This window comes from Homo sapiens, chromosome 2 (genome assembly GCF_000001405.40).
Source record: "Homo sapiens chromosome 2, GRCh38.p14 Primary Assembly".
Lineage (NCBI taxonomy): Eukaryota > Metazoa > Chordata > Mammalia > Primates > Hominidae > Homo > Homo sapiens.
In genome coordinates, this window is record NC_000002.12 from 102,604,210 (window position 1) to 102,862,589 (window position 258,380).

At 39.9% G+C, this 258,380-nt stretch overlaps 3 protein-coding genes and 1 long non-coding RNA gene across 23 annotated transcripts, besides 7 other annotated features; 2 read left to right on the forward strand and 2 right to left on the reverse strand.

The window, feature by feature from the left end:
- Positions 14,952–15,061: a silencer, noted in NCBI's record as "silent region_11832". NCBI's record gives its function as "represses an Ori minimal core promoter by ATAC-STARR-seq in GM12878 lymphoblastoid cells {active_cell/tissue: GM12878}" and the evidence as "EXISTENCE:reporter gene assay evidence [ECO:0000049][PMID:35858748]".
- SLC9A2 (solute carrier family 9 member A2) lies at positions 15,344–107,146 on the forward strand. 2 transcript variants are annotated; one of them, NM_003048.6, is made up of 12 exons: positions 15,344–15,928; positions 53,355–53,818; positions 60,891–61,141; positions 79,052–79,269; positions 79,925–80,127; positions 90,205–90,294; positions 90,834–90,904; positions 96,861–97,022; positions 98,197–98,293; positions 100,335–100,466; positions 101,637–101,727; positions 103,910–107,146. In NM_003048.6, exons 1-12 carry the CDS (start codon positions 15,640–15,642, stop codon positions 104,278–104,280), a joined length of 2,439 nt encoding a protein of 812 aa, NP_003039.2. In that variant the 5' UTR covers positions 15,344–15,639; the 3' UTR covers positions 104,281–107,146. The 2 variants fall into 2 exon arrangements, with proteins under 2 accessions (NP_003039.2, XP_047301528.1); XM_047445572.1 differs by lacking the exon at positions 53,355–53,818.
- Positions 36,734–36,962: a silencer, noted in NCBI's record as "fragment chr2:103257402-103257630 (GRCh37/hg19 assembly coordinates)". NCBI's record gives its function as "represses an EF-1alpha promoter that drives an FKBP-Casp9 reporter gene in an ReSE screen in K562 erythroleukemia cells {active_cell/tissue: K562}" and the evidence as "EXISTENCE:reporter gene assay evidence [ECO:0000049][PMID:32094911]".
- Positions 60,020–61,219: an enhancer, noted in NCBI's record as "P300/CBP strongly-dependent group 1 enhancer chr2:103280688-103281887 (GRCh37/hg19 assembly coordinates)". NCBI's record gives its function as "activates an origin of replication core promoter dependent on BRD2, BRD4, P300/CBP, MED14 and CDK7 cofactors, with strong dependence on P300/CBP, by STARR-seq in HCT116 cells {active_cell/tissue: HCT116}" and the evidence as "EXISTENCE:reporter gene assay evidence [ECO:0000049][PMID:35650434]".
- Positions 63,025–63,184: a silencer, noted in NCBI's record as "silent region_11833". NCBI's record gives its function as "represses an Ori minimal core promoter by ATAC-STARR-seq in GM12878 lymphoblastoid cells {active_cell/tissue: GM12878}" and the evidence as "EXISTENCE:reporter gene assay evidence [ECO:0000049][PMID:35858748]".
- On the reverse strand, positions 98,287–103,965 carry LOC124905954 (uncharacterized). Its single transcript, XR_007087163.1, has 3 exons — positions 103,888–103,965; positions 99,982–100,100; positions 98,287–98,518 (listed from the first exon to the last, which is right to left on the reverse strand). It is a non-coding gene; the product is annotated as an uncharacterized LOC124905954 (long non-coding RNA).
- Positions 104,085–104,585: an enhancer, noted in NCBI's record as "H3K4me1 hESC enhancer chr2:103324753-103325253 (GRCh37/hg19 assembly coordinates)". NCBI's record gives its function as "activates a minimal SCP1, AML or CMV promoter by ChIP-STARR-seq in primed H9 embryonic stem cells {active_cell/tissue: H9 hESC(primed)}" and the evidence as "EXISTENCE:reporter gene assay evidence [ECO:0000049][PMID:30033119]".
- On the reverse strand, positions 110,421–132,679 carry SLC67A2 (solute carrier family 67 member 2). 10 transcript variants are annotated; one of them, NR_136174.2, is made up of 7 exons: positions 132,437–132,679; positions 128,113–128,200; positions 126,816–126,859; positions 122,636–122,765; positions 119,491–119,669; positions 113,981–114,998; positions 110,421–111,832 (listed from the first exon to the last, which is right to left on the reverse strand). NR_136174.2 is itself a non-coding variant. In NM_032718.5 (6 exons), the coding sequence occupies exons 1-6, from the start codon at positions 132,599–132,601 to the stop codon at positions 114,211–114,213; spliced, it is 1,425 nt and encodes a 474-aa protein (NP_116107.3). In that variant the 5' UTR covers positions 132,602–132,679; the 3' UTR covers positions 110,421–114,210. The 10 variants fall into 10 exon arrangements, 6 of the variants coding, with proteins under 6 accessions (NP_116107.3, NP_001309010.1, NP_001309009.1 ...); XR_923047.3 differs by having other exon boundaries at positions 119,491–119,700; NR_136173.2 differs by adding an exon at positions 127,815–127,929 and having other exon boundaries at positions 110,421–114,998.
- Positions 132,586–132,795: a silencer, noted in NCBI's record as "silent region_11834". NCBI's record gives its function as "represses an Ori minimal core promoter by ATAC-STARR-seq in GM12878 lymphoblastoid cells {active_cell/tissue: GM12878}" and the evidence as "EXISTENCE:reporter gene assay evidence [ECO:0000049][PMID:35858748]".
- On the forward strand, positions 132,726–239,629 carry TMEM182 (transmembrane protein 182). Of its 10 annotated transcripts, NM_001321343.2 has the most exons (7): positions 132,726–132,804; positions 153,204–153,330; positions 154,180–154,264; positions 158,378–158,477; positions 160,120–160,218; positions 193,654–193,791; positions 210,539–213,470. In NM_001321343.2, the coding sequence occupies exons 3-7, from the start codon at positions 154,262–154,264 to the stop codon at positions 210,757–210,759; spliced, it is 561 nt and encodes a 186-aa protein (NP_001308272.2). In that variant the 5' UTR covers positions 132,726–132,804; positions 153,204–153,330; positions 154,180–154,261; the 3' UTR covers positions 210,760–213,470. The 10 variants fall into 10 exon arrangements, 9 of the variants coding, with proteins under 9 accessions (NP_001308272.2, NP_001308273.2, XP_016858865.1 ...); NM_001321344.2 differs by lacking the exon at positions 153,204–153,330; XR_427070.3 differs by lacking the exons at positions 132,726–132,804; positions 153,204–153,330; positions 154,180–154,264; positions 210,539–213,470 and adding exons at positions 157,822–158,140; positions 230,200–230,309; positions 239,203–239,629.
- Positions 237,082–237,131: an enhancer, noted in NCBI's record as "active region_16308". NCBI's record gives its function as "activates an Ori minimal core promoter by ATAC-STARR-seq in GM12878 lymphoblastoid cells {active_cell/tissue: GM12878}" and the evidence as "EXISTENCE:reporter gene assay evidence [ECO:0000049][PMID:35858748]".
- Positions 239,630–258,380: the final 18,751 nt, after the last annotated feature.

Here is a 258,380-nt window from a genome sequence, read left to right on the forward strand (position 1 = left end):
TACACATGGCAAGACAGCGAGAATATTTTATATGTTTTGATTGTCTTCACAATCTAACCATGACTCAGTCAGGCAGTGAGCCCCATCAGTTGTTAAAAATGATTTAAATATAGTCAAATAATTTGTTCTTGTGAACACAACCTAGCTTCTATTTTCAGGTAAAGGGACATTTTCATTTTTCCCTTGTGGTCTAACTCCAAGTTTTCCTTGTCATCGTTGTAAGCATAAATCTTGTAATATCTTCTCTTTGGAACCAAAGCTAATGGTGTAATGATATGAAGAAGAGAATAATCAGAGAGAGTTTTCAGACAAGGTGAAAATACAGTAAAACCCTGGAATTAGATTTGGATTGGATTATAAAGAAAAGGAAGCATGTGTCCTTGTTTAGATGGGGAAAAATTATGGGAGTGCAAATATTTATATCAAAATCTAAGATAAAAAGATGGATAGAGCTAGGTATATATTAACATCAGATGGAATCCTTTTTTCACTTGTCAGTACACAAGCAACTGAAGTTGGAAAAATAGTAAGAACATCATTGTGTGAGTAAATATAGAACAGGTGAAAAACTCTGTGCTGAGATTTCTTTTCTGATTTTGTTTCTTCTTTATCAACAACTCTGGAGATTCTTATCACAGCCAACGACCTTTGTTGCAGGCCTTACTGCATGGGACTCTGTTTCATCTGCTTTTGTGCTTAGTCACTGTAGCCTCCTGTCTGCAGCTGTTTTCTCTACCAGGGGCAGGCAGGGTTGTGGCGTCTTTAGAAAATAGGGCATGCAAGGCAGCAGGTGCCAGTGTCAGTAAAGGCCCTGCCTGGCTCCCTTGCTGAGAATCCAGGCTATGCCTGAGCTAGGGTGTGCACGTGTGTGTGACTGTGTGTGTGTATTGCAAAACAAAGTTTCTTGGGTTTAGCTAGATTTCATTTTACCTTCTGAGTGAGCTTGTATTTTCCATGGAAAATGGACAATTCTTTCTTTTCCATAGGTCAGGAAGCTGTTCCTGCATTCTTTGGGACCAGAAAAATAATTTTCATTTATCTTCTGTCATTATCTGACTCTTTCCTCCTAAATCTCATTTACACTGATGTAAATGTAATATTTTATAATGACAGTCCAATAGTGTGTAATCTCTTTAATGTCTGAAATTCTGAACATCTGAAATTCTGTTTTATTCACATAATATATTTTTTTTTGAGATGGAGTTTCGCTCTTGTTGCCCAGGCTGGAGTGCAATGGTGTAATCTTGGCACACTGCAACCTCCGCCTCCCAGGTTCAAGCAATTCTTCTGTCTCAGCCTCCCAAGTAGCTGGGATTACAGGTGCCTGCCTGCCACCACGCCCAGCTATTTTTTTGTATTTTTAGTAGAGATGGGGTTTCACCATGTTGGCCAGGCTGGTCTCGAACTCCTCAGCTCCGGTGATCCACCTGCCTTAGCCTCCTAAAGTGCTGGGATTACATGTGTGAAGCACTGTGCCTGGCCCTTCACCAAGCATCTTTTATTGAGGCCATACATTCATATGAAAAACTTCCCAATCAATCTTGGGTAGATACCTGAAAATAAATATTTAAGGCACACTAACCTGTTTGAATGATCAAAGTACCAGTTGTCATTTAGCCAAATGGGAAGAGACCAAGCTGAGAGTCAGAAGGCAAGATTCTTTACTTGGGGTTGGCACTGACCTTTGAGCAAATCAGTGCCTTTTTTTTTTTTGAGACAGTCTCTCTCTGTTGCCCAGGCTGGAGTGCAGTGGCAATCTTGGCTCACTGCAACCTCTGCCTCCCGAGTTCCAGTGATTCCCCTGCCTCAGCCTCCCAAGTAGCTGGGATTAGAGGCATGAGCCACCATGCCCAGCTAATTTTTGTATTTTTAGTAGAGACAGGGTTTCACCATGTTGGCCAGCTGGTCTTGAACTCCTGACCTCAGGTGATCCACCTGCTTCAGCCTCCCAAAGTGCTGGAATTACAGGTGTGAGCCACTGTGCCTGGCAAGTCAGTGCATTCTTGAAGGACCTCATTCTCTACAGATGTAAATGCAGATATTGCAATGGAAAAGACTGGGAGTGTGTGTGTATGTGTGTGTGCACTTTTTTCGTGTGCTTGTATAATCCTGAAGACGCAGCTCTTTCTTCTTCCAGTCAGATATCCAGCTTAGCATAGGAGAGGATAGGAGTTGAAGATACCATTAGTTATAACTAGGATGTGGATGTTGTCTTTTCTTGCTGGCACTGTGGAGGCTGTCACCTCCCTTGTAAGTACTACTAAAAATGCTTCTGAATGCTTTCCATTCAGTGATTCATTTGGCTCCAGTTCATGAGCTTGGATCACCTGGTTTACACTTGTGATGTAACTACTAAACATGAACATCTGGGAAAACAGTGCCTCAGGCCCAGTGAAACTTCTCACAGGCAGCCTCTTTGATGGTTATAGTGTGTGTGTTCCTAATAAAGTGCTGTTGCAACTCTTTTCTGCTAACCTTTAACTTCAAGGACTGCAGGGAATTCTTGGCGAATTGACCTACTAACTTCTGAGCTTGGCAACTTTGCCAAAGTTTTCCAGTAGTTGGAAATGAATCTGAGTGAATTTAATCTAAAACTTAAAACCTAGATAGGCCTGAATTTAAACCTGAGTAGATGTGAAATTAAGTCCAGTGGAATTGAAATTAGTTTCTTATTTTCATATCTGATATGATTTAGCCATTCTTGATGTTCATCATACTTAAAGATCCAAAGGAATATAGTGTTTCCTCTGAATATTGAAACTGAAGAAAGCAATTTTTTTAAAGCAAAGGAGACCGAGTGCAGTGGCTCCCGCCTATAATACTAGCACTTTGGGAGACCGAGGCGGGCGGATCACGAAGTCAGGAGTTCTAGACCAGCCTGACCAACATGGTGAAACCCTGTCTCTACTAAAAATACAAAAATAAGCTGGGTGTGGTAGTGCATGCTTGTAATCCCAGCTACTCAGAAGGCTGAGGTAGGCTAATTGCTTGAACCCAGGAGGCAGAGGTTGCAGTGAGCTGAGATAGCGCCACTGCACTCCAGCCTGGGTGACAGAGAGAGACTCCATTAAAAAAAACAAAGGAAAATAGTGAATTGAGTGCACAGTATAGACTGGTATTCTGGAAAATTACCCCTCCTCATCCATTTTTAAATATCTTTTTGGTTGTTTTCATAAGTACCTACAAGAAGTCATAAAAATAAAAGTAAGATCACAAGTTACTTTTGAATCACTGACAATTGATATGGTTTGGCTCTGTGTCCCCACCCAAATTTCATCTTGAATTGTAATCCCCACATATTGGGGGAGGGACCTGGTGGGAGGTGAGTGGATCATGGGGGTGGTTTTCCCCATGCTGTTTTCATGGTAATGAGTGAGTTCTCACAAGATGCGATTGCTTGTTAAGTGTATGGCAGTTTCCCCTGCTCTCTCCCTCTCTCTCTCTTTCTCTCTCTCTCCACTATGTAAGACCTGCTTGCATCCTCTTCACCTTCTGCCATGATTGTAAGTTTCCTGAGGCCTCCTAGCCATGCTTCCTGTTAAGTCTATGGAACTGTGAGTCAATTAAACCTATTTTGTTTATAAAGTACCCAGTTTCGGGTAGTATCTTTATAGCAGTGTGAAAACGGACTAATACAACAGTTTAAGTCCCTTCAATCCATTCCTAATTACACTTGTGAAGAAGTTACATTACTGTCAGTCCACCCTTTGTGTAAGAAAACTGAGGCCTAGTCTAAATATATATTTTTATGATTCCCTGACATTTATAAAGGATGCAAGCGTTATTGACCAATATTGTTGGCCATTATGCATTGTATTATGTGATACAGGAAGTCTTGGGTCTGGCAGAGAATACCTGGTACCATATAGCGCGGTTAGTTAATATTCATTCAGTGCGTACTCTGTGCAAACCTGTGCTAGGTGCTTATACATACACTTCCACAGTCAATCCTGACAGCGCTGTCTAAAGTAGGCCTTATTACCCTGATTTCATAAATGAAAAAATAAAGGAATTAAAGCCTGAGAAGCTATAGAAATGTGACCATATTGTAAGTTATTCATGATAACTACCATATTTTGTTTACTATTCATTCATTTGTAACATTCATTCGTTTTTTTCCTCTACGAATTCCAGGAGGAAAAAGAAGATATTCAAATATAAAGTCAAAGAATAATTCAAGATAACAATGTGATAAGTATAAAATTTATATTTAAATGTCAAAGAATGGTAAATATAATCCGCACTCATAAACAATCAAGTCTAATATTTGGTCAGTTATTCCAGAAAAGAGGATATTTATAGAAGGACAATTTTACTCTTCGATGGAATTCTCAGTGAGTCTCACTGTAATATGAAATTTCATTTCTAGGGCCATTGATTTTGCATATTTGGTCATTTATCTTGATGATGCCATATTGTCTTCATAAATAAATCTGTTTTTGAATGTTTATAGTTTGTCCATTTTACTGAACACATACTTTTACAATAGGAGAGCATTATAATTATTATTATCATTATTTTTAATACAGGAAAATATATCTCATATCGGTCCATTGGTCTAAGTTAATGGTTTTCTCTTCAAAACTACTGTAATACTTTTCATAAAGTTAAACCTATATTCCAGAAGAGCATAGAATATATTAAATGCATACCAGAAAATATGCATTTACAGTTAGTCTTAAGGAGTAAAACTTTCCTGATATTTGAAACATAAGTTGTGTGGAAGCTAAGTCAGGTATCTTTGCAAATAGCATACCTGAATTATCTCAAATCTCCAAGCCCAGAATATGCAAAATGTTCTCTACCTGGGACCGTGGCAAAAACAGGAAGTATGTACTATTTTCTAAACATCAAAAAATTGAAAATGTAAATAGTAGATTTACTGAATTAGAAGTAATGTATAGAGTTGTTGTGCATTAACTTCCACTTTTTCTTTCAAAAGAGAACACGTAGAACAGGTGAGAGTGTAGAAAATGTCTTTGTCCTGGTTTCCTGTGATCCTGATTTCATATTTATCAGGTTCATCCATTTTGTATATCCCATTGCCAGAATATATTTGAGATCTAATTTTAATATATTTATGATGTAAAATAAAATGGTATAACTCATCTGGAAACACTTAATGAGGACCTGTCATGCTAGAGGGACAGTCCTGGTCACTGAGACTGACAATGCACAGCCCTGGAAATCAGGCAGCTGACATGGAGTTGATTGCAATTAAAGTTTCATTCTAGAAAGATGGGGGAGGTTATATTTTGAATGCAAAATGTCTCATTTTATGAAGGAAGCTTTGCAATTACACTGTGGTAAAGGGTAACATGAGGAAGAGTAAAGACATTGGTCTTCACCTAAACAGTTGTGTGTACTTGCTTTTATACTCTTCATCGAGGTTTTCACATACATGGACCCTTTCCTTTCCTTTTAATTCAGTCAATTGATTCCTTACATTTCAGCTTCCATGTCACCCTTCCTAGGGATGGGAAGAGAGAGAGGGGAACCTTGCTGCTGGGGTGTAAGTGGAGTGGTGCTCTGTTGAGCCAATGGCTCTGGGACCCACAGTGGCCTATTGAGAAGATTAAGACTGTGGTGACCCTGCCTGCATCTATGCTACAGGCTGTAGATTTACTTCTAGAGTCAGAACTTTCTTCAGAGTTTGACTTGAGGCTTGAGCTCCCATGTAAGTTTTATGGCAATCTATAAGAAAATTAACTTCAGTAGTTAATTATGAGTGTCTATTACAAGTCTAAAAAAAACAGTTGAAAGATTTGTTGAATAAATGAATCAATGGCTAACTTTTTGCAGCCCTTTTCTCAAAACCAAAAGTATACATTAAAATAAACAAATATATATATATATGTTCAACGTTAAAACATTCTACTGTTGAATCCTCCTATTTTTCCAGTTCATTCCTCCTAATACTCCGACTACATCATTAATTGCCTCCACTGAGGCAGCTGAAAACCATTGATCCTACCATGGGATCCCCACCTCCTATCTCAACTGTGTCTGCTCTTCCTTCATACCTGGCATAAATTCCATGTTCCACCATATACCACTCCTTTGCAGAAGCACTCGCCCCTTCCTATATGCCTGATAAACTGCAATGTAGGTTAAGTCTGATCTCTGCTCACTCCATGTTTACACCTGTGCAAGTGAATACAGGATGCAGAAAACACACAATTGAGCTAACTGGTCCCATTTTAAATTCATGGTTATTAACCTCAAGTGGGTCCTTAATTCTGTTAGGAATCCAGAATTTATTTTCCTACATTTTCTCTTCTATTTTCTTTAATACACATTTTATATTTTCATCTTTCTCCTCAAAATTCCAGTGTCTCTTTCTTCATTCTCACTGTTAATGGAATATTAAAGCAATGACACCAGAACTTTACCAAGCTCTCCTTATCACATCTGCTCACCACCTTGTACTTGTGCCCTCCTTTTCCTGTTGGTGTGGATAACTCATCCTCAGCCAAGCCCAATCCCTCAACAAGCATCTAGGTACTACCCCTCACATCTTAATAAACAGTGCTTCAGTTATTTCCTTTTTTCTCTTCTAAGTCATCCATTTTTGTATTTTCATTAGTTCATTTTCACCACTATGCGAATATGCTGTTATTTCTCCAATTTTTAAACATTTTCTTTTTTTCCTTTGAGACAAGGCGTTGCTTTGTCGCCCAAGCTGGAGTTCAGTGGGGCAACCTCGGCTCACTGCAACCTCCGCCTCCCAGGTTTACGTGATCCTCCTGCCTCAGCCTCCTGAGTAGCTGGAATCACAGGCATGTGCCACCAAGCCCGGCTAATTTTTGTATTTTTAGTAGAAATGAGGTTTTGTCATGTTGGCCAGGCTGGTCTCAAATTCCTGACCTCAGGTGATCCACCTGTCTTGGCCTTCCAAAGTGCTGGGATTACAGATGTGAGCCACTGCGCCCGGCCAAAAATTTTCTTTCTTTAGCTGTGTGTTTCCATCCAGCTAAAAGTCTATTTGTTTCCTTCCCCATACAGTAAAATTCCTTGAACTAGATGTTGATCCTCACTATTTCCAACTTCTCTCCTGCATGGCTTTCTTGAATCTACTCCTGTCAGGATTTTACATCTACTGCTTCACAAAAATTGTTCTTCTCAAGGTCCCCAAACTTCCATGATTTTCAATCAAAGGCCATGTGTTAGTCCTCATCTTACTTAACCCACCAGTGGCATTTAATACTGTTTTTCACTCTCAACTATAGAATACTCTTTATGTTTGGCTCCCTGGACATAGCACTCATGAGTTTCTTCTTATTTCCTAAATGTCTCAGTCTCTTCACGGGTTCTTAATCAGCTCCTTGGCCTCCAAATGTGGGTATGTCCTATGGTTCAGTCCTTGGACCTCTTCATTTTTCCTCCTACACTCACTTCATAGGTGATCTCAGTGCTAGCTATGGAACAGGTGTCCAGGTAACTGCTAAAGACCAGTACTTCCCTTCCTTAGTGTAGAATGGTTGCTTGGGAAAAAAAACTGCTCAGCCAGATACTATATTTCCAAGTTATTCTCACATCTAAATGTGACCACTAGTTTACTTCTTGCCAATGGTGTATGAACAGAAGTGATCTGTACTCCCCAAAATTTCCTATGTGCGTCATTTCTTTGTCCTCCATACCAGCAGAGAGACGATGCCAATTGGCAAGCCTCTGTCAGCCTAGATTCCTGAATGACTTTGTGGAGCAGAACCCCTCCTACAAACCAGTTCCTTTTCTCTATTGTGAATTGGACTTTAACTGAGTAAGATATTTCTATTCATTTCAGTCACTAGGGTTTGGGACTTGAATTTAAGCTCCATCATTTAGGGGCTGAGTTTCTCTGTAATAGCACAGTATTTTCATAACTATTAATAATATGCCAATTGATTGGCTGATGATCCAGAGATTTATATATCCACTCTGATCTTCTCCCCTAAACTCCAAACCTGAATATTCAACTGCCTTTGACATTTCCTCTTAGAGGTCTGACAGGTACCTTAAATTTACCATCTCCAAAATTCCTGACAAATATCTCCCTCACCTACCTCTTCCACAACCTTCCCTGTCTCTGTTAAAAGCAACTTCATTTTTCTAGTCCTCAGAGCAAAACGGCCTACTGTTAATTTAAAAGTTTCCTCTCTTTCTCTCACCCTCCAAATCTGATCTTTTAGTAATAATCTCAGACCTACCTTCAAATATATATTCAGAATTCAAACATCTCTAGAATCTGACCACTTCTTATAACTCCTACTGTCACCAAATTGAGTCGAACTAGCATCATCTCTTGCCTGGATTATTCTAGAAGCCTTCTACCTTCATCTCTGCTTTCCTCCTTGCTCCCATAAAGTCTATTCTCAATGCAAGAACTGAAGAAACCTGTTAAAATAAAAGTCAGATAATCTCACTTGATTCTGCCCAGACCTTCCAAAGATTTCCCATCTTAGTGTAAATACTGATGTCCTTGCCAGGGCCTCCAGGACCCTATGTGCAAAGGCCTCTGTTCCTACCCTAATTCCCAAAACCTTTGATATTTATTTCTCTTGTTGCTTCTCACATTCTAAGCACTCTTGTAGCTATGTATGCATGGCTTAGAAGACAGGAAAGAGACTTGTGTTTTATTATCAGTTTTCTCACTTAGACTGAACAGCTTTTGATCAACTTTCTTCACTTTTCTGAGTCCTACATTTCTTATTTCCTAAACTAGGGCACATAATATTGACCACATAGGATTGTTGTTTACTAGTAAGTAAAAAAATACTAGAATCTCTAAATTCATGGTAACATCATAATTATCAACATTATCATCATCATCACCACCACCACCATCCTCATGATCACCATCGTTGCCATCACCATCATCACCATCCTTATTACCATCATTGCATTTATCATCATTATTCTGTAGCATAGTGTTTAAGAGTGTAACTTCTGGGGTCAAATTACCTATATTCAAGTCTTGACTAGCTGTGTGACCTTGGGCAAGTTACATAATTTTTCTGTCTTTAGCTTTCTTATTTGTGAAATAGATACCCCAATGATAGCTATAATTTTAGGGTATTATAAATATTTAATGAGATGGTGGATACAGCATTTGAAAAAGAGCCTGTCTCATTGTGTGTACTCAGCAAATATTAGCCACTGCTAATGTTGGGGCTCAAAAACTGATACCTGAAAATATAGTACTTTGTACATGCTGAACTGAAGAAGAGGCCCCAAGGTCTCTCTGGCCTTCCTGTTACCCACCATCTCCCCCTAAGTACAGGATAAAGTTTTTCTGTGAAGTTGCCTTATCTGCCTAAAGTCTGGACTTACCAAACAGAAAAAACAATTACCTCCAGTCCCTTCTTCGAGTTTTCATTAACTGAACTTATCTTGGAGGAAGGAAGACTGAAGTCTGTCAACTTACCTGGACAGACTTTTGTTACAAACAATTTTCTGCTCTATGGGCTCAACAGATGTTGCCCCAGACCATTGCATGCTCTTCAAGCTCATTAAATTCCTGTAAAAATAATTTAGTATCCCCCTAAAATCATCCACACTTCCCTATCTCCCTTTTCCCTAAGAAATATAATAGCATTGGTACCCTATTGGGATATTGGCAAACCACTCTGTGATTCTCCCCATGCTCATGGCAGTAATAAATTTGTAAAGCCTCTTCTCTTATTAATCTGCCTTATTGTGAGTTGGTTTTTCAGCAAAACTACTGAGGGTAAAGAAAAACTTACTTTAGCCCCAACAGTATTACTATATTTCTTCTGTCATGTTCTATAGTTCTCGAGGGCAAGATTCATGTGATCCATCTCTGTATCTCCTGCAGGAATGAATGCTTTGCACATAGTTGATTTTCAGAAAGCTAAAAAATACTTAATTTTTGGTTGTACAAATAAAGAAATGAATGGATGGATGGATGGATGGATGAAAAACCTAAGTAAAGATAGGTAAGGCATAATGTAATACCCACTAAGTTTTAAGCTAATGTTGTCCCTTTTAGATGTTTTCAAGTTTTAAGGCTGATAGTAGAACAATATGAGCTCAGGGACTGCAGGGAGTACAGAGATTCAGAGGTATACTCACCAGATTTTCTTCCCCATAAAGAAATTACTAAGAAACCACAGAAACAGTCGTCTGTGAACAATCTGGACCTCATTCAGATTGGAAGCAGCTGAAGAGATTTTCTGAGGTAAACTCTTGTTAGTTAAGATCTACACAAACATGTTTTTTAGAGTGAACTTTGGTTGGATAAATGGAAACTCAAAAGCCTTAGGAAATTACTAAAGATCGTAGAGCAGTGGAAAGTGGAGAAAGGTGCTTGAGTGAAGACTGGCATTTTTTGAAGATAGGCATTTTTGACTCTGCTTTCTCTATTTCCAAGACTGGAAATGGTCAGATTTCTATTTCCAGTATGTTAGCAGTTAAGTAAATTCTAGAATAGTAAACAAAATATACATTTGCAAAAGTAGTCCTTATTTCCCACTCCTATTTCTAGAAAAATCTTTGCCATGATCCCTTGAAGCACTCTCATTTATTGGGTCCCCAAAGGTACAAAGAGGCTTAGTTGCAGGTACCTAGCAACTATATATACTCTACAAATATTTGTTGAATCGATGAGTGAGTGTGCCTTATATGTAACAACAGAATTCTATTTAGAAGTTCCTATGGGAACTGTAAAAGTCATTTACTATCCCTCTAAAATCATCCTTATTTCTGTATCTCTCTTTCCCCTAAGAAGTAGGGTATATAAGCATCAGTACCCAAGACAGACCTCAGTTTTTCTCCCTGCAAGATCAGTTCAGTTTTTGCTTTCTGATTGCATTGCATGTCAGAGTTCAGATGATACACGACAGAGTTGAAAGGACAGGGAGTCTCTCTTCCCACATGTGACATCACAGTATCTGGAGCAGGATGTAGGTGTGTGTCCATTCTACACGGATGTTTTAGATTAATATCTTAAATTTTTAAAACCTTTTATAAAGAAACATAAAGTTACTTGTCCCCAAGTCCCTTATTTTATGGAGGAAAACCAAAGCACTGAAAAACTTGGTGGTTGGATATCTGAAAGCTGACTCTTAGCTTAAATATATTAGGAGGATTCAACATTAAAAGTAGCACTGTTAGCTGGGTGTGGTGGTGTGCCTCTAGTCCCAACTACTTAGGAGGCTGAGAAGGAAGGATCACTTGAGTCCAGGAATTATTAGGAGTTTGAGGCCAGCCTGGGCAACACAGTGAGACTCCATCTCTACAAAACCAAACAACAACAAAAAAGTACCAAGATTATTTATAAGCTTGAATTTGCAGAAAGTACCTTTTCATAAAGCAAAACATTTCTCTGCTGAAACAAATATATTTGGCCAAAAAGAAAGAGAGGAAAGTATTAATTCTGTGGGCATCAGTAAAATGTTCACGCCACTGCATGACTGCTCTCTAAGAAGAAGTCCTTAGATTTTTGCTGAGAATTAAGTCTCTTAAAAAAAGAAAGTAGTTTAAACATTGAGAACTTTCAAATATAATAATAAAATAACCAAATCAACAGTATTATGAGAGTCAACTTTTTATAGGCAAAGATTCTCAATTGATATATTACACAACTAATGGCTAGTGGTTGTGCAATGCACATTTTAAAGAAAGGGGAATATAAAATATGAATATTATAAAAATGTGCAAAGAATAGTATGACATATTAATATCTAACTATTATTAGTAACTATTGCGACTATTACACTGGTATCTGAGGATGGAGCCGTTCCCTGGTCTCTGTCTCTTGATAGAGCATACATTGCTCCTGCATGCTAGCTTCTAAGGGAGGTGCTAACCTCTGGCGCCGCACTGTGGTGCAGAAGAGCTACTGCCACTAATGAGCAGTTCCCTTCCTCTGTGTCAGCTTCCACTCTGCATCTGAAAAAGACAGATAGCACATTAAACCTTTTGGAGTTGTGAAGAATATGTTTGCTGGCATGCAGAGACCTCTACCTGCTCCTTCATACAGAAGTTCCTGAGGTTTCAACATTCTACAACTCTTCAGTAAGCTCTAAGTTCTGTATGGCAAGAGACACAAAGTTAAACCTCAGTTCCTCCTGAAGTTTCCAGTGCAGGAGCGGGGGATTTAAGATCAGTCCTGGGTTAGGTCAGGATCCTAATCTCCTCTGCACAGCTCACAGTTTTATATTTTAAGGTGCATGTCCTCTTAAGCTAACTCAGCTTTATCTTACTAGTTTCTTTCCCTTGTACCAGGAAGTATTCCAAAATCCTTTGTGATTCCTAGTGATGCCAGATCTACTCTCTTGCTTGATGGCTGTATAATTCAGGAGAGTTACTCCTATTAAAGTATTCCATTAAATACAGTAATATTCTAATGGACCACTCTTGAGCAAAGTGCAGAGAAAAGTACGCATTTGCCTTAGAAGGTTCATAAATTCCTAGTAAATATTTCTATGCTATGTGAAAGTCAATCTGAAATCAGGTAACTATAATTTCTAAAAATATTTAGAAATCTTGTAATGTGATTAAATTCACACATCATTTGGGTAGAAGGGGGAAAAAAGACATGAGAGATGCCAAAATGTGAATGAGGGATCACTGGAGAAAACATTTCATGTAAAACTAGGAGAATTCATGTCCATCCTGCAACTGGCCTAACTGTGAGAAAGCCCTGCAGCTCAGATCCGTAGTGTGTGAGAGTTGTTGATTTCACCGTCAATTCATACATTTATTCGTCCAACACATATTTAGCGGGTACTCACTGTCTCCGGGCAATATGCTAGGAGCTAAAGATAAAAGAATGAGTTAAACAGACCAATACCTTCACAGAGATGTTCAGTGGGAGAAAAGCAAAATGATTAAGTGCTGAAAAGTTATGGGAGATCAAAGGGCATAAAAGAAGACCCCCCAATTAGTCCAGAAATTCAGCTACCAGGTGAGACGTCCAAAGGTCGCTAAGAAACCACTAAAGGATTTTAAATGTGTACACACGTTTCGCTTCTTGCTTCAGTCATCCCATGGGTGGTGTTATCACTTTCACGGCTGAGCTCCTAGTCAGAGGGCACTTTGAAGAAATAGCCAGGCCAAGTCGCTCTCAGCATAGGGGCATAATTTAACTCTTTTTAAATTTGCTTTAAGGGAAAGATGAAAAGAATGTCTTTTTAGACTAATTTCTTCGCCTCCCATTTACAAGAATAAATAAAACGACTTTTTTTTCAAATGTAAAAAAAAGTGGATAGCCTTTAACTGCAGTAGCATAGATGTATAAAGTTGAAGTGATACCACATAAGGTTTACAGGCAGTGAGGGCCCGGAAACAGATTTGTCATTCATTTTCTTGTTCATGATACACAATTATTCTTAAAAGTGTTGTGTGACAAACTCCTAGAAAGTATTGTCTAAATGTGCCCTCTCCCTATTACTATGTCACTAAGTTTGTAGAACTGCCTGATTCACTTACCAAAACTTTATCCTGCTGTAACTTTTTTGAACAATCCCTGTAATATTCTCCACTGCTTATTTTAAAGTAGCTGAGAATATAGCGTGCTGTTTATGGGCAACTAGTCATGGGGTAGAGGGTGAGATGATACCAGTGTTAGCCTGGGCAGGCCTGGGTGTGAATTCCATCCAGACACTTACTTAATATGTAAACTTGATTAAGTCTATTTGTTTATTTTTACACATTTCTACACTATATTTCTTCACTTATAAAATGGGTAAAAAATATCTGCCTCTTTGGATTTTTACGATTGACAAAAAAATGCAAGTAAAGTGCCTTGTATTGAGCTTCCCATGTAGAGACAGATACTCAAAAAATTTAAAAATCTCTTATTTGCTGCCTTTTCACAGGGGTATGTTAGGCACATACCTTTAATAAACGTTTCCAGTGAAAGGAGAAGGGGAGGCTGAGTTTTGGATGCCCAATGATTCTTCTCAAGATAATATCTTTAGTTTCAATTCTGTAGCGCTTTTGAAAAACTGATGCTTTGTGAAATATCAAATGAAGTAGTGCTCTGTAACATCTCCCAGAATTCTTCTCTCTTTTTAGCCTGGACTTGTCCCTCCATTACTTTGAAGACCCAAAGAGGACTGTTCCTTATTTTCTTCTATGCAGGTGGAGGATTTTTTTTTCTTGTACCCTCTGCTGACATCTCACTGATTTTCTATGTTAGAACTTTGAAAGAAAAAAAAAAAAAAAACGGCTTTGAAGGTCGAACTGCCTGGTGTTTGTTTAATAGTAGAAGCCACGTGTTTTGACACATCAAAGATTAAGAAAAGAGAAGGATTTTATTTCATAAATATCAAAGGGAAAACTTTCAGTTAATTGAATGGCAACTAGTCCCCTTTGTGCTCATTTCGGTTTCTGGCGATAAAGATGCTCAAACAGTGAGATCGCAACCAGTGAAGGAGGCGCTCTGAAGGACAGGAAAGGTTGGCTCTGCATGAGAAAGCCCTTTTAGATCCAGAAGAAGAATCACGCTTCCTTTCTTTTCCTGACCACAGCCTGTCCTGTAATTAGCGGAGCAAGTCAATCTGAGCGAGGCAAATCACTGGTTTTCCATGAAATAATTATATTTCTTATGCTCTTGGACATGTACACCTCTAAGCCTAAAAGCGGAGAAAGATGTTTTGGTTTTTTTTACGTGAGCTGGGGGAGGGAGAAGAAAAGTGGCAGCGACAGTGTAGCAAATGGGTGAAAGCAGCACAATGTGGCAAGAGGAGAGAACAGGATTCCGATTCCGTGGGGGCGTGGGAACACTGAGTTCCGCGCAGGGAGTTTCCCTGTTCAGAGCACCTTGTGCGCGAGTTGATAACTCTCGGAAAGGAAACAAAATTTGGCTTTCCTAAACTTTCTGTACGTCCAGAGAATCCCATGCCTTGTCTTGGCCTCCGCAGCGCCAGGCTGGGGTGACAGCACTCCTCCTCCACCGGCCCGGGCTTCTCCTCCGGACCGCGAGCCTGTGGCGCCTCCCCGCGCGCCCAGCGCACCGGGGTGTCCCCTTGGAGGAGCCTGCGGGGGCGGGGGAGGAGGGAAGGGCGCGACTCGTGGGTCGCGCTGGTTCCTTCACTGGATGGACGTCCGACGCTGCCTCCGGGGCGGAGACAGCTCCGGCCACCATGCGCCCGTTGCGGCGATTCCACCCACAGTTCGCTGGCTCTGGGGGTGGCGGGTCTTGGCGCGCGGTGCCTGCGCGAAGGGAGGGCAGCCATCGCCCCCGCGGTCACTGGGGCCCCGCGTTCCCCGCGGGCTCGGGCAGGTGCGCGGTGTGCCGGCCAGGTCCCCTTGTCCTCCTGCCCTGCGGCTTGGGCGCCGCGCCCGCCCCGCCCCCGCCCGCGGGCCGCCCTGGGCAGGGCCTGCCGCTGCGGCTGGAGAGCAGCGCACCGGCATGGGCAGGCGGCCGGCGGCGGAGGGCGGCTGAGGGCTGCTGAGGGTACGCGCAGCGGCCTCTCGTCGCCCTGCACGTGCCTCGCCAGGCAGTGCGCCTGCTCGCAGCGAGGACCTAGCCCTCTGGTTGCAGAGACCCGGTGCCGCAGCAGCGGCGGGTGGCTGTCGCTGCCCTGCCCTGCACGGGGCAGGGCGGAGCGGGCTGAGCAGCCCGGGCGCGATGCGTTGAGCGCTCGGAGGGCCAACCGCCGGTCCCCTTGGCGGCAACCGGCGGCACCCATGGAACCACTGGGCAACTGGAGGAGCCTGCGGGCGCCACTGCCTCCGATGCTGTTGCTGCTGCTCCTGCAGGTGGCGGGGCCCGTGGGCGCCCTGGCGGAGACCTTGCTGAACGCGCCGAGGGCCATGGGCACCAGTTCCAGCCCGCCTAGCCCTGCGAGCGTGGTGGCTCCCGGAACGACGCTGTTCGAGGAGAGCCGGCTGCCTGTGTTTACGCTGGATTACCCCCACGTGCAGATCCCCTTCGAGATCACCCTTTGGATCCTGCTGGCCTCCCTGGCCAAGATTGGTGAGCGAACTGGACTTGTGGGGAATGGGAGGGGGCGATCTCGGGGGGACACCTGGAGGGTGACCGGGTCAGCCAGCTGACCTCTAGATAGTGACCGCCTCATCTTGAATCAGGGCAGGGACGACAGATGGAGCAGCTTCTTCTGGTTGAAAAGGACCCTTGGAAGAGCAGTTTCGCGTTTTGGTTCTTAAGGGAACATTGGCCTTGAAATGGCCCCAAGTGTAAGTTCTACAAACTCAGCGATTGCTGCTTACTTCTGCCGCACGGAACGCCAAGTTTGTCAGCTCTCTGCTTAAGTTGAGTGAGATCTGTTTATTGAAGTGTACCAGTCTCACCTGCAGGGAGAGAGGTGCCGACGAACCCCGGAGCTATGCATAATGTGGTTAAAACCCTGGATGCTACAGGAGAGAGGCGCCTTGGCAGTGACACAGACCCTGCTGTGCGCCTGACTAATGAGGTGCATGGAAGGGGACCAGGGACACCTGAGTGCTTGCAGCTGCAATAGGAACGCCCTTTCTCCTCCCTCTATTGGGTTGAGGCTGTCACTCTCCAGGAAGCTTTTGCTTCGGGGTGGCTGAGGCCAGTGAGGTGAGATGCATATTTAAAAATAATTAACTCTGGGCCCAGGACAATGGCCCAGCCTGTAATCCCAGCACACTGGGAGGCCCAGACGTGAGGATCCCTTGAGGCCAGGAGTTCAAGATCATCATGGGCAACATAGCAAGACCAAACAGTACAAAAATAAAAAATTGGCCGGGCGAGGTGATTCACGCCTGTAATCCCAGCACTTTGGGAGGCTGAGGCAAGGTGGATCACGAGGATCACTGATCAACATGGTGAAACCTCGTCTCTACTAAAAATACAAAAAAATTAGCCGGGCGTGGTGGTGGGCGCCTGTAATCCCAGCTACTCGGGAGGCTGAGGGAGGGAATTGCTTGAACCCAGGAGGCGGAGGTTGCATTGAACCGAGATTGCCACTGCACTCCAGCCTGGGCAACAAAGCAAGACTCTGTCTCAAAAATTAATCAATCAATTAATTAATTAATTAGGTAGCCTGGTGTTGTGGTGCACATATGTATTCCCAGTTACTTGGAGGCTGAGGCGGGAGCCTGAGGGAGGAGGATCGCTTAAACTCAGGAGGTTGCGGTTGCAGTGAGCCATGAATGGCACCACTGCACTCCAGCCTGGGCCACAGAGAGATACCTTGTCTCAGGGAAAAAAAAAAAAAAAAAAAAATTACCCACTTTCATACTACCTTTAACTCTCATTTTGAAAGCAGAAACCTCAGAATATATTTTCTCATCTTCATTACCCACGCCCCAGAAACTTTCATGTTATGAGCATGGTGCTTTATATTATTTTTACTTTATATTTTAAAGACTTTAGAAAAATCCTGAAATATTAACTATTGTTATAATGATTCGATTAAGTTGTTAGGTCCAAAGAATGTATGCATTACATGTGTTTTACGTCTTTACCCTGTGAGATGAGGCAGATTTCCATAAAGAATGAAAAGACGCATTGTCTGCCATCCTCAGGGAGCTTACTGATGAGTGGAGAGACGTGTACACGCTGTGTGATTATTGCCCAGGACAGTGCTGAGTAGGGTGACAAACTCAGAAAAGATAGTATGCCATTGCAGGGAAGCAGAGAACACTTCCTCATGCAGAGCAAACATTTAAACTGGATTTTCCAGGATGACCAGGATCTGGTCAGTTAGAGAGAAAAGGGAGCAACATTCCAGAGAGGACTGAACAAAGACATAAATTGGGAGAGGAGTGCAAAGCAGGTAGAAGGGATGGTTTACAGGAGGGTGGAAGTTGTGGTAGGTAAACCGGAAGCAAATCTTCATGCCAGATAAGATTAATTAGAGTCTATTAGTGGTGACTAAGAGAGACACATATTATTTAACAACTCTGAAGTCTGTAATTGACTGGCTTTGACGTGGTGCTACTAGTTGAGTGTCTTAATTCCACTGAGAGATGGTATAAGGGAGATGGGCTTCCCCACCTATAAACCAGATACACACATGTTTGTAAATTGCCTCTAATAATAAACTCAGATGCCACAAGCCTGCCCTGTAGGGAGTGGCGGTATTAATACTCCCACTAGTTGAGGTGGAAACTCTGAGTGAATTTGCACCCAGAAGCACACAAAGTGGCGAGCCAAAATGAATGACCTGTTCCCTGTCACTCTCTCTGAGCCTCAAGGCTCCATCGCTGGAGGGCTGCTTCTGTGCCTGTTTCCATTACTGCTTCTCTGTTGCCATTTCTATTCCAACTATCTCCTTTGTTCATCATTCCTGATTGTTTTAATCAGATTAGTTACAATAATAACAGCCTCTAGGAGGCACTTAAGGGCATTATCTCTAATTTTTACAGTCACCATGCCGGGTAGGTGTTGTTTTCCTGGTTTCATATAGGAGAAAATGAAAAAATGGGGAGATTAACTTGGTGGTGGGTGGTGAGCCAGAATTCCAGCCAGGTCTGTCTCATTTCTCATCTTTGTGCGTTTCCAGAAGGCTTGTTCTTTTGGGAGGATTAAATGAGAATGAATGTGTAACATCTTTAGAATAAAGCTGGGCACACTGTAAGCACTCCATCACTCCATCCATACTATCATCATTAGTAGCAGTGAGGACAGTGGTATAGTCAAAGTAGTAGTAGTTAACTGTACAGTTTCTAGCACTACAGAACCTTTTCCACTGTTGACTGTCCTGGGCTGCCACCTGTCTCTCTTTACTTCCGCTTTGGCCTCAGCCTTCTACAAGTGTTCTTATTCTGTGGGCTGCCTTCCCGCACTTACTCTCTTGCTGTCCTGTTCCATTCATTTTATTGGACCATCTCACTTTCATTATGTGGTATTTTGTTAAAGGCATTCATGCTTGCTTGCATAACAGGTGTATTTGTCTCTCCACTAGCATCTTTTTAGCCCAGATATGTTTATATTTCCTGGGCCCCCTCTGTTCTAGTTGCCAGTTTCGGCTTTCCCCTGCATTGTGCTTGGCTATGGAAATCATCACATATTGCACCTCCTGTCCTCCCCCAAATTTGGAACGTCTCTGGCTACTACTTTACCTTTCCTTTCTGCATCTGAGTGTCACAGAGATGATAATTTCCATGCAGAGAGTGGTCTGAACAGCCAAATGGAGACTGCCATGGGTAGAGTGAAGGGTATATTTCTCAGGACAGAAAGTGGAGTTTTAGAGTCCAAAATGCTGGTGCCTGGGGTATTTTCTCCAGATTCGTCTGCATAGAGCCCAGCCTCGTCCTGCAGCTTCCCCTGTGTTCCTAGAGGAGCCAGGAAATGCCCAGAAATCCCCACCCCTCCTCTTGCTCCCAGGGTTCTGAACTTTCTGTTTGGTTTTAAGCAGGACCGTCCTGGTGCTGTGGGACACTTTCGTACCCCATTAAACAGTCATCTAGTCATTTCTCTTTCAACTTTTGTTCTGAAAAAGCTGTTTTGTGGTGGCTTATATGACTTAAGTTGCTCATATTTGGGAATGAAGAGGAATTGAGCTGTGCAGGTGGATATGATACTGTGGGGTAATGCAAATGCTAACCCCTGCAAAATGCCATGGTTTCTATTTGGGGCACTTTTGTGCCATTTGTGTAGTGTACCTGACCTTACCTGCCTCAGAGAACATGGAGAAACATTGCTAGTGATTAATCTAAACGTGGTTAAATTAACAGGCTGTCCAAAGTGGAGGATCCGAATAACATTTGTAGGGGGTTTAAATAATGCCTGATGGTGAATTCAGAATAGTTTTCTAATATAATATATATTACATTATATATTATCAGCTAATATAATCTTAGAAATATTACAATCAGAAGTGAGAAAATCCATTTTTGGCAAAGCATTGAATGATTCAGCTTAGCTCTTAATTGTTACACTTGATTATCAGGGAAAATCAACATCCTAATTACTTGGTCCAGAAAAAGTAGTTTTGTAATTATAACATTTACCAAAACAATGATGATAATGATGGTGATGATGGTAAAGATGATGATGAGTATGTGCTTATGAAGTAGGTCAAAATATTTTTTTAAAGCACAGCAAATTTAGTACACCTCGGAAAAGCTTTAAAAGTTTTGGCAAGAAATGTTTCCTCATTTGTTTCTTACTTAGGTCCTTGCACATGTGAATTCACATTATTCTTTCACTTTGAATATTTATATTTTGAGCAACCGTTGATTATTTTTATAGTTATAAGTACACACTTTGCTTGATAAATCTTGTATAGAGAGATGGGGTTCTACGACCTGGAATAATGGGTAGCCAAAGAATTGAGATAAAATTTTCTGATGTGTTTTAAGATTGCCTCCTCTGATTTCTTTGCCTGTGAAGTGGCCTACTGGGGTTTTTGCTAATTTGGGTGAACTTGGACATGGACTGTATTTCTTCTCAAGGTTTAAGGACAAAACACTGAGTACCTTGCTGTGTAAAGTAACAGAGCCTCCTTCTTTGTCCTGGGGTTCCCCTAACATACCTTCCCATATCTTGAGGTCTTGTGAGGCTGGCCTATTTCCATCTCCTTTCAAGTGTCACTGGTCACTCTGCTCTTTTGATTTTCTCTGCCCCTAAGTTGGAGTAAGATGCAGAATTTTCCACCTCCCTCCATCCTGCTGTCATGAAATTAAATAAATTATATTCTTATAATTTTAAGGGGAAAGATAGAAAGCAGTTTGCTTCATGAAGACGTCTCCCCTGGGATCCAGGCTATCCTGAAATTGAAATATGAAACCTAAGAGTTTCATATCTGTCTGAATTACAGAGACTTTGATCTCTGAAAAAAACTTATCCTTGCACTTAGTCTGTTTTTCTTTGTCCTCTGGTTTTCCTGAGGCATATTCATCAACTGGTTGGTCAATGGATGCAGCTCAGGGTCTTCACCTGCTATCTGAACCACATCTCACTTTGAATACACTTCTAAATTCAGGAGTTTCTGGTGGCAGGTATTGGTTCCTCGTAAAGTTAAAAGAAGAGCACTGATTCCTTTCCTTCTCAAAGCCTCCATCTTCTCCCAGTGGGCTGCTCACACATTTTCTGTTCTCTGTCTGAAGGATGACTTCAACAGCTTTTCCATCTTCTCTCTAAAAACCAATTTGGGTGTCTTCTAGAATTTTGCCACTACACTTTACTTCTGAAGTGTTTTTGTACCCTTTAAAATAATAGATTTTTTAAATTTTTTAAAATTATACTTAAGTTCTAGGGTACATGTGCACAACGTGCAGGTTTGTTACATATGTATACATGTGCCATGTTGGTGTGCTGCACCCATTAACTCATCATTTACATTAGGTATATCTCCTAATGCTATACCTCCCCCCTCCCCCCACCGCACAACAGGTCCCGGTGTGTGATGTTCCCCTTCCTGTTTCCAAGTGTTCTCATTGTTCAATTCCCACCTATGAGTGAGAACATGAGGTGTTTGGTTTTTTGTTCTTGCGATAGTTTGCTGAGAATGATGGTTTCCAGCTTCATCCATGTCCCTACAAAGGACATGAACTCATCATTTTTTACAGCTGCATAGTATTCCATGGTGTATATGTGCCACATTTTCTTAATCCAGTCTATCATTGTTGGACATTTGGGTTGGTTCCAAGTCTTTGCTATTGTGAGTAGTGCTGCAATAAACATACGTGTGCATGTATCTTTATAGCAGCATGATTTATATTCCTTTGGGTATATACCCAGTAATGGGATGGCTGGGTCAAATGATATTTCTAGTTCTAGATACCTGAGGAATTGCCACACTGTCTTCCACAATGGTTGAACTAGTTTACAGTCCCACCAACAGTGTAAAAGTGTTCCTATTTCTTCACATCCTCTCTAGCACCTGTTGTTTCCTGACTTTTTAATGATTGTCATTCTAACTGGTGTGAGATGATAGCTCATTGTGGTTTTGATTTGCATTTCTCTGATGGCTACTTTAAAGTTCATATGGAACCAAAAAAGAACCCACATTGCCAAGTCAATCCTAAACCAAAGGAACAAAGCTGGAGGCATCACGCTACCTGACTTCAAACTATACTGCAAGGCTACAGTAACCAAAACAGCATGGTACTGGTACCAAAACAGACATATAGACCAATGGAGCAGAACACAGCCCTCAGAAATAATACCACATATCTACAACTATCTGATCTTTGACAAACCTGACAAAAACAAGAAATGGGGAAAGGATTCCCTATTTAACAAATGGTGCTGGGAAAACTGGCTAGCCATATTTAGAAAGCCAAAGCTGGATCCCTTCCTTACACCTTATACAAAAATTAATTCAAGATGGATTAAAGACTTAAATGTTAGACCTAAAACCATAAAAACCCTAGAAGAAAACCTAGGCAATACCATTCAGGACATAGGCATGGGCAAGGACTTCATGTCTAAAACACCGAAAGCAATGGCAACAAAAGCCAAAATTGACAAATGGGATCTAATTAAACTAAAGAGCTTCTGCACAGCAAAATGAACTACCATCAGAGTGAACAGGCAACCTACAGAGTGGGAGAAAATTTTTGCAATCTGCTCATCTGAAAAAGGGCTAATATCCAGAATCTACAAAGAACTCAAACAAATTTACAAGAAAAAAACATACAACCCCATCAACAAGTGGGCGAAGGATATGAACAGACACTTCTCAAAAGAAGACATTTATGCAGACAACAGACACATGAAAAAATGCTCATCATCACTGGCCATCAGAGAAATAATAGATATTTTTATCACCAAATGAAAATGTTACATTATATCCACTTTAACAATGATAACAATACTCAGCTTTATTTCTTACAGAATTATTTCACCTAGATTGAATCCCTAAGAAGTATACAATGAACTGTTTGCATAAAACCATTTGTTCTGGCTGGGTATTGTAGCTCACAACTGTGATGTCAGCACTTTGTGGGGCTGAGGTGAGAGGATCACTTGAGGCCAGAAGTTTGAGACCAGCCTGGGCAACATAGTGAGGCCCAATCTCTTCAAAATGTTAACAACAACAACAACAACAACAATAACAACAACAAAAAGCCAGGTTTGGTGGCCTGTGCCTTTAGTCCCAGTGACTCAGGAGCTAGTCAGGAGGATCACTTGAGCTCAGGAGTTCAAAGTTACAGTGATCTGCGATGATGCCACTGCACTCCAGTGGGAGTGGGCAAAGACAGATGGAGACCTGCTCTCTTAGAAACAAAAAAAACAAACTGTTCCTTGGGTGATATAAAAACTCACCTGTAAAAGCAAGTGAATTGATGGTTTTGGTATATGGATAGATTTTAACCAGTGAGTCCGTGGCTTTAATGTTTATAGTTTTATTTGGTTTATCTGTGTCTTCTGGGGTCAATTTTGGTAATTTGTATTTTTTATAAAATTATTATTTTGAGTTTTTAAAAATTTATTGGAAGTTATTTTATGATTTAAAAGATCTCCACTTTATATGCATTTATGTTCTCCTTTCTGTTTCTAATATTGTTATGTTTTTCTTTTTTTCACCTTGATCAGGTATGCAGGAGTTTGTCTATTTGATACTTTATCAAAGAATTAGCTTTTGGTTAGCTTCTAAGTTATCTGCTTCTGCTCTTACATTTATGATTTACTTACTTCAGCTTTCTTTGGGTTTATTTATTTAATTAATCCTTGAATTAAAAACTTAACCCATTAATTGTTTGGTTTACTTATGTTCTGTTAATATTGTTAATTCCCGCCTTACAAGAGTAAGAAACACCAATATTTAAAAACATAATTAATATTATTTTCAATAGTTTCTCTGCTGGTATTTTTATGAATCCCTGAGCTCCAAAATTGACATGCACTTATGCTAAAGTGACATCAGTCTTATTAAAATGAACAAAATTACTTCAGTAGCTTACTTACTTATTGAAACTCCTAATAAGACAATTCCCCTTATCAATTTATCCCAAATATGGGTATTTGCTTGTTTTCATTAAATTCAAATCTATGATATACTGTACACTTAAGACTCTGTCACAAACTAAACGTATTCATAATACTCAAAGTTTATGTAAATTCATCTTTAATACAAATAATAATAACAATAAAGAGAATGGTAAAGACAAAAGATATAAGGAAAATTATGCAAATGACATATCAGTTTCTGAATAAATTGCATGATGTCTTTACTGCTGTTAAGTAGGAAACCATGGGTGTTCTGAAAGGATTTCTTAACACAACATACCAATGATAAAACTGGAATGATGACTGCTTTTGATGGATCTCATCTCAGGATGCTCAGAGTCCACAAAATCAGTTTGATCTTCATGGAGCCAAAGGAATGCTTCATGAACTAAAATAGGATTATTCAATGAAACTCTTCTCAAAGATGAATTCTCATGATCCAAATGGGTAAATTTTGGAAGAACGGCAATATATGTATTTAAGGCTAGAAATATACCCCTTTTTTCCTACTTTAATTGTATTGCATAGGTTTGATATGCGGGGTTTCCACTGTCACTCAGCTCTCGGTATTTTTAAACCCCCTTGTGATATTTTATTCTGACTCAATAATTAGTTAGAATTTTACTTCTCAGTTAATAAACTTATGGAGATTTGGGGTTTTTGTTGTCATTGTCAGTTTTAGAGATAGGTTCTCACTATGTTGCCTTGGCCGCTCTCAAACTCCTTAGCTCAAATGATTCTCCCGCCTAAGCCTCCCAAGTAGCTGTAACTATAGGCATGCACCACCATGCCCAGTTGTTTTTTATTTTATTGACATTTTAATGCATTTTGGCTAGATAGGTATAATGCTGATTTTTAGTGTTGATTGTGATATCCTTTATGGCTTATTTTATGGACATTTTAAAACTATATTTTCCATTTATACTTGAAAAAACAATGTGTATTCTCTATTTATTGTGTACAGGATTTTATATACTTAGATGTATACATATGCAGACACATAGAGACTAGGTCAAATTTCTAATTACGGTGTTAAAATCTTCAATAGCATTACCAGTTTTTTGGTTACTTTATCAGTTCCTGGGGTACATTAAAATCACTTCTAAAATTGTGATGTCAATTACCATTTGTAATTGTTTCAATTTTTGCTTTGTTTTGATGCTATGTTATTACATACTCATTCAATATTGTTACATCTCCAGAGTGAGTTCTTCCTTTAATTATTAAGTTTTTAACTTCCTTATTTCCAGTACTTGTGGCTCAAAGTGTATTTTTTCATATAAAACTATTACCATTTAAAAGAAAACTTGATTTTGCGCATGTACTTTTTTTCCATATCTGTTTTCTATATCTACATTTTCCAGATGTATATTTTTATACCTATACTATCAAATGAGTTATGTTATTTTCATTTGGCTAGGCCTCATTAAACCACATAGATCTGGATTTTGCATCTTTAATTTCACATTTTAAAACACCGTAGCTTAAAAAGAGAAATGTAATTACACTTATTGTGTATAATGATATATTTTGACTTATTTTGCTCTCTGTTTACCATGCTTTCACTTGGTATCCTAATCTTTCTTTCTTGCCATATTTTGGCTTGGTTGATTTCTCTTTCTTATTTGTTTTTCATACATAATTATATATTCTTTTGCTATTCTTTTTAAGGATACTATACAGTTTAATGTGATTATCTGATTTAACAGGAGTCAACCAGACTACCATGGCTGCTCACATCTCAGATACATTTTCCTACATATTTTGTGGTTGTGTGATTTTGAGTATATAACTTAAACTCGCAGGGCTCAGTAGTCCTAGTGGTAAAGTGGGGACAATCAATGTAGCAATGTCATAGGCTGTTGTGTAAAGTAAATTAGCTAATACATGTAAAGTGTTACAATAATTTCATGGAACATAATGGTATCAAATAAATTCCTAGAACATGAAAGTATTTGCTATTTTTATCATCTTCTTCCTAATACTTGAACTTAAAAAAATTCTAACTGCGTGTTTCAGAATTATAATATTTTGTCATAATTCATATTTGGACTGTATTTAACTTCCTCCAAATTAGTTTTTACTTTGTATAAGAAGTAGTTACATAGATCTGTAAACATATTTTCCAGTTTTTCTTCATTGTTACTTTTTATCTCTTTCTGCCTTCCGGATTCTTTTTTGTTTGTTTTTGTTTTTACTGATGTATATTCTTCAGTGGATACTTCAGGGAAGGCTTTAGTCTTGTATGGAAACATCTTTATTTTTATTATACTATTAAATGATAATGTAACTGAGTGTAGGGTTTGGTGTTGTTCATCACTCAGAATATATTACTTCAATACTTTTTGTCCTCTTTTGTTGGTAAGTGGAATTATGTTGTTACACTGACTTTTGATATTAATTTGACTTATGTCTCTGGTTTTATTTAAGTTTTTTAAATTGTTTTTGATATTCTGCTATTTTTTAACGTGTCTAAGTATAGATTTACTTTATTTTTCTTGCTCAGAACTTGTTATACTTCCATGCTTCTTAACAGCTCTTTCACGTTTTTCGTCTCTTCATTGCTGTGGTATTTCTTGGTGATTTTATCTTATCTTTTTTCCAGCTTACCATATTTTACTCTCAGTGCATTTCTAATCTGTGCTTAACCTACTCATTGGATTTTTAGTTTTAATTATATTTTCATTTAAGCTGTTTGGGCCCTTTTTCAAGTCTATTTGTGTTTTGTTCATGCTGTTGCATTACGTAATTATAGTAATTATTGGTTTTATTATTCTTTTATTCCTTTATTCCTTTAAACTATATTCATTTTATAGTCTCTTTTGGATTGTTCTGTTATTTGTAATACTTGGGGTGCTAATTCTTATATTTATCCATTTACTGACTTTCTCTTTTCAATATTTATTTCCTTATGTAGATTGTAGTTTTAATTATGAGCTTAACTTCAGCAGGTGATGTTTATTTGGTAAACGTCTGTTTTCTTTAAGTTGTAAAATGTTCTTACAAAATGGTTTGGAGTGTGCTTCTTGCTGGGACCTAGGGTTTTAATGATATGTTTTTACTATTCATTTCTTAGCTTGGCTTTACTATGTGATTCAAGTACTATAGATATAGACTTAATACCTGTATGTGGTATAGACCTGGAATTTTATACTTCATGGGCGAATTTCCCCTGGCTCAAAGCCATAAGGAGTTGACATATTTCTTTTCCTTCCTTTTTTTCTTGGCTAAAAGCATCTTTTCTTTTTTTTTTGTGCTAGTATTTATTTATTTAGGACAATGTAGCTGTTGGAAATTCAGGAATTTCTTCAGGAGCCCTTTCTTTAGTGGTCTGAAGTCAAATGTCTCATCCTCATGTAGGTGTTAAAATGCCAGATCCTAGCACATAGGTCACGCATCTGTGTCAGGAGTTCCCCTGGTTCACTGTGACTTCAAATCCTACTGACATATCTCATTTTGATTTCCTTATTTTTTGCCTCCTAGACCTTTTCCTTAATTTTGAACTCAGCTAGATATTAATATCTTATGTAGTAGTATGAGGAGACACCATTTGTGTCCATATTGTTGGATATCTCTGTGACATTTTACACAGCATGTTTTAAGGACATACTTTCTATAGAAGGCCTAATTCTCATGGTTATGTTATCATAATGGCTTCTCTTTAATGTAAGGTAAAAATAATGTATACTTTCCTAGTTTTCAATCTGAAGGATGTGGGGGTGTGACTGTACTGCTTCTGTTTTATTTTGCGTATTTTCATGCTTGTGTAGAAGAATAATAGCTTAGCAGTTGACAGAAGTGTTTGACCTAAGTTTTGGGAAAGATAGCCCTGGATTAGAAGCAGGAAGACCCTGTTGTAATTCCACATCTGCCATTAACTTGGTCTTATGACCATAACAAGTATTCATCTACTTGGTTCTTCCATTTAATTAATGAAAGTGGGGATATATATATATATATATATATATATATATATATATATATATACATACACACACACATATATATACACACACATATATATACACACATATATATACACATATATATACATATATATGTATATATACATATATACATATATATGTATATATACATATATACACATATATACACATATATATACATACATATATATATAAATGAAAGTGGGGATATAAATATATATATTTATTATATATATAATACATATATATATATATATTTGCCCTATCTGTTTAATATTTCCATAAGGATAATATAAGATTGCCTGCAGGGGAGTACATCATTTATAACAAAGCTGTTACTTTTACAGCAAAAGAGACTTAAGCCAAGAGAAGCATGTGTTTATTACATTAATATTATATTAAAGTGATGTGTAGACATGGGCGTATTGTCATTTTAATGATACATGCACAATTATAGGTTATTCTCTCACAATTACATCTTTTAAATGTATGAGTCATAATTGATGCGCTTCCTGCAACAGTCCTGTGCATTGTTTATCACTGCACATGGGCTTTCTCATCTTGATTTGTCAAATTCATCCCTTGTTTGAAGACGCCTTGTATTCCTCTTCCTCTCTAATAATTCTGGTGGGTAGGGCAGGGGAATTCCACCAAAAGATCTCTGTTATGACTGTGACACACATACTTTCCAGGTGAGTTTCATGTTATGGTTTGTGTTGGCATACAAAGGCTTACATGGGAAAGACAGAAAAGAAAAATCAAACTCACAATACATTTAGAAATTTCACCTAAAAATGAATCAGATTACACCTATCTGCTCTGTCTGGGAAACACTCTAAAGAAGGATAAAGGTTTTGCTATCCATGGAAAGTTGTTTAGAAAATCACAGGGCAGTGAAACAACTCCATAGCCATATTTCTGTGACTCTGCCTCTGGCTGCTTTTCCCAATTCCTGGGCCTGTTTCCTGGAGACCCACTGGCCAGGAAACCTGAGCAGGGTAATGCAACCAGTGGTGCATTTTCTTGTAGCACAGAAAGGTGGAGATGAGTGAGACTTGGTAATTCCTCTATCACAGTTTCTTTAATAAAATAATAATAGCTAACAAGGACAGAACATTATTCTCTGTCAGGTATTTGAGCCAAGCGCTTTACATTCATTGTCTTATTTAATTCTCATGGTAATTCTGGAAGGTAGGCACCATTATTATTCCTAGTTTTAAAAAATAGATGAGGATAAGAGTTTAGGGAGCTTAGGTAACTTGTCCAAGGTGTCAGCTATCAAGTGGCAGAGGTGGGGCCACAGCTAGTTCTTCATCACTTGGATGTGTCTCACCGGGCCCCCTGTTTCTCACGGGAAAGGATATTAAAATATCACACTTCCGGTGTGGTCTCCAGCACACTTTACCCACTCTTAACCTGGAGCCAGAGGCCTGCATTTGAGGCTCATGCTTGACCCGTAGGCCTCATTATGACAGTCTCAGATTGCCATTGTAAAATCACGCAATAATAATAGCACCCGGCTTCCTTCGTGTGATTCTGTGAGGACGAATCAAAGTAAACATGAAGAAAGTACACTGCAACCCAAAAGTTAGGATTAGTATGACCTCACAACAACTTCAAACTGGGTAGGACACAAAGAGCTAAGGAAAAGGTAAGGTAGCGGAACTCAGTAGTACCAGAGCCAGACCATGAGTCTAGAACTTCAGAATCTTGGCCTGGTCTTGTCCATCATCCATGATGCACAGAATACAGAATTGTAATGCTTCTGAGATATATATTTAACACGTTAAGTATTCATAGGTTAAGAGAAGGTTCAACCCATATAACTTAAGCTGTCATGTAGATTTTAATAAGTTCAACTACAACAGATTTACAGGAGAAAAGATGTTAAATATGTTTCATTGCACACACATACACACGTATTACACATGCAAACAGGCACATATAGAAACACATGTACATATAAATGACATTCATTAGAATGTGTGCTCAATGAGGGAAAGGATTTTGTGTTTGACTCATTGTCTGGAACAAGGCCTGGTACATAGTACAGACTCAATAAGTAATTACTGAGTAAATGAGTAACTCAATAAAATTTGGAGAAACTCTTTTTTTTCACCACACTTTAATGATGTAATTAAAGTTACCACACTCCTTGGTTGTCCATGATATTTCTGGTTTACATTTGTTACTAATGACCTGTCACATATATTATTATTGTGTCATTTCACTCTCAAATATCCTCATTTGGATGGTAATTGATTTGATCACTGTACTATAGTGTATATACTATTATTGGATATACTTTTAGTGGTAACTTAAGGTCTGTGTCCAAAATCCCAGCCCTGCTGCTTACTAGCTATGGATTTGGGTGAGTCAATTAACTTCTCTGACCTCTGTTATTTCATCAGTAAAATGAGCTCATAGTAGCAGCTTCTTCGTTAGGTTGTTGTGAGGATAGAGTTAACACATTTACAACAGTTGCTACTTTATAGACCTTGGAAATGTGGATAGCCTTGAAGGAGAACAGATTTCTTTCTTTCTTCTCCAATGTATAATAGTATCATACCATGAAAATCTGTTTTGTCCATTTGCTCCATAGCAAGTTGTTAGACGTCCTGATCTTCTGCCATTGCTGTTATGAATAAATAGGTTTCTTTCTAAATTATACATGTCAGCCTCTGAAATATGTTACGTAAGCTTAAAAAAATCATTTTTTTTCTGCTTTTGCTAAGTTGTTTGCAATGAAAAAGAAAGGCAATGCACATCTTTTTTTTTATTCCAGGTTCTTGTCTTGGAAAATGAAAGATGAGCAGCCAGGCATAATTGGTGGAGGGCTAGGTGAAAGACTAGGCCTGCAGGGTTCACAGTCAGCTGAGACTCCCTATAAGAGTAGGCTCTCTCATTGACCCTCCTCCGGACACTTCCTGGAAAGCCCAGAGCTTCTGGGTCTCCTCTGTGTTATCAGGGTCCACAGATGCATCAGCTCACACACTTGTGGTAAGCACGTTGTTCAGCAGTTGCTTTCCTAGGCCTTTTGTGCTTTTTGTACAAATAGTGTTTCTTTCAGAATCTAGATTGGAAAGAATCTTAAAGTAAAGTGCTGCCTAAAGTAATTATTGCTATTTTAGAAATGTCAACCCACGCTTTTCATCACCAGTATTCTAAGGCAGAAGCGTGCATCGGCTGACTGTACATTTTCTCTTACGGAACACTGGAATGGTGAGGAGAAATGATACTGAAAAATTGCGGCTTCTTCTTTTCTATCTGATTGAAAGTCTTGGTGTTCAGGGTTGGGAAGGATACATTGTTCGTGTTAACACGCCTGGTCTGCTTACTTAGGAAAATGGCAGCATTCTTTGTGTGTTCGCTCGTGAAGTTTCTGGATGAGTATGGAAGATGCTGACTCTGGCTCGAGGAGCTTTAAAGGGAAATAAGAATACATGCACGCCTGTGTGCAACAGCCCTGGCCCTAGTTTCTCTGTATCCTGTTGCCCAGGTTTGCTTTCTTCTGAGCTGTCTATCACTCTCTGACATCTGATTATTTATGTGTGAGTTGGCTGTTCACTCGCTGTCCATCCCTCCTCAAGAGAGGTTCCAAGGACATGGGTGTCTTTTTACAAATGTCACTTACAACGTATATAGTTAAAACCAAGTAACACTGTTTTATATTTTCAATCATTTCACAATGTAATTTGTAATCTGCTTTGAACCTCAGAAGAGTCTGTATCTTATTTTGTTTTGTTTTGTGTTACAACTGACATTCATTCATTCATGTGCTCACATTCTAAGCACCACACATGAGAGGTGATGGTTTTGCTAAAGGGATTTGGTTGATAAGATAGCTAATCTGTTTACTTAATGATTGGCTCCATCTGCATAATTTTTTCTTTTTTTTTTTTTGATCTTTTTCTTTTTATTTGGTCTTGTTTCAATTTTCTGTTTTGAAGCCACTAAAACCAGGGAGCTGTTACTGTTCCTAAATCTTGGAACAAATGAGTATAATTGGCAAGACTCTAGTCCTCTGTTTTCCCACTGAATGTGTTAGTAGGTTTGACCATTATTTTAATGGAACGTAATAATTATGATGACTGTAGAACTATATGGAACTGTAAGAATCTCCATGAATCTTTAAAATACACATCCCAATACATACTCATTGAAACCCCTTTGATTTTTGCAACCATAAGCAAATGGGAAGACAAAGACCACCAACTTGGTAACAGAAGTCAGGGAGGAGGGAAAGGGAATGAAAGGGATAGTATTCTAGCAAGCTTGGAAAATACAGTCTTTTACCAAATGGGATAGTTTCTTAGTTTAGCCTGAGCCAACAGTGTGCAAATATTTCCCTGCCATGTAAATAACTGGTGAATGCAGTTAAGTGTTAGCAACCACTTAATTGAAAAATGAAATCAGGTAGCAATTACTGGCAATTGTGGGTTCCTTCACTATACTTTGATCTACGTATTTTGAGCAAGTGGTAAATTTGCTTAGAAGGCAAGCTCTTGAAGGAAAAGAAACCAGAAAACAGAAAATATGGTTCCCACACAAGGCGGTTAGGTGGGTGGGGTAGAGTCCCTGGAAAGCTTTATATGGCTTAATGATAGCAGTGTGCAAACAGCAAAGCCAAAATTGGCATAAATCGTTTACTAACACATGAGTTGAGAGAACGATAAATCCTAAGATTTAACATCTAGCCTGGGGCAGTAGAATAAAAATTGCTTTCAACTGCTGGCTGGCATGGGAAGTTCTGACTCTAGGTTATAGTGTACCAGAGTCTTTATCAGCACTGGCACGCCCTAGTGGCCCTTCCCCCAGCTTAACTAAGCTGTGCAAAGGATCTGTTCAGAAATAGTCACTAGAACTTGTCAACCCCTTGGACTCTGTAACTCCTCCTAAACACTGTCTAGGCACTGGCAAGTTTTACCTTCAGAATGATCTCTTCAAATTGAGTCCTTCCTTGGTCAAACCCCTTCATCAGATTGTGTTTCTAAAATGGGAGGGTTGGAAGAAAGGAAGAAAAGAAAAAGAAAAAGTGGAGGGCTTAGAGCCTTGAGGAGATGAAAAAGTTAAAGATGGGTGGAATCACCGAAGATCCGTTGAATCTGTTTCATAGCTGTGAGACCTATACCTGCAGTCCTAACAGACTGAGAGCAAGCTCTGTGACTGCTTCACCTGCCGTTCCTCACAGGAAACTGGAGTCCCAGAGTTTTCTAAATAAGAATACTCCGCATGTCCAAGGGCAGCTCTCAGTATTTAATAGCGAGGATCCTGTTTCCCACCTGGCTGTATGAGAAATTCCCTTGCCATCTGTAGAGTCCTTTTCTCAGCTTGGGAGACACAAGTTTCACACCCAGATAGAATACATGCTGAAATACTTTGAAAACTGGCCAGTGCCATCGTTATTATTTCCTGGGGCACAGTTGCAGTGCCAGCACAACTAAGCCAGTGATCATTTCCGAGCTGTCCAGTGGGTGTGGTGTGGGTTACAGAAAGAATATAATGCAGGCAGTGAGGTGACCAGGGCATGAGTCAAATCCTGCGCCCAACCCTGGCTTGGGTATCAGAGTAGGATTCAGCTGCCTCCAGTGAAAAAGAGACTCCCAGGGCAGCAGAGCCACCTACCTGCAGAAGTGAACTTCACCAGCTCTGTGTGCTGTACTGGACCTGCCAGAGATCTCACCCCATTGATAAAAACCAACTGCAGTGCCCCAGCTGGGACAGGGAGGCACCCCTGGCCCGTGAGGAGATGGTCCCTCACTCATCTGCTTAAAGGATGGGAAATCTGTTACCTAATTCATGGAATCTCTGCCTAAGTTGTGTTCTCATTGCTGTGGTTGAGACTAGAAGGAAGGAGTCTAAAAAGATAGACATGTAGCTGTCAGTGTGGGCCCTGTTGGTGCCTCTTCATGCCCTGAGAGATGGGAGGGGTTACGGGGAGCAAGCTGGACAGCCAGCTCTTGCCCTGCCCAAGCTCCAGCTGATGGCCACTTTGCAGAAATTGGCATAAGATGGGTGACAAAAGCCCAGTTTTGCTGATTTTCCAAGATAACTTGGACAGAAGAATTTACATGTGGATCCTCTCAGTTTCTCAATATGAGCTCAATCTTTGAACCCACTAGATAGGCCCAACAAAATAGGCGTGAAGGCCATGGTGGCTCGTGGCCTGCAAGCTTGCAAACTCTGCTTCAGACTTTTCATGTTACATGAAATTTTGCTTCTTGTCTTTATACCTGGGTATATTTAAAAGGGCTGAGCTGATTATGTGGGACACTTAGGGACTCAGGATCAGTTGGAATATGTTTTATAGTCAAGTTAACACTGATCAAAATGAGTATTATTCTCAGAAATTGATCATGTTACAAAAAGACAAATAAATAGAAATGGTTGACATACTCTGACCATTGACAAATGTGGGAAGGACACTATGGAATATCTAAGGGAAAGGGGTTTATGCTTCCCACCTTGAATAAGAAGCACAAGCCAAAGGGAAGCTGAGCTGGGATTGCACTCAGGAGGCACTGTGTTAAGTCACACAATGAGTTCATCGTCTGTGAAAGGTAAACTCTGTGGGTACATCAGTTATGGTCCTGGCAATTATTGATGTCTTGAATGAAAGTGTTCCTTATGCTCACTAAAGAGAGGCACTTTCCACTGCTTCTCAGCCTTTTGATCAAGTGTGGAGATGCACTTTCTTTAAAAATGTGTCTGTGAGTCTGGGCGCAGTGGCTTATGCCTGTAATCCCAACATTTTGGGAGGCCAAGGCAGGAGAATTGCTTGAGGCCAGGAGTTTCAGAAAACATATCTGTGAGTAAAATCAAAGAATTTAACAGTCTTAAAACAAAATAAAAACTTTTAAAACCATTCTGTGCTCTTTTTTCACTGAACATTACTTCAAATAAATCCAGGAGTGATGGCTTATGCCCATAATCCCAACATTTTGGGAGGCTGAGTTGGGAGGATCCCTTGAGAGCAGGAGTTTGAGACCAGCATGGTCAACATAGTGAGACCTTGTCTATACAAAAAATTTAAAAATCAGCCAGATGTGCTGGTGTGCACCTGTAGTCCTAATTACTCAGGAGGCTGAGGTGAGAGGATTTCTTGAGCCTAGGAGCTGGAGGCTGCAGTGAGTTATGATTGCACTACTGCACTCCAGCCTGGGTGACAGAATGAAACCCTGTCTAAAAAAATAGAAACCTGCAGAAAAACTGACATAATAAACATGCATGCTGTGGTAGATTATTATATCATGTTAATAGGCTATCATTCACTCAACCATTTTCCTATTCTTTGACATTTTGCTATGAGTGTTTTTGTGAAAAATTACTTGTTTTACCTTTTGAGCTGCCAAAAACTTCTGTTGTTTTGCTTCTTATTTTTGAACAGCCCAGGCTTTGCACGTTTTATATCAACATTTGTCGAGTTGCCTTTTGAAGGACTAGTTCAGACTCTGTATCAGGGGATCAATCAGAATTTCAGAACACTGCATGGTGACCATGCCTACCAGCAGAGATCCATTTAGCAGCATTATCCTTTCTCCGAGTTGGTTTAGCAGTGCTTATGCAGTCACAGCAATATTTGTAAGTGAACAATTCAGTGGCATTGAGTACATTATCAGTGTTTTGCAACTACTACCTCCATCAATCTTCACGACATTTTCATCTTCACAAACTGAAAATTTGTGTCCATTAAACACTTACTCCCTGTCACCTCCTCCCTTGAGCCCCTGGTAAACTCTATTCTGCTTTCTGTCTCTATGAATTTGTCCATTCTAGGTACCTTATGTAAGCAGAATCATACAGTATTTGTTCTTCTATGTCTGGCAAAAGTGAACATTTTAAGGAGGAACAATATAGCTCTTACAACTTTAATGAAATTGAGACAAACATAGAAATGACCGGTAGTAATAAAAGCATAAACCTCCAGTGCAATCAAATATAGACCAGTGGCTGTTCATTTTCTTGGGAAATAAAATAATTAAAGATCAGAGAAAACAGAAAGGTTGGTACTAGGATTGCGAGGCGTGTGAGACAAAAAGTGAGATACAAACTCTGTAACTTTCTGGCATTGGAGTCTCCAGTTAAAACATGCACATCTGCTGCATTTTCACTGCATCTGTCTCCTGAGGCTTGGTGTACAATACCTAAGGAAACGAGCCAGCTCAGAGGGCAGGTTAAGAGCCTTTTTCTTTGTTACCATACTAGGAAGAAACTTGTGTTTCTCTGCTGTCTCTCAGCACTTCTCACACAAAATGTGTTGGTTTTTCCCTGACACCAACAACCAATTCTCCAACTCTCCAGACAGCAGCCTGGTATCCTAAAATTCAATTCTATTCTCACCCTAACCACCTGGAGTCGGGAGAGAATCCACAGTTAAGGGCTCGGTCCCACAAAACTGCCCATGATTCAGATGACCATCAAAAGTCCTGGGCCTTCCCATACTTTTGACCAGCTGGCTACAAACTGGGAGTCCCCTGACCTGCTCAGGTTCGATCATTTGCTATAATAGCTCACAGAACTGAGGGCAACACTAGTTTACTGGTTGTTATAAAGGGATACAGATGAGCATCCAGGTGAAGAGGTGCACAGGGCAGGCATAGGGAGGGTGCCAAGCTTCTATTTCCTCTCAGCATGCAGCACCCTCCCAGCTCCACCACGTACCCACCAACAAAGAAGCTCCCAACCTCATCATTTAGGGTCTTCATGGAGGGCCCATTAGATAGGTGATGGAACTCAACCTCCTGCCCTTCTCCACTCCCCAGAATTTGGGTGATGGAGTTGGAAGTCCCAAGCCTCTAATCCTGCCTTGGTCTTTCTGGCAACCAGCACCCATCTTGAAGCTATCTAGGGACTCCCAGCCACCAGTCATCTCATTAGCATACAAAAGACACTTATCACTCCAGGGATTCTGAAAGTCTTGTAAGCTCTTATGTCTCTAGAACCAGACACGAAGACTGAATATTATAACAGATGCTCCTATTGCCCTTATTGCTCAGGACATTACAAGGGTTTTAGGGGCTCTGTGCCAGGAACTAGGAGCAGAGACCAAATATATACTTCTTGCTGACACAACTTACTACATACTGTATGAGGTAATAGGAGCGTCACAGTGAATAAAACTTGCGCCAGCCCTGTGACCCTGTGCTCTAGTGGGTGCGACAGACTCTCAAATGGATTTGTGAACTCAGGATGGTGGGCAGTTTGTCAGGGGCCTCAGCAGGGTCATGAAGGAGAGAGAGCCACACAGAGCTCAGGCACAGTCCTGCCCAAACGCTCTGTAAACGTCTCAAATGAAAAGCATAGCTCTTTCCTCACCTCCTTTCCATATTGGGTGTTACTTCCCATGGCCTTATGGTAAATCCAAATTGTGGATGACAGGTCCCAGAACACATCACCCTTTCCCTCTTTTTGGATTTCATGCAGTGTCTCTTGTGGGCCACCTTTGTCCCCACTCTAGTGAGTTTTGCACGTGCCGTTCTGCTTGAGAAGACCCTCAGACCCTTCTTGGTTTTCAGAATTCCAACTCCTGTTCACTTCTCAGGTGAAAAATGATTTCCTTAAAAAGCCCCTCCCCCACAGGGAAGACAAGATCAGAGACCCTGCCATGTAATTGTGTTGAAACTTACACTTCCTGCTCCGTAACAAGCATGCTGTGTGTAATCACCTGCTCGACATCCTTCTTCCCTGTAAACTGTAAACTCCATGAGGACAGAAGTCATGTCTGTCTGGGATATTGCTGTGTCCTTAGTGCCTGACACATTTCATGATGGTGAGTGCTTAGAAATACCTGTAAGTTAGGACAGAAAACCAAACACTGCATGTTCTCACTCATAGATGGGAATTGAACAATGAGAATACTTGGACACAGGGTGGGGAACATCACACACCAGGGCCTGTCGGGGGGTGGGGGGCTGGGGGAGGGATAGCATTAGCAGAAATACCTAATGTAAACGATGAGTTGGTGGGTGCAGCAAACCAACATGGCACATGTATAGCTATGTAACAAACCTGCACGTTATGCACAAGTACCCTAGAACTTAAAATATAATAATAATAATAATAATAATAAAGAAATACTTGTGAGTTAATGAATGAAAAGATAAGCAGTAACATAAGTTATTTATCAATTTCTAGGAAGGAAGAATCCTTGTAATGATTTTCCCATAATGTACGTGGTTTCCACCTAATGATTTACAGGCTGTGCAAGCATTTCTTCAACATGCTGTCTCCAGCACCTCCTTGGAGTTTTAAAGATGAGCTGGCTACCTTTCTGTGTGGTTAAAATTGACATTTAGAACCAGTCAGGCTTTCTGAAGATGATCTTTGACAAGCTGAGGAAGTTCATTTCTATTCCTAATTTGCTGAGAATTTTAATCATGAATAGATGTTGAATTTCGTCACATACTTTTTCTGCATCAATTGATATAATCGTGTGGTTTTTTTTTTCTTTAGCCTATCGATACGATGGATTACACTGGTGAATTTTTGAATATTGAACCAGCCTTGCATCCCTGGAATAAACTTCACTTGATCCTGGTGCACAATTCTTTTTATATATTGCTGAATTATTTGCTGACATTTTTGCATCAATACTCCTTGCTAAAGGGTATTGGTCTGTTGTTTTCTTTTTGGTACTGCTCTTGTCTGGTTTGGTATCTGTCAGGGCAATATTAGCTTCATAAAATGAATTGAGAAGTGTTCCCTCCTCTTCTGTTTTTTGGAAGAAGTTGTATAGAATTGCTTTTATTTTGTAGAATTCACTAGAGAAACTATATGGACCTGGAGATTTTTTGGGGGAGGAGTTTTAAAATTACAACTTCAAATTTTAACTGTTTTTGCTAGTTGTAGGGCTATTCAGTTATTTTCTTCATATTGGTTGAGGGCTATTCATATTTTCTTCACCAACACAAACTGCAGTTGGTGTTTTTTGAGGAATTGGTTGTTGCAGTTGGTGTTTTTTGACGAACTGGTCCATTTCAGCTTAGATGTCATGTGTGTATATGGTTGCTCAAATATTCCCTTGTGAACTTTTTGATTTCTACAGGGTCTGTAGTGATTTCTACAGGGTCTGTAGTGATACAGTTTCATTCTCAAACTGATAATCTGTGGTTTCTGTCTTTTTGTCAGTCAGGGGTCAAAAGTGGGTTGCCTTGTGGCTGGACTATGGTGACGTCCATGTTCTCTGCGTTCTTTACGTCGTCCTTCCTGGCTCTACAGGGAGGGGAGTGCTCATTATCACCCAGCAGAGAAGAAAATCCCTCTTCTGCCCTTTTCCTTCTCTGACACCACCCCAATAGAAAAGCCAGGGTGTTCCTTACACTCTGGTGAGGATGGAATCTAAACAGCCCATTCAGACTTTGCTGCAGTTGGGGCCACCGTTTCTTCTGTGGTGTTTGGCTGGAGAGGAGCAGTTATTGTGTAAAACTTCTGTGCCTTGTGAGGTTGACTCTTCCCTATTCTCTTGTCTAGATAAAGCCGGCTATTGTTGGGGCTTTTGTTGCCTGTGCCCATTGGCATTTCTGGGCTGCCGGCTTCTTCAGCTCCAAGTCTGAGACATGAGAGACAAAAAGAAGACCCAGAGAACTGAATGCCATGGTCTGGGGGTCTCCAGCCAGCATTTCTTCTGCTATCTTTCAGAGTTATATTTGCTTTACATATAGTATCCAGGCTCTTTAGGTGTATAGAGTGGAATAAAGAAAAATGCATCTACTCCATCTTCCCAAAAACAGCAATCTGTTTTTTTCTGCTTTTTTCATCTTTTTTCATTTTTCACTTTTGTTTTTGTTAAAGAGATGGAGGTCTTACTATGTTTCCCAGGCTGGAGTGCAGTGATTATTCATAGGCGTGATCCCACTAATGATCAGCATGGGAGTTTTGACCTGTTGTATCTTTTTAAATTTTCATTTTCTTACTTTTTTTTTTTTGCACAGACATTTAAAACGATGAATTCAGGTATACCTGTCTCCTAACTTAACGGCCATTACTTTTGTCACTGATTATATCACTTCTAACCTAGTAAGAGAGATGATTACAGCAAAGAATTACTTTCTGTTGAAGATGGCCAAATAGGAACAGCTCCCAGCAAGTCCAATGCAGAAGGCGGGTGATATCTGCATTTCCAACTGAGGTACCCGGGTCATCTCATTGGGACTGGTTAGACAGTGGGTGCAGCCCATGGAAGGCAAGCAGAAGCAGGATAGGGCATCACCTCACCCAGGAAGTGCAAGGGGTCAGTGAACTCCCTCCCCTAGCCAAAGGACGCTGTGAGGGACTGTGCATTCTGGCCCAGATACTACACTTTTCCCTTGGTTTTTGCAACCCACAGACCAGGAGATTCCCTTGGGTGCCTACACAACCAGGGCCCTCGGTTTCAAGCACAAAACTAGGTGGCTGTTTGGGCAGACACTGAGCTAGCTGCAGGAGGCTCCCCCCCGCCCAGTGGCTCCTGGAATGCCAGCAAGAGAGAACTGTTCACTCCCCTGGAAAGGGGGCTGAAGCTAGGAAGCCAAGTGGTCTAGCTCAGCAGATCCCACTCCTATGGAGACCAGCAAGCTAAGATCCACTGGCTTGAAATTCTTGCTGCCAGCACAGGAGTCTAAAGTTGACCTGGGATACTCGAGCTTGGTGCAGGGAGGGGTACCTGCCATTACTGAGGGTTGAGCAGGTGGTTTTCCCCTTACAGTGTTAACTCTGACTGTGCAGAACTCATGGCAGTGTGGCAAAGTGCCTGAGGACAGGCTGCCTTTCTAGATTCCTCCTCACTAGGCAAGGCATCTCTGAAAGAAAGGCAGCAGCCCCTGTCAAGGGCTTATAGATAAAACTCCCAACTCCCTGGGACAGAGCACCCGCGAGAAGGGGCAGCTGCAGGCATAGCTTCAGCAGACTTAAACCTTCCTGCCTGCCAGCGCTGAAGAGAGCAGCAGATCTCCCAGCACAGTGCTCAGCTCTGCAAAGGGACAGACTGCCTCCTCAAGTGAGTCCCTGACCCCCGTGGCTCCTGACTGGGAGACACCTCCCAGCAGGGGTCGACAGACACCTCATACAGGGGAGCTCTGGCTGACATCAGGTGGCTGCCCCTCTGGGACAAAGCTTCCAGAGGAAGGAGCAGGCACCAATCTTTGCTGTTCTGCAGCCTCCGCTGGTAATGCCCAGGCAAACAGGGTCTGGAGTGGACCTCCAGCAAACTCCAACAGACCTGCAGCAGAGGGACCTGACTGTTAGAAGGAAAACTAACAAACAGAAAACAATAACGTCAACATCAACAAAAAGGATGCCCACAGAAAAACCCCATCCAAAGGCTATCAGCATCAAAGATCAAAGGTAGATAAATCCACAAAGACGAAAAAAAACCAGTGCAGAAGGGCTGAATATTCCAAAAACCAGAATGCCTCTTCTCCTCCAAATGATAACAACTCCTCTCCAGCAAGGGCACAAAACTGGATGGAGGATGAGTTTGACAAATTGACAGAAGTAGGCTTCAGAAGGTAGGTAATAACAAACTCCTCTGAGCTAAAGGAGCATGTTCTAACCCAATGCAAGGAAGCTAAGAGCCTTGATAAAAGGTTATAGGAGCTGCCAACTAGAATAACCAGTTTAAAGAAGAACATAAATGACCTGATGGAGCTGAAAATCACAGCATGAGAACTTCATGAAGCATACACAAGTGTCAATAGCCGAATTAATCAAGCGGAAGAAAGGATATCAGAGATTGGAGATCAACTTAATGAAATAAAGCCTAAAGACAAGATTAGAGAAAAAAGAATGAAAAGGAGTGAACAAAGCTTCCAAGAAATATGGGACTATGTGAAAAGACCAAACCTATGATTGATTGGTGTGCCTGAAAGTGACAGGGAGAATGTAATCAAGGTGGAAAACACCCTTCATGGTATTATTCAGGAGAACTTCCCCAACCTAGCAAGACAGGCCAGCATTCAAATTCAGGAAACACAGAGAACACAACTAAGATACTCCTCAAGAAGAGCAACCACAAGACACATAATCATCAGATTCACCAAGGTTGAAATGAAAGAAAAAATATTAAGGGCAGCCAGAGAGAAAGATCAGGTTACCTACAAAGGGAAGCCCATCAGACTAACAGTAGATCTCCCTGCAAAAACTCTACAAGCCAGAAGAGTGGGGACCGAGATTTAACATTCTTAAAGAAAAGAATTTTCCAACCCAGAATTTCATATCCAGCCAAACTAAGCTTCATAAGCGAAGGAGAAATAAAATCCTTTATAGACAAGCAAATGCTGAGATATTTTGTCACCACCAGCCCTGCCTTACAAGAGCTCCTGAAGGAAGCACTAAATATGGAAAGGAAAAACCAGTACAGGCCACTGCAAAAACATACCAAAATAAAAAGACCAATGATACTGTAAAGAAACTGCATCAACTAATGTGCAAAATAAACAACTAGCATCATGATGACAGGATCAAATTCACACATAACAACATTAGACTTAAATATAAATGGGCTAAATGCCCCAATTAAAAGACACAGACTGGAAAATTGGATAAAGAGCCAAGACCCATCAGTGTGCTGTATTCAGGAGACCCATCTGATGTGCAAAGACACACACAGGCTCAAAATAAAGGGATGGAGGAATATTTACAAAGCAAATGGAAAACAAACAAACAAAAAAAGCAGGGGTTGCAATCCTAGTCTCTGATAAAACAGACTTTAAACCAACAAAGATCAAAAAAGACAAAGAAGAGCATTACATAATGGTAAAAGGATCAATGCAGCAAGAAGAGCTAACGATCCTAAATATATATATATATATATATATCTCCAATACAGGAGCACCCAGATTCATAAAGCAAGTTCTTAGAGACCTACAAAGAGACTTAGACTCCCATACAATAATAGTGGGAAACTTTAATACTGTATATTAGACAGATCAACAAGACAGAAAATTAACAAGGATAGTCAGGACTTGAACTCAGCTCTGGGCAAAGCAGACCTAATAGATATGGAACTCTCCACCCCAAATCAACAGAATTGTACATTCTTCTCAGTACCACATAGCACTTATTCTAAAATTGACCACCAAATTGGAAGTAAAACACTCCTCAGCAAATGCAAAAGAATGGAAATCATAGCAATCCATTTCTCAGACCACACTGCAATCAAATTATAACTCAGGATTAAGAAACTCACTCAAAACCACAGAACTACATGGAAACTGAACAACTTGCTCCCAAATGACTGCTGTGTAAAAAACTGAACAACTTGCTCCCGGATGACTACTGGGTAAATAAATTAAGGCAGAAATAAATAAGTTCTTTGAAACCAATGAGAATAAAGACACAAGGTACCAGAATCTCTGGGACACAGTAAAGCAGCATTAAGAGGGAAATTTGTAGCACTAAATGCCCACATCAGAAAGTGAGAAATATTTAAAATTGGTACCCTAACATCACAATTAAAATAACTGGAGAAGCAAGAGCAAACAAATTCAAAAGCTAGCAGAAGACAAGAAATAACTAATATCAGAGCAGAACTGAAGGAGATAGGGACACCAAAAACCCTTCAAAAAAGTCAGTGAATCCAGAAACTGGTTTTTTGAAAAGATTAACAAAATAGGCCACTAGCCAGACTAACAAAGAAGAAAAGAGAGAAGAATCAAATAGACACAATAAAAAAAATAAAGGGAATATCACCACTGATCCCACAGAAATACAAAATACCATCAGAGAACACTATAAACACCTCTATGCAAATAAACTAGAAAATCTAGAAGAAATGGATAAATTCCTGTTCACATACACCCTCCCAAGACTAAACCTGGAAGAAGTCAAACCCCTAAGCAGACCAAAAACAAGTTCTGAAATTGAGGCAGTAATTAATAGCCTACCAACAAAAAAAAGCCCAGGACCAGTCGGATTCACAGCCAAACTCTATCAGAGGTACAAAGAGGAGCTGGTACCATTCCTTCTGAAATTATTCCAAACAATAGAAAAAGAAGGACTCTTCCATAACTCATTTTATGAGGCCAGCATCACTCTGATACCAAAACCTGGCAGAGACACAACAAAAAAAGAAAATTTCAGGTCAATATCCCTGATGAACACTGATGCAAAAATCCTCAATAAAATACTTGCAAACTGAATCCAGCAGCACACCAAAAAGCTTATCCACCACAATCAAGTTGGCTTCATCCCTGGGATGCAAGGCTGGTTCAACATACACAAGTCAATAAACATAATCCATCATATAAACAGAACCAATGACAAAAACCACATGATTATCTAAATAGATGCAGAAAAGGCCTTCAATAAAATTCAACACCCCTTCATGCCAAAAACCCTCAATAAACGAGGTATTGATGGAACATATTTCAAAATAATAAGAGCTATTTATGACAAACCCATAGCCAATATCATACTGAAAGGGTCAAAATCTAGAAGCATTCCCTTTGAAAACCGGCACAAGACAAGGATGCCCTCTCTCGCCACTCCCATTCAACATAGAATTGGAAGTTCTGGCCAGGGCAATCAGGCAAGAGAAAGAAATAAAGGGTATTCAAATAGGAAAAGAGGAACTCAAATTGTCTCTGTTTGCAGATGACATGATTGTATATTTTGAAATCCCCATCCCCTCAACCCAAAAACTCCTAATAAGCAACTTCAGCAAAGTCTCAGGATACAAAATCAATGTCCAAAAATCACAAATATTCCTATACACCAATAATAGACAGAGAGCCAAATCATGAGTGAACTCCCATTCACAATTGCTACAAAGAAAATAAAATATCTAGGAATACAACTTACAAAGGACACGAAGGACCTCTTCAAGATAACTACAGACCACTGCTCAAGGAAATAAGAGAGGACACAAATAAATGGAAAAACATTCCATGCTCATGGATAGGAAGAATCAATATCATGAAAATGTCTATACTGCCCAAAGTAATTTATAGATTCAATGCTATCCCCATCAAGCTACCATTGACTTTCTTCAGAGAACTGAAAAAGACTACTTTAAATTTCATATGGAAACAAAAAAAGACAAGACAATCCTAAGCAAAAAGAACAAAGCTGGAGGCATTATGCTACCTGACTTCAAACTATACTACAAGGCTACAGTGACCAAAACAGCATGGTACTGATACCAAAATAGGTATATAAACCAATGGAACAGAACAGAGGCCTCAGAAATAACACCACACATCTACAACCATCTGATCTTCGACAACCCTGACAAAAACAAGTAATGGGGAAATGATTCCCTATTTAATAAACGGTGCTGGGAAAACTGGCTAGCCATATGTAGAAAACTGAAACTGGACCCCTTTCTTACACCTTATATAAAAATTAACTCAAGATGGATTAAAGGCTTAAGTGTAAAACCTAAAACCATAAAAACTCTAGAAGAAAACCGAGGCAATACCATTCAGGACATAGGCATGGGCAGAACCTTAATGACTAAAACACCAAAAGCAATTGTAACAAAAGCCAAAATTGACAAATGGAATCTAATTAAACCAAAGAGCTTCTGCACAGCAAAAATTATCATCAGAGTGAAGAGGCAACCTACAGAATGGGAGAAAATTTTTGCAGTCTCTCCATCTGACAAAGGTCTATTATCCAGAATCTATAAGGAACTTAAACAAATTTACAAGAAAAAAACAAACAACCCCATCAAAAAGTGGGCAAAGGATATCAACAGATGCTTCTCAAAAGAAGACATTTATGTGGCCAACAAACATGAAAAAAAGCTCATCATCACTAGTCATTAGAGAAATGCAAATCAAAACCCCGAGATACCATCTCACACCAGTTAGAATGGTGATCATTAAAAAGTTAGGAAACAATAGATGCTGGAAAGGATGTGGAGAAATAGGAAAGCTTTTACACTGTCAGTGGGAGTGTAAATTAGTTCAACCATTATGGAAGACAGTGTGGTGATTCCTCAAGGATCTAGAACCAGAATTACCATTTGACCCAGCAATCCCATTACTGGGTATACACCCAAAGGATTACAAATCATTGTACTATAAAGACACATGCACACGTGTGTTTCTTGCATGCAGCGCTATTCACAATAGCAAAGACTTCCAACCAACCAAAATGCCCATCAACGAGACTGGATAAAGAAAATGTGGCACATATACACCATGGAATACTATGCAGCCATAAAAAAGAATGAGTTCATGTCCTTTGCAGGGACATGGATGAAGCCGGAAACCATCATTCTCAGCAAACTAACACAGGAACAGAAAACCAAACACTGCATGTTTTTGTTCATAAGTGGGAGTTGAACAATGAGAACATATAGACACAGAGAGGGCCTTGAACATTATACACTGGGGCCTGTTGGTGGGGTGGGGGGCAAGAGGAGGGAGAGCATTAGGACAAATACCTAATGGAAGTGGGGCTTAAAACCTAGATGATGGGTTGATGGGTGCAGCAAACCACAATGGTACATGTATACCTATGTAACAAACCTGCACCTTCTGCACATGTATCCCGGAAATTAAAGTAAAATAAAAAATAATTAAAAAAGAATTATTTTCTGTTTTTTAGATTATTTTTGTTTAATGTTAAACTCTTTGACCTTCATGGAATTTTCCACAGTTGTGGAAGTTAAAAAGAAACCTGTAGGTATGTGTTTGCTATTTCTATCTGCCTTTTCTGATAACACTGGTTAAATTATGCTTTCTTTCCTTATTGTTGTACAGCTTCTTACTTTATATGACATTCATGTACCTCCGTACATCATTGTGTGAATTTACTATTTCATCCCTGAGATACATTATGGGGTTAATAAGAACATATGGCGATGTGTTTAGCAGTGGTGTGGGGGAGTGTGGCATCATACTCTGAGAAGTGATGGCTCTTCTCTAGTGCTCCCTAGAAATCGTCTGCCACTTCTTCTAGCTAAATCATGCTATCAATTTGTTAAGCTCCATGGTATGTTTTAAGGATTTCTGATTGGCGTTTACCATCTTGAGTTTCTCTCCTAAAATTTTCTGCCTTCCTATTGCTTTCCATCTCAGTAAATAATCCCATTCTACACATTTGTTTGAACCTCAAACTATGGATTCATCCCTGATCATCTGTCTCACATCCTTTATCCAGGTCAGCAGCACATTCTGTTGGAGCACCTGTTACAATATGCCCCCCATCCCCCTCCTGCCCTACTCACCACCACTTTAATGGTTGGAAGCCACTCTCAGCCCTCTCCTGGATTGCTGAAAAAGACTCCTCACTGGCCTGCCTGCTTCTGTTTTTCAAAGGCAGCAGTGTTTTCAACGGTGGGGACCTGGTCATGACATTCCTCTGCTCAAAAGCCTCTCAGGAAATAACCAACTTCTGTCCCAGGGCCACAGGCTCTGCAGGCTCTAGCATTTTTCTGTCCCTCTGTCCTCATTTCTTACCTTGTTCTGCTTCATTCTCCCAGCTCCAGCCAGAGTAGCCTCTTTGCTCAAGGTGCTCCCAACTCAGGGCTTGTCCCCTTATTCTTTTCTTCCCTGCTCTGGAAAGTTCTTTCACTATTCAGGGCTTCACTTCATTCAGGGCTTTGTTCAGGTGTCACTCACCAATGAGGCTTCCCTGAGCACATTGATACAAAATATCCATCAAGAGGATTCTCCCATCAATCAAAAGGATTCTCTCACTGCTCTCTGCTTTTGTCTGCAGTGCTCATCACTGCGTGCTACTGTGTCTTTATTGGCTGACTGACTTATTTTCTATTTCCCACACTAGCCTGCAGCTCTCCAGTGCAGAGGTTTTGTTTAACACATTGCTACACCCCAGCACCTGAGGTCTCAATAAATGCATAATGAATGACAAAAATGATTGAATGAGGTTGATAATTTTTATGGCTTCCCCTTTTTCTCGATCATATATAATGCCTCAATATTCTTGATGTATAAAGGTTTGCTTGAATTTTCTAATATTATGTGCTATCTGCAAAAGATAAGGGTTTTTGTTGTTGTTGTTGTTGTTGTTATATGTAGGAGTTCTTTTTTATTGCTAAAGAGTCACATTCTGTCATTCGTCTCTTCTTGTTCTGGCTGGCTTTTTCCAGACTCTATGGGATCAAACATGGATCCATTTGAAAGTTGGGCTGTTCCTAAATGTTTTAGTCAACATTTTAAAAGAAAGTGTTGACTAAAGAAAACATACTTATTTTCACTAGTGGTTAATCACATCTGTTTGGTTTAACTTATTGGGCAGCCTTGATCTGCTTTTACCCAAATCCAATCTCTGGTTCTTTTGTTTCTTGGGAGGGACTTCTCCCTGTCACTCCATGGGCAGAAGACAGTGTGGTTCTGAGGTTTCTTCACTAGCTCCCACATGCTCAGAGAACAGAGGCAGCTCTTCAGAGATACAGCTTCTTCCTGTTGGCTTAGCCCTCCCCTCTGCTCCCCTGCAGCCCAAGCACCTCGTAACCAGGCCAGTCATGCACCTCTTTCCCATGGCGCCCAGCCTTTCCTCAAACCTGTGCTTGGCTTCCTTCTCCTTGGAATAGGAAAATCCACATCCAGCAATCTTAATGCCACCTCCTCCATGAAGTCTTCTTGAGTCTCTGCTTCTGAATGAACCCTCACACCCCCACTTCTCATCTCCTTTTTAATAGCATTTATCACTTTCCATCTTGCGTTATAATGATTTGTGCCCTTGTCTTATCTTCTGTGCCAACAAGCTGAAAATATTACTATCTGGTCCTTAACAGAAAAGTCTTGGCCAACCACTGGACTACACAGTAGGTCATACTTGCAGTAGCTCGTGGACAGCCTTGTAAAAGCCATCCAAAAATTCCTTTGCTTTTTTTCCCCCAATAACTGATATATTTGTCAATGACTGATACATTTTTTCCCAATAACTGATATATTTCTTGATAATATCAGGTAGGATGATGATTCCAAGAAAGCAAATTTTCTCTATTCAAGTTCATTTCTTCTTCAAGAAATACTTGGGGGAGGAAAAGCCATAAATGCATGCACATTTGTAATGTTTTATTTATTTTATTCTGTGAACAATGAAATTTAAGAAGCCTTCTTTTGTTTGTTGTCACTAATTACTTAGCTGATGAGTTTTACTTTGGTAGTTCATAAAAGCACAGACACCTGCCCAGAAAATCTTTTATGCCATCAGAGGGCATGTTACACAACACAGTTTCTCTGCTTATGTTCACCAAAAAGCACTGAACTAAGATCTTGTGTGACAGCCCTTCATTTAATTTCTTCTTGCCAATGAAACAATTTGGCAAACTCAGTAACTGCTGTCCTACTTTAAGAAAGGGTCATTCAGGCCAATTCTGAATGACCTGAGTACTCATAAAAGAAAGGAGTACAGATTTGAAAACATGAAACCATCTTATTTTTTTCAACAAGCATCCCTGGGTTTGTTGCTGTTCCTCTCTGATTTTGTTACCCCTGGATTTTCCTCTGCCTCACTTCCTCCATGCCTCCTTTGGCATGATGTTCTGGTCGGTCTTCATTCTAACTGCATCCTGCATTTATTTTGCCATGTTTTATTTGCTGCTTCTTGGTTGTTTCTGCTTGCCCGAGTTTCTGGTCAGGATCAGTCTCATTGCCTGAGCATGGCAGGTGCATTGGCCTCTGTAATGCATTTCAGCAGTTTCTGTTCCTTCCTTTCTCTCTTTTCCCTGGTTTCCATTCTCCAACCTTAGGAATGAGAATGTCCTTTTGATACAACAAGAAGAGCAGCACCCCATGTGAAAGCATGGGTCTCTGAGGCTGCTGGGTCAGTGAAAGGAAAGAAAAAGGTGAAAGAGGAAATGGGAGTCTCCAAAACCAGTCCTCATCCATTTTCCTGTTTGTCTCCATGGATCCTATGGCTTCTGTGCATTTCTTTAAAACTGTTTTCTCTTGCCTTCTTACATATAGGAGGGGAAGGCAACTAAAATGTGGAGGCATTTGTGATGTTAGAGGCACAGTGGTAAGTACTGTGCAGTTGACTGCCTGGTTATAGGTACAGTTCTTTACCCAGCAGGTGCATTTGTGTCTGTTTCACAGATGAGTAGGTGGGGCCTGGGCATGTTAGGAACCTTTCCACAATCACAGGCAGAGAGCGGGAGGGCTGGGTTTCAAGTAAGGGGGCAGTCCTCCGATGGCATGCTGCAGGCCCATGGCAGAAACCCCCAGATTGCTACCGCGTTAAGGAAAGGAAGTGATTGCATTTGGATATTAGGGGACTGGCGATGCTGCTGTTGGCTGACTCTTTTTTTTTTTTTTTTTTTTTTTGAGACGGAGTCTCACTCTGGCTGACTCTTATCACACACTAGCAGGTGCACATAGAAGCAAGAGTCAGCTTGGGGGAACAGAGACATGGTTTTCAGGGAACTTTTTTTATTTCCTCATTTATCAGTGAGGTCAGTGGGCTTGCCAGAGGTCATAGGTAAAGAGCAGCTGCACCCATTGAATACATTTAGTCCCCACAAATTATTGGAGCCTTTTGTAGTATAAATATTAAAATAAAGCTAGATTTGAATGCTCAACATACAGATGATCACTTTATTATTTAACAGTTCTTTAAACCTTTTCAAATTTTTACAGTTATATTGCTTTGGCTCACAAAATGTTTAGTGCTATGGGTTTAGTCCTGTTTGTAAGCTCTTAAGGATTTACTTACTAAAACTTCTGTGACTGTAAGTATCTAAGGACTTATTCTATCACTTTAATAGTCATTTATCACTTAACAAAGGGGATACGTTCTGCAAAACGCATCATTAGGCGATTTTGTCATTGTGTGACATCATAGGGCGTGCTTACACAAACCTAGGTGGTACAGCTTACCACACACCTAGGCTATATGGTGTTGTCTACCAGCCTATCGCTCCTAGTCTACAAACCTGTGCAGCATGTTACTGTACTGAATACTGTAGGTATTTGTAACACAACAACGATTATTTATGTATTTAAACATATCTAGACATAGAAAAGGCATCATAAAAATGTAGTATAAAGGATTAAAAGTGGTATACCTGTATAAGGCACTTACTATAATGGAGTTTGCAGGACTGGAGATTGCTCTGGGTGAGTCAGTGAGTGAGTGGTGAGTGAATGTGAAGTCCTAGACATTAGTGTACACTACTGTAGACTTCATAAACACTGTACATTAGTCTATGCTAAATTTATTTAAAAATGGTTTTTTTGTAATAACACTTAGCTTGAAACACAAACACATTGTACAGTACAGCAACACAAAAATGTTTTCTTTCTTTATACCCTTATTCTTTTTTTTTTTTTTTTGAGTTCAACTTCCATCTCCTGGATTCAAGTGATTCTCCTGCCTCAGTCTCCCAAGTAGCTGGGATTACAGGCACCCGCCACCACACCCAGCTAATTTTTTTATTTTTACTAGAGATGGGATTTCACCATGTTGGCCAAGCTGGTCTCAAACTTCTGACCTCAGATGATCCACCTGCCTCGGCCTCCCAAAATGCTGGGATTACAGGTGTGAGTCACCACGCCTGGCCTATACCCTTATTCTGTAAGCTTTGTAAATTAAAAAATAGTTTGTTGATATTTAAACTTTTTTGTTTAAAAACAAGACATAAACATACACATCGGCCTAAGTCTACACAGGGTCAGGATCATAAAGGTGTCACTAGGCAACAGGAATTTTTCAGCTCCATGATAATTTTATGGAACCACCATCATATATGTGGTCAATTGTTCACTGAAACATTGAATGTGGTACATGACTGTATTATCTTTCTATAATTCAGATAAATTTCTGTCCTACTCTGTTCCTGTTGCTATATAACAGAAGACCACAACTGGATAATTTATAAATAACATTTATGTTTTCACAGTTCCAGAGGCTGGGCAGTCTAAGCTCAGGGCACTGGCATTTGGTGTCTGGTGAGTGCCTTCTTGTTTCAGCCTCACATGGCAGAAGGCAGAGGGCATGTGAGAGCAGAAGAGCAAACCAGCCAGCAAGGCTGTGAGAAGCCTCTGTTGTGAGGGCCTTCATCCCACCAATGAGGAAGGAGCCCTCATGGCCTAATCACCCCTTAAAGGCTCCATCCACCTCTTACAGCTATCACGTTGGCAACACCTAAGTTTTAGAGGGGGGACAGCCAAAGCGTAGCATTCTCATATTCTGCTTTAGTTCTAAAACGTATTGAATGCCTGAAGGATGATTGCTGTTGTCTTGCAAATAAGTGCGCTCCAAACTTAAGCTCTGTCCAGTGACCTTCGTGTGTTAAGTCACTTTCCACGTTGCCTCCATGTGCTGGCCCAACCCACATCTCTCTCCTCTTTCCCTACAGGCCTCCTCCTAACATGTTCTCTGTTTTAAAGCCACATGGGCTCTACCATGAATTAAGAGATGGATATTTCCCACCATTTTTCCATTTACTAGAGAAGCCCCTTTATGGCTCTGTTTAATGCCTATCTTTTAAGCCCTGCCCACATATTGCCCTACTCTGGGTCTTCCTAAGCAGACTTCCTCTTCCTCTGTTTCCATAGCACTTGGCTGGGGCTTGACCACACTTTGCCTTGTATTAGAGTAAGTCGTAAATACATTTTGGGAACTTGATTGGGAACTATGTGAGATTAGAGATCATGGCATGTTTATATCCCTCATAGAGTAGTTTCTTGAGGCATCCTGACGAATTGATTGGGTTGTCTCTGAAGGAGCAAACGTCTCAAATATTAAACCTATTCAGTGTTCCAAATGCAAGAATCAGACGTTAAAAATAAATAAATTGCCAATGTTTCTGAATGCCACAGATGAGAGTAGTAATCTAAAAATGGGCTGTGACCCAACCACCTTGGTAATAAGACCCTGGATCTCTTTCAGCTTCAATTCCCGCTTAAATTTTTACAAAGCATGAAAATAACTGCCTTGCCTACTCATTAGGGTTTTTATGAGGATGAAATGAGATGTTACATCTGAAAGTGTTTTAGAAATCACTGAATTGTTTCAAATATAAAATTGCACCGGGTGCAGTTACTCATGTGTGTAATCCCAGAACTTTGAGAGGCCGAGGTGGGCGGATCACCTGAGGTCAGAAGTTCGAGACCAGCCTGGCCAACATGGCAAAACCCCGTCTCTATTAAGAATGCAAAAATTAGCCAGGCATGGTGGTGCGTGCCTATAATCCCAGCTATTCGGGAGGCTGAGGCAGGGAGAATTGCTTGAACCCGGGAGGCAGAGGTTGCAGTGAGCCGAGATTATGCCACTGTACTCCAGCCCAGGTGACAGAGCAAGACTCCATCTCAAAAAAAAAAATAATAATAATAATAATAAAATTGTGTTATTCCATTTCCACAGTTCCAGCCCTGAAGAAAATCTCAACGGGGATTTAGAAAAAATAAAATCTGTACAATGTAGATAATGTGTACCTATAGCACTCCAATTTTAATGTAACATTAATTTTTTGTCTACATGTGCTTCATGAATAGTTTTAAGGGAAACCTCTGGTTTGCACTGTAATCTGGGAAGCCATTGTAAAGACAGTGATACTGACTTGGGAGATGGTGAAACAGGACCCACTGGTTCTATCAAAGGGAACCAATTTCCTGTCTCCCAAATTCCTCCATAACCCAAGTTGTGTGTTTTTATTTTTTCCTTACCAGGCTTCCATCTGTATCACAAGTTGCCCACAATAGTGCCTGAGAGCTGCCTTCTTATAATGGTTGGACTTCTACTAGGTGGGATTATTTTTGGTGTTGATGAGAAGTCTCCCCCTGCAATGAAGACTGATGTATTTTTCTTGTACCTCCTCCCACCCATCGTGCTGGATGCCGGCTATTTCATGCCCACTCGCCCATTCTTTGAGAACATTGGCACGATTTTCTGGTATGCTGTGGTAGGGACACTTTGGAATTCCATTGGCATTGGGGTGTCTTTGTTTGGTATCTGCCAGATCGAAGCATTCGGCCTCAGCGACATCACTTTGCTCCAGAACCTGCTCTTTGGCAGCTTAATCTCAGCTGTCGATCCTGTGGCTGTGCTTGCTGTCTTTGAGAACATTCACGTCAATGAGCAGCTCTACATCCTGGTCTTTGGAGAGTCCCTGCTGAATGATGCAGTAACAGTGGTGAGTCACATTCACACTGCATGACTCCAACAGGTGGGGGCTGCCCAGCCACCTGCAGTGGCTCTCTGCACCTCAACTGGCAGGGGCGAGACCCTGCACACAGGGTGGTTTCATGAGCAATTGCCCAGGGCCCTTCACTTGGTTTAATGCTCTGACATCACTGTCTTATAATTCTTAATACTTTTAAACTTATTATTTATAATTTATTTATTATCATAAAACTGTCTCCTCATTTTCATTTTGCACGGGGCCCCACAAAATATGTAGCTGGTCTGTGCTGACAAGGCCCTGTTCATGCCAGAGGAACATATGATTTTGGCCTTTGCAACTCTGATGATTTATCATTTTGGCATTTTCAAAAATGATGGTCTTCGATCATAACTTAAAAGCCTTCAGATCCCAGAGTTCTTTGTGAGAAGTAATACTGTCAGTATCCAATGTATATAACACAGGTGAAATGATAATACCTGCTAAGTGCCATTCTCTATCTGGGGATGCTTTAGTTATCATGTTAATGATTTTACGGAAAGTTTTTGTCACACGCTCACTGCTCACTTTCTGTTACTACTCAACCAGCACATTTCTGGCCCTCATCACCTTCTCATAAATGAGTGTTTATTCAGAAGGCACAAATTATTTGTAATCCTCTCTTAGATTACATATAATTAGAGTCAGGGGCTGTTATGATCTTAAGGTTAGCAGAATTTACTTCTACCCTGCCTTCTGAACACAGGCAAGGATTGAGAGAAGGGATGAGAAAGCCTCTCCTTTTACCCACATACCTCCAAAGAGCTCTGTGTCCACCAGTTAAAGACACTCAAGTGATGCTCAATTGATAAATCAGTTAGGGAGCACTGATGATGCTGTTTTCTGTTAGCCACAGCTCGGTAGTAGTAAAGGTGACAGTAATGATAGCCACTAACTTGTGAATGCTCACTTTGTGCTCAGGTCTCTATAACAAATTATGAAACAGGCATTCCTCCCATTATTCAGATAAGAAAAGCGAGGCAGAAAAAGACTGTGTTTAAAGGACTTAATTTTTAATTCCCTCTCCATTTGCTCTTATCATTAAAATGCCATTCCTGACTCATTTAAAAGTCTACATAGTAGGCCGGGTGCAGAGGCTCATGCCTATAATTCTGGGAGGCTCATGCCTTTGGGAGGCTGAGGCAGGTGGATCACTTGAAGGTCAGGAGCTCGAGACAAGCCTGACCGACATGGTGAAACCCTGTCTCTACTAAAAATACAAAAAAAAAAAAAAAAATTAGCTGGGCATGGTGGTGAGCGCCTGTTATCCCAGCTACTTGGGAGGCTGAAGTGAGAGGATCGCTTGGGCCAGTGAGGCGGAGGTTGCAATGAGCCAAGATCATACCACTGCATTCCAGCCTGAGCAACAGAGTGAGACTCCATCTCAATAATAATAATAATAATAAAATAAAAGTCTACATAGAAACCGATTTATTCTCTGTTAGCTTGTATTCTACTGCAAAAGCAAATCCTCAGAATGAATAAAATGTCATCTCTAAGGACATCCATTAACTTCATGTGAACATTATTGTATAGAAGATAATTTATTGATCACAATTTGTAGTATAGATATTTTAAGACAGCTAAGTTACCTCACTTAAGTAACAAAATCCGCTTCATATATTCCATTATTCATGAACTGAGTAGTCATTAACTTAGCAATATTAAATTTTAACTGGGAAACTGCCATAATAGTAGAGACATTTTATAACTCATTCTAATTTCCAGAGGCAGAAGGCATGAAGTTTTCCATTCTGACTTATGCTCGATACGTAAATTTTACCCTGTCGAGGGAGACTGAGGACCTTTGAATGGGAATTCCTGGAGTAAGTCTATTTAGTGCAAAGGGAACTTTACAAAGAAATAAAAGCTCCTGTTGCAGTCCTTCTAGGGCAGCTCAGTAGAGTCAAATTCATTTCAGAATGACACACCAGGCCTCCACACTGCTTTCCCACCTCTGATCAAATTTTTATTCAGACATCTCCGTGGTCCATTCTTTGAGTTTGTCCCAAATCAGATCTCAGGATAGGGTCTGGCTAAGTCACTGTTTAGAGTATGCAAAGGTAGCAGGCCATCCAGACACACACCCTGTGCTTCCTCTCAGGAGGCACAGAGGCACAACTGTGGTTTTATGGAAAGAAAGGGAGGGCTGACCCAGGGAAGGCAGGCGGCCAAAGTGAGAGCTTGTCACTCTACTCAGAAGAAGGGCACAGACAGAGCAAGGCCCTGGCTGGTGCTTTGAGGTGGAAGCTCTTATCAAGGAATGGCCAGAGCCTGTCAGTCAGAACCACTGTCGTGGTTTCATATCTAAGAGCCTCCCTTGGTAACTTACTTGCCCTGGCTGAGAGTCCATGGACTCTCAAAGCCAGACCCACAAGATATCAGGGCATGCCCACAGGTTTGCCAAAGAATAAACTACTAGACGTTTCTCTCGCTGAATTGTCTGAGTACTGTACTGAATTGAGCGTGTGTTAAGAATAATTAGAACAATGGTGTCAAAAATTCTAATTTTATCTCCTAGTCAGGTACCTTCAAAGAATAGAGGTGGAGATGTTTTGTGGAAGATTCTTTGATTCATTCATTCAGGCTTATCTGTAGGAGAGGTTAAAGGAACTCATGGACTTTGGAAAGGTATTAAAAATATGGGCCATGATGCATACAGCAAAAACTGTGAGTCACTAGGAGTTGCAAATAGAAGAATAGGGGTTAGTTTAAGGAACTCACGGACTTTGGAAAGGTATTAAAAATACGGACCATGATGCATACGGCAAAAACGATGAGTCACTAGGAGTTGCAGATAGAAGAATAGAGGTTAATCGGAGAAAATTCATTGTCACAGTATATAATCTCGAGGATGGGTAACATGGTAGGTTAGTGCCATTAACTCCTTTCCCAAATTATGATAAATTCAACATTGAGCTAGAAAAGCTGAAGCGAAGAAAACTTAGCATGAAAATGTCTCAAAGCAAAAGAAATGCAGATCAAACACTTCATGCTATTGTACAGGGCTGTAGTAGATTAGAAGTAACTAGAGACATGACAATTGAAAAAAATAAACGTGTGATTTTTAAATAGGATTGTGGTGTTTTCCGTTAGAATAAATGTTGCATGAAAACTTTCCAAAATTTCCCTATTAGGCAAAGATTTTTCAGATGATTTCTAGAACATGTTAATGCAGCCACTGAATATTCTAATAAATTTTCCGAGAAGACTTAAAGAGTTTCCTCCATCTGCTCATAACCGGGCTTGGTTAAGGAGAGCTGGCTCTGTAGAGAGAAGCCAGTAATGGACCCCAGAGGCCCAGTCACTGTGTGCTGTGGAGTGGAAAGTAACTTTAGGAAGATGGAGGGTAAGCAGTGACCACTTGGATCTTAATTTTGATTTTGCAAACAGCAGAATAGTTCTAAAATTTCATATGCAAAATGATTATCCTGTATGTTTCATACAGGAAGAAATTACCTGAACATTTTTTTTTCTGAGACAGAGCCATTCTGATAGACGACTGTATTTGTATAATTTGCACCCTTGCTTTATATGATTTCACAGAATTAGTGTGCTTTTAAAATCAAAGTTCAAAGTTCCTAACTCCTAATGTTAATATATATATGTTTGCAATTTAAAAATATCATTAAGCAGTATAGCTTTGATTATTTGAAAGATTTCAAAGCTGTCAAATTAGCCCATGACAGAATTTAGTACATAGGTATCACTGACATTTTAATCTAAGGATAAAGTGTCAAGGGGAGACCAACTTTGCACCGACTCACTAGAGTCATTTGTAGCCCACATACATAATATATACACATAACACATATACCTATGTAAATTAAAATTCTAAAACACTTCTCGGCATAGATTCCCTCATAATACAATTAAAGGATTTAACTGGAATGAACTAAGTATGTGGTTTCGGCCAGTTGTAACCAGAAGAATTTTATCTCGTGCTGATCACTAACTAGGTATCAGGTTCATTGTAAAACAGGTGGGAGGTTGTGGAAAGCTTTCTGGTTGTTAAGGTAACGCTCCTACCTGAGATATTAGCTCTGACACTGCCGTGGCATCTCAGGCAGGAGAAGGATCAAAATGGAGCTTTGGCTCAATGTGCTGAGAGTACAGTGCCTGTGACCCATCTTAACTCTTTGCAGAGTCTAAGGGGGGATTTAAGACTGGCTGTACCTTTGATAGATTTGATGCATTAAGTTGCCAGGAAAATAGTTTTGTAAGGATTAGGAATGTGCGACCCAGCTGCAGATGCCCGTTAATCTGTGGAAGGAGTACCTGGGCTTCCCTCAGAGAACTCTTCAGTGCACTGGATGGACTAGGGTGTAGAGATGAGAGGGAGGAAAAGAAGAAGGAGACTCAGCTCTGTGCTAAAGGAATTTCTAGTTTTGTTGGGGACATGGGGCACTCACTCAAAACTCAGCACCAACAGTACAAGATGCTGAATTTTCTGGGAGATCATCTGTGGTGCAGGAGGTCAGAGAGCTGGGTATTTGCAAAGGCTGGAGGGGTCCAGGAGGGCTCCTGGGGGCAACAGCAGCTTCAGCTGTGCCTTAGAAGATAGGTAAAGGTTCCCTAGATTTAGGTGCAGGTTGCTGGCAAGAGAAAGGACAAGGAAAGGAAAGCAGGAGCAGGAGTGAATAAACACGGTGTGTTTTATGGAACAGTGATGAAATCCTTTGCAGTCTGAAGTGTGTTAGAAAGCAGTTTAAAAAAAAAAAGCGTCCCAGGTGTTTTGAGACTATGAGGACTTCCTGATGTGAAAATGGAGTGGCAGCCTTTGAAGGAAGTAGGTCTCGTAGTGGCTGCAGTGGGATTAGAGCAAAGAAGAGATGAGCCTCCTAGGTGCAGGCTGGAGGCTGGAGACAGAACTGTGGTGCCTGAGTGGCCCTGGAGAGAGGCTGTCCATGCAGAAGCAGATGGCTGGGAAACCCGCCTCTCCTCTGGAACACTGGTGACTGCCCCTTTTGCCTTTGGCTGTTTGGAGGCAAGGGGTATATATAGCACATCTGTGATCCTGTCTCAGGAAGTAACTGTGGCGTGTTGATGCCGATGAAAACCGATGCTGACAGCAGGTTCAAAGTGGAAGTGGGTACTACATGAAGCCATTTTCTTCTCTGTCTGGCAAACAATGATGCCTTTAAAATATTTAAGTTTTCAGGAGAATGAGTCTCTTTTGTTCTTCTCTGAAGTCATTTCTTGGTGGTAGGATGGCAAATGATCTTGAGTGTTACACCAACAATTAGGGAAAAGGAAATGTTCACTGTTTCCTAGGGAATAATCCACTATTTTTCAAAGCCAACAGATATTTATTGCCATCTACTAGGCAACTTGGAAGATGTAAATTGTAATAAGGTGCTAATTGATCACAAGGAGCTTACAATCCAGTAGAAAGGAGTAAAGAATAACATATTAAACCCATATTGTGGTAGGCTATGACCACAAAGTGAAGTAAAAAGTGAGATGGCATTTGCCAGGCCGCACACTGCTTACCAGGCAGTATGACTTCACTCTCCCATGATTGAACCTTGAACAACTTAATCAGGAGGTCAGGAGACTTGGATGCTAATATTGCCTCTGACATTTTGTGTCATTTGACCTTGAACAAATGGGATCAGTTTTGAGTTTCTCAGAACCCAAATGAGGGTGTAGCACAGCCTTTCTCCCTAACGTCCTTATCAGTCGGTTTTCCTGGAGATTCCAGGTGCTCCCAGAGTTGTAAATATCACAGTGAAAAAAGAAGCAGTCCACCTGCTTGGCTGGTATTTGACTTGCTTCTCTTGTGAAAAGAAAGTGGTGGGGCTGCAGCCATGACTTTCCATTTCAGTTCGCTGAGTGGCCCCAGACACAAGTTGAAAGCATATTGTCCACCAGACATGAAGTGCCCGACATTCTTGAAGCCTTCCTTAAACCAAGACTATGTAAAGAACTAAACAACAGGCTGGGCGTGGTGGCTCATGCCTGTAATCCTAGCATTTTGGGAGGCCGAGGTGGGTGGATCTCTTGAGGTCAGGAGTTCAAGACCAGCCTGGCCAACATCATGAGACCCCATCTCTACTAAAAGTACAGCAATTAGCCGGGTGTGGTGGCGCCTGCCTGTAATCTCAGCTACTTGGGAGGCTGAGGCAGGAGAATGGCTTGAACCCGGGAGGCAGAGATTGCAGTGAGCTGAGATCAAGATCACGCCACTGTACTCCAGCCTGAGTGAGAGTGAGACTCAAAAAAAAAAAAAAAGAACAACAGAGCAGTCTCATTACAGCATGAAGTTTTGCTGATGTACCTTCCCATTTCTTTGTAACAAAATGTAAGATAAATCTATTTTTAATTGTTCTTGAAGAATAAGAAAACCTAGTGTTTCATTTACAAAATATGTATGAAGTTTCAGCAGATGCACACACACACACACACACACACACACACACATACATATGAGTTTGCTGCCTCTTTGCTTGAAGAAAATTCCTTTGGGTGTGTCTCAGTTACACCAGACATGTATGTGTGGGCGGGGAGAGGAGGTGGAGTGTGGAGTGAGGAACTGGTGACTGGGAGGATGACTGACTCATCTTGGGTACCTGTCCTGATGCGTAGGTCCCTTCTGTCATGTGGCTCCACAATAGGACCTTATAAGGTAAATGTGTTCACAGCAGCACTGATAAGCTTTCTCACTGTCATATTACTTACCAAGCAATGGTAACATGAGCTGGGTGTGCTGGATAGCAAACAAATATTTTAAAATAATCTTTCAGATGATATCTGGAAAAAATAATGTTTTTGGAATAAGTTATGCAATAACTTTGAAATTGCCTCTCCCTTACTTTTAGAAATAAATTCCCTGACAACTCACTTTTATTGAAAGGTTTTTTGGTTAGTTTAAAGCTACAGTATTAAAATATGAGACAAATGAATACACAATGATTGTCATTTTCCTACTTGGGTACACAGAAGAAATGTCCTTATTAGAAGTCCAGGTAGATGTGTTTGTGCCCAGAGTGACAATGGGGAAATGGGAAAGGGTCTTGACAAGGTGTTTTTTTTTTTCCTGCAGGTCCTGTACAACTTGTTCAAGTCGTTTTGCCAGATGAAAACCATTGAGACCATTGATGTGTTTGCAGGAATCGCCAACTTCTTTGTTGTGGGAATCGGTGGGGTGCTGATTGGCATCTTCTTGGGCTTTATAGCGGCATTTACTACTCGATTCACCCATAATATCCGAGTGATCGAGCCACTGTTTGTTTTCCTGTACAGTTATTTGTCCTACATCACAGCTGAAATGTTTCACCTCTCAGGCATCATGGCGTAAGTACTTCTTTGTTAAAAGTGCTCGATGATGGCATTTCATTGAATGCATGCATTCTCAGCCAAGATATTAAAGTTGAATAAGTTATATGAAACACTAGGTTTTCTTATTCTTTTAAGAAAAATTAAAAATAGATTTTTCGGACGGGCACAGTGGCTCACGCCTGTAATCCCAGCACTTTGGGAGGCCGAGACGCGTGGATCACAAGGTCAGGAGATCGAGACCATCCTGGCTAACATGGTGAAACCCCGTCTCTACTAAAAATACAAAAAATTAGCCAGGCGTGGTGATGGGCCCCTGTAGTCCCAGCTACTCGGGAGGCTGAGGCAGGAGGATGGCATGAACCCGGGAGGCGGAGCTTGCGGTGAGCCGAGATTGTGCCACTGCACTCCAGCCTGGGCCACACAGCAAGACTCTGTCTTAAAAAAAAAAAAAAAAAAAAAAAAAAAAGATTTTTCTTATGTTTTGTTACAAAGAAATGGAAATATGTATCAGCAAAACTTATGCTACCATGATCTGTTGCTCAGATAGAAAGCTGCTTAAACATTCTTCTGGGTCTCATGAAATATGACAGTAAACTGTTGGGGTGGATCTTGCTCAGGCACCAAGAATTGTACGAGCTTGATGCCCAATCAGGGTTGCCCACGTGGGAACCTATAAGCTTATTCCAACAAAGTTGCATCCCAAGCTGCTCTTGGAGTTCTGGAATGGCTTATGGATATTCATTGGCATAACCTTAGTCATAGAAATATTTTGAATGGTAGATTTGATTTGGGATAACAGCTTAGTCATTCAAAGCAAAATCAGCGAATGAGAGTTGTGACCATGCAATTCCAGTTTAGCTTTTTTTTTTTTTTTTTTTGAGGCGGAGTCTCGCTCTCTCGCCTAGGCTTGAGTGCAGCGGCGTGATCTCGGCTCACTGCAAGCTCCGCCTCCCGGGTTCACACCATTCTCCTGCCTCAGCCTCCTGAGTAGCTGGGACTGCAGGCGCCCGCCACCACACCGGGCTAATTTTTTTTGTATTTTTAGTAGAGACGGGGTTTCACCGTGTGAGCCAGTATGGTCTCAATCTCCTGACCACGCGATCCACCCCCCTTGGCCTCCCAAAATGCTGGGATTACAGGTGTGAGCCACCGCGCCCAGCCGGTTTAGCTTTTTAAACAAAGATGCAGGATTATAAAGCAGGAAATGTATAAAGCCAGGAATTTACTAAAGATATGGTTAGTGTCTCATGCACTAACTGGTTCTGAAGGAAGTTTTTGAGAAGTTAGACAAGTAGGCTGATGAATGATGGAGTTTGAATCCTGTTGTAGCATTTGGAGGATCACTTTGAAGGAGGCGGAGGCTGCTCATTGGGTGTGGATGTTTTTGTAGCTTCCAAAAACAAGCTTCTATTCTATTATGGTAAGACCCTGTATACGGTCAGTGAGAAATACTTAGTAATGGAATGCTTTTACATTTTTTTTTTACTTTGACAAATATGTATTTACAGCTCCATATGCACTAGGCTAAATGCTAGGACCTGCCATACATATTTAGAATTTTGCAGCTATAAGCATAAGCCTAGATCTTCCTGAAATTTTCTCTTCCGATCTGATTAAGATGATCATTTGATTGGGGGCTAGTTTGACTTTTGCCATATATCAGCACGTCTGTATCAGAAGCAGATGAGGTTTGTGGTGGAGGAAGTCGAAGACCCCCTACACAAAGAGAGTGGAAGCTGGGGTCATGACAGCCCTGAGTTACAGGTTGGGTGGTTTTCTGTTTCACAGAGAAACCTAAATAAAGCAACGCATTAATCTAGTTTGACCCAGTAATGAAATGTTCCATGTCTTTCTGGTTGCTATTCATATCATTTGTATGACTTCCAGTTTCCTCACTCTTCTTTGGCCAGTGTCATTGAAAATGTATGACCAGCTAGTTACTAGGTCTCTAAAAAGAGTGTGGGGGCGGGACTTAGTATCTAGTTTCCAGCAGTGTTGTTTTAGCAAGAGTCAGGGTATGAGAACCTTGAATTGCATTGCAAGTCTGAGTATATGTAAATGTTCTAGAACCCACAAAGGAGCTATGCAAATTTGTCAGTTTGCCAGATGTTCACAGGCAGGAATTGGGGTTCTTAAAGATCCAGCTATTGGGGGAAAGTTGAAGAATTGGATGGGATGGGAATCCTGGTGCATCCCCCATGTCGGTGATGGAAGGGTTGGAAGGCCTATGCTGTATCAAGTCACTGGCCTCTTGTGAAGATGGGATCACAGGTTTACTTATGCCAGGAATTCAGAAGTAAGAGACAAATAGGGCCACATATTCCTGATAAATAGCACAGGTAATTCTCTGCTGTGGTTCGTGGGCCTTTGTTTCCAACTTCAAAGTGAAGATTTTCTTGACAACTTAGTGTAGAGGAAATTTCTTTATTACATTTAAACTAATATTGTCATTGGCCAGGCACAGCGGCTCATGCCTGTAATCCCAGCACTTTGAGAGGATGAGACGGGTGGATCAATCGAGGTCAGGAGTTCAAGACCAGCCTGGCCAGCATGGTGAAACCCCGTCTCTACTAAAAAAAAAATACAAAAATTAGTCCGGCATGGTGGTGCATGTCTGTAATCCCAGCTACTCAGGAGGCTGAAGCAGGAGAATCACTTGAACTGGGAAGTGGAGGTTGCAGTGAGCCAAGATCACACCACTGCCCTCCAGCCCAGACAACAGATTGAGACTCGGTCTCAAAAAACTAAAAAATAAAAAAAAAACTAAAATTGTCATGGCTTATAGTATACCAAAATAATAAATGGGTCCTTAAATAAGATATTACCAGTGATGTAAACATTTTTGCCCCAAAATTACCATGTGCACCCATTATTCTGTCATGAAAAATGCAGGTACACATTCACATTGGGGTATGTTTGTTCTCAGAAGTTATACCCTCTTTTCTAATGCGGGGTAATCAGTATGCCATTCAAAACTTGACTGTGTGTTGCTTCCTTATGGTGTAGATCACAGATGTGCATGCCCCGCCCCTCTCTAAAGTGCATTATGTGCACTTCCACATTGTAATTATTGTATTTACTTCAGTCCAGGGGATACAGCATAATGATGCAATTAAAAATGCATATCTACACACACGCCTTACAGAACTAGTCATTTTTCCTGGGCTTAAATTGTACTGAGTTTAGAAATTCCTATCATACTTTGTACTAATTACGCTCTCTCTTTTACCATTTATAAACCAATTTTAAGGTTAATGAGAGTGAAGGCATCTGACGTACTGAGAATGCTCAGGACTTTCCCTTGTTTTCTTAAGAGAAATGGGCAGCTCCTGAGAAAGGCAACTAGGCAGAGAGGACAGGCACCTGCTAGGCGGGGAGAGAGGTTAAACTGCTTCTGTAATGATTTGTAACCCAGTTGTGAAACTTGGCTTTCCTGAGTTTTGCCTGCTCTCCTCCATCTCTCCCTCCTCCACCTTCTACCATTCATCCTTCCTTCTGTCTTCTTCGTGTTGCCTTTCAGAGCCTGTAACCCTCTGCATTAGCTTTGTTGCCTCTTGGGCAGCCTGTTCTAGACGGATGTCACTTACTTAATGAGCAGGTAGTTACTAGATGAATCTAATGAAAAAGAAACAATCTTCTGAGTAACAGAAGATTTTGGTTTGGGTTAAAAATGCAAGGACGCTTTTAGAGGAAAGTGCTGGACAGGATTTCAATATCTTGATTTCTTTGGAAAGATGATGGAAGCAGTGCACCTCGGGTGTTCATAAAGTCTACTGTTGCTGCTATTTAATTTTATCATAAGACTGAGGTTTTATAGGCTTTTTACTGACAAGTAAATTAAATAATGAGGTGAAATCTTCTGTCTTACAAAATATTTGGAGAGATGTCTTCTGAGTATTCTTAAATTTGGTTTCCCCTTTGTGGCCCTTCCTAATATTCCAAAACCTAATTTAATGTTAAGGAATGATTTACACTTATGTTTTATTGTATATTCAGAAGGGTTTTAGACTCAAACACTAATAAGGTAAATGCAATTCCCTGTTTTCTGATATTCTTCTACTCATTTCTATACTGGAATAAATTGTGGCAATAGGGAAATGTGTGTGTGTGTGCATATGCCTGTGTGTGCATACATATGTGTGTTTCAGTTTCCACAGCACCAGAACTGTAGTAAAGGGAAAGTTTCCATAGCCCCTTAAACCAGAAACTTCACATATCAATAGCATTGGACACCTTTGAGTATCAAAGTACTATAGCAGGGCATGAGAGGTGACTAATAGTTATTGATTTTAGAAATTCTTGCCTTGACTCATGTGTTTTGAACTTTATATTCAGGAAAATGCTCAGAGTCAAAGCACTGATGATTCCTATGGACAACGGTGTGTTTAACCTCATTTTACTTTCTTTACCCAAGGACACTAACAGTTGGATAAATTGATCACTAAAATTCAGGGCCATTACAGAAATCAACTTAAGCCAAAGTTTGTTATCCACTTTTGGACTTCAGGCTCCTTTCTGATCCTCCCCTTCTACCCTACACAGTCCCCTGGGCTCTAATAAGTGGGACATTGGAAACACACATTGACCTGAAGGGGGAAGGGCGTACTTGGCCTCCACAGCAGCAAATTTTGAAAATGGCTAACTCCTCCTTCACATAGGAGAGTAAGTGCCCAATATTTTTTTTATTTTTTTATTTTTATTTTTTATTTTTTTTGAGACAGAGTCTTGCTCTGTTGCCCAGGCTGGAATGCAGTGGCGCGATCTCTGCTCACTGCAAGCTCACCTCCCAGGTTCACGCCATTCTCCTGCCTTAGCCTCCCGAGTAGCTGGGACTACCCAGCTATTTTTTTTTTTGTATTTTTAGTAGAGATGGGATTTCACCGTGTTAGCCAGGATGGTCTCGATCTCCTGACCTCGTGATCCGCCCACCTCGGCCTCCCAAAGTGCTGGGATTACAGGCAGGAGCCACCACGCCCGGCCGTGCCCAGTATTTTTTAGTTCTGCTTTGATGGATTAATAATTCCTTAGTATTTCTTTCCTCAAGGGTACTGTCTAAGTATTTTCTATTTATTGTTAATTATTCTAGCAGCATTATTGCAAAGAAAGTAGAAAATGGTGATTAGTTTCATTCTTATGAATAAATAAATCGAGGCCCAGATGGACAAAACATGGCTGTCAGATGACTCAGTGGAGAATGAGACCTGACCCTGTGTCCCCAGTTACCAGGCCAGTCCTGTTTATGTGCAATATCCCCTCCCCCCACCAAAAAAAAAAAAAAAAAAAAAAACAACCCCAGCACATCCCGATGCAAATTTGTAAATGAGGAAATTTGTAACGGGAATTTCCAGAATGATAGGTTTAGGAATGAAATCCAGGAGTAGTTCCAGCTTGCTGGACTGAAGTCGTCACTGGTGAAGGTGCGAAGATCATCTGCTCTCTTCTTCCTGTTTTTCTTTGTAGGAGCTGATAATTGTCATCTGTTTAACACTTTGAGAAAAAAATAGGAAGGCATGCTTTTTTTTTTTTTTTTTTTTTGCCTATCCTAGTTCCTTTTGGTTTACCCACACTTTGTAGCGTTTAGGAGAACATCTCTTCAACATCCAAGAGTGTTAAACCATAGCCCTACATGCCAGAATAACCAGTTCAACATGTTTACTTGCGTTCACAAAGAATAAAAATAATAAACACAAGACATTGTAGGACATTCATAAAACATTATATGACGCATCATGTTTATAAAATGCTTTCAAACACAGGATGCCAACTGACCCTCATCTCAACGTCCTGAAGTGTAAAGAAGAGCAGGAAGAGAGTTTACAGAGAAGGAAGCGGGGAATCAAGACTAGAGTCTTAGATCTCTGGCTCCTTGTTTCTTCTCTTCTCACTGGGTCATTGTACGTTACATTGCCTTGACAAATAATAGTTTTACTTTTAATTATAGTGTATGCTTTCACTGATAGCTCTGACTGGCCAAGACTGACCACTTTAAAATCTGGTATGACCACCCCAAACATAAATAAGCCTGGGGTGGGAGGGGGAAAGGTAGTAAAATGATGCGAGAAATTAAGTGATACAAAAACAAAGCATATACCCCTTAATTTCTTGGACATATTCAGGAAAAAGGAAAAACAAAGAAAGCAACAAAAAGCTTGTGATTATCTTTTCTTTTCTATTGTATAACTTTGCCTGAACTGTAGGGTAAGACTAGTAAAGACAGAAAGGAATTGGAAATTATAAACCTTAACCTAGAGAAATGTAAACAATTTATGAAATTATCTGTATTTATTTTTATGGTTTAAACCGTTTAATTTAGTAGATTCAATAGATGGACCCCAGCATTTGCTTGGTTCTTTGAAGGAGGAACAAAAATAGTAGGTTGTCACTTCTTTCCTAGGTCCTGTCCAATAGGGTGACCACCAGCCTCATGTGGCTTCTGAGCACTTGAAAGTAGAATTGAGTTGTATTGTAAGTTTAAAATACACAGCAGAGGCTGAGTGTGGTGGCTCACGCTTGCAATCCCAGCACTCTGGGAGGCTGAGGCAGGTGGATAACTTGAGGTCAGGAGTTTGAGACCAGCCTGGAAAACATGGCGAAATCCCATCTCTACTAAAAATACAAAAATTAGCCAGGCATGATGGTGGATGGCTGTAATCCCAGCTGCTACTTGGGAGGCTGAGGTAGGAGAATTGCTTGAACCCGGGAGGCGGAGGTTGCAGTGAGCCGAGATTGAGCCACTGCACTCCAGCCTGGGAGACAAAGCAAGACTCCGTCTCAAAAAAATAATAATAATAAAAATAAATTTAAAAATATATAGCAGATTTTTAAGACTGAGTAGGAAAAGGATTCTAGAATATCTCATTAGTAATTTCTATACTGATTTGATGTTGAAATGACAATGTATTAGACATGTTGAGTTACATAAATATGCTCTGAAAATTATCTTCAGTTTCTTTTCGTGTTTTTCACTGTGAATAGTAGGAAACTGCAGATTACACATACAGCTCTGATGATTCCTATTAGACACTGTTGTTCTGTAGTGCTCACCACTAGTGTTTTCTACTTGGATATTTGAAGACTTGGTGACATATGTTTTACTCCTTTTGATAAGGTAAAAAAAAATAAGTCATGAAAAGATGGGAGGAATAAAAGAGAAATGCTCTCCCCGCTCTGATGATAATTGTGCTCTTTATAAAGACCATTTCTTTGAGAATGGGGAAGTTTAGAAAGAAAATAAGGAAGGAGAGACTGAAGGGAAGTTGGAGGTTCTTCTGAAGTGGCTTGTGATAATTAAGATGTCAAACTAAAGCCACCTTGTGAAAATGAAAAATGTTTCCCTAGGTCCACATTCGGGGGTTTTATATAAATATCCTCAAAATCTAAAGTGGGAGGGAAAGTTGTGGCTGCTGCAGGAATGAGCAGCGTACTTTAAAACAGATTCCCTGGGTTGAGATAATATATATATATATTTTGCAAATTGAATTTGTAAACTTATACAATAGTCAGTATTCAAAACATTATATTTTCTTGCCTCATCTTCTTAGAGGTAAAACAACATTAAAGGCACTATTTTCATCTCTGTTTTTATCTGTATTTACTCTGCAGACTGACTGAAGATCAATCGAGCCTCTATATTAAGGTCTATAGGTCTTTATTCTAGCTAATGCCAAAAGATATTGATTTCTGATGGAGGCAAAAAAAAATCAAATACACAAAACTCATCCTAAGTAGGATTATGTATTCCATTCTTGAAGATTATCAGGAATACATTATGAAGCTAGTCAGTCTTCCCTCAACTTGTCACCTGTGTCTTAGTGTCTTCTGGTATTTATCAAGTGGTCAGGGTACTAAAGAAATAATTAATATACTGGGTACTCAATGAATAATAATATAAGTTTAAGTGAAACACAAGCAGAAAAGCTCATTTTCTAGGAAAAATTGGTACAACGCATAATAAATCCAATAAATGCTGTACTTGACTGGCTTATGAAAATCAATTCACTGCATTCTTAGAATATTTAGCTAAAAAGATAGGATATTGATATTGCTTTTTTTGTTATTAAGATGAATCATACCATTGCTTTTCTCCTTCAGTGCAGATAATGGTAGATTTTAGAGGTATATTGGGAATCTTTTAGACAAGAAAAAACTTGATATTTCCTTGTTAACTTTAAATTACATAAAACTTTAACAATTCGCTCCTGAATTAAGAACTGATTCTTCCAAATCTACCTGAAGAGTGGGTATTTTTGTGTAACTGAAAATGCTGCCATCACTTTGCTTTTTGGACTGTTTCTTGACTGTTCTTTATGCTTATTTTTTAAAAAGGATGATATCCTTTCTGGCCTATATTTCAAGAATATTGTAGGAAATAACACTACTTTCTGGTAATGTGTAGGCCAAAATATAAAACAAGATAATAAGTCAGAAATGTATAATTGCTGAGAAATAAATACTTTTTTTTTTTTTTTTGAGACCGAGTCTCACTCTGTCGCCCAGGCTGGAGTATAGTGGCGTGATCTTGGCTCACTGCAAGCTCCGCCTCCTGGGTCCATGCCCATTCTCCTGCCTCAGCTGCCCGAGCAGCTGGGACTACAGGTGCCCGCCACCACGCCCGGCTAATTTTTTGTATTTTTAGTAGAGATGGGGTTTTGCCATGTTGGTCAGGCTGGTCTCGAACTCCTGACCTTGGGTGATCCACCTGCCCTGGCTTCCCAAAGTGCTGGGATTACAGGCATGAGCCACCACACCTGGCCACTTTTTCTTTTTTAATAAAAATATTTTTAGAAAAACTGAAATGAAATGTACACTTACCACCCAGCTAGTAGTTCTGAGGATGACACGCTTCGACACATGGATTAAGTCAGTGTTTCAGCCCCTTCGTGAGGAGGTTAGAGCTAGGAATACAGCTACGGAGGTCAAGCTTGGCCCTTCCTTGACATGATACGTGTCCCAAGGAGAACCCGTTATTCTTTATCCTTGCTTGAACAAACCTCAGTTTACTTCTCAGCAATTCTCTGGACAGGGGAGGACAATGGCCTGGTATGAACCCCAGGCCCTCCTGTGTTGGCTTCTGGGGTGAGGAGAGTCTGCCTGCAGCTCCTCTTGATGCTGTAGCATTTCTCTTATGTACTCACTCCTGCTGCTGCCATTTCCCTCACCTCAATCAAACATGAGGTCTGACTTTGTCAGTATTCCCAGGGGACCTGGCCAAGTGGCCCTGATTCTGTCTTTCCACTTGTGTCCTCACAGTTAATCCCCCGTTATTTGACATAACTTGAGTCACCAGGCATCTTTGTAGTCAGGAGCCCAGCTGAAACAGTAGAGAGAAGCTCTGTGTTAATGAAGGAAGCCAAACTCAAACCAGGTTAAGTCAGAAAGGAGGGATTTCCTGGCTCATGCGAATAAATACATTTTTGAGAGGACAGGTGGGATTTAGCCTTAGGGTGATAGGACAAGGGACTCCTATGTCTGCCTAAGCATTTCTCTCTCTCAACTTTGTGTCCCTTCATGAGAAGGCTTCCTTCTAGTTGGTTAGCCATCTCCAAAGCATGAAACCAGGGTCACAGAGAAATCGAGCTTTATATCTCTGCAACTCTGTCACTGAAGAGTAAAGTGAGATCTACCCTGCCAGGTCCTGTTAGAAAACATTTCAGAGGAAGCACTGTGATTGGCCCTGGGGTTTGGAGAACTGTCATGGGATCAGACTGTGTCACATGACCCGCCCTGTGACATGAGAAGTAGGGTTTGTTGCCAGAAGAAGGCAGCGAACTTAAACTAACTTTGAGTGAGACGACCATCCTAATCTGTGTTGACTGCAAGTTAGCAAGGAAAGCTCAATCCTTTATAGTAAAGTAAACTGGGATGGGAATGTTGATGATGCTTGGGTTGAAGCCTCAGTGATGAGAAGAGGGACATTCTGGGTAGAGGCAGAGGTGTAATTGAAGGCTCCAAGGTGAACTGAACTCTAGGTTGGTGAGAAGGAGGGGTCCCTGGTCTTGCCAGACCTGTTGTGTGCTATAGGCAGGTGGGAGCCTTTGGAATCTTTAAGGAGAAGTGACACAATTGTATTTCTGTTTTATGATAAATACATAATCAGAGTGCTTCCAGAACTTTTTTACACCATGACACTTACAACTGATAAAGTTTTCATGGTACTCTGGGTGAAAGCTGTAGGTCACGGCTCCAGTCTGACTGGCTGTCCTAGGGCTGAGGAATCCTTGATTAAGGAGGAGGATCAGGAAATGCCGCTGTCAGCAGGGATAAGGTGCCTAGGTAGAGACTCAGACAGGAAAAAAAATGTGTGAAGATGCCTGCACACTAACTAGTCTAGGCAAGAGAACACAGAGACCTGCACCTAGATCCAAGTCATAAAAATTGAGAGACAGGAAGGAAGAATAGTTGGCAAATGTAGTTAAATCCACATTACTCCTCAAATCCCATGTTAACCCTTATGCTCACCCTCCAATACAATTTTAAATAAAATGACTCAAATTTCAGCTTTTTTCTCATTTCTCCTTCCTCTTTGCAAGCCTCTGCCTATACTCCCATTTCCTGTTCTTAAATGTTAATGTGTTTAGGAATCACCTGGAAATGTCATTACATGGACAGAATCCCAGGCCTCAGCCAGAGGTTCTGATATAGGCCTTGGATGGGGCACAGGCATTTGTAGTTTTGCAACATTTACACGTGGTCCACAGACCATACTGCTCTAATATACATGCTAGTAGCTGTAAGAACTTCCAGAAAGCAGCAACTCATGCTGATGTTTCTAGGACTCATGTAGAACCACAAAGTATTCTGTGTATGTGTCTGGTGCAGGATTGTTGCATGCAGGTTTCACATACCCAGGCCCCACCTGTAGCCCACATAGACCAGGAGTCTTCCACCTGGAAAACCTTCATTCCATCATCAAAGTGTTGGTCAAATCTTCCTGCCTCTCTGAGGCTTTTCTTAACACTCCCCAGCTAGAATGGGGACACTCCATGGGACACTTGATGCCTGTGCTTCATGATGCTGTTGACATTGAGTTGTGATCCTTTGGTGTTCTCTCTCCACGTAACCAGAGTTGCTTTAGGTGCCAATAAGTGATCTATAAACATTAGTTGAATTGAATTGAAAGCAGTTATACAGGAGAAAAAAGTTGCAGAGAATTTATGCAATGGACAAGTCTTCATGATTAATCCAGGATTTTTGACAGTTTCAATGTACTTTATTTCATTTTTGATATTTTAAAAAAGATTGTTCAGTTTTTATGCTTGGATCCTGTTTTAAAAAACAATTGTTGTTTGCATTTTCTCATATGTCAAACTCTGTTTCTCTTGGTTGTCAGGTTTTCTGGAAGAAGCAATTCACTGTATAGTACATTCATGCCCTGGAATAATTTAATTTACTTCACTTGAGTGAGTACTTATTCTGAGAGCATGCAACGTGCCCAGAGTCACCACAAGACCTGGCTTTAATCAATACAGAAAAAGCTTTTTAATTGGTCTTCATCATTGCATATGCTTGGCACTGATTAGTGGAATATGCTTTCATATTTGGCAAAGCCTTAATTGAGAATATACAAATATTATTTGGGTGATACTTTCCTGCAATTGAATTCATACTTTTTAAAATCATATGGAATGGGAGCAAAAGAATTTTGCTTAATTGGTTAATTCTACACAGTTCAGATTGTAGATAAAGCACTCTGGATCTTCATTAAACTAGACTTAACAAGCATTAATTGAACTTGTACTTGGTACCACTATAGGCACAGACCATGCTAAGCATTAGTCCATAGTCTCAAAGCACACATTCTGGTAGAAAAGAAATAAATATCTATAGAAAGCAGGTTAATAATGGAGTCATGGAGTAATACAGAGGAAAAAGTATCTGTTAGAATTTTCTATTCAGAAAATAGTCAAATGACAAATCATTTAAGTAGAAAGGAAAGTCTATTTCCACCCACCCTCCCCAGGGGGAAAAAAAAAACTCTTTTGAGGTAGTGTCTATAGCTGGCCTGAATTGTCCTACACTGTATTTTGATTGATATACTGATAAAGAAAACCTCAGTTGCTGGTGTAAGTGAAAACCACTAATTATAGTGCTCTCCCTTCTCTGTCTCTAAATTGGTGATAATCACCACACATTTATGTTAAAGTGGGGCAAGATAATAACATAGCAGGCTGCATCTGCGAATTTTGTGCATGCCTCATCTCCACTCTGTCCTACAGAATGGAGCCTAAGACCTATCAAAATCTGGGCATGCTTTGGAATGCGAAATGGGCAATGGATATAGAGAAAATATATTCATATTGCACCACCATTCCTATTAATGACTCATCCATGTAGTCAATGATGCAAAATACATGCCAGACACTATGCTAAGCATTGGCAACACTTTTCTTTTTCCTCATGGAGCATCCAGTTTGGTTGGGGAGATAGACATTAATTATGTGATTGAAATTATAATTTCTCATTTTTCTCTCCAGCCTATAAAGTTAAAACTCCTAAGCATTAAGTATAACAGTGTCATTGAGCCCTAACTTCTTTCATCCTTCCTCATCTCTTAACATTTTCATCTTCCCCTCCTCCAGCTAACAGAATCATTTGGCAGATTCCTGAATGCACCACCCTGTTTATTTCTTTTATGCCTTTGCATATGGCTGCTGCTTTTCCCTGAATTACTCACTTCCTCTTTTTCCTGATAGGTGAGCTTATCCATGAAGGTGTTGCTCAAATGTCCTCTTTTGTGGCATAAGTCACCCTTTGCTTTCCTGCACTTCTATAGTATCTTCCCTTCCCTCATTCTAGCACGTACAGTGTTGTGTTCCGATGATCTCTTTGTGTCTGTTTCTTCCCTTAGAAGAACTCTTGAAGGCAGAAATTGGGTCTTACTTGCTTTCATCTTCCTAGATCCCAGCACAGAATTTGCCTCAGAATGGGTGCTCAGAAAATGTTGGTTGATGTTAAATTGCACTTCACAATCACATTAACTAGGTATGGAAAATTAAAAAAAAAAAACAGAGAGAGAGAGACATGCATGAAAAGGGGGGGGAAGGATAATTCAATGACATGAGCTAATAAAAGTAAGGATGTACTAGGAATATTGAAGGCCAATAGTTTTATTTTGAAGCTTTAGAATTAAGAAACTTAACCAGAATTTTCTATAATATAAAGAATCTATTTAGGTTATTATTTTGTTGGGGACAATGTCATACTGATGACACAGAATGAGGACGTGAGGCTGTGGACTCCGGTCATGAAATCCTCATGTGTTCATGTGATGGAGGAAGAAATCTTATCTCTTGATAGTGTGGTGGCACTGTGATAATGCTGTGACGTGACATTGTACCCAAGGACTCTCCTGGCCATATACTTCAGTAAGGCCAAGGACAGTCCGGTACTATCTTGCATCATTTGCCAGCTCTGTAAGTTTCTTGTGATTCTTTTAGAGAAATGGAGACTCATATGTATATACTGTGATGGTGATGACTATCAGCTCTAGAAGATGACCTGGCGGAGTGGGCAGAGATGGTTTCATTCTTTCTATCCCTAAGAGGCTGTTTTGCCTGTACCTCTCTAGTGGAAGGGAGACTAGCTCATTTGTAGTGTGTTTACTTCTGATATTTTTGAAGGTGAGGTGGTTTGACTTCAGGTCAGAGTACACTGCAACAAAAAAATCTCTTTGCAGTAAAAACAGCCCCGGACCTTTGCTTGAGAGGCCAGGTGACTCAGGTTGTACATGGCAGACCAGAATGGGAACTTTAGGAATGTTTCCTCCAGCCCCTCAGGTGCCTCAGTGCCACAGACATGCACACACTCCCTGAACAGGACACTACCAGATACTAGGGTCTGTGGTACCCACCCAGGGCGTTCTTTCTTCCTGTTCAGTGTCTCACTGAGGCTGGTAGGAAACTTCACTGAGTTACAGCAAGGTGTCTGGCTACTGTAAGCATCACTCTTGGTATCGTGTTAAGGATACAAAGCAATGGAAAATGATCCCATGGACATTCATGTTAAATTAATTCATGTTTTATTCCTACACCAAAGCTATATATATATATAATTTTTTTTTTTTTTGAGATGGAGTCTTGCTCGGTTGCCCAGGCTGGAGTGCAGTGGCGCGATCTCAGCTCACTGCAAGCTCTGCCTCCCGGGTTCACGCCATTCTTCTGCCTCAGCCTCCCAAGTAGCTGGGACTACAGGTGTCCGCCACCACACCCAGCTAATTTTTTTATTTTTAGTAGACAGGGTTTCACCATGTTAGCCAGGATGGTCTTGATCTCCCCACCTCGTGATCCGCCCACCTCGGCCTCCCAAAGTGTTGGGACTACAGGCGTGAGCCACTGCGCCCAGCCACCAAAGCTATATTTTAATTGTTTCTAAATAGAAATTGTTAAATTGCTCATGTAATAAACTGGAGATTACTTTTTGCCTGTATGGTTTACTTTTTTCCCAGTGAATGATATGAACATAATTTCAGAGGGAAATGTTTAGAACATTTAGAGAAACACTATTCATCAACCTTTTAAAGTTACATTTTTGAATGATTCAAAAAAATCAACTCAAGAGGGAGAGAAGGGAATGGGGTGAATATGAGAAGTCAACTTTATTGCTGATGTTTCCACTCTATAGATGACATTTTGTTTTAACAAATACAAGTGACTGGAGAAGGCTGGGTAGTGGGTACTTTGGTGTTCATGTCTTTCCATATTTGTCTATAAGTTAAAGTGCTTTATAATAAAACCCTTTTGAAGTATCTTTTGTATAGGATTAGAGAATTAAAAAATATATGTCCATTATAAATTAGTTTTATTACAAATTTTCTACTTGGCAACATTTTTTTTTCCACTACATGAAGTACCTAAAAAAGCAACATTTTTGAAAGGCTTATTAGTGTGTGTTTCTGTATACATGTCTTTTTTTATATATATAAAACATGTTATAATTCAGATTCTTAATCTAATCTATTGCCCTTGATACTTTGTATTGGAGAAATCTTACTTTTTAAAGTCTAGTTAAACAAAAATTAAGCCAAAATATGAAAGATGAAGATTTTCAGAAATGCGGGTAACCAGTGATTTATATCTGGGGGAGTGCTGGCGAGATGCCCGATATTGGCTTACTGAGACAGATGCCACTTTCCAGGCTGTTCTCCCAGTTCCTATTGCCTGCTGGAGGAGGTTCCAGGATTTCACGTCAAGTCAGTGTGACAGAGCTCCTGCTAGCTTCTGTCACCCAACTGCATGCAAGCAGCAGAGGCCATGCTCATCCGGGCCATGCACTTGGTTCAGGATACAGTTTAGGGGAGGAGAATGCAACCTGAAAGGGTTGAAAAATGGCCTCAAAGATGTCCCCAAAGATGTCCACATCCTAATCCCTGGAACCTGCTAATATGTTACCTTCTATGGCCAAAGAGACTTTGTGGATGTGATTAGGTGAAAATCCTGAGATGGGGAGATTCCATTAGAATATCTGGGTGGCCTTGATATAATCATAAGAGCCCTTATGAGAGGGCGTAGGAGAGTCAGACTCAGAGAAGATGTGATTAGGGAAGCAGAGGTCAGAGGGACGTGGCACGAGCCAAGGAATGCAGGGGGGCCTCTAGAAACTAGAGAAGGCAGGGGACAGATTCTCCCCTAGAGCCTCCAGAAGGAAAAAGCTTTGTCACCACCTTGATGTTAGCCCACTAATGTGATTTTGGACTTCTGACCTCTGGAAGTGCAAGATGGAAATCTGCATTGTTTGAAGCCACTCAGTTTGTGGTTATTTCTTACAGCAGCCATAGGAGATGGATACAAACAGGCTTGTGCTTGAGAAAGGATAAGCCACAGCTTGGTGGGCAGGGAAGACCTCCTTCCCATCAGAGATCGTAGGGCTCATTAAGAACTTGGAAAGGGTGAGGATTAAGTCTTCCACAGTGCTGGCTTTGTTTTTGTAGAGATGAGGTCTCATTTTGCATAGCTGGACTTAAACGCCTGGGCCCAAGCAATCCTCCTGCCTTGGCCTCCCAAACTGCTGGGATGACAGGTGTGAGCCACCATGCCCGGCCCAGTACTGTCTTTAAATCAAACTGCCCAGATTCATACCCTGGCACCACCATTTATTAGCACTGGAATCTTACATAATTGAACCTCTGTCTGCCTTTGTTCTCCCATTTATAAGCATAGGAATGATAATAGAACTTGCTCATAAACTTGTTATAAGGTTTAACTGACATAATCCATTCATGCCTGGCACAAAGTAAAGGTGCTGTGAAGATTGACTGTTTTTATATGAGTCCTCAACTATTCAAAGGCTTTGCCATGTGTTTATAGCTGTTGAATTTTATTAGCACATTTAATAAGGCCATTCCTTCTTTTGGGAAACCAATAAATTATGCATTCTTCACTTATAGAAATCTAAAAGAAATACCCACTTATTCTGGGGACAGTGACATGGTAGCTCAGTGTGTGGTCCTTAGATTGATGAAGTCTTCATTTTGTTTTAATAAGGGGCACAAAAATAAACATACCTGCCTTTGTTTTCTATGTGAACAACAGATATGTTACTTGCAATGAGACGTGTTCGTGGTGACCTGTTTAGGTTTTAGAGGATGCTTAGGTTTGCATTCTTCTACCTATTCTGATGCTCACAGTAAGAGGATTTCCTTAAGACAGCAGAAGTCTTCTCCGAGTGAGGAGGACCACATGATGGGAGTAGAGGGAGCTAAGCTAGGGTCACTGTACTGGTGGAGTTACGAGAATGCTGGAAACTTTGCAGATCATGACCAGTATTCAGCTTATGGCATGGTTACCACTGAGTGGAAGGCAGGGTGGCTCCCTCTAATCCCATCCTCCTGTTTCATTCTACAGGACCTTCGTAATGAAATTCTTTTGATACTTCATAGTAACCGTGTCTCCTTAGACCGGACCTACCATGAGCTGTCACCAAGCTCATCCTAAATTCTCCTCTGTGGGTGGCATCTGAGTTGATGAGGTGTAGCATCCTAGACAGAGAGGAACCCATGTGTGTAGTAAGGCAAGAAGACAGTAAAGAACAAGTTCAGGTTGGGCAATTCCATACAGCGGAGGCACATGGTGTGTGCCGGGGTGGAGAGAGGGCAGATGTGAAACTGGAATTCTCCACTGAGGGAAGTGTGTGAAGAGCTTCAGGAGTGTGGACTTGACCCTGGAGCCCTTCCTTTTCTCCAGGTGCCATATTCCAGTAGATATCATGAGAGTGGGAATAAAGGACTCTGTGGTCCCAAAGTTTTGGAAATACTTGGAAGAATAAGCCAAAGAGTTTCTTTGCTTTAGGAATTCTCAGAACCTGTTAAAACCTTTTGAATTTCCCAGAAGTGGATACAATAGATACATAGATATGAGACTCAGAACTAAGGATAAAAAGAAGTGAGTGGGTCTAAGAGATATTCAGGATGAAGAATCGAAAACAGTTGTTGACCAATTATATGGCAGGGGGGCTACTAAGATGTGACAGGGAGAGAAGTCTAATGCAAGCCCATTTTCAAGTTTAGGATTTTATACAATAGAATCCTTTTAGATAATAGAGGAACAGGGCATATGTGGGAAAATAAATCAGTTTACAGAAAGATAATGAGTTTCAAATTTATTTTGGACTTGTTTTATTTGAGATACAGAAAGGAGAGCTGATGGTGTCGACGTCCATAGACCTTTAAGTGTGAATCTGGGGTAAGGGAATTGAGGGACCAGAATGCTGGGCAGAGCCGGGTAGTTCAGCCAGGGTTGCTAAAGAAGACCTCCGGAGATTGCAGGATTTCCGAGGTTTGCATGCAAATCACATTCACCTATAAAAATCATTCGATGATGTTGTAGTCTTGGGCAGAAGAGTAGAGCCATAATTTAGCTCTTAAGTGCTATCTCTTGCATTCTGATTAAGATCATTGTTAGGTTTCAATAGAAGCTGAATCTTCCCTTTCAGAATCACTGCTTGTGCAATGACTATGAATAAGTACGTAGAAGAAAATGTATCTCAGAAATCCTACACGACCATCAAGTACTTCATGAAGATGCTGAGCAGTGTCAGCGAAACCTTGATCTTCATCTTCATGGGTGTGTCTACCGTGGGCAAGAACCACGAGTGGAACTGGGCCTTCGTCTGCTTCACCCTGGCCTTCTGCCTCATGTGGCGAGCCCTGGGTAATGAGTGCTTGTTTGCTAACTGGACATATGTAACACTCACTAATTGAATGGGGCTTTCCTTTTGTCATTCCCTTTCTGCTGTTGTGGATTCTTTTATGTCTGCTTAATTTCTTCTTCTTTCTTACCTACGTCTTCCTCCTCTTCTTCCTCTTCCTCCTTTACTTTTTTCTCTCCTATATCCTCCTCTTCCTCCTTTTCTTATCCTTTCTCATTTCCTTCCTCCTCTTCCCTATTATCTTCTTCCTCATCCTCCATCCTCCTGTTTCTCTTTCTCCTCCTCTTCCTTCTCACCTTCCTCTGCCTCTTCCTCTTCCCCTTTCCTTCCTCATCGCCCTCTTCATCTTCTCTGTCTCTTGCTCTTCCCGCCCCTTCCTGATATATTCTTTTCTTCTCTGAGTATCTTCATGGCTTTGTTATAAGTCAGATTAGTTTGTCTTGTCTTCTCTGATTTCACATTTTCACCCACAATCCTGAAACAACATCAAAGGCCCAGAACCTGGTATTACTAGCAAGACAGAGAAAAAGGGGAAAGACTTTGGGGCCTATTCTTAAATCCTTTGTCCCCATCGCAGAAGCACAGAAAATGAGTCTATGTATTTTCATATTTTGGCCTCACCCAGTCTGTTTCCTCTTGGGTTTTCTTTCTTTGCAGGTGTTTTTGTCCTGACTCAGGTCATTAATAGGTTCCGGACCATTCCCCTGACCTTTAAGGACCAGTTCATCATTGCCTATGGAGGACTTCGAGGTGCCATCTGTTTTGCGTTAGTGTTTCTCCTTCCTGCTGCTGTGTTTCCTCGGAAAAAATTGTTTATTACGGCTGCCATTGTTGTCATATTCTTTACTGTCTTCATTCTGGTAAGTAGAGTGATCCCTTTACCAGGAGGGTAAAAAATATCGTTCAGAATATTGGATTCTGTTTACAGGATGCAAAGTAGCAAAGGTGTGTTGAAACTTTGGTAGTTAATTACTAGGGAAAATGATATTTCCTGTCTGGGTTCATGTCACTAGATTGTTGAGGGGCCTCAGAGAGTCCAATTTGGTCACTTGGCCTACACAGAGAAATTATTATTTAAGGAAACTAAACTAAGCGCTCTAATCTTATGACTGGAAACAGGAACTGCACTTGCTAATGCTTATTATTTTTCTGACTTAGTGAATGCACTTGTTAAATGCTAGTTGTGCATATGACCTTCCAACAGCTATTTGACATGAGTTGACTGCCTCGCGGTGACTCCCCTAAATGAGGAATGGATGAATGCACGTTTAATATTGGGAGGCAGAAAATGTGGTGGACCTGTGTCCAGATCCCTACTTTGCAAGTTAATCAATATCTTTAAGTTAAGATGCCAACTCTTAGAAGATTATATTTTGCAGATATTCATTTATCAAATATTTCCTGGACTCCTGCTAAGTGCCAGGCAGTGCTCTAGGAGCCAGAACATAAAAAGATCCCTGTCCCTGCTGCAGAGCTTACATTTCAGAGGGGTTGGTAGCACTAAACAAGAAACACAAGTAAATCATAGAGCATGTTAGAAGGTGGAAAATGTTATGCAATAAGGATAGAGTAAGGAGTCAAGCATGGTAAGGGTAAAGTCGTGGGGGAAATGTTACAATTCCAACATCAAATGGTCATGAAAGGGAACAGCGAGAAAAATGAGATTTGAGCAAAGACATGCAGGAGGTGGAGGAATTAGCTAAGCCCAAGAACATCCCAGGCAAATGGGCTGAGGGATCAAGTGTGTTCTGAAGGCAGTGTGCTCTTGGCCAGTGTGGCTGGAGTGGCACAGAGTGTGGTGTGGAGTGTAGGAGAATGAGGCGAAGCAGGGTCTGGAGTCCTACATCATGCAGGGCCATGCAGCCCAGTGTATGAAGCTTGGCGCTTCTTCAAGTGAAATGGAAGCCATTAGAGAGTGTCATGCAGATCCCTGATATGTTCTCACGTCCTTTGTAAAAGGATCATACTGGCCACTGTGTTGAGAATAGACTGTTGCGAGGAAAGGGTGAATGTTGGAATCCAGCATGGAAGCCCTGCAGTCATTAGGGAGGACAAAACTGGTGGAAGTTCAGTTGGTGAGAAGTGGTAAGATCCTAGAATACATTCTGATGGAGCAACCTATGGGATTCCCTGATGGATTAGACATGTTGTGAGGGAAAGAGGCATCACTCATGACTCCAGGGGTTTTGGCCTGAGCAGCTAGAAGGATGGACTTGCCCTCAAGTGAGAAGGGGAAGTCTGTGCATGGCAGAGGTGGGGGTGGGGAGACTGTCAGTTCAATGACGGGCATGCTGCATTAGGGGTGTCCATTAGACCTACAGTGGAGATACGGATGAGGCAGATATTATGAGTCTGGAGCTCAGGAAAGAGGCTCTCTGGCCACTAGCAGAGAATTGGTATTTGAAGCCATGAGCTGGATATGATTGTGAAGGGAGTGAAAATATACATTGAAGAGGCTGCAATAGAGGAGTAAGGATTGAGCCTTGGGGCGGCCCCACCTTAAGATATCGTGGGAAGAAGGGAGCAGCCAAGAAGAACTAAGAATGAGCGATCGGTAAAAAAGGAGGAAGATCAGGAGATGTGCGTGTGTTTTAAAAATTTATTCATATTTATTTAAAAGTTAGTCACAGAATGCTTTCTAGGTACCTGATGCAAATCTGAGCATCTTACATGTTAATTCATTTAACCCTCATAACAATTCCATGGCACATAACTCTAGGAATCATGGTTTATTATCCCTATTTTGTGGAAGAGGAAAGTGGGGCACTGAAACTGAGGCTAAGTAAGTTTACCAAATTTGCACAGATACTAAAATGTAAAGCAGAGTCAAAATCTATTTGCTTTTGACCCTGAATAAGGTGTCCAGGAGAGAGCCTGGTGTGTAGCGAGTGCTCAGTATTGTAATGCATCACGATTTTCCTCCTTCCTTCTAGTCATTTCTTCAAAAGACAGTTCATCCTTCATTCATTCATGCCTTCCAACACTGAGGACACTGAGTTCTCTGGAATCCTGAAGAAGACCCTTTCCTGAGTTAAGATGACCACCTTCTGTTACTGTCTTTATTATCAACACCTTTCTGCTTTCGCGCAGTAATATGGGCCAGAAATGGTGATGACTTGCCCTTGGGAAGTAGTGGCAGAGCTGAGAAAAAGCAGATGCAGCCCTCTTTATTTTGGAAGACTCTTCAATGAGACTTTATGTGAGAAGTGAGCCAAAGCAGGGCAGAGGATCAGTCGAAGGATGACTGCTAACTCTTGTGTTGTGTGGAATGTCAGAGAGCTTGTGAGGACAGGGGAGGCTGGAAGTGGGGAAGTTCATGTGAGGTGGATCACCTGTTCTCAGTGATGTAGGAGCATGGCTTTCCCTGAGTATAAAGAGGACAGGAGGAGGATAGATGGGAGGAGAGAGATGAAGGTGGTTAAAGGCCATGATAGAAAAGGAGAAAGCCTGAAGCAACAAACAGCACAGTTGAGATGTATTAGCCGAATTTGGTATTGTGAACACATCAAGCTAATCCTCCACTGAGGGAGACATCTGGGGATCATTGTTTAGAGCCCGCAGGTGTAGAGATGGCAGTCTTTCCTCTTATTAGGTTAAACGAGAGTCTGGCCAAGTTCACTTGGATATCCACAGAGAAGAGAAATTGCTGCGGTTCCACTTGTGTTGATATCTTCTTTTTCCTTTTCTCTGCCTACCCTTCTGTGTGCACAGATCGGAGACTGCGTGCATATTGCTTGGTTCCATGACTCTGACCACTTCCTCTTCCTCCTATTCTCCTACCTACCACTGGTTCTTAAGATACTCTGAACACACACACGTGCACAAGCGTGCATGCACCCACACACACAAATACACACATACTCCCTTCAGAAAAGATATCTTTTCCAGAATACATCAATAATTAAGGAATTCAGTGAAGGAAGCCTGGAGGGAAATACTTGATGAGATATAAATATAGCAGGAATAACTAATTATACATCCATGCATAAAATATTGCCTTTCAAGTAAGAATTATGTATTCTTTTTCAAACGATGACTTTTATGTTGATGGACCAATTACTAAACTTTAAATATGTTTTTCTCCCCTTATTTCAATATTTTATATGATAAGCTCTTCCAACCTGGTACTACTGAGTTATAACTATCTTCAAAAATAGGATTTCACATGATGTATGATGCATTATTTGATATCATAGTTTATCATGAGAATTTTCACATTGTTTGAATCGTGTTGCTTCTTAGCAAGCGATGTAGTCCCTTTATGAGGCACACTATCATGTTGTCAGAATATGGTGCTGTTTGGGGAATTTTTTTTTTTTTGAGACAGAGTGTCACTCTGTCACCTAGGCTGGAGTGCAGTGGCACGATCTTGGCTCACTGCAACCTCTGCCTCCTAGGTTCCAGCGATTCTCCTGCCTCAGCCTCCCTGAGTAGCTGGGATTACAGAAATCCACCATCACGCCCAGCTAATTTTTATATTTTTAGTAGAGATGCGGTTTCGCTGTGTTCGCCAGGCTGGTCTTGAATTCCTGGCCTCAAGTAATGCACCCACCTTGGCCTCCCAAAGAGCTGGGATTACAAGCGCGAGCACCACCATGCCCGGCCGTGGAATATTGAATGAGGAAACAATTCTGATTCCTTGGACATTTGAGTTCATTTTTTTCCAATATGATTGGTAATGTTATTTATATCAAATATAAGCTATTTCTCATACATGTAAATTATATTCAAAATTGGGGAGGGTGAAATACAGTTACATAAAGTGCAGTTTTAGAGTAAGACTATTGTGGGTTGATACTCTAAGCCTGCTTTTTGCAGCCTCTGTGGGCCTCAGTTTACTTAGCTGTAAAATCTAGACAATGCTCCAGGCAGCTCAGGGGAAATATGTGTATAGAGTATGACACCTGACACAGGGTTTTTGCCTCACGAGTTGCCATGTTTAATATACTACATTAAGAAAAATTATAACGAGGCCATGTGCAGTGGCTCACGCCTGTAATTCCAGCACTTTGGGAGGCCAAGGCGGGTGGATCACGAGGTCAGGAGATCAAGACCATTCTGGCCAACATGGTGAAACCCTGTCTCTACTAAAACTACAAAAATTAGCTGGGCATGGTGGCACGTGCCTATAATCCCAGCTACTCGGGAGGCTGAGGCAGGAGAATCGCTTGAACCAGGGAGTCAGAGGTTGCAGTGAGCCGAGATTTTGCCACTGCACTCCAGCCTGGCGACAGAGCAAGACTCTGTCTCAAAACAAACAAACAAACAAAAAAAGAAAGAAAACTTGTAACGAAAGAAAGAAAAAGGTAAGTTCTTTCAATATATTTTTCTTTGGAAGGAAAAATGATTAGAATACAATAATTATTATGTAGTTAATCCCTATAATAAAAAGGGGCAGATCTCAAGAATTCTGTAAACGTACTAAGTGGTTATCTAGAAGTCCATCAAGTGGGAAAGTTAACCAAAATTCAAGAGATAGCAGCCTCTTTTGCACATTAGTGATGTAACTTAGGTTAAGTCACGGTGCAGAACTGCGAAGCATCTGGGGTTTTATTATACTTGTAAGCTAACAAGTTCGCCTGTTACTATTTCATGAATGCTACAGAAGACTCCTGAGTCAGAGACAAAGGACTTTATTGTCCATGACAAGAGCTGTAGCCACAGCCTTGTGTTGGTTTGTGTCAGTTTTCCACACCTCCTTGTCCCATGGGGGTGACACAAGGGACCCGCGATGGATGTCTGCCCATGTCATGGGCTGTATTGCAGGAGGGGGATATATTTGAGTTTGGGGATATATTGCTCTCTCAGAAGGGTGACCTTACTTCATTTCTCAAGAGTGCTCATTGCTTGCAACCCTAAGAAATGCTCCAGGTAAAAAAGTCATCAAGGCCTGACATTCTTGGCATCCCCTGCAAGAACATGTTGGGGTGCTTAGGGCCCATGGTGGGGTAGCCTCTCCCAGCAATTACATGAATCTTTGCTGATTTAGCCTCTCCAACTGGAATGATGATGCTCACTATTTTATAGACCTTGTGAAGACCCTCAAATGTGCCTTCATTTGTCAAATAAATGGTCATATTTTTATATATGTACTGTTTAAAAAGGACACCATCTTTATATTTCATTAACATATGCCATTATTAGGTGGGGTTCCATAGAATTTAGAATACTTTACAACAATCCTACAATAAAACGAGCAAGATGATCAGGCTTTTTTAAGATGGAACAATGTAGGTGAAAAGTTTAGGATATGAGAAGAAGAGCAGTATAAGACAGTTCCATGTGTTTTTGACTGCGCAGCCAGGGGAATGAAGGTGACATTTAATTTGGTGGGGACTACCTGGAGAGTATTAGGTTTGAAGGATGGGACATCATGTGCTCAGTTTTGGATGTGTCCATTTTGGACATATATATTTGCCTATTAGACATCTAAGTGGAGATGTTGGATAGGCAGTTATATATATATGTATATATACACACATATATATGAGTCTGGAATTTGGGGGAGAAGCCAGAGTGGGAGATGTAAATTTGGGATTCCTCAATATATGGTTTTTAACACACATAAGTCTGGAATTATTGAGGGTATAAACATAGAAAGAATACAGAAAAGAAGGCATCTGACAACTGAACCCTGAAACATAGCAATATTTAGAAATCAAGAAAAGGTTGAGGAATCAGCCCAGGAGGCCGGAAAGGGTGAACACTAAAGGAGGCGAAACATCAGAAGGGGTTACACAGGAAGGAGAGAAGAGGCCTCTAGCAACTGTGACAAATACAGCTGCAAGGTCAGAAAAAGTGTGAGTGGAGAGTGCAGTCTTGGATGTAGTGACGCCGTGATGAGTGGCCTCTGCACAAGAGCACTTTGGGTCAGTGAGGAGAACAAAACCCCAACTGGCTGGATTCGAGAGGGGAGGGGAACAGAGAAATGAGGGGCAGGAGATATGGGCAACTCTCTTAGGTTTCTTAGAGAAAGGAGGTGGTGGCCAGAGGTGGATATCTGTCACAGGATGGTTTTTGTTTCTGATTTTCGAAGATGGGAGCACGTTTGGAGACTGATGGTACAGGAGAGGGGGAAACCCTGATCAGCAAAGAGAAAGCTGGAGTATAGGGGAGAGACGGACAGACATAGAAGGGGAAATCAGTGTGCAGCATGGAAAGTGCTAAAAGAGAGACACACAGATGGGGACTGTGAACAGCTACTGCAATGCTTTAATGCTTCTCACTCCACCTATCCCATTCTAAGATAAACACTGTTTGCACAACTGCATTTATGATCTCTGTGACCAAGTGTGTGATGTGAGAAAGACCTTCCATAAGACAGCATAGCAGCGATAGTGATATTTTTTAATACATGAAAATCGTTTCTATAAGTTTTTCTGGAAATTACCTGATAATCAGCAAGGAAATATAAGTTTCTCTCTCCCACATCCTTTTTATTTTGCAAATATTAATTCCAAAAAGCAACACAAAACAAGAACTCATTTTCTTCAAAAAAAAAAAAAAAAAAAGATGAAAAGAATGCTCATGACACTCACATCGCAGTTGTATAATTTTTGTTTGTTTGTTTTCCCCTCTGATATAAATGGGAGCTGGGGGATGCCAGGTGGGAGGAAAGCAGAGATGGAACAAGATGCAAAACCAATAATTCTCCCCGTTCCTCTCCCTGCCCCTGCTGTTACATGATTCTCCCAGGCAGGCCTGACCCTCAGAGGTGGTGTTTAGTATGTATGCCAAAGTGAATGAACTGGTGAAAATTTAACTTGTATTTGCAAATATTTCTACTGGTAGTTTGATGAAAAACTAAGGGTTGTATTTTTTTTATTCTGTATGGATGGTAGCAAGCTCTTTGATTTTTCTAAGCCTTATCGGGTTACTCCCTGGGTGATCTAAATTAGAAATTTTCTAATGTGGTTAAAATAAGGTGCTTTCTTGGTCTTTGTTGTTTCTTTCTCCCTCCCAACCAGACACCCAGGCTCCTAGAATATAACATCCAATGTTGGGGGCTTAATATGGCATACACAGATGTCATATACTCTGCCTGCAAAATAGATGGATTGAAGAAGGAAGGAAAGTAAGAAGGGAGGGAGAATAAGTAAGGCAGCTTTCATCAAATAATTCTTATTGAGCATGATATGACTATTGCAGGCAATTCAAAGATAAAAAGGGCGACGATTAAAAGGGACTGTATATACAAAAACATATTGCTATAAGCTTTATGATTATAAACATAAATATATTATGCTTTCAAAAACTTGAGTTGATGGGGTGGTAGGCCACACTTGCTTCCTGGAGTTGATGAGTTGTGATTTATTTATGGTAGCGCATTCACTTCTAGATCATCTGTAGGGTGGAAGGAATCAACATATGGACTGGGGTAAGCCCTGTGTCCTATCTTTATGTCCTGTATTTACAAAGACTCGTGACTCACCTATTACTTACTAAATGAACACTGATAGGAAAAGAGCACGTGAAACAGCAGCTTGTGTCTTTAGAACACATTATAGAGTTTTAAAATTTACATTGATTTTGTCAACTTTTTCTTGAGCTATTATTAAACTACTGGCTTCATGGAATCTGGAACTTAGTGAATTCTCCCATCTCTGCGAACCACATGTTTACACCCGTTTCATTTACATAAGTTAGAAATTACAGAACATGTGTTGATTGGAAAACTGCTATTACCTTTTGTGTTATCTCAAAGTAGCAGACTGAAATACAAATAGAACACAAGATGTGTTTTATACCAAATTTGGTCAAAATCAGTTCACACTTCAGAAAGTTAAAATGAAAGTTAAGCTGAAAAATGCCCAGAGCTAGACTGATGGAAAAAAGCCAATCACCTCCTTTAAAAAAATGGATGTGTATGTGTGTCTCAGTCAGTTTGCATTATCAAAAACATTCTTAAAGTCTGAAAGACATGAGGAAAGATGAGATGAAAGTCAAATGCATGGCAGGGAATATCCCCCTATATAGCTACCCTCTGTCCCTGAAATCCTAACTACCCTTCCTATCCATGTATCCTTCCTGCAGGCCAGGAAGTAGTGGCCATCTGCCCACCAAGCAAGAAACTTGGGAATCTTGACTCTCACCCCCTCCTTACCTGCCCTATTTTGTGCCAGTAATGCATTACTTTAAGTATATTTACTGACAGTTCATTTTCATGTCTGTAAGTTCCCTTTCAGTCTCCTTTTTCTAAAATCTTCTGGTTACATTTACTTTTCCAGGTTGATTTAAAATCAGCCTCTCAAGTTATGTTAAAAGTCTTCAGGAATATGTCACTGGAATTGTGTTGTCGATACATGTTAGTTGAGAGAAAACTGTCATTACAATATTGTTATCCTGTCTAGGAATTGTGTTTTTCCTGATATCTCAAAATGTCCTTAATCTTCTTCAGTTAAATTGTGTAGTTCTCCTTGTAAAGGTTTTATGCATTTATGATAGGGTTTTATACATATATAGAGATAATGGATAGTATATCTATGCATATTTAGTATCTATATAGAATACTAGTGTATTATATAACATGTTATTAGATACTAGCATATACTTATTAGATACTAGTATATACTAGTATTTTATATATATATATATACACACACACACTCTTTTTATATGTTTTTTTCATTGCTATTGTAGGTGTTTATTCTGTTTCATTTAAAAATTAACATCTGGGATGGATTGGGCATTTTGAATTTGTGTTAGTTACTGTACCAAATTTTCTTGTTATTTTTAAATGAAAAGATATTATTTCAGGTTTTTTAGGACAAAAACTCAATCATCCAGGAGCAACAGAAACTTTGTCACTTCATTTTCAGTACTTATACATCTAGCTCTTCATCTGTCTATTCTTCTCAGTTGACTGGGACATGCAGAACTGTGCTGAAGAGAGGCAGAGAGCTGAACAGAGACAGACAGAGCATCCTTGTGTTATTTCTGGCTCTAATAGAAATGCTTATAATGTTTCATTTTTAAGTGATATGTTCACTATTGATTTCTGGCATATGTCTTTGTCACATTAAGGAATTTTTCTCCTCCTAGTTTACTGAAGAGCTGATAGTTCTCCACATTTCCGGAGTTCACTCATGAACGTGCCCAGACTGGCCGCAAGCCCCCTCTCACTGCGGTGCTTTGCTGTGCTGTGGTCTCCACTGGGATATGCTTCCAGCATCTCCACCACTGCCCACCAGTGTCTCCTCTGCTCCAAGCTTTCCTTGACCTGCTTCCTGTGCTAGCCCTGTCATCCCTCTTCTGCTTACTTTGTAACTGTTTTCGGAAGTATCTGACTTTGTATAAGACTGCAAAGTCCTAGAACCCAGGTCCTTAACTATTCACCATTGGGTTCCAAATGCCCAAGACCCTGATATGTGTGCAGTAGAAACTCAGTGAAAATCGTTTTAATAAATGAACAAATGAAGGAGTCATTGATAAGTTTTCTATGGATAATACAACAAGTAGGTGATTCCTCTGAACTGGATAATACTTTATTATTATTACTATTATTATTATTTTGATAGAGAGGGTGTTTCACTATGTTGCCCAGGCTGATCTTGAACTCCTGGCCCCAAGTGATCTGTCCACCTCGGCCTCCCAAAGTGCTGGGATTACAGACATAACCCACTGCATCTGGCCTACTTTATTATTTTGTGTAATTACTTTCTCTGCTTCTTCCATTTTGTCTTTGTTTTTGTTAGGACATGGTCCTTTTAAAATATGCCAGCTATTTGAAAAGAAAGAAAAATTAACAAAAAGTTACATTTACTGTGTTAAATCTTGGTAGCCAAATATCTTTTGTCATTACTTATCAAAGCTTAGGAGAAGTTACCCTTGAATATTAAAATGTAGTTTATAAAAAATTTATATTAAAATTTTTATATTAAACAATTTATAAATTGTATAAATATATATGAAATGCTTAAATTGTGTTTCCTGTTCAGGGAATAACTATTCGACCACTGGTGGAGTTTCTTGATGTCAAGAGGTCCAATAAGAAACAACAAGCTGTCAGTGAAGAAATCTATTGTCGGGTAGGTGTTAAGAGAGTGTAATAATTTTAATGATAAAGGAAAAATATTTGAATCAGTCAAACAGCTTGGTACCACGTTGTCCATTTCCTGAAGAAGAAGGGAATGGCAGGGTGAGAGGGAGGAGGGCCTGAAGAAGGTATTTGCTGGGGGAGTATAGAATAGATATGGCCCCACGGTAACTTCTCCAGGTTAGCTTACTAAACTCCTGCATGAGTAGAGAGACAAGAAGTCCCCTCTTCTTACTTCCTTTAGCCTGGAAATGTTCCTACTGGGAAATTATTACCATATTTCATACTTTTCAAAATTATTAACAAACTTATAGGTGAGCAAAATAATCGAAGACTTACCTAATACTGATGTGACAAACACTTCATCAGTTTGTTTGAAAATGAACTGTTTTATTGCTTTTGGTAATAAATAATAAACAAATAAGAAGCAAAAGCCATGAAGGTCTTTGGAGTTTAGAAATGATACAAGTAGAGTGAAAATTATTGATTTCAGGTAAAGACTAATCAATTTGCCTGCTTTTTCTGTTTTAGTTGTTTGATCATGTGAAGACTGGAATTGAAGATGTTTGTGGACATTGGGGTCACAACTTTTGGAGAGACAAGTAAGAAGGTCTTATGCCATTGGGTTATGAAGTGGCCCAGGGTCATTCTGAAAGCAGGACTTACTGATTTGTATTATTTTTTAATTGGAAATCTTTCCTGTGTTGTACCATAGTATGTCCTCTAAGATAAAGTTCAGCTATAACAGAGATGTGGAATAATAGTAGCTTAAACAAGGTAAAAGCTTATTTCCCTCTTCTGTAAATAGCCAGAGATAGGCAATTTAGGTTTAACAGATGAGGTTTACTCCAAGACTCCCCCAGGGTCCGAGGACTGTCTGTCTAGTCGATCCACTAAGAGTAGCCTTCATTTCCAAGGTTGCCTCTTGAACCACAATGGCTGCATCAATATTAGCCATTAGAGGCAGCAAGAAGGATGAAAGATGATGAGTAGACAAAGCATATGTGTTATTAATAGCTGCCTTCTAACTGAAACCATCAGAAGCTGCCATATGATTCTTCTGATCATTGGCTTGGACTCAGTCCTATGGCCATTCCTGTCTGCAAAGCAGGCTGAGGAATGCAATCTATTTGGCTGAAAACTAGGGCTTCCATTACTATCCATTTTGCCACACATGGTGGGAGACTTTGTCAAATGCAGAGATTCAGACCATCTAAGGATGTAAACAGATGAGCAGAAATAACGTGTATATATATATAATATATATTATATATATATTATATATATATTATATATATATATAATATATATATAAAAAGCTAAAATTATCTGAAAAATTACATACATTTATATAAATGCACATACCTACAGGCACACAGAGTTTACCATTCTGTAAAAGGCTCTGTGTTGGATAAATACAATTCAATACTGGTCTTCAAGGATCTTAAAGTTGAAGTGGAAAAGGTAGACCAGACAGGCAGAATTAGATGTATGCTTTAATATAAACTGAGAAACAGCATTATGGGTCAAGAAATTTGGTTCAATTCTGACAGCAGAGCTAGGAGCAGTGGGGTACAGGAGCCAGCCCCCACTTGCTAGTGGGAGCTCATCACGTACCTCTCTTCCTGACTGCACATTTGGCACTGTCCAGAGTGGTTGCTTGAATCAGGGCTTATATCATGGAACTGACAAATGCTACAAATCAAGGCCCTTTTTTTTCATAGAGAAATTTGTTAAACATTTATTAGCATATCACTGGCTAGGCGAGACTTTGGAAGGCAGCATTTAAGCTAATCCCTGAAGACAGAAGAACACGTTTTAAACTATATTTGGTAGATCCCTCTTGTTTTATTTTTCCTAACTTGCTAACAGAATTTTTTTTCCCTCCACTGCTAATTTACATGAAATTGACCAACCTACCAATGTCTGCAACTTAACACAAGGGAATTTTTTAGTGTTTCCTGTTTGCTCATATATGCTGGCATAATATTGGGCTACATAAGAAGTATAAGCCATAGACTCAGGCCTCTGAAATTCTGTAGTATCACAGACACAACAAAACCGTCACACAGCAAGCAGACTCCTGTGTGTGTGTATATATGGGTGTGTGAGAGAGAGACCATTAGGGAATATAATGAGTGACAAAGACATTCAGTGCTAGAACAACCTTTACAAGCTTTACAACACTGTTTACTACTGTAGACAGGGCCCTGGGACTCAGCCTTACCATATAATGAAAGGAAAAAGATTTTGTTTGTATGGAGAGCACGCCCAATTAGCTACATGGGAACACAAGGTAATAAAATTAAGCAAATTATATTCTCCATTGTAAAACTATTTTTTAAATGGCCATTTCTCAGGGGAAGTATTCCCTTTTCTGGAGGCAGGTGGTAGACCAGAGATCCTATACATCTACCCTATGACTCTGGGACATTCCTAGCATGAGGGAGTCCCCATCTGTGCTAAGCCAGTAGAACAGAACTTTTTGCCTCTCTTCTCCACTGTTTTCATAGTAATGCCTATTTTCTGCCTACCTTGTTCCTTTCAACTCAACTACTATCCTCCCTTTCCCTAGCATCCCCTCAGTACTTTTCTGAAATGACATATGAGAGGCGTAACCCAGAACAGCTGGTTCCCCTTCCAAAGTGAGTGTTAGGTTCAAGATATCTAGTGCTCCTCTGCCTCCCAAATGGGGGAATATAGATCGGCCTCACACAGTAATGAGGCCACCTGGTCCTGGGGCACTGTCAGAAGAGGTAGATGCTGTGGTCACTTGGGTTTGGCCTGGAACTCAGGAGAAGAAATGTCAGAGAAAGTCTGGCTACGTCTGTCTTTCAGGCAGAGACATTATCTCTGGAGTCCATGAATCTGCCCTAAGCACACATCCAAAGGCTGCCAGATTAATTGGCTGTAAGTCCTAAAGATGGGAGAGCCAACCTTGCTCCATGCCTGAAAGGTAATGTTACATGGCTAGCATTTGCCACTGCAGTGGATACACTTATTTTAATAATTTTGTAAGTATTGATATATTTCCACGCACAACTTTTTTTCCAGGAAAATTTCAAAGTTTCAGCACCACATCCCCCCGCACCTACTTCCCTGCTCTACCTATGATATACAGTGTCATAGACATCATAGATGCTGTATATCACAGGTAGAGCAGGGAAGTGGGTGCGGGGGGATGTGGTGCTGACACAAGACTTCTTAAAACTGTGTTCTGCTGAGATCACATCCTTGGTGATTGTTAATGTTACTAAAAATCAGCATCAAAAAGAAGCGATTGTTTCAGGCATGTTGGGTGTCTTCCCTTTTCTCTGGAATCCTTATGCTGTGGATTTCCAGTGGTTCTGCCAGAGAATTCTTGAGGCATTTGATCCTTTGAGAATGAAACGAAGGGTGATACAGTAGGGACCCTTCTCACTCTTGGCACAAGCAGTCTAATGATGGTGAAATAGAATGCCTATGTGTAGCTTAGCAGAGAAATGAAAGGTGTGGAAATGAAGCAAGGAAAACGCACTATCCCTACACGAAATAGAGCAGATGCCATTGTTCTTGGTGCTTGTTCTTCCTTTTACTCTCTCTAGTGAAAAGCTAAAACAACAATAATAATAAAAGAAGTTTTAAAAGATGTGTTGCTGTCAGGAGTCCTGGTCCAATGGGCCTAACATAAAACTCCAATTAAAAGTAGAGAAAAGTAAACCCAGTCCTTAGTGTAGTGGCCAGCCAAAAACCAAGCACATTCAGGATGGCTCTTCTTTAATTATTCAGAGCCCTCTAGTATTTAGAACAAAGGACTATCAACAAGAATGTAGGTTAACATCGATTCCTTCCACGGCACAGGTGTGTCTATAAACCTCCTTGGGCTTGTGGTGATCACGTAGTACACTTATTTCTTTCTCAACAAATATTTATTGCATGCTGCTTCACTTATGTATTGGCATAATAATGTTGTATAACAAACCATCCCCAAAACTCAGCTGCTCAGAACACGTCATTATTATTAAAGTGCATGAGTCAAGAGGCTGATTGGGGTTGGGCTTGGCCAGTTGGGGCCAGGCTTGTTCATGTGCTCCAGTGGGTTGGCTGGCTGCCAGCTGATTCTGGCTAGATCTATCTGGTGTGATTGGAGTGAGGTGACTCTGCTCCATGTGACAGTCACCTTTGTCCTCGGACTAAGGAGCCACTCTGCATATCCTTCTAATAGTGATTGTTGAAGCACAAGAGGTAAGCCTCCATGTGCAAGCCCAGGTTAAGCCACTGTTTCTTTCATTGTGTCTGCTAATAGCCCACTGACCAAAGCAAGGAACATTATTGAGCACGCTGGCAAGGAACAGGGCAAAGCAAGTCATCTGTGCCATGATGGAAGGTCATTGCCAAGTAATATGGCAGAGGGTGTGGATACAGGGAGGACTTGGGACCAAATGATTCATTCTACCACACGTGCTTACAGTGTGCCAGGCACTGGTGACACAGAAAAAAAAATCTCTGCCCATGTAGACCTTACATTCTGTGCTAGGAGACAGAAAGTAAGACAAGTAAATTGTATGTCATGCTAGAAAGTGATAACTACTATGGGGAAAAATACATCTGGGCAGCGAGATGGGGACTGCTGGGGGAGGAAGGTTGTGTGCAATTCTAACAGGATGGATAGGAAGGGCACTTGTGAGAAAATGATTGTCAAGGAAAGACTTAAAAGAAGTGTAAAAAGTGAGCCCTGAAGGTATCTGGGGGAAAAGGATTCCTAGTAGAAGGAATAGTAAGTATAAAGACTCAGACATGGGAGCACTGCTGGTAAGTCTTTAAGATAGGAAGGACACCAGTGACGCTGCAGCTAAGGAAGAGGGGCACAGTACCAAGAGGGCCAGATCCAGATTGTGTAGGAAGTCACAGACCATTGTACTTGTACCCAAGGAAGATGCAGGACAGTTACATCATTAGACATATTTTTAACGGGAGCACTTGGGCTTCTGTAGGAATGCAATGGTGGAAGCAGGAATGCCAATTTGGTGCTCACTACAAGAATCCGAGAGAGAATGATGTCTTGGACCTGGGTGATAGCATTAGATGAGGTGGGAGATGGCTGGATTTTGTATGTATTTTGATGTGGAACCAACAGAAATTGCTGATGGCGCAAAGATTTGGAGTACTAGTCTGCTAGGGCTGCCATAACCAAAGTACCACAGATTGAGTGGCTCAACAGAAATGAATTGTCTCATAATCCTGGGGGCTAGAAGTCAGACAGCAAGGTGTCAGCAGGGCTCATTTCTTCTGAGGGCCACGAGGGAAGGTTCTGTTCTACGCCCCTCTGCTTGGCTTGTAGATGGCTGTCTTCTCCCTGCCTCTTCACATCATCTTCCCTCTCTCTGTATGTTTTGGAATCCAAACCTCTTCTTTTTATAAGTACACCAGTCATTTTGGATTTGGGCCCATTTTGATGGCCTCAACTTAATCACTTCTGTAAACACTAGATCTTCAAATGTGGTCATAGTCTGAGCTACTGGGGATTAGACTTTAACATATGAATTTTTGGCGGGACACAATTCAGCCCATAACATAGAACATGAGAAAAGTAGAAGAATCCAGGATGACACCAGGATTTTTGACCTGGTGGAGTCATCGTTTGCTGAGATGGGAGGACTCTGGCAGAATATCAGTTCAGTTTGAATATGTTAAATTTGGGATGCCCCATAGATATCCAACTGCAGATGTTGAGTAAGTAGCCAAAAGCTCATATCTGGGGTTTGGCCGAGAGGTTGGAGCTGGAGATACAAATCTGGGGGTCATTGGCATAGAGATGCTATTAAAAGCTAGGAGACTGGGCAAGATGGTGACGGGAGTGAGTGGCGGTATGAAAGAGGATTAAGAACCGAGGCCCAGAGCACTCCTACATTAACAGGTCAAAAGAAGAAAACAAAACTGAGAGGGAGGGTGAGAAGGAGGTTGGGGTACCCCAGGGTGGTGTCCTGGAAGCCAAATGAAGACAATAGTTTACACAAGTGAGGGCAGGAAAGATGAGGATTCATAATTGCCCACTGCAGTTATATCATGAGGTTCACAGACCACTTTGATAAGAGTAGCTTTAATGGAGTATTGAGGCAATGTGAATGTTCAAGAGAGAATCAGAGGAGAGGAATTGGGGAAAACAAACAGTGATAACGTTTCTGAGCAATTTCGCTAAAAGCAGAAGTAGAGAAATGGTAAAGACAGAAACATGTATTTTAATCTGTAATTAATGAATACTAGATTTATGTGCATCAGGGTCATATACAAAAATGTAGCAGTATGTGTCATATATACATATATGTGTATGTGTATGTATATATACATATGTATACATACACATACATATACATACGCATACACATATATACATATATACACATACACATATACATATATACAGGTAGGCACATACTAAATATATAAAATGACCAGATTAGCTAAATGCTGCTACTAAGTATTTTCCTGGGAATGGCAGAAATGACTTCATTGGTAAAAACAACAACTATTTTCTTAGTCAATCCAGTATTAATTTATTGAAAGTTTCTTTATTTACAGGTTTAAGAAGTTTGATGATAAATATCTGCGGAAGCTTTTGATTCGGGAAAACCAACCAAAGTCAAGTATTGTATCTTTATATAAAAAGCTTGAAATAAAACATGCCATTGAGATGGCAGAGACTGGGATGATAAGTACTGTCCCTACATTTGCATCTCTAAAGTAAGTATGGTCTTGCAAATAAAAGTTAGTATTGTTAAATAGGCATTGATAGTATTTTGAAACTGGTAATAATAATTTTAAAAAAATTATTATTAATTGATCCGCCCCCCTCGGCCTCCCAGAGTGCTGGGATTACAGGCATGAGCCACTGTGCCCAGCTGCAAATACTGAATCATTTTTCTATGGGGACATAAAGGTTAGGTTCCTTTGAGCCTGTGGTCACAAAATTTTCATCAGCCAATCAATATGTAACCTATTTTATGTATGTTTATGTTTACAGACACCTTATTTAATATATATTGCTAATTCATTAACATTGAATTGATGGTCAAGAACACTATAAATTCATGTATGATCAAGCTTAGTTAACAAATTTTCTCCATAAGGCACATCACAGGGTTCTTGTGCTTGGGAACTCTAGACAGCACTTCAGCAATGCCTGGGGGCCATTTAAAGCAGCAGAACCACCAATAAATAACATAAAAATATTAAAAAATCATGTCACTAAATAGACTGTGAGAAGGACATTATTTATAGTATGAGAGTGGAAACAAGAAAGCAGATGTCTCCTTGTTCAACATCTTCAGGGAAACTGTGTCAAGTGACTCAAATTTTTTGTCACTCTCCATATGTCTGAGAATAACTGCAAAAATACTGAAATTCTGATATTGGGTTTATAAATCAATATTAGCAAGTAGGTGAGGTGAGTTCATGATTATGGAACCCACAAATGAGGATTGACTGGATATACATACATGTTATAAATGGTGTGTTTGCAAATATTTATGATGAGGTTTTTAAAATATGAAAACTTAATGGTAAATTGAAGTCAATTAGGTTTCTGTTGGAGAAAACTATTCTATTTTACTTTATTTATGGAGTGTTAGAAATAATAAAGTGAGGTAGCATTATAAGCCATTGTAGTTTTTCTTCCCTGAAAACATAATGACATGAATAGATTCTGAAAACTTGTGAATTGTTAAACTTGCCATGAATGATTTTGAAACTGAAATAAGAGTCACAGAATTTGGAATTATTTTAAGTTATTGAATAATCCCTAAGTGCTATTTTTACAAATTAAGACTTGTCTTAAATACTTATATCTCTAAGGAAGAAAATCAATGATTCTAATATTTGTTGAAAGGTAAAATATTCTTTTTCTAAACTTTCACAGTGATTGTCGTGAAGAAAAAATAAGGAAGGTCACGTCCAGTGAAACTGATGAAATTCGAGAACTCTTATCAAGAAATCTCTATCAAATCCGTCAGCGAGTAAGAATAATTTATGTAGCAAAATATTTACTTACCTTTGGCTAACAGGATGCCTTCTGGTTTTGTGCTGTAACTGGAGGCTGCATCTTGACACTGGGCTCAGCAGGTCCCATGCTGGGCATCTTCTCTCCTTCTGCTTCTCTCCATCCCTCTTCAGGGTCCTACTATCCTCCTGGACACCATGGCTGAAGCCTTGGGGTCCCCTGGGAGTTCTGCTGCTGTGGGCTTGGATACAAAGAAATACACGTTGACTAATTTTAAAGAAATGAATTGATTGCTGTTTGTTTTAAAGAAATAGTTTTATAGCTTAGACTTTAAAAATGGACCTCACCCTCCTTGTTATTTATAAAGTGCTATAGTTTCTTCTCTTCTGAGCCACTTCTTTCACTTCGTTTCCATTGTTAGCACCTTATTCTAATAATTTGCTAACAACACAGCTACAGAGTAGAGAGTGTCCTCAATTTTCCAAGCCCCATTTCAGTGTGTTGCATGCATTAACTCATTTAATCCTCCAGTGAGTGGTAGGTGTTACTGTTGTCGCCATTTCACAGATAAAGAAATTGAGGCACAGGGAGGTGAAGTGGCACACGGGCCACACAGCTTGTCAGGAGTCCTCCTTGCTCATGTGGGGGCTGTTTCAGCAGCTTCTTAGCTGGTGTCCCCATAAGGTGTCCCCATTTCATCCACGTGACTCTTACCTGACCCTTTTTCCTACAGTACCTTTTAATTTAAAATGAAACAAAACATTAGTTGTGGCTCCCAAGCTAAACTATTCGTTGAAAATTTGGACTCTATTTCCAAGTTCCACTTTATCCAACCATATTTCCACATCTGCCTCACCCATCTGCTCCCTGAAACACCCAGGGAGTGAGAGGTTCTGTTTTCGTTCTTTGGCCCAGGTAGCTTTCTCGCTGTCCCCTGGGAGCATCTCACACCTTCCTGTCAGCTGGTCAAAAGCCTCCAGTTTTTAAGGCTCCCCCAACAGCCACCATATTATTCCCATCCTTGTGGTTAAATGGAATAGCACTTGGAGCTTATACTGTACCATGTAGATACAGCACTTATTTCCATGATTTTGCATAATTTTGTTAGCCTTAGATGCTCAGTGAGATGGTAAACTGCTCAAGGCAGGAATGAAGCCTTGTTCTGTGTTATGTTTGCATCTCTCAATAGAACCTAATATATTTCTGGACACAGGGATATTCCCAAGAAGTACATGTTTATTCTATCAGAAATGAATTTAATTATTATTTATGATTTAGGAAACACATTTCTATATAGCCTATAAAACTAAAAGTGGATTCCATGTACAGCCCTAGTTTAGAAATTTTACTTTTCAAACACTGGGATGTAATCATTGTGGGGAGTGTCACCAGCTCTCTTCATGTAACAACCCAGTTGAAAAAAGGGAATGTGCTGAAGTTAATCAGAAGGGCATGGCACCACCAAGTGGCTCAAAGTGGTTTGTTTTTAATGTCAGTAATTCCTATTCAAAACAGACTGTAGGATGGTGGCTTGTATTTTATTTCCAGATATTCATGATGGCTAAATACCTACAAGAGGCTTCAAGGTAGACATGGCACTTGATGAAATCAATCATTGTTCTCATTTATGAAAATCACACTTTTCAATGAAAAACAAACCTTATGATCTGACTTTTATTAAAGGATGAACTATGTGGCACATACCTGTAATAACAACTTGGAAGGCTGAGGTGGGAAAGTTGCTTGAGCCCAGGAGTTGGAGGCTGCAGTGAGTTATGAGTGCCACTGCATTCCAGCCTGAGTGACAGATCAAGACCCCAACTCTAAAAAAAAGAAAAATAAAAAAACACAAAATGAAAAGAAAATATAAATTCTTTGAAGATCTGAAGACTGTTAACTTTTATACTGTTAATTTAATTTTTTGCTCTGCACAGAAGTTATAAGTGCTTAGCTGAGGTGCAGATCCAAAGAAATGTGGTAAAGTCTTGGAATTTCTGGGGGAAATGATCAGGTTTTTGTTTTTGTTTTTTAATGTCCTCTATATGTTTTCATTCCAGACTTTATCCTACAACAGACACAGTCTGACAGCCGACACAAGTGAGAGACAAGCCAAGGAGATTCTGATTCGCCGGCGACACAGTTTGCGAGAAAGCATTAGGAAGGACAGCAGCTTGAATCGAGAACACAGGGTAACTGAGTGTGCGCCTCTAGGAGACTTCCAGGGGTGGAGCCGACAGCTATTCCATTGATCAGCTGATGGTATCATCAGCTCTGCAGATCAAGTGGCTGTTGACAGTTCTCTGAGGAGCTGCAGGAAGGCTGGGGTGGCCGGGGGAAGTGAGTGTTCACAGGTATTGTGGCCAGCATTGCCACTAGTTCAAGGAACTGTCAATAGATAAGGAAAGCCATTTAAAAACAATATCGTGGGCCGGTCGTGGTGGCTCATGCCTGTAAATGCCAGCACTTTGGGAAGCCGAAGCCGAGGCAGGTGGATTGCCTGAGCTCAGGAGTTCGAGACCAGCCTGGGCAACACGGTGAAACCCCATCTCTACTAAAATACAAAAAAAAAATTAGCTGAATATGGTGGCGTGCGCTTGTAATCCCAGCTTCTTGGGAGACTGAGACAGAAGAATCGCTTGAACCTGGGAGGTGGAGATTGCAGTGAGCCGAGATTGGGCCACTGCACTCCAGCCTGGATGACAGAGCGAGACTCCTTCTCAATAATAACAATAATAATAATATTGTGATATATTGGTTTCACATAGCAAGAATTGAGGCTTATTTTTAATAATATCCTATATTGGGTTGTCAGAAATCAAAATGGTTATATGTGAACAAGGAGTTATTTTATGTGTAAAATGTAGCAGTGTTAATTAAAAGTTAATTTAAAACACTAGCGACTGCGGTATTTGAAATGCCAGTAAATTAGCTGTAGTAATACTTTTTGTTCTATTAATATCATTTTTAAGATATATTAAAGTGAAAAAAAAAACACCTTACATATATATATTGTAAACATATCTTCTTCCCCATACATGTAGGTTCTAAGTCTTTCTGGCAGTACTTTTATACATAGATGTTTCAGTAGCTTTTCTTTGAGAAGACCCAGTGGTTTTCATATTTGTTTCTAATTTATTTCCCACTTATTCCTATTTCCCTTTGTAGAGATCTCCATTCCATTCTGGAAGGGATTTAATTATTTCAAGTTATAATAGTTATAGCCCCTCACAAAGTAATTTTGGAATCAGAAATTAAAATTCTGATTTTTAACATGAAGTTTTGCTATACAATTTTTAATCTTTAATATACAATAAGTGCCATTTGTATAGTTTAAGTAAGATTTTATATTTCTTTTACAGGCTTCCACTTCAACCTCCCGATATTTATCCTTACCTAAAAATACGAAGCTTCCAGAAAAGCTACAAAAGAGGAGGACTATTTCTATTGCAGGTAGTGAATATAGTTGGAGCAGAAAAATTTTAAATTTATTTGCCAATGTTTATAAACTAGACAAATTTTCCTATTATTTTTCTTCATTAAGAATGAGTTCCGGCCGGGCGCGGTGGCTCACGCCTGTAATCCCAGCACTTTGGGAGGCCGAGGCGGGTGGATCACGAGGTCAGGAGATCGAGACCATCCTGGCTAACAAGGTGAAACCCCGTCTCTACTGAAAATACAAAAAATTAGCCGGGCGCGGTGGCGGGCGCCTGTAGTCCCAGCTACTCGGGAGGCTGAGGCAGGAGAATGGCGTGAACCCAGGAAGCGGAGCTTGCAGTGAGCCGAGATTGCGCCATTGCAGTCCGCAGTCCGGCCTGGGCAACAGAGCGAGACTCCGTCTCAAAAAAAAAAAAAAAAAAAAAAGAAAAAAAAAAAAAGAATGAGTTCCAATGAGAACACTTGGACACAGGAAGGGGAACATCACACGCCAGGGCCTGTTGTGGGGTCGGGGGAGTGGGGAGGGATAGCATTAGGAGATATACCTAATGTAAATGGCGAGTTCATGGGTGCAGCACACCAACATGGCACATGTATACATATGTAACAAACCTGCACATTGTGCACATGTACCCTAAAACTTAAAGTATAATAATAATTTAAAAAAAAGAATGAGTTCAAGAGTTTGCAAATCTAAAATAATAACTGGGTGAATTTTAATTCGCATTGCAACCTTTTGGAATGGCATTCTGTGCAGATTCTAAAGAATCCAATCAGTTATTTTCCAGCAAATATTGTCATCATGGGGCCCAAGGGCAGGTAAACAAAAAGTTGTAAGTCTGCAAATGTTTAAGTAATTAAATTTTTACAGTAATTCTAATATATTTTCATGAAAGCAGCCATATATTTATTCTGGCTATAACTATAAAGCTTTGTTATAATGTCTAATATCTTTTTAATGTGATGGTTATCTTTATGTAGACACCGAAGCCATTGTCTGTGAACCCCAGAAGAACTATATTAGGATTTCATGTTATTAAAATGTGGGATGTCTAAGGGAATTAATGCAGAAATAGAAAACCAAATACCATATATTTTCACTTACAAGTGTGAGCTAAACATTAGATACACAGGACACAAAGGCGGGAAAAATAAACACTAGGGATTTCAAAAGAGGGGAGATAGGGAGCTGGGCAAGGGGCAAGGGTTGAAAAATTACCCATTGGTACTATGCTCACTACTTGGGTGATGGGATTATTACAAGCCCAAACATTAGCACCATGCAATATACCCATGTAACAAATCTGCACATGTACCCCTAGAATCTAAAATAAAATTTTCTTTAAATGTGGGATGGAAAAATCATTACCCCTCTTTTTTTATTTTTTTTTTTTTGCTTGTTTATTTAATTAACTGAGAAGAGGGAAACCTAAATGATGGCTGGTGGTAAAGGAGTGTGAGGTGAGAATAATAGGGGGAAGACAAGGCAGCACTGAATATTTAGAACAGTGGCCCGTGGTCCCACCAGCAAACATGTTCTCAGTTCCCAAGAATCTCAACTCCTGGACAAGCATTTTGTTCACTGCCCTACCCGTAGCACTCTAGCACCTGAATCTGCTTCCAAAGCTGTCTCCTCCCTTTGTTTGCAAAGGGTTTTCGCCCTTTTGTGGAAATGTAAAGGAAATCAGCAAAACCATGTTTGAGGTTCCAGATCAAGGCAAGAATCTTCTCCATAGCAGGTGATTATCAGACTGCCTACTGTGTGCCAGATGCCAGGCTGAGCCCTCCTGGGATCATTACTGTGGGGCAGATGAGCACAGCTGCTACTGCCAGAGGGGCTCTGTTGGAATCCCAGCTCCACCATCTACAAATACCTCTTGAACCTAGTTACCCCATCTGTAAAGTAGGTGATTGTGAAGACAAAATGGGCTAATGCATTTGAAAGGACTTAGGACAGTGCCTGGCACACAGTAAGTTCTTCAAAGTTAGCATGAATATATACCTGTGGGTATGGGTGCTCCCAGGGGTTATGTAAGATGCACAAGGCCACTCACCTAAAATTAGCATAAGCCTGCTAGCCTCCCCTCTCCCCAGAGCCCCAGGACGTATCAGTTGCCTGACTCACTAAGGTACTGAAGTTACTTGCAATGCCTTCTCTCTAAAATGCTTGCCCACCTTGTCTTTTGCTCCGTGATAGATGGCAATAGCAGCGACTCAGACGCAGATGCCGGGACCACCGTGCTCAATTTGCAGCCCAGAGCCAGGCGCTTCTTGCCAGAACAGTTCTCCAAGAAATCCCCCCAGTCCTATAAAATGGAATGGAAGAATGAGGTAGATGTTGATTCTGGCCGAGATATGCCCAGCACCCCCCCAACACCCCACAGCAGAGAAAAGGGCACCCAGACGTCAGGCTTACTACAGCAGCCCCTTCTCTCTAAAGACCAGTCTGGCTCAGAGAGGGAAGACAGTTTGACTGAAGGCATCCCGCCCAAGCCGCCACCACGGCTGGTCTGGAGGGCATCGGAACCTGGAAGCCGGAAAGCCCGATTTGGGAGTGAGAAGCCTTAAGAGAAGCAGCGAAAGCAGATCTGAGTGTCTGACCCAGGACAGCTGTGGTTTGTCACTCTGAAACCTGATGCAACAGTGGAATCCATGTAAAACTCTCTGTGCATCTAAATACTTCTGGAGGGCGACAGATTCATGCCACGGATAAATGAGGCAAATCCGAAGAAAAGGAAAATCGAATAAAAAATAGTCCCACAAAATACCTTTTGTGACTAATGGGTAGCAATCGTATTATTTGCTGGCCTGAAGAGAAAAAATGGTAATGTGTGCCTTTATTGAACTTGAATGACAGAACTTGAAATTTTTAACACATCCTTCTTGGTGAAGATTTTAATATATTACTTATATGCTTCAAATTTTATTTATGAAAAAATATGTATATCTGTAATCAGTTGTTAAGTGAATGGCACTAAAAGTATCGAGAACAGCTTTCTTTCCCAGGGGTGAAGGATGGCGCTCGGGGGTGACTCCTAAGCTCAGCGTGGAAGCTTTTCCCTGTCCTGACCCGATGGAGCAGCCGGTAAGTGAAGAGCACAGCTGGAAGCAGAGACACCTTATGACTCAAACTGGGCAAACAATCGGAACGTCATGCAGAAGGAATGGCCTGACTCCTGCAGTGCAGATTGGAGGCCCCAGAACTCCTATGAACTACTGAGAGTCTACTGGTTTTTAACTTGTTCCTCTGTCTACTGTGTGTTTGGGGGTGACATCTAAATTCCATTTCTTCTTCTTGTTTAAATGGTGCAGAGAGAAAGGTTGCCCAGACATCCACCAGCTTACTGTGTTGACAGATTTGGGAGCAGCTTTTGATGAAGTTCCACCCATGAGGGTCCATGTGGCAAGTAGGGCCACAGGGCAGCACCTGGTTACAACTTGCTGGTGGGTTTTATGTTGTGCAATACTAGGAGGAGGAGGCAGGTGATCTATGCTGATCTATGATCACCTGCTTCAGTAGAATTTTTCTGTAGAGTGTTGTTTGAATTTTGAGCCTCCAGGTTAGAGGCTCCAAGCAGACAAAGAAGAAAGTTTGTAGACACAATATTCTAACATTGCACAAGTTGATGAGATATCAAGTTTTGAATATTATTCAGGAAGCACTTTGGAGAATGTGGGAGTCCTACTGTTTTGCACTAGTCTGTAATTTGTTACCTCTCCCCATTCGATAATATAGTAACTCAGAATTTTCATATAAAATTGAATTCTACTCATTAGAGTACTTTTTAAAAGTACAGCAGAAAGAAAAGAAGTGGAACATAAGCATTCAAGATTAATATTTGATTCTCTATCTCTTAACTGTAGATTTTATTGGCCTGTTTTTTTTTTCTAAATAATTCTTTAAAACTTGACTGGAACATGCCTCTGCATTTCTGAGTGTAGAAATTAAATGAAGCCACTCACAGTCCTTTGATTTCCCACTGAAGATACCCCAAAGGATGCAAGTGCCTACAGTATTATCAGGAGGAGAACATGAAAATATTAAGACAAAAATCCTCAGCAGTTGTTCTCCACCCCTTCTCCACCTCCACCAGCAAGGAGAAGTCAATCTACACTTTTTTCTCATGTTCTAAAGTCTTAGAATACTGCTGGATTGTTGAGCATGAGACAGAGCAAAGGTTAGATACACAAGGTACAAGTTCATAGGAGCACAATTCCTTGATTCAGGGAAAGTAGCACAGAATGCAATTTGAAAACTACAGGCTTAGGACTCTGTGCCAAAAATCTCTATTTTAAATGAAAATATTTATATAAAAATACATTTATTCTGCTTAACACAAATTAAAACTGACATAAAATTTTATGATAATAACATGATTCAAGAAATGTGATGTAGATTTTTGAGAATGCCAAAAATCAGGTTTCAGAAAAGCTACAGTATGAAATCTGAAAAGCAACAGAAATTGAAAGTGACCTTAAAGAATAAATTTCCTAATTTTTCCCAGTTTCCTATGTTTATAACTATTATAAAGAGTTTAACTTTCTGGAACTGAAGGAGAAAACATGAAAATGTTTATATTGCTTCTTGTTAAGCAGGTAGACCAAATTCCGCTTTCAGTAATTCATCCATACAGAATTTGGATGACTATGTATAAAGGAAAACTTAAATCTTAATTATTATCAGTTTAAATTTTTTTTGTTTGTTGAATGACAAAGGCAATAAAAATAAATTTGACTTTAGCTTTTTTTCTATACTTTCCTCTTTTTGTAATTCTTAAATTCTAGTCACTAGTCATTATGAGAGTATTGACTAAATATTTTCACAATCTAAATATTGTCACAATCTAAATTTCTGTAGTAGAGAGAGCCGTAGCCCTTTGTAAAGGCTTTCGTTCGTCCAAACAACACTTGATCCAACCAAAGTTCCAATGTGACTGTGGATCTTTGATAGGTCTTTGGTGTTGGTTGTAACAAAATTTGATTTGAACTACCTATAAATGAAAAGTCGGGGTTTATTACTTTATATGTAATGCTGAGAGGAGACTGTTGGGAACAGTTATGTCAATGAGCAAACTAGAAATTGGCTTCAAAGTCTAATACTTTTAAAAGCATGTGTTTTGTGTATATGCTCACAAAATGTCTGTGAAGAGATTTCTTTCAGCTTTTGCTCAGCTTTATGGTGGGGTGTACTGTTTTATCTGGGCGGTGAGGGTATTGATTTACATAAAAACTGTAGACAAACACAGTACGAGTCTCAGCACGTTTTGCATTTATTGTACTGCCCAAATTGTTTTTATGTTAAAAGTCACGTTTCATAATCTGCAATATTTTTGTCAAAGTGCACACTGTACTTTCTTCTTAAAAACGTGATTAAAGAGATCACTTTGTCCGGATGAAGCAGCTGTTGGCATTATCCGCTGAGGCTTGAACACCACGTGCTGATTCTCTCATCAATCTGAAAAATAACACTCGTGGCTCAGAACACACAAGGTTAAAGTGTGTGGCGCACTGCTACTTTTTATCTCACTTTTTAACCAACCCTTTCTTCAACCCTCTTCTAAGGAAAGCAGAAGTCCCCTTTGGGTACCAGCTGTGTGGCATAACCATGGCTCCTTGTCCCTGACAGATGACACCTTCCTTTAGAATCCACCAGCATCATCCACTCTGCGTCTAGCTGACACCCTCAGACAGGGATCAGCCACCCTGGGGCGTGCAGGTCAAATATGCAGATGGGGACTTTGCAGACCACTTCAGTGTCACGCTGGCACATCATTTTTGATCCTTTTTCCTTTTTAAACTTCCTGCACCTTTTCAGATAAAATCATATTTTACTATGTATAGCTAATAAATCGTAGTTTTGTTCTCTTAATCGCATGGTCAGGAAATGAGTTTTTCTAGGTGTAGAGTTAACCTGTCTACTGTGAATGGATTATTATCAACTTTTCAATCTACACAGCATAGAGATTATTTTGATGGCTCAGAACATACGTCAAGAACTTTCAGTATGTGCAGAGGTTGTATGGGAATCTGTTGTTCTCCTACTGGAGGGTACGGAAATGTCACTCCATGAGATGCCCAGCAGACAGAATACCAGATACAGAGGCTGTGATTTTTCTGATTTCTGGAACAAAACATCTTGAATTAAAAATTCAGACATTTTAATCCTTTTTTATTTTATTGGCTCCTGCTGAGTCATAAGTATGACTGGAGACTAAATTTCTAATTTAGATGAAGCTCTTTGTATCCACTTAGGATAACCCTGCTTACCAAACAAATTTTGTATATGTACACGGACAAAGGAAATTTTTCCTTGTTTCTATGAAAAATCTTACCAAAGTTTAAATATTAAATCACATGTAAACCTTTAATCACTTATGGAGAAAATAGTACATACATGAAAACAGAACAGTCCCAGTTTTTGTATTTGTGTATGAAACCACTCTCATTTATGTTGAATGGGATTGTGATGGCTAGAATTCTTCAAAGGTAAGAGCTTCAGAGTATTGAAAATTTCAATTCTATTAATTCCAAATACATATATCTCAGACTAGGCTAACTCTATTACAGTGTAATAGAACGTGATTAGAGGAATAAACATTTTAATTGGTGCATTAATTTTTATATCTAAAAAGGCTCTGCAAAAGGGCTCAAAAATGGTGTATGCTTTTAAATATTAAATACGGCCTTCCCATGCAAACGTAAAGAAAAGAAGTTAATTCCAATTATTGCCTTAATAATTTTTAAAGATTATGCAAAGATGTGTATTAACACATCAAATTTTAGGTTTCCATGAATACATAGTTTGGCATCTGATTAATAAATAATAGATTTGCTACCATAACTATGTCTTACTATTGAACCTTTAGTTTAAGTCCTGACCTTTAGCTAGAAAGTTATTTTGAATGGCAGTAACAGTTCATCATGCTTTCAGTGCTATTCACTCCAAAGAGATGCACAGTGAAGGTACTTTGAAGGTGCCCCAAAGAAAATGCTCACCCTTGTCAGTGACGTCACAGACTGGGCCTGACAGATGTTAGGCTTTGAGATGGCCAGGCCTATGCTTCAGCCCCACAGAACAGACTACTTAAGGCAAACACCTACCAAGTCGCATACATACAGCCCCACAAGGGTCCAGCCCGAGTCAGCGGCAGAACACCTTTATTAGGTTTGCTTTGGATATTTCATGTGGTTTCAATTTCATTAAGCAAACTTGGGACAGGTTTAGGTAGGTAAGCTATCACACAAAAAACTAGTTCTGTCTGGATAAGAGGCTGTGTCTCAACTACTCAAAATGGCATGGAGATTCTTTGGTAAGCTTGAAGGAAGACTGTCTCCTATCCATGTTATAAGTTGCAATCATTAATAGGTATTTTAACCACTTTCTTCCTCTACAGTGGATGCTTAGAAAAAAGAACTGTATCAAGATGTAGTATAAAGACTGATCAAAATACAATTCTTTGTTCAAACAAGATCCTTACAGTTCATTCTTACGCTGTGTAAGTTATCAGCAATAATTAACACTCCTTCCTTAATGTTTATAATTATCTTCTCCCTGGAAGGAACAATACAAGCTGTGTTAAGTCACTTTTAAAAATAAGAATCAGTGGCCAGGCACCGTTGCTCACGCCTGTAATCCTAGCACTCTGGGAGGCAGAGGTGGGCGGATCGCCTGAGGTCAGGGGTTTGAGACCAGCCTGGCTAACATAGTGAAACCCTGTCTCTACTAAAAATACAAAAATTATCTGGGCGTGGTGGCGCGTGCCTGTAGTCCCAGCAACTCGGGAGGCTGAGGCAGGAGAATTGCTTGAACCCGGAAGCAGAGGTTGCAGTGAGCCAAGATTGTGCCATTGCACTCCAGCCTGAGCAACAGAGTGAGACTCCATCTCATAAATAAACGTTTCTTATAATATACTGAAACAGGAAAACAGAAGTTTTGCTTTTATTGTTTTAGTAGACAGCTATCTATAAAATGGTGTTTAGATACCTGTTTGGGAAAAATGAGAGATCTAAGTATTTGTGCATCTGCTTAACTAGAAATAAATCCTACTGTGAGATGTTACCTTAAAAGTACAGTTGACCCTTCAGCAACACAGAGTTGAACTATACAGGTCCACTTAAACGGGGATTTTCTTCCATCTCTGCCACCCCTAAGACAGCAAGATCAATCCCTTCTTCTCCTCCTCCCCCTCAGCCTACTCAAAATGAAGGTGGCAAGGATGAAGACCCTTATGATTCCATTTCCACTTAATAATATTATTTTTCTTTTTCTTAACATTTTTTCTCTAGCTTACTTCATTGTAAAAATACAGTATATATGTAACACACAAAATACATGTCAGTCGACTATTAATATTGTTGGTAGGGCTTCATGTCAACAGTAAGCTATTAGTAGTAAATTTTTAGAGAGTCAAAAGTTACACTCAAATTTTCTACCGTTTTGGGGGCTTGGCACTCCTAACCCCTGTGTTGTTCAAGGATCAACTGTCCTCTACTTACTGGCCTTCAGTATAAATGTCAGATTACATATATATTTGGTATCTGCATAATGGTTTTAAAAGCCAAAGCCTTGTTTTTAATATTAAGATGTGTTCTAGCATACTGGAGATGACATTTTTCAAAGCACTTCTGGATCCTGAATTGAAATATGTAGCAAGACACATCAGTGACTTCTAAAAATACAACTTATAAGAATAAATGACAGTTCCTCATTACAATTATAAAGTTTTATTTTTGAAGAAAATTATCATGTGACTGGCAAATTCAAGAAAAAAACATTAGAGCTGAAAAAAAGTTATTTTAATCCATCAACCTGTTCCAAGAAAAGCTGCTACACATCATCCTGGCTAAATCTGTGGTAACCCTGTTTTAGAGACTTCTTGAAGGCTACTAGGGGGCAAAGAGGCATGGAGATTCAGTCTCATGGCTTTTATTATGCATTCCAAATAAATAGCTGTTTTCTGAATGCAGTTGCCCAAATGCCTAAAATTTTCTGACTGGACTGATTCTCACTCCTGATAGATTTCTAAATACCTTATAGAAGTGTCTTCAGGAAAAGACGCCAAGCAACCCTTTGAAATTCCTCAAAGCTGCACACTCATCACCTGGGAATTATTCACAACCTCTCCTGCGATTGCCCTGTGGGCCACAACCTCTGCCTGCTGTCCCTGTCCTCGCGACCAGCTCTCCCTCAGGGCCCCCCTAAAGTTACTGCCCCAAAGTCCAGACTACTCCTTGGGCCTCCAGTTAATCCTCCTTGCTGCGGCTAGAGAGCTCTTTCTAAAACAGGAGTGTCTTCACAGCACTTTACCGCAGGAATTCTTCCGTCATTCCCCTTCATCCGTCAATACAATCTCAACCCGAGCATGGCAGCCGAATCCATTCTTGATCTAACTCAGTGATTCCCAACTCCAGATGTTCACAGAAACATCTGTGGTGCTTCAGAGTCTGGTTCCTGTGGTCTAAGGCATGTAGCCAGGATACAGAATCAGTGATTCCAGCTCCTTCTGTTGGCCCCAGGTGCAACTCTTGCAGAATTCACTCCCCAAGGGGCCATCCAGCCTGAGTTTGGAGCCTTGCAGGTGACTCCTGTGACTAGACACACCCTGTACCTTTTCAGAATGTTATTCATCCCTCTAGACATGAGGGCAGAGGCCTACCTTCTGCTCTATGGAACCCAAATCCTGGAGACCTGTTCCCAAGCAGTTATGGCTGGCAGAGTGTTGGAAAGGGTGACACTTCCTTCAAAGACATTTCAGGAAGGTTCAATACTCCTAAAATAAGATTCCATAGAATAGTGAGTTGCACCCTATGAAGATATTTTTGACTTACAAAAATAGCAACTTCATGTGGCTCAACCTGACACACTGGAAAGGGCTACAGAAGTTACTCAAGAGAATTTAAAAAATGAAACACCACAAATGTCAATTGAGCAGATTTAATTTCCCTGAGATTATATTCCATAAGTGATACAAATACTACCCCTTAGACCAGGGGTTTTCAAAGTTTGCTGTGCAAAAAATCAGCTAGGTATCTTATTAAAATGGTCCCCAACATGTCTGAGCTGGAGCTTCAGTGTTCACAGGTCTCAGGTGATGCTGATGCTACTGGTCTCTGGGTCACACTTTAAAGAGGAAGACATTAGATAAAGTAAAAGGAGTCATGAGAAAAGGTGCACCTAAAAAACATCACATAACAAAATACTAAAGTCACTAGTGGAGAATAACAAACATGTCTCTCTACTCTATATTCTAAGATCAGTCTTTGGTTTTCTATATTTCCATGTGTCTGATTATAAAGACTCATTAAGTTTATGGGCTTTTTAAACTTCAAAAATAAAGTGCTACGATTTTTAAAATAAAAACACGACTATAAGGGCTTTTAAGAAACTTGCCTGTTTCTGAGAGTGAAGGACAATCTTTGAGATCCAAACTCTTCTGAAATTCTATTTCATTGCATAAACCCTCGATTATTTATTGCCTTTTGAGTCTAATCTCCATGAGATTTAATTTGCTCCTTAAGGGCAAGGCCATTTTATATATTAATAATAGTTTGGTCTCCTCGAAAGCACTTAACATTTACATAAAAGTTCACAATTGTAAAACCTAATCAGAAGTCCATTTTTCCTTGCAGCAAGATAGGAAAAAGGACAATCTTCAAACTAAAACATACTTCCAATTATTTATCATAAATATTTGATTTTACTCCATGACTTCTAAAATACAGAAATGTTTACTGCTTTACAAACAATAAATATTAAAGATATGACAAATTACTGTAGCATACTAAAATATTTACAAGTATGCATGTGTTAAGTTGAAAACAGGCATACCATCCTAGTGGACTAATTAAGAAAAGTAAAAGGAATGTGAACTTCAACTGTCTGACAGGAAGCCCTTAAGTAACTGATTAATACTTGATGCAATCCCAATGGTCATCCTGCCTGGCATATGTCTCCCTGCAAGGCTATGTTCACCTTCTGTCTGGGCCTCTGCCTCTCGTGGCCCCCTCGGTGCTGTATATGAAACTTGTTTAGACAAGAAATGGCACATCAAAATATTTCCGTTGATCAACAGAATGCTTGTGTTTGCAGGCGTGAAACTAAAAATAAAGGAAATGATTCTTTTTTTTTTGAGACGGAGTCTCACTCTGTCGCCCAGGCTGGAGAGCAGTGGCACAATCTTGGCTCACCGCAAGCTCCGCCTCCCAGGTTCACGCCATTCTACCTCAGCCTCCCGAATAGCTGGGACTGCAGGCGCCCGCCATCACGCCCGGCTAATTTTTTTTTTGTATTTTTAGTAGAGACGGGGTTTCACCATGTTAGCCAGAATGGTCTCCATCTCCTGACCAAGTGATTCACCTGCCTCAGCCTCCCAAAGTGCTGGGATTACAGGCCTGAGCCACCGAGCCTGGCCAGGAAATGATTCTTAACACAAGACACAGTAGCATCAAGTTCTGGTCTGGCATGACTCCTGACCCTTATTCTGCATAAACTGTTCATTTTTAAAGCATTCCTGTGCTTTGGCTTCACCACTGGGTTCTGTCAGCACCAGAAGGATGCAACCTGACTGGAATGCAGGCTTCCAGGAGCAGGCTGTGGCAACCCCAGCATCTAAGTGGTTTAGTCCAACTTCAGAGCAAGCTGGGCTCTCAGAGGCAGGGAGCACAGGGAACAGGTCCCAGGGGCCCGCTGCTCCATCATGCAGTACAACTGCTGAGAGCTGGGAAAGGTGTAACACACTGTGATTACAAACACAATTTTAAGAGTCCAAATTTAGTTAGCTGTGTAAAAACAGCCAAGCCTATGTACTTTAATCAAAATCAGTGCAGTCTCAGTGTGGTCTTTACTGCCATGAGAAATCGCCAGCAGTGCTTACAAAACACCACGGATTTCTTGGCCCCACCCAGGCCCACTGAATCATCTCTAGGGGTGAGGTCAGTATCTTATTTTTAAGCAGCTTTGAAAAGCGACAGGCTGGTTCTAATAAACCAGCTTCTTCAATCTGCAGGATTTTGATAGAAAACTCCCTCCTAGTGTATGGAATTTAACTGGAAACTCAAGTTCCAGTTGATCAGAATTTGACTGACATGTCACCCTATTTTTCAGTAGGAAAATGCTTGTGGTTTCTTCCCTTCCTCCAGGTATCATGTTCTCTTATTCCACCACCACTTCCCTATCCTGTAGCTGGTAGTTTGTTTACCCTTGAAAATTGTAACCTGATTAGCCCAGGTGGGAAGAAGAGACTTCCAGGTAAACGCTGAATATGCTCACCTTGGAAAAGCTTTGCTCCAGTCTTAACCTTCCCATGAGGTGCCGTGACTTCTGATCATCCTGCAGGCATGGCTGCATGGCCAAGAGCTGACCTGGAAGCCCAACAGCTCACACCCACCCGGAAATATTTCCCTTCCACCCCAACCCTTTCCAAAGTGCCCTTTTCATCATGGCCTCCGGCCCTCATTCAACCATCTCAAATTTTGTTGCTTTATGTTGTCCAAATCCATCTACTCACTTTTTAATTTACTATTCCCATCACCACTAGAGTGTCGCTTGTTTAGAGACATTATGAAAATGGCCACTAAGGCTAACACAGCGCCCAGGCTGGGGGGGCCGCAAGGGCTGACCTCCTGGGCAACCCCCGAGAGGAGAGGGGCGATGATGCGGCCCACTGCAGTCACAGACTGCCCCACGCCAATAAGGGTGCCGCTGGCCTGGGCCCCGCCCACAGTCAGCTGGAGGTCCGTGATGCACGTCCTGCCAATGGCAGTGGAGAAGGACAGGAGAGTGGAGGAGAGGACAACTGCACCCATGGTGGGGGCCAAGGAGTAGAGCAGCAGCAGTGTGCAGGTGAGTATGCTGGAATGCAGCAGCAGTGCCTGCGAGTTGTGCTTGTACAGCCGTAGGATTGGCCCCAGGGCAAGGCCGGCCACGGCCCCCAGCATGCTGCTGTAACTGATGAGGTAGCCTGTCACCTTGGGCCGCACCCCAAAGCGCTCCTCCAGGGCCAGGACAAAGTTACTGTAGTACAGCATGACTGCCATGGCCATCAGCAAGCGCACCAGAAATATGTCCCACATTTCGGAAAACAGCAGGTTCTTCATGTTCCGCAAGGCCAACACTACTTCGACCCAGGGCTGGGCAGTCTTCTTGCTGGCCCTGGCTCTGCGGCTGGTGGCTGCCTCCTGCACTGTGTCATGGCTCCTTCCCAACAGCACATGGGTCTTTCGCAATGGCAGGCCCTTCTCTGTACTGCCCGGTTTTGCTTCCCTCCATGGAAAGAACCAAACGAGACCTGTTAAAATGGCATGAGACCGGTTAAAGCATCTGAATGCACTGAATCCATACACTACCTCCTTGGGGAAGGGCCAATTATTTGTGTTAGATTACTAATCTATATTTTGGTACTAAATTTACTAGTCTGTATTTTTGTATCTAGTCTTTCACCATTCCTATGGCTTTATTCTGACATCAGGATTCTGGCAAAAGACTCTTTGCCTTTAAAAAAGAACACCACGATACCTACAAAATACTCACTGCTTCCTCCCAGCTCAAAAGCCTATGATAGTGTTCTACATCTCATCATTTCATATCTGAATTGTTATAAATTTAAATTCTTCCCTTATTAACTTTCTAATTCTCTGCCTATTCATTATCTGTCTGTCCACGTAACATCCATCCATCTATCCAACCATCTAGACATCCAATATTCATGGAGTGCTTCTTAAGTGCTAAACATAGAAATATATTAACACAGAAAAGGCCTCTGAAAACACTGTACTCAAGACGCTAAAACCTAAAAAGAGGTTCAGATAAGAAAAGAGGCAACCAGACTGCAATATAAGGGCCATGCTGGGGCAAGTGCAGGCTGCCACATATGTGACAGCCTGCCTTGGCTTGACCGATGGGCAGGGACAGCTTGGCCAACTCTCCCTGGGAAGCACCTGCTTGGATCTGCCCCAGGTCAGGGTCATCTAGTGCTTGTGCAGGTCACACCTGCAAAACCTCAGGGGGCACCATTCTCATAGACCACAACATATACAACCTTACGCAGTGGCTCTAACCGCCACTCAGATGATCCCACCTCTGTCCTCATAGGACTAGCACATTCTTGCCTGTTGATCTCTTGCCAATCCATGCCCAAAAGTGTTCTTAAAACTGAATTCAAACTTGCCATTCTAGGACATCCCTCCAAACTCTATCCTACTGTTTTTTAAGTGCTAAAGAGCACTTAAAAGTTCAACTCAGACCAGTGGCTATTCAGTGCTGCTTCATGTTGTTTTCAGCAACTTCATTTGTGTGTCATTTCTCCAAATATTGTATAAGTGCTTCAGCCATAGACAAATTTACAACGGAAAACCAACCACATGAGAATGTGGAGGATGTGGACTTTTAATAATTCAATCTTAAAAGGGCCCTTGAACATTACACAGAATATTGATAAAGATGTGAAAGAATTATTGCTGATGAACTAAAAAAGTAGAATTAAAATAATAAAAATGATGATGATGATGGCAACTAACTTCTGTTGAGTGCTTACTATAAGCAATCCACCCACCTACCCATCCATCTGTCCAACCTTCCAATATTCATGGAGTTCGTAAGTGTGAAACGCTAAGAAAATATTAACAAACAAGACAAGGTCTATGCAATCCTACCTCAGGCTCTGGGGTAAGCTGCTTGTATGCAGAACCTCTTACAGTTCTCATAACAAGGCTATGTGTTTTGTTACCCCATTTTATAGATGAAAAAATGGAAGACAATTTGCCCAAGGGTCACACTAAAAACTGGCAAAGCAGGGATTTGAACCTGAGTCTGTCAGATTCCAGAGTTTGGAGTTCCTAACCATATGAACAGAAATCACAATGAAAAGGCTTTCTCAGGCAAAGTGGCGGATCAGAGGAGGATATAAGAAGCTAACGGAGTAAAAGCGTTGACGAAAACAGCTATAGTCATTCAGGGGTAAAGGATGGCAAGACTGGAATGAGAAAGCAGCATGATGATATGTTCACTGCACTGAATGGCCAAAGCCCTGGGTGGGACAGTATGTGCTGTCTAGCCAGGTCATCCTCCCTCTCCTCCTCTGCTATTCTATTGGCCCCAGCCTGCCTATCCTCAAGTTTCTTATGTTGGAAAAACAAGTCCCTCTTCCTTGAAGCCATTGTAGTTGGGAACACTTGCAGCGGAATGTTTTCCTAACTGCTTAGACCCATTTATAGGCTTAAGATAGGGCAACATATTAAATGGCACTATTGTTGAAGGATCCAAAATAGAATTCCATAACCAATTCCTTTGTTATATGCTGACTTTCAATTTTGAGTGATACCACATTCATGTACCTTCCTTTATATGTGAAGATACCTGGTCACATCAACGAGGCATGTGTTTGAGATTTTTATCTAGGTTTATGTGCACCCCTCCTGATTCAAGTTACAGGCTAAGTAAATTCCTGGCAACAAATCATAATGTATTTCTGTGAGGACTGAGAATAAGCTCATGAACTTTGCTTCCTGGGTCTGACATCCTAACCCAATAAGGAAATCATCATGCAAAAGAGAACCTTGAATATGAAGATTCAAAAAGCTGCAGTAAAGTACAATATCATTAAATGTAAGGAAAACTGCCTAGCATGAATTCTCGTTTATGAAGTCATTTATCCAAGGGCCAGCCATGCACCACTCTCTAAGTGAAGAAGAAGAAAGACATTTTAAGCAACCAGCCCTGCATCCAAGGAGCTCATAGTCCTGTGTGTGTGTGTGTGTGTGTGTGTCTGTGTGTGTGTCTGTATGTATATATGTATGTCTTTATTTGAGACAGGATCTCACTCTGTCACCCAGGCTGGAATGCCGTGGTGTGATCACGGCTCACTGTAGTTTTGACCTCCTGGGCTCAAACAATCCTCCTGCCTCAGCCTCTCGAGGATCTGGGACTACAGGTATGTGTCACCATGCCTGGATAATTAAAAAAAAATTTTTTGTAGACAGGGTCTCACTATCTTTCCCAGGCTGGTCTTGAACTCCTGGGCTCAAGCAATCCTCGCGCTTCAGCCTCCCAGAGTGCTGGGATTGCAGGCATGAGCCACTGCACCCGGCCCAATGTGTATTCTGCACAGGGGTGATAGCAGTGAGTAAATCTGACAAAATCTCTTCCCTCATGGAGTCTGCCTACTGATTTGGGGGAACAAAGAGAACGTAAGCAGTAAAACAAACTAATAACATAATTTCAAGAATGCTATGAAGAAAATTAAGCTCTTTTAGGCAGAATGGTCAGAGAAGGCCTAAGGAAGCAGATATTTCAGTCTTGAATGCTGAAAAGAGAGAGCCAATAACAGATGTGGGATGAATGTGGCAGGTAGAAGACAGGCCTGGTACAATGCCCTCCTATGGGAATGAGCCTGGCATACATATGGTAGACCAGAAAGCCAGCATGGCCAGAATGTATGGAGGAAGGCAGAGAGAGGGGCAGGGTCTGCCCATCACCTACCACTGTGCCAGCTGTGAGGCATGTGCATTACCATGATAGAAACAACTGGGGGTCTGTAGCAGGAGATTGCATAGTCTTCTTTCTTACTTCCATAATTGTATTTAAATTTATATTAAATACATTAAAAATAAAATATTTCCCTTTTAAATTGCAACTAAAATATGTATCATGCAGAAGAATAAAATTAATCCCTTCCTCACATCACATTACAAAAATCAACTTAAATAGATTAAAGATAAAAATCAACTCAAAATGGATTAAAGACAAACATAAGACCTGAAACTGTAAAAGAAGGTAGAAGCTTCTTGAAATTGACCTTGGCAATAATTTCTTAGGTATAACAACAAAACCAATCCAAAAATAGACAAGTGGAACTACCTGAAACGAAAAAGCTTCTGCACAGCAATGGAAACAAATCAGCAAAGTGAAAAAGCAACCTGGAAACAATCTGCAAAGCAAAAAGTAACCTGCACAGTGGATACGATTTGCAAATCATACATCTGATAAAGAGTTAATATCCAAACTATACAAGGTACTCCTTCAACTCAACAGCAAAAAAAACAAAAACAAAAACAAAAAAACACCAAGTTTAAAAATGGGCAAAAAATCTGAATAGACATTTCTCCAAGGAGTGGCTGATGGAAAAACAAAAGGTGTTCAATGTCACTAATCATCAGGGAAATTCAAATCAAAACCACAACGAAAAATCACCTCGCACATGTTAGGAGGGCTAATACAGACATATTTTTAAAAGATAAGTGTTAATGAGGATGTGGAGAAAAGAGAACTCTTGGGCTGGGCGCAGTGGCTCGCGCCTGTAATCCCAGCACTTTGGGAGGCAGAGGCGGCGGATCGCATGAGGTCAGGAGTTCGAGACCAACCTGACCAACATGAAGAAACCCCGTCTCTACTAAAAATACAAAATTAACCGGGTATGGTGGCATATGCCTGTAATCCCAGCTACTCAGGAGGCTGAGGCAGGAGAATCGCTTGAATCTGGGACGGGGAGGTTGCGGTGAGCTGATATCACATCACTGCACTCCAGCCTGGCCAACAAGAGCAAAACTTGGTCTCAAAAAAGAAAAAAAAAATAGAAAAGAGAACTCTGGCACACTGTGGGTGGGAATGTAAACTGGCACCGGCCACTATGGAAAACACTAGGGGGGGTTCCTCAAAATGACTTTTGTTTTTGGACGATGAGTCTGTCTATTCTGATAAAAACGAATTGCAAAGAAATAAGAGAAAAGTAGGTAAATTGGTCAGTATGAATACACAAAACAATCTTCTCATGATTGTCAACTTACCAGCATTGAGAATGAAGACCAAAAAGCAGATGAAGGCTGTGAGATAAAACCCATCCTCTAATTCAGTGAGATAGCCACCGACCACGGGGCCCAAGATGAAGCCCACACCGGAGGCTGTGTTGAAGTGTCCGATTACAAGCGGCCGTTCCTTCTCTGGAACCACATCAGAAAGTAGAGCCCTTGAGATGGAGAGAGTGTGTTTAAAAATACCTGCAAGGGGATGAGAAACATGCTCTGTAACTTTTTCCAGACCATAAGTATCTTACTTATGATCCTGTGCTTAACCTCTATCCCTGATGGAGTTCTGATCTCTGGTTTCTTTGGAAGGCAGCTATGCTCACCACTATACCACCACGGCATCTGATCTTCTTTTTCTTTGAACTTCTGAGGTCTGCCGGTTCCATCCCACCGTAATTAGACTCCTGGCCTAGCACTCTGATCCTAGTCAGTCACCTTATCTCTGGCAATCAAGTCCCTTAACCCTCAGCTTGCCTACCTCCTGTCATGACCTCCCAAGTGCCTCCCAGTTACGCTTGCATTTCACGGTGGCTTCCATAAAGCGAGTTTTCACTCTTTACACATTAACTCATTGAGCCAATATTTACTGCATGCCTACTCTATGGCCAGCCCTAAGGTTGACCCTGAGGATAAACCAAAGAACAGAGAAACGGAGCTGGGGAGAGGACAAGGAGTGAGTAGAAATTTGATAGCACCATCACTGAACCAATACCAATGGATTTCCTACCAGTAAGAGGCCTGTGAATTTGTTGAACAAATTGAATGCTGTGATATAACTTTTAATAAGAAATTAAAGTAACTGACAACTATACTCCTCATATCTCTGCAGATGGATTTGACTCCTATGTCCCTAGACCCCCCACGTGCAGAACAACCACACTTGCAAACATGCTGACAGATTCTGGTAACCAGCGGCCCACTATTTTGATCAACACATAGTAGAAACTGAATAAATGCGGCTGGCGGATCTGCATGAATCACTCAAGTGTGATGTGACACAGCGTTTCTCTGTGATCTCCCGTGGGCAGTCTCACTCTGCACATCACTGTGCTGCCGCCGAGTGCTTCAACACACTCGTCCTACTAATCTATTCCCAGCTCTGCCTCAAAAGTAGTGTGGTTGTGTGCCTGACGGCCAGCCTTTTTGGAAAGCAAATGTATAAATCTCTTTTGGAATTAGGTAGATGGACTCTCCCTAGACCTGTTTCCTTAAATGTCAGAGAGGACTGGGCCAGAACATGATTTCCGTAGGTCTCGCAGGAATTCTATGATTCTTTTTGAAATTGTATTGATGTCAGGTTCACTTTACATACATGAGGGACGAAGACTGTGGTAAGAGTATCCCGTGAACAACCCAGCCTAAGCTTCTCTTCTCTTTCAGAGGTTGGGGTGGTGGACAGAGTGGAATGGAAAATGAGGCGTCCAACTCAGGCACTTAAACCTCAGGCACTGACTTGAAGTCAGTGGTTCCTTTTTAGGACACAAGGATCTGAATCCACAACTGACTTTGTGAAGCAGAACCCTGTGAAGCCCCCCGTGGCTTGCTCCTGTTCACAGACCACTCAACACTGTGGAGGTTACATGGGCAAGGAGGAGTTTTTATATATAGCTCTCATTTGTGAAGATCATAGTGACGGTTCATATAAGAGAACTCTCACTACTTAAGCTCAGGCTCACTTCCTATTAAATAAAACATTTTAATCCTCCCCACAAATCTCAATGCATTTTGTAACAACTCTACGTTCTTATTCATCTTCCCCATCTGCTTCTTTAGAATTATGAACAGTACACACCACATAATGGTGGAGTGTGTTATACTATAGAAAGACATGCTGCCCACCAAAGACAATAAACTCAACACCAGATGCATATACAATGGCTATCACTTGGATTTTGTGTGGTACTGGGGTTTGTAAAGACAACTGACCACATTTAAGCAAAGACCTTCACAAAGCATTTATCTAGTCAACAAAAAGGCATGGTTAAGAATGTTGGGGGGGCTGAACTCTACAGACTTTCAGAGTAAATGAAAAAAGTATATATTCCACAGAAATGGTGTGGAAATCCCAGGTGAGTCAGCTGATCATCACGTCTATGTTAAAATGAGTTATCTGATGCTCTATTTATTTGGGGAGTCAGTTAAAAGCAAGCAGTTTAACAAAACTCGAGATGGTGCCCAATGCCCCTGACTTGTCAAGCAGGGTAGCAAAGCCTGCCAGTGCTCTGACAGGTACAGTAAGAGAGACACTGAAACTCCTCTAATTCCTAAGAACGGCAAAGAGAGAACAAAGAGCTTCTACAGGAATAATATACCCACCAAGCGCTACGCCGCATTCACAGGAGGTGTTTCAAAAAAATGGACAAAATAAAAGCTAGTTCAAAATGTTAAAAACAGTCCAGACGAGCCTGGAAACAGCAAACTCGCCCACAAGCTGCTGTATCATAATCCCAGTGTCCCCGCTAACTGACAGTCAGACAAAAGGAGGCCACAGGAAAGCTAAAGAAGTGAATCCCAATTTGATGTGAGGAAGCCCAGTTACAAAACTACAGGCTCACCAAGGGACAGAACAGGAACCTCAGTGCTGGCCAAAGACACTTAACAAATTCTTACTGAATGATGTAGAGTAAGATAAACAGGAAGGAGACAAGTCCCAATACAGTAGTGTGATCATTCACGCTGACAGGCTCTGAGGGGCAAGGGGCTCTGTCAAGTACGACTCCAGGTTTGGTCAAGATAGCAGAGTGCCTGGCCCATGCTAAATGTTCAATGGCCAGCAGCTGCTGGTGTCAGTTATAGTCACAACTGCCATTGTAATTAGCACTTTAGGTAAGTGCTAATCAAAGAGGCAATGTCCAGCAGGAACAGGCTTTAGATATAGACATAGACACACACACATGCTCGCGCACGCACACACACACACACAGGCCAGCATTTCTGCCTGTTAGAATTCCCACATTTGGGAAGCCTCAGAGACTTGCCAGGCACGGCTCCCTTCTGAACACTCTTTAAGCAAGTAAGGATGTTGAGCAAGACCACAGAGGTGGCCCAGGAGGAAGCGTGCAGTTTCACATATTGAGGTTCTGGGGGAAGCTACGTTTGAAAAAAAAAAAAAAAAAAAGTCACTCACCTGCCGGGACTCTAGCCAGGACAAACAGAAACACATTGGTGGCTGCTCCGAGAAGGAGATAGCCCAGAGCACTGAGTAGAATGCATGCCAGCAAGGAAGACCGTCTTCCCACTACATCGCTCCAGCAGCCCTGAGGAAAGTAAGAAAAAGCCCTTGGACCCCATTCACAGTAACGACTACCACCATGCAAATGACCAAAACAAAGTGACCAGGGGAAAACAATGGAAGATTCAGTGTCAGATCCTCAGATGCTCAGTTCCATGATGCCATTTGTCAGAGTAAGTTATTTTCTCTGATCTTCACACACAGTGAATGGAAAAACACAATGTATTTTTTTTTTTGTCCAAAAACAAACAAACAAAAAAGTCTGATGATCTGGTAGCTAAGAAAGGCAGGAGAGATGATAAAGTATAATTTATAAAGCCTCATTATTGTCTCCATTCTCATTACTTTATAAAACTACACTCTTCAGATACCATGTACATTTTTAAAAAATTTAGAAAATACTGAAAAACAAAATGACCAATACAAAAATACCTCATAATCCTAAATGTACCTATATTTTAACAAAGTGGTCATACAATATGCTCTATTTTGTAACTTGCTTTTTTACTTAATATGACTTAAGCATCATTCCATGTTATTAAAACTTTGCCTTTGTTACCATTTTAATCACATTCCTTATTCCACTACATACCAATATTTATTTAACAAATAGTTTTGTTAGATTTTTGCTCTTTAAAAATTTGTCAAAAATATAAATAACGCTACAATAGGCATCTTCATAGCAAATTCTCCACAGATACCCTTAAAAATTCCCTTAGAACAAACCCCTAGAACTGGAGTTGTTCCAATTCTATGCAGGCATTTTTTTTAGGCATTTGCCATATACTGACCAATTACTCTCTGGAAAGATTTGTAATCCCATATATACTGTAATTAGAACAGTAACAGTCTCCATTTCCCTGTATTTCAACCAGCACTGCTACTGTCAATGTTTAAAATCTACAGATTTGTTAAGCAGCATCTTTTAAAATTATGTTTGCCTTTTTTCCTGATAATTTTTTTAAAATTTGTGTACTATTTGCATTTTCTCTTGAGAGAGGCAGGTAAGGCAGCATTTCTGTCCCCTTAGAATTCCCACATTTGGGAAGCCTCAGAAACCTGCCCGGCGTAGCTCCCTTCTGAACACTCTATGCAAGTAAGGATGTTGAGCAAGACCACAGAGGTGGCCTAGGAGGAAGCCTGCCATTTCACACACTGATGTTCTGGGTGAAGCAATGTTTGAAAAAAAAAAGTCACTGCCTTAAAAGAACAATTACTAAACACTATACTATCAATGGAGCACTGTGTAAAAGGGTTAAGAAACAGGGTCCCCCATGCTGTGTGAAACCCTGGATGACCCCCAGTTCCAGTACAATGGGCTGGTCTCCATTAGTCCCGGCTAGGAGGTGACTGAGGCTGGTTCCTGCGTCCCTCCTTCCTCAGTGATGTTCCACAACCATTCCTCACCCTCTCCACTAACCATGGAAGGAATCTCACAGGCCACTACTGCATGCCAATTGCCAAGTGTAGCTGTTCATGCCCTCTCCCCATTTTTATTGATATGTTTATCTTTTTCTTAAGGGGCCGAAAGATCCCTTTACATAATGATGTAAACTTCCTCTATAAAATATTTTTAAGGTAAACCTTCCAAAATACTGTCATCCTTCTATAGGTGTCTTCAATCCTACTCCCCAATTTTCATTTCAATGAATTTTAGAAATTCCCCATACTCTTTTGATCTGGGGAAAGGGTTACTGGCCTCCTTGTACTCACAGGGCAGTGGTATAATCTGGGATTTACACCCTGGCCCTAAGCCTGGCTGTTTGGGCTCAACGCTGAACTCATCATTCCTTCCACCATGACCTCGGACATATGAGCTAACCTCTCTATGCCTCAGTCTCTCTACCTGTAAAACAAGAATAATATCTGCCTCAGAGATTATTTTCCCCACTCAACACTTTCTGTGTGCTTAATATAAAATGAGTCATTAAAGACCCATAACCACCCTTTGAGGCTGGTTATTATAAGGATTAGAGGAAATAAAGTTCTCAAAACAGGGGCTGACACATAGGTACTTAATAAGTGGATCATTTTTTATTAAAATACATTTATTTAAAAACATTAGCCAAATCTGACAGAATATACTTTTTCTGTATAAAGATTTGTTCTCAAAATTAAAAGTTTTTTGGTAAAATTTATAATTAAAATATGTGCTTACAGAAGTATGGGTTAAAAAGGAAATTTTAACTAGGAATTTCTGTATCTTAAGGCTTTCTAAGAAAGGTTTTCATTAAATTTCAGCTAAAAGACATATGAAATGTTCTGTGTAAGTACAAACATAAAACAACAAAGGAAAATCTGAAAAAAAGGGTAGAGTCATAGTTAGCAATAAAAATTTACATTTATAAAGTGCTAACTATTGCCAGGTACTCTGATAAGTAAGAGTATAAAAAAATTAAGCAAGTAAGCCTGGTCTGTATCTCAGGAAGACCAGAGTCCAGGAAGAGAAAACATTAAAAGAATTAACATACACTGTGACCTAATAGCTCTAACAGATACACACATCAGATATTTTGGGAGTGAGTTTACAAATAAAGAGAAAAGGTGTTTACTAAGATGTAACTCAAACTTTTCTCTCACAAGAAAGAACATGAAATACGACATTCTGCTTGACAAGCAAGTGCACTGCTCTCCTGTACAATCTGATAACTCTAGTTACCTATTTACCATTTTATATCATTAAGGCAATGACAGATGACTCTTAGAAAAAAAATAATATGGGCTTAGAGTCTAAATACTGAAATTAGGTAGCTTAGTCAAATTAACCTATGTGGGTCTTAATTGGTCTTAATTTCCTCCTATATAAAAGAAAGATACCAAACTACTTTGCTGGGTTACTATAAAGTTTAAATGAGGCTAAAACTATTATTGTAATGGAAATCTAATATATGAAATACTTCAATAAATCAGGAAGTAGCTGTTTACTTATTTAAGAATTTATTATGGAATCTGACTGAATTTCTTTTAAAAATATATTTTACAAGGAAGCAACTCTTGGGAAACATAAGTACACTTTGTGTTCATTAAATATGAGACCCCCAGGCCAGCTATTGAGACCAAAGTCACTACTGATCAATTGTGAGACTAAATAGACTATTCTACTGAACCGCCTGAACCACTGGACGCTGAGGTCTCCAGACCAGAGTGATCACAGTAGACATTACAGGGAGAGAGAAGGGGACATCAGGTAAGGTCTCTGAAATTCAAACAACTGAGTGGTCAGAAGTAGGGCACTGACAAGGTCGCCACTGAATCTGTGTTTCTTTTTTTTGATTTCTTAGAAACAGGGTCTTCCTTCCTATGTTGCCCAGGCTAGACTTGAATTCCTGGGCTCAAGCGATCCTCCAACCTTAGCCTCCTGAGTAGCTGGGACTGCAGATGCCAGCCACCATGCCTGGCCACCTCTGGATCTTTCTACTCCATGCTGCACATATACAATCAGCCAATCCAAATGTCCCCTTCTGTCTATACACTTAAGTCTTATAAAAAAGCTTTTATTTAGTTCAAAATACACAACTTTAAATAGAATAGCAGAAATATAAATGGATTTGATTACTGTCAATGAAGTGTAATAAATAATAAAATTGGTAATAACATTTTTTTTTTTTTTTGAGACAGAGTCTCGCTCTGTCGTCCAGGCTGGAGTGCAGTGGTGCGATCTCGGCTCACTGCAAACTCCGCCTCCCGGCTTCACACCATTCTCCTGCCTCAGCCTCCCGAGTAGCTGGGACTACAGGTGCCTGCCACCATGCCTGGCTAATTTTTTTGTATCTTTTTTTTTAGTAGAGACGGGGTTTCACCGTATTAGCCAGGATGGTCTCGATCTCCTGACCTCGTGATCCACCCGCCTCAGCCTCCCAAAGTGTTGGGATTACAGGCGTGAGCCACCGCGCCCAGCCTAAAATTGATAATAACTTTTGTTTACATTCTTTTTGTCTGTAAAAAGCAGGGAATTGTAGGAAGAACATATTACAATTTAAAGGTGTTCTCATCCCAAATCTATCACTTTTTGATAAACTTCAAGTCCCCAATTTTACTACATCTGTGATGGATGAGACATGTGATCATAACTTACCACCAATGTGCTAGAAAAGAGTTGCAAAATGCCATAGGAGGAGCCTGTAAAAAACAAATCAATAACAATAAAATCAGCTAGAGCTATCACAAAAATGGATTAATGTGATAACAATTACACAGAAACCAACAGAAAAACATTAGGGTAAGATACCTTTTTGTTTTAAATTATCTCACATCTTTTTTTTTTCTACTTGGAAAAATGGAAGTAATACAATTTCTAACAAAATGGAAGTAATACAATTTCTAACAAAAGGTTTTCAAAAAATTGAGGGTAAACAGAAGAGAGAAAAAAGGCAAAAGGTGACGTTATGGACGCTGTATGATTGTCCTTCCATCATATGAGATTGTGTAGCTTCAACTTATGAAACAGCATAGAGAGTACTCAGGGGAATAGAAATTTAAATTCTGGAAAAACCCTACTAAGCCTTAAAATCTTAACATTGTCTCTTATATTTCTAATGTGTACTGGTTTTATAAAATGATTTATTTTATAAAGAATTTATATTTTTTTTACAGAGCTCTTTTACCTCCATTATCATGCAATGTGCCCTATCTGATTTTCCCAAAAACCTTCACACTGCTGGGTGGTCCAGTGTAATTCCAAGTACATTTGTCGAGGGAAATACAAATCACGGCATGGACCATGATTTAACAAATATTATGTACAAGACTGTCCACAAACACTTGCTTGTTTGGCTTGTGAATGATCAAGAGCTGTTAGTCTCAACAATTTCCCATTAGTTAGCATAGTCCTAAGCCCTGCTGTCTCTTGCCTTTTTGGTAAATCAATGACTTCTGGATGGAATTTTTAAGCTGCACAGGCAGAGAAACTCTACAATATCTATGATGTGTTGGTGACGGTGTGAGAAGCTTGCAACTAATTGGCTAATGTTCACCGAAACCCTTTCCCACGAGATGTGATTTCTGTAGATTATGTTTCCCTGGTCTCTCACATTAGGTTAAGGGTTCCTGTAGGCAGGAGTCCACATGTACCTACCCTTTTATACACACAGCCAGCTCCTTGCAGAGGCTCCATAAGTACCTGTTGCCACTAGTGGCATGGGACTTGGTTATAGTGCTCAAATCTCAAAATCTCTTTGAACATACGTCGTCTAGAAAAAAAGGAATTGCATTTGCTATAGGGTAATATTTTAAAATATTCTGGAAATTTGTTTTATCTCATTTCCCACTTACCTTTGGATAATATTTGGATACAAAATTGAATTGTTTTCAGGTACTTGGTTCAGAGGATTTAAAATTCAGTGCTCTAAAAATGAGCAATATCGACCACTCACCTACTATTCCAGCAACTGTTGGACTTGCTCCAAGGGACTTGACATGAAGGCTCAATAAAGGCACAACCATGCTGACACCAAACAAATCCTAAAACAAAATAAATGCTGATGGACTCAAATTAGTATTTTTCAAACTAGTAAACCTAAAAATTTAAACTAATTTAAAAAATAAAACCAATATCTAAAATTTTAAACACGTAAGAAATCATAATTGGATTCCATAGCATGCCATACAAATCCGCTGCCACTTGCAAATGCCTGGATTAGTCTGACCTGGGATCCGTTTTAACTTTACACTCAAGGAGGATATGCTACAGAAGTTCCTCAAACAAAACAGACAAAAAACCCCATATTTTCTGTGGATAAGTCATAAGAAAAAATGCAGTCATAATTTGTATTTATTGGTGAACCAGCACTTGCTTAAAAATATGTTTCCTTCTGGAGTTGGCGAAAGTGGCTAATGTCCTAGGACCTGTAGTTTATAAGCTTATAAAATAATACCTGAGAAGAAAGGCTCAGTAAAGCAAGAAGGAAGAAGCTGGTGCACTAGGGAAAGGCCAGTGTTTTGCAGCTAAGTCATAGAAAGTGAATGGGCTTTGGGGTCAGGCAGACAGTTCTCAATTCCACCTCCATCACTTACTAAACATGTGTCTTTGGAAAGCTACTTAAAGTTACCAAGCTTCCGTGCTGTCATCTGCAAAGGGTAGAACAGTAATACCTGCCTGGTAGAAATATGATGAGCATTAAGTGGCATAATGCTTGAGAAAGGCCTAATAAAACAATGTAAGCTCAAACATGTCTTCTCCCTTCTTCAGTTCTGGGGATAAGGACAGGTCCTTTTTGCTAGGTATTCTGAGTTAATAGACAGACTGTTAACTTTTCTTTTAATTTTGTTCTTATTCTCACTAGGTTACCTGCTACAGTTGGTTTAGTGGGAGAAAAAACATTGCACACACACAGTTTTCATTATATTCGACCTGAATTCCTTCTTTCATACAGCTGGTTAGTTGGAAAGAAAGAACTCGCATGAAATATGTATTTTCCTTGAGCTCAGAGTTAATCTTTTGTTCCCCCTTCCCTGTCCTGGTAGCTGTACATTCATATAACTATAGATACATAAATTTCCACATACTCTTTTCAGTGGGCCTTTTCCATGGTTACATCTTTAGATGACCCTGTTATCTAATATCAAGTGACTATAATTAGCTCTTAAAATTACATTACCAGAGTGATGGTTTATTATTTCAATATTGCCATTACTTAAAATTTCCTTTGGGTCTGAGTCCATTTCTTTTGGGCTTTGCTGTCAGTTGCATCTCATCAGCCCACTGATGTTTACACATTTAAAAGACTCAAAATGTACCAGCCACCTATTGAATCTTCTGGATCTTTCAGAAAAGGAAACTCAATTGTCCAATAACCATTTTTTTCCAAAAAAAAAAAGTCCCAGTACAACATATCATTTAATAAAATGGGTATCCTAAATAAGAGATGGAGAGAAATATTTAGGTCAAGAGACTGAGCTCTATGGAAGGTAAGTATGAAAATACAGACTCAAAGGCAATAACTGATGATTGGTATTACTTTAGCACTTGGTGAGTCTGAAAAGTACTATATTCTTCCAAGGAGACTGGCCACTGAATCTTTCCTCTCAGGAAGTTCTGTTCTAAAATTGCCTTCTCCTTTACTATAAAAGGCAACTCCTTTCTGCTTCTCAATCCATAGCTTCTTCAAAATCGCTGCATTTGGCATCTGGTCATGTGCATGTAACCACTTGTAAAAAGATCATGTCAGAAGGGGCCACTTAAACTTTCACTGAATATCAACATTTTTCAATAAAAATTGATGAATATGTACACTCAAAAGTTTCAAGACTCTTTTCAGGGTAGGAACCCCAGTAATTATTGATTACTGGACTATCTCAATGAAAATGAATTATCACCTGAATAAAGCTGATGGGATGGAAAACAAATCTCACCAAGTATCTGGAGGAAAAAAGTGGTTGAAATAATAGATCTCATCACCATCTAAGCATCCTAAACAAAACGGGCCTCAAGGGTCATCTTGGTCTTCCCTCCTAAACAAATTAAAACTTGGAAGTACGGATAACTGCTAAAACAGAACAATTTGGCAAATGACTTCTCTAAGCTTGTTCCCTTCCTCTCCCATTCAGAAACCATTTGTCCAAGAATCTTAGAGGTCTCTACATCCCTAAATATGTCAAAAAAAAACTAAATTATGTATAATGTTCCTTAGATGTTACCTAACAATCATCTGTTAGGTAGCTTTATGTGACTTTCATGTAAAGCTTCATATATTTAATTGTTTACAATATTTTCCATTAAAAAAATCCCTACTCTTTCAACTTTTGGGAAACCATAAACTTTTCCCTTAAGATATGAGACACCTAATGGTTCTCTTGAATACATTATTAAAGTTATTAAAATTCTGTATCAGGCTTGCTAGATTAGACTTGCCAAATACACAGCATAAAGAAAACATATGATAAATTGTGAATATTCAAATCTGTATTGGAAGGCTGACCTTAACAAATGATCTGCGAATTGCTTTGTTTTATTCTAATACTAAAACTACTTTGAATTCTAAGTCAAATTCTCTGAACCCTAGTCTGGACTTTCCAGGTAAGGGCTCAAATGTTTTCATCTGGCTGAACCAGCCCAAGTCCCTTCTGAGACAGGACAGCAGTAGCTTGGGACCCATAACTAAAAAGGCTGGATGTCAGCCAACTCCTCTCCAAGAACCACCCATACTCACTGGTTGTGAATTCTAGGTGCCTAGACTGAAAAGTAGAAGAAGCATCCCCATGCTGAGAATGAACTACTAGATTAAAGGAATAGTGGTCAGAAGGAGTGCCAGTCTCTGAAGTTAAAGGCATGGAGCTGGAGGGTGGATCCTGCAATGGCCTAGAGGCAGAGAAATCCTCTCTAAAAAGCCGCCCTCCCTGAAGACCTTGTGTTTCTGGGCTTGCAGCAATTTGATGAACATGCTTTCATGGTGATCTTAACTATTAACTCAACATAGAGTTGCTACCAACTGAACGCCTTGCATGGAGGTGGTGGCATGGAGAGTGCATGAAACTGGGAGAAGTGGTGGTCTTGATCTGCATCTGGGCAGAAAACGATGACTCCCTGCCAGGGCCCAGTGCCATCAGATACTATCTTCAAGGCCTCAAAGGCAGCCTTCTCCCATTGACACTTATCGCAGCTTCCTTACCCTCAAGATACTGGATTAGCTCACACTCAGGGCTGAATCAGGCCTAGCCTTGGAAAGGGAGGAGTGCAGAGGTGGATCTAGGGTTCTTGCAGATAATGGCCCAGAAACTACCAACATCAGCTTACTTGTAAGACTGAATTCTTCTGTGGCAGAACTGTGGATTACAATAGTGAAGCTCCGCAGCACCTGCCACATGGCAGGTGTTCAGAAATGCCATGAATCAGCTTACTAAACTTTCCATTCTACGTGGGAAATTAGCACTCAGGGAGCAAACCAGGACACGCGCGCGCGCACACACACACACACACACACACGATGAAACCAAACCGCCATTGTGCAATGCACACCCTTTGTCCAAAGGTAGATGGGTACAATTCACTCTGATCTGCATTTTTAAACATTCAAGTCAACCGAGAGCTCTAGTGAAAATGCACCCAATTCTGTACAAGTGGGGTCATCAACAGCGGCTTCTCCAGCCTGGTCTGGTAAAAAAGCAAACCACAGGCACACACATCATGATGAAACCAAACCTACGCTGTGCAATGCGCAGTTTGTCGAAAGGCAGATGGGTAAAATTCACTCTGATCTGCATTTTTTAATATTTAAGTCAACCAAGAATCCTAGTGAAAATGTGCCTAAATCTGTCCAAGCGGGGTCAAGAGCGGCCTCCCCTGCCTGTTCTGGTAAAAAGGCTTGCGTGTCCCTACCTCACCAGCAGCCGCACAGCAGCTGGGCTTTTCCAAGCTTGCCCACACCCCTGTTCTCCGCCCTGCAAAAGCTGCACCTGCCACAGCATTTAACACCTGGTCACACCTGAGGTTGGTACCAGGGCTTCTCAAAAGGCAGGGAAGGGAAGACGTTCCGCGAACGGGGTGCAAGAGAAAGCGCGAGGGGCAATAAAGCAGTGTGGCCAGATGCAGACTGAAGTGGGTGATAGGGCAAGAGGAGAGCTTGATAGGTAGTGAGGCACTCACCAGGCGGACTGCGGGTTCCCACTCCCTGGGAGCTCCCCGGAAGCTCCAAGAACCGCCTGGGTCCCCAGGCCCGAACACAGTCAGCACTTGCTCCCAGCCCCCACGCTCGCACTCACCAAGAAGCCCACCAAGTAGAGACAGAGCAGGAAGCGGCGGGCTCCGACGGCACCGGAGTCGGCAGCCTCCGCCTCGGTTCCTGTCTTCTGCTCCTGTTTCCGCTCTGCGGTCTCCGAGACCAGCCTCGGGGCCGAGTTCATGTCCCAGTGACCCCCAAGCTCCATACCCGCGCCGGCCGGGGGTCGGACGCAGCAGCAGCCGCGGACCTACCCCGGGAGCCCAGCCCCGCCCCGAGCGGAAGCAGGAGGCGCGCGCCTGCGCAGAGAGAGGGGGCGGGTGCTACCTGGCAGCTCCGCGGGTGCGTGGCCGGTGCTGGCTGGGAGTTCTGGTCTCAGGCAAGGTGGGGACTGGGCACATCATCAATACGGTAAGCACACACCAGTTTGTGATGATAATGATGATGCTCTTTGTTTCCTCTGGGTACAGACCCTGCTGCCCCTATCGTTGGAGGACAGGAGGGAATTGTATTGAGCTTCACTTCCTCCTATGGAGTTGTGCTAGGAGGTGACCAACTCCAGCTTGAAGATCCACAGACCCTGGCCACCAGTTGGTTGTGACAGACCTAGGATACGTTAACGTGGCTCTCCAAGCTTTCGTTTGCCTATTTAAAAAGCAGTAGGAAATAATGTAGTCCAACTTCTAGAGGTGTGAGAATTCTACACATGCTTCTTAAGATCCTTTCTGGTGCAGTGCAATGTGAACAAACCATAGATGGTCTATGCCTGAGTTGAGATTACAGTCTCATGGAGTAAAAATAATAAGCACGCAGTAAATAAACATAAATAAAAATACTAAACATGCAATGAAAAAGCATAAAATAAGTAAAATAATATGGTGATAATATAAAGAAGCACGGTCTTGATGTGGAAAGTAATGAGGTGGGGAGTGAGCTACTTTAGAAAAGCAGTTTGGAGGAGGTGACATGTAAGCTGAGAAGAGTGGAAAGAAGATATGTGTGGCTGAAACTTCCTCATCAAACTGAGAGGTCAGCAGGAGTGCAGACCATTTAGGACCCAGAAGGCCATAACAGAGATTTGGGGTTTATTCTGAGTGCAGTGAAAGGAATTAAGTGAGTGCATGACACCAAAAGATGCCTTTAAATTACTTAGCAAAGCCCATGACACATGGTAAGTAATAAATGTTAACAATAGTGACTAGCCCCTCTTTTCTTTAGAACTTGTTATTTATTCCTCTTTCACTGTGGGATCAAGAAGACTCTGACATTTTACTGAGATTTTGCTCAAAATCTCAATTTACTTGTGTAGGTTGCTAATTCTGAGATCTGTTAAATTCAGTGTTGCAAAGTTTCTCATGGGAGGTGGCACTGAATAGGGAGAAGTGGAATACTGATACTTAGAATTAAGACATATAATTGAATCCAGGTGAAACTGTCAATCGTGAACCCCCAAGTTATTCTGAGACTCCTTTGCAGGAGAACTAGTTTGCTCTCCTATAGCTGAGGAAACTAGTCTTTTTGTGCTTGAAATTTTGTGAGTAACTCATCTGGGAAAGGCGCCTTGAAAGGGCTGCTCATGTTAACCCATTAAAACCACTCACTGTGGCTACTAAATACATAGCTAGGGTGAAATTTTAGCATGCTCTGGTGACAGGTACACATTATAACCTAGGAGGACATCTCATACACGCCAAAAGAATTGGAAGTCACGGCCAGGCGCGGTGGCTCACACCTGTAATCCCAGGACTTTGGGAAGCCAGGGTGGGCAGATCACAAGGTCAAGAGATCGAGACTATCCTGGCCAACATGGTGAAACCCTGTCTCTACTAAAAATACAAAAAATTTAGCTGGGCGTGGTGGTGCGCGCCTGTAGTCCCAGCTACTTGGGAGGCTGAGGCAGGAGAGCTTGAACCCGGGAGGCAGAGGTTGCAGTGAGCTGAGATCGCCCCACTGCACTCCAGCCTGGCAACAGAGGGAGACTCTGTGTAAAAATAATAATAATAAAAGATTTGGAAGTCTCTGCTAATATATAATCAATGTAAACTTTAGAAACCTGGGGGAGAGATTTCTAAGGGTGTCAGACAAAAAAAGGGAATAATATAACACTAAATTAGGCAGAATTCACTAGTATAGATGCATTTACAACATATACCGATGTAATATGTTAGCTTGTGCAGCTGGAGGCAGCTCTAGTAGTTTAGTCAGTTGGTTGAAATTTAGACTCAAAGATGGCCTATATTTAATGATGTTCAGATGCCAGAGTTTTCCTGGCAAAATGTGGATAAAGGACTCCAAAAGTTTTGGAAAAATGACAATGTCAGAGTGGATTTATTATGTATGACTTGCAAGCCTAATACTCAAATATATTCCACGAAGAGGCCAAGACGACACTTCCTGCACTAAGGCACTGAGGAATGTATTAGTGAGAGATGCACTTGCAGTTTTGAAAAGATTTGCGATTGCTCTCTTTTGTAGGCCAGGTATAGCCATAGAGGATACCACCTTTAAGATAAGCTCTCTGATTATATGAGGAAAAGATTTCCAGATTATCAGAGGCCAGGTCATAGCACTTAAACTCAGAAGACAAGGTGGACACATTTACTTTTAAGGTCAGCAGGAGTGTACCAGTCACCAGAATGCCTTGACCTGCAGGGATCTTTGACTATGGCTAATTGATTATAGCATCCCTGGGAATGAAATAAACAGAAAGCCTACCAATGATGAATACCCCAAGCTCAGTGTTCCTCAATTTTGATGTATAGCGTTCATATGGGTCCACTGCTGACATGGTTTGGATCTGTGTCCCCAAGAAACCTCATGTCGAATTGTAGTCCCCAGTGTTGGAGGTGGGGCCTGGTGGGAGGTTATTGGATCATGGGAGTGGTTTCTCACGAATGGTTTAGCCCCATCCTCTTGGTGCTGTTCTCATGATAGTGAGTTAGTAAGGGAGTTCTTGTGAGATCTGGTTGTTTAAAAGTGTGCAGCACCTCCCCTTCATTCTCTCTTGCTCCTGCTCCTGCCACGTGAGATGCCTAGCTCCTCCTTTGCTTCCACCATGATTGTAAGTTTTCTGAGGCCTGTCCAGAAGCCAAGCAGATGCCTCCATGCTTCCTGTACAGTCTGTGGAACTGTGAGCCAATTAAACCTCTTTTCTTTATAAATTACCCAGTCTCAGGTATTTCCTTATAGCAATGCAAGAATGGACTAATACAACCTCCATGAGATGTAGAGGCATGGAAAACTCATGCAAATATGCTGATGTTTATGCTGCTCGCTGTGTCATGAGTGATAAAATCCTTTGTCTCTGATCCAGTCGTCCTATGTCTTCTGCTGGCATTCATGAAATTGTAATAGGCTAACTTAGTTCTTACTTGGGGTGAATGGGATGAGATAAAATCAAAGACCCAAGAGAGACCTGTACACTGAAAAATATTGCTCAGAAATGGGAAAAATTTCAAAATAAATGAAATATAACGTGATTGTGAACTGGGAGACTAGATATTATTAAGATGACCATTCTCATTTATGGTGTACTGCATGTAACTATGTGTCATTTGATTTGTTAATGAGTAAAATACTGTAGCAAGAATTGGTGGGAATATGAACTGATATGTTTTGGCTTTGTGTTCCCACGCAAATCTCATCTTGAACTGCAGTTCCCTTAATCCCCATGTGTTGTGGGAGGGACCAAGTGGGACATAATTGAATCATGGAGGTGGTTACCTCCATGCTGTTCTCGTGATAGTGAGTGAGTTCTCAAGAGTACTGATGGTTTTATAAGGGGCTTTTCCCCCTCTTGCTCAGTACTTCTCCTTGCTGCTACACCCTGTAAAGAAGGACATGTTTGCTTCCCCTTCCACCATGATTGTAAGTTTCCTGAGGCCTCCTCAGACTTGCTGAACTGTGAGTCAATTAAACCTCTTTTCTTTAAAAATTACCCAGTCTTGGGTATGTCTTTATAAGCAGTGCGAGAATGGACTAATACCTGGGCCAATAATGCTGGTGGAAATGTGCAATAGCATAATTATTTTTAAAAAGAGCTTAGGAATGTCTTAAAAAGTTCAAAGTTAAATGCACACCTACCCTGTGACCCAACTATTACACTCTGAGATATTTACCCAAAAGATAGGAGAACATATATGTAAACAAGGTGTTGTACACAGATATCCATACAAGCCTTATTTGTAATAACCCCACAATGGAAAATCCAAATATTCATCGACAGGTGAATGGATAAGCAATTGTGGTATAGCCATACAATTCAGTATAATTAGCAATAAAAATAATGAACTCTCAATTTCTATAACAACATGGATGAATCTCAACATAATTATGCTGAGTGAAGAAGCCAAATGAAAAGGAACACATGCTCTATGATTCCTTTCATATAAAAATTATAGAGGGCTTCTGGTATCTGTGCCAACATATAAAGAGCTTGGGAAGTTGCCACTTCCATTATTAAAACAAACACACATAAAAAGATAGATAAACTGAAAACCAACAACTTTTCATAGATACCTAAGAGAATTGGGGATCACTGGAAATCTGGAGAGACAGACTAGCATATAGAATTACAGTCAAGATCAGCTTACTGGGAGCAGAAGCTGCTGGGACTAGTAACTAGTAGGATGACTTCAGGGGTAATTTTGATGAATTACTTGACCTAAATGTGGCAGGCATGAGAGTTAGAAACTCTTAGAGAGTTAGTTTTAGGGATACCCCCACAATTTAATGGATGTTACGTACAGAAGATCCACCAGGTTCTTATGTTGAAGATCTGAGAAAAATTCCGTCAGGTTCCCAGCAGAAGGAAAAGAAAAGTAAGCATTTAACAATACATCCAGGGGAAAATTAACCTTATTGAAATACACCAAGAGCATTCTCTGTAACAAAGGTGAACCATGTGAGGGAAACTACTAGCCAGAATCTTACGTTACTTGGAAAAGGGAAACTTGGTAACTCGAGTCTCCTCTATCTTTGTTTCATATGAAGGAAGAAAAAAAGCTAAAAATGTTTTTAAAGGTTAAACCCCAGACACTTAAGCCCACTAAAACACTGAAATTTAATCATAAGATTATAGAACCTTTCCCCTACCCAACACCTTACAAAAATATTAACAAGGTTCCAGTATAATAACAGTGAATTACAATTGAGATGCAAGATGCAGACTAATTAAGAAGTTTCTAGGGACACCCAAAGGCAAGAGGGGAGAAAACACACAACAAGGAACTAGAGGAAACTGAAGCCTCTGGAACCCCCAACTATGAAAATATTTAACACAGCCTAGCTTCTAGCCAGATTAACATGAAACCTCATACAAAAAGCCTGGTTACCTGAGATCCTATGACTCAAGACATTATGTCTGGCTTTCAACAACAAAATGTTTACGATGTGTGCTAAAAGACAAGAGAAAACATAATCTGAAGAGACAAAGCAAGCGTTAGAACTAGACTCAGATATGACACAGGTCTTGGAATTATTAGACATGGAATTTAAAATAACTATGCCTATTATGTTAAGGGCTTTAATGGAAAAGTAAGCAACATGCAAGAATGGAGGGATAATGTAAGCAGAGAGATGAAAACTGAAAGAATCAAAAGAAAATTATAGAAATCAAGAACACTGTAACAGAAATGAAAATTGCTTTTGATGGACTCATCAGTAGATTGGATATAACCAGGGAAACAATCATTGAGCTTGAAGTTAGGTCAATAGAAAATTCCTAAACTGAAAAGCAAAGAAAAGAACATAATAAAAATTCAAAAGAATTGAATATTAATGAATTGCGAGATAATTTCAAGAGGTATAAGATACCATTTGGTATCCTATACCAAAAGGGAAAGGTGTAAGATACCCTCTGGTATTCTTTTGGAATATCAAAAGGTTAAGAAAGAACAATTACTTGAAGTAAATAATGGACTAGAATTTTCCAAATTTAATGACAGACACCAAACCACATGTATAGGTAGCTTAGAGAACACCAAACAGGATAAATACCAAAAAATCTCCTCTGAGGTATAGCATATCCAAAACACAGAAAACTGAAAACAGAGAAAATCTTGAAATAAGCCAGAGAATACAAACATCTTACTTATAGAGGAGTCAGGATAGAAAATACAACTGTTTTTTCATCAGCAAACATACAAGCAAGTAGTGAGATATTTAAAGTGTTAGTAGAAAAACTCCACCAACCTAGAATAATTTTATATCCAGAAAAATTATCCTGCAAGAAAGAGTGAAGGAAAAATAAAAATTTTCTCAGGTTAAAAAAAAGCTGATGAAATTCATTTCCATTAGCCATGCCTTTCAAAAAATGTTAAAAGAAGTTTTTCAGAGAGAAGGAAGATAGATCAGAAACTTGAAACTACATAAATTAGTGAACAGTGTCAGAAAAGGAATCCATGAAAATAAGATCTTTTATTTTTCTTATTATTAATTGATCTAAAAGATAATGGTTTGTTCAAAGTAATAATGTAACAGTGTACCAAGTGATTATAGTATGAAAATAAATGTAATGAATCACAGCAATATTATCAGGGAATGAGGGAGCATTTCGAAATACAAAGTCATAAGGTATCAACAATACCTGCAAGTCAGTATGTTATTTGAAACTAGTCTTAAATTAGTTGTAAATGTATATCGCAAACTCTAGGGCAACCACAAAATGTTTTGAAAAATAAATATAATTTATATGGAAAGAAAAGAGAGAAAGTAAGATTATAAAATGCTCCCATTAAAACCAGAGAAGGGCCAGGCATAGTGGCACATGCCTGTAGTCCCAGCTACTCGGGAGGCAGAGGTGGGAGGATCATTCGAGCTCAGGAATGGGAGGCACAGGGAGCTATAATTGCTGACTGCACCTCAGCCTGGGCAATGCAGTGAGACCCTGTCTCAAAACCAAACAAATGAACAGAAACAAAACAGAGAAGGCTGGATAAGAGCGGAAGATTAAAGAAACAAGGAACAGTGCAACAAGTAGAAGACAGTAACAGATATGGTAGGTATTCATTCCACTATATGAATAATCACTTTAAATGTGATTGGTCTAAATATGCCAATTAAAAGAGAGACTGTCAGAGTGGATTAAGAAACAGGATGCAACTATATGCTGTATACACAAAAGCCACTTTAAATATAAAACATATTAAAAATAAAAGGCTAGGGAAAATTATATCATATTGACACTAATCAGAAGAAAACTGGAGTAGCCATATTAAGTTCAGACAAGACGTATTTCAAAACAAAAAAAGAATAATGGGTAGAAAAGAGTACTGCATAACGATGAAAGGGTCAATTCTCCAAGAAGACCTAACAACCTTATTGTGTATGAACCTAACAAAGTACTTGAGGCAAAAACTAATAAGATTTCAAAGAGATGTAGACAAATCCACGATTACAGTTGCAGACTTTAACACCTCTCTATCAGTAATTTATAGATAAGATACCATCTTACATCTGGGTTTAATTGACATTTGTGAAATACTTTAACATCAGCAGAATACCCCTTTGTCTCAAGCTCAAATTGACCTTCACAAAGGTCAAAGACCACATTCTGGGCCATAAAATACGTTTTAACAAGTTTAAAAGAATAGAAACAATAAAAACTATACTTTCAGATCACAGTGAAACTAGCAATCAGTAACAGAAAATAGCTTGAAAACACTCAAATATCTGGATATTAAACAATACGCTTATAAATCGCACCTAGCTTAAAGAAGACTCAAGAACAATTTGAAAATATTTGAAACAAACTACAAATGAAAATGTAACTTATCAAAATTTGTGAGATGCAACAAAAATGCTGCGTAGAGGGAAATTTATAGTATTAAATGTATATATTAGAAAGAAATTTTAAAATCGGTAATTTATGCTGCCATCTTAAGAACTAAGAGGAAGAACAATTTTAATTACTTTGCTTAGAATCAGATCTCTGACCTATATCATATTCTTTCTTTCTGAAGAAATTCTTTTAGCGTTTCTTATAGAGCAGATCTTCTGACAATAATCTCCCTTTGTTTATGTTATATAACTAGGCTTGATTTCTCCTTCAGTTTTGAAGTGTACAGAATTCTAGATTGACAAGTGTTTTATTTTTTCCTTTAGCCCTTAAAATATTTCGCTTATTGTCTTCATCCTTATATGTTTTCTGATGAGAAATCTGCTGTAATTGTTGCCCTTATTCCGAAAGCAATTTGTCTTTTTTGCCTTTGACTGTCTTTAAGGTTTTATTTTTGTCTTTGACTTTCAGCATTTTGAATATGAGATGCTTACATGTGTTTGTTTTCTATTTGGGCATTAATCCTACTTGGTATTCTCTGCATTTCCTGTCTCTGTCATTTGATGTCTATCTATAATTCGGGAGTATTCTCAGCCATTGTATCTTCAAATATTTCTTCTTTCCCATTTTCTTTATCTTCTAATTCTAGAACTCTAGCAACACATTGGTTAGACCATTTGCTGTTGCCCAACAGATGTTGGATAGTGTATTCTTTTTTTCCTTTGTCCCCTCACTCTTTTTTCTTTATGTTTTTTTTTTGTTTAGATAATTTCTATTGATCTGTGTTTACGTTCACCAATTCTTTCCTTGGCTGTGTTTAGTCTGATGATAAAACTGTGAAAGACAATCTTCATCTCTGTTACTTTGTTTTAATATCTGGAATTTACATTTGAATCTTTCTTAGAGTTTTTATCTCTCTGTTGAAGATACCTATCTGGTCTTGCATGTTGTTTAACTTTTCCATTATAATCTTTAACATATTAGTTATAGTTATTTTAAGGTGATTGTGTGATAGCTTCAACATAGGAGTCATATCTGGGTTTGCTTGTAATAATTCCTTTGTCTCTCAGACCCTTCTCTCCCTCTCTTTCCAACATTATTAAGATATAATTCACATACCATGTGATTCACCTACTTAACACATACAATTTAATGGCTTTTGATATATTTATGAAGTTGTGCAACTATCACCACAATTTTAGAATGTTTTAATCCCTGCCCCCCAAAATACCTATATATTTTAGGCATTACCCTCCAAACCTCCAGTCCCTCTCAGCCCTAGACAACAGCTAATAAACTTTCTGTCTCTATATATTTATCTGTTCTGTATATTTCATATAAATGGAATTATACAATAGATATTACTTTGTGACTGGGTCCTTCAGCATGATTTCAGGGTTCATCCAGGTTGTAGCATGGATTCCCAATAACGTTCCACTTATGGATATACCACATTTTATTTATATATTCATCAGTTGATGGGCATTGGGATTGGTTCTAATTTTGGGATATTATGAATAATGCTGCTATGAACATTTGTGTATAAGTTTTGATGGTAACATATGTTTTTATTTCTCTTGCCATAGAATTAGTGGGTTGATGGTACCTCTATGTTTAAACTTTGGAGAAACTCAAACTGTTTTCCATAGTGACTACACCAATTTACACTCTCACCAGCAGTGTATGAGAGTTCTAATTTCTCCACATTTCACCAATACTTTTCATTTTCTGTAATTGGATTATAGCACATTCTAGTGGATGCGAGGTAGTATCTCACTATGGTTTTGATTTACATTTCTCTGATGGCTAATGATATTAAGCATTTCTCATGTGTTTATCGGCCATTTGTATATCTTGTTGGGAGAAATACCAGTGTAGATAATTTTCCTGTTTTTTAATTGCGATTTTTTTTAAATTATTGAGTTGTAAGAGTTCTTTATATGGTCTAAATACAATTCCCTTATCAGATATGTAATTTCAAAATGTTTTCTTCAGTTTTGTGAGTTATCTTTTATTGATATCAATGTCCTTTGATGCACAAATGTTTTTAATTTTGATAATGTCCAGTTTATCTATATTTTGTTACTTATGCTTTTGCTGTGATATCTAAGGAAACATTGCCTAACCCATGACAATGAAGATTTGTTTGTAATTTTTCCTAAGAGTTTTATACTTTTAGCACTTAAATTTAGGTCTCTGATCCCCTCTGAGTTACTTATTTTTTTTTTCTCCAAGATGGAGTCTCGCTCTCTCACCCAGGCTGGAGTGCAATGGCGCGATCGTGGCTCACTGAACCCCTCCCGGGTTCAAGCAATTCTCTTGCCTCAGCCTCTCGAGTAGCTGGGATTACAGGCAGCCACCACCACACCCGGCTAATTTTTGTATTTTTAGTAGAGATGGGATTTCACCATGTTGGCCAGGCTGGTCTCGAACTCCTGAACTTATGATTCGCCCGTCTCGGCCTCCCAAAGTGCTGAGATTACAGGTGTGAGCCACCATGCCTGGTGTTAATTTTTGTATATTTTTTGATGGAGGGAAGAACACAGACTCTTGCTGTTCTTACTGAATTTTAAAATATTTTCTTTAACGAATGTTTTACAATTTGCTTTATGCCTTTAGGACAAATTACTTAGACTTTAAATGATTGGATATCTTAAATGGTTTTCATCAGTTATACTTGTTCTACTGGGGAGTGGGTCATGGAGTTCCTCACACGGTCACCCTGGGAGTGAAACTCGGACTGTTTTTATTTTTTCCTTTTTTTGGTATATTCTGTAGTATTTTGTTGAAAGCTTAACATGATGCATAGGACGGTACATAGTGAGATGTATACATATTTTCAGTTGGAGATGAGTCCTTCCTTTCTGCTGGTCCTTCCTTTCTGCTGGTTCTTCAGTGTAAGGGTGTGTGTTTATCCAGTCTCCCTGGACATTGTCTTTGCCAGGGAAAGTGTCATCATCTGTATAGTCTCAGTTATGACAGGTGTAGAAGATAATACAGACCCAACTAATTCTATGCCTTTGAGTACTGTTTTAAATATAGGCATGATCACTATCTCAATATTAATGAGCAAGGAACATGCATATTAAACTCATGTCTAGTCCAGGATGATACTGACATCCAAATTGTTGAATATGGTGGCAGAGGTCATGACAACAGGAGCCTCTGCACAGTAGTTAGTCAGGTAGGTATATAGTAGGTAGAAAAGTGGTCTTCCCATGTTTAGTTGAGATGCCATGTAACCATGAAATGTAGAGCCTATGGGAAAATAAAAAAAACAACAACAGGATCTTTAAAGGAAAAAAATGAGAGAGAGCTAGATAGGCTGCTAAGTGAGTCCAGAGGGTCTTGTATAGACAGATTTGTCTGTGACAGAGTTCTGGTGGTTTTAAACATCTTAAATATCTGACACTGCTATTATTAGGCATTTCAGTAACTATTCTTTGTTCGAATAATATGAATCTTCAAGAGCTGTTGAGATGGAAAATGCATTTGTCAGAACAGGCTACCTCCTCTGCTGCCTTTATAAATCAACCCTTAAAACCTCAGTGATATAAGACAGAAAGTGTGTGTGTGTGTTTTTTTTTCCTTCTTGCTCATGTAACACTACGAAGGTCAGGCAACTCCCCCAGGTAGCTTTTTTCCCTATGGTGACTTAGAGGCCCATGCCCCTTCCATTTCGTAGCTCTCGTATCTTCAAGGTTGCCTTCAGAGGCAAAGTGAGAGATGGATAAGCCCCATTCATTCTTGAAATCCTTGGATTGGGAGTAACTTTCCGTGTAGGCACAAACAACCAAAATCCAGAAGTGCAGCTCCAATCTAATGCCAAGGAAAATGGGAAATCCATGGACACTGATAGTCTGCCACAGACAGTTCATCTGCCCCGCAATGAAATGCCCTTGATCAGCTGGTTCTCTTGGCTCTGGGTCTATCTAGTCCTGTGAGTGGCCCTCTCACTGCTGCTGTCATTGGTCCTACTGCTCCTAACCTGTTGCTCTGTCCTATGTATAATTCTAAGTCAATTTGATAAAGCGTATGTTTTGGTCTAAAGATAATTTAGACATACTCGGGTTAGAATGAGAAAAGGCACAAAATAACTTTTTAATAGATTATCTGCAATGTGGTGGGTCCTATGCTGGGCACTTTACTAAAGTTATCTTTTGTTAATTGCTTGAATTCTATTTTTTAGTCTAGGCTGGATTTAACTATGACTAAAATAAACAAAACAGAGTCCTTAATTGCATTTCACCTCAGTTTTCCTGATGTAAGATATTAGCAATGTCAAGAAAGAAGCATTACAAGTGTTGTGACCTCCTAAGTTAAAAGGGTATTTTCTTCTCGTCTTTTTCTCTGTCTTTTCTTTTTTATTCTGAGTTCTCAAATTAAGCTGATAACATAAAAATGACATTATCTGAGAAAAATTTACATAAATTCTAACCCAGCCCTCTTTTTACTCTTTCATTAAGATTGATCTTAAATTATTTCTCCAGTTATCGAAGCTTTGATTCTCCACCACTCTTAGAGCTTTGGAAAAGAAGAATGTAATTTCAAGACGTCTGCAAGTTCAAGGATAACTCTAAAATAAATAATGTATGACACAGATCCAAGATTACTGGAGGAATTTATCACAATAAATGGATTTATGCATTTTAAATGCATTTTAAAGAGATAAATTTAGTACCCTAAAATTGGACATATTTCCAAGAATTAAAACTTTATATTCTTACTTATCTCACTTTGGTTTACAATGTAAAATCCTGAACCTATTTTCTAAAAAGTAGAAGAACACTTTAGCTTTAAAAATATAATATTATTTCTAATAATATTAGTAGCATATAAAACAGTAAAATATCAGATAGTAATAAGGAATGAAGTAGTGACACATTCTACAACATGAATGAACTGGGGAAAATATTATGCTAACTGAAAGAAGCTCATCATAAAAGACCACATATTGAGTGTCCTCTATATATTCCATTTAGATGAAATACATGGAATAGGCAAATACCTAGAAACAGAAGCTAGATTAGTGGTTGCCCGGACCTGAGGGTGAATTGGGAATGAGGAGTGACTGCAAATAGGCAATTTCTTACTGGGAAAGATGAAAACGTTCTGAAATTAGATTATGGTGATGGCCACGAAACTCTGTAAATATACTAAAAATCATTGACTTCTATACTTTGATCAGGATAATTTTATGGTATATTAGTTATATCTTAATAAAGGTGCCTTAGAGAAAACTTTGAACCAATCATCTGGTGTGAAACAATTTGGAATCATAAAAGTACATAATTATGTACAAAAGAGCATTTATAATATATATACCTGTACATATTTCACATGGAATTAATTTCATCCTGTTCAAGAAAAGATCATTTTCCCTTTGTATGACAATATAAAGTTTCAAACACAAACTGCCTCTGTAAAATTTCAAAATTAATTATAATTTTTATGTAAAAAATACAAATATTTGCTTCCATCCTGTACAAAAAAAATTAGATGTATGTTTATATGAATAATACAAGGAATGAAAAACATACTTCAAAATGTTTCTGGTGATTACGTCTAGGTGGTAAGATTGCCCTTTGTTTTCTTTCTTTGCATATTTTTCAGTTTTCTATCTGGCGATCATATTAATTAATTTATAATAAATAAATGTTTTTTTTTAAATGAAGCAGGAAAAGATGGCTGCCTAATACCTCAATAATGAAAAAAAAGCATTTTTTTGCTTAAGTAGTATGCTACTTGCACAGATTCACTTTCGCTTCCCCAATGTTCCATTTTCTGGTTTGAACTCTGATGCAGTTGCTTTCTGCTTATTGGTCTGCTAGTGAAAGCAGATTAAGCATTTCTGCTATCAAATTTTAAAAATTCAGTGTTTAAAAAAAAGTGGCATAACAGAAGTTTTGCTAGACCTTCCCAGAACTTTATCATTGTATAATGTATGAGATTTGAAAACTGAAATAGACCAGCTTGTATGTGCCTCCCATGGTTGTAAGTAGGACCATTATTCCTATACCTGTTTTTTGCCGATGTTGCTTCTGTCCTAAGGAAATTCTGCCATCTGAGTCTTCCTTAAAGCAAACGTACACCTTCCCAGAATCATCTTTTATTTCCTCCTTTTGTCCATCTCCCTGATTGGCCATAATAGGGCATTCTTCCAAATGTCAGACAGTCAAAACCTTATGAAGGTCTTTCCGGGTATTCAATGGGTGAATGAATAAGAACTTGAACACATTTGGAGTCTGCTACTGGGATGAGTGTCACTTCAGCTCATTCTCTCTCAGACTCTGCAGAAATCAGTTTTGTGATGATTGCATAGAACAGTGGTTTCCAACCTGTTTGGAAACAGTGGTTTGGCAACCTCTGCATGTATTTTTTATTGTGCCTACCTGGGTGAGGTGTGATTGTCCTTTTTACCCACCCACTGTGTTCACAGTGATGTATGAGTCCGCTAGGACTGCCACAACAAAATACTACAGACTAGGTGGCTTAAAAACAGACATTTTCTCATAGTTCTGAAAGCTGGAAGTCCAGATCAGGGTGCAAGCAGGGTTGGTTTCTGGTAAGGCCTGCCCTGCTGGGTTGCATATAGCCGCCTTCTTGCTGTGGCCTCATTTAGCTGCTTCACTGTGCATGCTCAGAGATTTCTCTGGTTTTGAAGCCACGTTGTTGTCTGAGGTAGTACCCAAGGTTCATTGCCTCATGCCAAGAAAGTTAAGGACATGGACATACAAGGAGTGAGTTTAGGAGCAGAGGTTTAATAGGCGCAAGAAAGAGAAAGGAGAATAGCTCTCTCTCGTGAGAGAGAGGGTTGCCCGAGTGGGTCTTCCGGCCCACTACGGAGTTCACCGGATTTTATAGACAGGCTTGAGGAGGCGGTGTCTGATTGGCATAGGGCACACAGATTGAGTGGACCAGGTATGACGTTTACATAGTGCACGGGGAAGCTGGCCACCCCACCCTTTTCTTATTATGCAAATAAGCTTTCACTTGGCCTGGGCTGTGTCATCTGCTGCCTACTGCAAATGTGGTTGGAAAGGAGAAGGAAAGATGGAGCCGCCATTTTGAACATGCATAGTCCTAGGTGGCCCTTTCCTATTGGCACAGCTGCTGGCTTTCTTCCATGCAAGCTTCCAGCCTGCCCTTCTATGTCTGCAGCTTGATTTTACAGGCTACTCTTTGTTAGCAAAGAAAATGATTTTGGGGCTGCTTTTCATTAAAAGGAAAACCTTACCAAGGACTTTCCTACCCTCACTATCTGCTACATAACTTCTTCTTAACTCCTGTATCGTTATGTCCTTTTTCTTTCTTTCTTTTTAGAGACAGGGTCTCACTCTGTTGCCCAGGCTGGAACTCACTGTCACCTTGAACCCCTGAGGGCTCAAGCGATCCTCCTGCCTTAGCATCCCAACTATCTAGGGCTAGAGGTGCATGCCACCATGCCTGGCTAGTTTTTAAATTTTTTGTAGAGATGGGGGTTTCATTATCTTGCCCAAGCTGGTCTTGAACTCCTGGCCTCAGGAGATCCTCGTACCCTGGCTTCCCAAAGTGCTGGGATGACAGTTGTGAGCCACTGTGCCCAGCCTCTTCTTATGAGGATACTAGTCTTGCCAGATCAGAGCCCACCCTTTTGATCTCATTTAACCATAATTGCCCACTTATAGGTTCTGTCTCCAAATACAGCCCCACGGGGATTAGGGCAACATACGAATTTTAGAGGGACAGGATTTAGTCCATAGACAGTGCTTAGGGCAAAAAGCCCTGCCATAAAGAGATTCAGAGTTGTCTCAATTTCCTCATCAATAAAATGAGAGCAATCCTGATGCTTATTGCAGTGGATGATTGTGGAGAGCAAAAGAGCTGACAAACCTCAAGCACTTAGAACAGAGCTGGAGACAGTGTGAGAGCTACCTAAGTGTTGGGCATTGTTACTTTGTTACCTTTGACATTTTTGTTATTTAGTTGTTGTGTCATTTGGGTATCATGATATGCTCTAATTTTTAAGTGCTTACCCCATACCACATATGTATAATAATTAAGCAGAATTTAAAGGACCTGGCTGAGCAGAACGTGAGGAGAGAGCTGTGGAGCCGTCTATGTAGAATCTGTGGCAGCACCTTCAGCAGGCCTGGGACAGTGGCCTCTGCCTGGACCACTTCTGACTATTTTACAGTGATGCAACAGCAAGGGCTGTTTCCTCTTGGAGACATGGTGGCACTCTGGTTACAGCAACGTGTCTCCTTGCATTTCACTCTCTTTCTCACTGATTAGGTTGTCTTTCCTTTGGGCCATATGACCTGAACTTGCTGGGTCATTAGAGCCTCTTACAAGCACCTCGTCTGGAAAGTCAGTTGGAAAGGAGTTTGCAAGTCCATTACATGTTTCCTGATAAAGAAGGAACTAGTAACATACCCCAGAGACAAAGATAAATCAGAATTTTTCTTTCTCTAAATTAAGACTCAAGTCATTGCACAAAAGAAATGTGCAGAGCACTTTTATAACTGAAGGACAGAAGAGGAGAACCTTTTCATTCACACAGCTTCTGGCTTATGAAATGTAATATGCAAGCTTAGAAAGAATTATTTTAACTCTAAACGAATGAGGAAATTAAATTGAAATTACAATAGTTTAAAATGTATATTTGTTTATAAAATAGATCTATCTCTGTAAGTTACATCATTTTGATTTCTAAAATTCCCCAAATTCTGTATTAAATGATTTCACTCTTTGGTCCCCAGTTTTGCTTATGAAATGTTTTACTGTGTGCTTATTGCATTTGAAGGCAGGATTTTAACAAATGAGTTTTAAGCTTCCCCCCCCCACTGCCTTCAAGAGTTACTATACTTAAATGTATTAATAGAATCCTTTGTGAAATAGAGGCTGGAGCTACATAGCAAACCCTTTTGCAGAGGGAAGGGTATTTTTGTTATAAAGCCCCCTTGGTGTGAATTACTTGTATAGGTGACTCTCAATTTAAATAAGCATAAACTGCCTAAATTAATGAGGTGAATGAGCTTATGGATCTTGCTGTAGTCATGTTCAGTGTAAACTATTCATTGGGGTCTAGATGCTTAGATGAACTCATCTTAGTTAAGGCTATTCGGCATCAAATAATGTGAAACTAATAAGTCGTTGTTCTACTATATGTATTTTTATTTTTTAAAAAAAAATTGAGATGGGGTCTTGCTATGTTGCCCAGGCTGGTCTAGAACTCCTGGGCTCAAAAGATCCTCCTTCCACAGCCTCCCAAAGTGCTTGGATTACAGACATAAACCACCATGCTCAGCCAGTTCTTCATTTTTGATAGATAAAAATTCCCAACAACTGACTGTAATGTTCGTTGGAATGCAAATTTTGCCTATGGCCAGCAGGTGGCAGTATTCAAACCAATTTAATTAAGCTCAGTAAGATGAATAGCTGAATTTTTACTGAGCACCTACCTTACAGCATTGTGCTAGGTGTAAGAGATGCAACACTAAACAAAAACCGAACCACTTATTGTCCTATATAGTTTATTTGTTGTTCTTGTACTATATGTAAGACTAGAAAACCTGTGAATAATCCCTGAAAATGCTTACAATATGACCGTGTTTTATATTGATGGGTAAAGGAGGTAGTAGAGAGGACGCCACACAAGAATCACAAACTGTAATACAAAACTAATATTAAAGGGTCAGTAGAATCACAGAGACATGCGGCTCATAGGCAGTAAAAATCTGTTTCAATAATTATCATAGGGAAGCAATTGTTCTTCGGGTCATCTCTCAGTTTACCGTCTTGTGTCTAGGATGATGGGCCACAGTCCCTTATGTGTAATCCTTTGGGCCAGATGTGTTTAGAACTCAGAATTTTGGAGATTTTAGAAAAGTAACACAATACATATACTGTGCATTACCTAACACCCACTCGTGGAACCTGGGGAACCTTGAAATAAATCAAACACATTCGTATTTATGCCATAAAATATATGAGAATCCACACTGTATGGCCTCATGTTGGTCAGATCTGCTTTGCCAAAAGCTTTGGGTTTTCAGAGACTTTTGGATATTAGGGTGGCAGATGAAGTATTGTACACCTACAACATACTATCCTATGAAAAAAAGAATCTACACTAAAATCTCCAAAAAAGATGTCAGAACTTTCTTTGGTAAACCATTCCAGTTTTCTAGAACATGGATTTGCAGTGTGTAGAAGCTATGGGAGTTTGATTTCTGCATTTGTTTAAAAATTTGTTCTGCATCGTTAGGTGTTGAGCAATGGCATGCTTGTGTTTTTAAACAAAAGTAGACTAGAATTAATTTTGTTTTGGGAATGTTTAAATCATTTCATCAGATATTTTGAGCTAATTAAGAATATTGCAACATTAGGATTAGAAATTTTGACTATAGAAAAAGAATGTTTTGCTTATGATCACTTAATAACGTGACTTGAGATTTCTGCTGAGTTTCAGTGTACCTACTGATAATATAAACAATTTAATAAAAAGTTAAGTAAAAAGATACTGAATCAAAGCAGGCAAAGCCTTCTGTTGCTTATAGTCATCCAGCTATTGCTTATCCAGTTTTATTTAACTTGTGAAAACCAGGGTAGAATTTACCGTAATGGAATGTTATTGATCTTAGTGGACTCTAGATTTTAACAGATTGCTTTTTAATTTTGTAATTTAAGAAACAAACTTAGAACATTTTCACTGCAATTTCTCTAAGTGAATAGAGACCCTAAAAGAAATATTATTTCCAGGAAGCTGGAAGAATCTCCAAATGAAGTTATGACTGAAATAAACAGGATAAGAGGGAAAAAAAGGATAACCAGTGAGGTCACAGAGCTTTTCAAATGAAAGAACCATACCAGTGTTCTTAGCCAGGCACGTTATTCCTTCAGATATCTGATTTTACAAATTGACTTTGTTAATTTGTTTTATTGTTGAGTCCTTTCCTTGTTCGCAAAAGTATTCCAAGCAGTGCATATAAACACATGCAAAAATGTGAGGAGCACAGGAAGGAAATTAGGGAAGGCAGGGTGAAAGCTAGCACGTCACCGTTTGTATTTAGCCTCCGATCTTACCAGGTTCCAAAGTGAAGAGAGAAGCACTCTCAGTTACATGAGAGTATTACCTCACTGAGGCCAGAGAGCACATTCTAGTCACTGTATCCACCCAGGCACAGCATGGTATGTCTTGGAGCAGGCAAGTGATATATGCTTGATATTATGAATATTTGTCAAATGAATCAAGATTTATAGTGTCTTTAAGATGAAAAATAACAGTAGTGCTCTGTAGAAATTCAGCTTGTATTTAGCACTCAGACACTTCCCTCTGGCCTTTGTAAGGGGATGCTATTTGTAGGGGCCAATGTCCCCAGTAACGTCGTTAAGAATAAGGGGGCAAATTGTATATGGGCTTTTCTTCATTTGCTCATTCATTATTAAACTGATTTGATTGTTGAAGAAAACATTTATTGACTCAATTTGTTCCACAACATGTGGATTCTAAAAACCGTCTAGGAAAGGGAGAGTGTAATTAAACACATATGAAAACTTGTATGAGTTATGTGAATCTCCTTGCAGAGTGTTGCCGTTAACACTTAAAGAACATGTAGTTCATAGTAGGCACTTGGTAAATATTTATTGAAGGAACTAATGAAGAGGTCATCAGGTAGATGGAAGAAAAAAGCATTCTAATCAGATGGGGAACAAGCAAAGATTTGAGGAGCTACTGGTGCTCCAGGAGGAAGGATGATGTGTGTGTATTGGTGTGGGAGCAATGGGAACACCTGGTGAGAAATTAGTCTGGTTTGGTGAAATAGATTTAAATCAGATTTGCAGTGCTAGCAAAGGCAGTTTTATTTTATTGTGTTTTTTGCTTTTTAATTTTGTTTTATTATTTGTTTTTTAATTTCTTTGTCAGAAATGTGATCTCCACCTAAAGTGGAATATAAAGCTAATACATAGAAACACCGCTCATTTGACACACGTCATCTTACCAAGTACCCCTAATAATCCTCTGAAGCAGTATTCCCATTTTCCATATTAAAAAACAGAAATCTGCCGGGTGCAGTGGCTCACGCCTGTAATCCCAGCACTTTGGGAGGCTGAGGTGGGTGGATTAATTGAGATCAGGAGTTGGAGACTGGTCTGGCCAACATGGTGAAGCCCCATCTCTACTAAAAACACAAAAAATTAGCCAAGTGTGGTGGTGCGTGCCTGTAGTGTCAGCTACTTGGGAGGGTGGGGTGGGAGAATCACTTGAACCCGGGAGGCAGAGGTTGCAGTGAGCTGAGTTCCTGCCACTGCACTCTAGTCTGGGCAACAGAGCGAGACTCCGTCTCAAGAAAAAACAAACAAACGGAAACTCAGAGAGTTGAGCCATTGGCTCAAGATCACTCATTAATGAAAGGAAACTCCAACTCTTCTTAATTAAGCACAATCCCATTCTTTTTTCCTTTTTTTTTGAGAGGGAGTCTCACTGTGTAGCCCAGGCTGGAGTGCAGTGGCATGATCTTAGCTCACTGCAACCTCCACCTCCGGGGTTGAAGCAATTCTCTGCCTCAGCCTCCCAAGTAGGTGGGATTACAGGCACCTGCTACCACGCCTGCTAATTTTTGTATTTTTAGTAGAGACTGAGTTTCACCATCTTGGCCAGGCTGGTCCTGAACTCCTGACCTCGTGATCCACCTGCCTCGGCCTCCCAAAGTGCTGGGATTACAGGTGTGAGCCACCGGGCCTGGCCAAAATCCTATTCTTAAGATTGGCAAGGAGGGAGAGTAGAGTATCTACATGGGGAGCAGACCTGCTACCTATTCTTTCCCCCAGGCTCATCTACTCTTGGACAATCACTCCACAGTCCCTACTCAGCCCCTTTGCCTCCTCATTTAGACTTGGGAGCACAGGGAGGACAGGCTGAAAGTCTTAAACAAACATTTAACATTTAGGAAATTAACATTGTCGTTACCCATAAATTATTGTGAGTTGCCTTTAGTAGTGGGACCCCATGAAGATCCCTCTTTGCTTACCTCTGTCCTTCGTGTCACAGAGAAGATCTTTAACTCCTCCAACCATGAAGACCTTCAGAAGATGAAATTCCTGCCCAGGAGAGTGGATGCCCACAGAGACACTGGTTGTTTCATATTCTGCCTACTAAAGACTTATCTGTATTCAAGGTATTGGAGTACTCGTCATGGTGCCTGCCACTTGGTAGAGTCTTATGCATATTAGCTACTATTAGGCACCTCAGTTTACATTTTTGACAATCAACTTCTTCTACAGTATTGATCCTGAGACATGATGCTTATTCTTGTGGCCCTGATGACTCAGTGTTTTATTCTGTTCTCACGCTGCTATAAAGAACTGAACTACCAGAGACTGGGTAATTTATGAAGAAAAAAGGTTTAGTTGACTCACAGTACTGCAGGCTTAACAGGAAACATGACTGGGAAGCCTCAGGAAACTTAGAATCTTGGCGGAAGGCAAAGAGGAAGCAAGCATCTTCTTCACAATGTGGCAGGAAAAAGAGAGTGAAGTGGGAAGTGCTACACACTTTAAAACTATCAGATCTCATGAGAACTCACTCACTATCATGAGAGCAGCAAGGGGGAAATCCATCCCCATAATCCAATCACCTCCCACCAGGTCCCTCTTCCAATCTGACATGAGATTTGGGTGGGGACACAAATCCAAACCATATCACTCAGTGTGATAACCTTATCAATGTAAAGATAGAGTCAATATTCCCATAAGGAATAGATACATAGACTAGCAATGGAGCCGTTTTATTATAGGATTATTAGGAGTTGAGGTTGAGGCTTAACCAGCCCTTTCTATTGAAAGGCCCCTTTTCCTGGCCTTTCATTAAAAAAGAGAGAGAAAGGGAAGAGAGAACCTATGTCTCAGTTTGTAAATTTGTGAAGAACACCACAGCTGCTTAACAGCCTTCCTAGTGCATGGACATTTTCTTAGGCTTCTAAGATTACTTGGGGAAGCAACACTGAATGGCTGTTAAAATTCCTTAGGAATCATGGAAAACTAGAAGAGTTTCAAGTGACAGGCAAATGTCCAATTTTCTGAAGAAAAAAGACACCTTTTACCTCCTCCATGGTAAGCTCCATTTCATGTCTTCATTAGCAAAAGTCTAATAAGGATTTGTTAAAAGATGGTTTGAAAACATCTGTACAGGAAACATGCACCCTGCTAAAATCCAGCTCTCCAGAGCTTAACAAGTACCAAGCTGGGCCAGATCAGCACTGTTTCTTTTGGGGGTAGATTGCCAGTTGGATTGCTCAGGAGGTCATGTATTTGCATCTCAGCCAAGACTCCTAACACAAATTGATTTCTATTTTATTTCAGTGCCTGTTGTGTGCCAAGTCCTATGCTAAGCATTGAAAATTATCAAGCTAAAATGGCTCAGTTTTATGATAGCAAAAGTATTCTATTTTTCTCAATAGATGAACACATATGAAAGGTTGGAAATTCTGAAGTTAATAAAATTAATGGCTGATTTAATGTATTGAATACACATACCTAGTTCCTGAGGCAATGCCCCCCTAGGGAGTGGTCTTTCATGGCATTTATCCGGGCTCTTCCCTGTCCTATAAACACTCTAGCTACATTTTTATGGTGATGTTTATATATTTTTCATAAACCAAAAATGGTGAGAAAATGTTATTCATTGATGAACCTAGTCCAGAAAGATGATCCTTTTCTCTGACAAAGACCAAAATTGTGATAAATAGTAACAACAAAGTCTTATATTCTTTTCCCCTAATTAAAAAAAATCTACTTTTATATATGCATGTGTTAAAGATTTAGTATTATTGCATGGAATTTGAACCATAAACCATTGAAATATAAATAAGATAAATAAAATCTTCCTATCCAACAGATTGCTCCTTCTTTCCAAACAACAACACTGTCACCTACAACCACAACTGTACAACCACTGCAACCACAACCACACTAATCCAGGGAGGGGGCGTGTGGGGGAGCAGTAAAATGTGTACAGGATGACCAGAGCTCATTATTAAACCTCCATATATTTTGTTCTAACAAATCTTTTTTTTACCCCCACTAGCTTATGAACTCCTCAAAGTCAGGGCCTATATATTGTAACCTCAATATCTGATAAAATGCCTGGACCCTCAAAAGTCCACAATAAGCACTTCTGAAGATGTATTCCCCTCCCCTGCAGAAAACTTAGTTTGCTCTAATATTGCATTAATTATAGAATAGCATGTGTATTAAGTTTATATTGCTACTATAACAAATTGTCCCCAAAGTAATGGCTTAAAACAATACAGATTTGCTATCCCACAGTTCCAGAGGCCAGAAATTCCACAGGGATCTCACTGAGCTCAAATTTGTGGACAGGGCTCCATTCCTTCCTGAAGGCTCAAGGGGAGAATCTGTTTTCTTTCCTCTTCCTACTTCTAGATGCACTCTATATTCCTTGGCTTGTGGTCCCCTTCCTCTGTCTTGAAACCAGCAACTGTCTGACCCTTTTGCTGTGGTCACCTTTCTCTCTCTGGCCACTCCGCTAGGACAGGTTCCCGGGTTTTCATGTAAGGTTTCCTGTAATAAGATTGGGACCACTTGTGTAATCCAGGATATTGCCATGTAAAATAACATATTCATAGATTAGGATTAGGGCATGAACATTGTTGTGAGGCCATTATTACTCTTAGCCAGCATCCAGGTAAGAACGGCTAGAATATACCCAGAATATTTTACTATGTCTCACTTCAATCAAGCACTTGAAAATTGTAGGAAAAAACCAGAACGGAGAGGAGGAGGTCTGGAGTTATACCAATCTCAAGGCGTTTAAAGGAAGAGAGTGTTTGGCTTAGAAAAATATAGCTTAGACCTCTATATAGGGGTAGGGAAGGAGTGTGATTGATGAGGCGTGGGTGATGGCTATCTTTAAAATATCAGAAGGTTCTGTCACAGACAGAGGATTGAAACTTGTGCTTCACAATCTCAAAGGACAGAATAGAATAAATATCTGGAAACTCCTAGGATGCAGCTTTTGGCAGAAAATCAGGCAGAGCTATTATGGCTGTTACTGATGTCCTTAAATGCCACAGGCTGGAAATGTCATAGCTTGATGGTGTGGGAAGTCTTATAAAAAATATTTAAGCATTAGATGAGGGATTAGCTCAGATGACCCCTTAACTTAAATCTAATCCTTAATGATTGTGTAACATTCTATATGGCTTAGAATTCTATTCATGTTTTTTTTTGTTTGTTTGTTTTTTGTTTTTTTTGAGAGTTTTGCTCTTGTTGCCCAGGCTGGAGTGCAATGGCACGATCTCGGCTCACTGCAACCTCAACCTCCCGGGTTCAAGCGTTTCTTCTGTCTCAGCCTCCTGAGTAGCTGGGATTACAGGGGCCCGCCACCATGCCCAGCTAATTTTTTGTATTTTTAGTAGACATGGGGTTTCACCATGTTGGCTAGGCTCCTGGTCTCCACCCGCCTCGGCCTCCCAAAGTGCTGGGATTACAGGTGTGAGCCACCGCGCCTGGCCTTATTCATAGCTTTTGAATACCTCTGATTGCATATAGCTACATCCTAACAGGGCCCTTCATCTTTATTGAGAATCTTTTTGTTCTCACAGAATCCATTGTAAGGATCTATCCCATGCCACAAAAAAGAAGGCGTGAAGAAAGCTGGTAGAGTTGAGATGCCCCCTTGGAAGATTAAGTATTCCAGATTATTGTTGAGAATATAAAAACAATAACCAAAGGAACGGTGCAAGATTTTAAATGCACACAAATACTTAGAAAAATACTCTCCTCTGGCATATCAGACAGAAAAACAAAACAAACAAATAAGCTGTAAAGAGTTAAGCCTTGAAGAAAGTGTAGATTCATTGCTATTAGGTGGTCTGTGTGAGTATTAAGTATGATTCATATTTTGAGGAAGTGAGATATTTTAAAATGAAGGAAAAAGAAGTCGATCAGGTTATTTCATCTTAATTCAGGAAATAATACATTTTTGAGACTTTTTTCATCAGTCCACTTTGGGGATGATTATTTGGAATAACTTGTATAAGACTCATGAGGCTGCTGCAGAAAGTGTTGTTTTTATGTCACTAGTGTATGCTGCATAAAAGCTCTTCTTTATACTTTCAACAATTATGTTACCATGAACATTCTTGACCTTTTAAGTATACCTCTGAATGTTTAGATTATAAACGTGAACTGTACTGTGTTATGTTAGACTATTTGACCAAAAACGTATTTTCTACCACAAAAAAAGTCCAAAAGGAATTAAGTTAATTACAACTTCAATTGTGTTCAAGATCGGTCTTTGTGGTTCTTTATATCTGTGATTTATATATCTTCAAAGAGAGTCTTAAGTGTCTTTGGGATTGTAATGGGCATTCTAGACTAAGAGGAGCTTGTTCAGACACAAGATTTGGGGCCAATGCTTTCAATGACTTCATAACCATTCCATCTTCTTTCTACTTCTGTGGATTACCCAACAGCAATAATGATAATCTGAGCCAGTTCCTGATACTTCTCTCTATAGTCAAGAGAAGGTCAGCTATTTTTTGATCCCCATGGGAGAAAGACAGCTCCTCAATCACTATCTTAAAATAGCCAGCAATTCTCAGCTGCTGGGCTGGAGTTCCTCCAGGGGCGAGCAAAGGGAATATGAATCTGCCGGTGGGGCGTGAGCGAGAAGCCACCAAAACATGAGCTAGGACAGCCTTCTCAAGAAGATTCTGCCAACTCAAAAATATTATTCTTTTTTTTTTTTTTTTGCTGTTGTTTCTGAGAAACTAGGTGTCTTACCATTTTAAAATTTCATATTTTATTTAAAAGGAAACCAGTGAATTGAAAATGAGACTAAATATCGCTATCTTCTTTGGAGCTCTCTTTGGTGCTTTGGGGGTGTTACTCTTTTTGGTGGCTTTTGGATCGGATTATTGGCTTCTTGCAACTGAAGTGGGGAGATGTTCAGGTGAAAAGAATGTGAGTCTCTTCTTCAAAATAGTGATGCACATGGTAGTTATGAAGATACCCTTATGTATGCTCTTGAAATCAGAGAATAGTAGTGGAGTGTCTATTTCTTCATGGAAGAGATATGTAGAAAGCTACTGAGCTTCATTATTTGGGATAAAATACATGTCCTTAAAAATTTACTGGCTGTAATGATTTTGATTATATTTCTTGTATTGATGGCAAGTTACTTCATTTTGTTCTGTGCAGATAGAGAACGTCACTTTTCACCATGAAGGGTTCTTCTGGAGGTGTTGGTTTAATGGGATTGTGGAAGAGAATGACTCCAATATTTGGAAGTTCTGGTACAGTAAGTACAATTTAGCTTTATTTTCCCTCTTGTCTGTAAAATAAAAATGAACAGTTTCTTACATAGTATATGTCACTTCTAGCGGACTGGATTGTGAGTTACAAAATCTCAATTAGATGTCTTTAAAAGGTTCATCATGTAGAGATTCCTTTTCAGTAAGTAGACATGGCTATAGGAATAATTATTTTATCTTTTAGCATAAAACAGGAGTCTGAATATTTATGGCAAAACTGAATTATCCATTGTTTCACTGCTCCTGTTTAGAATACACTAACTCTAACAAACAGGACAGGTATTGTCTATAGCATTTTTTCAAGTGTGTGAATACTATGTTGCAAATAAATAAGATTTTTTTGCTATCAGCCCTTGAAATCTCAAATGTAAAAATCCATAAATAGAGATGTATTATTTTATATTCATAACTTCAAAGTTAACAGTATATTTTTTTTAAAAAAATCATGGAACTTAATTACCAGCCATGGCAGATGAAAGCTTATATTATTTGAGCTTTAACCAAGTTTGTTGGCACTATCAAGAAGTGCCTTGCTTTTGATGTTTGTGTTCTCATTGAAACTTTAAAGTTCTTTTTTAAGGTAGCATAACTTTTAAAAACTATAATGCATTTGTTCAACTCTATTCTTTATATTGAATTAATCTTTGAAAATCAATTTATTGAAAATAGCTAGCGCTTATTTCATTGTATTCAACAATGAAAGGGCTGTTTATTAGCCTAAAGCTTATTGAGAATTGAAATTATTAGTCTTCTTATCAAAAATCAAAGTATGGTATTTACATAATAGTCAGGATTATGGAATATTTAATAAAAATAGGAGGTCCCTGAAGACTTAAGCAAGCTGGTGATAAGTTGGCATATATAAGGAACAAAGTAGTGATGAAGCAGCGTTTTGAGGCAAGTACCTGATAGACTATCTTACAGTGGATTTGGGGGCAGGAGAATAAGCATACAACTTGCCAGTGGAAATGGTTTAGACTTTAGTAAAGGGAAGTAAGTCAGACTGTGCAAGAGGAAGATTTTGCCAAAGACTTGGAGAAAGAAAGAATATTTCAATATTTCAGTCCACCTTAAAGTGTACATATAAAAATTTTAAGTTCTCAGACAACATAAAAGTGCCTTCTTGTGATGTTTTCAAATATTAAAAATTTATTTGAATTATTGTATAACTTATCATTTGCATTCTTCCCTAAAATAAAATGGATATAGAAGAATTTTTTTATTAATTTGAACTAATCAAGGTTAAACTTAAGTTTATTAGATTTTTAAAACAATTATTTTTTATTCCCTACTGTGTGCTAGACACTGTTGGGTACTGGAGAGTATGTGAAAAAAGATGAAATGTGGTACCTTAAATCGTAAGGTGATATAAAGGGCATTTGCATTTATTCCATTGAATTATGTCATGTAGCTAGATGTTCTGGATGAATCCACCTTCGTCTCATGTGCATCTTGATATGAGTTTCCTAGAAGGCCTTCCTCCTCACAACAATTCGCTGAATTTGCTGATGGAACCAGTAGTTTTGTTTTGCTTGTGTAACCCTTGTGCTCTGTATTTCTGTTCCATTAAGGATGAGTCATGACTGAGCTTTTCAATAACAAGTGCCATTGTTTTGCTGTTCTTCCTAGCCAATCAGCCACCGTCCAAGAACTGCACACATGCTTACCTGTCTCCGTACCCCTTCATGAGAGGCGAGCACAACTCGACCTCCTATGACTCTGCAGTTAGTAAGTACCCTCTGTCCTCAGCCTACTTCTAAAAGGGTCTTATCTTTCTGAAGGATGCCCAGATCAAAATTGTTGTGAGCAATTAAAAAAATAATTTAAGACCTGTAATTTCAATATTTTTGATATCTGTTAGATTAAAAAATGTTATTTTTAATGTGCCATTTATAATTTTAAAGAACATAACTTTGATCTAAAAGTAAAGTCATTGTAATTTACTAGCTGCCTATAAAAGTATTTTTAAATGTGTTTTCCCATATGAAGATAGTAATATTTATTAAGAAGAACCGCTTCTTAAGGTTTTAACAGACCTAAAACGAGTCCTACAGTTGAGAATATTGTAATATACATCATACTTCTAAAACTTTATGTCATCATTACACATGAGAATATCACAGATAAATATATAATATGTATACAATAAATATATATGATATAAATATGTAATTATGCTACTATATTTATACAAAATGACTGAACTCTGTGTGTGTAATATCCCATAGGAGACAGACAGACAGATATCATTAACTTAAAATCACATTAAGAACATGAAATTTGTAATAACTTGCTAAGGGTTGATACAGACTATCAATGTCATATATAGAACAAAAAAGTGTTTTTCAAAAATAGTAGCTATTATATTTAATGTTCTCAATAAATTAATATTAGTCAGGGTTCTCCAGAAAAAAGAGAAACAATAGAACACATAAATATATATTATATACACACATACATGTATATACATATGCATGTGCACATACACATACACACATAGAGAGTGAGAGAGAGTGATTGTAAGGCCTGGTGAGTCTGAAATCTACAGGGCAATTGGCAGGCTGGAGATTCAGGTCAGAGCTGATGTTGCAATCTCCAGTCTGAAGGCTGGACACTCCAGTAGAATTTTTCTTCTGCAATCTGGAAGCTGACTTTCTTTTTCCTCAGGACACCTGTTTTTTCTCTTTAAATCTTCAACTGATTGGATGAGGCCCGCTCATAGTATGGGGTAGGGGGTAATCTGCTCTACTCAAAGTCAAGGGATTATAAAAGCTAATTGCATCTAAAAATACCTTCACAGCAATATTAAGCTGGTATTTGACCCAACAACTTGGCACCATAATCCAACCTAGTGGATATATAACAATAACCATCACAGAACTCAACACATCTTTACATGGAACTATTTTTCATCTTCCTGTTAAATATGTAATTCCATACATTATAATTTTTAGTTTTGTCAAAGAATGTAACATTTGCTTGTATTACATCATTAATAGGACACTTATAAAGAGGGTATGAGGTCTGGATAGGGAAAGAGGTGAGCTGACCCACAGCTGTGCTTGTCCACCAGGATTCCTTGGGTTCGAAGGACTGGGACCATTTTCCTTGAAAACATGTGTGGTATGGATGCTCCTTCCCATTAAAAACTGCAGAAGGCACCTCACTCACATTTGTCAAAACCTTTGTGTCATGTCTAATGGACTTAGAAGTATACAAGCCTACCTGTCACTAGTAAGGGAAGAGATGGATGGCATAGGAAAGAATAGGAGAAACTCTTTTGTTTTACAGACAAGCTAGAAAATGATGCTCCTTCCCCAACATTCTTACTTTTATAAAATGAACTGAAAAGTAATACAAGGTTGGCTTTCCAGAACATTAGGTATTAGCATAAATACTAGTATTGTTGTTATTCATATAATGAGGTCCTGTGATAAGATAGGTATTGTAGGCACTGTATATTTAAAAATGATCCCATATTTGAAAAGCCTGCACTTCAAGGAGATAGTGGAGAACTTGAAAAACAAAGTAACATAATCTGTGCATGATAATTATGATGGAGATGGATTGTAAATACATGTCAGAAAAATTATACTGCAGTTACACTTAAAATTATTATGTAGCACTGCATTTAATTAGTGTGTCACTTTTTTGATCTAGTGACAAAACCAAATCCAATTTTTTTAAATTATCAAATTCCTCATTGGCACACGTATTGGAACTCATTTACTTTCAGAAACTTTGTCAATCACTTTAGGTAGAAATGATTGAGATGTGCAAAGATGTGTTCTACAACAGAAATACTATACACAAGTTTCACTCATCTCCATAATAATATACAAGGAAATTTGATATTATCTTTGTTAAATTTGGGGTTTTTTTGTTTCTTTCCTGTATCCAAGAGAAAGGTATAGATTTCATTGGAAGCTTTGTACCTGACTTTTCAGTATGGTTTCCTAGTTAATGAGACTATGTATACTTCACTATGCTTTAGAGCTACTATTAAGTTTCATGTAGCTTCACAATTACCCAACATCAGATACTTGCCAGGTCACCTTTGGTAAATTGAAAGTATCATTTATAAATTCTGATGTATTGTGGCCTGGCAAATTGTTGGTGAAATGGCTTTATAGTGTCCTGAGTTTTTACAATTGCAGTTAGCCAATATTGAATTCAGTGAAAATAATATAGTGGTGTATGATTTTTCTGGAGTAACAATTTTAGAATTATAGGACACTACCGATGAAATTATCCTTTTATAATAAGGAGACTGGGAATCAGAGAAATCATGTGACTCTGTCTTCATACAGCTGCTTATTGGCAGAGCCAGTGCAAAGAACCAAGTCTCTGGCTTTTGTTTCATCGATAATCTACTAAACTACAATGAATGAAAAGGCTAATTGTAGTGCATACTATTAAAAATATGTCTTTAATTTGTATCTTAACAAAAGAACAAATTAAACTTACATTGGCTCTTTCTACCTTTATATTCAATTCTGACTTGTGTGTATGATCAGGTCTAATTCAGTGTTTTCTTTCTTTTAAAAGAATCTCAAATACATATTCTGAAATTCAATTATCCTCAAATCTAGTTATTTGAATGACTGGCCAGGCCTGGTGAGGGTGGTCTAATTCACAGAATTGCTTTTGAGGTAGGCTTGTGTACTTCTAAGTGCATTAAACAATTCTATTACCTTTGGAGAGTTGTCAGAGTCTAGATTTTCTGGTTTGTTTCATGTTTACATTCAGTCACAGTTCACTTGTTTGGTATCATTTGGCAACGATGTACTGAACATAAATGAATTTTCAAGACAATTCAACCCTGAGAGAATTAATTTTTTGCCTTCTCAGTGTCCCCATAGCCTTTGATGACCCCTCTATCAGAGTGCTCGTTATGCTTAACTGGAATTGTTTGTTTACTTCAGTTCCTTCATTATTTATTTGAGCTCTCCAAAGCATAGTTCCTGGTAATTACTAGATGCTTAAAAATATGTCTAGAATGACTTTATGCAAAATTACAGTTACTATTTTCTGCAATAAACTAGTTTGATTTTATTTTTCCAAGTGGAAATGTTTAGAAACTCAATTGCATACTTTTAGTTTCTTCTGAAGCAGAATGCAATGAACACAATTTCATCTTTTCTTGATGAGTGGGAACAAATATATACTTATGGGGGTGAGCCATCTGACCTTCTTTAAGGTCCTCCATCTCAGTATCTGTCCCCTTGCCCCAGGACCTGCCCTAAACTTCCCCAAATGCTGTTCCTCTCTTCCTTCCTCCTCCTCTGTTCATTTTTCTAACAGAGCGGGTTTATCTCCAGCTAGTTCAAACTTCAGTTTCCCAAGGAAGACTTCCTTACCTGCCCCTACGCCACTGGTACATGCACTGGGCCATGCTCTCCTTTATAAAACCCAGTCTTTAATTTGATAATTCATAGCACAGTTTTAAATTATTTACTCATGTAATTATCTTGTTCATATACTTTTTTTCTAGTTCAATTCTAAGCTCCATGAGAGTGGGAGTCTTGTATGTTTGACTCACTATTTTATCCACTGTAGACCAAAAGCTGAATGCATATTTTGGGGAGACTTCATTATTACACTGTACTGTGGTATTAATACTGATGCCCTAAGTCACTATTGATGTGCAGAATTTCTTTAGCTCTTTACTAAATGGACCTACACAACTCTTTAAAAAATTTGTTTGGCCAGGCATGGTAGCCAAAGTGTTGTAATCCCAACACTTTGGAAGGCTGAGGCGGGCAGATCACTTGAGGTCAGTTAGAGACCAGCCTGGCCAACATGGTGAAATCCTATCTGTACTAAAAAAAAAAAAAACACACACAAAAAAATTAGCCAGGAGGGGTGGTGCACATCTGCAATCCCAACTACTCAGGAGGCTGAGGCATGAGAATTGCTTGAACCTGGGAGGCGGAGGTTGCGATGAGCTGAGATCATGCCACTGCACTCCAGCCTGGGCAACAGAGCAAGACTCCATCTCAAAAAAAATTTATTTTTTTGCGTGCTTTTTGTAATTTTTGGTCTTCCACATTGTTTTCGCCTGCCAGCTGTGTTTTGCTTTTATTGTCAATGTTTATTTATCTAGTACTATTTTCTGGTCTTTTCTTCTTTCACCCTTATAGAAGTGTAAGCTGAAGTGAATGATGTGAGGCTACAAGCAGGGAGGCAGCGAGGCAAGATGTTAGTTGGCAATGCATTAGGCTGCAAGTAACAGAAAACAAAAAGGTTATTTTTCTCCTGGAACAAGAGGGTCAGAAGCAGCTTCCACAATGATGCTGCCAGGAACCCAGGCTCTGTCAACTGTTTCTTCTACCATCCTTGGGGGTGGACAGTCACCTTCATGCTCTTTCATCCTCAGAAAAGAGGAAGTGCTTCCAGAATTTAACAGTCAGTTTCTGCCAATGTTTTATTCATCAGAACAATGCCACATATCCCTCTGCTTGGGACATGTTGTTTTGGGCTGTCTAGCAACACAGAAGGGAAATGGAGAAAGCCTGGGAGTGAATGAAAATCAAAATCATTCAGTGAATCAGTATCATCAGGGGTTGAACAAAGGTGGGACAGTAAAAATGAAAAGGAAATAAAGAATATAATTGATATGTGAGGAGTTAACATGTAAAATTGGTAGCCAAACAAAAAAGAGCTGGAGGGATCAAGGATGATGAAGAAGTTTCCTTTTCAAATAGGTGTAATTCAGTTTAAATAACATACAGTAAAAAGTAATGTGGACACATACCTTCAAACAATAAGTATTATTTTAGTGGGTTTTTAATCCTTTTATATGCATATTATATTCTGTTTTAATCATCATAACTATACATGTCTATCTTGCTTTTCTGTTTTTATGTTAGCACACATTTCCCCATGTATTTACTTAGTGATTTCTCAAATTTTAAACATGTTGGTTGCTACCTCTGCATCAAAAATAATTCTATGTATGTAGCATTTTTTAATAATTTGTATTTACTCTTTGGGCTATATTTTCAGAAGTATGAATAGTGACTCAAAATATAGGAATAAGTTTTCTTTGGTGTTGTTATTGTGCCATACTATAAAATTGCTTGCCAACTGGTACTAAACTGTGAATTACTTTTGACTAAGAAAAGTTGGTAAGATGGACAGAAATCTGAGAGTTAAGAGGAGGGGGCATGTTTTGAAGTAGAGCATGGTGATTTACTTTGGTTTGGACGTATTAAACTTGAGTTGATGGTGGAATACCAGTTTGTAATAATCATTCAGCAAGTAGCTTGATATGCAAAACTGGTTTTCCTGAAAGTCATTAATTATAATCATTGATACTGATGAGAAATTGCAGAGGTGATTTTTGATTTCAAATATAATCTTTAAGGAAAACAATCATAGGAAAGAAGACAGTAAAATACCAATTATTCTTAGGGGAAGAAGGGAAGAAGAAAGACAGCCCACAAATGAGGGAGAGAAAGAAGCATTAAGAAACAAGTCAGCGAGCAGTCTGGTGCATTTTCTTGGGAAGGAGGCAGTGGTCTTCAATGTCAAACGCAGAATGAATGGACATGAGAAGCAGGCAGGAAGGAATTGGATCATAAGCCAATGATGCAAAAGTTCTTGGGGCCCAGTAGCTCCGTCTTCACCAAGGGCTCAGCTACAGACACCCATTAAAGTCTCCTTGTTCCAGGCACCTACTTCTATCCTAAATCCACCTGACACTTCCAGATCATCTGCTGTGTATCCCATCCCGGTTCACTGCTCATTCTCTTAGACAGGACCTGAGGACTCTGTCCTCTTTACCCTGCAATGCACTTCCTCCCTCAGGGATCCCATTCCATTTTCCTGCACATTTTGTCACCTGAGGATCCTCCTGAGAGCCAAACCCTACCTCAGGCTTCCTCCTTTCTTCTCTTCTCACAGGAAGAGAGGTTAGACAGCAGTGATCTCACAAAGGGGTTGTATCAGAATGATGGGAATGTGAAACCGCACACGGATGCTTGGGGAGTGAGCAGTGAGGAAGTAGAGACCTTTTCAATCAGCCAACACTGCGGCTTGGAATAGCCACCAACAGAGCACAGCATGGCAGAGGGTACAGAGTCCTTATAAAAACAGCCACATCCACACACAACAACTTGCTTTACCATGCAAGGCAAAATAAACTACAAACATGAATGTCCTTACATTTGGCAGTTTGAAACAGCACAGGAAGAATTAAGATTTGAGTCTAGAGTTTATAAAAATGTAAATTCTTAAATAATTTAGGAGGCACATCAACCTGTTGTAGGTATCTAATCTCATTGAGATACCCCCACCTCTGGCTTGCAGATCGATTACTCTGTGGTAGCTGGGTCTTATTTATCAGTTTTTTGGGTGTTCATGTATGGGGATTCTGGACATTGTCCTAAATACAGCAAATCACTCCAAATACTTCCACTGTGTTTTAGTTAGCTAGAAAAAACTATGCACCACAAAATGTAATGGAAAATGCAACTTAGCCTCCTTTTCCCATAAATGTCAAGTACTTAGATATTTGGAAATGCCTAACATCAACTTAATTTGCTGGTATTCGTTCAGACATTTGGGATCACACAGCCATCACCACAGACACAGTATCACGTTACAGGAGTGGCTGCAGTTCCTGAATAACAGCTGACTTTCATCTGGGACCCCAGCCCAGGCTCCATTGCATGCAGGCTTGGGGCCACTCCCAGAGTGGCTCACTGGGCTTCCACACACTCCAGCTCTTGAGGGTAGAGTTGGCTTGAAAGTTCTAGGGCACAACATCAAGGCCGTACTTAAAAATCACCTTTTTTCAGAGAGTGCCATTTTGTGTTCTGTACAATTTATTTGTGGGCTTCTGAGAATTGGTTGGCAGTTTATGTAATATCCCTGCAACGATGAGAGGCAATCGCTTTCTGAAAACAAGACCTGTGATTATCCCAGCAGCATGGCCTGGGTTCCCTTTGCAAAGGACAGGCTTCCACCTCCATGGAGGCTTCAGGAGATCCCTGAAAATGCCTTCCACACTTAGAAGCAGAAATCTCCTCTCACGCTAGGAACTCCTGATGTGTACAGCAGGATTTCTCAACCTTCACACTGTGGACATTGTGGGCCAGATAATTCTTTGTTGTGGGACTGTCCTGTGTATTGTGGGATGTTTAGTGGCACCCCTTTGCCTCTACCCAGTAGATCCCAGTTATGATAACTAAAAATGCCTCCAGACATTGCCAGGTGTCCTGGGTGTGGGTGGGCACAAAATCACCCTCTAATGAAAATCACTGAGGCCATCTAGACATTTAGTCCCAAAACTTCTAACCCAGGCCCAGGATCTTCTTTGAAATTATACTCATACTGCTTACACTGTGTGCTCAGCTCCAGGTCTGGGCCCAAACACACACAAGAATAGCTTCCTTCCACTGCCTTCTTTCATGCAGGGTATTCAAACCCCGAAGGAGAAAGGAGCTGTCTGGGCCTCTCTTATCTTGAAGCATTATGGCTTCTGCCTGAAACTTTGGACCTTTTCTTAGGAGAGAGCATCAACTAGAACCAGGGAAAAGCAATTATTGAGTGCCTGCTGTATACTGAGCACTGTTCTGGATGCTTCAGAATCAGCCCTAAATTCTTGCCCTCGTGGGGCTTTCATTATAGCGGGGAGGCTAAAAATAAACAATAAGTCAGTCAAGCACTTGGAAGAAAGTAAAAGATGAGAGGGGTGTGTGTGTATGGAGGGGACTTCCACACTGAGTAGGGTGACCAGGGAGGCCTCATGAACAGACGAGGTTTGTTTTGAGATAGACATCGCTGGGTTGAATGTGGGTCCTGCCATCCCATGAGCTATTTTGGAAGCTCCTCTAGTCCTTCTTTCGGGGACTAGATAGATGCTGTAGAGTGTTTAGCACAGGGACTGGCTCATGGTAAGGGTTCTATGGGGGTACAAGCTGGGCTTCCGGTCTGCCTTCATCACCTGGTGCCATCACTTTGTCTTAAGAACACTCGGGCAGGCTTCTTAATCTCCACAAACAGGTTTGTAAAAGGGAGATAAGAATAGTTTCAACCTCACAGTTGTTTTCAAAATGAAAAGACATCATAATACAAATGCTTGGCGGAGTCGTTGCCATGTAGTTGGTATTCAATAAATGTCAGCTATTCTTATGATGATATACCAATTTAGAGCACCAAAAATAAGACATCATTAGGGCACATAAATTCATCACAGCTTCTCCCTAGTGAAACACTTTCTGCTCTCTGAAGGGTGTGTGTGTGTGTGTGTGTGTGTGTCCACATAAGGCATTTGGCAGACTTTCCAGCCAAGAGTTAGTGCTTCATAGACACATGTTCATTATTGTCATTATCACTGTCATCCTAGTACATGGTAGTTAATATTATGCCATCTGTACTGACCAAGATATGCCACTCTTTAGCTGGTAATTGTGATTAAAATTTATTCAACAAATATTTTTTGAGCACATACTATATGCCAGACACTTATTTTAGGTTCTGGGGAACAGTAGTCCAAAAAAAAAAGGATAAAAGTTCCTGCCCTCAGGGGGCTGACATTTGGGTGAGGGGAATCAGATGAAGCAACATAGCTTGGCCGATTACACAGTAGTTAGAAGATGATAAGTGCTCTGGAGAAACCTAAGACATGGACAGGGCTGGGGACTAAGGGGGTGGATATAAATAAGAGCTCTGTAATGTGGCCAGGGGAAAGCACATCTCTGACATTGGAGTGGAAACCAGAAGAAAGCGAGGGAGCGAGCCATGCAATGAGAAGAAGGGTGTTCAAGACAGAGGGAACACTGCAAAGGCTCAGAGGTCAGGGCATACTTGATGGGTGACAACAACAGAAGCGAAGTGGACAGCTGGCAAAGAGCAAGTGAGGGGAGCTTAGAAGACGTGGTCACAGAGGCAACTGGGGAGGCTGAGCTATTGAAAAGACATTGGCTCATCCTCTGAATGAGATGAGAGGGGGAACTAATGAATGCTTCCAATCTGACATATTATACAATAACCTCTCCAGCTTGTTGTATCATTAGCAGCCTATGGAAAGGCAAGGGAGGAATCAGAGAGTCCATTTAGGAGATTTGATGTATTCCAGATGACTAGGACCAGGATATTAGGAGGTAAAAATGTGTCTCATTCTAACACAGTCCTATTAAAATTATTTAACTACCATAAGGGAATCTATCAAATGAACATCACCCGTAAAAAACAAAACAAAATAAAACACCAAAAAACTGTGTATATATGGGTTGCTATGTACTTTAAAATATCAGTTCTGGAATTTTTTTAATTTTAGATTTTTTAAAAAACTATTTCATTTTAGAAATTTTTAAATTTTCACAGAAGTAAAGAGATAAGGAACTCATATGTTACCATCACACAAATGTAATAATTATCAACATATCTTATCTATACATCTGTATAAATCTATGTAAATAATCCACACTGAATTATTTTAAAGCAAATTCCAAACATCATATACTTTCTACCATAAATATGTCCATATGTATCTTTACAGATTCTGCACATTCTCTGATGTTTTTTACACTTTCTTTCTTTCTTTTTTTTTTTTTTTTTTTTTTGGTGACAGAATCTCGTCCTGTAGCCCAGGATGGAGTGCAATGGTGCTATCTCAGCTTACTGCAACCTCTGCCTCCTGGGTTCAAGCAATTCTCCTGCTTCAGCCTCCTGAGTAGCCGGGATTACAGGTGCATGCCACCATGCCTGGCTAATTTTTTTTTTTTTTGTATTTTCAGTAGAGATGGGGTTTCACCGTGTGTTAGCCAGGATGGTCTCGATCTTCTGACCTTGTGATCTGCCCGCCTCAGCCTCCCAAAGTGCTGGGATTACAGCCATTCCTTAGGTCTTACAGATTTTTCTCCCACATTTTCTTCTAAAAGTTTTATGAATTACGCTTACATTTCTGATACATTTTCAGCTAATTTTTGTATAAGATGTGAGTCTCACTCTTTTTTTGAAGATGTGTGTCCAGTTGTTCCAACACCCTTTGTTAAAAAGACTGTCCTTCCTGCATTGAGTTGCTTTTGCATTTTTGTCAAAAAATAGTTGATCCTACTTGTATGGGACTAATTTTTAGATTCTGGATTCTGTTTCATTGATCTATGTCTCTATTCCTCTGCTAGTACCACATCAGTTTAATTATTTATCTATCTAGTAAATGTTGAAATTAGATAGAGTGATTCTTCTTATTTTCTTCTTTTTTAAAAAAATTGTTTTACTTAGTCTAGATTATTTGTTTAAATATTTAGTCTAGATTATTTGACTTTATAAATTTGAGAATAATCTTGTCTATATATCTACAAAAAATCTTGCTGACACTTTGGTATGAGTTATATTAAACCCACCTGGGGAGAATTGGTATCTTCATTATGTTCAATCTTCTAATTCATGGACACGGTTTATCCTTCTGTTTATTTAGGTCTTCTTTGATTCCTCATGGCAAACCAAATCCAGCAGCACATCAAAAAGCTTATCCACCATGATCAAGTGGGCTTCATCCCTGGGATGCAAGGCTGGTTCAATATATGCAAATCAATAAATGTAATCCAGCATATAAACAGAACCAAAGACAAAAACCACATGATTATCTCAATAGATGCAGAAAAGGCCTTTGACAAAATTCAACAACACTTCATGCTAAAAACTCTCAATAAATTAGGTATTGACGGGATGTATCTCAAAATAATAAGAGCTATCTATGACAAACCCACAGCCAATATCATACTGAATGGGCAAAAACTGGAAGCATTCCCTTTGAAAACTGGCAAAAGACAGGGATGCCCTCTCTCACCACTCCTATTCAACATAGTGTTGGAAGTTCTGGCCAGGGCAATTAGACAGGAGAAGGAAATAAAGGGTATTCAGTTAGGAAAAGAGGAAGTCAAATTGTCCCTGTTTGCAGATGACATGATTGTATATCTAGAAAACCCCATCGTCTCAGCCCAAAATCTCCTTAAGCTGATAGGCAACTTCAGCAAAGTCTCAGGATACAAAATCAATGTACAAAAATCACAAGCATTCTTATACACCAACAACAGACAAACAGAGAGCCAAATCATGAGTGAACTCCCATTCATAATTGCTTCAAAGAGAATAAAATACCTAGGAATCCAACTTACAAGGGATGTGAAGGACCTCTTCAAGGAGATTTCTTTCATCAGTATTTTGCAGGTTTTAGCACACAAATACTATGTGTTTTGTTATATTTACATCCAATGAATTAATTTCTGGAGCAATTGTAAATAATATTATATTTTAAATTTCATTCTCCATGTGTTTATTGCTAGTATATAGAAATGAAATTCAGTTTTTTAAAAAAAGAATAAGACTTTTAATGGCAGTTTTATATTTACAGAAAAATTGAGTAGAAAGTACAGAGGGTTCCCATCCCACCACCTACACAGTTTCTCCTATTATTAACATCTTGCTTTATCTTGGTACGTTTGTTACAATTGATGAGCCAACATTGATCCATTATTATTAACTAAAGTCAGGATTCACTCTTTGTGTTAGGCACTGAATGAGTTTTGACAAGTGTGTAATGGCATGTATCCACCATAGTATCATACAGATTAGTCTCATTACCCTAAAAATCCTCGGTGTACTGTTTATTTATCCCTTTCTGCCCCCAAACCATCGCAACCACTGATCTTTTTGCTTCATCGTTTTACCTTTTTCAGAATGTCGTATAGTTAAAATCACACCAGATGTGGCCTTTTCAGATTGGCTTCTTTCACTTAGTATGTGCATTTAAGGTTCCTCCATGTCTTTCCATGGCATGATAGTTCATTTCTTTATTGTGATAAATAATGTCTCATTAGTGGGTGTATCATTGTTTATGCATTCATCTATTGAAGCACATCTTGGTTGCCTGTAAGCTTTGGCAATTATTAATAAAGCCTCTATAAACATTTGTGTGCAGGTTTTTTTGTGGACATAAGTTTTCACCTCTGGGGTAAATACCAAGGAGTGCAATTTCTGGATCGTATGGTGAGAGCATGCTTAAAGAAGCTGCGAAGCGGTCTTCCAAAGAGACCATACCATTTTACATTCTCACCAGTAATGAATGAGTTACTGTTGTTCTATATCCTTGTCAGCATTTGGTGTTGTCGGTGCTTTTGGACTTAGCCATTCGAATAGGTGTGTAGTAGCATCTCATTGTTTTAATCTGCAATTCTCTAATGACATATGATGTTGAACATCTTTTCTCATGCTTATTTACTATCTGTATTTCTTCTTTTGTGAGGCTTCTGTTAAATTCTCTCAGTTTCTAATTGGATTGTTTGGTTTTTTATTCTTGAATTTTAAGATTTCTTTGCGTATTTTCAGTACCAGTCCTTTATTGGATACATGTTTTTAAAAAAAAAATTATCCCAGTTTGTGGCTTTTCTTTACATTTTCTTAACAGTGTCGTTCACAGAGCAGAAATTTTAAATTTTAATAAAGTCCAATTTGTCTCTGTTTTTTTTCTTGGGTGATGCTTTTCGTATTGTATATAAAAAGTCATTACCCAACCCAAGATTCCCTAGAGTTTCCCTTATTTTCAAGGAGTTTTATGGTTTAGCATTTTACATTTAGATCTATGATTTATTTTGAGTCAAATTTTGTGAAAGGTGTAAGATCTGTGTCTAGGTTCATTATTTTGCGTATGGATTTTCAATTGTGTCAGCACCATTTATGGAAAAAACGACTTTCTCCATTGAATTTCCTTCGCCTTTTTGTCAGATTAGTTGATTATATTTGTGTAGGTCTCTTTCTGGGCTCTCTTTTCTGTTCCATTGATCTATTTATTCTTTTACCAATACTACAATTCCTTTGTTATTCTAGCTTGATAGTAAGTATTGAAGGTGGATTGTGTCAGTCTTCGTTTTTCTACTACGATAGATTTTTAAATGTTTAGCTTGCTTTCCTGCAAATATGCTGAATTTACTTATTAGTTCTAGAAATTTCTGGAGATTTTTGGAGATTTCCTACATAGATAATCATGTCATTTGCAAATAGGGACAATTTTATTTCTTCTTTCTTATTTAAATGTCTTTTATTTCCTTTTTTTTTTCTTTTTCTCTTTTTCTTTTTTTTTTGCCTTATTGCACAGACTATGACTTCCAGTACTACGTTTCTGTCATTGATTTCTAGTTCATTCAATTGTGGGCAAAGAACATAATCCATATAATTTCAATTCTTTTAAAATGGTTGAGATTTGTTTTACAGCTTGGGATATGATCAGTATTGGTATATGTTCCTTGGTACTTGAAAAGAATGCATATTCTGTAGTTTTATTGTATTCTATAAATGTTGATTAGTTAGATTCTGTTGGTTGATGATGATGTCTAGTTTTTCTGTATATTTTCTAGTTTTCTGTGTAGTTGTTCCATCAACTAGTAAGAGAGAGGTGTCGAAGTCTCCAGTTAAAATTGTGGATTTGTCTATCTCCCTTTTCAGTTCCATCAGGTTTTGCTTCACTTATTTCATAGCTCTGTTTTTTTTATACATACACATTTAGGATTGCTATGTCTTCTTAGTAGATTGAGCTTTTTATCAATATGTGATGTTTTTAGTAGTTTTCTTTGTGGTGAAGTCTTCTTGATCTTATATTAATATAGTGACTCCTACATTCTTTTAATTAATATTTGAATGATATAACACTTTTTCATTCTTTACCTTCAACTTACCTATATCACCAAATTTGAAGTGAGTGTCTTATAGACAATGTATAATTGGGTGATTTTTTTATAAAAATCTGGTCTGGGAAGCTGTGCCTTTAGTTGATGTATTTAGACCATTTATATTTAACATTATTAGTGATATGTTATTGCTTAATTCTATCATATTGATTTTTGCCTTCTATATTTCTCCGCTTTCTTTTCCTGCCTTCCTAGGAGTTACTTGAAATATTTTTAGAATTCTGTTTTGATTTATCTATAGTGGTCTTGAGTGTATCTCTTTGTATAACTTCTATAATCATCGGTTTAGCTATTACATCATAAATACATGTTATTATGGTCTATCGATGTTGACATTTACCAATGTAAGTAAAGTGCAAAACTTTACCTTCTTTATGTTCCTTTACCCTCTAGCAATTATAATTCTCACATATTTCTTCTACATATGTTGAGAACTGCACGCAACATCTTACTCTTTTTGCTTCAATCATCAAACATTGTTTAGAAAACTTAGGAGGAAGAATATATATTGTATTTACCCATATTTTTACTCTTTCCATTGTTTTTGCTTCCTTTCTGGTGTTTTTCTGTTATTTTGCTTTTGTTTAGAAAACTCCTTTTATCTTCTTAGTAATTCTGTTGGTGACAAATCTTAGTTTTCATTCATCTGAGGATGTCTTGATTTTCCTTTCATTACTGAATTATATTTTTTGGTAGGTATAAATTTTGGGGTTAACAATTTTTTTTTCTTTTAGTGCTTGAAAAATGTTATGCCACTTTTTCCTGACCTTCCTGGTTTCTGATAAAATATCCACTGTCATTCAAGTTCTTTTTCCCTTTATGTAAGGTGTTGTTCCTCCATCCCTGCTTTCAGGATTTTTCTTTGCCTTTAGTTTTAAGAAGTTTAATTATCACATGTTTTGGTGTGTATTTCTTTGGGTTTATCCTGTTTGGACTTTGCTTAGCTCCTCAATACTTTAGATTTATGTCTTTTGATGACTTTGGAAAGTTTCAGTCATTATTTCCTTGAATACTTTTTCAGCCCTGTCCTATTTCTTCTGCTCTTCTGAGATTTAGGAGACGTGAATGTTAGACCTTTTGTTATAATTCTACAGATCTGTCAGTTTTTGTTCATTTTTTAAGTCTATTTTCTTTCTGCTTTTTAGATTGGATAATTCTCATTACTCAATCTTGAAGTTAACTTACTGTTTTCTCTGTCCCCTTCATTCAGCTGTAAAACACATATGTTAATGTTTTCATTTTAGTAATTATATCTTCCAATTCTAAAATTTCCATTTGGTTCTTCATACTTTCTATTTTTTTTTTTTTAATTTGGCTCAAGGCTGGGTGTGGTGGCTCATGCTTGTAATCCCAGCATTTTGGGAGGCCAAGGCGGGTGGATCACCCGAAGTCAGGAGTTTGAGACCAGCCTGGCCAACATGATGAAACACCCTCTCTACTAAAAATACAGAAAAGTTAGCTAGCTGGGTGTGGCGGTGGGTGCCTGTAATCCCAGCTACTCGGGAGGCTGAGGCAGGAGAATCGCCTGAACCCAGGAGGCGGAGGTTGCAGTGAGCCGAGATTGCGTCATTGCACTGCAGCCTGGGCAATAAGAGTGAAACTCTGTCTTGGGAAAAAAAATTTGGCTCAAGCATTTTCACATTTGCCATTGAAGATTTTTTTTTTTTTTTTGTATCATGGCTATTTCCAAATCTTCTTCAGATAATTTCATCATCTCTGACATCTCAGCATTAGTGTCTAATGCTTATTCTTTTTCACTGAAGTGGTGATTTTCCTGGTTCTTGGTATTACTAATGATTTTTTTATTGAAGCCTGAACTTTCTGAATATTATAAGACTATGGATCTTATTTAAATCTTTTGTTTTAGTTGGCTTCCTTTCATACTACCCCAGTGAAGGAAGGAGTAGGCATTGCCTCATTAATTCCAGGCACCCCCTAAGCCTCTTCTGTTACCTGTGGTAGAGAGAGGCTCCCTGTTGCTGCTGAGTGCTAGTGAGGGTTCTGGCCTCCCATGATGCTTCCTCTGATACCAGTCTCGCTGGGCAAGACCTCATTACAGCTCTAACCATAGCTTCTGCTGACAAAGGTGGTGGGAGGGCATTATGCAGTGGGGGTGGTGAGGGTCCTGACCCTCCACTAGGCCTCCTATGACACCACTCTAGTTAGAAGGGGCTACCTCATTTCTACCTCTTAGAAGTAGAAGTCTTAGCACCCTATATGGTCTCTACTATCACTGTGGAGGGTGACCTCATGACCACCCTGCAGGGATGAAAGTCCAGGCTCCTTATTCAGCTTTCTCTGATATGACCTAGACTTGTGGGTGTGGAGGGGATGTGGTTGAGACACCTTGTTACAAACTGTGGAGGAGAAAGTGTACACTCTCAGTTTTTGCTTGTAGCGGTGGGACTGCAGTATTTTGTAGTGTTTGGTCAAAGTAGAGGGGTTATTTTCTAAAAGTTTTTTGCCTTGGCATGCTATCCTTTACCTGGTCCTTTGGATGGGCATTTTGTTTGTTTTTTAATCTGTGACCATTGTTGATTCTGGCTTGCTGGCTTTTCCATCACTAAGTCTAAAATACATGGGCAATACGAAAACTCAGGAAACTCACCAGACCCAGTGCTGTTCCTTGGGTCTCAAAGTCCCTTGCCAGCCTGTCTTCTGCTGTCCTCCTTCTAGAGACTTCTTATGCTTGTTTTATAGGAAATGTCCAGAGTTATTAGTTGTACTTACTAGAAGGAATAGGGTCAAGTGTGTCTACTTCATCTTCCTGGAAGCAGAAGTTAACTTTATCTGGTTATATTCTGAAGGAACAGCTGACTGGATTGACTGATGGGCTGGGTATGGGGTGTAAGGGAAAGAGCAGTCATTAATGACTCTTTTTTGTCCTTAGCAATTGGAGGGATGGAGTTGCTATTAGTAGAGATAGAGAAGGAAGACCGAGGTTGAGCTGAGTTTTAAGAAGATGATTTGCAGTTTTTGAACATGTTACATTTAAGATACATAGTGGAGTTTTGTAGGCTTTTGGATTGCAGAGTCTGGAGTTGAAGGTGGAGGTCTGGGCAGGAACTGTGCATTTAAGCGTCATGGCATGGAGGTTATAAAGCTGTGGGATAAGACTAAACCATGTGAGAATGAGTGCAGAGAGAAGGGAGATCAGTCCAAGGACTGAGCCCTAGGATGCTCCATTGTTACAAGGTCAGGGATAAGAGTAGGGGCCAGCAAAGGAGACTAAGGATGGGCAGCTTGGGAGGCAGGAATCATGATGAATGTTTTTTTCAGGGCAGGGAATGATGAGATGGACCAAATACTGCTGAGAAGTAGAGGAAGGCGCAACCGAAATCTAATCCTTGGATTTAGTAGGTTGTCCAGAGCAATGTAGAAAAACATTTGACGTAAGGTTTTGCCTCATGGGATTTTTACTTATCAAGCTCACCATCACATTTTATATCATTCATAAAAGGTAAGCTTTAGTACTGCTTGGACTCCAGTGCTGGGATGAGGAATTTGATCCAGTGAAATTATCAACAATTAGAGACATAAACTGCTCAAAGGCACCATAGTAATTTCATCAGACCTATTTATTTGTTTCTTGTTTCTTCTGTCTACTTATTGAAACCTACTAATATATTGGCCGGGCGTGGTGGCTCACTCCTGTAATCCCAACACTTTGGGAGGCCGAGGCAGGTGAATCACCTGATGTCGGGAGTTTGAGACCAGCGTGGCCAACGTGGCGAAACCCCATCTCTACTAAAAATACAAAAATTAGTCAGGTGTGGTGGCCGGTGCATGTAATCCCAGCCATATGGTAGGCTGAGGCAGGAGAATCACTTGAGAGGCAGGAGAATCACTTGAACCTGGGAGGCGGAGGTTACAGTGAGCCGAGATAGTGCCATTGCACTCCAGCCTGGGTGACAAGAGTAAAACTCCATAAAAAATAAAAAATAAAAGAAAACCCTACTAACATATTGATAATTTAATAATAAAAATAGAAAAATAATTTTTATTTGCTATTTTATAAAAATTATTAATACCACAATAAATGACTTTATTTCATTTTTATTTCAAATTAAATGGAATGATGAAAACATATATGGGGCTCATATTTTATGCAATCATACTTTACTTTTTATATATTGCCCCCTTGAATCTTAATACACTACCTCATAGTAGTACATCAGGACTACTTGAAAGCCAAGGATTTCATCTGAAGCCAAGGAAACAAAGAAGTTAGGTCTCTCACCCAAAGATCGGCGAGCTGCCTCCATTTCCATAACTTTTTTCATAGTCAACTTTAGAACATTTAAAAAATATTTATGATTCGTGTTCCTCATGAGCAATAGTCACTTTAAAACAAGATCTATTTGTTAATTAGGGAAGATTTGGTAAGCTTTATTATTTTACATTTTAGTTTTGTATAGAGCATCAATATATTTTTTTTCTTTCTATTTAGAAACAAGTTTGGGGACATGGGGATAAAATTACAGTGACTTTTAAGTGTTAATATTTTTAAATATAATTGATTTTTATCAGCTGCTTTTTCTAGTACCCAAGTTCATTGCTTCAAGTCTGTACATAGCCAAGGCCAAGGCTGTTATTTACACCAATAAACCATAGATTTAATATTGTTAAGGAAAGTGAAATGTCTTATGGAAAGCAAAGTGTTAACTTGTTTCCAGAGCAACAGCTGTTGTTATGCACTATGGAGGGAATTTGCTGTAACAGCTTGCTATGTTGAGTAGCTAGAGAGGAAGTCTTCCAAAGATATATCCTATCACTGCAAATAAATAAGGAAAATGAAACCCCCTCCTAAACCATATACAGAGTAGCTATGGGAACACTATGTTTGATTTTTGCAATGATTTCCTGCGTAAAATGGGCAATTTTAGATGGCTGGTTTTTTCAAATAGAAACTGGAAAGTTCAATGTATGCAGTTCATTATCAAAAAGAAATATTGACAATCTACATGCTGGGACTCTAAGCAGAAGAGTCAGAAGTGACTTCTGATGCTGTTGATTCTCTTTTTATGGAGAAACAAACAAAAAACTAAGGGGGTTGGTTAAGTGACTTCCTTCTAAAGAAGACACAGCAAATAGTTGTCAGGTCAGTGAGGACAACTCAAGGCTACCAGCAGACATTTCCACCACATTCCTTTAGCTCCATCCCTAGAAGAGCCAAGTCTGTAAAAGATGCCCAGGGAGGTACTGCACTCAGTGAATGCTGACATTAAACACCAACGATCTGTTGGGTGCAATGGTGTGCTCTTTTAGTTCCAGCAACTCAGGAGACTGAAGTGGGAGGATCTCTTGAGCACAGGAGTTTGAGGCTGTAGTGAGCTATGATCATGCCTGTGAACAGCCCTGCACTCTAGCCTAAGCAACATAGTGAGAAGCTGTGTCTAAAAAAACAAACAAAAAAACAGCAATGATCATGTTTCTTGATAAGTAAAGAAAATGTGACTCTCAGCCTGTGAATAAATAAACTGCACACATTTGTTCCAGGATAATGAGGTATGCTTGCCCTGCCAGAGATGCTAGCTATGTCTCAGCTATCTTGTCTGTCCCAACGAGACACTCATCTTACCCTGGCTGTTCGTATGTGGTTCACATTCCAAACTACGCCGGACCTGATTCTGAACCGGCCAAGTATTTTTCCAAGGCATCTGCTGGCAGACACGGGCCACTATTTGCAGGTACAACCCTCTCAGCCCATCAGCTGATAGCTACTCTTATCTCTGTATCTTTATTTTCTTCCTAGAAACTTTTTGTACCTCTCCCTTTTTATTCAAATTTATCTATAAGGTCCCTTGATCATGTCAATTTCCCCACTGGGTAGACTAGTTTACAGAAAGTATTGTCAGAGTTTTCCATGCCTTTGTCTCACAGTATTTTACCACTTAAGAAAAAAGCATCAGGAAAATATAAGGCTCTGTAAGAAAGAAAAGAAAGTATGTGTTTTTCTACCTTTTTTTTTTTGGTCTATTTTTCTTACTGAAAACACTCCCATGCGAAACCAGACTGCAAGCATTTTGTCAGTGGTGTTGATATTGATGGACTGAAGCTCCATGTGGACAAACAGCCAATGTTAAGTTAGTCAGTGATTTTTGTAATATTGTTATAGAAAAGGTGTCCAGATCCAGACCCCAAGAGGGGGGTTTTTGGGTCTCGCGAAGAAAGACTTCAGGGTGAGTCTGTAGAGTAAAGTGAAAGCAAGCTTATTAAGAAAGTTGAGGAATAAAAGAATGGCTACTCCATAGACAGAGCAGCCCTTAGGGCTGCTGGTTGTCCATTTTTATGGTTATTTCTTGTTTATATGCTAAACAAAGGGTGGATTATTCATGCCTCCCCTTTTTAGACCATATAGGGTAACTTGCTGACGTTGCCATGGCATTTTAAACTGTCATGGTGCTGGTGGGAGTGTAGCAGCGAGGACAACCAGAGGTCACTCTCATCGCCATCTTGGTTTTGGTGGGTTTTTGCCAGCTTCTTTACTGCAACCTGTTTTATCAGCAAGGTCTTTATGACTTGTATTTTGTTCTGACCTTCTATCTTGTCCTGTGACTTAGAATGCCTTAATCATCTAGGAATGCAGCCCAGTAGGTTTCAGCCTCATCTTACCCAGCTCGAGATGGAGTTGCTCTGGTTCCAACACCTCCGACAATATCATTTGTATGAAAAGTTCATGCAACTTGGGCCAAAATGTTCCACTGAAAAATGAGCACATCATAAAAGGACCAGTATGACGTGTTCCTTACATTCTCCCTCCAGCTACTTCCCTGAAGCCAAAGCTTTTCACTGTTCTGCACCTGCAAGCTGAGCTCCTCCAAGCACCACTCCCCACTCCTCCTCAGTCCCCTTTCTTCTTACTGCCTGCTCTGCTGTTTCCATTTTCAGGCCAGTCCCACTCTCCCCTTTAAGAATCACCTCCCCCAAAGAGCTTTTATGCAATATGCTAAGATTGCACCCTTTCTCTATTCTGGCATAATAAACCATCCATAGTCTTTCCTTGCACTTGGCATAGACGATAGCCATCTAATTGTATATTTCTTTCCTTTTAGACTGCTTGGTGGCACATATTGTACTTTTTCATAGTGTATCACCAATAAGTGCTCTCCTAGCCTAGCACAGTAGCTGATACAAGGTAGATTTTCAATCGGTGCTCAAACATGTAAATGAGAGTGTGGAACTCAATTTAGTTGTTAACCACTCCTTTTTCTGGGTGTCTTATAATACAAATAGAGGGGAAAATATCAAATCATTTTAGTACTATGAAATTTCTGAACTCACTTTTCTGATACAGAAATCGTAGAAACTACTTTTAATTCACATACCTAAGAGAAAGATTCCAAGATGTGTAATAACAATATCATAAAAGACTATAAGTTTCCCTGGGGAAATGTGATTTCTTGGATGTTAGATGTTTATGAGGCAAATCACCTAAAAATTATGAAAATGAAGACTCAGGGGTCCTAGAATACTTACAACTAAGTAAATAAGCCTTTGCTATAATTATTTTCTACTGTCTGTACAAAAGCCAAAGCAAGCAGATTCCAATTTAGTGTTTAAAAAAGTATAAGAATAAAGTAGTCTTAAAATGTTCCTATCATGGCTTAGTCTAAAAGATCACAGGTCTTTTCAGGTGTAGATTGATTTTTTTTTTTTTTTTTTTAAGGAAATCAGTGAATGAGGAAATTTGTCTTTTCTGGCAGTTTTAGAATTGGGCAGGAGGATTTACAGAAGTCCCTGGTGTTCTTGATTCATTTGAAGCACTGGAATTCCGGCACATGGAGAGGAAGATTACATAGCACTCAGCAATCTGTTTTTTTTTTTTTTTTTTTTTTGTGACAGAGTCTTACTCTGTCGCCCAGGCGGGAATGCAGTGGTGTGATCTCAGCTCACTGTAACCTCTGCCACCTGGGTTCAAGTGATTCTCCTGCCTCAGCCTCCTGAGTACCTGGGATTACAGGCGCCTGCCACCGCACCTGGCTAATTTTTGTGTTTTTAGAAGAGACGAGGTTTCACCATCTTGGTCAGGCTGGTCTTGAACTCCTGACCTCGTGATCCACCTGCCTTGGCCTCCCAAAGTGTTGGTATTACAGGTGTGAGCCACCGCGTCCAGCCTGAGCTCACTTACTTAGTACTCAGGTGTTAACATTCGAAACCTTGATACCTTAGCTCTTCTTTTTCCAAGGCCTGCTTCTCTTTCATAGGGATTTACATGATAAAGATTCTCCAGTGATTGTGACAGTGAGGTCAAGATCCTGGATTCATTTCCATTTTGAATGAGTTTGCTTCACTCTGTTCCCTGGCCATTGAATATCTCATTAACCTTGGGATTACAGGGGGTATTGAGTGGTAAATTGTTGATTCTCTACTTACTCATATTTTATTGAGCACCTATTACATGCCAACCATAAAGCTTCCACTGGGTTTAGAGAGATGAGCAAGACTGAGTCCCGGACACTCACAATCAGGAAGTGGAGGGGGATTGCACAGGGAATGGAAGTACAGTGCTCAGTCTAGTGACTGGCATTCAGTTAGCGCTGACCTTCATCCCAATCATCCTAATTATAAAATAAGTATTAATCATCACATTTTAGGGAAGGAAACTGAGGCATGGAGAAGCCAAGTAATTTGGCCAAGGTCGCACACCCGGTAAAGGGTATTCCAACTCTTGAATATACCTCTATTCTGAATGATTCTACACGTTCCTGCCTTTAGTGGAGGTAAGGAAGTAACTCTCTCCGTGATGTCCCTTTAAGGAAGGAAGGATGCTTTCTCAGATGAAGGAGAAGACGTGCTTTCATCAACTTGGACTGCTGTAACAAAATACCACAGCCTGGCGGCTTAAACAAGACATTTATTTCTCATCACTCTGAAGGTGTGAAGTCCAAGATCAGGGTGCCAGCATGGCTGGGTTTGAGCAGGGCTCTCTTCAGGGTTGCAGATGGCTTTGTATTTTGTACTCTTGCTGGCAGAAAGAGAATGAACTCTCTCCTCCTCTTCTCATAAAGTCACTAATCCCATCATGAGGACCCTACTCTCATAACCTCATCTAAATTTATTTACTTCCTCAAGTCTCCATCTTCAGATTCTCTCACACTTTGGGGGTTAGGGGTTCAACATATGAATTTGAGTGAGTGAGCACATTCAGTCCATGGTAAGTAGGAAGTCTATTTATTCTAGTTAGAGGAAACAGGATTGCAAAGAAGGGCCTTGAAGGATGGTAATAACTTTTCCTTCAGAGGACTTCAGCATTTTTTCAAAATTTCTGGCGGACATAGCAGGAGGAGCCAGAATGGGAAGATTTGATCCTAGAAGATGCAGAGGGATCAGTGCCAAGCAACTTTTAGAAACACAACAAACATGACTAGTGATAGTGGATTCTCCAGATAGCCCTGAATTAAAATCTTGAACCTATCCTTTACTGGCTCTTTAATTTCTGGAATATGACTTAACCTCTCTGAGCCTCATCTGTAAAATACAACATAGAGATTGCTGGGAAGACAGAGGAAAGAACACATGTGAGGGCTAAGCCATTGCCTGACTTGCAGAACCTGCTTTTTAAAACTAGCCACTCAGAGGGACCAGGAGTCTTACCTTTCTTAATCTGGCTGCATATCACAGTGTCCCAGTGGGCTTTATTTTTTAAAATTTATTATTAAAAATATTTGTTTATTTTTGAGAGACAAGGGTGGCGGTGGAGAATGTCTTGCTATGTTGCCCAGGCTGGATTTGAACTCCTGGGCTCAAGTGATCCTCCTGTGTAACAGGGATTACACAGTGTGCCACTGCACCCAGCTTTACTGGGCTTTTGAAAACACTGATGCCTGTGCCCACCCTTAGGGGTCCTCATTCAGCTGGTCTGGTTTGGAATCCTAGCATGGGTGTTATGTTTTGGCTCTCCAAGTGGTTCTGATGTGTGGCAGCAATGGGGACAACTGACTTGCCTCCCTTCCCTACTGAGGGAGACGCGGGCAGGGGAGGACCTTGGAGCTGGAGATTTGGCCCTGTGTGCTCACCTGGTCCCCTGGGGTGGACACTGAGTGGCTTTGTACACAGGACCTCAGTCCCCTCAGCTCTGTGACCTTGAGGATTCTGGTGACAGCTGTTTCAAAGTTGCATTGGACTATTATTACTCCTGTTACTGCAGCCACCACCCATAGGACCACTAATACTGCAAAGCCACCCTTCCTGGTACCCAGGAAGCCTCCCTCCTAACCCCCAGGCTCCTTAGAAGGAGCAAGTGAGATAATGAACATGGGCATGTTCTCAACCCTGTGTGAAGAAACTCATGCTTCTCCTGCTTCAAGGACTCAAGGTCACTGCCAGAGTGGAAGGTGGAATCCCTCCCCCTTCTGCCCAGTGTGCTTCCTCCCTGAAGCATCTCCTGAATCGGGCAAGTTTAAGGGTGGGAGGTTAATAAACTTCATCTGATCTCAGAGTTCTTAGCGTCCAGAAAACAAATCAATGGGCCACGCTGAGCACTGGACTTTGCTTGGCATGTTCACGATTGTGGGGTTCAGATGCAGAGATACTGTACAGCCTGTCCTTCTGCTTTGGTGCAGGCACTACTGTATTTTTAGACCTGCCCGACACTGCCAAGACAAGCAGTGTATGGAGATGAAGGCCAGGCTTGCTGGCCTGCACAACAGAAGCACATTGCCTAAAGCGAGGCAACATATGCTGGCGGCCCTCATTTGCTGCGAGGGAGGTGGGGGGTAGTGGCGTGTTTTGTTTTGGCTTCATTTGGAACATTTTATAGCACTTCACACTGCGTGTGCTTGAGGATGTGTCGAAACACAGGATTAGCTTTATGAACTAGCTTTGTGGGTGTCTGAGGCAATATAGCAAGTTTTGAAAAATGAATAACACTTAAGTTTATCTTTAAGCTGCAAATAAAATATTTACATTTTTGTATGTACAACAAAATCACTTATCAAAACACTACAAATTTGGAATTGTGATCATTTGGGTTGACTTTTCTCTCTATACCCTCTATGAAAGAAGGTTTGTTCTGCAAATTATATTATGCAAAATCAAGAGGAAATGTTTAAATATCTTAACAGAACAAACTGGTTTTGCTTGCAAATGAAAACCCGTAGAGACGCTCTTGATTCTTCCTGGTTTCTCACCACCTGTAACAACAGTAACACCAAAGCTTATGTCATCTCCATCCCAGCTGCTTAGCTCTGGGTCAGTCTTTTAAGAGCTCCCACTTGGGCTTGCTACAATAGCTACCTTAATTAGCTTTTCCTTGTTCTATTCTTTTTCCTAGCAGTTCATTCTCTGTATACTTACAACAGGGATACTCTGATACCAGTTGGATTGGTGTCTCTGATTAATGGTCTTGAGTACCCCCTGACACCCATGTGATAGAGGACCAGCTCCTTGGAAGGGAAAACAAAGCCTCAACCACTTTTCCAGGTTCCCCATTTTCTCTTCCCCTCATCCACCCGGTGGCAGCCGCAGGGAGCAGCTTCTTACCCCACATTCCATGGAACTCTTTCCCTCTCTGATTGGCATGGCCTTGCTCCTGCCTTCTGCCCCATGAATTGTAGACAAACGCTGAGACCCAGCACCATATGCCCTTTCTCACTGCTACTCAGCCCTGAAATCATGGTCTTTCCTGCCATTCGACACCATAATATTCAAGCATACCTCTACTAGGTATGTTTAGCACCCAGCGTTAAAAAAAGCAAATATGCTTTTTCTTCTGGGGAAAAGAACTTGCGAGGGCAAGGATTATGTCTTACTCTGGCAGTTTTTGGTGCCTTGCACGTAGAAAGCCCTCAGCATATGTTTGCTAAATTAAGTGGCTTCTGGTTGTCAGCACTGTGCCCATTTGTTAAGCAAGCCTGGCAAGGCCCCTCTTAGAGGCCCCTGATGAGACACCAGTTTGAGTTGTTGGATGGATTTGAATGGCTTGGAATGGAACTTATTCTAAAATCAGCTACAGTTAAAACGTCAGGCTGCTTTTGCCTATCATCTAAATTAATGAGGTTTTAGTGCATTTTTTACTCTATTTCTCTGGAAAAAGAAATACTATGGGGCTTTACTTTCCTAACTTTTTCCATTGAATTCAGAACAGATTCCCATTCTGCCACTAGCTTCTTGCCTGTGATAATCTTCACACATGCACAAAAAGGCACATAGATATGCAGAAGCACACTCATACAGACACACACACATGTTAGTGTGCATAATTAATAGTCAACTTTACTTCACGGCCTTCATTGTCCTGTAGTTTTTGGTTATTTTTATTTTTCCTTCCTGAAGGATTTTTAACAGACATTTCCCTGTACTGCCTACTCACATCACTTTGAATTTGACCATTCAGATATACCCAAGACATGAGCTCCTTTGACCTATGCTTGAATCTGAAATTTGAATTTGTGATATAGTTAATACTCTTTCTATTATATATTTTTATGGATAAAATTGAGACATCAGGAACATGGATTTACATTCCCTAAATCCTCTATTTAACAAACTAGACAATGTTTAATGATTCAATGACTGTTTTATTTTATTAGTTAACTTATTTATTGAATTTTTTTTTGAGATGGAGTTTTGCTCTGTTGCCCAGGCTGGAGTGTAGTGGCACCATCTCGGCTCACTGCAACCTCCACCTCCCGGGTTCAAGCTATTCTCCTGCCTCAGCCTCCCGAGTAGCTGGGATTAGAGGCGTATGCCACCATGCCTGGCTAATTTTTGTATTTTTTATAGAAACGTAATTTCACCATGTTGGCCAGGCTGGTCTTGAACTCCTGACCACAAATGATCTGCCTGCCTCGGCCTCCCAAAGTGCTGGGATTACAGGCATGAGCCACCGTGCCCAGCCTGTTTTATTTATAAATAAACAACAGAATACTTCTCAAATAATTACTAGAAAATATTATGTATAAAGGGAAATGTTAGAAAAATATGAAATGATATAGTTACACAGAATATGTTGATATCATATTTCAGTACACTTTTAGCTGATGATTTTCAGTCTAGATCTACTAGAATAAGGTTTTGAAATAAGTTGCTAGAAAATGTAATTCTGTAAAAGTTTAATCTGTTTGGGAAAATAAACTGAATTCTCCAGAACTATTTATACAACATCTGTTGTTGGACTGATTGGCCGCCATCCTCATTTCAGCACCTGCCCAAGGAGCTCTTCATAGGCCAATTTACCAACTGACTGAAAAATCAACAGAACTTACTCTCTTTAAAACCATTCTTTAATTCTTTAATCCTTTCACAGATTCACATGTGCTTTCCTTTAATTATCCACATTGTGATTGTATAGATTACATGTAAATGTATTTCCATTGTAAATCTTGCTTCATGTTCTAATAGGCACTAATAGAAGTTCAATATTATTTAAGTTAAACATTGAATTGTATCTAATGAGACAAATGGATTTTTAGAGATGCTTCTACTAGGCACAGTCCAAAATCTTCAAAGACAAGGCTGTGTAGTTTTACAAGCTCATATAAAGAACAAGAAAACCAACTCAGTTTTCTCTGAGATACAGTCAAGATCTAAGAGATTGAAACAATATAAATCACTAACCAAACAAAAATATCCTCCAAAAATTGCATAGGAATATAAAATTTGATATATACCTAAAAATATATATATAATTTTATATGTGTGTATACACACACACACACACACACACACACACACATTTATAGCCTCTAAGGACAGTCTTTCAGTTTTCAGTGTTAATATATGTGTGTGTGTGCATATGTGTATGTTCATATATATATATATATAAATAATTTAAAGCCTATCTCCAACCTAGATCCATCAGATTGGATGATATTTGTTAGTATCAGCCACATTGTTGACAAGACCATTTTATTACAAGGTGTCATAATTAATAAGAATCATAGCAAATATACTTGAGTGCTTACTACATGCAGCCGCTTTTCATATATTATATCAATTAATCCTCACTATAAACCTATGAAAAGAATACTGCTTTCTGCATTAGAAAACTAAAGTCTATCATAGTCACACAATTAATAAGCAGAGAAGCTCCCATATCATGTTTCAGTTCCCAAATGAATGTGCTTAATTCACCATGTGTTGAAGATTTTCTGATTGGCTCAGTTTTACTTTAGAGAGTGCATGAACTCTATGCAATTCTACAAGACAATTCTTTATTATGACTGCATATTTTAATTCTGCAATCAAAGTATGGTGCATGTGAAAACTATGTAATATAATTAGCTAGAAAATAGGAAGTTCCAACAAATTTTGTAATATGCTTGATGTTATGCACTTTTGAATGTTAGAAGCATAGGCAGGAAACAAAGCACATGGTGACGGCACTCAGGCATCTGACTGGGAGGCTATTTCTATGTGATCAAAGCTCTCCAGGCAGCCAAGGCCCTCCCTTCCTTTAAATACCAATCTGTGGTTGTACAGGGGATTCAGAATCAAAAGCTGGGCTCCTTTGCTAGATCAAATGAAAGGGCAGGGACTCGCAGTGGTCAGGAATGACAGCATTCTGGGGCGCATTTTTTCCACACTTCTGTCTTGCTGTCTGTTTCTTCCTCTGCTTCATCGTGTGTCTCCTCCCTTTCTTGCATCCCCTCCACTGCCCGCTGCCTTGACGCTCCTGCTGCTTCCTCTGCCGTCTGTGTGACCTGGTTCAGGATCCCTGAGCCTGGGCTTCCCTGGCTCATCTGATTCGGGCTGTCAGTGCCTCATGTGAGCTTCTGCTCTGCTGCTCATCACCTCACTTTCTCAGTTTTCCAGTTCCTAGGGGATCACAAGGATGATTCCAATTCATCTTTCAAACTGTTCTTCAGAAGGCATGGGTCAGAGGTCACCGTGCATTGGCTCTGTGTCAGGTATCTGCTCCCATTTACTGATGTTTTAGGTTTGTAGGAGTAGAGTCATGTGATATGGAACATGGCCACTACCTTTTTAGGAGGTAAATGGACAGAAAACGTTCCCATGAGAGATGGTATGAGAACTTCGTAGAACTTTCTGTATCAGTAGTCTACTTTGCCCAAACATGACTACTGCACTCTAAGCTATCATTTAAAGAGATGTTCCAACCTCAGTGGCACATCAGAAACAGTGTACAGCCATCCAGTTGTCCCTCAGCATCCACATATAATTGTTTCCCGGACCCATCCCCCTGAGGATATGAAAATCTGTGAACACTCAAGTCCCTGATATAAAATGGCATAGTATTTGCATATAACTTATGCACATCCTCCTGTATACTTTAAATCATCTCTAAATTACTTCTAATATTTACTACAATGCAAGTACTAGGTAAATTGTTGCTATACTGTATTGTTTTACAATTTGTATGATTTTTATTGTTGTATTGACATTTTTTGTTGTGTTTTTCCTAAATATTTTTGATCCATGGTTGGTTGAATCCACAGATGCAAAACCCAGATAGAGAGGGCTGACCATACAAGCTAAGGGAAAGAATACATGTTCCTATTGCTGAACACAAGACCCCCTGCTGTGCAGTGATAATGCAATCTTGATAATAATAGCAATAAAAGCCACCACACATGGTGGCTCATGCCTATAATCCCTGCACTTTGGGTGAAGGTGGCAGGAGGATTGTTTGAACCCAGGAGCTTGAGGCTGCAGTGAGCTGTGATTACATGACTGCACTCCAGCCTGTATGACAGAGCAAGACTCTGTCTCAAAGAGAAAAAGAAAAAAAGAAATGCCTTTTATTGGTTTCTTATTATATGCCACACACTTCACATACATTGTAAGTCATTCTTCTAATAGTTCTAAAGGATGGACACAAACATCTCTATTTTACAGAAAAAGAGACTTCTAGGAGTTTCAGTAACTGGTCCAAAGTTACCTTGCAAGAAAGTGGTAAATACTCAGGTCACTCGGACTCCAACACCTATGTTTTTCTACTGTATTATGCTGATTTTTTAAATTTTAACAAATATCATTTAAAGAAACTAAGACAAGAAATAGATTCTACTTTATTTACATGGATATTAATCATTTCTGCTGCTCTTCCTCTGTTTCTGAAGTTTAACGTGCACTCCGGTGTCATTTCTCTTTAGCCCAAAGAACTTCCTTTAGCATTTCCTGTAGAACAGGTCTGTTGATAACACATTCTACTCTTTCCTTCTTCACAAATGGCTTCACCCTACCCTTCTTTCTATATTTTCACCACGTGCAGAATTTTAGTTGAAGGTCTTTTCTTTCAGCAGCTTAAAAATGTTTTCCCACTGTCTTTTGGCTTCCATCATTCTTGATGAGAAAGTTAGAGCCTTGGGATTATTTCCCCATATGTTTTATGTAATGATTTTTTCCTCTGGCTGCTTTCAAGACTTTTTTTTTGTTTAGAGTTTTTGGTAATTTTATTATTATGTGTCTTGACTAATTTATAGGAGTTTATTCGCTTTGGAGTTTGCTGAGTATCCTGTATCTGTAAATTTGTGTTTCATCACATTTGGAAAGTTTTCAGGCATTACTTTTATGAATATTTTTTCTTCACCAATATCTACGGCCTCTGCTTTAGGACTCCAATGACACAAATGTGAGAACTTCTGATATTGTTCCACAAGCCTTTGAAACTTCATTTATTTTGTTTTCAATCTTTTTTCTTTCTGTTTCTCATATTGAATAATTTTTATTGCTTTATTTTCAAGTTCACTTACTCTGTCCTCTCTCATCCCTGTTTTATTATTGAGTCCATTGCATGGGTTTAATTTCAGATATTGTGTTTTCTAATTCTAAAATTTATTTTTGTAATTTATAGACCTTATAATTTCTTTATATTTATTTCAAGAGTATTCACCCCAGTCTATAGAAAATGGTTCTAATAACTACTTTCAAGTCTGTCTGATAATTCATATATCTAAATCATCTTTGGTTTGGCTGTCTCTTTGATAATTGATCAGATTTTCATTATTGTTGGTATATCAAGTAATTTCAGGTTGTATCCTGGACACCTTGAATTTTATGTTGTCAAAATTCAAAGTGTTAAATTCAGTGGAGAATTCACTGTTAAAATTCTCTGGATAATGTTGATTTTTAAAAAATTTGATTATTATTATTTTTTCGGCAGGCAATCAACCAACCCAATCTGTCCCTTTCTTCTGTGGTGGCAGTTTCAATTTTAATTCATTTTTCAAAGTCTATGTGATGCTGTTTGTGCTGTGCACCCTGGGGCGCACACCACTCAGGGCTTGCTCTGGAACCTGGACGGTCTTCAAACTGTAATTTGGTTCTTAAAGACTTTGCTATGCTTCTTGGTCTGTTTCCTGTGCATGTGCAACTTGGGGGTGTGCTTGGTATTTGTGTAGGTTCAAACGTGGAATTTTAGAGTCTTTTCTTTAGCTCTTTTCTCTGTGGGATTTTCTTTACACCCTCTGGCTCCTCGGACTCTTTTTCCCAGTTTCTCTGGCCAGAAAGGTTGAATTCTGAGTTCTGGCCTCCTGCGCTGTGGCACAGTTCCATGCAGCCATGACACATAGCAAGCAGCAAGAGAAAGGAGAAAAAACATAACCATGATTCCTCCCTCCTCTTTGCACAATGAGGGTTCCTTTTTGTGATTCCTCTATCTAGAGGGTTGGGTCATCATTTGGGATTTTAAGTGCCCACGCCTCCACTGGGGCAGCAGTGCAGACCTGTATTTAAAGCTGATCTGGAGGCAGGACTAAGGGAATAAAAAGAGGAAAAAATAAACATGGGGATTTACTCTGGCTTTAGGGGGCTATTTTCCTAGATTTCTAGGAAATGAATTCAACTAAAGATTTTTGCTATTCGCACCTTTTACACAGTTCCCCATTCGCTTGCCTTCAGGCCAAATCCATGAGGAAAAAAGAAGAAAATCAGATAACTTTGCAACTTGATCTCTGTTAAGACTTGACTTTCCTTCTCACTCCACTTGCTATTATTTACTTTCAGTCCTTATATGGTTGCTTGTCATACTTACCTAGTTTTAGTTGTGATCAGTACAGTCGTAGAATGGATTTCTTATTCTCTGAGCTGCTTCTTGTTGTTAATGATTATACCCCTAGCACTTGGCACAGAAGCTGTCCTGTGAAAGATAACCTCAACCTATTTCTAAATGAAATAAATGAAAATGTAAAATGTGAGACTCACCAATTGCCTAATAAACTATGGTAGGACAAGGACAGCAAATATTTGGCCACACTCTGCAACTCGTAATTTCCATACTCAAAGCTGACATTAGTATCTCTTCACTGCCCTGTTCCCTGCTGAGCCTGAATACAACTGCAGAATATTGTCTAACACAGCAGCCCTGGAAACCATGCCAAGTGGCCAGCACTGGTATGGGAAGTGAAAGCCTATCATGTATTCCTGTTTTCAGGACTTGGTTATTCACATAAAAATCCGAGCCTTCCTTTTCCATTTAACTGAAGTGACTCCTCTTCTCAAATTTCCATCCTCCCATCCTCTTTCCTGTAAAACTCCAGTTGATTGATAGATTTCTTCTTTGCCAGGAAGGCTTCTTGAGAAAAAAAAATATTCTTTTCCTTCTTATCAAGTTGTATATTTTCTTAAAATATAACTTGACTAATATGTTTCACTGAGCGTTCCCCCATCTATACTATCAAGAATTTATTTTAGCTTTTTATCCTTTTGGAAATGATGAAATTGGTTAAGATTGGTAATTATCCAACTCAAAAATGATCGTTAGAATTCCTTTTTGTTTGATTACCATATATCACCAAACCTACTATTTCTTACCAGCTGTTTCCATTAATTTAGCCTTGCTTGTCCTTGACTCCTATAGACTCCTATACTTCTCATTTTGAATCTAAGTGAAAATATTAATAGAAAGAGGTAAGCCTTAAATACATCTGATTTAAATTATCAGATTTGCTTGGAAAGCATAGCTAAACGAACTTCTTTTATGGTTTTGCTTGTCATTTTTTATTGCCTTAGACTGTTTTCTATAGAGCCAACAATCTAAATAGAAGTGGATATTTTTGTTGTGGTTAGGGGCTTGGGGTGACTATTATCAGCTCTCAGAGATAATCATGGTACAAATATATCTTAGAAGAAGATGTGAGGTAGTGTTTGTAAATAATGTGAATGCATTTACATGTGTTTGGACATTCGGTATGAAACACTTCTAGGCTACCCAACTGGGTACTTAAATGGGAGAACTCTTTAGAAGCAAGAACCTTAGGTCTTCTTGCTTCTAAAATGGAAAATCGTGATGGAAAAAAGAGCTCCCACAGTATATTAAGCATGTGTGTGGTACAAACATTGAGCAAGAGGAGTTGATTGAAGGTCACCAGCTTGGACATCACTGATTCCAAGGTCATCTGATAAGATCTCCTGTTTGTTCAGACCCATCCCTGGCATTCTATCTAGCAGTGCCATAGCTGAAATTAGAAAAATGAAGATGAAAGCAACTGACTGTGACAATCTGCTGTGTACACAATCTAAGTGTATTTTTCTTTCTTTTCTCTTTTCCTCCTGGGGTCTCCAGTTTACCGTGGTTTCTGGGCAGTCCTGATGCTCCTGGGGGTAGTTGCTGTAGTCATCGCAAGCTTTTTGATCATCTGTGCAGCCCCCTTCGCCAGCCATTTTCTCTACAAAGCTGGGGGAGGCTCATATATTGCTGCAGGTACGTACGGTGCAATGGGTATGACTTTCAGCCACGGTTTTTCTTCATGTCTTTCTATTTTTCATTTCTATATTCAGGCGTCAGCCTTCTAGTAACAGTAACACAATAATATTTGTATACAATACTTCTTGAACACTAACTAATAATATTTGTATACAATACTTCTTGAACACTAACTGTGTGTCGGACACTTTTCAGGGACTTTCCCTTTTCCACATGCTGACACATTTAACCATCATGATAGTCTCTGCTCACTGTAAGGCCATTATTATAAAGAGGAGAACACTGAGGCTTAGAGGAGAAAACTCTGTCACTGACTCACTCCAAGGTGTGTAAGAGACTGTTAACCTCTTACCCTATTAATTTTCTGTCTGTAAATGGGGATCGTAACATAAGTCTCTGTAACATATCAGCATATGATATGGGTAGGCATTTTCTGAGCTCTTCAAAGATAGCCCTGTGATGATATTTATGATAAGCATACACTCATGATTTATCATAGGTACAAAAATATTTTTCTACATCACTCCCATTCATTTTCTTAATTGTTTGTTGATGCCAGGTGTGGTGGCTCACACCTGTAGTCCCAGCACTTTGGGAGGCTAAGGTGGGTGCATCACTTGAAGTCAGGAGTTTGAGAACAGCCTGGCCAACATGGTGAAACCCTGTTTCTACTAAAAATACAAAAAAATTAGCCAGGCGTGGTGGCATGTGCCTGTAATCCCAGCTACTCAGGAGGCTGAGGCAGGAGAATCACTTGAACTCGGGAGGCGGAGGTTGCATTGAGCGAGATTGTGCCACTGCACTTCAGCCTGGATGACAGAGCGAGACTTTGTCTAAAAAAAAAAAATAATTAATTAATTGTGATCCATATGAATTATCTGAATATATTATTTTCTGTGTGAAGCTTGCATTTATTTTAGTTAGGTTTCTAACTAATTTAATTTCTGCTAAAATGATCACACTACAAATAGAAAAGTAATTGAAGAGGTGAGTCTTGTGAATTTTAAGCCCTTTTCATTTAATTAGGCAGTGAAAGCCAGACTATTAACTTGGAAACATAAGCACAGGCTATTATTTGTAAAGATAATTCTAGAAAACTAGCCAAACTTCAGTATGACTGAGACCAAACTGTACATACTATGCTGTATTGTAACATCAAACCAGAGTGACAGAGTGCTCCTAGGTGACACTGTAGTGACAGTTGAAGGAAAGGAACAGAATGGAGAAGGTTACTGTCCTTCTAATCATTGGAAAGATGGCTTGTGATGCTGCCCAGTGTCATTTCATCAGTGCTCAGGTAACACAATACTTTCTGCATAAGATTGTGCTTAATTCTGCAGAGGGAATAAAAATAATAATCAGATCTAGATCCTGTATTTTGTAGGGGCCAAGAGGAACAGAAGGTTCCCTGAAAAATCCACTTGGAAAAGGCAGATTAATTGAAGAAAAGGCATACATATAATTTCATGTGTATACCTGGGAGCTTTCAGATTGAAGACCCAAAAAGATATGGGCAAATTGTCCATTTTTATGCTTAGGTTCAACAAAGGATGGGCAGCTGTGTAGAAATATGATTGGACAAAAAGGGCAGGATCTAATGGTCATAGACTAAGTGGGGAACCCAGCGAGGCCTGTCCGTTTAGCTTCTTCATGGCTTCACTGAGCAGCACGCCTTCCTTCTGGGTGTGGGGCGGGACCCTCTCTGGAATTGGCAAACAAGGTAGGTCCGGTCAATTCCTTTGTCCTTTGTGGCCAATTTTTACACAGAAAGGTGGAGGGAGAGTTAGAGTAATATGTTCAGGTTTCGTGGCTGGCTTTGGGGAAAGGAGTTCTGGTTTCTATGATTCACCTTTGTGGAGAGGGGACCTTTGTGGTTTCTAAGGCCAGCCTCGGGAGAGAACAGGACTGGGAGGCAGGAGGGCAGGAGAAGGTCAGAGAAAAACTTTTGCTCCTGAGGCTGCTGCTGGGGCTTCATTTTGGAGTTTTGTTTCCTGAGCCCCAACAGTTTAAAGAGCTAAAAAAAAAAATCTCACTCTGAGAAGAACCCTGTTAAACCATTCTTTCTTTTGTCTTTTATTTGAACTGTTTTCTTTCACTGGATTTAGCCATTAGAGCTCTTCATTGTAAAAGCCTTTTTTACTGAGATGTAATCAACATACAACCTACCATTTTGATGTGTATAATTCAGCGTAGGGTTTTAGTACATTCACAGAGTTGTGCAAGAATCACCACTATCTGACTTCAGAATATTTTTATTACTCCACAGAGAAACCTTGTTTTCTACTCTCCTTCTCTCCTGACCAGCTCTAAGAAACCTCTAATCTACTTTCTATCTGTATGGGTTTGCCTATTCTGAATATTTCCTATGAATGAAATCACACTATATGTGGACTTTTGTGTCTGGCTTTTTTCACTTAGATCTGATAAATTATCATCCCTCTGCTTGAATTCATAATTCCATAGGACCAAATCCCATATCCTTATATCCCTTAAAACTGAGCATCTTCTTGGCCAAAAAAATTTTTCTCACCCAAACGACACTTTACCCTTTCCCTTTTCAAAGTTCCAGTAAGGGTACACATTTTTCTATGGTCTTCCCAGAAATAACAGTGCTCTGTTTACATGTACAAATATTTGTTTCTTCTTTTTCCTTGCTTTTTTTTTTGTAACCACAGTTTTTCAATAGAGGGAACATGTAATCACCATAGTTTAGTGATAATGTATTATGGGCAGCATGATCGTTTTAAACTCAGAACTGCTTTGATCCTGGTTTTCGTTCTGGTTTTGGACAGTTTGTGTGTGTGTGTGTGTGTGTGTGTGTGTGTGTGTGTGTGTGTGTTTAGTAGCTTTGAAAAAAAATTGTTGGTCTTTTTCCATTTTGCAATTTGTGCAAAAAGCAATATACGTGAAGAGTTATGTTTGGCTGAGAACTGTGTAGGAGGATAAAGCATTTAATGTACTCATATATCCATACACCTGTAACTGGTGGATTTTTTCTTTTTGTTTTTATTGTGATTTTTAATTGACACAATAATTATACATGTCAGATTTTTTTAAATGAACCTTGTGTTGCTTATGGTAAAGGGCCAAGTGTTTCCTTGCTCAGGACTTCATGCAAAAGCCCCGAGAAGTTCTGAGGTGTCCAAGGTGTTCCCATTTTCAAAGCCATGAAACTAGGTGATTCAGAGGACACTTACTTTACATTTGACTTTTATTATAATTTCCTTTGTGGCACTGTTGCAGGAATCAGGAGGACCAGAGAGACCTCAGGGTAAAGCAGGAGGATTTTATGGAGTGCACTCAGACCCAGTGGATTAACATCCTGAGACTGGGCCCAGAACAAAGACAGCTCTTGAACTTTATACACACTTCAAAAAGGGGGTGGGCTAGCTTGAAGCAGGCTTTCAGTGGCATGAAAGCAAAGAAACAGAGGCAGAACAAAGACAGTTAATCAAATTGTGGTAGGTATGTAACTCAGGATTACATATGACCATTGCGGTGCAGCCCAGATGGCTGTTATCTGGGTTTGCTCTAGTGTCTAGCACGGGCTTATCTCATAACCGTTGCTATGGTGCCCAGATGGCTGTAGTTCAGGCCTGCTCAGGCTTCTCATGACCTTCATTGTGCCGCTTAGATAAAACAAAATACTTGAAGTTACTAGTTACAGAGAACAGGAAGCTATAAACTCATACTAAAAAGGGAAAGGAAAATTTGTTTTTCTTCTCCCTTTGCTGAGGGAGTTCTCCAGAGTACATTCCTTTGTGTCCTAGCTTCTTAGATAGTGTTTACAAGGCTTTTCCTGGGTCTGGGCTATGCCTGTTGCTGCCTCTGGGATAAGTCAGCCTAATACAGGGAAGCTTATTTCTTTTTCTACTTAATTTTATTTTTCTTTCTTTAATTTCCACCTCAGCACAACTCTACATTGTTTGTGTATGACCATTTGTTTACCAAGAGCAGGGAGAGCTACCCTGTTGCGTGGGATGGAATGTGACTGGTCACTCGCTCTTGAGGCTTCCATGCCAACCCTGGGCCAGCATATTGAGCTCTGCCCACAACTAGGAGCAGGTGCAGCCTGGGCTCAGGCTTGCGGTGGCTGCTTTATCGATGCCACAAACAGAATTGGACGCTGTCTGTATTTTTGGGCAGATGGTGTTAGGGAAGGGCAGAGCTAAATTTTCTATGACCATTGCTGGGTATGTGCACATAGGAAGACTCTTTGGCATCAGCAGCACTGTGTTTAGACATTCCGTGCATGGCAGAGGGATGCTGATATCAGGCTGTGGGGTAGGAGCGGTGGGGCCCATGGTGTTCCCTTTGCTGGGTCAACAGGCTCAGAGCAAGGCTCAGAAGGCTTGGAAGGTGGATATTGCTTCTCCCTACACTTGGGCAGAGACTTCCTCAGGCAGGCCAGGCCACCTGTTTCCAGGAGAGTCAGTTCTGGGCAAAGTGTAGTCATTGTCAGGACATTGACCCTCAGCCTGTGTTTCAGCAAGTGATCACACAACTCTGCAGGACCTAAACTGCTGCTGTTTGTTTTAACGTGGACTCACAGAGAACTCTTAGATACACAGGGGTTGTCACGCATCTCCTCCTGCCCCGTGGCATTGGATGTGATAGGAAAGACGCAGGAAGTGTTAGGATGGGTAGGCATGGCATTCTAAACATTGGCTTATATGAAGAAAATTACTGTAGAGCTGAATAGTCATAATCCCTGTGCAAAGCAACATCAACACAGCAATTTCTGTATGTCAGCAGGACATCTACGTGTGTGAAATGAGTAAGGATGTGGCCTGGACACTCAGGACACTGGCATTGGGAGATCAGCCATAAAATTTGATATCTTACCAGCACATCAAGCTAGAAACATTTTTCTGCCATAATTGAAGTAGCCTTTTCTTAAATGGCAAACTGGGATGTATGTGGAATTTTGCTGCAGAAAGTAGAAACAGAGTCTTTCTGGGTGGAGGAGACTGCAGAGCTCTGAACCTTGGACTAAGTCCCTTGTTAGACTCACAGGCTGGTGAGACTACCTAGACGTCTTGAGAGTAGAAGGATTCAAGCAGCCCCTATTCCAGGTCCAGGATGTGCTCATGGAAGCAAAGGGTATCTTTGCAGTGTAGCTTAGTCCCTTGAAACACCACAGAGGCCAAGTTGAGTCTTGTTTCCTGCATGTGCCTGCTTGCTCTGCCCCATTCCACGAGCACAGGGTGAGCTCTTTGCCCCAGACAGCTCACAAGTTATTGCCTCTCACCAGGGATATGAGCAGGGCTGATTGGGATGAATTGTGTGAATCCTCTGCCATGTGCGGCAAAATGCCTGAAGCACAGCCGTCTGCAGCTCACCCGTCCTTCCCTGCTCTGGAGGCAGTGCTTTCTGTAAGTGTAGGGATGGAAACACTTAATCTAGTGTAGGAAAGGTTAGTAGATATAAAGGGAATAGGAAGTTCCCATCTCTAGCAGGTTAGACTGACTTAAAAGGAAGTGGGATTTGTGGTTTGGTTTCCTTTTTTGTTTTCAAAAGATCAAAAGAAATGGCAATAGCCCATCAGTAAACCACATTTATTTGCAACTGAGATAAGAGAGATAAGATGGATACATAATACGTAATTCAGGATTTTTTTCTCCTTAATACTAGAAAAAACAGCTCGCAGAAACCAAGCAACATAGTTCAGGTGCTCATTTTCCTTTGGCTGAGGCTGAACATGTTGCTCGCAGAGGCTCCTCATGTTTTCCTCCAGGTAAAGGAGGATGTGGCGGCTGTCAGAGCAGGAGAGTGTGTGGGGCAAGTCAAGAGCAGGACGGCTTAGGAAGAACTGCCGACAGCCTGGAGGCAGGCTGTCTACACTTGCAGGCACACGCAGCCCTGCCGTCCACACCTGCAGGCACACGCAGCCCTGCCGTCCACACCTGCAGGCACATGCAGCTCTGCCGTCTACACCTGCAGGCACACGCAGCCCTGGCATCCACATCTGCATGCACACGCAGCCCTGCTGTCTCTATGTCTATCCTGTGAGAGATCTGGGCTATAAATAGCTGCACACTGTGGACAAGCGCAGGGAACTCCCTGGGAGGGGCTGGCCAAGGTGTGGCTACAGTGGCTTTTCTTTTTTTCTTTTTTTTCCTTCACATTTTAGTTTCTTTTTTTATTATTTTATTTTTTAAAACAATTTTTCCATAGGTTATTGGGGTACTGGTGGTGTTTGGTTACATGAGTAAATTCTTTAGCAGTGATTTGTGAGATTTTGGCACACCCATCACCCAAGCAGTATCCACTGCACTCTATTTGTAGTCTTTTATCCCTTGCCCCCTTCTACCCTTCCCCCCAAGTCCCCAAAGTCCATTGTATCATTCTTATGCCTTTGCGTCCTCATAGCTTAGCTTGCATATATTAGTGAAAACGTACAATGTTTGGTTTTCCATTCCTGAGTTACACCTAGAATAATAGTCTCCAACCTCATCCAGGTTGCTGTGAATGCCTTTAATTCATTCTTTTTAATGGCTGAGTAGTATTCCATTGTATATATGTACCACAGTTTCTTTATCCACTTGTTGGTTGATGGGCATTTGGGTTGGATCCACTACAGTGGTTTTTTAAAAGCTTCTCTGACTTTCCCTGGTATGTGACAAGTAGGCTTGCAGGAGAAAACCAAAAGCATAGCTTCCCAATAGGAAACCGAATATTTTACCTGAGTTCAGACTTAACATATTAAGAGCTCTGGTGTGTGGGAGGTTGGTGGTGGAAAAAAAAAGTAGTTAATATAAACTATTTGTTACTGATATGCCAGTCAGATGCATCTCTTGTACTAGAATTAGTGTCTTCAGTTTTGATGATCAAAAGACCCAGGTGCACTAGATCTGCCTTCTAAACAGCATAGACTAGTTACACTCATATTTCTAAAAGTACCTGCTTTGTAGACTCGCTTTGTGCCTTCCATTGTCACAGTTGGGATTTGTCTAAAAAATCACTGTCATCCAGACACTGATCCTGTTATAATATGGGAACACCTTCCTTCAAATTTTAATGTGGATTTTCCAACGTCCTTGGTCTGACATTTTCCACAAATGTCAAATGCCAGCATTAGTCAGCCTTGCTTAATATTATATAGAAAAGAGATGTGACGGCTTTTATTTACAAAAATATTTTAAATGTGATTACTTTTCTTTCTCTGATTCTTCCTTGCAAGCTTATTTTCCCCGCATTGCTCTTCAGTGGAAATGTGTCTAACTGGTTGTTAGAATCCATTTTAAAATGGGGCACTAATATGGGAGAAAATGAGGAAATCAAATCCCAAAGCCTGCTCCTTGAGTCTGGAACATCTTAGTTGGGTGAAGGCTGTGAGAATGTGAAGAGAGGAATGAGAATGTGAAGAGAGGAGACACAGAGCCATTTCTTTGGAGAGAGCCATTGCTTTCCTGTAAGTGTCCACCCAACCTGACGGACCTTGTTGTCCACCCAACCTCCAACCTTGTTGGAGACATTCTGGTTCACGGTCTAACACCTGCCCAGATAAATCACCATCTCAGGAATACCTTTGGTGGAGCTTTTCTGAACAACCTTAAACTTCAAACTTGAATAAATGCTTCCCCACACTCCTATCGTTCCCTCAAAAAAAAAAAAATGTGCTGTTCTTCTAAGAAGTAAAATGACAGGCCTGGCAAACAAATGTTTTTACTCATATGACATACTATAATGAGGCATCATTAATCTTTATCCTGAAAGACGGTTTTCAGATGTGCAAAGTGAGAAGATTATTTCTCTGAACCGAGTGTGGTGGTGGTGCCTGCAGTCCCAGCTACTCGGGAGGCTGATGCAAGAGGATTGCTTGAGTCCAGGAGTTGGAAGCTGCAGTGAGCTGTGACCGCACCACTGTACTCCAGCCTGGCAGAGCGAGATCCTGTCTCTAAAAAAACAAAAAAAACCCATACTGTCTCTGGTCTGGAATTAGGTTTTGTCACAGTGAAAAGGCAGACTGAATTTCCATAAGCTTTATTCTCCTTTTTCAAAATATGTGTCTCATTACTATCTACTATTTACTCAGTACTAAGGGATTTAATTTCTTTGCAAATATTTCCTTTCATTGAAAACCATCCTATCCCCCAAATAGTCACTTTGCTCAGAACTAACTAGTAGTGAGTGGCCAAAAAATATTGTATTGGTTTTTTCACTAAGTTTTATAATTTTTTTTTTCTGAGCCATTTGTTTTCTTTACATTTTCGTGTATGGAAAGAGAAGCCTAATGTGCTTGACCTAGGCTAACGGTCTGTCCTGAAAAGAATTTTTACTTCCTAGAAGTAAAGGGCTGATGGGCAGGGGAAGGCGGTTGGCTTGACTGGACACTCAAAGAAGAAATTGTCCTCAATACGAACGAGCTTGAGCCTGGATTCACCTTCTGTTCTTGGCAAAACATTTTGTCATGGGACTGTGGGGTGACTGGTGCCACCTCGTGGAGAGTTCCAGAAAGACACTGGGAGATGCATTGGAGGTCATCATTCCCTTACTCCTCTGAAATCTCAGGACTGGAAGACACCACAGCGAGTTTATTCTTTTGCCTCTTGGCCTGTCCTGAAATAGCCCAGTCACATGAGAATCTCTGATGCTTTAGAAGATTTCAGAGAGTAACATTTGCTAACCATTAGCAGGAGCTCGTGCCAAAGCTTAATAATAATAATAATAATAACAAAATTAGCCCATGCTTATTAGTTGTTTGTCATGTTCCAGGCACTGTTTTCAGGACTTTTCCTCTGTTCGGTCCTCATGACTACTTTCTGAGGTAGGCACTTGGATCCTCTCTATTTTACCAATGAAGAAACTGAGACAGAGCAGTACGAAAGTTGCTCAGGGTTACTCAATAAAGTGTAAAGTGTGAAACTTTGAGGCAGGATTTGAACCAGGGCAGTCAGAATCCAGGGGTGTGCCCTCAATCACATCCTACTTCCTGAAACTCAATTCTTGTGAATAAATATTTCCTTGGCATTAGATGAAATTCTCATTTTCAGATTAAACCCCTAATTACTTGTGGAAATAGGTAAACCCCCATGGTCATTCTCTGTTAATGATTGTTACTCAGTAGAGTACAGAGCACTGGGTATGTAGGATGTTTAATGATAAAAATTGTTATGACAATCTAAGAAAGTTATAAATGCTTGAGAAACCCAATCAGCATTTTATATATGTTGTTGACTAAATCAAACTATGAGTCTAGAAAATGAAAGGGAAGAGGGAATTATTGTATTTGGAAAGCAGAATGATGAAGTGTGTGCAGCAATGAGTGTTTGGAAATCAGAAAAGTGTAATCATGATATTGTAACAGCAGAAAGAATTAAGGCTGTGTCAGAAAATTGGAGAAAAAATGGAAAACAAGTCTGAGAAAATGAAGAATGGAGATAAAGAATGTGGACGATTATGCATTAGTTGTTCTGTAATCTGAAGCATAATTTTATGGGAAAACAATAGCATACTAATGTAAAGAAGAGCAAACTAATTTTTCAAAAACACAATTTTAAATCATTTAAAGTAACTTCTAGCTTTTCTCAGAAAGATTGTCTAAATATTTTGATGAATGCAATAATATTTATGAGACTACTTTGAAAGTACATTACAATATTATGACAAATATTACTCTTTAGCAAATGTGGAAGTGGCAAATTTCCCTTTTCCCAGATATAATATGGAGAAAGTTAAGAGTACATGTTGGACTCTGGAATGCACCTGTGATAGCTGGTCACGCTGCACTAATCCTCATATTTCGTCCTTTAGCAAGACATAGAGGACTTCACTGAAGTAGAGAAAGCCCTCAGACACTTCGATTTCTAAGGTTCCTCGTTGTTAAAATTAATACATATGAAAACAAGTTTGCAAATATTGTAGCATTTTTAGTGTTTATATTTAATATATTAACTCTCTATGCTTTTACAATTCATACATAAATGAATGACCCTATATACAACATGATTTGTAGATATCATGCAAAGGCTAATTGGGAGTCTTTTATGAATGCAGGGCTAAAGTCAAATCATCCTAATGGACCCCGACAGCATTCGTAGCATGAGGGAGCATTGAGATTCCATCCTAAGAGGTTAATCAGCTGCCTGTTCTCACACAGCCAGCTTCTTAAGAGTCTAGCTCTTTCTCCTTGGTTGTAATTTTTGACCCCCTAAATTAAAGCCTAGAGATGCTCCTTAAATATTGCAGAGGCAAGTCTTTTTCCAAAGGAGTTCCAGAAATAATGCTATAAGGATGGGTTGTGTTCTAGGTGGCTGAACGATGAAAGCTGAATGAGCCATTCAGCTTTCCAATCTCCTACAATAATTGAGCGCTATGGAATAATTGTTAAAAGTTTTGCTGAGGAATTAATGTTTGAGGAAGACAGTTAAGGCAGTGTTTTATTAAGAACCATGTTCTCAGTTGGATTTAGCAGGGCTGCTTGTGGGTGGGGAAAAGGGAGGAAGCTTCAGCAGGTGCACTTCAGGTGCCTGCCGTAGCATCGATAAGTTCCAGTGCCATTTTATCAGTTTTGCCTAAGATTGTGCTCCATACAAAAATTTCATTACCATATTTTTCTAAAATCATTTGTCTAAGAAAATGTTATCCATTATTTCAAAATTTCATGTATGAGTTAGAACATCACAAAACGGTATATTCCCAGTAGTTTCATTCATAATAGTTAGAACAACCCAAATGTTTATCAGTGGATAAACAGATAAACAAATTTTGATATACTCATACGATGGAATAATGCTCAGCAATAAAAAGGAATGAAGTGTGAACACATCTTGAGAACATGAATGCATTCTCAGGCATTATGTTGAGTAAAAACATTCCCAAACAAAAGACTGTATACTGCTATGATTCCATTTATAATGACGTTCTAAGGACAAAACTGAGCTATAGTGATAGATGCTTTGGGTAGGAGAGTGAAGAGGCATAAAGAACCTCTTTGAGTGATGCATACATTCTATTTTTAATTGGTTGTGGCTACACTGATGTTTACATTTGTCAAAACCCATCAAATCTTACACTTGAAATCTGTACATTTTACTCTATGTAAAGTATATGTAAATTAAAAGAATGAGAAAGAGGAACAATAAACCTGGAATACTTTTGCCCATTAGGAAAACCTTCAGACTATGGCAGTTTAATATCATATCTTCAAACTTTAGGTATGGGCTGATTTAAGAAATGTTTATATGAAGATGTTTTATGTATTTTCTGCAAAAGCCTTTTGTAGGGGTATGGTCAGTCAGGGTATTCAGTGTCCCTGTGCAGATCTGCAGAAGGCATTCCCAGTATCTCCCTTGAAGAATTGCTTCGTTTCTTCTTCAAAAATTACAGTAAATACATAGCTTATCAAATTTCTTTTTTGTTCTTTCTTCTGGACATGTCTGCTCTAAATTCACCGTTTCATGAATGCTGCTATCCTTAGCACACTTACCCAGGCCCCAGATTTTTTCTTTGATTCTATACTTAGCACAAATGTGACCTGCTGCCTTCTAGGCAGCTCCACCTAGAAAAGTAACCTAGTCCCCCACTGCTTCCTGGAAACATTTTCCCTGTTGCAGAATGTTTGGGAATGTTTTCAGCTTAACCTATGAGACTCGTGCTCTCAGGGTTCAGTCTGAGTTATTCCACAGGCTCAACGTTTGACCTTGGTGGACAAATAAGTGACAGCAATCCTCATTTCCATCCTCTGTTGAAAATAGCCACAATGAGGAAGCCGATGCTATCATCCTTAACATTTTATGATGTTTACTTTCTAATTCTATGTAGATGCCCTGCTAAATATTGCACTACCTTTAGAGTGTGTGCAGCCTTTACGTAGAAAAAGGACGATTTTGTTTTCTGATTCTAGTTTACTTTTCACCTTAACTTCATAATGAGTGTTTTGACTGTGCAGTTCTATGGCTTTTCTTATGCCCATGGAAAACTGAAATGAGTTGCCTCTGCATTTGTGTGGAAGCATGACTAAAGGAGGCCATTGAATCATCTCGAATTTATGATTCTTCCCCAAGTAACCTATAACTGCTCATGACTCAAGTTGTGAAAGCCCATTTAAAGGCAGTCGAGTTACATCTAAGAAGTGAAAGATCAAGTCTGTCATTTTTAAATAATCCAAAACACTCTCTTTTTAAAAAAAAATACATGTAAGAGTATATGTGCTTCTAGACAATAATAAAGCAGTTTGATACTTTGCCTAACTTTTTTAGGAAAAAAGTTTTCATTTCTCGGGCTAAATTTTTCTCTTCTATGGATTTGTTTTTAAATCTGGTTCTTACGGTATAGTGAAAAGATCTTTAGAATATGCCTCCATTTTTCACTCTTGTGTTTGTGAAACAGTGAGGATATACAATTTTATGTCTCAGTTTTTGACTTGGTCTTGGGGGAATCTGTTTTGTTTCCATACTGTGATTGTTTCCATAGTGTTATCATCAGCAATTGCATTCCCAATGGCCATTTGTCACTAAATTTTACGTGCCCTTTGTTTCAGAAAGAGAAAACATGCTTTCCAAATTGAATTCACGGCATTTAAAGGGCAAAGTTTTGTAAGAGAACCCATGCAAAATTATACGTTTCAATCATTGTTTCACATACTGCCAATAACAAGAGATCCAACATGTTCTTGGTGTGACTCAATTATCTTTCTGCAGTTTCACTGTGGTCACAAATCTTCATGGATTCGGGGCTGGGTTTTGATTCTGCCTCCAGTGAAATATTTTATATATTTTCTGGACTTCAAAAAATAGGTATTATAAAATTCAATTGGAAATAAATGTGTGCTTTCCAAATGTATGACCAAATTTAAATGTAATTTTATTTTAAAACAATTTACTATCTATATATTGCAGTATTTTCTATTCTTGCTAAAGTCACTGTGGCAAGTAGGTTTGTAACTCATTGTTATTCAAGCCAGTTATTGTTTATGTTTTTAAAAGTCCTGAGATATCAAAATATAGATGTTGTAAATCCTTTTACCTAATCAAAATACAGATGTTGTAAATCCTTTTACCTAAAGACTCCGTTCAAGTTTTTCTAACTATTCCATTAATGTCCTCTATAGCAAAAAAAAAAAAAAAAAAAAAAAATTCTAAATCATGCTTTGTATTTAGTTGTTGCTTGAGTCTCCATTAAACCAGAGTTAAGTCCATTTTTGTGCTTCATAACCTTGACACTTTTGAAAAAAGTACAGGCCTGTGATTTTTGTAGAAAGGTCTTGAATTTGAGTTTGATTTTTTTCTTTAATGATTGAGTTTAGGCTCTGTATTTTTGGCTCTAAGATCATAGCATTGATGCTGTGTGATTCTCACTGCATCCCATCAAGTGATGTGTGATATCAATTTGTCATGTCACTGGTGATGTTAACTTTGATTACTTGAATAAGGCAATATTTGCTGGGTTTCTGTAGTATGAGGTTACTATTTTCTCCGTCAAAATTAATAAGCATTTTATTGGAAGAGATTTTGAACTTATGTAAATATACTCTGTTTCATTCAATTTTATCCACTGGATTTAGCATTCATTTTTATTTCTTCTCCGAATTATTTTTAAGTGATTGTCAAATGGTGATTTCTAATTCTGCCATCCCTCTACACTTATAAGTTAGTGTTCTGTTGTAAGGAAAAGCTTCCCTTTCCCTATTCATTTATTCACTCATTTATTTATATCACTGTGAGTTCCTATTTTATTCAATGGGAAATAATGTACCACTATCATTATTCATTTTGTGATCAGATTGTCTTAGTTTAAGCTATGGGAGGCCCCATCAAGCTGGCTTCCAAAACACCCCTGTCATTCTTTGAACACATCTTTACTTTCTGGGGTAACAAGATTTTCCAGGTTCATCTTGTATTTTATGCCCCAGCCTGGATTCAACAATTTCTTTGAGAATCCCGGTTTCATGGTGTTTAGGCATCAAGATCTGGACACTTGGTATACTCTATGCGACTGGATGTTGGTGTTGCCAGATGCTCTCAAGAAAGAGAGCCACAAAATATATCTAGGTATATATACACATGTGTATTTTAAAACATGCACACACACATTTACTTCTATATTTATTTCTGTATTATCTATCAGTGAAAAACCATGAAGTCACACTGATATATCCAATTCTAATCAAATTCTAATCACTGTAGGGTTTATTTTAGCTTTCCTCCTTTTCAAATTTGTAACTATTTCCTGGCAGTCAGAAACATGGCTCCCATTGGCCATTCACTTATTTGATCAGTCTACCTGAATACAGTGTCCTTCTGTTTCCTCTCTTGACCACATGTCTCATGCAGGCTGCCATGATTAATTCTTGCTTCCATATCCACTAAACCATTGGCCTTTGGTGTAAATTCCTTCTCATTGTCTGTCTCTCTCTCTCTCTCTTTGTCTACACATGTACACACACACACACACACACACACACACACACACACACACACACACTGGTTTACCCCATGGGTGAGATATAAACTGATCTGATACAAATTAAATGGACAGTATCTTCAATTAGTGAACAAGTTAAAGACTATAGTGATAGAAATGACTACTTTTCCTTCTTTTAAATGGAATTTCCCTTCAAATAATGACAATATTTAAATATAAGTTAATTCTTTCCTATTAAAAATCATCTACCTGATTACCTGCAATACATTTTCCTAATACTCAAAGTTCAGTGATGGGTTTTTCAATTTTTGAAAAGATAAATTTAAGGCTACTAGTTTTTCACAAAGGCAATTTCCTTTTTCCATTAAAATATCTGAAAGCACAAGAGAGTCACATGATGCAAGGAAGATAAAAACCATATCAGCAAATAATACAAAGTTTTGCAAGGTGTTTGCATAAGGCAAATGATATTATGCAAATGCCTAAGCCAAACCTTTACATCAACAGGCAACACTGTCTATATATTTGCTGGAAAATGTATTGAAATGCACAGAGTTGCTAGACAACACATGGAATTGCCATATTGTTGTCAAAATCTGAGGTATGGCGTTGTAAGGAGTTTGCTTGCAGGCTGTGGCTTTACTATTTCTCTGTGATTAGTTGTTTCTCAGTGGCTATATTGCTCTACTCTGTGAGCCAATATTTGCATTTATATTACAGACCACGGTGTGAAGGATGTTTCTTATTAGCGAAGCATCTATTTGATTCTTCATTGCTCTGTAGCTTGTGTCATGATTACAAGGAAGTTTAAACTCCGATACTGACACACCACAACATATTTATGAGCCCTTCTTCTTTTGTGTTTACTTTTCAAGATTCTTTATGAAATTGATGGCCCAGGAGAGAGAGGGCATCCTAAATGCTGTAGGACCACAATTAACGTGAGAAATGTAATTGATGACTGGGCTCTTAAAAGCTACTCTCTGCCAATATGCCTCAGTCTCTGCTCCTAGTCTCAGACTTGCATTTAGCTTTCAGACATTCTAGCAATTAGACTATGGAGATTTTATACCTAACAGTTCAACTCATTAATTCAATGAGTGTAATAGATCCTTGGCATGTTTGGATTGAAATTTTGGACAAATAACAAGTGCTCTCAAGTAGATTTTGCTTTAGGACAAATTTGAATCCATCAGGCTGTGTGTGCGGTTTGTGTATGGAGCCTGTTGCTTACTGGTGACTCTGCCCAGCGGACCCTGGAGCCTGCTGCTCAGCGTAGTGGCATTGTTTCCTTCTGGCAATTACGGTAACAGTTACATGGGAAAGGACATGCTTAGTGGTATTCTCCAGTTTCAGGATTCACAGAGCTTTTCTGTCACTTGTTAAGGTCATGGGTCCAAAACTGTAATACTTCATCTAATTCCAAGAGTGTTTGGAACCAGTGGATTACAGTTACGTTGTAATTGTTGCTAAATTGGGATGTTGCCCTCTAGTTAGTGGTTAGGCATTTGTTATTTCCCTCCCTCTGTCCCTCCTTCCTTCCTTCCTCCCTTCCTCCCTTCCTTCATTCTCTCTCTTTCTTTTTTTCTTTCATTTAATATGGCTGTTGATCTCTAATCCATGATTTTATATTACACAAAATCTTTTATCATCAATCTTCCTCCCTCATTTATTCAAGACAATGTTTTCTCTATGCTGTAATCAATCTTTAGTGTGTATATATATATATATATATTTAGATTCTGAAGAATCACGTATATTCTTTTATGTTTGTTCAGTGTTTTCATCTCCGTTCTTGTCTAGTGCTTACTTTGGTTTCTATTTGTATAACCATATTTAATTGCAGCATTAGTTAGCTGGGTTATAATAGTATAACAAGAGTCAGAAAGACCCGGGCTGAAAATCAGCTCTGAAAACCACTGTCTGTGTCTGTGTATATCTAAAACCAGGTGGTAAGTGTACCTATTTCAATGTTTATTCTATGTATTGAAAGAAATAACATAGTATAGTGCTCATCCCAAACCATTTGTGCAGTAAAAAAGAAAAAAAAAAGTTAGAATATAAATTCTACAAGTGCTGAGATATTCACTAATGTTCACAAGCACTTACTACAGTCCTTGGCACCCAGGAAACACTCAATAAATACCTGTCAGTGATTGCTGTTCTTAGGCTACTATAGCCCTCCTCTCAATGCTTTGAAGATGAAAGATAAAAGAAATATCTATAAAGTACATAATAAAAGGTCTGACGTAGAGTATTTGATTTTGCTAGAAATGTATTTGCAGGAGCTTGTCATCCGGTCAATGATTGGTTTAGATAGCGTTCTTGAGAAAACATCTTCAGAAAGGCTAACAGTCTTCTGTTTCATCCTTCTCAGGCATCCTATTTTCATTGGTGGTGATGCTGTATGTCATCTGGGTCCAGGCAGTGGCTGACATGGAAAGCTACCGAAACATGAAAATGAAGGACTGCCTGGATTTCACCCCTTCTGTTCTGTATGGCTGGTCATTTTTCCTGGCCCCAGCTGGGATATTTTTTTCTTTGCTAGCTGGATTACTATTTCTGGTTGTTGGATGGCATATTCAGATACATCACTAAATCAACTGTTGCCACAAGTATTTTCTTGAGAGATTTTAAAACAAGGAATACTTTTTTTCCATTTTGTTTCATTGATCCCAGCATAAAGTTAGTAGATATAACTTTTTAGTTGCTATTCAAATTAATCATTTTACTAAAATTTTCTTCAGTAAGAAGGTCCTAGAATCTCTCCAGACACCAGCAAGCCTCTATCTTGTCTAAGTGCTGTCAAGGACCTAGTTCTTTAGGGAATAGGTAAACAGGTCTCCCTTTCATTGAACATGTTAGAGTTCATGCAGGTCGCAAAGGCCTGATAATAGCTTAATACCATGACATGGGGAAAATCTCGATAGATTTGGCTTAAAGTCTCCTTGGCATTCACTTCTGCTAATTAAAAAAAATCCTTGAAGAATAATTAAGAATGGGCAAGGTTGTCAGAGAATTTATTTTGTTTCTTGCCCACACAGATAATATCCACATACACATTCACTGGCTCTTGTGAGCAAATGAATTTAAAAATAGACAGCAGTTGTTCTAATTAGTGGGAGCCATGTACTCACCAGTTAAAATGGGCCACAACAAACAAGACTGAGAGCATGTACTTATCTTGCTTTTTCACCAACAGTGGTTTGGTTACCTAGTTTTATTCACTTAATTGTGCATGCTTACATAAACTTTAAACTACATTTAAAACTAGCAAATCTGCATACCAAATTATGTATAACGTAGATTGAATTTTTATGAACTTAAAGTGAGTTAATTGTATAATGTAATATTGTTTAAAATATGTAAAAACCAAGCATTTCCGCTTGGTCCATAATTCTATTTGATATTTTAAAATTCTCATTTAAAAATTATATTGCTATCATTCAGCATGTGAAAATTTATTGATAAAATGTGATTTTAATATTTTTTAGATATAAACTTTCAACGTACTTCCATATGAGGATTATAATAGCCCTGCTTTATTAAAGACCATAAAATATTAACTTTCCCCAAGATGTTATGGGTTCCAGTTCTTCTGATCATTTGATTCCTTTAATTACTGTCCCTCAATTTCTTCATCTTTACAATAGATATATTAACATTTACAGATCGACTATTTCCTTTAACCTCCTAGAAGAAAGTTTTTGTGGGGAAAGATGATTCTGTATTATTCAGTAGCATAGACATTTTGCATATCAAAGATGTTCATTTGGCACTAATGTTGATTGAAATCAAATCCATCTGAGATGCCTAGCTCGTATTTGCATTCTGGAAGCCTCCATCGCAGGGGAGCTCGGCAGGGTATGTGAGCTTTGTTGGAGGTGCGGTGTTTCATTCTGCAGCTGTTGTGAGGACAGAGAGGCATGGCCCACAGGCAAAAAAAGTCACCACCCAGAAGATGCTCTGGGATAGAGGAACTGCTCCTTTTCATCAGCTCTTCCAATGCCGTGGGAGAGGTGATCCCAGTCTTCTCTGTACATCTTGTGCTTTTCCATTAAGACTTGTTCCAGTGGGAAGGAGCTTTGGAAAAATTGCAAAGGTCTGAATCTTCAGGGCATTTTCATGACAGGACTTGCCAATAATAATAATAATAATAATAATAATAATAATAATAAAGCTCCAGAGGCCTAACTGGTTTCTCAAGTCATTTCAGTGATATCATTGAAACGTTTTTGTGGTACTTCCCTTTGTCTTTCACTGTTTCATTTTTATATTGCTTCATTTACTTCTTTGCTTTTGGCTTTGTTATTAGAAAAAATAATTATGAGGTCTGTTGTGCATGTTGACTGTGATATTAAGTTATGGCATGCCATTAAGTTTTCCAGACGATGTTGGATGTATCTGATTAGTTCATGTCATCTGTAAATACAATTCTTTTTTGTAGTACTTTGGAATGGAGCCTTTTTCTGGTGTACTGTATGCCATTTAAGTTTCACATACAAGCTGCTTTCGGCAAAGGCTTGAATATTTATAAATTTCAGATGGTTATCCTCACTTTATAGTACACTTAAGTGGCTACCATATATTTTTTATATGACAATTGGCTGAATAGCTGATGTGTATGACACTTTTACACAGATTTGCACTTTGGAACTATTTTATAGTTGTAATGCATCAATCAAATACATTTCAAGCACATTTCTTGATCAATTTACCAGCAACCCTCTGAAGGAATGAAGGAGAGTTGTGATTGCTATGTCAATGAGTGAAATATACTTAAAAATGGCAGAGTTATATAGTACATTATTGTAGCAACCTTATATCTGATTTGAGATACTGTGTTGCCAAATGTCCATGTTATGTTTATTTCTCTATTGGTTGTATTTATTAATTTTTAGAAGCCTTTAAACTGTGTTAGAATCTTTTTGAAAAATGTTGATTTTGCATCATAAAGTTTCAATTTATCAAGGATATCTTTTCAGTTACACTTTTAGAAAGAGTGAATAAAAAGGGCAGTGAGTTATGCTCTTGGACTTGGTGAAAGCTATCATCTCTCCATATTGTATTTGTTCAGCTGGTTTAATTCACTCAGGTGGATGATTGCACATACATTGGAATTGGCTGGAGAGACTACACAGAGAAGTTTAATGATCGTGTACAATTTGAGGGTTGATGGTAGGGCTTTCTAAAAAAAGTAATATCAAGTGTGTTGTTAGTATTCATTTAGTCATTTTTATTACTAATCTATAAATATATTTATTAAATTTGAAGATTAAATGGAATTATAAAGGAATATATTGGAGGAAGTGTCAGTGTTGGTAATTATTCATCTATTTATCTGTCTATCATCAATATATATGGGTGCATGTCTGTGTATATTTGTGTGTATGTAAGTGTGCATGTGTATTATATGTTTGGGTAGAAAGAGATACATTGAATGGTATAAATCAATATATTTGAGCTAAGCAAGTTAAAAAAAAATCAGTTATCTTTGGGAACAGCAATCTATTATTGTTGTTTCCCTGAGTGCCACTTTAACTGTTTCACTCAATGGATGGTGGTTTATTCAGTTCAACACGTAATTTGATTTCTATTTTCTTAAAAGTAACCATGTTGGACTTACAAAGAGACTTAGAATGTCAGAGGTGTTAGGCAGATATTGGATACCAGTAAAATTGGCTGGATATGTCTGAAGGTCGGTGGAATTGTGAGAAAGACCAATGGTGATGGGGTTACATTGAAGAAAATATAAGATGAGCTAAATCAAAACCAGATTTGATTTTTTTGGGACTCCACCAGAAGTGGAAACTCATAAACAAGAGATGAAACAGAAAACTACATTTTTATTGATTGTATGAAGGAGTTAAATATATGGAGACATTTCCTCAGTGATGATCAAGGGTAGGTGGGGAAATTCCAATAAGAATGTAGGATGACAATACCTTAGATATGTTGAAAACCAAGGAGGATGGGGATATAGTATCTTTCGTATTATAATAAGCATAAAGTTAGCAAAGGGACATTTAATTTGGTTAGCAGGGAAGATAGGAAAGAAAGAAAGGAAAACATCCAGTTACAGATTAGACTTTCTGAACTAACTCCCCAGAGCAAGCGTTAGGGGCTCCATCTTCAGATCAGTGAGACAAACCTGGACTAGCCTGTGAGAGTGGGATGTATCAGAGACAGCAAGTCTGGAACGACAATGGAGATGCCCGAGGAGACCCACTCAGCTTTTTGAAAGATCATCCCTCCTGCCCATAGGATTCAGCTATGACTGAAAAATTGAAGGGGCAATTGGACGGTTGAACTTTATAAATGATCTGCTTCTAGATGTAAGGAGTCATATGATATATCTAATAATTCTATTTAATCCTATCTATCTATCTATCTATCTATCTATCTATCTATCTCTAAATTATACAGTTAAATTGATCTCTATATAGATAGATACTCTCTATATCTATACATTGTCTATATAAGTAACTAAATTAGAACGATTTGGATTCTTCAAATGATGATGGTTTTCCTAGTTCACTGAAATGACAGGATAGTTTACCTTGGGTTTATGAAATAAGCATGGTTGAAATAATTGGCATCCTGCACGGATTCTGAATATTTTGCAGATAATTTAGGGAAGGAGAGGGCTCACTGGGATAAAATAAGTGCACATGCAGCAAAGATTTTAATATTCTCATTCTTCTGGACGTCTAGGAATTACAGTGACATAATTCACTGAAAATGTAGGATAGTTGTCTTTTTATATGACAATTCATTTTTTCTTTTCTTAGCATTTTTCCCCATTAATTCTAAAGAGAGACTGCCACTGTTAAAAAATTTACCAATGCTTACACAGAGTATTGATGTTAAAAACGACCTAAATGAACAGATATTTAAACAACAAATACTACCAAAGAGTGATGTGTAAAGAATAATGCTTATTGCCTCATATTTTGGTCTAGCATATATAAAGGCACTGTAAGAAAATTTGATGTATTGTTTTCATCCCCCGAAAATTCAAGGGAAATTTTTCTCAAAAACTTTTGTGGGTATATGTAACTATCTGAAAGATATGTGAAGTAGAAAGTCGGATTAACTTGTCTATGTGTACCTATAACCACATACCTAGGCATGTATATGTATATATATGTCTGTGGTATGCATGTATATGTATATATGGATTTGGATAAAACTATATACATATGTCTGTGTGTATGCATATAGAATACATACACGCCTGCCTCTATATGTCTGATTACACATGCATGCACACATATATACACATAATGTATGTGTATGTATGTAAAGTGTATACATGAACGCGTAGAAGAAATGCTTACATTATATTATATGTGCATATACACATATCCAAATATCTGTCTCAGGCATTCCCAAACTCTTAAGTTTTGCTGGAAAGGAGGGCATATTTTATCTTTCTGCTATTGCATGCTTGTTGCACTGGTGAGTGAGGATTGGGGCAAATAACAAGTGCTACCACGGCCTTCTCTTCCTTGGATCCAGAGCATATGTGGTGTTGCATATAAAATGAACTAGTCATGTTTTCCCTGTAAATGCCAGTGGCCATGATTGTGTCTTTGAACATGTTCTGCACACCAACTGGCAATCGATAGCTGTCAATAAGTATTTATTTAATAGTTATAAACCTTTTTGGGCAAAATGATTTCTTTCTAAAGCCACATGTCTTAGTTGGTTTATTCTTTCAATCCCCTTGCAGAAGATTATACTGATTGGTTCCCTGTCAGCTCCTTATTTGGGTCCCCTGAAGGGAGGTTCCTAGGGTGTTGTGTGGAATGTGATGAGCCTGTGTTTGGAGAGTTGATTTCAAGTCCTTGATTTTAAACTTGCAATTTGCCAAATCATTCTACTTCACTTTGACTCAGTTTCTTCATCTGAGACGTTCACTAGTTTATTCAACAAACAGTAATTGCATACATGCTACTAGTCACAAATGGCACTAGATGTTAGATACATATTATTGAACAAAACAGACATGGTCTTTTTATTCTTCAAACTGAGATTCAAGCAAGGGATATAGAGAACAGACAAGTGAGAAAAATAACTTTGACTTTATCAATTGTGATAAATCCTCTAGGGAAAAATGCATAACAGACATAATGAGAGATGAAACTATGCTTGTTGGATAATAAGAGAAATTCTTTCTAAGGCAAGAATTCTGACTATTCCAATACACAAAATACATAAAGGGGCTAACTGGGTAAAAAGTGGAAACAAAAGGATTTCAGGGAGAAGGGAGCAAGTGGAAGAAAACGCCTGAAAATGGAAAAGAACTTGACATGTTCTAGAAATGGCAAGGCAGCTTGTGTGGCTGGCCATTGAAGCAGGGAGCTTTGTGATGAAGTTGGAGAAGCAGGAAGGGTCCAATCATTCCAAGCCCTTGCCTCATTATAGTATATTTTGAGGGAAAAAGTTGAAAGGACTTGCTGTGAATTAGATAGAGGTTGAGGACAGGGAAGAAGCAAGAATGACTTCAGATTTCTAGCTTAAGCAAATGGGTGGATGGAGAAGGCAGGAGGAGAACAGGCTTGAGGGAGAGAGGAATCCATGGTTCATGTTCATGGTGTCATGTTTGAGATGCCTGTGACATGTCCACGTTTCAACCCTGATAAAGAGTTGGATTTCTCAAAGTCCTGCAGTGGCCACAGGACACTGTAGAAGCTGACCCCTTTACTTACTTCTCCAACTCATTTACTACTTTTCCCCACTCTCATTCTGTGCCTCAGACATGCCAAGGTGCACTCCAGACTCAACACCCTTGAACATAATGTGTAGCCTGCATTATGTTTTCATAATTGAAATCTTTAAAATTAGGCTACTATGACCTGCACAAGTGCATACAGTGGTTGATATAGTTTGAGTATTTGTCCCCACATCTCATGTTGAATTATAATCCCCAATGTTGGAGGTGGGGCTTTGTGGGAGGTGTTTGGGTCATGAGGGTGGATCCTTCATGGCTTGGTGCTATCCTTGCCATACTGAGTGAGTTCTCACGAGTTGTAATTGATTAAGTGTGTGACACTTCCTCCCCTACTCTCTCTTGCTCCCGCTCAGCCATGTGACATGCCTGCTCCCTCTTTGCCTTCTGCCATGAGTAAAAGTTCCCTGAGTTCTCCCTAGAAGCTGAGCAAATGCCAGTGCCATGCTTCCTTTTCAGCTTACAGAACCGTGAGGCAATTAAATCTCTTTTCTTTATAAATCACACAGTCTCGGGTATTTCTTTATAGCAGGGCAAGAGTGGCCTAATACAGTGGTCCCCACTCAGTCTCTCATCTCCTTTAGGCCTTTGTTCAAAAGTTACCTTCTCAGGAAAACATCCCATGATCATCCTATTTAAAAATGGAGGCTGAGGCGGGCAGATCACGTGGTCAGGAGATCGAGACCACCCTGGCTAACATGGTGAAATCCCGTCTCTACTAAAAATACAAAAAATTAGCCGGGCATGGTGGCAGGTGCCTGTAGTCCCAGCTACTCGGGAGGCTGAGGAAGGAGAATGGCGTGAACCCGGGAGGCAGAGCTTGCAGTGAGCTGAGATCGCTCCACTGCACTCCAACCTGGGCAACAGAGCAAGACTCTGTCTCAAAAAAAAAAAAAAAATGCAACACTTAAGATAAATGTTTAAGGAGATGGATGTCCCTATTACCCTGATATGATAATTGCACATTGTATACAGGCATCAAAACATCAAGTATACCCCCAAAATATGTGCAACTATTATATGTCAATAAATATTTAAAAACAGTTAGATTAGGCAGTTAGTTCAGAGGAGCAATGTGGGCCTGGAGATGCACACTGGGGAGTCACAACATGTAAAGCCATGGCAAAGATTAGACCCCTGAGGAGGAGAGCTAGAGAGGTTGATCCTCTGTGCACTGGAGAACCAAACAGGGGAGGACAAGTGGAAGACTGAGCCTGCGGAGAAGTCAGAAATAGACAATGAAGAATTAATGGGAAGTGTGATATCGAGGAAACCCAGAAGGACGATGTTTCGAGAAGCGACTGAGTTTTTATATTTACCAGTGGTGCTGAGGGGATGAGTAGGACAAGGAAAAAAGGTGATCTTTGGAGATGGAAGTGTGGAGGTGGTTGGTGATGGTGACTACAGAAGTTTTGGTATAGGGGCGGGAATGGAAGCCAGATGTGATTGATTTAAAGAGTTAACAGGAGGTAAGAGAGTGGAAAAGGTTGTTGTGCAACTTCTAAAAGCTGACTGTCTTTGAAGCAGAGCAGAACCATGGAAATGGGTAGAAGGGAATGTGGGATCAAAATAAAGCATTCTGAAGACCCGGGAAAACAAGGGCAAGTGTGTGTACTTTGAAAATTAGTTTGTACAAAGAAGTGGATGGTGTGAAGAGGGCCATGAAAAAAGTGGAGTGTGGAGCCTGCCAGCGTATGTGTGGAGGGACGGTGGTGCCTGCCTCACCTCAAAGTAAACACCCAGAATGTAGAAAGCACTCAGTACATTCAATTTGACAAAAGAAGAAGAAGAAAGAAGAAAGAAAGAAGAAAGAAGAAGAACCAACCAACCAAACAAAATCCCTATTGTTCACTTAGTATGTACTAGTTCCAGCATCAGGTGTTGGGGTCACCTTTTACAAGTCAAATCAATAGTCTTCACTGCTCATCCTCAAAGCACAAAAATAAGATCCCCAAGAGTCAACACAGTTGAAAGGTAGGTCTTTTAACACTGTGAGCAGTAATAGAAAATGACAGCATCTCAGTCTGTCAGGATGTTAGTGTACATCTGGAAGGTTCCATCTTGCTAGTGAAGTTAAATGTTCCCCTGACTTGATTTTCTAGATAAGCATTTGAGAAGGAAATTTCTTATGTATTTCTGATGGCATTTGGTTTTTAATATCTTAGAAAAAATGTGAAGTGTATTTCAATAGCATGTTTTCAACACTAGATTCAAGAGTTCTTCCTTTATTTTTTATTTTTATTTTTTTGATGGAGTCTCAAACTGTCGCCTGGGCTGGAGTGCTGTGGTGTGATCTCAGCTGACTGCAACCTCCGCCTCCTGGGTTCAAGCGATTCTCCTGCCTCAGCTCCCAAGTAGCTGGGATTACAGGTGCCCACCACCAAGCCCAGCTAATTTTTTGTATTTTTTTAGTAGAGACGGGGTTTCACTATGTTGGCCAGGCTGGTCTCAAACTCCTGACCTCGTGATCCGCCCACCTCGGCCTCCCAAAGTGCTAGGATTACAGGCGTGAGCCACCATGCCCAGCCAGTTCTGTCCTTCTTAAACAGTTCCATTCACTGAAAGAAAATAGCACATAATGCATCCTCAAGGAGATATGCTTACATTAACTTTTAAAGGAGATATGTAAACCCATTCAAATTAGGCCTTAGAAAGAAAGTGAAGCAATGTCAATAGCACATTCTCAACATTAGTTTAGTTTTGTTCCTATCTGGAAGAATCCCAGTGACTGTCCAAAAGCCATCCACTGGTTTAATGGGAATACTCAGCTTTCTGTCTAGGGCCAATCAAAAGGCGTATCATAATATTGCACTAGAACATTGGACTTGTTAATAGATTCCACATCATTGAAGTTATCCATTTTTGAGCCAGAAAAATGCTTTAAGATAAAAGGAAAGTGCAGCTTATGAAAGAGAGGTGTGAAATAAAAGATTCAGAAAGAGGGTTTTAAAAATGGGCTCCATTTGGACTCTAAACAATTCCTGTATTGAATTTTTTATTAATAAAAGCAGGGGATTTGATTCTTAAGAGGTGACGTGGGAGAAGAGTTGTTTTTACCACTGTCTATGCCTGGCTCAGTTGACTACATCACAGTAAATGACTATATCTTATGCTGATAGATACTGCGGTTTTTGACTGATCTTCAGCATCTTCACCAGTTTATAATAGTTAATAATTTTACCTGTCCTCAGTGATTGTTTGTGGAGAGCAACATTTTGACATGGTTTGGATTTGTGTCCCTGCCCAAATCTCATGTCGAATCATAATCCCCAGTGTTGGAGGAGGAGTCTGGTGGGAGGTGTTTGGACCATGGGAGTGGACTTCCTCTTTGCTGTTCTCATGATAGTGAGTTCTCTCAAGATTTGGTTGTTTAAAAGTGTGAAGCACCTTCCCCTTCTCTCTCTTCCTTCTGCTCTGGCCATGTAAGATGTACCTGCTGGCCAGGCGTGGTGGCTCATGCCTGTAATCCCAGCACTTTGGGAGGCCGAGGTGGGCAGATCACAAGGTCAGGAAATTGAGACCATCCTGGCCAACACAGTGAAACCCCGTGTCTACTAAAATACAAAAAAAATTAGCCAGGCATGGTGGTGGTGTGCATTTGTAGTCCAGCTATTCAGGAGGCTGAGGCAGGGGAATCACTTGAACCCAGGAGGTGGAGGTTGCAGTGAGCCGAGATCACACCACAGCACTCCAGCCTGGTGACAGAGCAAGACTCTGTCTGAAAACAAAACAAAACAAAAAAAAGATGTATCTGCTTCCCTTTCGCCTTCTGCCATGATTGAAAGTTTCCTGAGGCTTCCCTAGCCATGCTTCCTGTGCAGCATGAGGAACTGTGAGCCAGTTAATCCTCTTTTCTTTATCAATTTCCCAGTCTCAGGTATTTCTTTATAGGAGTGTGAGAAGGGACTAATACAAATATATTCCAAATTGCTTTCATAACATTGTTGCTTTATAACATGTTATTTTATGTTGTTTTAATCATGAAATGATGAGCCTCAAAGGCAAAAACTTCAGTACCTATCAAGCTTTTAGAAAAACACATGGTATCTAAGGTCTGTTATTGCCTATTGGAAGACACAACAGGACAGAAAAAGAAGATGTTAAAGAAATATTTTAATTTTCCAAGCTGTTTTTCTTTACAAAAGTAATAAATATTAATTAGACAATTCAAAAAGGACAAAGGAACAGAAAGGAAGAAATAACTTTTACCTACAATTCTGCCCTCAGAGTCAAGTGGTGTTAATAGTTCTAATAGGTAACAAGAAGCAGGTAATACAGAGCAAAGTTTCCTAAACTTAGTTTTTTACCTAATTGTATTGTTTTAACATTTTTCGTGTCTTTAAATATTTCCAGTATTATTGAGACTCTTTGAATCATAGCCAAGCCAGCATAGCTCAGACACACAGACATGGTCAGTGTTTGAGTCTTTGGCCTTAGAAACCCCATTGAGTTTTTGAGTCACTTTGCTGTTTTCCAGGTGACCACATTTAAAAGCAGAGGAATAATAGTGACTATCCACCCAACATTATTGTGAGTTAAATAATTGTGGACAATTGAAATCCTGTAAGAACAATAAAATGTGCTCCCTAAATTGCCACTGAATGAAAGTCAAGAGAAGATTCACAGTGGCAGTGATTGTGATGTTTGAGCATTTCTACATGCCAGTAGCTTCTCTTACTTTGTCTGGTGGTGTCAGTCCCATTGGAGAGTTGAGGCAACTGAAACTAAAAGAATAGGTAACTCGCCCAAGGCCACACAGCCAAAAAGCACTGGAGGTGAACTTCCAGGTGTTTAGTCTCCATGTTCTCTCCATGATACCAACTGGTTTCTTCCTAATAGCAGAGAGAAGATGTTTTGAACACTTTTGAATGAAAAATGGAACAATTGCTTGAGGCTACATGTTGAGTTAGTTGCATGAATTAACAACTGAATTGCATAAAGTCAGCCACTTTTAAATTCTCCACTGGCCACTCACTGAGATTTAGTGCTTGGGCTTGAACCATTAAATGGGACCATGGGTATCTCATGGTGCCATGACTCACAACATTTATGAGGGCATCCAGGTATGTGGTAGAGAGAAAACTTCTGCATCTGAAGCCTACCCGGATGCCCTCGGGTAAGTTACTGAGGCTCTTCACTTTCCTCCAAGCAAAATAACTGGGCAAAGCCCCAGTGCAGCGTACAGTCTGCAGCTGGCTTTTTTTTTTTTTTTTTTTTAACAAAGTTCCCAATCGATGTTCATTAGAGCGGCGGTGGGGGCTATTGTGGTTTAGAGAGAGGTCCCTGGAGAGTGAGAGATGGCCAGGGCTGGGATCCGACTTCCACCATTGGCAGTGTGGTGTTGAGCAATTGTGTAAAGTTCCAATGCCTCAGTCTCCTCATCCATGAAGCAGGGACAATGAAAATGTTCATGCAACGTGTTTGCAAAAGTATCTGACACAAAATAAGTGCTCAATAAATGTTATCAACTATTACTATTATTATTATTCTAGTTTTGAATTGCCGTACCATGTTTTTAGGGCTTCTGATCCAAGATTTCTGACCTTACTATTCCGAAGTCACTGGATACAGTTTCTTCAGCACTAATTATATTTTCCTCATTCCTCCACTCATCTTAGGGACTTCTTACATCTTACTGCTTCTGCATGTCTAAGATTGCCCAGGAGCATGATCAGAGCTGGGAAAACTTGAGGGAGCGGGTCGCAATAGTAATATCATGTCCCTTTTGGAGAAAACAGACCACCAAAGAAGATAAATCATCCCACAAGTTACATGGATGTGTTTCTAAATGTTGGCCAATCAAAAAAAAAATCCTAATTCAATTAGTGCCTTTTTAAAGTGAGGAATACACTTTAATACATTTAAAAAGGAAAACACAGCAAGATAATGAAAAACTGCTCCCCTGCACCTCAGCTTTACTTGCCCTTGTCTTATGTGGCTTCCCTTTGAAACGGGTCGCTCTCATCACAGCACGTAGCATGCTGCCAGCCGCCACATGGCTATTTGGCAGCTATTTATAGCACAGATCATGTTACAGTGCAGCATCGCCAGGCACCATGTTCCAACTGGTGTACCACTGAGCTAAACAGAAATCAACTCAGGTCTTCTCTGAAAATCAATGTGAAGCCATGATCTCTGTAATCCTCCTTCTCTTTTCTTTTTGTATAATTTCTCTTTGGAAGTGTCTTGCTCACAATGCAGGGGAAATTCAGTTGGATTGTCAGTCTGATATACTATACTACCAGATATGTTAGATTTTCCTTCCTTCTACATTTGCTTAAGAGCTTATAAACCACAGTGAATAAAAAGTGCTAAGTGGAATGAAATGACCTGTCAAGGGTAGATGCAGCATTTGCGAACAACTTCAAAAATGTTCTCAGCTTCACGGCCCTCCAGTCTGGGTTTCTGTGCTATCTCGAAGCTTCCTTTTCCTTTGCTGTCTTCTCCTTTCTTTCACTCCTTTCAAATCGAAGTACTTCGTGCATCACTGATCTTGGAAGACTGTTTCTTGCAAAGAAACAATTTTGCCCCTGCCTAAGCAGCCTATGACAAGATTTGGAGGTGCGGTTGAGTGCTGAGTGTTAGGAAAGCAGTTGTTAACCTCGCCTTCATTACCCTACACCAGACTGGAATTTCCCAGAATATTCGAGAAAAACAAACAAGCAGCTTCCACAAAGATTTGGCTAATACGTACACTGGATAAAAATGACTTGTGGCTTAGGCCGGGTGTGGTGGCTCACACCTGTAATCCCAGCACTTTGGGATCACCTGAGGTCAGGAGTTCGAGGCCCGCCTGGCCAACATGGTGAAACCCCATCTCTACTAAAAATACAAGAATTTGCCGGGTGTGATTGTGGGCGCCTGTAATCCCAGCTGCTTGGGAGGCTGAGGCAGGAGAATCATCTGAACCTAGGAGGCAAAGGTTGCAGTGAGCCGAGATCGTGCCACTGCACTCCAGCCTGGGCAACAGAGACTCCATCTCATAAATACATAAATATATAAATAAATAAAAAGTGACTTGTGGCTTTAAGTGTAGACCAATAAAAATGTTTCAGAATGTGGCTTGGTTTGGGGACATGGCTCTCTGTAGTTATTAATCAGGGAAGAGAAAACAAATCCCCACTAAATGAGTGGTCAAAGGATGTGAACTGTGTCTCAGGAGATCACATGTAACCGAGTTAACCCCTGTCAGAGCAAACTGATAGAATTGCTAGCACGTAAGGGAAATTGGGCATGGAGACACTGTTTCTACTCAGGGCTGATATGTGTCATAATCTTAGGAAAAATATCACTTACTTTTTTCTGCCTGTGTAATTGAAATAGTGAAATAGAGATTTTGAAGAGCAAGGTCGCCAGCTCAAGTCCCAGGTTGCCACATGATATCTTTGCAAAAAAAGTCATTAGGAAAAATGTTCATGGTTTTGACATCTCTTCTGCTTCTGGTAGGAGATAACCTGTTGGTCGAGATTTACATGGCAGTTAAGGCTTCCAAGTGATGGCCAAGGTGAGGGAAGTGTCTCTGACAGTTTGCCCATGATTTCTGGGGCCCTGGGCTTTTCTCCTAACTTTTCTAGCTGAACCTTCTCTGACCAAGTCTCCACACTAGGCTACCCCACAATAGGAGCTCAGTAGATGTCGGCTAGATGAATGACAGCATGGAGTGAGTGGGTCATGCTGCTGGGAAGTTTTTGCCCAGGGCAGGGTCACTTTTATTGATGCCTTAGAAGCAACTGGAAAATGAAAAATGAAGGAGTAGCATCTAAAAAGACTGTAAGGCTAAACAGTTAACCTGAAATTGCCTAAGAATTGATTTCCAGCAAATAAGGGGTATGAAGAACACCCTGTGAATATGTATATTGAACAAATATTCTGTGGCCCGTTTATGGTTATTTAGAAAAATAAAAGTTGTTCATTTAAGTGGTTGGAACAGAGCGGAAGTTAGCAAATATTCTGGGTTCCATCTTTCTGTTTTAATGCATCCTGATGAGCAAGTTATTTCTTCAGTTCTCCGCATGAGAAGTTTAAGTGGAAGGCTGAGGTTATGGAGTAGCTGGCATTCCCAATCAGGTAGCACCTTTTTGCATCATGTATTTCGACAGTGATGGGCTATACGTGGGCAGAAGGCTTAGGGGACAGTCATGTCACAGACCTGGCTCTTGGTATAGTTTCTAGGGGATAGGTCCCTAGTTTATGCCACAGGATCCATATGCTAACTGCATCAGGGTGGGACACCTGACTGGAGGACAGCCAATCCATTGCCTGTCCAATGACTTATAAGTTATGACCTATAGCCAATGGCTAAAGAAAGGTGGGTTGGGCAGTCAGGTTCTTCTCCCTCTCGCACCTTTCTTTCTCTTTTCGCCCCCATCTCTATCCTAACAGCAATTTATACTGGGAAAATATCAGAAGGTGTTAGAAGACAGAACCCTGAAGGATGTGCCAAGAGTCACCATGGAAAGAGTAGAGATAGTGATGTGCTAGGCATGGGCACAAGGCTTAGGTGACAGAGACCATGAGAAAGTATAGGAGCTTTTGCCAGCAGGTCAGAAAGCCTCCCACACAGAGAGTATAGAGGAGTCCATCGGATAGCAGAGGACTCTGGAATGGTCCAGAGTTTTTTTTGCCATTGGAGCTTTCCTGCCTCTAGTGCCAGGATCCAGGCAGCCTGGGGCTTTATGATTCCTGTTCTTGGCTTTTTGTGAGGCTTTCCCTTCTTGCATCACATATTTTGCTTGACCACTCTCCTCCCCCAATTAAACTGCATTGAAGGTTTCCCCATATTTGGAAACCCAAAGATCCAAACCAAAACAGAAAAGGAAAATTTAGGAGCAGTTTTCCCACAATAGGTTACTGTTCATATTACCGGTAAGAGTGAGAGTTGAAGGGTAAAGGGAAGTGTGTTCGTATTGCTTGTATACCATTAAGGGAATGGAGAAAGCTGTGTTTGTTGAGATGTTAGTGTTCACCCAGTTCTGTCTAAGAGTTTATGTCTTCTGCAGTCTATGTGATTTCTCATTGGCCTGCCATTCCTTGTTATGGTCACAGAGATGTCTTACTGCTTTTGCTGTTTTCATGTGTCTAAATCTTTACCTATTATTTTCAGAACTACAATACTCAGACTTAATGAACAATCAAGTTTTGACAACCACTTCATATAAATTACTATGCTTTCTCTATGGAGTGGAAACTCAACACTTGAGTGAAGAGTTGAATTGCTGGCATCAGGCATTGATAGCTGTGTGAAGTCATGGGGCTTTCAGCACTTGGGTTTTAAGGGTTCTGTGTATAGATATGGTCAAGGCCATGATCCTAGCTCTAATCATGAATTTTGTGGGCTAACATGGGAAGTAAGCTTTATTTACAACACTGGGACTTTGAAAAACTGAATTCCAAGTGCTTTTTTTTTGGCTCTGGATTTTATTTATGTATTTATGTATTTATTTATGTATTTATTTCTGTGGGTACACAGTAGGTATATATATTTATGGGGTACATGAGATGTTCTGATACTGGCATGCAATGTGAAAAGAGCATATCATGGAGAATGGGGTGTCCCTCCCCTCAAGCATTTTATCCTTTGAGGTACAAATAATCCAGTTACACTGTTTAAGTTATTGAAAAATATACAATTAAGTTATTATTGATTATAGTCACCCTATTGTGCTATCATATAGTAGGTCTTGTTCATTCTTTATAACTATTTTTTTTCATACCCATTAACCATCCTCACCTCCACCCTCCCACTACCCTTCCACTACCCTTCCCAGCCTCTGGTAATCATCCTTCTACTCTCTATGTCCATGAGTTCAACTGATTTGATATTTAAATCCCACAAATAAGTGAGAACACGTGATGTTTGTCTTTCTGTGCCTGGCTTATTTCACTTAACATAATGATCCAGTTCCATCCATGTTATTGGAAATGACTGGATCTTATTCTTTTTTATGGCTGAAGAGTACTCCATTGTGTGTATGTCCACCTTTTCTTTATCTGCTCATCTGTTGATGGACACTTAGGTTGCTTCTAAATCTTAGCTACTGTGAACAGTGCTGCAACAAACATAGGAGTGCAGATGTCTCTTCATTACACTGATTTCTGTTCATTTGGGTATACACCCAGCAGTGGGATTGCTGGATCATATGGTAGCTGAATCTCCAAACTGTTCTCCCTAGTCGTTGTACTAATTTGCATTCCCACTGACAGTGGACAAGTGTTCCCTTTTCTCCACAATCCTTGCCAGCATTTGTTATGTATTCTACATTTTAACCAACTAACAAATGAAAGTTTGATACACAAAGGTAAACAGGATCCACCCTGCATACACGACCGATGTGTTAACATGCAGTCATCTTAAAAGAAGAAGAGTGGTGGGCCAGGCATGGTGGTTCATGCCTGTAATCCCAGCACTTTGGGAGGCTGAGGTGGGCAGATCACCTGAGGTTAGGAGTTTAAGACAAGCCTGGCCAACATGGTGAAACCCAGTCTCTACTAAAAATACAAAAATTAGCTCAGTGCGGTGGTACATGCCTGTAGTCCCAGCTACTTGGGAGGCTGAGGCACGAGAATTGCTCAAACCTGGGAGGTGGAGGTTGCAGTGAGCTGAAATCGCACCACTGCACTCCAGCTTGGGCAACAGAGCTAGACTCTGTCTAAAAAAAAAAAAGAAAAAGAAGAGTGATGAAGGATGCCAGATGCAGAACTTCTGGGTCTTGGGATATGCTTCTTAATGGGGGTCTTCACCATGACTTATTGCAAACTTGGGACACCCAACCACCAACTGATGGCAAAGAAGAGCTAGGCATTCTCCTTGTGACAATGTTCTTTCTTTTCATAGGACAAGGCTTACAGTTTCATATGTATTATGTAAAGGTGAATTGTGTATGCCAAGTAGAGAAAACGCAAGAAGACAGTGGGAAATGTTGATATATTTCATATTGCCATGCTCTCATATCCCCATACCTGGCATGACAGAGTGAGAGACGGATAGCCATTCTTGATGGATACAGTGGTCATGTATTTCACTGGATTCTATCCGCCTACATTCTTTATTCCACTATGCCATTTTGTTCAGAATTCAAATGTATTCCAGGGATGTATTTCTGGACTATAAATTAACTCTTTCATTTAAGTAGTTCTCCTCAATATTCCTCTAAATTCTTCCCCTTGAAATTACATCCTACTTTTGGTATTGTTATAGTTATTTTGTTCATTTCTACTGGGATTGTAAATCAACACATACATCACAGTCATTTCACAATTCTCATCGAAAAAGACCTCACTCAGCTTAATAAGGTGCAGTGCCTTGAGTATCATTCTTTGAAGGCCTTTGAAGTGTTTCCTTCCAGGCTTTATTCTTAAAGAACGAAGATACTGGGGCCAGGATGTCTGAGCCAGAGGCAGAATCCTATGCAACTGTGCTCAAGTCCAGCACTTAAATAAAAGCCAGAAGAAGTTGGAACTATTGCAAGCACATTTATAATATCATTTGAGGGACAGCTGGGGTCAGTGCTAAATTTTAAATTATCAGATGCAGGGAGACAACTCTTGCATAACAATAAGCGCAGGCTGTCACATTGAGCAGAAAATAACCATACTTTCACCTTGGAAAATATATTCTAAATAGGACAGTAATTGTTTTCAGAAAGCTATTCAGTGACTTACTTTCTCCCCCACCACACACACACTCAAGAATTGCCCAGGAATAAGGTAAACTTTTTATTATAATTTATACAATGTGGTAATTTTTTGAATAGTTTAGAATTTTTATAGCCTGATAACAGATCTTCCAAATTGCACACAGCCATCCTGCACTGGCAGGGAGACAGGCTTGGATGACCTGCTGGGTCTTTCTCATCTCTAATGTCTGTGAGTCTTTGAAATACATCCCGGAGCTTAATTATGACAGCAGTCTTTATTATTCTGAGCCCCTAATGGCACACTTCATGGGAACAATGCAAAAAGAAAAGAGTCAGTGCCTTTGCCGTGGTTTACACAAAAATTGGAACATGCTATGATTTCAGGGAGGAGCTCCCCTTTCTCAGGCAGGTGGGAGGTTGGAGGAGGAGTGGTGGGTTAGGGAGAAGAGGGTTGCTGGCAGGGGCTTATTGAACTAATTCTCAGTTATTTGTTCATAGTCTGGTATAAATCAGTCATAGATAGACTTTTTGCAGGAATAACAACCATGTTAATTTTGAGCCTTTGCCTCAATTTAGACAACTTAGATATCATCCCCCTCCCATCACCAGATCCAATTGCAGTTCTAATTTCTCCCTGGAATTGTGCATGGGGACTAGAAAATCAGGTCAAACATCGTGCTTATTTTTTAAACTTTTAATTTTGAAAAAATTTAGACGTATAGAGGAGTTGCAAAGAGAATGGAGTGCTCCCACACACACACCCTGATTTATTTTCCCCAAGGTTAACATCCCAGGAAACCATGGTTCAACTCTCAAAACTAAGTTAACCTTGGTACAATACCAAGAACTAAACTACACACCTCATTAGGAATCCACTAGTCTTTCCTCCAATATCCTTTCTCTGTTCCAGAATTAGGTCCAGGATCCCACCATGCATTTAGTTGCAATGTCTCCTTATTCTCCTCTCATCTGTGACAATGTCTCAGTTTTTCCTTGTCTTTCATGGCCTTGAAACATTTGAAGAGTACTGGTCAAGGACTTTGTCCAGCATGTCTCATTTATATTTGTCTGATGTTTTGATAGATTGGAGCCATACATTTTGGGAAAGAATACCACCAGAGGCCATGTGCCCTTCCCAACGCATTGCATCAGAGGACATAAAATATTAACATATCCTATTTCTGGTGATGGCACCATTGATTCTATTGATTAAGATGAGGTCTGCTAAGTCAGTAACTTATCCCATTTGTGTAAATGGGACCTGGGTCAGCCATGGAACCTAGATAACCTTATGTTAATTATGAGTTCAATAAATACATAAGTTAAATAGTATATACATATCTTGAGCAAGGATTCAGTGTTTCCAGTCATTGGGTGGGCTTGCATTTTTAATTTCCCTGCTCTACGAAGTGTGACCGCAAAGGTATATAGGTCTAAATATATCTCTGGCAATGACATGGCTGCCTATAGCCATCCCTACTTTGCCGTGGGCCTAACTCTAAGGCTGAAGGATTATCCATTGATAAACTTCATGCACAACAGTCTCTGTAAAGAAAAAAACCCTCATCCATTTACCATCTTAGGACTCGTCTGTTTTTTTCTGTATATTGTAACATTTCCCTTTTTTTTTCCTTCTGATCTTCTCTTGGGATCCTCTGCTGTAAACAGAAATCTAGAAGATGGGGGGATGGAAGTGAAGTGGAATGTAAAAACGTCTGCCAGTGCCCCATGGTCTCCAACCCACTTTCAGATGCACCGTCTCATTTCAACAGATATAGGTGAGCCTTGGGAGGTGTGCATATCCATGAGAGTGTTATTGCTACAAATAGAAAAACAAAACAAAACTGATGCTTAACAATGTTCAAGGACTTGCCAAGGTCATATGGCTGTGACAGTGCAGAGTGGGTTGTAGATCCAGGGTCTCTGAATACTTAGTCTGCTGGTCAGGCTCACCACATATTTCACACCAGGAAAACAGGCTCAGGGCTCCTGCAGGTCCAGAGCAGTCCAGCATATAAGCAGGTGACTTGAACTCTCGATTTATTACCAAGCTGTTACAAAAGCCAAGCATCCTTCGTTAATCACTCTGGGTTTTCCACTTGCCGGTTGTTACCTTAGGAATAAAATATTCCTGGGGTCTATTTCTAATTTAATGCCAGGATGCAAATTGGGCCTCACCCGTTTCACCTGAGGTGTTATTTATGCCCAAATAACACCTCCTAGATGAGGACTTATTGTGCCTGTTTCCTCCTTTGGAAATTAAGGATAATAATAGTAATCAGCTGCACACAAAGCAATTGTGGGGGGCGGGGATGGGAAAGGCTCAGTGATTGTAACAGCTCACAGAAAACCCAAGATCAGGGAGAAGTGCTGTAGAAATGCTAAATGCAGCAGGAAGAATTATGACATCTCTGCAAATTCACCACCGGAGGCCAGGATAATACAAATGCTTGGCAAATGGTAACTTCATTCAACAAATATATTTTGGCTACATGTAACATTGGAATCCAAAGGTAGAAGGGTTTTTAGATAATAATAATCGTGACTCGATTTTTAAAATTGACATTTTTTACAGTAGTTTTAGGTTCACAGCAATATTGAGTAGAAGGTATAGAAATTTCTCATGTGCTCCCTGCCCACACGCAGGCACAGCCTCCTCTGTTACCATCATCCTCCACCACAATGGTGCATTTCTTACAATTTATGAGCCTTCATAACACATCATAACCACCCAAGGTCCATAGTTTACTGAGGGTTTACTCTTGGTGCTGTACAGTCTTGGTGTTGGGTTTGGACAAATGTATCCACCATTATAGTACAAACGGAATTGTTTCACTGCCCTAAAAATCCTCTGTGTTCCATCTGTTTATTCCACCCAACCCCTGAAAACCACGGATCTTTTCACCATTTTTATAGCTTTGTGCCTTTCAGAATTTTCTTTTTTTAAATTTATTTAATTTATTTTATTTTTTTATACTTTAAGTTTTAGGGTACATGTGCACAACATGCAGGTTTCTTACATATGTATACATGTGCCATATTAGTGTGCTGCACCCATTAACTCGTCATTTACATTAGGTATATCTCCTAATGCTATCCCTCCCCCCTCCCCCGACCCCACAACAGGCCCCGGTGTGTGATGTTCCCCTTCCTGTGTCCATGTGTTCTCATTGTTCAGTTCCCACCTATGAGTGAGAACATGCGGTGTTTGGTTTCTCAAGGACAGAATGTTCTATAGTTGGAATCATACAGTATGTAGTCCATTCAGATTGGGTTATTTCACTTGGTAATATGCATTGAAGGTTCCTCCATTTCTTGTCATGGCTTGATAGCTCATGTCTTTTTAGCACTGAATAATATTCCATTGTTTGGAGGTACCACAGTTCTCTTTGCCCCGTGAAGGATATCTTGGCTGTTTCTAAGTTTCGGCAATTATGAATACAGCTGCAATAGACATCCATGTGCAGATTTTTGTGGGGACACAAATTTTAACTTATTTGGGTAAATACAAAGATTATAATTGCTGGATCATATGATAAGAATATGTTTAGGTTTAGAAGAAACCTCCAAATTATCTTCGAAAGTAGCTGCACAATGTTGCATTCCCACCAGCAATGAATGAGAATGCCTGTTGTTCCACATCCTCACTGGCATTTAATGCTGTTTGTTTTTTGGATTTTGACCATTGTAATACGTATATAATGGTATCTCATTTTGCTGAAGTGTTTTAAGTGCCAGATACTGGACTAAGCACTTTAAACAATGATCTCATTGAATCCTTATAAGAATGCTATGAGGTGAGTGCTATGCTTTTGTCTTCCCATTTTCCAGATTAGTAAAGGCAAGTTTAAAGAGGCTGCATAACTTGCCCAAGATTCCATGAACAAAAAGCACAAAGCCAAGTGTTCAGAGGCGTTCTCAGTGCTGGTTTGCTTGTCCACTCCCTGCTTTTATGAAGGAGGGCCTTGATTCTAGATCTGTTAAAGGACTCACTCAGAGTGCCACACAGAGCAGGACACAGGAAGAGAACTCGGCCTCTGTCAGCTGTGCTGCCCCACAGACAACTTCTCAGCCTTCAGTCATGGCAGGGTTGGCCATTAATAGAAAGCGTTCAGTCCTTGGCCTTATACTGGGAATCCTGATGGCTATTCCAAGCTTCTCCAATCCAGTGCTTATTTCTGAATGCATTTAATGCTCTGATTGGAGACAGGACCTCTCTTGAGTGCAACACATAAAACTTAGCATTGCCTCACAATCAGTTGAAATATGTTGCCTGCCCTGTGCCTGAACACCAGCTGCAGATGAGAGGTCTGTGTTATTATGGTACCTCCCTCCAACCTTAATTGTTTTCTTAGGTAGTTTCCACTCCCAGTTCTCTGATACCCTGTGGTGTTTCTAATTTCTTCATATGTCATAGTTAATTCTTAGAACATTAGTTCCAACCCAATTCTATTTGAAAAACAAATGTTAGACATAAGAAGGTGAAGTTTGTGGGTTTTTTTTTGTTTTTCCAATTTAGGGGGCTGTAATCCCTAAAAAGTCAAGAATTATAAAGTTGTTCATTAAGATAAATAAGAAAAACGTTATTTGTTTTTAACTTAAACTAGAGAGAAGAAAAGCATGAACAGCAAAGCATTGACTAGATTCTACCGATACATTGAAGAATGATTTGCTGTTGTTAATAGGGTGGAGATTCTGTTAGAAAATTCAATATGGGAACTCTTGAAACTGATGGCAGAGTTGAGGGAATAGGCCAGCGTGGGCCCTGTAGGATCTTAGTGTGTGTCAGTGCTGTGGGGGGTTCGGGGGGTTCAGGGGGTCTGGGGGCTGTTGTGGTGTCACCTTGATAGTGCCAAGGTTCCTGCGTGAAATGTGGTTAATAAAGTAATGGTGGATACCAGAGCAGAAGAGCAAGAGGAGCTGCTGCAGGATCACTTGGTTCATTTCACATTGACCACGTAGAGCAGAATGGGGCTGATGGGCCCTGAGTACCTCAAGTGGCCTTGGGTCTAGCTGCACTCTCCTGCTTTCCCCAGACCCAACCACGCAGGCTGGTTTTGTTCTCTCTCTGCTCTGGGCAGGAGACTTCCAGGGAAGTTACCTGTTTAAGGAGGCAGAAGTGGCTTCTGAGGGTTCCTCACCCTTAGGGCTAGCTACGTCATTCATGGGGCTTAGGGCAAAATGTAAACACAGGGCCCCTTGTTGAAAAATTACTGAGAATTTCAAGACGGCGGCAGCAAAGCACTAAACAAAGTGCAGGGCCCTTCTCAGCGCCAGGCCCTGTGTGACTGCCCAAGGTAACCCTACCCCGGAAGCTGGCCCTGCCCCAGCATCAGTGGATGATTGTTTATAAATTCATGAAGTCTTATTCCCTTTTTCTTGATAAACCTAATTCTCTAATGCTGCACGGAAGTAGGTTTTGTAAGTCTTCAATTTCAAAACAGGAAACTGTGAAGCTCCATTATTACTTTTGAGGGATAGCTATGTTGTTAACTTAAGGTCTAACTTAGTTGATTCTAGAAGTTGTGATTTTGGTTTCCCTAGCTTCACTGCTTGGTGCAGTGGACTACTGAGATGGCTACATATTGTTCCTCCTCTTAAGGGCTCCTATTTTCACAATGTGTGTAGCACATAACTAAATGAGTGTAATGCAATGTCATGTGTATAGAATGCATGCATAAAATGGTACCGATGTGAAGAGGGGGAAGGGCTGAAAATTCAGCTGCAGGTGGTCAGGGAAGGCTCTTCAGAGGGCTCCAGGATGGAAGGACCTAGGCACTGCCTCCATCTGTCCTCTCTGCCTCTTGGTAATTCGCAGTGTGCATTGGCTATTTTCCTAATGGGGTGCCCCTTTCATTTGTCAGTAGTAACAACCTGAAGAATCAAAATCCTGAAAACACTTGGGGCAAATGTTGAAGTGGACAACAGGGGCTGGACGACCATTTTAAAAGTAGAAATCAGTTCAGACGTGTGTTCTGGGGTTCTGTGGGGTAATTGGTGGAATGGCCTGTGGTGAAATGAATGTAGAAGGTTTGAGTCCATAAAGTCTCACAGATGTTTAGGCAGAGAGACCATGAGACCTCAACCAAGCCATTGGCAGAGGAAGGATGGCAAGAGAATGAATTTGAGATACACTGTCGCTGTGAAAAATAAAGGAATGAGAGAGAAGTCAAGGATGGTTAAAAAACTGCCATCTTCGCCAAGGTTGTACAGAGTCCTGTATTTCATCTGAGTGAATACCATGCATTCATGATTAGTAATACCCCATATAGCATCAAGACACTAGTAGTAATTGTGCTTGTGTGTTTGTTTCTGATAAAGAGGTTCTCAATTGATTTTTATTTGTTTGTCTTGCTGCCTTCTGCATGAGCACTAGGTGACCAGGATTCTTCTTTTTGCCTTTGTAATTATGTTTGTTTCACATGGCATAAACAGTGGGTACTAAATACCTGCCATTTTTTTCTGACTGATGAGGATCCCACAGATCACATCAAAGCTGTCTAAGTGGCTACTTGGACTTCCTCAATGGACTGAAATGCTTGGAAAAGAAGGAGATAGAGCAATTTGCACATCTGGATTAGCGCTGATTTCCGATTTCTTTGCTTTTAGTGGCTTCACATCATACCTATTGTGAAGGTCTAAACCATTTAGTTTTAATTGACAAATAATAATTATATATATTTATGGAGTACATTGTGATGTTTTGCTATATATATATATATATATATATAATATATACACACAAAAATAATTCCTGTCTATATAGTGGAATTATTAAATCAAGGTGCTAAAAGAGTAGATTTTAAAGATCTAAACTTTAGATCCCAGCACCTATCCTAAATTTTCAAAATTGGTCTTTTTTGTTTGGAGCATAAAAACAAGAGTGTAGGTATTACATATGACCAACATGACTTTTTAGGTAAAAATTGAAATACCACAAAACTCAAATGCAATGTAGCTCTAGTTGCTAGCCACACTGTGAAACTAGTCCTCTGTGAGAAGAGTGCAGAAATACGTGTTTGTTATCCACCTGATGAATTGCCAAGGTGGTGCTATCACTCTCAGCGTGCGACTTCTGAAGTCAGAAGCCCAGCAATTCTACAAGGGAAGCACAGAAGGTTAGAGGATCCCTGATTGATTTTCTGGCAGCCAATACAGGAGAATGAGTCATAAGGTTATAATAGGCAAAAGACATATTCTCAGGGATGCTGCAAACTTTGGGAGTGTAGAATTGTTTTGAGAAAAAGCAGCAACAAAGCATGGGATTTGCATCTGTTCTTAGTGAGAAGTAGCTCTGAGTGCCTCACGGGGAGAAGAAACCAACATCCCCCAAATCCTAAAAATAGAGGCTGCAACTTTTACATCTGCCACTAGAGGGCGCATTTCATCTATAAAGAAATCTTTCCATTGAAAACCCAGGAACTTTCCAAAAGGCTTTTGAGCACATCTCGAAGGGTGGAGGCCTTGGGGAGGGATGAGGGAGTGGGAGGTGGAGGGGCAAAAGGGAATATGAGATAGAGAGTTATTGACTTGCTTAACTCTGGGAAAAGGTGTGTGCCTAAGTGCGAAATCGCCATATATTGTGGATGCTGCATTTTCCTGATTGTTGTAACCTGGGTACCTGCAGCACATATTCCAGGAAAAAAGTAGACTCCGTCTTCGCATATAACTCTTCTACAGAGGAATCTAGACTTGGTGAATGCACCATTGTTCTCCGAAGGGCCCCTCCACCTAAAACGGGGCAGGAACCAATGTAAACACCGGCGTTAGTGGGTCAGGTAAGTGATCCTGAGGCATAGGGGGTGAGGTAGCGTGAGTTAGCATCAGGCTCATATAGAGGACGCAATAAAGAGCCAAGGAATTAAAACAAAAATGAGGAAGGCCGATTAAAAAAGAACATTTGACAGACAATGTATAACTCCAGCTCCTTTCACAGAAAGCAAAATATTCCCAGAAAGCATAGAATTCCCTGAGATAGGGGGAGTTAGAACTCGAATAAGAGTTCTGATTTTAGGCATTCTCTGTTGGTAATCCTTCAATTTTTATAACATTTTCTAGATCTGCCACTGCATGAACTACATAACTGACAAATCTTCAATTCACATTATATTTAAGTGGTTTCCCCATCACTTCTCACAGTTAAAAATACATTACATAAATTACTATCCTGCCTAGTGAAATATGCAACGACTCTGTTGTCTGCCGTTTATTTCTAAAACATTTTGGCACTTTCTGCGGAAGTCGTCTTCTTCTCAGTGATGCCAGGGGACTTTTTTTTTCAGTGTTACTTTGTTCCTAAGTGCAGGATCACAGAGATCCATGGGGAAACAAATAGTGGCATCAAGAGTGGCCTGTGGTGGAGGAACTAACAGCTGCAGGCGGAGGCGGATCGGGGAGCTGGAGTGGAAAGAGGGCAACTGAGGCGATGTCTGTGTCCTCTGCACGTGACAGTCCCACGGAGCTCTACTGATCTGGGGCCAGGCTGGGACTCCGGCCCAACTCCGAGGGGCACCAGGGTCTGGGTATTAATCGTGTGGCAGAGCTCCAGTCTCCATGTGATACACCAACCGTGCAGAAGCGTCCCCTGCAGAAGCACAGGGGACAGCCAAAGCTCTATGGCCCTGCAAACCCCTCAGCATGGCCCTGTGAGTATCCTGCAGAGGACCCGGGCCTGAGCAGTTCCTTCTTCCCAGCAGGTGTCACTGTGGAGTCATTAAAACCGGGAGAAGAGAAGAACTGTGCTTTGGCAAGCCGAGCCCCAGTAAAGGTTCTTGAACCAAAACTGCAGACAGGCTCCGCAGCAATGACACGCAGCAGCTTTAAAAACTCCCTCCACCACTGAGTCCAATGCTGTGAGCATGCGGTGTCTGTTGTCTTTGAACTAAGTTCACCAGATCTTCCAAGTTTTAAAATGGGAGCTAAAGCAGAACAATTATCCATATGGACGTTAAAGGGATAGATAGCTCCATTTCAAGGTGGCAATAGCTATATCAATTTTTGTCCTATTTTCTGACTGTTTGGACAGGTAGTTTTGTTCGTTTGTTTTTTCATTGTGGGAGGTAACTTGATGGCATGGAAAGAATGCAGAATCTGAAAATCCGGATTCAGATTCTTGCTTCCATCTCGCTATGTGTATGTTACTTTGGACAATTTACATAATTTAGAGCTCTGAGACTCCATTCCATGACAGGGTAATTGCGAAGGTTAAATGAAATGTATTCAGGAAAGTATCTAGCATGGTTAGTTACATCTGAATCCAGATGCATCACTGAAATACTGTTTAGATTTCATTATCGTTCTAATATTTTAATATCATTTTGAATACATTCTGTTTATATAGTATTACCCATATATAAAGTATAACCTCTAGGAGGATAATTCACTTGTCTCCTTTGGGCTAAGTCTTGTACTCCCCTCCCCTGCTCCCCCCTGCAATGACTACTCGCCATCTCTGCTCAGATGTCCTGCTAGAACTCAAATGCAGAATTATTATCTGTATGCTCCTACCTCCCTCTCTGCATTATTTATTCCGATTGATGGTGCTGTCCCCTTTTCCTGAACCTTGAATTGCTGGGATCACCTCAATTTCTCCTTCATCACTATCTTCCGTATCTAAACAGATCCTTGAACTTGCAGTGCCGTTTCCAATGTTGCACTATCTTCTGTGTCTACCTGCTGCCCTCACACAGCTGCTTATCAGGATTACTAGTTCAGTTTCCTACCTCATTGGCTTCTGGGGAGCTTTCCCCGGATCCCAATTCCAGGGCTCCACCTAGATCCACAGGGTCAGAATTGTAGGGGGGCCCAGAATGGCATGGCACTACCATACACTTGAATTTCGTTGGGAATCCCTGTCACATACATCTCTGACCTCAAGTTAGATTGACCTTCCAAACCAAAGGGCATGCCACTGACAGAAAGCTCCTCTTAAAGCCACCTTTTAATTTTGTTCCTTCCTTGCTGCATATCTTTGCGATTTCCCACTTCCTGGAGGATGGACTTAACTTCGGAATGAGATGATGTCACTCCATTCTCGGTGCCATGAAGGAAGGGACAGTGTGCACCTTGCTCATCATAGAGCCAAGTGCCTGGCCCATTGTAGACCCAACAACCAACAACGGACCACCCTCCCTTTGGGTGGTTGCCTGGATCACAGCCATTGCCCCTTCCAGGGATGCTGATGACATACATGGAGGGGCCACTGACACCTCCCCTTGGCCATAGCTGTTGACAAAGAGGGTGGGCTTTTGATACAATGTATACAAACAGATACTCTTTACAGAAAATGGAGAGATCCTGAGATCAGATGTCATGGACAGGTAGTCACATGAACATGAACAGCAGGCCGTGCTAAGGTCTCCTGTTGCCATGGCTCCCCGATGTGTGCCAGGGTTTGTGCGTCCTGAGCCTTGGCTGCTGAGATCCGCCATGTCAGGAGATACCATGACACCTCCAGTAAGTTGTCTCTTTTTCTCCCTTTTTATTCAAGTCACTTAGAGTCAGTCCCTCTTACTAGCAAATGACAGAGCATAATCTGACACATTGTTGGGGATTTCATCTGCTCATGACACAGTTCCAATCTACCTAATCCATGTTATTCTCCATAATTCTCGGTCATAATTTCTTCTCTAAAACCAGGTGACTCTTCTAATAAATTTCACTCTTTTCTAGATGGAATTTCTTCTCTCTGTTACTCAAGCCTCTCAAAGTCCTTATTGTCCCAGCCTCTGCGTGAAACGTCTTCAGCCATCAATGACATCTCACTCCTTCAAGCCCTTATGCCACTGCTGGGATGGACCAGTCACTGGACCTGCATTACAGTGGGCTTATATTGACCTTTACCTCTACACTTGTATATAACTCGTTTTCCCATTTAGTTGCAAGACACTTGGAAGCACAGACCAAGGCTTACATTTGTGTTTTAATGTTTTTCTTGTAAATGCTTTATGCCTAAATGTTTCTGTACTACTCTTCTTTCCAAATCCTTATTGTTTAAAAGTTTCTCTCCTACTATACCATGCCTTATAAATATTGATTGAATGAATGGATGAAATGCATACCTGCTTATATTTCTAATTAAAGGCAATTTGGGATTATAGTATTTGTTTTTCCAAAAATGTTTCCAATTACCCATTCCCTTGTCAGTTCCCATGTAGCATGGAAATGCAACATTCCCTTTGTAGAATGTCTGCTTTGTAATTACCCCTGTCAGGGTGATTAATGGATAGCAGTTTATGACCAGGAACCTCCGTGGTGACCTGGTGTTCAGCAGAGGCCACCTTGTCTCAGATATTTCTGCCCCTGCAGAAGGTTTTTAAAAAAATTTTTGGCTTTGGAAAAGAACTAAGGTTGCAATATGGGCACATTTGCCCGCAGATTCCCAGAGCCTGTCGATAGCTAATTGCATCCAGGCGGGAGGACTGATTTGCTTGGCAGTCCCTCCTGAATGGGAGGTGGGATGGTCAATCCAGGCTGGAGCAGGGCCAGTGCCTTGGGCCAAATGTGTTTTCTTCCTCTTGACTGGCTGTCTTCTGCCTGGGCCTGTTTTGCCCTCTGCTGACATCTCAGGCTGAGGATCTCTTTGCTGGTCTTGCAGGGCCAAAGGTGGCTGGAGGGTCAGGAGGCAATAGGAAGTAGGGCTTCCCCACCCCTCCTGCACTGGCTCACTGTCCAGTCACTGAGGTTAGAGGGATGTCTGGCCTAACCATTCCATTCTTCACGTTGCTGTTGTGAGTGTCCTTGTTTCTCTTTTTCTGAGACTCCTGGATTACTCCTGGCCACAGCTGCTCTGCTCACCTGGTGGAAAGCAGTGCTTCCTTCTCCAGGAGAAAATCCGCAATGGCTGGAGCCACGGGTGCAAAGAAAGCCCATGTACTGGGAGCAAGGAAATGAGGCTTTGAATGTGCTCTTCGAAGACTGCCTCTAGGAAGACCAGAGGGCTACTTTCCATTATTGTTTCTGTTCTCCCCTTCCAGCAAATGGCCCAGGTCACTGGGAGCTAGCAGCATACCAGCACTAGTGCAGAACTATTAGTGTACCAGGGCACATGAGCCGAATGAGGCCTGGGCAGTGTTGCACACATTTAATGGATTTTCTCACTTAACCCTCACAGCAACAGCATGAGGCAGGTACTTCTAGTAATCCTACTTTAAAGAGGCAGAAACTGAGGCACAGAGAAGTTAAATAACTTGTCTAAAGCCACATCACTCCTATCCTCATACGTACTCTTATAAGAATAATGAGCACTCCTATAAATGCTCTTACTAATCAACTACTCATTGCAGCTATATTTCAGGATATGTATATGGGTACACTGTACGCTTAGCAGGAGGTTAGGTAACAGCCTCCTACTTGATCACTCAGCAACTATTTTGGGGCACCTATTAACATGTAGACCTGTTCTACAGGCTAAAAGAAATGCCAAAAAGTAAGTGCTTGCACTATAGGTTAGAAGAAAAGATGCTTTCTCTGCGTGTCTCTCTTTCTTTCTCTAGGTGTGGGTGTTTTGTGGATGTCCCTGCAGCTATAGACAGACCTGGGATGCAGGCACTGTTCTGGGGGTTTTGTAAGCAGCACAGCCTAGTGGGTAGGAGAACAGTCCCCAGATACCCCACGTATGCTCATAAATGACTCCATTGGCCGGGCATGGTGGCTCAGGCCTGTAATCTCAGCACTTTGGGAGGCTGAGATGGGCAGATCACCCGAGGTCAGGAGTTCAAGACCAGCCTGGCCAACCTGGTGAAACCCCATCTCTACTAAAAATACAAAAAATTAGCCGGGCATGGTAGCACATGCCTGTAATCGCAGCTACTCGGGAGGCTGAGGCAGGAGAATCATTTGAACCTGGGAGGCAGAGGTTGCAGTGAGCCGGGATCACGCCACTGCACTCCAGCCTGGGTGACAGAGCAAGACTCCATCTCAAAATAAATGAATAATAAATAATAAATAACTCCATTGCCCACTAGCACCAGACATTGGATATCTGCTTAATTTTCCCGTATCCCAGTTTTTTCACCTGTACAGTGGGTATTATTATAGTTCCTAATTCTTCAGGACTACTGTAAGGGTTAGAAAAAATGATACATGTTCACTTCACTGTTTAGAATAGTCTGAGCACGTTGTAAACAATCAATAAATTGCAGTGATGATTGCCCTTACCTTTTTGCATCTCTCCGTGTATCTACAATTGCCTGCTCACTTGGAGAAAGACACTTCCTCCTGGAAGCCTCCTATGACAACTGACCCCCTCCCAGTACCTTCCTGTGAGGCATGTTGGCTGTCCCTCCTGTCGCTTTCTGTAAAGCTGTGTATGTTCTCTATAGAGTGCAAGCTCCTGTCACATATATTTATTCAGGACCTCCTATGTGCCAAGCACATGGGGCATAGCAGTGGAAATGACAGGCACCCCGGCCCTGCTGGAACTCACCATCCAGTGAGAGTGGTGTTTAGTTATTCAACAACTACTCTTGTTCAACAATACATATTGAAAAGTCAGGAATTGTAAGGAGATTTTTGGGGCACTTCACCTTCTTAGAAGTGGGGTTACCGAGCAGCTAACAGAGGCTTGAGGAAAAAGCAGGAGCTGGCCAGTTGCATTGATGGGGGGGTTTCTAGGCAGAGGGACTAGAAGATGCTGAAGCCCTGAATTAGAAAGGCATGGACGGGGAGGAGGTCATAATCTTGCCTGCGTTTCTTCCCCCTGGGCAGAGACTGGTCCCATCTGGGGTGTGAGTGTGAAGGCGGGCAGTGGGGTGAGAGCTGAGTGGGCCCTGCCTGTTGGCTGGGCTTAGCTGCTGCTCTCACAGGCTTACTTTTCCCTGGGCACTTTGAGGGAATAGAGTCAGCTGGATCCTCACAACCTTGGTATGATTCACGCCCATTTTTAAATGAGGGAAACTGAGAGATGAAATAAGTTATTCTGGTAACCAAGTTAGTAATTTAATGAGAGGCCAGTGGAAGTCTCTCTGCATGAGTATATGATCAGAGATGAAGACTTCCCTGAAATCTGTGAAGCAAAACCAGCTCTCCTCTTTTGGGTAAGAGAAATGGTAATTACGGGAAAATTGAAAAGTATCCAATGATTTTTCAGCACTTTTTAATCCCCTGAAGTGATCGTCTCGATTCAGAAACAAAACACTTGATTAACAAGGAGGGTTACCACTGCCCCGAACATATTTGGTATGTTTATTTACGTTCCACCCCACCCACTCCCAAGCAAAACAAACAAACAAACAAACAAAAAACAGAACATCAAAAACTAATACAAATCTTTGGAGAAAATATCTCGAACTTTTTGTAAATGAATGGTTACACTATGGGCAGAGTTGTCACTCTTGAAATTCAAGCCGGAAAATCAAAGCAGATTGGTGCCCAATTTTATGAGAATGCTCTGATTTTCTTCATTTCCTGAGCATATAAACAATATCTTATTGTGTGAGTGCTACTCTTTTGGAATTTAGATACAGAATATCAACTTGACTTTCAGAATGCAGATACTATGTTGTATCATTATCAACAATAATGATGTTTTCCTTCAAGTACTAGAGACATATATTTACATGTGTCCAAGGAATGAGCTTTAAAAAAAGAGAAGTAGACATTTCATATACTGGCTATCTTTCCATGTCATAGAAATGAATGAAGGGGAAATATATAAATTAGAGAGTATAAAGTGTTTCACTGAGAAAAGCCTTTAATCAGAGAGGACAAAATGGATTTCTAATATTGCTAGGCTTATAAAGTGGAATTGTGAATGCTTTGGTTAATAAAGTTGTTACTACTTCGAAAGCCAAGTTTTTGGTAGGATTTGAGGCCTAGTTATTTACAGCAATACACATGACATTTGTAACAACTAATATGGTAAATATGTGTGTCTCTGTGTGTGAAGAGAAAGGTGATATGCTCATGAAACTGCCACAAGGTAGATTTAAAAAAGCAATATTTTTATATATTAGGTTAGTGCAAAAGTAATTGCAGGTTTTGCTATTGAAAGTAATGACAAAAACTGCAATTACTTTTGCACCAACCTTTATATAGTATTTTACTTAACTTAGAGTCATCAATCATTTCCCCTGCAACTTAGCAAAGAAACTTTATTGTAGATATTTTCAAATACTGTATTTTGGCCTAAAGAACAAGAAAAGAACCCCCCCAATGTGCTCATCCTCCACATTCAACAGGTTATCAACATTCTTCCAGTCTCCTTTCATCTATTCCAGCCCCACTGTTTTCTGGGATACTTTAAAGCAAATCCCTGATACTACATCATTTCACCAATGGATACTCTCTATCTCATAGCTAAAACCCTTCCCCCATTGTAAAAATTAATCTCGATACCATTATTGGCAAAATTAACAATAATTTCTTAATGTCATCTAATTACCCAGGTCTTAACCAATTGTCCAACATTGGCTCGAAGGTAACTTTTAATCGTGGTTTGTTTGAATCAAGACCCATAAAAGATCCATACATTGAGTGCATTTCATTGATCTATTAGGTAGTCTTGAAATAAATAGTGACCCTCTCCTGCCTGTCTTTCTACTTACTACCTCCGTTTCATTCTTTTTTCTTTCCTAACATCAGTTTGTTCAAATCAGCAGGTTATGTCCTGAAGATTGGCACATTCTGGATTTGGCTGGTGGGATCCTCCAGAGTCATTTAGAGTGCAAACTTATGATACATCTGAGACTTCATTAGATTCTTATCATCAGCAGGGAAACTTCCTAGGAGATTTTTTTTATTTTATTTTAATAAATCTCTCCCAGGAAAGACCACCCGGTGGCAGTGTTAGGCACAACTTTTCCTTGGGTGAGTCTCCTCAATGCCAGGGACCTTGCCCCTCCCCTGAGTTCTCTATTTTCCCGGTGCCTGCCAGCCACACCAGCGCCTGCGCATGCGCATGCGGAAGGACTAGCTTCCAGCCCGGGGGCCGCTCTGCCTGCCGGGGAGCCGCTCCCTGGGTCCACTGGGACCTGGAGTGGGCGTGACTGACGGCTTTGCCTGCCTGGCTGCAGAAATCACTGGCTCTGCTTTGGATTCATTGGTTTAAAAGTATAAGACAGTTTTTTGAGGATGAAAAACTGAGGGTTTTCCATTTGAGTTAAAATAAGCAGTAAGATTTGCAGAATGTTCCATACAGCAGCCAATTCGATAGAAATTGATGGCAGCCCGAGTTGTTATTTCAGCCACGACCCCCTTTCCTGCTTCCTCACAAAAGATAACCACCAATTCTGTTACTTTAACCTTCAATCTCTGAGACACTTTCAGTGCTCATTTTTTCATCCAAATGTCAGGAAAGTCTTGGAACAGTCATCTACATCTTTCCGACACTGCCTCCTTGGAGATCAAAACAGTGACCGGCACAGCACGGGGACAATGTTTGCTTAGAAGTGTAGTCTACATTAAGGCTGTGGCACCAAATTACTAAATCACACTTAACCTCAGTTTATTCATTTGTAGAATGCCAACAACAATCACTAAGTAATAAGGACTAAAGGAGCGAATTGCTGTACCTGTCATATAGTCGTTGTTCAATTAGCATTAACATAAAAGCAAGGAAACTCAACTTAATTAGATTGGGTCTTCAGAGCTGGAATTCGGCTAATTTCTTGCCATTTTAAAATTTGAGTCATCACACTGAATGAGAGGCCTGGCCTTGGAATGATGGAGTAGGGCCACGTGTGTACTTTTGCAAAATTAATGAGGATAAATTAATTCACTAGTAGGTGACTAGTGCACACTGAAGCTCTAAGCTGGATATCTGAAATTTGTTAGTTAAAATTAAGTAAGAGCTATTTTACCTGGAGTATTTCCTTCCTTGTAATTTAAAATTAAACCTTCAGCCAAAGCAAGTAACTTTAATTTAAATGAATTTCAAACTCTACTCTTGCGATTCTATTTCTCTCTGTGTCTTTCTGCCTGTATAGTCATTGTGCATTAGAGCATCTTTGCTGATGAGGTCAGTTTGCTAAAACGATTTATTTTCTTAACAATTTTGAGTATATTATTTAGACCATTTAAACGGCTTTTAGGGAAATTACTGACAAGCATATTTAAATTCAGAGCCAGGTCACTATAAAGAAGAAAAAGTGGAAGAAGATAAACACCCTCATTCAACATCCAGAAGCCATAATTGTGGTCATGAATAATCGTGTATTCCTCTAATAAATTATTAGATTGTAAGCCAATATATTTTGTACAAAATCATCTTAAACATTTCCAGAAGTAAAAATTCAAAAAAAAAAATCAATCATATGGTTCTTTCTGTCACATTTTGGGTATGAACTAATTTATTTGATGATATATCAATGATGAGAAGAAAACAGGAATATTTAAGAAATTAATGATATAGTGCCATGAGTACTTTGCCAACCACTTAAAAATAAGAAGCCAAAATATTAATGGTATAAAATATGTTTATATACATTCAGAATTTTAATGAGATTCTCTTGATATGTTGTGAGTTAAATGCCAAATTCATCTGCACTTAAGCAGATCATACAGGTATTGAGAATGTGGGTAACATGTATGAAGGCAAATTTAAAACACACATTCCTCAGCTGAAAAGGTAAAATCATTAGAGATTATTTAGTGTGTGTCCAGAGAAACACAAAGTTAAGACATTTTATGGTTAGCTGAAAAATGCTGTGGTGATTTTTCCATAGACACCCTCCCTCCCCATTTCGGCTCTTGCTAGATGATTCTCATTTCTACACTGTAATTTCCAGCTTATCCTAAATATAGACTCTGGATTTCAGCCATCCTAATTAAACTGTGAAGTTCTTTTGTAGTGAGCTCTGATGCTTTGGAAATCAATTTCCAAGCTTACACAAGCAGTGTGTGTCACCTTTTTGGTTTTCTTCCCCTTTATGAATTTATCTGGAGATGGTAAATTTCAAATACTATTTTAGTGGCACATTTGTTCCATTTTTTTGGTCCAGGCTGTTAAAAAATAGTAATAATTATAAACTTCCTTCTGTTTTATAGAGATTAATTCATTCTTTCAAAAGTTTCCCACCTTAAAGTACCTATCCCCTTTCCGCACAAAGTCTTTATAGTATAAATAAAGAAAGTGAGATTAAATTGTTTTTCCTAAGGCTATTTGGAGAAACAAGTATGGGATTCTTTTCTGTTACACAAAATTCATGTTTTTTCTGGACACACAGCTGTTAGAGATAATGGGATCTTCACTAAGGGAATAGAAAGTGAGAATCAAACACAAACATTTCAGTACAAGCCACTCTACAGGATAAGGCTAAAAGCTGGTGTGCGGAATCTTGGGTGTTGGCTCAGGAGTACCTGTGTCTTGACAGTGCTCCTCCAGAGCCGGCCTGGCCCCGAGACTGCACCGAGGAGCTGCATGGACTCTGAGAGCTCACCTTCTGTGACAATGTGCACACCTTTCCCATCCTGCCTTCTGCCCTTGGAGAGCAGCCGGCTGCAGTCCCTGGGCTGGGATGATTGGAGACGAAGTTTTCTCTGACTGCAACTTTGAGCAGGGACTAAGACAATGAAAATTCCATAGGAAGGTTGCAAACTATTTTTTAACAAAACCCAGATGTCTATATCCTTTGAAGGTTCAGTTTGAGAGTAATTTTACAAGGACTCTGGTTTGTCTTTTGGCTTCAACTTGCGGAATGTGATTTTACTAGAAGTCTTCATGACTGTTGTGAGGTGGTTGTAGTGGTGGCTTTCCTTTTAAGTTGTCTTGGAAAGGCAGAAACACCTGAAATAGTCAGTGTGTTTGTCCCAGGGCTTAGGAGGTCAAGGAGCAAAAATCAAGCACTCTATGAGCTACAGTTGGACTCAAAGTGTTTTGCAACCCTGGCTACACATTAGAATACTCGTATGAGTCTTCTGAAATAGATGTTAAGTACCTGGGTTTCACATGCTGACCAACTATATCAGTTTCTTTGGGTTGGGCCAAATGTATGAGTAGGCTTTTAAAATTCCCCAGGTGATTTTAATTTGCAGTCTGTGTTGTAGATCAGAGTACTGGTTCCAAACATCGATGTCCACAGCCATGGGGAGCTCTATAGATCTCCAGGTATGTCACAGAAGCCTAAACATTACTTTTAATATGCTTTATTTGAGACAAAGTAGTTACTACTTTAGATAGCAATTTTGGAGGGTAGATCAACCAGGAAGGAGGCAATGAGAGGAAAATAAATGAAGTACTCAACAGAATGATGCTTCCGTTCTAAAAAGGCAGGGATAATGATTTAGAGGGTTAAGTTTCCTCTATATGGGTCTAAGTTATGAAAAAATATATAAAAGAAAGTTTGGTTTAAAAAGATAGAAGTTATAACAAATGTGCTATGCAACATTCTTTTTTCGGTTGATCTCACACTAAGATAAAAATGTTACATTTTGCTACTAGATATATGCTATTATAATACTGTCAAGTTAGCATAATGGATTTTGCCTACAAAACGGTCCAGTCTTGAGCTAAGATTTAGCAGATTGATACACTTTAAGAAGAAGGAACATTTTCCGGTTCTCATTGTCAGTGTAAAGCAGTAGTTCTCAAACTTAAAACAGAATCATCTGGAACTTGTTAAAACACAGATTTATGGGGCTCACACCAAGAGTTTCTGATTCAGTGGTTCTGGGTGGGACCCAAGAATTGCATTTTTAACAATTTGTGAATGATGCTGATACTACTGGTCTGGTGGTCACACTTTGAGAAGCACCGGTCAAAAGCATTAGAATAGTCATTCATAGGTTCATTTTACGTAGTACATGTCTTGGCTCAGGTTCTCTAGAAATAGAACCTGAGGCAAAAGCTTATATGTGAATGCTTTATTGGAGTATGCAAGCCCTGGGAAGCTTGTGTGAGGGAAAAGGAACATGAAGTCCAGAAGGAGGGCAAACAGATCTGAGGGTGTGTTATGGTGCTGTGGAGCTGACCTGGAGAGAGAAAGAAAAAAGAATTTACCTACCACCTCTCTCAGATGTTCCCTCCACTTCCAAGCTGTGTCTCCTTCCTGTCCAGTTAGTCACTGGAGAAGCCAAGCTCCATAGATATAATCTTGCCAGAGGGCAGTTGGCATGTGCATGGGATCCTAGGTCTACAGGCTTGGCAGCAAGACTCTGCAAAGCACCAGCCTCTGGGAGGGTAGCTTTTTCCATAAAGGAAAACAAGAGCCCCCACCCAGAGTAGCATATAAACTGACCCTGGTAAACGATCAGTGCTTCTCAAATTATTTGCTGTGAAAAATATGGTTTTAAAATTGCCACTGGTTCATAGATCCTTGCCCCACTGTGTCCTCTTGTGCCTGACAGCATGCAGTGCCACATGTGATGTGACTCAGTACATTGGCTCAGCAACACCCAGATCAGCCTAAATCTTGTTCATGCAAGGGAGTCCACTGCTCACATACACAGATGTCATGGCAACGTCAAGTTGCTGTGAAGATTTGCAAATACTGACTCTCAACTGTTTTTCTGCCCCTTTCTCTTCATGAACTGATAACAATTAGCAGACCGGGTTGTCTGCAGACCACTCTTTGGAGAGTGCAAGTGTATTAGTTCGTTTTCACACTGCCAATAAAGACATACCCGAGACTGGGCAATTTACTAAAAAGGTTTAATGGACTTACAGTTCCATGTGGCTGGGGAAGCCTCACAATCATGGTGGAAGGCAAGGAAGAGCAAGTCATGTCTCACATGGAGAGCAGCAGGGAAAGAAAGAGGGCTTGTGCAGGGCAACTCCCTGTTTCAAAACCATCAGATTGGCCGGGCACAGTGGCTGGTGCCTGTAATCCCACACTTTGGTAGGCCGAGGTGGGTGGATCACCTGAGGTCAGGAGTTTGAGACCAGCCTGGTCAACATGGTGAAACCTTGTCTCTACTAAAAATACAAAAATTAGCTTGGCATGGTGGTGAGTGCCTGTAATCCCAGCTACTTGGGAAGCTGAGGCAGGAGAATTGCTTGAACCCAAGAGGCGCGAGTTGCAGTGAGCCAAGATCGTGCCATTGCACCCCAGCCTGGGTGACCAGAGTGAGACTCTGCCTCAAATACACAAACAAACAAACAAAAAATCAGATCTCATGACACTTATTCACTATCACAAGAACAGCATGGGAAAGACCTGCCTACATGATTCAATTACTTCCCATCAGGTCCTATCCACAACACATGGGAAGATGAGATTTGGGTGAGGACACAGCCTGACCATATCATTCCACCCCTGGCCCCTCCCAAATCTCATGTCCTTACATTTCAAAACCAATCATGTCTTCCCAACAGTCCCCCAAAGTCTTAACAACTCATTTCAGCATTAACTCAAAACTCCACAGTCCAAAGTCTCATCAGAGACAAGGCAAGTTGCTTCTGTCTATGAGCCTGTAAAATCAAAAGCAAGTTAGTTACTTTCTTGATATAATGGAGGTACAGGCATTGGGTAAATACAGCTGTTCCAAATGGGACAAACTGGCCAAAACAAAGGGGCTACAGGCCCCATGCAAGTCCAAAGTCCAGCAGGGCAGTCAAATCTTAAAATTCCAAAATGATCTCCATTGTCTCCATGTCTCACATCCAGGTCATGCTGATGCAAGAGGTGGTGTCCCATGGTCTTGGACAGTTCTGCTCCTGTGGCTTGGTAGGGTACAGCCCGCCTCCCGGCTGCTTTCATGTACTGTCATTGAATTGAATGTCTGCAGCTTTTCCAGGCACATGGTGCAGGCTGTCAGTGGACCTACCATCCTGGGGTCTAATGTGCTTCTCATAGCTCCACTACGTGGTTCCCCAGTAGGGACTCTGTGTGGGGGATCCAACCCCACAATTCCCTTCTGCATTGCCCTAGCAGAGTTTCTCCATGAGAGCCCCACCCCTGCAGCAAACTTCTGCCTGGACATCCAGGTGTTTCTATACAACCTCTGAAATCTAGGCAGAGGTTCCCAAACCCCAATTCTTGACCCCTGTGCACTGGCAGGCTCAACACCAAGTGGACCTGCCAAGGCCTGAGGCTTGCATCCTCTGATGCCATGGCCTGAGATCTATGTTGGCTCCTTTCAGCCTTGGCTAGAGCTGCTGGGATGCAGGGCACCAAGTCCCTAGGCTGCACACAGTAGGGGGACCCTGGGCCTGGCACATGAAACCACTTTTTCCTGTTAGGCCTCCCAGTCTGTGATGGAAGGGGCTGCCACAAAGGTCTCTGATGTGCCCTGGAGGCATGAGGCATTTTCCCCATTGTCTTGGTGATCCACATTCAGTTACTCATTGCTTACGCAAATTTCTGCAGCCAGGTTGAATTTCTCCTCAAAAAAATGGGATTTTCTTTTCTATAATATTGTCAGGCTGCACATTTTCTGAAGTTTTGTACTCTGCTTTTCTTATAAAACTGAATACTCAAGTCACCTCTTGAATGTTTTGTTGCTTACAAATTTCTAAAACTGAATGCCTTTAACAGCACCCTAATCACCTCTTGAATGTTTTGTTGCTTAGAAATTTCTTCTGCCAGATACCCTAAATCATCTGTCTCAAGTTCAACGTTCCACAAATCTCTAGGGCAGGGGCAAAATGCCGCCAGTCTCTTTGCTCCAGTTCCCAACAAGTTCCTCATTTCCATCCATAACAAGAATCACCTTTGCTCCAGTTCCCAACAAATTCCTCATTTCCATCTGAGGCCACCTCAGACTTTATTGTCCATATCACTATTAGCATTTTGGGCAAAGCCATTCAACAAGTCTCTAAGAAGTTCCAAACTTTCCCACATTTTCCTGTCTTTTTCTGAGCCCTCCAAACTGTTCCAACCTCTGCCTGTTACCCAGTTCCAAAGTTGCTTCCACATTTTTGAGTATCTTCACAGTAGCACCCCACTCTCATTACCAATTTACTGTATTAGTCTGTTTTCACATTGCTAATAAAGACATACCTGAGACTGGGCAATTTACAAAAGAAAGAGGTTTAATGGACTTACAGTTCCATATGGCTGGGAAAGTCTCACAATCGTGATGGAAGGCAAGGAGAAGCAAGTAATGTCTTACATGGATGGCAGCAGGCAAAGAGAGAGAGCTTGTGCAGGTCAATTCCTCCTTATAGAACCATCAGGTATCATGACACTTATTCACCATCATGAGAACAGCATGGGAAAGACTTGCCCCCATGATACAATTACTTCCCACTGGGTCCCTCCCACAACATGTGGGAATTCAAGATGAGATTTGGGGGAGATACAGCCAAACCATATCAGCAAGTATAGATTATTTTTTATCAAGTTCTCCAGTTATGACTTTGTCTCTTCTTTTATTACAAATATTGTATCTCATAAGAAGCAGAAATATCAATTTGTCAGAAGCTTAGCAAATTCAGAAGAGTGCAGAATATAGAGCTATTAAATATATGATTTCCAAAGTTGAAAACTCTAGGATATGTAAGTAGTATTTGTTCCAGTAGAGTGGGTTATTGCTTATTTTGTTATTTGCAAATAAAATGCTAAAAATCTCTCTTCTTTCTAACTCTAATGGAAGCCTAAAGAGAGGTCAGCATAGAGGATATAGTAGAGGCTGTGTCTTGGATGTCAAGCACACTTGGGATACAAATTCTGTTTCCATTCTTCGCTGACTTCCTGGGGAAGATATATTAATCCCTATGAATCTCAGGTTTTTCTTCAGTAAAAATAAGGAGAAGAGAATTACCTTACAGATCACATTTAAAAAGTGATGAATAAAAGAGATATCATATAATAAACATATGTCATATCCTCATTGCCCACAAATGTTAGTTCCTGTCCCCTTGCCTCTATGTGATCTGAATGAGCCTCCTATTAATGTTTTAGTAATAAGATAATTATCTTTACAGTGGTTTGGGATTAAAGAGAAGACAGGTCCAAAAGTTGGCATTGGCTTTTGGCCATTTTTCTGCAAAGGACAAATGATGATTGATAAAGGAGAGTCTGAAATAGGGAGAGAATGAGCACTGCTTTGGACAAGCTCTAGGGACTGTGACAATGTGGATTGGTATTCAAGATCTGTTAAAAGAAGTGCTCTGGTGAGCCACTTTAGCTTTGGATTGAGATCCTTAAAAGCTACAAATGAAGAGAGATGCCTTTGTGAGGATTGTACCTCAATCACTGAAATTGGACTGAATCCCAGAGTATAGGAGTATCCAGGTACCTGTAAAAGCACAATCTATGAAGGCATGTGCTTACTATTTTTTTTTTTTTTTTTTGAGGTAGAGTCTTTCTCAGTGACCCAAGCTGGAGTGCAGTGGCACAATCATGGCTCACTGCAATCTCAGCTTCCCAGGCTCACATGATCTTTCCACCTCAGCCTCCTGATTAGTTCAAAATACAGGCACGCACCACCATACCTGGCTGTTTTTTTTTTTTTTTTTCATTTTTTTTTGTAGAGACAGAGTCTCACTCTGTTGCCCAGGCTGGTCTCAAACTCTTGGACTCAAGTGATTCTCCCATCTCAGCTTCCCAAGGTGCTGGGATTACAGGAATTAGCCACCATGCCTAGCTAGACTGCCTGACTTACCAGCAAGTCTCAATCAGATAAACATTATTTTATTGTAAACAGTAAAAATATGATAAGTTTAGAATTTTTCTGTAAACAGTAAAAATATGGTAAGTTTATCTGATTGAGACTTGGTGGTATAAGACAGCCTGAACATAAAGCAACAGAAAAAGTAAAAATAAAATGAGCCTATCCAAGAATTCTGGATATTGGAGTTGTCAGTGACAGATTAATATTCTAAAGCTTAAAAATATAATAAATGAAATTTAAAAATCAGTCGATGGTTTTAAGAATAGAGTAGAACCCATAGCTAAAGAGGGAAGGAATAACTTAGATGATAACTCACAAAAAATCATGCAGATTGAAGCACAGAAAGACAAAAAGTTAGAAAGGGGGATAAAAGATATATAATTTATATTGTGAAGTTTTAATACATGTTTAATTGGAATCCCACAAGAAAGCGAGGATAAGATAGTACAGAAACAAAAGTTAAAGGGATAGTGACTGACAGTTTTTTACAGATTCAAATGTCATCCAATGACTGCAGAATATGTGGTTTTATTGTTAGTTTAAGCTCGCACATACCATTTACATAAATTTCTATATTTAGGCCATTAAGCAACATTATCAGTTGGCTTGGGTTAGATTAGATGTATTGGTTATCTACTGTTTTGTAACTAATTACCCCCAAATATTCTGCCTAACAATACAAATAGTTGTTGTCTCTTTCTTTTTTGGTAGGTCAACAGTCAGGAAATATATCTTAGCTAGGTGCCTTTAGCTCAAGGTCTTTCACAGAGCTGCAGTCAAGGTATTGGCCAGAACTGCAGGTATCTTAAAGCTTTTAGGAGGGAAGATTCACTTCCAAGATCACTCGTGGGGCTGTTTAGAGGCCTCAGGTTCTCTCTGCCTTTTACCAGAGACATAAGTTACTTGTCATGTGGGCCTCTCCATAGGGCACCTCACAACATGGCAGCAGGTTTCTTCAAAGCAAGTGACCGAGAGAGTGAAAGAGGATGCCCAAGACAGTACAAATTGTCTTCTTGGAGACATGTTTTCAAAAGTGATGTCCCATGAACTCTGTGGCATTCTATGCAATAAAAACAAATCACTTAATCTGGCCCACACTCAGAAAAAAGAATCACACAAGGATGTGATTACCAGGAGCTGGATTGGATGGGACATCTTACAAGTTGCCTAACACAATGTTCCCTTTGGCCCTTAATCTGTCCTGTCAGTCTCACATGCAAAATACATGTATACCCTCTAAATGGCCATAAAAATCTCATCCTATTATAATCTCAGCTCAAACTTCAGCATGGTATTATTTGAATCAGGTCCAGCTATGGATGAGGTGCCTCAGGTGTATTTCTTTAAGTATAATTCCTTACGTGTAACTTCTTCTTATGTGTAAATTTGTGAAATTAAGGACAGAAGTTATCTGTCCCTGCACATATCCAGCATAAGACAAGGATTGAAAAATTGCTATGTTCTTGTTCAAAAAAGCAAAAAATTGAGACCGTTAAGAACTCATTGGTCCATAGTAATTTTAAAATCTAGTTGTAAAAAAATATTGGAATCTCCTTGATTAGTTCTTAAGGCCTGGATGAAATTCTCCATGGCTCTTGATTTCATCCTGTAAGTCATCTTTCTTTTTCATGAAATGTAGCACTTGTTTGCAGCTGAGTGGTTTTGTCAGCCTGCTTCTTGCCAGTAGAATTTTTGGGGTCTGCATGCTCTTTTTCAATTTGTACTCTCTCTGACTGCTTCAATCTAAACTGGTCATTTTTTCTCCTAATATAATTATCTCAAAAACTTTGTGGGTCTCCTTAGAATTTCCTTGTGGTTCACTCCATTAGATAATAGCCGTAACTCCAAATCCCTTTTAGATAAGCCCTTAGGCTTTTTAGAGGCCCTGTTGTTCACTTAAGAGGATCTATGAGGCACACCCTAAATGTATCTAAAGGATCTTTGTGTGACTCAATAGTACTCTGGGATATCAACTTTGGACTTTCTGAGGTCTGCAAAGATTTTCTAATTCCACCCTGGGTTTCACTTCTAGACTGTTTTGTTGAATGTGCCCTTGATTTGACCTTCACTATGAAGCCATTTCTTAACTTAAGCATCACCTGTCTTCCTGAGGCATTGAGAATTCAAATCCAGAAAGTCCTGGTTCCTTTGTGACTAACAGTTCTTCCCACAATTTAACTCTCTCCCTTTGCATTTTACCATAAGCAGCAAAAAGAAACTATATGGTATCTCAACAATTTGCTTAGACATCTCCTTAGTTCATTTGACACATGCTCTACTTTCCATGTTACTGCCAGTGATGTTGCAGACCTATTTATCACAGTTTAACAATGATTTCAGTTCCTTCAATTTTCAATAGCATGTGTGCCATTTCCTTGTAAATCCTCACTGTCTGTGTCCTCAATATCCACAGTTGTGTTAACAATTTGTTTATAAAAATTGTTGCTTCTCCAATATATTCCAAAAAATCTTTCCAGATGTTATCTGGTTCCAAACTACTCCCAAATTTTAAGGCATTTGTTATGGTATGACCCCATTTCCAGATACTAAAATATGTGTTATATAGTTATTGCTGCATAATACCTTACCCCATACTTAGTGTCTTAAAACAACAAACATTTATTATTTTACAGTTTCTGTGGGTCAAGAGTGTGGAAGTGGCTAAGCAGAATGAGTCCAGCTCAGAATCCCATGAGTCTGCTAATCAAGCTATTTTCTGGGGTTGCAATCATCTGAAGGCCCAGCTGGGGCTAAAGAACGCACTTTGCAGCTCGCTTTTTGCCTGGCTCAGAAGATCCATTTCCAGACTCACTTACACTGGCAGGCCTCAGTTCCTTGCCATGTGAATCACTGGATGGGCTGCCTGGACCTCCTCAGGATACAGCAATTGCTAATAAAAGAGGTTTAAGGGGAACCAGAGAACTAGACGATAAAAGAAGTTGGCTAACATGAAAGCCCCACCTCCAACATTGGGAATCACATTTTAACATGAGATTTGGAGGGGACACACATCCAAACCATTTCAGACCCCAAATGTCATTGAGATTGCCTTTGGCCCTTTGTCATGTCTTCTTCATTTCATGACTCAAGCTGGCATAGTTACCTCTATCAGGGACACTGATAGTCTTTTGGCCGAGGGAAAAGAGATCTCAGAAACATCTCATGTCACTTCCATGCACATTTGGCTGAACAAAGCAGGTTACATGGCTTAAGGCCAACATCAACAGTGCAGGAAGTATACTTCCACTGCAGAGTGGAGCATCAAAGGCAAGGTTGTAAGTTTTAAATAATAATGCATTCTTTCATAGCAAGCCTTAGAGGTTTCAGGGGATTGAAATCATGCAGCATATGTATATATATACATATATACACATACACACATATATACAGACATATACACATATATACACATATACACAGATATATACATATATACACATATATAAATATATATACATATATATAAATATATATATCTCCATGATGCAATTAAGCTAGAAAACAATAACAAAATGATAATACAAAGTCCCCGTATGTTTGGATATTTAGGAAAATAGAAGTTCTGGATGACCCATATAGCAAAGAAAAATAATTATAAACTTAAAAAATGAAATTGCTATATATACCAAAACTTGTGAAATACAACTAAAGTCACACTTAGACATTTATAGCATTAGGTACCTACATTTGAGAAGAAGGTTTAAAAATTCATGAACTAAGCATTCAAGGCAAACATCAAAAAAAAAAACACAATCAAATTAAACCCAAATTAATTGGAGGAAAGAAAAGAATAAAGAGCTGAAAATATTTTTTAAAAATAGAAAACAAATAAAAGAATAATTAATAATTAAAATAGTAATAACTGATAATAATTCATTGAGAAAGGACTTGTATAACCTGAATGACACCTGTTGAAACAGATCTAGAAAAACAGCTGAAGGCACAGATAGCAATAACAGGAATGGAAAAGGAGACCTCAGTAAAAATTTACAGTCATTAAAAATATCAACATTATCATAAGCACATTTGTTTCAATGCATTTATTATGAAATTGGTAAAGTTGTGAGAAAGTGTCAATTCCCAGGCTGGCTAAAGCAGAAATATAAAACCTTAATAATCTTTTCACTTAAAAAAAATTGAAGCGTAATTATAAACCTTCCCACAAATAAAATTCCAGATCCAGATGGCTTACCAGTGGGTTTACCAAACGATTAAAGAATAAGTATTATCAATCTTTCACAAATTCTTGCAGACAATAGGGAGAAAAGGAGGAAACATTCCAGAACTAGTTTTAAAATGTAATCTTGATGTCAAAATTTGCTAAGGTAACTATGAGAAAGGATATATTACAGGTAATTTTACTCATGAACATAAATATAAAACCTCTAAATAAAATAATATCAAATCTAATCTTAAAAATTATAAATAATATAATCCACTATGACACATTAGGTGTATTCCAGGAATGCAAAGTTGATTTAACATTTGAAAATGAAGCAATGTAACTTATCGTATTAACAGAATAAAAGAGAAAAATTATGATTATTTGCATAGATGCAGAAATTTCTAAATAAAATTTAATATCCATTTATAATTTTACAAAAGCTTCCCAACAAACTAGAAATAGAAAAAAAAACTTTCTTAACTTGAAAAGGATCTACAGAAAACTTACAGCACACATCACGCTTAGAAGTAAAACGTGAAAGCTTTCTCTTTGAGATCAGAAAATGACAAAAGCGTTGCTGTCACCATTTTACTCAATATCATACTTGATGCACGTGAATAGAGTAGAGTAAGAAAAATAAATAAGAGATTTAATAATTGGAAAATAGTAAATACAAAAGCCACTATGATGTAATAAAATAGGATTATATATGAAGAGACTTTAGAAGAATCTACAGATAAATTGTTGTAATCAACAAGTTCAGCAAGAGAGGTGAGCAGCATATGTCTTAGTTCAGGCTGCTATAAAAGAATACCATCGACTGAGTGGCTTAAATAACAGTCATTTATTTTTCACAGTTCTAGGGGCTGGAAGTCCAAGATCAGGTTGCTGGCAGATTTGGTTCTTGATGGGGGCCCGCTTTCCAACTTGTGAACAGCCGCCTTCTCACTCTGTGCTCACATGGCCTTTCCTTGGTGCCTTCCTCTCTCTCTTCCTCTCCTAAAGGCACTGACCTCATCAGGGGGAACCCACTTTCATGACCTCATCTAAACTTAATTACTTTCCAAAGCCCACACCTCCAAATACCATCAAATTAGATGTTAGGGTTTCAATATATGGATTTTGAGTCATTCAGTCCATAACAGCATACAAATATATAAATATGCAAAGTACATATATAATACACAAAATA

What these genes read in the sequence shown, in the direction of transcription:
- TMEM182 (NM_144632.5), top strand. Translation starts at nt 158,009, where the DNA reads ATGAGACTAAATATCGCTATCTTCTTTGGAGCTCTCTTTGGTGCTTTG. An exon ending in GATGTTCAGGTGAAAAGAAT is followed by an intron (nt 158,141 to 158,377) that starts GTGAGTCTCTTC and finishes TGTTCTGTGCAG; the next exon opens with ATAGAGAACGTCACTTTTCA. An exon ending in AGGCTCATATATTGCTGCAG is followed by an intron (nt 193,792 to 210,538) that starts GTACGTACGGTG and finishes CATCCTTCTCAG; the next exon opens with GCATCCTATTTTCATTGGTG.
- SLC67A2 (NM_032718.5), bottom strand. Translation starts at nt 132,601, where the DNA reads ATGGAGCTTGGGGGTCACTGGGACATGAACTCGGCCCCGAGGCTGGTC. An exon ending in TCTACTTGGTGGGCTTCTTG is followed by an intron (nt 128,201 to 132,436) that starts GTGAGTGCGAGC and finishes ATTTTGTTTTAG; the next exon opens with GATTTGTTTGGTGTCAGCAT. An exon ending in TCTTTTCTAGCACATTGGTG is followed by an intron (nt 122,766 to 126,815) that starts GTAAGTTATGAT and finishes TACTTTCCTCAG; the next exon opens with GGCTGCTGGAGCGATGTAGT.
- SLC9A2 (NM_003048.6), top strand. Translation starts at nt 15,640, where the DNA reads ATGGAACCACTGGGCAACTGGAGGAGCCTGCGGGCGCCACTGCCTCCG. An exon ending in GGCCTCCCTGGCCAAGATTG is followed by an intron (nt 15,929 to 53,354) that starts GTGAGCGAACTG and finishes TTTCCTTACCAG; the next exon opens with GCTTCCATCTGTATCACAAG. An exon ending in CCTCATGTGGCGAGCCCTGG is followed by an intron (nt 79,270 to 79,924) that starts GTAATGAGTGCT and finishes CTTTCTTTGCAG; the next exon opens with GTGTTTTTGTCCTGACTCAG.